A 288,358-nucleotide genomic window follows, 5' to 3' on the forward strand; every position below is an offset into this window, starting at 1 on the left:
CATAAATATATTGCTCTTAACCTTGTACGGTTCTCAATTTAATGGGCCTTAATAGCTTCTTTGTACTATAACTACACTATATGTCTGTTAATTTATTGGCAAGAAAATTATCAAGTTCTTTTTGTATGAATTATATAAACGAGTTTAGTATTTTGATTAAAGTTTTGCATCTGTGTTGAATATTTATGTCATATTCATTAGTGCATAGACACCGTGTATCCATTTTGCACAAAAACAGACAGTGACATTAGGTTTTTGTTAACACGTACTAATAAGATCTTGAAGATAAGCAAAGAACACGAATAAATTGTTACAATGTTGTAAAATAGCACGCTTTAATGAGAACTTTAATGAAATAATATTCACGACAAAACATTTACATTATAATAAAATTCATTATAATAATTTATTAATATGTCCTCGTTATTATAATATGACAACTGACAGGATGTTCTTAAGTTTTTACATTTTATAAAAATACTAGCGGTCCGCCCCGGCTTCGCCCGTGGTACATATGAAAAATAGATGTTGGCCGATTCTCAGACTTACCCGATATGCACAGAAAATTTCATGAGAATCGGTCCACCCGTTTCGGAGGAGTATGCAGACTAACATTGTGACACGAGAATTTTATATATAAGATCAATGTAAAATTAAACGAACAAGAAATTATACTATTAGCCTTCAATGTATTAGATACTAGATTTCCGCCCGCGGCTTCGCCCGCATTTTCAAAGGAAAACCCGCATAGTTCCCGTTCCCGTGGGATTTCCGGGATAAAACCTATCCTATGTGTTAATCCAAGTTACCCTTTATATGTGTGCTAAATTTCATTGTAATCGGTTCAGTAGTTTTTACGTGAAAGAGTAACAAACATCCATACATCCATACATCCATACATCCATACAAACTTTCGCCTTTATAATAGTATTAAGATTAAGATTAAGATAGGTAATTTTTAATATTCTTTGTAAACAGCTCAAGCAAATATATATATATATATATAAGTTATAGTGAAATCAAAACAGGCTCAGGCAGGCAAAATGTTTTGTCGATAAAGCATAGTTTTAGATTCAAATTTATTCTTATTCTTTATAAATATAAAGTGTTTTTCAATACACAATGCAAAAGTAATGTGTTTGTTATGCTTTCACGCCAACTACTACCCAACACGTACTAAACCAATTTTGTAACGAGAAGGCCTTGGTAAAGGGAGAATGAGTTATTATCGCTAAATATCAAACATCAGGTTCATATGAGGCATGATTTTTTCGGCTTCGGTCCGAAAGTAAGTCACAAATCTTAGTTCACTACCCCGAGTGTCACGTCATGATTAATCCTATCACTTGGTAATCTATGGGTTACCCAGTACTCACACCGGTGCGATCGTATCAATAGAATATTGTACCAATATTATAAGAGAAATGTATATTATATTACAGAACTAGCTATGCTCCGCGGTTTCACCCGCATTGCTCCGCTCCTGTTGCCTGTTGGTCTTAGCGTGATGATATACAGCCTATAGCCTTAGTCGATAAATGGGCTATCTAACACTGAAATAATTTTTCAAAGTAGTTCCTGAGATTAGCGCGTTCAAACAAACAAACTCTTCAGCTTTATAATACTATTATAGAGTATAGATATATTATACCTATTAAACTTTTTCTGTCATCATAATTGTTTAGAAATTGGCACAGCTCTAAAGGAGGAAAGGCACAGGGTATAACTAGTTTTAACAAAAAGTGATAGTGTAAAATTATCATACATTAATATGTAGATATAAAATATATATGCTAATTAACACCGGGTATCGCTTGTACCCATATTTGTATAAAAGACACCAGAAGATTCACATATCATTTGCGCCTGTCGTTTGAAATTTATAAGTATGTGTTGTTTATTATCGCATTTATAGAGTATTTATGAAAACATAAAACAGGCCGTTTAGATAATGAAAAAAACTATTTATTCGATATGGCTTGTGTTTGGAACGCGTGTAATATGTTTAGCAGTGAATTCATTACGTTATTATGCTATTCTAATGGAAATACGTGGGTTTGGTAACAGTTTAATATATGTTTGCGAATATTTTCATTATGTTAATATTCTGTTTGGCCCCTCCTATAACTTGAAAGGTTTCAAAATTTTGATGATGATAAATAAAACTGCATTTAAATGTCTCATATTATATTCTTATTGTTGCATAATTTAATATGACATTTTTAAATTTAATCTTCCATCATAAATCATTAGGAATGTTGAAATAAATATAGCATACATTTTATCATGAGAATACTGGTAAAAATAAATAACACGGTAACACCAATCCATTATTACTAATGTTGTCAAGACTATAAGTCGGAATTGAAAAGAGTTGACATTTGTGTAGGTCGATACGTAACGGCAACGATAGTTCCGAAGGGGGTTAATTAATAATAACGGCGTATGGGTGATTAATGAAACTGTACCCTTCCTAATTTATAGTTGGACTTAGCTTCCCACCCCACCGGCCCAAAGCAAACTAAATATCCGATACCTCGCTGCGGTGCGGCCGTGTAAAGTCTTGATACTTGCAATTATGAATTCTGTATGGATGTATTGTTTTTGTGATATTGTTAGATGTTTTTAGAAATAACGAAATAATAAAAAATATGTGAACTCATTTCAGTTGTTTCATTTTACAATGAGAAGCATAAGTTTCCTTGATTCATGTACGAAACCATCGCTATATAGATTTCGATTTAAAAATACTTAACTAGACGAAATGAAAGAAGACTAATTTTTGGATTAAATAGTAGGTATTGTCCCAAATATTATCCTATTTAGAAAACAATGAATAGCTCTACATTATTAGCATCGCTATTTTTAACTCTTAGCCCCCAGCGAAAACAATATGCCTTTCAGGATCTTTATTTCATACCCTTTTCAAAAATCATTAACTTTACCTACATACATTTTTTTTCAATTTAACCCTTCAAACGCCTTGTTTGTATTTCAGCTGATTGACTTGAAATCATAAATCCCATAATCAAAATAGTATCAAAATAGTTCGGTCACAGCACATTATTATGAAGACAAGTACGAGCAGTATATTCGGACTTTGAAAATCTAATTACGTAGCCAGTACCCTTACCTCGATCGCTCCTTCGCGCCCCCCCTCCACCGCACTGCCCCCTCCTACCGTTGTATTCCACTTAATAATTTCGGTTAAAACAAACATACAAATATTTATATCGACGGCCAAATTATGGCTTATAATCGGTTATTTGATATTGTATATTTTGTTCTTTATTAATGCAATGATGTGTAACTAGGTTTTTATTTATGATGCTTTTTGTTTGAATTATTTCGTTTAAGCAGACAATTTACTCATTGTAACTCCCGCTGATTCTTTTAAATGAATAAACCAGTTATAGCAACAAACAATAGTTTAAATTAAGTCATTGTAACCGTACCCGACAACAATTTATCATTACACACGATAATCTATGTGTCAATGTATCCTAGCACAAACCACTAAATAACAAATTCAATTCAACGGTACATTCCAACCCATCATTATTCTATTAAAGAATAATCGTTGGCAGTTAAAAAGTTGAATAAAATCGCAATTAACATCGCAGTTATTAAGTAACACGTAATAAAATTCAATATTCCGATGTTATCGGGGTCGCACGCCGGTCGCAAGCGGAGATGGCCAAGTTTGTCCAAGCGTTCGAATTATACATGGTGTATTAATACACTGTTCAACTCTACTATTGCTAGTGAAGTTTTAATTCGATAACCCGCCGTCTCCCGCCACCCAGCGATAATGTATTTATGGACGATACCGCGTACCTAATGAGCGTTCATACGCCTCTTTATGTGGCCCTGACTTGTAAGGCAGTTAGGAGCTTTTAACGGGCCGGTTATGATCAACTTAACTGGGCCGCAAAGGAAATGTGTCGTATGTATATTCTTGCGTAATATGCTTTGAACATCTTTTGTGGGAACAGATTTTTCTTATCTTCTGTTCACTTTTAAACAACGATGATGATTTTGATATAAAAGTCAAATCAAATCATTTTATTTCAAATCATTTATTTATTTCTCCTCACAATTCCCAATCACATAAATTAATCTACATGCATACAAAATTATCAAACAATAAGCTGGAGTTGGAGGAGCTGGTGTCTGAAATGGGTTTTAACCGGTATCACAGATCACCAGGTCCCCGCCCTCGGAACCAAAAAACAATTACAAAAATATGTTTCACATAATTCATAAGTTTGTGGTTAGGTAGTGAGAACGACATAAGTTTATTGTTATTTAAAATTTACAAAAATAAAAATTAAAAATATACCTACATATGTGTTTGTGTGTGTGTGTGTGTGTGTGTGTGTTGTGTGTGTATGTTTGTGTGTTGTGAGTGTGTGTGTGTGTGTGCGCGCGTTTATGTTTGTGTGTCATACATATTTTAAAATTCATCCATTTGTTTATTTATATTTTAAATAAAAATAATTTACACTGAAAGCAATTTATCATTTTACCTACTGTAATAAATAATTTATTATTAGATATATTATTAATATTAATTTCATATTTACTAACATCACAAATTTCACAATTTAAAGCAAGTTTTCTGTAGCAGCATAATCCAATTTTTGAATCCATTCCTTTACCACACGTTTACACTTGTCAGTTGTTAGCGAAAAAATTGAGAGAATTTCGTTTAATTTATTGTAGATATTAGGGCCCTGGTAACAAAAAAAGCGATGTGAAAATTTTGTACTAAACTTATTTGTTTCACAAATTTTGCCCCTTCTGCGTGACGCGTTAGCCCGCTCAAGGCTGAAGGTAGTAAGAGAATGTTGGCGTACAGCTGTGTGAAGAATAAATAATTGTCGTACAGTTAGTACCCTGGTCATCACATAAACGTCCTTTGTAGGGTGAAAGAAAGGCAGAAATTTTATAACTTTTAAGACAGCTCGTTGTGCTCTTTCTATCTTAATAAAATAAGTTTTAGGAGCACCACCCCAAGATGTTATGCAATAGGTCAACAGTGACTGGCATAGGGCTTTATATACTGTTATAATGAGTTGTTCATCAGCAACATGTCTTAAATTTTTGAAAATTGAGATAAGCTTACGGGTGCGAGTGGCTATTAAGTTAATGTGTGATTGAAAATTCAATTTATCGTCTATAATAACGCCCAGGTATTTTATTGATTCAGTACTATTTATTCTAGGACATGTGCAGTTTGGATCATTTTTGTTACAAGAGTGTGTAATTAAACTATGCATATCAGTTTTATCAGTATTTTTCATAGAGAAAGTTATATACTTTGTCTTATCGATGTTTAATGTTAGGGAATTTTCATGTAACCACTCCGTAACTTCATTTAGTCCTTGTTGGGCATTTAAAAATACTTCATTCCACGTATCACCGCTGAATACCAAAGATGTGTCATCAGCAAAGGTAATGATTTTAGCTGATGGAAATTTAAGTTGACACAGATCATTAATATAGACGAGAAACAAAGTAGGACCTAAAATACTGCCCTGTGGGACGCCATAGTTGATAGGAGCCTCATCACTGATAACATCGTCAATTATTACACATTGCGTTCGATCAGTCAAATAGCTTTTGAACAGATTCAATTGTATATCCCTAACACCTAAGCATTCAAGTTTGTTTATCAAGATCGGGACAGAGACTGTGTCAAAAGCCTTGGCCAGATCCAGAAATATTGCTAATGTTTTCTTCTTTTTATCCATATTAGTCACAATAAAATTTGTAAGTTCGTGTACAGCATCAGAAGTCGATTTGTTAGCTCTAAAACCGAATTGAGCTGAAGACAAAAGCTTATTCTTCTCTAAAAAGTCAACAAGCCTTTTATTCATGACTCTTTCCAAAATTTTTGACAAAGCTGGAAGGATAGAAATTGGCCTGTAGTTATTAACACAGTCCCTGTCTCCGCCCTTGTGGATTGGATGGATTCTTGATTTTTTTAAAACTTTAGGAAATTGTCCTGTTGATATTGACAAGTTACAAATATATGTTATATGAGGAGATAAAATTTCACAAAAATTCTTTAGGATATTGGAAGAAATCAGATCGAGACCAACAGCGCAATCACTTTTTAGATTCCTTATTATAGATTTGACTTCATCTTCAGTGGTAGGTAGCATAACAAAAGAATGGGGGTTGGAAACATGTGCTGAAGAGCCTGTCCGTCTGATATGTTTGTTTCGGTTTATTTTTTCTGCCAACTTTTCGCCAATATTAACAAAGAAGCTATTAACGTCATTTATAGATTGCTTAGAGTTATTGCTTAATAGGAGTTCGGATGAATTATTTTTAATTTTCGCTGTATTTGTGATCTCTTTGATGGCTTTCCATAGTCTTTTATTATTATTTTTAGCATTTTGTAGTTGTAATTTCTCGTAATCTCTTTTTAATTTTTTAATCAAGGACGAACAAAAATTTCTGTATCTCTTATAAGTAACTTTTAAGATATCGTTATTTGGTTCTTTTTTAGTTTTTTTGTATAGATTATCTCGATTTTTGAGACATTTTAAGATTCCTTGTGTCATCCATGGCTTAAGAATTCTCCTTCTCTTAGACTTTACGGTCTCAGTAGAGTTCGCAACTATCAGAGTTCGAAGACTATTTATAAAGAAGTTAACAGCATCATCTATATCAGGAAATGTGTAAAGAGGTTTAAAATCTGTTTCATTTAAATCAATACCTAATTTATCATAGTTTATATGTGTTACATGTTTACTGGGTTTTAAGATTTTATTTATGGAAATATAAAGAACTACACTATTATGATCAGTAAGAGATGTTGGAAGTATAAGACAATGAGCAGCTAGTTTAGTTTTAAGTAAAACGTGATCTAAGCATGATTTATAGCGAGTAGGAAGAGAATGAGCCGGTTGAATGCCATGGAATGCAAGCATTTCTAAATAAGTGAAGGCGTTTATATCCGAGCAATTTTCGCTAATGTCAATATTAATGTCACCCACGATAATTATATTCTGAGTGGAAGAATAATTCATCAAAATGCTGTTTAGAGATTGAATAAAGTTGTTTATATTTTTATACCCTGGAGGTCTATAAATAGCAATAACGATAGTATTACGATCTGGTTGAAGAATAACACAGTTAGCGTCCACTATTTGTGGTTCCGATACCAGAGTAACTAAATCATTTCTATAATACACCACGACGCCTTCGTTTTGAGTACGATTGTTCGTACTAGCGTGATGGTGGTACCCTTCCATAATTGGTATATTATAATTAAGTGACAGCCAACACTCCGTCAAGACAACATAGTCCCACAAAACTCCACTGCTGGTAAGAATCGCTAATAGGCCATCAAAATTACAATTTAAGCTACGTATATTTTGCTGGAAAATTTTTAAACATTTTTTAGAAACTGGAAGGTGAGACCGACAGTCTTCAATATCACATATAGTAGATTCAGCTATGTTAAAGGAATCTATGTCTTTGTGTATTTGATTAACATCATCGAATTTTAAATAATATGATATAATACTGATTGTTCATTATATAAAAGGGCGTAGACGATTTTTTAAGACAATACAAAATAACGATACCTTCTACATTTGTACATAGAAACGTATATAGTGTATTTAAAATTGGGGTTTTTTTAATTGCGACAAAGAGAAAACCTAATATTATAGCCTTACAACAACAAGCAGTTGTGTCTAAATAAGCTAAGCAATATTTACTTTTTTTTAAACGGATTATAAAAGCGGTTGTATTGTAGTGGAAGTGCAAATAACATTCAGATCCACAATCAATATAAATGGTAGTTATGATGTAGTACTGGAGGATGAATTTGGTGTCGTTTATAAAATGATAAAAATATGTGTTTCTGAAGATAATTAATGTATGATTAACATGTGTATATGTAATGTGTTTGTTGAAATTGTTTACATTCATTTTAGCAATAAATACATAATAAGTTGGAAGTAAAAAATAGTTTACAAAATTAAAACAATTAAACTTTACAAAAATTAGTCATTTTGATATACATAAGGATGTTAGAATATCTTGCGAGTTTACGCGAATTGCTTGACTACCCTCCTTTTTCTTCAAATAAACAAAACCTCGGGATGTCCAACAATAGCTGTAGTTATTGGTTTTTGCAAAATCTCGGGCTAAATAAAAAAGGTGTCTTGTTTTTGCGGTAAGAGATTCTGACATATAGACCTGTTTAGACGGTCCTTCAATTTCCAGATTTGTAGAGTTGAAGAAATTTGGTTTATTTATCTGATTATATTTTTTTAATGACTGTAAAAATTTTTCCTTAGTTATAACTGAATTAAATTCAACTATCAGAGATTTCATGCCTTGTGAATTTGCTTTAGTACGGAATACATCAAAGATATCCGAAGGAGCGACAGGAACACTTAGGAATTTGCCCGTGTTGATTACTATTTTAAAAAGGTCTTCTTTGGATTCCGGTATACGTGAAGGTATGTTTCTCAATTCTAGGCTAGCTCTTTTTTGATGCCTTTCAAAGTTTTCGATTTTATCTACGAGCATATTCGTGTTATTAAGAAGTGCTTTCTTTTCGCTTATTAAGGTATTAAATTGTTCTTTTAAATCATCGTATTGTTTTGAAATGAATTCCGTTGTCTTACAGAAATTTGATAGTGATTTATTCATTTCTTCAAATCTGTTAAGCAAGGAGGCATATTTCTTTTCTTGTTCATCTTTAAATTCCGTAAACACCTTTTTAAAATATTCCTTTAAATCACTCAATTCTTCACCGTGCTCCAGTTTGCGTTTACGTCTTTGGCTTATATTTCTGTGGTATTTGGTACGTACCACTTAAGTGCAAAATGGTGATTTTTGGGTATGAGCGTTTGAAAGTTTTCACGGTTGCTACCCTGTTGCTACAGATCGGAATAAACACTTGAGTAAAACAAATTTATGATATTTAAATGTCTATTATGTTCAAGTTTTGAACACTTACAAAATAAATAAAAAAAATGTTCTAGTTCAAGAGTAATTGTTACTTAACATGTTTGTACCAAAAGAAAAAATGTGAAAATGATGTGAAAATGTCTAAAACGTGTGTACTTAAGTGGATTAGAGCATATTTATTTGTACTCTTAATTAGTATTTATTCCTATTTTTACCTTAATGGAAAGGATTTTTCTTTTTTTTTTTCGACGGAGACATAAACAGACATTAAAAAACAAATATTATGGGGAAACGTCTTCCATACAAATAGATTTAACCATATATAAAAACAAAAACGAATAGGAGTGTGATTTGCCACAAATAAGTACTCATAAAAAAGCCAGGAAATATTGTGATTTTCGTGCAATATGCAATTCTCTGATACTCTCTCTACAAAGTAAAATCCTAAAAGTAGTGTGTGTGTATGTGTGTGGTTCAGAAGTCACGGTAGTTCGCTTGCCTGCCGTGCTAGATGCTGCGGGTTGATCCCATCAACCGACATGTACCAATGTGTCTTTTTCGGATGCATTTAAGTAAATTCTCTAATAACCAGAGATACATCTTCTATAACAAGAAAACATCATCATTTCTAATAACAGGAAAACATCGTGATGGCAACTGAGATTTTGGTCTGAAATCACCAACCAGCAGTGAGCAAGCGTGGTGATTACTGCTCATGTCTTCTCCTTGTGAGAAGATGTCTTTACCCTGCAAATAGTTACGAGCTGGATCCAGTCAAATAAAATTTGTTTGTAAAACGTACCACTACAACATTCATTCATAGTCGTCATCACTGTCCTGAAAGTCATAAGATTGTTTCTAGTCGGACCATGAGACAATGATTTGAAATAATCATCATAAATTGGATCACTTATTGGCAGGAGATCTAAGATATCTTTGAATTTCAGAGCATCGATATTGATAGGCTCATTAGAGGCCAATGGCAAAGCCACTTCGGAGAATTCTATCTTTTCTCAGTTCTCTTAAACCAGAAATACAGAAATTCTTCATTTTCACTCAAAGAGTATTTAAAATCTACGTCATTAGACTTTTCATACATCAACCAGAAAATACAGTTCTAACCAAATGTAGTTTTGTCTGTTGCAGTATTTCTTTTGATAAAATGAGTAGGTAGTCAATAGTTTCGAAAATGGAAAGAAGTCAGATTCATTAATTAATTTTACATCATGGCGATTGCTGGTCATTTTCATTTATCTCGGGGAACGGAGATGGTGCTGTTTCTTTTTGAATGAATCTTTCAATATCTGCTTAACAGGCAAGATATTATACCGTTTTTGACCTGGAAAACACTGAATATAAAATAAGCTACTCTACTTCTTCTGCCAAACGGTTAATAAAATGCCATAAGCATGATGCGATTTTATCCGCACCTCTTTGAGCTATTCCTTCATACATAACATAATGGAATGTTCGTTTAGTAGTAACTTTGCGGATTTTTAAATTGAAAGTCCAAAGTTTCTTTTATAAAAGGCTACAGATGCAGTTAAATTTGGAATCTGTAAACAAACAGCTTTTATCTTTTAGTTTCATAGTGAAATGTTGCCTTATGCTCCGATTTTTCTAAATCTATTCTAATCTGACATGAAAGAATGAATTTGAAGAGATAAAGAATCAAACCTTGTGCGTGTAGGTATCGTTATTTGGCTTTTTAAACGTTTACCAATCTAACCAAATCGATTTAAAGATTGGTAAACGTTTCTGAACACACTAAGTCTAAGAGATCTTGCATCACATGCATGTTTCTTTATAGATAATGGGCTTGAGAAGTTGAGACCTAATGTCTGAAGATTTAAATTATGTGCCAAATAACGTTATATTTAAGTAAGGGAGAACTCAGAGAAGACCTGTTAAGTTCACAAATAATTTTATTTGATTTGGTACAAATAAGTTAAGTGATGATAATAATTATTCAAGTTTGGTCTAATTATGTTAAGTGCTCTTACGTTGTAAATGGCCGTTCGTTGATTGAGTATTCGTTTTACAAGTCTATGTTAAGTTATATTAATATATTTGTATCAAATAAAAATATTTTTTTTTGTACTTAAGTGGTTTTGATACAACCTATTTAAGGTATTTCTACTATCAATAGGCTTATGTGACATAGACCAAACGAAAGAGGACGTTTTTATCAGTATAGATGGCCAAAAAACAAAAAATGGCCATTTTTGCACTTACGAGGTATATACCAAACACCACAGATTTATAGTTTGTCTTCCATAAGACGGAGTATTTGAGTCCGATTCGGTATCACATTTTGATTTAGATGAGCCAGTCGGTGGTGTTCTTTTAAGGGGCATTATGAGTCCCAAAAAATAAATAAATAGAAAATAATAAAAATAAAATATAAAAAAATTCAAATATTCTGTTGGGACTAGAACTCGCTTTCCTCAAGACGTTGTCTCGTCCGTACTGCGGTCCAACTAGCTAAGACGACATTAATGGACGTTGTGAATTTTTTGTACAGTTTTTAGCGTTTCAATCTCTTTTACTGATGTTCTCCTAGTACATTTATTTGTAATTTTACTTCAACGCTTGCTCTTTTACTCACAGATTGTTTCACTCGCACATCCACAGCGATGCTAAATAACTTCGTACGGTTTATGCTCGCCTGGTACTGCTGACTTTAGTTTCGATTTAATTTAATTAATTATTCGCAAATAAAAATATTTTTAGAGAAACGAACACAAACACGTCCACTCTGACTGAGATCCGAGGGGGAAGGAATAGGAAGGGATACAAGTACAACTCATTGAGTATCCCTTACACGAGATAGAACAATTATAAAACACTTTTAAATCAATTATTTAGTAACTAGACCTTGGACTATAAAGTTAACTTGAAAATCAGTTTTCCATCTGGTTCTACGACTAATTTCAGTAAATAGCTCACTACAGTTTCCACAGACTTTGTCTTATATTATTTATTGTCAAAATTAATAGAAAATAATATAAAGTTATAACAAACAGGACATTTTTTTTAAATGCCCAGTATAAAACTAATAACTTAGATCGATGGTGAGTCATAACCAATATGAAAAAGGATTGACCCTGGATAGCCTTAAAACAAGACTGAAATAAATTACTATGGCTAAGATTAATAGATGAAGGAAACGCCTGTCTGATTTATCCAATAGACCTCTGAGTAGTTAGTTTATTAAAATATGACTACCTTCTCCTCCTCCTCCTCCTTATCAGCCGTGGGACGTCCACTGCTGGACAAAGGCCTCCCTCAAGGATTTCCAGTACGACCGGTCACCGGCGGCCTGCATCCAGCGGCTCCCTGCCACTCGGACCAGGTCGTCTGTCCATCTTGTGGGAGGTCGTCCCACGTTTCGTCTTCCTGTTCGTGGCCTCCATTCTAGAACCTTTCTGCCCCAACGGCCATCGGTTCTACGGGCTATGTGCCCCGCCCATTGCCATTGCCCATTGACTACCTTCTAAGCTGAATTATTACGTTTGTAGGTTGTGACTTGTGATTGCTACACAGTATATTTCGTACATGTTCGTAGGTACGTGATTTTTAAAACCATTTAATAGATAGTATTATGAGTAAATAAGTATTTCCATTATCGTAATGTCTTTACATTTTTTTGTTTCGTTTTAAATGTTTCAAATCAGTATTTTTATTTTAATGCAAGCTCTACCTATACATAATTATATTTCATAGCAATTTAAATATTTCATACATAAACGTATGAAAACATAAATGTTAATAGTTCTGTTTTTTTCTCTAATAGCATGATTTTCTATAGATATCCAGATCCCATTTCATTTAGAATATTAAATTTCTTAAACCTATAGAGAGTGACAAAAACTCTAAACTTTTTCAAAAATTATTTTACTTGAACTTATATCACAACCCATTACCATAGTAGTTGACAGATACGTATAGACTAAATTTTAATTATAAGTAATAATGATTAAAGCCATCAGCAGCACGATGCTGACCTCCCTCTCACACCCTTTGGTGCCTTCACTGGGAACTGGGAAAAATGGATATGACACTGCGGAGCCTAAAATTGAATAAAGTATGAACAGTGGTATGAATATCATATCAAAATATTTTATAGGGCACATACTTGAAATAAAAATTAGAGTATATAGTATATTAATGGCTCTGCATATTGTTAGAGGTTAACAAATTTATACTTTCCATTGATACTCGTAGGGTATATTAAATTGAAACACACATGTACAGAAAACTTTTTATTTAAATAATAATTAAATCCATTAAATCAACTATGAAAGTCTCTAGGAAAATCAGCAGTTGGAGATTTGGTAAATTCATTGCAATTTGTCTTGCAAACAAAGACTAGGTAATTAAACAAGTTACCGAAAGTACCTGCTTCCAGTTTAACGTGGTTATTAACCAGTTATACCCAAAATTACTATAATCGGTGCGTGCGTAGAAAAACACGTGTAGCTCTTACGATTTCACAGCGCATTCCGTGTTAACAAAACGGCATATCCAAAAGTTGATTCCCACATCTCACTTGGCTGTCTCCCTCGGCCTCCTCAGTACGTCTTGAAGCAACTTCCTATAATTAATTACACTCATTATCATTATTGTTCGGAAGGCAGTTTTGCTTCTATAATGAATTGTTCGCCTCCATCATTAATTAGTTTATTATAATAAGGAGCGGAACTCCGTTCGGAGATTAATCAACTTTTATCTGATTGCATTCGCTTTTGAATATTTGCTGGATAAAGGAGTTTCTAATGAATTTCTTTGGCTGTTATTTATAGGATCGCCTTTAATGGGACTGAAAGTGGTCTCAGTTTGAGACGCGATGGTTTATGTTTTCTCGGTATCCCTTAGATATTTTTCTCCTTAGTAGTTACTTGTTTTTTTGTAATAATCGTATGTTTAGGAAATTTTCTTGTATGTAGTTATTGTATTTAAATTCGCAGATTAGCTTTGACTAAAACCTAATTTATTTTATATTTAAACCTTCCTCTTGAATCACTCTATCTATAAATAAAAAACCCATCAATATCTGTTGCGTAGTTTTGAATATTTAGTGTTTAACTTTAGGTTTCCCATAGAAGTATTATTACTATTTTAGGATGTTTGTCAGTTTGTGTTAAGGTGATTGCAACGATCTGTTCCCAGCCAATATCCCGCTAGATGGCGCTGAATTCTACATTTCTAGTTTATTTGAGTTTTTGCGTAATTGGAATAGTCATCAAACCTAGGAATAGTCATGGCGGTTACTGAATATTATATTTTATTGAAATATGTTATATCATTGCCTTAAAATCCACCCAATTCGGTAAAATTATGCGTTTTAACATCTGTCATTGCATACAGGGTCGTTTACACACACAGACGTATACAAAAATGATAAAGATTTAACTCTAGATGGCGTGAATGTAAAGCGCGTCACACACGGTGAAGATACTACCTATAATATTTTATCTAATCTAGTAATATTTTATATTACAGTATCTTAAGGTATCCGGTATCAGCGTTCTGACCATCATTTTTCTTTTTTCGCTGTAGAACCGCCATCCTGTTACAAATGACCCACAAAGGAGAATGACCACGGGTGGTATCGGTAAAATTTTAGTTGTGCCACGTATTCGTTATATTGTTAATTCCTATTTGTATTTATAATGATCATATGTATCAATATTAAGTCTTAATTAAACCGGATAAATTGAAATAATAGTAAAAGTAAAAGTTTTTCTTTTGAAACATGTATGAACTTTCGCATTAGTAGGAAGTAGGATTGTTATAAAAATAAAAGTTATATTTGTTGGCGTAAACTATTTTATTGTAATTTTGGGAAATAAATAATGTCAAAATTGATTACCTACAATAAAACGCAGTTTTATTTTATTACCTACATTACACTATTGTTTTTTTTTTATCAAAACATGTATTTGAAGTAGCAAATATGATATTATGCTGATCCAAGCATTTTCACTCAAAACTAATATCACTAATGATTTGTAAAAGTAAATTATTTCAAAATACATTTCATAACCAACAAGTAAGAATAATTATTCATACAACAACAAATCAAAAACACTATTTACTATGGAAAAAAAACCAGGAAGGTGAAAAACATATTTACGATTTCGATGCACTCGACTTTTAGTAAAATAATAGGTAAAAATATTATTATGGTTTTGATCACAGACATATCTGTGGTTTTGATTTTAGCTACTAGTATCAGAAAGCTGCGTGTTCAATGCACGTCGGGGTCCCACAACTGTGGAGGAAGGAAGGTAGAATACCTCCATCGAATAAGTGAAGTTTCTCGACATACTCGATTTGCCGGCCGGCCTCAATGAAGATTGTCCGAAAGTTGTATATGTGCTCTGTAACGAAAAAATTTCGCTAGCGCGATTCAGAGTGAGGTGTCGTACAATATACCTAATGAAGTTTTTCATCTTTTTATTTTACTGCAAATACAAAATAAAAATTAAACAATGGTAATGTAAATTCTAAACAAACTACTACCAAAATACAATTAGAACAAAAATCATTTGACTTGTTTATTTCACCCAGAGGCCAGAGGCGGCTCGTGACAAAATTGTATAGGTGTTCACTTGAAATAAAACAACGAAAATACAATAGCGTTCGGGATGATTTATTACAAAAAAATGAGCACCACATTTTATAAATGTCTATAACACTAAAAATTACAAAGTACAGGCTATTTCAAAACGAATTCAATGACTAGGTATCAATAATTAGTAAATCACCGAATTTGCATTCGCGAGCGTAGGTATCCATAGTGTTTGTCACTGACGGTCACTGACCTCTATAACTTATAGTTATAGAGGTCAGTGGTGTTTGTTGTGTAAACATGTATGTATTTGAGTAGATAGTAGCATATTATATTCTGAATTTCTGATCCATGCCTATTCACTCAAAACTAATAACACTAATGATTTGTAACAGTAAATTATTTCAATAGGTAGGTATTTGAACATTTCCCAACAAGACGTAAGAATAATTATTCGTAGGTATACAAGATACAATAACAAATCTAATACACTATTTATTATTTTATTATTTACTAGCGGTCCGCCCCGGCTTCGCCCGTGGTACATGTTTACGTTTTCTCTCCATAAGAAGTAATAGCTAGAGAGCTAGCGCAAAGCTACCTGTATGTATTTGACCAGACCTGGATTTTTGTGTGTTGATTCCCCTATACCTACTATACATGAGATGAGGAGTCACTAAGCCCAGAGTGGTGGACGGGGCGCGCGCTTAGGTAAGACAGGTGGAAATTTTTGGCGAACTTTGAAACCATTTGACCACGTCTGCCATTTTGATATTTGAAAATAGATTATTATTACTATCGGAAAATAACAATGGCAGACCATTATCACGCGGATAACATTCTGGCAGACACTTATGAAAGTGCTGAAAAAAATACAATTTTGAAAGTATTTGACCAGATCTGCCATTCATATATTTTATTTATTAGGGTCTTAAAAACTTATTTTCGAAACGGCAGACATTTTCATTGCGTACAGACTTCAGCAGACAACAAAACTTTACAGACTTCAGCAGTCAACAAGACTTAGCTTCTACATGGTCAGATGTATATATGTATTACGTTCCCTGACCTTACATCAATGATTTACTTTATTAATGTTTTTATGGTCATTTACATTTAATTTTGAAAACTATGGAATAAAATTTATAAATTTGATGATACAAAACTAAATATACATTTGTAAAGAATCTCAAATATAAAGTTGTGTTGCAAATAACAAATCATCATTTAAATATTTAGTTTATTTCTTTATTTAAGAAACAATTAACAATTACAAAACAACATAAAAAAACACGCATGCATTTATTGAAATGTTCATTCATCATCACTATCGTATGGCGTTGTGTGACTCGTCTTCATAATCCATTGAATCGGATTCTGTAAAAGTAAAACGTAAATTATATAATAAAAGAAATGAGTCATTATAAACTTACCTAGTAAGGCAATGCCTTTGATGTCGCACGATGCCGCCGCGCCGCCAGTGTAGGTACTTCTGCTGCTACATGAAAATATGCTAGGGTTGCAACAAATGGGAAATAAAACAATTGTGATTATTACTATTATGATGTAATCATTTATTCATATTATGTACATTCAAAACAATTGCTATTATTAAATCTGATGTAATTATTTTTTCATAAATATATAATTATTATTAATTACATAATATATTGCACTGTGAAATATTTACGTATCACTTTATTTTTGATGTTCTTAATTGTCTTTTATAAAATTTAAGTGACGCATTCGCATTGGGATCAACAATCCGATAAGAAAAGAATGGAGACAACATATACATAGCTTTGATTTCAATTCTACAGATACAAAATATACAATCTATCTAAAATGATACAACGGATGTTTCCTGCGTTTTCTCGTCAAAATACCGAAACAACGTAATTATTGTATAGTAGTTGGGCGTGAAAGTAAAAAAACAAATGAAAAGTGTTTTCCATATGATTATTTATTAAATTTACGCGATTAAGAATAATTTCAACGATACAATTTAGTAACCGAGAATTCAGAGGATTAAAGAAAATACCTGCCTGATCATTTTATCAAACTCTAAAAGAATTATGGTTATTTCGCATCACTCGGTTTATTAGTTTGGTAATAATTATTAAAGGTAGTTACAACCCTAGCCATTGAGTCGAACGGTAGGCAACACAATATCGACTTTGTGCGGGTACATATGGTACATTTCTTCTTGCTGTGAAGCGTAATTATTATTATTAAGATTTTTTAGGCTATTTTGAATCAGCTGTTCTAATTTAATTCTAGAAATTTATTAAAACGTGATTTTTTTAAAAGTATATTATGAGTTTTTAAATACCTCAACCAATAGTTATTGTGTCCTATCCTCATTTCTTTATATCTTGGTAGTTAACTAAAGTGTTAAATTTACATAACCTCAACAACAACATTTACACTGCCACTGCACTAAAACTAAACTAACTAGCTCTCTAGCTATAAGAACCATCCTCGTACTTCAAGGGATATAATAAAAAAAGAATTATCGAAATCGGTTCAGCCGTTCTCGAGTTATGCGCTTACCAACACATTTTGCGATTCATTTTTATATATAAGACTAGCGGTCCGCCCCGGCTTCGCCCGTGGTACATGTTTACGTTTTCTCTACATAAGAACCATCCTCGTACTTCAAGGAATATAATAAAAAAAGAATTATCGAAATCGGTTCAGCCGTTCTCGAGTTATGCGCTTACCAACACATTTTGCGATTCATTTATATATATATACTAGCGGTCCGCCCCGGCTTCGCCCGTGGTACATAATATTTACGTTTTCTCTACATAAAAACCATCCTCGTACTTCAAGGAATATAATAAAAAAAGAATGATCGAAATCGGTTCAGCCGTTCTCGAGTTATGCGCTTACCAACACATTTTGCGATTCATTTTTACATATAAGAAGATAAGATTATGTGAAAATAACCAGGAAGGTGAAAAACATATTTACGAAAACATAGTAACATAATATGGCTGTCGCTACAATAATTATATTTCAATTTTATCTTTTTATACCTAGTAGAACTGGCCGACGAATAAAAAAAATCGTATTAGAATAAATACAATAAATTACGGAACAAAAAAAGGATTGTAACTGAATTAGGTATGTTTGTTTCTGGGCGCACCGTTTTCGACGACGCGACGCGCGACGTAAGCGTATAGGTATAGGTACCTACTTTGCTAAAACAAACTAATAAAATTGTGTGTCTGTCTGAAAATTCGGAAAAGCATATTTTGCAAGTTTGTAATTACTTTGATAGTTTACCGATTTATAATAATTGTAATTGTAATTGTATAATATATAATTTGCAATGTGGTGAAATTTCATAAAAATCACGGGCCAATTTTTTGTTTTGAATCCCACCGAAAATATAATTGCGTTATTAGAATAATTAATTACTATACCTACCCACGATCAATTATTACAATATAGTCTCAAATGCATACTAGAGAAATATTGCAATTTGATTCAATTAAAATGCATAGCATACAAAAATAAATTCACAACACAAGAAATTCCGCGCGCAAATCATAGCGCGTGTCAATGAAATCAAGAATGTTTTATATCAAGCCGACGCGGACGACGACGCGACGCCGAACAAAAGTACCTACGACGGACGACCACGCTTCGAGTTGCCAAACAACATGAGTAATAAATTGTTTACAAAAAAAACAAAGTTTTCCATTTTTCTGTATGAGTAGACAGAACTTCAAAACGCCACCTGCTACGGTTTATATTATGAACGATTGTTATAAAAATAAAAGTTATATTTGTTGGTGTAAACTATTTTATTGATCAATAATTTTGGAATTTAAAATTGTCAACATTGATTACAATAAAACGCAGTTTTATTTTATTACACTATTGTTTTTTTTATCAAAACATGTATTTGAAGTACCATATAATATTATGCTGATCCAAGCATTTTCACTCAAAACTTATATCACTAATGATTTGTAAAAGTAAATTATTTCAATATACATTTCATAACCAACATGTAAGAATAATTATTATTATTCCTACCTACAACAACAAACCTAAAACACTATTTACTATGGGAAAATAACCAGGAAGGTGAAAAACATATTATTATTTACGATTTCGACGCACTCGACTTTTAGTAAAATATAGTAGGGAAACATAATATTATGGTTTTGATTTTTGCTACTAGTATAAGAAAACTGCGTGTTCAAACTACTTGTTTGTCTGTCTGAAAATTCGGAAGTACTTTGGTAGTTTACCGATTTATAATATTGTATATATCGTTGTTTAAAAAATATTCAAACACAATAAAATATGATATATGTACTGATTTATCACTGGTTTCAGTGATGAACTGATGAGTCAATTATAGCCACTATACTTTCGTCATACGTGTGTATGATTGATGTGATTTGCAACGTGGTGATATTTCAGAAAAATCACGGGTCAAATTGTCCCACCGAAAATATAACTGCGTTATAAGAATAACTATACCTACGATAAATTATACATAATACAATATAGTCTCAAATGCATACTAGTGAAATATTTTATTTGAATCAATAAAATAAAAAAATAAATAAAAAATAATAATAATACAAAAATAAATTCACAACACAAGAAAATCCGCGCGCAAATCATAGCGCGTGACAATGAAATCAAGAACTTTCGAGCCGACGCGGACGACGAAGGAGCCTAACAAAAGTACCTACAATCATAGGCGGCTCGTGACAAAATTGTATGGCCGTGTTCACTTGAAATAAAACAACGAAAATAGGTACCTACAATAGCGTTAGCAGTACAAAAAAAATGAGCACCACATTATAAATGTCTATTTATACACTAAAAATTATAGAGTATTTCAAAACGAATTCAATTATTATTTAGCAATAATTAGAAAATCCCCGAATTTGCATTCGTGATCGTATTCATAGTGTTTGTCTACACTAATATTATAAAGAGGAAAACTTTGTTTGTTTGTTTGATTGTAATGAATAGGCTCATAAACTACTGGACATTTTACCAATGTTTGCAAGTTTGTGATTACTTTGATAGTTTACCGATTTATAATAATTGTATACTTATATCATTGTTTAAAAATATTCAAACACAATATGATATAGGTACTGATTTACCACTGGTTTCAGTGATGAACTGATGAGTCAATGTTAGCCACAATACTAATCACTTTCGTCATACATGTGTATGAACTATGATTGATGTGATTTGCAATGTGGTGAAATTTCATAAAAATCACGGGCCAATTTTTTGTTTTGAATCCCACCGAAAATACATATATTACTAATTGCGTTATTAGAATAATTAATTACTATACCCACGATCAATTATTACAATTGCACGCCTCATAAGCGAAGCGTTGAGGTGGGTACTACTGTCACTTCGCGCAAAACATCTGATTTTTCAAACTTAAAATGTCTTTATGTATCATACATTGCACTTGTAAGATAATACATACACACACATATTAAGAAAAAACACTATTTTTAACGTTCATGATATTTTTGATGTCATTTTTGTTATTTAAACTAGTTAAAAAACAGTTTAAAAAAGTTCTGTCTTGGACGTCCGTGTGTCTGTATGTGCGGATCCTTTTTCTTGTTAACACGATAGCGACCGAAATACTTTACTAATCGAGTCTTTTTTTTTCTCTTACGCTTGAGTATGCTCAGGAATAGAACCCTTTCATTTTTCAGGGTCTGATTCGATGTGGTTTAATTGTTATTAAATAAACAAAAATAATAATTAATAAATATTTATTAAAAAAAAATTATGAGGCGTGCACTTTTGGATTTTCCAAATTATTTACAATATAGTCTCAAATGCATACTAGAGAAACATTGCAATTTGAATCAATTAAAATGCATAGCATACAAAAATAAATTCACAACACAAGAAATTCCGCGCGCAAATCATAGCGCGTGTCAATGAAATCAAGAATGTAATTTTATATCAAGCCGACGAGCGACGACGCCGAACTAAAGTACCTACAGTACCATTTACCTTCAGTGTACAATACAGTTTACAGACCTACGACGGACGAACAATAATGAGTAATAAATAAAAAAAAACATAGTTTCTAAGGTCATTAGTTTTATTTTATTTTATTGTTATTTTCTTTGAACGATTGGAAATGAAATTACTCAATTTTTACACAGAACTTTGATTTATTAGAATTATGCTCATTATGCATAAGATAACGAACGCGAATGCACGACATCTAGCGCGTCAATGTCTAAACATCGCCTTTCGTTTAGACATTGACGCGCTAGATCTGTAATAAGTATATAGTCTATGCGCTAGATGTCGTGCTTTATGTCGTGTTTCGCTTGGCAAAAGTCACGCACACTACTGTAGAAGTGTCAAATTTTTCCGGTATTTTACTGTTGTTTTTCTAAGTAAATATTGTAAATTATTGATTAAAAAGGTCGAACGCGCACACATTTCATTATAGAGAAGTGATAAAATGATTAGTTTTAAAGAAATAGTGTCTGTGTTAAGTGTTTAGAGGTAATCAAAAATGTATGGAGGGACGGTCGGAACATCAACCTTAAAATAATTCGATTAATGTATCTAGTTGTTTGCGGTAGGTAAAGTATTTAAAAAGAGCGTGTGTGCCGAGCACACGTGGCAGAAGGGTAACTTCTTTGGCAAGACTCAAAGGTACCAAAATCGTCGCCTTACTAAATGGGATGACGGTATTGCCATGTCGCGACCTTGAAATTTTATTCTCAACGCGTCTTTTTTTTTTATGTCATCGGATTATAGCAAACGAGCAGACGCGTCGCCTGGTGTTAAGCGATACACGCCGCCCATAAGCATCCACTCCACTGGGAAGTGGATGTGTTGCTGTCCTCAAAGGGATTTGGAAGGAGTTAGGTAGAAGGGGCGAGGATGGGAGGGAATGAGGATATGGAAGAAGAGGATGGGTAGGGGATGGGACGGGATGTGGGCCTCCGGACCCCTCACTCACCGTACGGAACGCGACAGTAAACTGTCAAAAAGCGTCTAAAGAAGTTTCACTTCAAAAATATTTATCTTGTTTAAATCGTACTTTTGGTATTTTGGTTTTAGTAATAGGTACTTGTAAATTAATGAGATGATTAAGAAATTAACACAATAGGTGAGAATGACTTGTATAACCTTGTTACTCGTAAGATTACAGAAAAGATAATTTTTAAATTATGCAAATCTTTGTCGGTTGGTAATTATGGTGATTTAATAACGTAAATCAGAAAACTGTATTTATGTATACCTACTCGTGTTTACCAGGTAGTGTAAAAACTTTAATTAACATTAGACATAATTAATAATCATCCCTAAGCCAGGGTTTCTTTCAAAAGCAAGTCGTATTTACTTATTTTTTTAGAGTAAGTATACAAGAAATACAATACATTTCTTTTAAAATTTAAAAATAATTATAACTCGCAAATAAGCATCAGTAATATGAATATATGAATATTATATGCTATGCTCCGCGGTTTCACCCACATTGCTCAGCTCCTGTTGGTCCTAGCGTGATGATATACAGCCTACAGCCTTTCTCGATAAATGGGCTATCTAACACCGAAAGAATTTTTCAAATCGGACCAGTAGTTCCTGAGATTAGCACGTTTAAACAAACAAACAAACTCTTCAGCTTTATAAAATTAGGTTTTGACGTGACAACGTCTTATAATTCGATAGAGCCGGCTGCACGCACGAAAAAACATGACTCATGCGGCGTTACCTCGCTCTGAGGCGTTCCAAGGCTTGAAGTGCAAGCGAGATCGCGGAACGAGCGACAAAGAAGCACAATCGGACGTTGTCACTTCAAATATCGTCAGTAAACCGACTTACAGACAAACAATTTTTTTAATAGTGTACCTACTACCTACCGAGTAAATATAGATAATAATATCAAAACTAAAACAAATTAAAATAAACACGAAAGCGATGGCTCAAAGTGGAAAATCGAATGGTCGAATTAAGTTATCCATTACACCTGTACAAGATTAGTTAATTTTTAGATTCGAGCCAGACTTCTAGATACAAGCTAGACGGAGATCTAATGCGGTGCTATTACGTGTATTGATAGCAATTATGACTTTAAATAGCTACTCTAGACTTTATGAGATATCGATGCTTGCACTGGTAATATTTTATTACGCAAGTATATTAGAGTGCCGGTAGAAAAGAGAGATACTTAAATAAAGGCATCGCCAAAATCCATTGAAAAGTCTTTGACTTCAGCAATGTGTTAATCGTTGCTATTAAACCATAGAATTTCACGTAATGTAGAGCCATAGCCCATAAGACGTTCAATAATCGCCAAGGAAAGTTTAATAATGTTAATTCTCACGCATTTGATATCACCGGGTATCAAATAACAATTTTCATTATTAAGGTTGATGTTCCGACCGTCCCTCCATACATTTTTGATTACCTCTAAACACTTAACACAGACACTATTTCTTTAAAACTAATCATTTTATCACTTCTCTATAATGAAATGTGTGCGCGTTCGACCTTTTTAATCAATAATTTACAATATTTACTTAGAAAAACAACAGTAAAATACCGGAAAAATTTGACACTTCTACAGTAGTGTGCGTGACTTTTGCCGAGCGAAACACGACATAAAGCACGACATCTAGCGCATAGACTATATACTTATTACAGATCTAGCGCGTCAATGTCTAAACGAAAGGCGATGTTTAGACATTGACGCGCTAGATGTCGTGCATTCGCGTTCGTTATCTTATGCATAATGAGCATAATTATTCTAATAAATCAAAGTTCTGTGTAAAAATTGAGTAATTTCATTTCCAATCGTTGAAAGAAAATAACAATAAAATAAAATAAAACTAATGACCTTAGAAACTATGTTTTTTTTTATTTATTACTCATTATTGTTCGTCCGTCGTAGGTCTGTAAACTGTATTGTACACTGAAGGTAAATGGTACTGTAGGTACTTTAGTTCGGCGTCGTCGCTCGTCGGCTTGATATAAAATTACATTCTTGATTTCATTGACACGCGCTATGATTTGCGCGCGGAATTTCTTGTGTTGTGAATTTATTTTTGTATGCTATGCATTTTAATTGATTCAAATTGCAATGTTTCTCTAGTATGCATTTGAGACTATATTGTAAATTGTAATAATTGATCGTGGGTATAGTAATTAATTATTCTAATAACGCAATTAGTAATATATGTATTTTCGGTGGGATTCAAAACAAAAAATTGGCCCGTGATTTTTATGAAATTTCACCACATTGCAAATCACATCAATCATAGTTCATACACATGTATGACGAAAGTGATTAGTATTGTGGCTAACATTGACTCATCAGTTCATCACTGAAACCAGTGATAAATCAGTACCTATATCATATTGTGTTTGAATATTTTTAAACAATGATATAAGTATACAATTATTATAAATCGGTAAACTATCAAAGTAATCACAAACTTGCAAACATTGGTAAAATGTCCAGTAGTTTATGAGCCTATTCATTACAATCAAACAAACAAACAAAGTTTTCCTCTTTATAATATTAGTGTAGACAAACACTATGAATACGATCACGAATGCAAATTCGGGGATTTTCTAATTATTGCTAAATAATAATTGAATTCGTTTTGAAATACTCTATAATTTTTAGTGTATAAATAGACATTTATAATTTGGTGCTCATTTTTTTTGTACTGCTAACGCTATTGTAGGTACCTATTTTCGTTGTTTTATTTCAAGTGAACACGGCCATACAATTTTGTCACGAGCCGCCTATGATTGTAGGTACTTTTGTTAGGCTCCTTCGTCGTCCGCGTCGGCTCGAAAGTTCTTGATTTCATTGTCACGCGCTATGATTTGCGCGCGGATTTTCTTGTGTTGTGAATTTATTTTTGTATTATTATTATTTTTTATTTTTTATTTTATTTTATTAATTCAAATAAAATATTTCACTAGTATGCATTTGAGACTATATTGAATTATGTATAATTTATCGTAGGTATAGTTATTCTTATAACGCAGTTATATTTTCGGTGGGACAATTTGACCCGTGATTTTTCTGAAATATCACCACGTTGCAAATCACATCAATCATACACACGTATGACGAAAGTATAGTGGCTATAATTGACTCATCAGTTCATCACTGAAACCAGTGATAAATCAGTACATATATCATATTTTATTGTGTTTGAATATTTTTTAAACAACGATATATACAATATTATTATAAATCGGTAAACTACCAAAGTACTTCCGAATTTTCAGACAGACAAACAAGTAGTTTGAACACGCAGTTTTCTTATACTAGTAGCAAAAATCAAAAATCAATCAAATCAATATGCTTTTCCGAATTTTCAGACAGACACACAATTTTATTAGTTTGTTTTAGCAAAGTAGGTACCTATACCTATACGCTTACGTCGCGCGTCGCGTCGTCGAAAACGGTGCGCCCAGAAACAAACATACCTAATTCAGTTACAATCCTTTTTTTGTTCCGTAATTTATTGTATTTATTCTAATACGATTTTTTTTATTCGTCGGCCAGTTCTACTAGGTATAAAAAGATAAAATTGAAATATAATTATTGTAGCGACAGCCATATTATGTTACTATGTTTTCGTAAATATGTTTTTCACCTTCCTGGTTATTTTCACATAATCTTATCTTCTTCTTATATATAAAAATGAATCGCAAAATGTGTTGGTAAGCGCATAACTCGAGAACGGCTGAACCGATTTCGATCATTCTTTTTTTATTATATTCCTTGAAGTACGAGGATGGTTTTTATGTAGAGAAAACGTAAATATTATGTACCACGGGCGAAGCCGGGGCGGACCGCTAGTATATATATATAAATGAATCGCAAAATGTGTTGGTAAGCGCATAACTCGAGAACGGCTGAACCGATTTCGATAATTCTTTTTTTATTATATTCCTTGAAGTACGAGGATGGTTCTTATGTAGAGAAAACGTAAACATGTACCACGGGCGAAGCCGGGGCGGACCGCTAGTCTTATATATAAAAATGAATCGCAAAATGTGTTGGTAAGCGCATAACTCGAGAACGGCTGAACCGATTTCGATAATTCTTTTTTTATTATATATCCCTTGAAGTACGAGGATGGTTCTTATAGCTAGAGAGCTAGTTAGTTTAGTTTTAGTGCAGTGGCAGTGTAAATGTTGTTGTTGAGGTTATGTAAATTTAACACTTTAGTTAACTACCAAGATATAAAGAAATGAGGATAGGACACAATAACTATTGGTTGAGGTATTTATAAACTCATAATATACTTTTAAAAAAATCACGTTTTAATAAATTTCTAGAATTAAATTAGAACAGCTGATTCAAAATAGCCTAAAAAATCTTAATAATAATAATTACGCTTCACAGCAAGAAGAAATGTACCATATGTACCCGCACAAAGTCGATATTGTGTTGCCTACCGTTCGACTCAATGGCTAGGGTTGTAACTACCTTTAATAATTATTACCAAACTAATAAACCGAGTGATGCGAAATAACCATAATTCTTTTAGAGTTTGATAAAATGATCAGGCAGGTATTTTCTTTAATCCTCTGAATTCTCGGTTACTAAATTGTATCGTTGAAATTATTCTTAATCGCGTAAATTTAATAAATAATCATATGGAAAACACTTTTCATTTGTTTTTTTACTTTCACGCCCAACTACTATACAATAATTACGTTGTTTCGGTATTTTGACGAGAAAACGCAGGAAACATCCGTTGTATCATTTTAGATAGATTGTATATTTTGTATCTGTAGAATTGAAATCAAAGCTATGTATATGTTGTCTCCATTCTTTTCTTATCGGATTGTTGATCCCAATGCGAATGCGTCACTTAAATTTTATAAAAGACAATTAAGAACATCAAAAATAAAGTGATACGTAAATATTTCACAGTGCAATATATTATGTAATTAATAATAATTATATATTTATGAAAAAATAATTACATCAGATTTAATAATAGCAATTGTTTTGAATGTACATAATATGAATAAATGATTACATCATAATAGTAATAATCACAATTGTTTTATTTCCCATTTGTTGCAACCCTAGCATATTTTCATGTAGCAGCAGAAGTACCTACACTGGCGGCGCGGCGGCATCGTGCGACATCAAAGGCATTGCCTTACTAGGTAAGTTTATAATGACTCATTTCTTTTATTATATAATTTACGTTTTACTTTTACAGAATCCGATTCAATGGATTATGAAGACGAGTCACACAACGCCATACGATAGTGATGATGAATGAACATTTCAATAAATGCATGCGTGTTTTTTTATGTTGTTTTGTAATTATTGTTAATTGTTTCAAAGAAATAAACTAAATATTTAAATGATGATTTGTTATTTGCAACACAACTTTATATTTGAGATTCTTTACAAATGTATATTTAGTTTTGTATCATCAAATTTATAAATTTTATTCCATAGTTTTCAAAATTAAATGTAAATGACCATAAAAACATTAATAAAGTAAATCATTGATGTAAGGTCAGGGAACGTAATACATATATACATCTGACCATGTAGAAGCTAAGTCTTGTTGACTGCTGAAGTCTGTAAAGTTTTGTTGTCTGCTGAAGTCTGTACGCAATGAAAATGTCTGCCGTTTCGAAAATAAGTTTTTAAGACCCTAATAAATAAAATATATGAATGGCAGATCTGGTCAAATACTTTCAAAATTGTATTTTTTTCAGCACTTTCATAAGTGTCTGCCAGAATGTTATCCGCGTGATAATGGTCTGCCATTGTTATTTTCCGATAGTAATAATAATCTATTTTCAAATATCAAAATGGCAGACGTGGTCAAATGGTTTCAAAGTTCGCCAAAAATTTCCACCTGTCTTACCTAAGCGCGCGCCCCGTCCACCACTCTGGGCTTAGTGACTCCTCATCTCATGTATAGTAGGTATAGGGGAATCAACACACAAAAATCCAGGTCTGGTCAAATACATACATGTAGCTTTGCGCTAGCTCTCTAGCTATTACTTCTTATGGAGAGAAAACGTAAACATGTACCACGGGCGAAGCCGGGGCGGACCGCTAGTAAATAATAAAATAATAAATAGTGTATTAGATTTGTTATTGTATCTTGTATACCTACGAATAATTATTCTTACGTCTTGTTGGGAAATGTTCAAATACCTACCTATTGAAATAATTTACTGTTATGCCGGGTCCAGACTGGTGAAACGTAACATGCAATGTAACATGCAATGAAAGAATTCACCGTCCACATTGCTGCAATGTATCATGAAAGGTAACACACTTTGTAACAATTTCTCATAGTTTGGACGTCTTGCGCGCGCGAATTGTGCATTACACGCGCATGCTACGAGCATTACAAGCCGCGCGCGGAGCGATCCGAAATTTGTCGGTTTTTCGACGAACACAAAGGGGCAAGGAACACGACTACGGGAGGTTCGTAGTGAATGCGCGTTATGAGCGCGCTATGCGTCCACACCAGCAGCGAACATGCAATGAAAGGCAGAATGTTACATTGCATGTTACGTTTCACCAGTCTGGACCCGGTATTACAAATCATTAGTGTTATTAGTTTTGAGTGAATAGGCATGGATCAGAAATTCAGAATATAATATGCTACTAACTACTCAAATACATACATGTTTACACAACAAACACCACTGACTTCTATAACTTATAGTTAGTCAGTGACAAACACTATGGATACCTACGCTCGCGAATGCAAATTCGGTGATTTACTAATTATTGATACCTAGTCATTGAATTCGTTTTGAAATAGCCTGTACTTTGTAATTTTTAGTGTTATAGACATTTATAAAATGTGGTGCTCATTTTTTTGTAATAAATCATCCCGAACGCTATTGTATTTTCGTTGTTTTATTTCAAGTGAACACCTATACAATTTTGTCACGAGCCGCCTCTGGCCTCTGGGTGAAATAAACAAGTCAAATGATTTTTGTTCTAATTGTATTTTGGTAGTAGTTTGTTTAGAATTTACATTACCATTGTTTAATTTTTATTTTGTATTTGCAGTAAAATAAAAAGATGAAAAACTTCATTAGGTATATTGTACGACACCTCACTCTGAATCGCGCTAGCGAAATTTTTTCGTTACAGAGCACATATACAACTTTCGGACAATCTTCATTGAGGCCGGCCGGCAAATCGAGTACCTATGTCGAGAAACTTCTCTTATTCGATGGATATTCTACCTTCCTTCCTCCACAGTTGTGGGACCCCGACGTGCATTGAACACGCAGCTTTCTGATACTAGTAGCTAAAATCAAAACCACAGATATGTCTGTGATCAAAACCATAATAATATTTTTACCTATTATTTTACTAAAAGTCGAGTGCATCGAAATCGTAAATATGTTTTTCACCTTCCTGGTTTTTTTTCCATAGTAAATAGTGTTTTTGATTTGTTGTTGTATGAATAATTATTCTTACTTGTTGGTTATGAAATGTATTTTGAAATAATTTACTTTTACAAATCATTAGTGATATTAGTTTTGAGTGAAAATGCTTGGATCAGCATAATATCATATTTGCTACTTCAAATACATGTTTTGATAAAAAAAAAACAATAGTGTAATGTAGGTAATAAAATAAAACTGCGTTTTATTGTAGGTAATCAATTTTGACATTATTTATTTCCCAAAATTACAATAAAATAGTTTACGCCAACAAATATAACTTTTATTTTTATAACAATCCTACTTCCTACTAATGCGAAAGTTCATACATGTTTCAAAAGAAAAACTTTTACTTTTACTATTATTTCAATTTATCCGGTTTAATTAAGACTTAATATTGATACATATGATCATTATAAATACAAATAGGAATTAACAATATAACGAATACGTGGCACAACTAAAATTTTACCGATACCACCCGTGGTCATTCTCCTTTGTGGGTCATTTGTAACAGGATGGCGGTTCTACAGCGAAAAAAGAAAAATGATGGTCAGAACGCTGATACCGGATACCTTAAGATACTGTAATATAAAATATTACTAGATTAGATAAAATATTATAGGTAGTATCTTCACCGTGTGTGACGCGCTTTACATTCACGCCATCTAGAGTTAAATCTTTATCATTTTTGTATACGTCTGTGTGTGTAAACGACCCTGTATGCAATGACAGATGTTAAAACGCATAATTTTACCGAATTGGGTGGATTTTAAGGCAATGATATAACATATTTCAATAAAATATAATATTCAGTAACCGCCATGACTATTCCTAGGTTTGATGACTATTCCAATTACGCAAAAACTCAAATAAACTAGAAATGTAGAATTCAGCGCCATCTAGCGGGATATTGGCTGGGAACAGATCGTTGCAATCACCTTAATGAGGACAAACTTAGGAGCTTCAAAACTTAGCTTTGTATATCTACTGTTCAAAATTCTCTGAATTCACCTAGTGAAATTATAAGAAGAATTAAATAATTTGTTATAAGTACAGCAAGTACACACACACAACATAGAACAATAATACGACGACCAGTGACGTGTTACAACAAAATCAATCATATAGTGTTTTTGTGTTGAACACTTTTAGCAATAGATATAATTTTTTTGCAAACACACAAGCACAAAGTTGTTAACACCGTTTTCTAAAAAGGACATATAAAATATAAAGAATGGGCTCATTTCGCAAACATTAGTCCGATCTCTATCTCTACACGTAATTCGGAATCCAATCAATTATTAAACCAAACGGCAACTTTCGGCCGAGCCAACTTGGGCGGATATAAAGTTGTGACGTCATTTAGTTATTTACGTGCTACCTTAGGATCGACATTTGACCTGAATTAAAAGATCGCATTATGAACATTGTAGTGTGTGTATAGAAAGAAAATAAATAGTGAATATTTTGTTATGTAGAGACTCACAAACACTCACAAACTTGGTTCACTTGGTAAAAAAGTTTCAAGAATATTATAGTGGCCTAATATTATTGCTAATTTATTTTACCATATGATTCAAGTTATAAAGAAGTTCATATAAGGGAATCCCTACGATAATAATATTATAAATGCGAAAGTAACTCTGTCTGTCTGTCTGTTACGCTTTCCCGCTTAAACCTCTCAACCGATTTTGATGAAATTTGGCACAGACAATCTTTAGACCCTGAGAAAGAACATAGGCTACCTTTAATCAAAACACCACGCGGGCGAAGCCGCGGGCGGAAGCTAGTAAGAAATAAGAGGAGGCAATTATAACAATAAAGAAAACGCTTTATCGGCATAATTATGCATAATTGCATCGGTACCGAATCTTATTTTAACTCTCAAGGGTATTCATTTCAATCATAAATAAATTTTGATTTATCTTGAAATAAATTATTATAATATGACGTACCTAATTTTATTGTGAAAGCAAATTGTCGGAGCCGATTTTACGCGAATTTAATTAACAAGAATAAAGTGAAATCTTTTTATAGTGGAATTGTTTTTCGAGTTGATGAGAATTTAATTGTTTTTTAAGAATATTGCTCACATAATATTTTCACTCTTACTTTAAAGATATACGAAAGAAGAGAGAACTAAGCAGGATGAACTTATATAAACGCCTTTGCTACGATAACAGTATAGGTACCTACTAATATTCAAGTATTAAAGAAAATTTAATCGTGTCATTGAGTTATTTTTGGTTCTTTTTGGTAGAATGTTTGCCCTGAATAAGATTTTTATCAATTTCTTGTACTAGTTCTCTAGTAAAACATTATTTATTTTTAGAGGCAATATTGTTGTATAACATAATCAAGATCACTACTCAAATTAGGCAAAAAATTAACCCCATAGCACTTTTTGAGCTAAACCACTTATGAGCTTGTTTTAGCCATTTATTTTTATTTTAGAGATACCTACATATCAATCATAATACATTCCTCATACGTAGTATTTCATTGATATCCTGTCTTTATCATTACCATATTCCTATCATATTCTTGTGATTTCCTCGATTATATCGACGAATATATTCCAAGAAAAATTATATCTGTTTTAAGATAGTTGGTCTCGTAAGTTAAACTTACCGAAGTATAGTAAATACTATTTTCTACTGAATTGCAACACATTTTGCGTTTTCTTTCTGACGGAAAAAGATCCGAATATATTCCTCAGGTACATCATGCTTAGGTACTTATAAGTCATAAATAAATGGTTTTGAGTACAAACATATATCTTATGAAACTGTAAGTATCGTCTCTTCGACATACTCGAACCTTTATTTCTTCAACTGGACTTCCACTTTGGAAGTCCACTTTACAAAACTAACATCGGAGAGCCGACTCTACAGCGAAGATCAGGCAAGAAGTTAAAAGTAGTTAGTAGTAGTCTTTTAAAATCATATATCAATTTAACCAAATCATATCATAATATCAAAAAATATATATTAATTGAAATTTACATGAGTATGAATGTCGTAAAATAAGGTTACGTTAATCCTTCTTAAGGTTCCGACAATTTTAAGGTGCGAAATTCAAGAGATATTTTTTCTTTTCTTCTAAGGACAGATTTAACATTGCCTATTTTATTTACCTACTCTTCTTATATAATTGTAGGCAAATAACTTTCCTTGCACTTCTCATTTTCTTTTCTTCTTTCTAAAAGTTTAAGAGGTCGAAAACTGTTAAGAGCTTTTAATGTTGACAAATCTTGACCTGAAATAAAGTCCTTTTATTAAGTGCTTCTAAAATTTCTCTATCAGTTTGAAGCTATATTATTAATTAGAACGTTATTGTTTATGTCTACTGTCGCAATAGAATGAGTCGCGAAAACTTTTCGAAGAACTTAAAAGCCTAGGAGAATTAATTTTAATATAAGGTGTTAGGATAAGTGCTAGCTTTAGACTAAATTTAGTAACGTTTTATTAAATTGGGGTAATATAAAAATCGCAAAAACGGCAAATTAACGTATAAATTGTAATGTAGAGCATTTGCTCTACGCATTGGTTAATATTTCAAAGATGTGAAAGAAATAGCTTTAATTCATATTAATTTATTATATTCATTTTATTTTTTCTGGTGCAATATATTCTTTGTGGGGTAAAGAAGCAGATCAATGTTGAATGATGAGAGTAAGACCTACAACTAGAAGTTTTAAGTACGGAGTAGGTCAGGACTAAAATAGATTGCCTTGTGTTTGACTCAATAAATCCGAGTCGGAACACAACACTAATAATGCAGTACAGTCTAGGGCGTATCTTAGTTCTATATCTGGTAAAAGCAAGTTTTGGTGATTAAAATTCGGATATGATAGAGTTTTTAAGTGCAAGAATGAGGTCGATTCTTTCGTCTTTACCTTGTGCTTTTGCGCAGTATTCTTTCGACAGAAACTTACTGAATATTGTTTACGTTTTGTTTATTGGATTATTTCCTTATTACTATTTATTAAATAATATCTGATATTTGAGATTACATATCTATTTATCGTGATAGTATTGGTTTGAAGATTGAATGTTTAAATATTTTTAAAAGTCTACAGAAGGATCGTTACGTATACTTTAGTTTTCAAGTTCTGCGCCATAGTTTTTCGCAATCCATTTTCCCATTTAAGCTTTATTTTAATCTAAAATAATATATAGAGTTTTTAGTGAACACTATTTTCTAGATAATATATTGTATAGACATCAAGCAGAGGGATTGCGTCGCTCAGGCCTCCATTCGAACAGAGTAGTTTTGTAGTGGAAATGGCTTACTAAGGTGATGCGTCCGAATCGCTACCGAAGCCCGATAATGCATTGTCCAGTTACGAACACCCCCCAAAATATAGCGTGCGAAAAAACCTTCACCACCCGCTATCATTAATGTCCCCCCACCGCGCACTAAGCTTCTTTTTTTAATACATAACTTTTTTTCAAGATGCATTTTTACATGTTTCGGCCTAAAACTTTACACACCCAGAAGCGTGAGCTGACTGAAACGGTAACGCCTATCGCCTCTCGGATTTCTCTCTCCCACGCGGGCAGAGCGCGCGCCGGACGATAGTGGCGTGAGCGAAACAGCCTATCGCTTGCCTCCGCTCCGTCTTAAACCAAGATTAAGGCTCTATTCTGATTTTCCATACGCATATTCTTGGACGCAATGCATTAAACGTCAACGGTGACCACATAGTCTCGTGTCAAATATTCAAGATTAAAATGCAACGGATAAGAAATATTTTGTCAACGATAGAAAGTAGTCGCGTCTGAAAGAAAGTAAACACTATATGTCTCCCTCTAGCGTCCAGTGCGAAGGCATTCGCGCCACGACAATTGAGTTGAGTTGAATTGAATTGAGTTGGTTAAACCGTAAAAATGGTGCGGGCGGGTATCGCCACGCGAGAAAGAGACGAACGAAAGGCGGGTTGGCCGAGACCGCTGCCTTCTTCTCCTCGACTTACGCCGAGGCGCGACTAGTGAACGTCAGCGCACTGACGTGGACGGCCGCATTTGTGTTAGTCTGTGCCTCGTTTGACAGCCACTGAAAAAAATATTTCGCGCGTTTTTGACAGCTGCAAACGAACTTTGTGCGCGTTTGAAAATCAAACTTTTCTAAATGTGTTACTGTATTATATTGTACTGAAGGTGGATTTTGTTCGATCTGTGCTAATTATTTGGCTGTACTGGCCGTTGAGACGTTATTAAGTGATGAATCAGCGAACGCCGGCTAATTAACAGCGTCACTGCTACGAAAACAAATCTTGTACTTCCGATATTTTATCGCTTGGATATTGTAAGTATCATATTGCAATAGTATTGTGAACTGCTTTTTTATGAATTCTTATTTTTATGCAATTTTTTTCGTTGCATAAAAATTTAGTAACTTTATTATTGCATAAGTATTATAATGAAATTCCAAATAATTATATTTCAACTATTTAATAATGCAAAGATTACAAAATATAACAAACAAAAAAGTGAACAAAAACAAATATGTACAAGTATTTCCAAAAAATTAACATAAATTTAATATACATCTCATAAAATAAAATTGCTATTTTAAATTACCGCGACCTTTAATACGAGCGCAAAAAACGTTCACATTAAAAACCCAAATGCGAACAACATTATAACGCATTGACGAACGATCACGTTATTGTAAATTTAGAAGATAAGAAAATGATAGTTTAAAATTAAGTTTACGAAAAAAAAAGTTGGGGACGTAAAAAGTTGATATTTTTCGCGACGCGTTGGAAAAGTTCAGATTGGGCGGGGCGAGCGTTCGAACAGCTGATTGGTTCGGATACGTGTATAACATTTTTCCGTAGGTATTTTTTGTACATATATTATGTTTTTTTTTACATGAAAACTATGTTTATCGCGAGAGCCAGTAATGAGAATTGTAACAAATTTGTAATGAGTTTCTGGTGATGACATTGCTTTTTGTGATATCTGTAATATTTTGAGTAGTTTTATATTGAATTATATTTTATTATTTAGGCATATCTTATGTAAATTACTGCTTTAATTTAGATAATTATAATCTGATAGATAGGTAATTTAGTACCTATTACTAATTTAATATTAATAACTAAAAAAACTCTACATCAGAGAATAAATATCAAACAAATTAATATTCACCTTGAGCTCTTCCTATGGAACTATTAGTTATTACCTATTGTAAAATAAATTAATACCCAAATCAAAACCTACAAATTATTTCATAATCACATTTAATATCAAAACATTGAATGCTCTACATTTTTACTAAAAACCGTTAAAATGCGTTTTTATTTATTATTCTAATTTTACACATAAGTAGTTGTAGGTAATATTGAAAGTAAATAGACAGTAACATATTAATATGTAGAATTCACAAGGAAAACGTAATATAAGTAAGAACAATAAATTTTCTTAGATGAAACTTAGATATCAAACTTAACATTGTCTTATGGCCTTTCTAAGAATTGCATTAGCCGTTTGAATTACACAGATACCTTACACGAAACTAAACTAGATAATATATTAATTATCATATAGAAATTATATCTCATAATAATATGATATTATAGTTTTAAGCTTTGGTAGGGAGAAGAAGTAAGTTAGTGGCGTAAAATTAGGTCCTTTAAGATTTTAATATACCTACATGTATTATATTTTTTTGTATGTCATTTATTATAAAAATTACATAACAATAATGTCTTCCATATCAGCATCGCATCTCATTCATAATATAATTCATTGAACTCAATCAACACATGATTCATTTGTGTCCAACTATATGAATCACGTTTCAATTGTCCACTTTTAATTTATTGCTCAAAAATCAAGACATAAATATGACTCAATTTATAAGGCTTTAAGAATAATAATTTAATTTTTTTTAATTTAATGTCATATTTTACTAAATCTTTAATATTTAAAACTTCTAACAAAACTTCTTTTGCTTTAAAAATAAACTCCAAAGTGAAAATAATTTAATATAATATTGTACTCAATAAAAATTGTCCCATTAATTGTAAAGCGAATAAAATCACCCCTAGAGGTAAGAATAGAAATACTAACATCTCGACATTTTACGACAAACAGAACACCGTCTCTGACATCGAGTTTTATAACCGAACAATTACATTTAATCAGACCATTTTCCCATCCCTCACCAACATTCCATAAAAACGTAAGAGCAAAAGAGACAAACGTAACGGTACAGCTACGCCCATCAATATCTAATTGCTTTTATTATTTTAAGGCATCGTAATCATTATGGCCGCAATAAAAATTGTAATTACTTCTCATTAGTTCAATTAAGAATTTTCTAGACACGGTTTAGTTGATATGTTGATTGCGATACACTGTTGCGAAGATATTATATTAGAATATTATTATCGAATCACTGATTTTTCAAGAACAAGGGAATTCTCCCAAGTGAAATCAGACGATACATTTTATGATCGTCAGACACGGATCATATCAATCAATATTAATGATCACATCGAAATATGGAACTAATCGATGTTTTTGAAATTTAAATATCCATAAGTTTTAAAATTTTGGAACATCGATTAATTTAATAATTGCTGCTTTAATAATACGTTAGACGTTTCCGTGTTAAGACAAAATTACGTTTTTATAATATGTAATCAGTTACGCTGTATTACATCACACTAAAGTTTTTCTATGAATTCTTAGTTATTCATTTGTACCACCTACATCTCTATACAATAATAGCTAATCATAATTATCAAGAGCTGGTATAACACTAATAAAATAATACCACTAGGTACTATTACAACCAACTTAAATGCAAGCGGATTATCTGAAGTTCATTGCAACGCTTTCAATGAACCCCCACCGCTCCTAAGTTTACGAAAGAGCGCGCGAAAAGCGGCGAGAAAAACTTCACCGAAAAGTTTGGCACGCACGTGGTTTACACGTGGTCTTGAGTGAAAAATCGCGCAGGTCCCGCGCGCTCCTTGCCGCCCCCCTCCCTTACCCCGCACCTCCCCGCGCCGCACTCAACTCTATCCTTTCTAAACGAGCTGTACTAAGATTTGTCATTTCCGTATTCACTTTTGAAACGCGCGAATTGGCGCGCAAAAACATTCCGATATTCTTTTTTTTAATTAAAAAGGTTATGGCTTTTTTTCTTTGTTTTTGTTTTATAGACTGCCAATGAATTAACTTTAGCTTCTTTATATTGTTGATTGCTTTAATAAATGCATAATAAATAACATTCAATGTCACTTCCATGTAATTAAATATAGCAAAATTGAAAAACGAATGCGCTTTATATGCATAGTTTATGATGAATTCGATATGCATCGTAAAATTAATATATTTTTAACACCATCATCATCATTAAAGAATTTATTTTAAAAATAATTTCCTTAAGTTGGCATAGAGCAAAAGCTTTGATAATAATAATATAAATTAGTAATAAATGGACACAACATAAAAAGCTTTTATGGGACTTATTAACAGACTTCAAAAAAAAGGAGGAGGTTATCAATTCGGCCGGAAAACATTTATTAAACATTTACAACTAGTATTAGAAATTTGAACAAAGTAATTTTTTGTGATCGACGAATAACCCTACCGATTGTTTTTGATTAATTATTTAAAGAATCAAAGTCTTAGCTTCTTCCTCTAAAATTAATAGAATTAATGTAGTAGTAACTATTAGGTATCAGCGCAAAACCGTTTACCTAAATAAAAGTAGTTGAATATATTATTACAGCCTGTCTCTACGAGACTGCGAATAACGAGGAAGATCTGTTGATCAAACGAGAATTCTTAAAGGAAATAATCATACATTGTACACGCCTTATTTTTTTGCTCACCCACCTCCTTTTAACGTCTCTCCTTACATATTACTTACGGTGGCCTGAAAGAGATCGCTACCTAGCGATAAGGCCACCGTTTGTACACTTTGTTTTCCTCTTACCTGTACTTTATGTGTCTCTATTTCCTTTGTGTGTGCAATAAATAATTAAATAAAATAAAATAAATTGTTCATTGAAATATTTTGCGTTCTGAATTGCTATGAGACCATAGTATGGTCTTAGGTAAATTTTACATTTACTTTTAGTTTAAGAATCAAAGGAAAAGCGGAATCAAAGTTTACGCATTAGATTTCAAATGATATTTTCCTTTAATATAGGTAGTTACCATTAATTGGTAAAAACGAGAACCCTAAGTAATAAATGGAACACTTTAAATTCAAAATTATAAAGCCGATTACATTTTTCAATGCAATTAATTAAGGCTAGTATTTTATTTTCACTGGGAGCGTTATTGTTAAGTCATAATATATCAAGTGCACAAAATCAAACATTAAATTTAACAACATAGTACATACTGGCTGTTCTTAGTACAGGAAGAACAAACAAACAAAAATACTTTATTGTGCACAAGGAAATAAAAATTACAAAAGCAAAGAACTATTAGAAACTCAGATTTTCTGTAAGAGTCACATAACCTCTACACTAATAAAGTAAATAAAATAGTACAGCAATTAATAGTAGTGGTATAAAGCTATTTAAATAATGTCAAACATTACTTATTAAATTTATTTTTAATCTTCAACAGTCGCGAGATCCGGTCCTGTGACGGCAGCAAGCTGTTTTACCCTTATTTGAAAACGTCTTCCCTCCAAAGGGACTTCCTATTTGCCAGTGGCTCCGGTAAGTAACCACTCTGATAGTATCACGAGTATTCCAGAACATTCCATATAAAAACTATAAACAACTAGACTCACAATCTTCTGTACTATATTATATTATTATATCTATATACATATATAAAACTCAAAGGTGACTGATATAGTGATCCATCAACGCACAGCCCAAACCACTGGACGTATCGGGCTGAAATTTGGCATGCAGGTAGATGTTAGGACGGAGGCATCCGTTAAGAAAGGATTTCCCGAAATTGTTGCGGGAACGGGGAAAAAAGGGGATGCACGTACAAAGTCGTGGGCGGAATCTAGTATATTATATGAAGTGTTTGTTTATTTGAACGTGCTAATCTCTGAAACTACTGGTTCGATTTGAAAAACTCTTTCATTGTTAGTTAGCCCATTTATCGAGGAAGACTATAGGCTATATATGTATCACCTTACTAAGATCAATAGGAGCAGATCACTGCGGGTAAAACCGCGGAACACAGCCAGTCGCTTATAAAGGTCTTCAAAAATGTTCGATCGTTGTTTATAACGGTGCATTTATATCAAACGAACATAGATCTAGAGCAAGAGCATTCTTTCGTGATCTTTTAGTTTAAACGAAAACTCGTATTCAATGTTGTTCAGTATTAGAACATTGCATTCTTTTCGAACGCACTAAGAACAACGAAATAATGTTCTACACCTGTTTACATTTAAAAAAATGACATAGTGGGGTTAGATTTGCTTGTTTGATGTAAATGCTCTGTAACATTCATAGAAATTAACACCTCATTTCGTCGTATTCATTTTCAAAGTCTATTGCATCGCTCATAAGAAAACTCTACCTAATACATGCATAAGTTTTGCTTTGGACAATTTTTAAGCATTATTGTGAGTCTGGTTGCTTATGTCTGTGTCAATGTTCAATGGCTGGTCTTCTCGTACGAATTTTAGAGTGTTCCCTTCACGTATAGCGATGGTACATACATCGTTGTGATTGTATTACAATGCAGATTTGTCGAATGTATGTTTCATCGCGATGCGTGCAGTGGAACGCGGGTGAGAAGCGTTAGAATGAGGGTCGAATTTTGACCACTAGTAGTTAACTCTAGTGACAAATATTGAGGGAAATCTTGTATAAAATACATTCTGTTTGATTGGTCAACAAGTTTTCAAAGTCCATATTTTACTAAAACTTTTCATTTATTTCATGCTACTATGCAAGAATAATAAATTCTTCAATAATATTTACTAAGAAATTACATTTTGCAATGACAGTATTTAAATTTAACATTGTAAATGTTATTTTTTTAGAGTTTTAAGTATGTTTGTTTAGCTACAATTTATATTTATCGGTTTTTATGAAAATGCATTTTCCTTTTCCCATCTTCTATCTACTAAAAGAATTTTGAGTATCTGTAGAATATAATTTAATATAGTGTGACAATTTAAAGCTGTAAAGGGTTGCACACCAAATATTTAAATATTAAATTTAAATCAAACAGTTGACTGCAACAAGTTGATAGTTTTGACAAACTTACCTTCAGTTAACGTTGAATTAATAAGTTTATATTAAGGAACTATATCGACTTATTTTACTTAGAGGTGGTTATGTAAAAAAAATATGGGATTTTAGAAATATAATAATTAAGGCAAATAGGAATTAGTATCAAGTACAGGAATTTACAGCAAGTTGTTTTATTTTGAATAAGTGCAGGATTGATCGGGAAATAAATTCCTTTCAGTTTACACAAGGTAACGTCAGCATAGAAAGTCCAAGAGCGCTTTATTTTGAAGACCAATTTGAGTTGCAGAAATATTAATTTATCTTATACATATTATTATACTGATTCAATGTCTGGATAAATATTAACCATTATATAGGTATTGTTGTTATATATGAATCATCGTAATATAAATAGTCATAGGTGATTTATGTAACTCATGAAAGTGACAAAATAATAGATAACATGTAGTTCTATTTATATCAATAATATATTTACATTTAAAAATCTATCTACTGAGTGAAACGTATCTTTAAAATAATAAATATATCTAGGTATAGGTACAAAAATATTGGTATAAGCATTGTTATTTTTACGCCCCAATGAATTACAATAGTTATCATTGAGTAATTTGTGTAATTTATTATGTGCATTAATTCTTGTATTATATAAGTTCCGTATTTTAAATTGAAATGATAATGATGATTCATGAACATATTATTCAATCTATCGCAATTCGCAATACATTTTGTTAATAAAGTGGATAAATAACTTTCTCATATCAAAAAGGGCCGAAGCAAAAAGAACATGCGCAAGCGCCGCCATTACTTCCCAAATAAAAGGATATGAATACTTGTAATGATTGCTTAATTCTTTCAAATTGTTAGTTAAATTATTTTATTAACACAAGTACAGGTTTCCGGATCATTAGATTATTTCGAATCAAAACATGGGAAGGTCCTTGAATCTAAATGTCATGGGGGCTCATTAAACCCGTAGTTGGATACTTAAATTGTTAATCTTTTAAATTAGTTAATTAGTTTGGAATTATTTTGAAGTTTAACAGTTGGTAACTATTACTTTGCATACAAAGTACTTTGGATGTTTTATTGCATACTTGTATGGACATGATGGTTAGTAAAACATATACATAAAATGCGATTGGATTGTGTAATGTGTAACGTTATGAATGAAAGAAGAAGTAAAGCACCTAGTTGTTGTATATTTACGCATACTATACGGCTAGTATGTGATAGAGATTAATGTATCTTCACACTTCTCTTCTTCTTTAAAAAGACGAAACTGAAACAATTCAATTTATAAAAATGCAAAATCGTCTTTTTTGGACGTTTTTGGTGTATGGTTAATGATATACTGTGGTATATGGTATATCATTATTCATTAACCATATACCATGTACCACAGTATACGGTTAATGATAATTGAAAGATTGATACCATTATTTTTATTTTTACAGTGAAATTTCAAATTTAGCAATCTCATCATGCGATTGTATTATTTAAAACATGATAATATAACTATTATCAACGTATATCAAATCTAGAATCTAATATAAACATCTATCTATCTAGTACATACGATACGGTAACTTAATCTATAGCGTCGGCTAGTTTCAAACAACACGTCAACAAAAACTACATTTATTTAACAAAGCAATTAACACGAGCCGAGATGTCATATTCACATTCTTTTAATTATTTCGCAGAACACTTGGCACCCTCACAATTAGGGTGAGATGAACCCGAGGCAAAATAGGCATAATTTTTCAAAAATTTACACGTATTTGGAGTCACACATCTTCAAATACAACGTTCTATATTATGTAGTGTGGTTCTCTTCCGAATTCTTGTTTTATGTTTTTCGCTAATCATTTTGATTGACGTCATTAGCAATAATTAAGTTCATAATAGAGCTTTACATTTTAAACGATTCATTATGGTTTTTGCGATACTAAAACAACTTTTTTGGGTTCCTTACTAAATTAAAAATGCAACCAGAGGGTAAGGTACGTTCGATTTATGACACACACAAAGTTTCAAAAAACGTCTAGATACACACATAATTTATCACTCGATAAGATATCAAATACTTATTTATTATACCTAGGTACTTCCCTTTCACTGATATTATTACAAAAAGCAATATTATGTAGCACACGAGTATAAAAACAATGTACCACAGTATATGGAAAATCTGAAACTTTTTTTTGGATAACAAACTTATTTGCAGTTGGTGAACTAACCACAATCTATATTCTATACCGATGTACTGGGCACAAAAGTTCCCAACGGCAAAGTTAAGCTTGTAAAGTTGTAACTCGATCCGCTTGTGCGGAACCCTCGACCGTCCGACTCGCACTTGACCGGCTTTTTTGTAGAGCATGCGCGCTATGTGTGTGTACAATGCTAAGAGACTACAATTTTTTTACTTAGACCTTAAGACATTCTAGATATTCGATAACTATAATTGTGTTGCGTCATAATGAATATGAGTGTTAAACCAATTTATGTTAATTCATGAATAATCTTATTTATTATAAACTTTTTTCTTCTTCTAATTTGAGGCGTCGAAAAATTTAGATAGTACAAAATTGCGTTATAATGGTGACCAAACTAAGCAACACAAAATATTAACAAGCACAAAATGAAATCCAAGAAAAAACAACAGTTTCGAGTTTTTTTACAAAACCAATTTTTTGCAACGTCTTGTAAAATAAAAAGCATACATGAAGCATAATTAGCCTGTCTTAATTTAAACATCAGCTAAACACTTTAATTTCTCGATTAATTCCAAAAACACGTTATTAAACAGGGAAAAGTTCGCAAAAAGATAATTATGCACCCGGCGAATCGATACCATTCATCAAAGTCACAAAAATAATGCTATTCTAAAATGTAGGACGTGTATCAGAGAGTTCGCCAACGAATCCCATGGCTACGTAATAACACCGAAATGAAGGGTTGTAAACGCTTCGAAATTTAATGAAATATTTGATTTATGCCCACCGTGAATCAGGTAGCTTATTATAAGAATATATCATTAAACATTACATATATAATTAAATTCGAACTTAGCCCGAAGCTACCCCAATTTGAGCGGTGCCGCCGCATTATAATTTTAATAAAATTGCCCGCCGCCCGATAAAAATATACGTAAAGAAACAACAAAATTATAACACATCTGATTGATGTATTATTTGGTAATTTATCGGCTGTAATTACATTGTAATAATGGATAATGCTTCGGCGCGAGGGACGATTTATTAGTATTTATTAAAGTATGAATTATTGTATAATTACTGGGATGAGAGCTTCCAAACTAAACAGAGCGGTTGTTTTAGGGTTGAATTTATGAGTGATTCTCGGAGTCGGTCTAATCGCCTGTTTGCGATCGCGCTATGGGCGCCTCTCACATTAATGCGTACATGTAAAAACACTACACATAAAGGATTATGTCTCATAACTCCACTTGGTTCTCAGAAGTTATGATCGGTTTCTAATTTAATTTTATGATAGGAATCAATTTGTGCGTTTTATTAACAATTTAGATACATAAAAAAATAATCGTTTAAAAGCAAATATTATTTGTGGGATAAGAACTAATATTTCTATCATACTTTTGTTCTTATTGAATTTTTTTAACAATTTAAAAAATTACTTTGATAATATTCTTTCTTACAAAAGCAAATTAGAAGTCGAAACATAAACAAATCACATCGATTGCACGCATGTAACCGCTTGTGCAACGCCTACGTTATATAATTAATTGTTTTTATAAAAACCGGCCAAGTGCGAGTCGGGCTCGCGCACAAAGGGTTCCGTAGCAGCAAATATAATAAATTACAGTTAAATCAACCTATCTCAAAAACTATAAGAGATACTTTGATCAAACCAAAAATCGTTGAAAGAGTTAATTAGCATGCATCACCTCTATTTTTTTTAGAATTTTATACCCCGTAGTTATAAAAATAGAGGGGGGGGGACATACTTTTTACGACTTTGAGAGCTGATATCTCAAAAACCGTTCACTTTAAGAAAAATGTTTTTTAGAAAACTTTATATCATTTTAAAAGACCTTTCCATTGATACCCCACACGGGTATGTACATCGAAAAAAAAAATTTCATCCCTCAGTTACATGTATGGGGGGCCCCACCCCCAATTCTTTTTTTTACTATTTAGTGTCATATTTTTGTAGCGGTTCATACAACACATATTCCCATCAAATTTCATCACTGTAGTACTTATAGTTTCCGAGTAAATCGGCTGTGACAGACGGACAGACGGACAGACGGACAGACGGACATGACGAAACTATAAGGGTTCCGTTTTTGCCATTTTGGCTACGGAACCCTAAAAAGCCATAACCGTTACTTTTATAGCTACCTCTTTCATGGACAAACAAACACGTACAAAATTAATAGTTTAAAGGGCCTCGTTTACGCGTCGTAAAGATGATACCCGATAGTACTTAAGATAAAATTCACAGATGTTGAGTTTGTTATTATGACTAATAATTTATACCTCGACATAATAATTATTGTACGCCATACACCGGTACTGCTTAAGTATTATAATAGGCTGTTAATACATCTATCTGAAGTTGAATACGGTGACTACACGCTATTTTAGCCTATCTGACAAGGAGATACGGTTTAAATTTCTATGAGGAATTATTTAAAAATAAAGCCAATAAACAATAATAAATGCAAGATCGACGTGTTCACGTATTACAGGAATGTCTTTTAGATTATAATGTTTATTACAAGTAACTCGTTATTGATAATTATTATTTGAACAACTAGGATTAGTTGGTTGAGTTCACAGGTATTGTACTTACCTTGTGGTACTTAACGATAATGGATATCATTTAATTACGTTATTATTATAATTATAAGCATACATTAAATTGTAATGGTCGCGATAATTTAAATAATAATTATTGGCAAAATAATAAAATGCGATAATTAAAATTTTAATCATCGCAAAGTAAAAATGTTTGAATTTAATGTAGAGTCATAGTAGAGTTTATTTAGATAGTGTTTTTTAATGATCAAATTCTATAAATGTACCTACAGTTCTATAACACAATGCATGCCTATATTATTTAAATAAGGGAGTTAATTTTTTGAAGAAAAATCCTCGAATCTATCCCTTAATGATATCTAAAATGCTATCAAATTTACATTAAAAATGAAAATGCGAAAAACATATTTATAAATTGTTATGAAGTCAGTTAAAACAACATTCGTTTTCATTAGTTTTTCCTTCAATATCAATTAAACAGCTGAATAAAAAAAATCTTGAATGTGTCTAAAAGCTTAATTATCAACAGGATATATTAAGTCTTATGACTTTTAAGACTATATTTTTACGACAATAACTTTGTAATAACGTACCTAGTTACTTGTATTAAATTATTTTATGGCCAGCATTAAAATGTAATAAAGCAAATTATATCTTTATCAATACTTAAATACTAATTAAGAGACCGCAAGGTCGAATAAATTGTGATTTTCCATGTAATAAGTATTTTTAATATAAGGCGTCATTAGCGGTTAACTTCTGTTAAATGTATTACAATATGTAAATAAGATTTATTATGCAACGATGTGTATGACAAAAATGTTGTAAATTAATTATTATTTAATATTGATTACGTCACACAGAAATACAATGATTACGTTAATCATCAAAAACTTATAATATAAACAATATAATAAACGTTTGCAATGTGACTAAAATGGACTAGGTGAAACAGCGGGGACCTGCTAGTTTCTAATAAAGTTACCTTCTTTTCTATAATACTTGTACGCCACATGGCAGATCACAGCGGATCACCTACATATAATGTAATAACCCTTATAACCTGTGAATCACAATAAATCATTTGAATTTTAATTTGAATTTGAAATAACCATAAATCCTTAAATTAGATAGGCTCTAAAATAAATATCATGTATCATACATATTTATAGCTATGATAACAATTAATCAAGCCCATGCTATAAAAATAGCATTAGAATTTTAACAATACAACAAGGCGTTGTTTATCGAACAATAACTGTCCAAAGCGTGTCACTGAAATCAAACTGAAATATAAAACCATAATACGAAGTGATAGCCAACGGTATGCCCTTAATTAATATGTAATTAAGGTGTTTATAACTTGATAACAGGCCTAATTATGTTATTAATAGCACATTAGGGTCACGTGACGTCATCACGCATTATTAATATTAAAAACGAAATGCCGTTACAGTGCGTAATTATTTATTCATTAGTTCATAAATATTATATTCCATGTGTAGATATATGTTCTGTTTGGAAGTTTGGTCGCAAATATACTGATGCATTTGATGTGTTTGATATGTTTAACTATCAGGGATTTCATCTGAATCCATACTAATATTATAAATGCGAAAGTAACTCTGTCTGTCTGTCTGTCTGTTACTCAATCACGCCTTAACTACTGAACCAATTTGCATGAAATTTGGTATAGAGATATTTTGATACCCGATAAAGGACATAGGCTACTTTTTATCCCGGAAAAATGACGGAATCCCGGAAATCCCACGGGAACGGGAACTATACGGGTTTTTCTTTGACTGCGCGGGCGAAGCCGCGGGCGGAAACCTAGTAAGAAATAAAAATGAATTAAATTAAAAGCTTGTATTACGTCAACATCATTTATTGAAAGTTCAGTAAATTTATGTTAAAATGTTTGCGTGTCTGTTCTGCAGAATCTTTGCAAGGTTGGTTCGGAAGAAATGTTCGCCTCACATAGACTCACTCTCCTGAAAATCATACGATTAGAATCAGTTTGGTTCTAATGGAAGTAAGACAAAACAAAAGTATAGGCATAGGCGGCTAGATAATATAATATAACAAAGTGTTAACTCTTTATTAGATCGTTTTTAAATTAAGATGAAGTAGCCCTGGAGCCAAATAAACACTAATTTCCCAAAAAGCCTACCATTTACCATCATATATCATGACATTACACAGGTTAATGAACTATCTCGCCCTCAGAAATAACTTTGAAGCTTTATCATGATTATGTTTTATTAAAATTAGCTTATTTTACGTTTCAGTCACTTAAAATTATTGCGCGAGCTCAATTTTATTTCATTTATTCTTTAATAAAAATGTAATAAAGTACGAATGATTACGATAGATAAAAATCTAGCAAATGAAAAAATGTTGCCACTCGTGAAAGCAGTGGTAATTTCGTAGAAAAAAACAGACGATTTGGAAATAAAATCGCTAATGACTGAGGCCATTAAGTAAATTATTTTAATTATAACTTGCTATTTCGTTTATTCATTTTGGTAATTTCGTTGAATATTTAAAATAAGAAGGGTGAAGTGTTGTTTAATGCTGAAAAGATTTAAGTCGCAACTGTATCGTGACGTGACCTTTTTATTTATGTATCACTCGAGCGATTTGTTGTTACAAAGGGCTACAACTTGATTTCGAGTGGAATGCATACGAGCTGACTGCATTGTTCGTTACATATGTATTTATATTTTAATTCAAACCATGACATACCCAGCCTTTCAACTCATTACTGACTTGCTCTACTAAAATAAGTTTTAACACATTTAACTTATTCTTATACCTTTAGGAGTAGACGGTAGGTTTAGTTGTAGAAAACTTAGATTCAGGTGAGTTAACTCGTGTGGTTTACGCATCGATTGCTTGCTTGACACTATGTGGTATGTGAACCAACATTACATACTCGTCAATGTAAATTAACATTTAGGAGGACATATTATATCTATACGGTTGACATGGAGTAAATTTAAAGGTAGGCTCTCAGAATTTTTTTCAAGTTCTTAATTAATGACAGGTATAAAGGAAATAAATTTTATATTTAGGTACACTGATTATTATTAATTTGTTAATATACTTAAACTTGTTAAGCAGCATAATGAGATCCTCATGAGAATTAAAAAAGGTTCTTAAAACCTATGTCTAAATTTGGTTATGCACTTAAAACATTAAACTTCGGAATATCGAAAACCCAAATTTTATTATAAGAAATTAAATGCATATTTCAAAGAAACCGAAAACAGAGCGAGATGATATAAAATTAAACCGAATTAAACCCGTTCATTTAAAGACCTCTATCTTAGTGGAGAGTTAGTGATCATAAAATATGGAGAAGGCATCTTTTTACGTGAACAATGAACATGCTAATAACGCTGTTTTAACCTTAGTTTATAAAACTATATTCTCCATTGTTATGAAAGATAAAATAAATTTAAATATATGTATAAGAGTTAATTAAATATTGTGTTAATAATATATTAAAAAATTTCTTTTATGACTTTTCAGTATCTTATTCTCTTATTCATATCAATGGTACTTTTTTCTCTTACAAATCAAATGAATCAATTGATGATACTGTATATATTACTGAATAAAAAAATGTAACATATTACCACCTCTGATCCCTCCAATTCGTAGCTCCAAGTTACAGGACACAGACGGACGTCTGAATGGCGTCTCATTATCTTTAATTATATACCGATTCTTCAAGCACTCCGCTTTGCAAATCGAATACATTTATCTACATTTAATCTACATACATTTAAATTCGTTACATTAGCAACATCTTTGTTTATTTGTTTCGGTCATAAACCTTTAAGCCTTGAACCTTTATCATAAGAACTTTATAGCAAAAAATTGTGCAGGAAATTGTAATAAGTTTATAAATAAATGTAAAATAAGACACATATTTTCCATGAGAAAATTAAAAGCGAAATAAATATTATTGTAAGTAACTAAAAGGATAATTAATTAAAAAGATGTGGCGATTATAGGAAATCATCAATATTATTTTAAAACAATCCTATTCCGTTAAGATTCAGGCCATAAATAAGATAGCTAATCTATACGTGTTCCATTTCAAAATGCAATACATTGCTACATTCTTCACGTTTGCAAGAGCGCGTTCCATATATATGAGGCAATGGAGCGTGCGCTTTCAATTCATTTCAGTTTTAGAAGGGTCGCGCGAGAACATGGTACAGGCACTCTATTACTCTCTGACTACTGTGTACGTTTGCCGCTGCCCTTTTGTTTTGCCTTTAGTATTTTATCGAGTGGAAATTTGCATACGTATTACAAGTTAAATAATATTTATTTTTACGTTTAAAAAGATTAACATAGGTTTGGTAGAGACATGTTATATTATAAGAAGTGTCTCTACATGTCATGTAAAACATATTACTTAGTAATTAAATGAAAAATCTGAAGAATTTAAATGAAAATGAAGATTTTTTGCTAATGACCAACAAATAATTTCATACGATAACGGTTTGGGAATAAACAAAACTATGCTACGAGTAAGTTTTATAAGTTGCTCTACGATCAAATTTAAATATAGTACCTACGATTATCTTTTTATTTTTTAATTGTACGTACTTAAATACTTATTACAATAATTTAAAGTAAAACGTTATGTCTAGTAATATTCGATTGTTTATTTAGTAATAAATAAAAATACTACCAATACCACTCCCTTATTTAATAGGAGTAATTAGAGAAAGTTTTTGCTATAATTTGCGCTTGCTTTGCAACAATTATTAGCCATAAAGAAGTAAATCTGTCATTCCATAGCTACGAGCCGCTGGAAAAAAACAGCCTCAAATAGACAATCTCTAGTACTTAGAGGGTAAAAAGGGGAAACCGGGCTAAAAAGCGTAATTATGATGATTATTTAGGTCGTAATGCGACTATCCCACCACCCTGTCATTAATCGCCCCCTCTCCCTCCCCACTCTCTTTATTATTTCGTTTCAATTATTTTTGTGATTATCTTTTTATAGCGGGCGCATTAAAACTCAAAAATAACAGCGCATTAAAGATAATTTGAATCGAAATAACACGATGTCCGCTGTTCGCACTTTTTATGAATTATATTATGGAGTTGTAACTGACTTCGTTTGACATTTGGAAATTTACATCGCATTTTACTTTTTGTTTACGATTTACTTTGCATTAACACTTTTCTTATATGCCATTTCTTTTTACTTGTAATTGGCTAAACATAATTGCTATTTTACAAACATACTATGGGTTCATGTCCCAAACACATGAGGTAATGGTATTTCTAGGGATTAATTTAACTATTATGCGACTAAATAAAAGCGCTATTATATGTTATAGCTTTTAGTTTTTTAAGAATCTATTCAGTCAAATTATTCTATACCATTAATAATAACAAACATAATTATAACGCGACGCGTGACTATTAACAATAGAAGTTGGATTTGCCAACCCCTTATTCGTATTACTAATGAATCGCGGATCGTTTGAAAATAAGCTTTAAATAATATTAAGTAGAGTTTAAAGTCGTCTAATCATTACCATAAATGCATTATTATAAACCTTTATGGATGGGCAATTTTTATGATTGTGCTCGTACAGATGTATGAAATCGTTAAATCTTCAGTTTGGAGCGCCGAAGCACGATCTTTTTACATTATAAAGTTTAATTGCGTTATTGTTGTTTAAGATATTAATTGCATTTGAACAATGGTTCTTCGATTCATTAAAAAATATAGGTAATTATGGATATATTTGTTGTAAGCTCATAATATTATGACTATGCAGGCACCTAGTAGGTACTTACAAGAATAACCTTCAATTATTTTAGAGCTTTATTATTCATCAAAATAATATTTGTGTCAACTTATTCCTAACGCCTCTACTTTTGTTAACTTAAATTACTTTTATACAAATAGGTAGTCCATATTATGCATATTCCAAATGAAAGCAAAATTTTAACAAATGCACCAATAAAATGTGAACTTAAACGTTCTATCATCACATTCCCGCCAAAAATCCGATGATATATATCACAATACACGGCATCGTACCGTGGTGGCACAGAGTATACAAACATTATTTTATCTGTGCGCGGTTGCGTTCGGAAAATTGAAAGTGGCAGTGCGAAAGCATGGAGCATTGATATATCCGCTGATCTATTATTATATTTAGCGCACGTTAACCGGGCATCGGTGAAAGCGAAACCGATTTCAATTGTTATCTCACTCGGCCGTTAATTGACCGATATTTGTAAATGTACGCGGGGTTAATTTTGTGTTTTAATCACGCTAGTTTTAACGGTTGACGGCTGTACGGGGGAGATCGAAGCATTGTAATTCCAATTTTGGAGTGTTGCGCTTGGGAAATTTTAATGGTTAGCTCATAGAGCTAATGTGAATTTACTCTAGTTAATAACAAATTGTTACAAAAACGTTGTTGATATAATGTTGCTTTCCTTTGATGTTGTCCTTTTCTTATTTTTGGTAACTAAACAGAAAACTTTATTTTGAGAAAGTGAAAAAGAGAAAGTAGGTACTAGGGGATTAGGAATATTATGAAAGCCGGCAGACATGTAGGTAGAACTACTAGAAATTCTGCATTTTGCACATGTGAAATCGTCCTTAAGTACACATTTTATTGTACATAAATGTATGAATTCCTTCTGAAATAATAAAGTTAACTATAACTATACAATCATCTCATAAAAGTAGCATTTGTGTAATGTCAATAAATGATTCTACCACGACTAACATAGTTGTAAGACTATAAACCACATTTAATCGTTGCAATAATATAATATCTCCGGTATTAAAACTGACGATTTTCTAGTGACAATTTATTTTAAAACAATAATAAAATGCATCCAGTAATTTGACGATAAATCACGCATTATTGCACTTCACAGTAGCGACTATTTCCTAGCAATTGTTCCCTTGATGTTAACAATAAACTTTTGTTTAGACTATTAATACATCAGTTCAAAGAGCCCTGTCAGCGGTTGTTTTAAAGCTATTATCGTATTATGAGATCGTTTACGCCAACATTCGCTGTTTAAAGTTAATTTATATACATATACTTGTTTGTGATACGTTTATTATGTTCCTGATTATGATGAACTTTCCAGCTTCTACGGAATGAAATGTCAAATATTCTAAATTATACATTTTAGGAAAGTATAGAATAAAGGTACTTTTAGGTATAGATTTACTACCTTCTTGAACCTAGAGCCTGACATACTTATCGGCTCATAATCTCTAGGGATTCAATTCACTTGCTCTACTAAACAATTCCTGTAAGGATATAATATAGAAAATAGATTTCTGTTATATCAAATTTGAAAAGAAAAAATTCTGCAATTTTTTGGTCCTGAATGTTCTTTGATTTCTAACAGTTCATAGAGAGGTATATATTAACTATTTATTATAATGTCGTTATCTATAGTTATCAAAAAGAAGTAGAAACAATTCTTAGTTTCATTCAAAGCTCACTTATATACCTATAACACCTATAGTGGCGTAATGGCCTGTACGTTTGTTATACACGAAAAAAAACAAAATCCCGTAGATTCCTCGAGGCGCGTACGTAAAGGGCCCTTGTCGCGCACTCGCCGTACAAAAGCACTTATCATTGCCCTTCCGCGGGTGTTCCCGATCACTTATTATACGAACACCATTGTTCTAAAATTATATTGCGACGCGTTGTTACGCGTGCCTCATTATTACATTTTATTATTCACGGCTTCTCGTGTTATTTGTGCGTTTTCATGGCTTTGTATAATTATTGTACTGTTTGATTTTGTAAGGTGTGCTTTTTTAAAAGTTGGTAAGATGTTGATTGACAACATTTAAATATTTTTGGCTTTATTCAATTTGTTAAAGGCTGGTTTATATGATATTTATTTTTAAATAAAGGATCCTTTTTAACTATGATCAATTCATTCCATTTCGTAATTTGGTTTGTTATACTTTCTGAACAACTTATTATTATTAGTATTCCAAGTAATGCTCATTAAAGCTATATTGATACTTCACTGAAACTTTAAAGTAGGCACATAATAGGATAAGTTTGTTTACCGGGTTTTACAATGCCAGAATAATAATTCACTTCTTTTCATTCAGAAATTATAATATAATGAGTTGGCTTTCGATAAACAGGGTATTTGTTTTTGAAACGAGTAATTTTCAACAGAATGAGTTCTGTTAACTAAAGCCATCAGAACAATACATAACCTATATTAAAAATCAACCGCCGCTGGCCGAAAAAAAGTATAATTATAAAACGCGCGTAATTCTAATTTCGAATTCAAATTAAAGCCGCTTAATGCGCGGGAGCGACCCCGTAAAAAAAAGAGTTGACGAGTGCTCGCGGAGGGTGGTAATTTTTCATTAATTTAAGTTCACCATTCCCTGTTTTGTTTGCTTTTAATCGCATTTCTAATTAATCCCGTCGAGAATAACGTGACAACTGTCGACTATGGCGGCCATTTTTTTCGAGGCCCAGTATAGCAGATGTCGGCCGATTTCCATTTGTTTCTGAGATTAATGATTCGGTGCGATTGTGAATTTTTCCGGTCGGCTTTTGTTGTTTTAGAAGCAATTTGTCCGCTTACTGTAGAGGCCATTCGTTAAATGCCTCGCGATGATATTGAACAGAAAGGCAAGTGTTACAATTCATATAATTCGGCAAGCAGCCTTGTAGCTAGATCGCTGCGCTGGTGAAACAGACTATAATATTTTGTCGAATCTTTGGATAAACAATAAACCGAAATTAAAGTATCGGCAGAAGAACTGAAAACTACATAGCGTTAATAAGAGACAAAAAAATGAACTAACTCGCTCTAATACGCACTTTCTTCTGATTAGTAATTAGCTATAAAACGTGATGTTTTTTTTATTACATTCATTAGTACCTACATCATGATCTAGTTTCAAAGTTAGTTGTAATGTGTCTTTTCTTAATACATGTATCGGATAATATAAGTATTTTTGTTATTGAGCAAATTGGAATAATTGATCATCTATGTAGGGGTAGAGTCGTCACGGAGTACTAGACAAACAGAGTTACACTCACATTTACAATGTTAGTAAATATACGTATGCAGTTAATATAAAATACAATATGAAAACTTCATTCCCAAACTGAAATTGTTTTCATAATCGTGTAAATTGTATTAGAACAAATAAACCGAATTGTATATCAAACACCACTTCGTTATTCCACATTTTTCATTGTTTTTATTATAAGTGTCCAAATATATTGACAAAATTAGTAACAAAATTTCCCCTTATGCGTGATACGGCATAGAAAATAAATAAACAAGTATTGTACTCTTTGTAAAGGACAAAACGCAAATGGAGAGCATCGCTTAGTATTTGAAACCGATTGGAAAAGCAATCAAACTCTAGTACCAATTTTTTTGATATTAAAATACAGCTGCATAGGTTTTGATTAGTGGAGAATAGAAATATAAAACATGCTAACACTAAAACTGGAATAGAAATGTACAATGAAATATATAGTTACATGTAAAACAGACATGTGTGTGTAGGTATTAGCTGTATATGTGTGTTGTGACGTTTGCTGCATTTGTTATCAAGGGAATAGATCCTTTGTTAGTTGTTATTGATTAAATATGATTGATACATTGGGATGGCACATTTATATGGATTTTTTGATGTTGAAAATACAATTTGTGTTTGTTAGATTTTTTTGTAGAGCCAGATTTATGCGGTCTAATGAATGCTTGATGAGCCGCAAATTTGAAATTGTTTTTGGAACTTTTAACAATCTATTTTTAAAATTAACTCTATAGTTCGTCGTTATTAATAGATATTATTATCTTGCCGTCTATTATTTAAATGAAAATCAATAGAAGTATGGAGGTATTAGAAATATTAGCGTAATAAAAAATATACTCGTTTTTGTTCTTGTCTGTACAGTTGTTCGTGTATAGCTTTCTATTAAAATAATCACCTGTTCTCCTGAAGATACTAAACATATACATATTACACATGTACATAAGATAACCTACGTGCGATCACGTGTATTCGCACCACAGAACGAATGACCTAGACCTAAGTAGTGGCTAGACAAAAACTAATGACCAATAAAATAATCTTTAATTCAATCATTTTCTCCGAATTAGGTCAGCTTATCCTAACAATTGACGTTGATTAAGTTATTGTGATATTTTGTACAAAATACAAGAACACTTCTGAAAAAAATATAGAGTCTTAAAAACTACTTGAATATTATAATACTTTAATATTATTACTTTAATATACTTAAATAAAACTACTCGAATATTATTAAAATATAGAGTCATAAAAATACTTTACACCTATCAATAGCAAGAATATTCTCCTAAGAACGATTTCTACAACAAACATATTTCCTAGCTATACTTATTCAATATGTCTTACGAGCGTTGCGCCTTAGCTTATTTAAAATTTAATCTCCAGCCTGCACCAAGAACAATGTTTATTAGAAATTTATCATTATAGCTATAGCAAGCTAACCTACTGCCAAAATACGCCTACGCCTTACGTATACTCGCACGTAAAGCCAGCCTTTATCGTCTGCAGTGCACTATAAGTGTCTGGAGCCTGTAAATTTTCGCAGCGGCGATCTGCGGTCGGTCTTTGTGCTATTAATTTGTAATGTCCCCCTCTACAGGCCGCCTAGAGTCGAGTGTGCAGGGAATCAACTATCGCCGGATAAATCTAGTGCAGCTAGTTTTAGATACAAGATGTACAATCGTTTTCCGTCTTTGTCGAGCTTGAGCGGAGTGATATGAACGATTCATTAATAATTCATTTGTTCGGGCTATGGTGTGATTGATTCGTGTGTTCATCTGTGAGCTCTAGCTTTAATGCCCTTATGCTATTCATATAGCTCATGGATTATGTTTCTGTTGCTATTAATTAAGAAAACATTAGGTTACATTTTTTTTTATTTGAAAATCTGAATGATTGCTCTACAAAGCTTAATTGATAAGCCCCCAGAGCTTTACCAAACGTAGGAAGTAAATTCAAATATCCCGAGATGTATCGTGAGATCGGATACCATATTGAGTCCTTGCCGATCTTCAATGGGGGCCCGCGTTTCCGATAGGATTAAGCCAGACTTACTGCTCGGTCAGAAACACGGCGCGACGCAACCCCCTCCACCGACCTCGCCTCACCCCCCTATTGCCCAACGCATTAGGAGCAATCATATTCGACGGCCGCTACGTTTTGGCATCAGTTCGTATTGCTTAGGCCGGCCAGCTATTTGCAGAACAATGATTGGTAGTGTCTTAGTTTGCAAGGTCGTTAAGGCTCAGTTTCGCTTGCCGGGCCCGGAGTTGATTGGAGTGGTAAGATACAGCGTTTTATTGTTTGTTTTTGTTGCAACCGATACGTTTATAGGACATTGGGTTATCGAGTTAGCCAGATGTAACTTTGATACTACTGCTTTATGACTGAACTTAACAATCCGACTGTATCCAGGATTGTAGAGAAAATGAAAATGTTACGTATTTTAATATCATTAAAATTTTGACTTCGTAATTGTAGTGCGAAGCATGGATTTTGTTTAACGAAATGGATTAGTATTTCTTTTTATAAAAATATGTATTAAGAAATTCTAAATTCTAAATAAAAATATTAATTCTCAATAGATTTTTTTAACTCTTTTTCGTGCTCTACATTGCGGCATCTAATGTGTTATTGAAAAAATTCAGCCATGTTGAACTTAAAATGGTTACCATGTGCTTTGTTTTAACTGAAAATATATAATTAATTGAAGCATCCTAGATTGCATAATTGAACAAGTAAATTTCGTACCAAATAATGTTTCATAAATCTTGCGCCAAAGGACACAAATAGATCTATTTTGCAAAGGAGCCGTGATTCTATGCTATAACATCGTTACCACCCCTTAAATTTCATTCCCTCAGGAATTCGAAGCAATAAATACTTACAATATTACCAGAAAATCGATAAATCCTACAAGTTGCGGATTAAATCAAGTGTTTCCAGTGAAAAGCTTATTGACTCATCTGTAAATATCGAAGTAGATTCGCTGTTAATAAAAGCCCGAACATTATCTTGTCGGTCTAATTCGTTCCCCGTACTATCGGTGTACTTACTGTAACTGATTCACGGGAAATGTTCATTAAAATCCAAATAATGGATCACGTTTAGACGGACGTATAAATGAATTATGCCTTAAATGATACTTAACAGTAACATGTTTCGGGAAGTTTTGTTGTTTAAGGAATTATTGTGTGCATGTTTGATCGAATAATGTGGTAACTTATTGAAAACTACCCTCATGACAAATATAAACATGAATGTAAGGAATTAGATGATAAATATTACGTAACTAAGTATCGATTTTAAATAGTTAAATTAGACAACAACAATAAATAAAACTACCCACTTTCAAACTTTATTTTTCAAAGCATTCATAGCAAGAGAAGATTAAAACCCTAATACCAAAATAAGACAGCTATAAAACCACGAATCGTGAAAACAAAATCGCCGGACAAGGTCCACACGAAATTCAGTGGAGTTTCACTCCCCACAGGTAAATAAAGAGGGAATTTTCCTTCCGAATGCCGACTCGGCCGGATCTTGACCTATTTGTTGGTACGCGTTGAGGTGGGTCAGGCCTGCTTCTTTTGTGGCTTTTGTCTCGCAAGTTCAGTACGTGTTGAGGCTTTGCTTTCGTTTTGGATTATACGCTGTAAAAAGAGCGTTTAGGGAATAAATAGTTTGTGGTAATTTTTAGACAATGACTAAATATGATTAATGCGTTTAATAAATGACTACATGGAATAATATAGTTTATTTTTATTCGTATTTTTTTTTGTAACGTGTTTGTGTTTTTTTTAGATAGATAGATACACTATTTTTTGATTAAGAGATTTAAGATGTTTTTAATAAAATTATCAAGTTGTTTGATTTGCTATTTCAATGTATTTCGCCTATTTGTTACTGTTAAAAATTAGAGTTAATAAAATCTATAATGTTTCGTAGTTTATATCATCATATTCATTATAATATCTACTACGTTTCTCTAGTTGAATAAAACACTAAATTATATCATCTGCCACATTGATACAACGCAACTGTCGAAGTTGTTTAGAAAAAACACCTTGATACGTTATCCAACGTTACCCCTCTGTGGTCTCTACTCGCTGCAATACAATCAAATATAATATTAAATATTACCGTCTCATTATTTTTTCTAAACAATTATTAAATTTACATTATATAAAAATATATACATTTTTAAATTATTACCTGCTTACAATAATTACATATTGATTAGTTAAAACATTGCTCTATCTTTTCAACTAAATTTTACCTTTGTCTCAGAAAATACTAATAATATTTATTTTTTAAACATATTATCATTTATTTTCAGATTTATTTAAGAATAGGTAGTACCCTTATCTGGTGATTTATTTATTTAAGAATATCCAACAAAGAATACAGATACAATTCTTTAAAGCTTACTTAAACATGTGTTATGTAGAGTATACGTGCTCTACTATACCTTGATCATATTATGAACTAGCTGTGCTCCGTAGTCTTAGCGAGATGATAGCCTTCCTCGATAAATGGGCTATCTAACACCGAAAGAATTTTTCAAATCGGACCAGTAATTCCTGAGATTAGCGCGTTTAAACAAACAAACAAACTCCAGCCATATTATAAATTATAATACTAAAATTAAAATATATTAATAATAAGTATAAGTATAGATAACAAAAAAGAAGCAGCAGGTACTATTTATATAGAATTAGTAGTTATATTTATTTATTCACATTCTAACCACGCGCTTATTTCCAGACGAATCGGGATGCGAGGCTGATATGTTGGAGAGTGCAGAGGTGGGACGGCACTCCCCGTCCCGGCCTCAGCAAGAGCCCATCAACCTTAAGAATGAGGTAACACTTAACCCACTCCTCAACCATCTACTTAGTGGAACACTTTTGTTGCCTCTGTGACGTACTCTTTTATGTAGAAAATGCTTTATTAAGATCACTAACGCTCGGGTTTTGTTTGAAATGGAGTTACAAAGTATTTTTTTAGTTTTTTAAGATGTCAAGGCGAATGTACTTGATTGTTGTTATGATTAGTAGAGGCAATAGAAGTGTATCCAATACCTACCTATTAAAAGTTTTAGCTGAAGCCATGCCAGGATATTATGTTAAAAAAGTTAACATAGAAAGTTTTCTTTTTGAGTTTCAGTATTAAAGTCGTGTTATATGTATTCCTAGCTTGCTTCTTCATGTCCTGAGAATATCTATCCAGTTCAAGAAGCTATAGATACTCTATTTTAAGTTTCAGTCAATTATTATTAGAAAATATTTTGAAAGTTTAGGCGCAAGAACTTAAAAAACAACTTAATTTGTAGCAGACTCTAGGTCTACTCTTGGTCTAGTCAAACTAAAATGTTAAAGCTTTACAACGCATGTTATCGTTACATTGTTAATAATGTGAAAGTGTTTGCCATTTAGCCATTCACTCTAACAAAAACAAAATTAACCGAAAATTGCAGTAAAGCGACTTGAAAAAAGCATTAAATATGCCATTCAAACTGAAGTCGACGTTTTGTGTCTTTGAAAGCACGTGACCGTAGAAATTCGAGCGGCAGAAAGAAGGACAAAGTTAAGTGCGAATAAGCGCGCTTAATTTTCAAGTGTTGACCGTCGAGTTAGGCCCGGAGCTGTGGTAAAAAGACGACACATCCGCGCCCGTTCAAAAGGTCCGATTGCGTCCAAAGACTAAACATCGACCGCTTCGTTAGAGGCCTCGAAAAAATTCTGAAACGATCGTCGTCGACCAATCGGCGTGGCACCGGCGCAACCTACTTGCCTCAGAATCTATAGTATCGATTAGTAAGCGCTTTTTTACCCGCACGCACTCACACACCGCCGTCGCGGGGGCCAGCCTTTTTAACAATCTTTTTTTCGACCACCCCTCACCACCCAAAAACCGCCATGTCCATCGCGCGGATGCAAAGACCGCTGCACCCCACCCCTCCCCTATAGCGGCATTGAAAATGGAATTTCCATGAGTGATGGAGTGTCAAACGAGATGTGCAAAAAGTAGAAAAAGTACATTATGTTAATTATTGAACGCGTGGCCCGGCGTCCGAGTTTAAATTGAATGTCATGTCGCATTGTCCTTCGGGTTCCGGTCGTGCCTGCGCTAAGACTTCTCTGTTTTTGTTTAGATGCCTTCGTTAACACCTGTTTACTAATTGAGGAAAAATAAAAGGTACATAAGCAAAGCATTAACAAAATCTAAAATGCAGTATTATGTACAAAGTATGAAGGTAAATTAATTGCAAGTTGCAACTCGATCTTACTACTCCAATTAGTATCATAAAGTTTATTTATAATATGTTATGATAATTTAACATTAATCATATTACTTACTTGAACTGCATCAAGTACGCACATAGTTTCTTGGAACTCAAGATCTTGCAAACTTCTCGGAAAGATTTTCTAACCAAAGTTTGACGCGAGATTGCTATGATTTCTTAAATGTATTCATACGGAACTGTTTATAAATTTGAATAAAAAGTAATATATAACAATAATATTTTCAGAATTTCTTAGTATGTATTACCAAATCAAAAAAAAATTCGTCTTTAAATTTCTATTGAAATACGGCAATTGTATTTGGCGTTTTTCTATTTAACTTTGTATAAATTATTATTATTGTACAAATATTATTCCCAATACTTCAGTGATACGATCCCGCTTTGCAAAGTTGCACCAGAGTCCGAAGTTCTTTTGTGGGCCATATGTGATTAGCCAAGCGGCTCGTTTGCATAGCTAATAGCTATCGATATTTTCAACATTAAAATATATTATCTTGTTTGTTATACCGCCTTTTCTTAATCTTGTTTTTACAACTAATGAGAGTATCTTGATTAAACTAATTAATTACCTAATTAAAAAACCTATTTGATTTCATGAACCATTATAAATTCATTTAACTATTCAGATAACATATCGCATTCAATGAATAAAAACATTTTATGTAATCAAAGTTTGTGTAAAAATGCATTATAATGTAACAAACATTTAAAATTCATGTGACATTCAAAATAGATAATCTAAAAAGCGCGGGAATACCGACACGACTATCCGACAGTCGCATAGTTAATGGAATGCCGAAAAAATATCGTAATAAAAAATAGTTTAAAAAAACGCAAGCACATTTGAATGAAAATTGGGTGGGGGCGGGCGGAGCGGTCCAGTGGTCCGATCGCCTATTATTATTATTATTACTGGCATTATATCTGCATTTTTTCCCGCGCACACGGAGGCGGCCATGTTTATTTTTCTTCGTTTTTCTTTTTTTCGGGAATTCGGCGGGCGTTGCTCCCCCACATATGCGATACAGGCTGAACTATGCGATGTCTACAAGTGGACGAACATTTAAATTGGCTCTCATCAAATATTGACTGCGTAGTTTTTTCATTAACCGGTCGGTATTTTTTTCAGAGATCCTATTCGATGTCTGTATCAATTTATTTCCTTTCAAACGCTCGGAAACCGTAAGAGTATCTTTAAATTTATTACATTATTTCTATTTCACTACATAAAATATTTTTCACGTTCATTTCATTTCAAAATGTTCACACAAAATATTTTTACATGAATTATTCAATAATTAACTTTATGAAAGGGTTGGTACTAATTAAGGCTACCTATCAATATTAAAAATAAAGTAAACTAGAACCGAGGTCAAAGTTCACTTGCATAAAAAATTTATACCCGTTCTATTATTTTTATGTCAAGGAGAAAAACAACCTTAATTTTACAGACAACTTATATTAATACAAGTGCTAGATACTGAATGAATCACTCATTGTTATGTAAAGTGCAAAAAAATAAAAAATCATAATTATTAAAAACTGACCTACTCTCAAGCTGAATACTTTATTTTCATTGCCTTTAAAATACAATAGCTCTACTAGTATACGAATTTAAAATCTCACGAATATAAGGAGATTGGATTGAATTCGAATGAGTTAAAAATGAAGCTGATAATTGAAAGAAATGTTGTAATAGAAAACTTGAATGATAAAACTCATAAAAACGTTTCGACACTCAAAGAGAATTTGATAGATTTTAAACGGATGCATGTTCTATTTTTTAGAAACGGACCAATAATTTAATTTTTTTTTAATGTTTTCAAGAATCTAGTTACCAAATCATGAATGAAGATGTTTGGAATATAATAATAACACAATAAGGCATTTATGACATCTTAATTTCTCTTCTCTCTCTAACTTAATTTCTTTGACTACGGAACTAATTTTTTAATGTTTTTTGTTGACGTATTCGTGGTTAACCGTGTTTGTCTAACTCAGCGGTCCCCAAACTTTGTCTCACAGTTCCGATGCGATTTTATTCAGTTATTTTTTATCTGAATAAAATCGCCCCTGTTGACTATACTCATTAAATACTGTTTTAATAACATTTCTTACTGTAGTTGAGTATGTTTGCAGAATATTTTTAACTTGTGATGTCAGGCAAAAATCTTCTCCTGCCTGTACGTAAGTCAATTGAAAATTGCACCCATCTTCACAATTGTTGATCATTTTTTCAGCCTCACAGTTTCAATATTTGTAGGTCACAAAAACCCACCTCTGGGGCTGATACAGACCACTTTGGGCATCAATGTTCTAACTTGTTTCACATGAATACGCTCGCACAACATGTCAAAAATCATATACATCGACAGTATGTGACAAACGCCTCGAGGTAGGGCTGGCACAAATAAATCGCGTCGCAGCCGCGGCCAGGGCTGCCCACGGAGGACGGCGTGATTGATCAAAGTCGTTTGTCAAGCTCGCGTCGCCGGTGCCAGCCCTGCGCAATTAGCACGTGATTCTCCACGTCTAATACCGAATTTAGTTTTAATTACCTTCGCGTAAACGTTTGCGGCTATTTCGAGGAACGTGCAAAGGTTATTAGAATTAGCAGTTTTAAAGTTGATCCGTTGGAAATAAGAATTTAATGGACATCGTCTTAGTTAAAATGAATTACATTATTACTTTTAAGTTTTAACATAAATTAATGTTAATAACTAGATTAGTCACTACACCGAAGTAGGTTTACCTTGTACCTACTATAGAAACTGAAAAAAAAATGTATCAATTAAGTATCACCCAAAACGCATTAAATTTTTTTTTGTCAATGTGAAATTCAATTATTTATTTAATTACACAAACAATATTATTTGCAGACATCTTTATTTTAAACGTCTAGACGAAATAAAGACATAGATACGAATGTCCTAGCAGAGTTTATTTAGTTCTGCGCTTTATAGTTTTACGCTGATGTCCTATAATAGTTTTGATAAAACTAGAAAATAAATATTTTTAGAACAAATTTACCGAAAACCTCACTAGATTCCTATTCAAAAATAGGAACTTAAAAGAATTTTTATTTTTAATAACAAAAAATGTGATTGTTTTAGGCTTCATGTTTGTATGTGAATGTGTTTCATTCAATCACAATATCTAAATGCAGTTTGCATATGATATTGCTCAAGTATCCAAAATGTAATGAAATAAAAAAAAGATCTCTAGCAATTTTTCTCAATATACTCACATAATTTTGATCATAGTCTCAAAAACCACCTTCAGAAAACTGACAGTAATTAATTAGTATGAAATTATCGTACAATTCTAATGTAAATTATGTTTCGATCGCAATACTTTAGCGATAACGTTCGTAAAAAAAATATTTCAATAAACATAAAAGTGAGATGTAGAGACATAACATCGAATCAAAATGCACAATCACGCACATTACGACCAGTTCATAGCGTTTTTTTTTTCAATACACTTATTCAAAGTTAGACGAGGGAATGTGTGGAGCGGTTTTTGCATTATTTTTTAAGGAATAATAAATTATATCGATGGATTGTTTCGTGCTTTATACTAGTACGTTTTTGTGATTGTAAATTTTAAATATATTTCGAATAGAATAATAGAGAAATAAAATTCCTTTTTTCTACTTAAAGTTACAGCAAAATTCGTTTATTATAATATCGTATCGTTAAGGTACCTACGTAATTTCTTATTGTTAGAATTTTTTAAATAATATTTCATGAAATTGTAACATTAGATATTAATCTCGTATATAAATACATACGATATATATTATATTATGCTGATATTTTATATTTCAAACGAGCCTAACCACATCTCAAAAAATATTTAGTCCTAAGGACACTCCGTTCCTTTTGTCCTCAATCGTTGACCGCCGCATTAAAATTAATGGAAAGCCCGCTTAATGGCTGATTCTAATTCGTTATTTACATTTTGTATATTAAAATACCATGGGTTCGCTAATAGGCTTTCCAGAAATATATTCGAGTAAAAAATATAATGCTAATTTAAAAAGTATAACAATGAATATTAATTTATTATACTAACGTTAAGCATTGATGATTTTGTAAAATTAAATTATATATTGTACTAGTCGATTAACTCCGGTTGGCTTCCGATAAAAAAATAGAACGTAGTTAAATTAGTAGATAATATGTTAATTAGGAATATTATAGCTTTCTGCAAGTGTAAAGCTTTTTGAAATCAATCCTAGTTTTTGAGTTAATTCATTACGAAAATATCGCAGAACAACGATGTATGAAAACATCTAAGTTCCTTTGTTTAAATTATTTTTGTTCGTATTACAGCCAATTAGTCCCTGCGAATTGAAAAGCGTATACTCAATTGCATTTTGTAGTTTGTTCAATGATTTGGAAGAAGTTTTCTTAAAACAAGACATCTTTAAAATCAATAGGAATTAATGATAATGACGTGATGGTGTAGTTTTTTAGATAAGGGATAAAATCCCGCAATAATACCTTTGACATTATAAAAAACTAAACAGTGAGAACAAAAGATACTTAAACAAGAAAAAAAGCTTTTAGTTTTTAAGTAAATATTAAATTTTCCATCTTCTTTAATATGTTGACAGTTAAAAACTCATAATTTTATTGTTCTCTTTGATTACAACACTCAAAAAACAAAACGAATTATTGATTGCAGGTACTCTTATTTATCCAAGCTAATTCAAATGAATTCACATAAAAGGCAATCGAATGTGTCAATACTGGGATAAAAGAGTAAAAATTTCTTAATCACATCGAATGTCTTCATGCGAGTGGCTAGTCACCTATCACTGCACCCAACAAAGGGTCTATTATCGGCCGTAATGCAACTTAGATTGTATTGCACTGGCGTTTGATACGTCTATTTTATTTTAGTAACGTTTTGTAGATCGATGTTTTCATTTTTAATCGTGATATTTGGCTTTATGAAATGGATTTTTGTATTAGTTCGAGATAAAGACGTCTAATACACGTTGTTGTTTGTTTTCATTTGAAACGTCAGGGTATTGAATAAGCAAAAGAATAAATTTGTTTATGCCACTTTTTAATTTGTCAAAAATGTTAATCCAAAAAAATTACCTTACCTATATTTTCTTCACGTCTAGGTATATAATATAAGATTTTTTTGTTTAAATAATACCTATATGTTAGTGATATATTCTACTCGCAAAAGCGGCGTTTCGTCCGCGGCTTGTCCCCGCGCGTCTGCGCGCTCGCCCGCCCATCCTCTGAAAATGGAGCGACCGATAAAAAAGGTAACGAATTATAAAAAAGCGGAGGCGCACAATCGCGAGCGCGGACGTGTGGGCGGTGGGTGAAATGAAATGAAATAATGAAAAAAATGGACAAAAAGCAGTACAAACATGCATTGTCCTCGCCCACCCCCTTAATGAGTGGTGGCGGGCTCTGTACGCGCACCAAGTGCCTGATTATCACCTGATTGTATCAAATGTAGTGCCGTGTTCACTCGCCCCTTTGTAACTGTGGAGTGAGCATACTACGATTAAAGATGCTGTTATATCTCAAGCCGTCACTAAGACAGCGCTATGAGAAAAGTAAACACCCTTGTTTCTATTTGATACTTCAGTTGCCTTAGTGTCTCATAATCATGGAAGTTTATGGATGAATGGATATATATTTGAAACTAGCGGTCCGCCCCGGCTTCGCCCGTGGTACATATTTACGTTTTCTCTACATAAAAACCATCCTCGTACTTCAAGGAATATAATAAAAAAAGAAGTAAGTATCGAAATCGGTTCAGCCGTTCTCGAGTTATGCGCTTACCAACACATTTTGCGATTCATTTTTATAATTTGAAATAGGTTCTCTTTTTAAATATTTATTCGTTATACACAATGATTATATAGGCATATAAAAATGTGTGTTATGTATTAAAAAATCCCGCATAAAACGAAATTAGAACATGTATGGTTCAGTTAATTACCGAACTCGATCATTAAACCCGCCTAACGATCTCACAATCGTAATATTAGCTATCGAAAACATCAGCCGAAATTAATTTGTTTATGCGAAACAAAGGTGGGCACTAGCTGTATGCACCCGTGCTTCGGCCACCTCCCGAAAAAAGAAAAAAAATAGGTAAAGGGGGGACGCTGTGGAGTGGCCACCCCGCGCGATCGGCATCGGACTTCTTTTTTTAATCGCGTCGCGTTCTGAATGGTCGTTTTTGGTAAGCACACACTGCGCGTTGCCTATTTTCCAATTTAGATTGCTTTGTATTACCGTCTGAGCGATGCGCAATAGTTTTTGAGGCTCGTGACACGTGAACGCCGGAAATTAAATTCTGTGTAAAATAAAAAACGTCGGATTTTGGAGATTTTTGCCGAAATACGCTCGCGATCTCGTCGAGGGCCCTCGTCGTTGATTCGGTCTTATTATGCTTACCAATATAGAAATTTTTATTCATGACATTGTTTGATTCGGAAGGAACAAAAGGTTTCGTCAACTAGGTATATGGCTATATAACTAGCTCTACATTTATTTGAGTAAATGTTAAACTATCATTAATTATTATATTAGATATGCAAAGTCATTATATATATTTTGTTCTTAGTCACCGTCTGTTTGGAAACATAAAAAGAAACACGCGACCAAAATGGATTAAAATCGATAAATGCCATCCTATTCTTAGCTACGAAATACATCTTTATAACATTTGACACGCTTCTGTTTATCTACCCACACATAAATGATCTATTTTTAAGACACCGAGCACTTAATATTAGCTATTATATCTCATTTATTACGGATATATCCTATAATTGTCAGTTATAATGCTAGCCAATGTTACACTTTCTCCAAGACGTTTCACTAAAATAATTACAAACAAAAAGCAATAAGTCAAGTATCAAAATTCCTCAATGATTAGCCGACAGAAGGTAATAAATATTGCTAAGATGGTTATTTAACGGCGACGTCTAATCACAAGGAGAGACAACGATAACATGAAACTTGCGATAAATTGTATTTTATTAACGGTAATTTGGAATGATTAAAATTTATTATGTTATACTTACTTTCTAAAATAAGGAAGAGACGGTCTTGAATTTACTGTTATTTCCAAGTTATACCAAAATTATTATTTTTAAATTTTATTGTCAATATACTTAATGGTCCGGGAGCCAGCAGCAGATTTTATGACCAAGTTCCTCTCAAGCGGTAATTAGTAAAATGCATCAAAGTATAGTATTATGAAGCCTCGTGAACGTCAGCTGGAGCTCGGTTGGGGGGAAGAGCGGTTGTAGCCTCCCGTATCAGCTGACGGTTTTTCCACCAAGATACAGCCAGCTGACATATATATTTATCCACAGTTACATATAAGCTATCATCAGGTAAATTTTTGTTTGAGAGGAAATAACGGAAAATAAATTTTTCTTTAAATTTAACTTTCATGTTCGAGACACCAGCTGACGTATAATACACCATGTTGTAACCAGCTGACTATTTTTTTTCGTTGAGATATTGGGTTAGCTACAATTTGACAAATTTTTAGCTGAGAGGAAATGAATGAATGAATGTATTTTTTTTCCTATGTGCGTGGGAGGCTACAACCGCTCACCCCCCCAACCGAGCGCCAGCTGACGTTCACGAGGCTTTATAATACTATACTCTCATGCGTCTGACGAATTATCTCTTGAGAGGAAATAGTTAACCAAATTTGCACCTGGCTCCCTAACCATAACGTGTCACATGATTTGATTTCAATTCATTTGTGTCTTAAAAAAATACAAATATTAACCACCCTTCTTAGAAAGTTGTATTAATATATTTATTCCTTGAATAAACTTACTTTATATTTATGGACCAACGTTATACGTACCAATAATAATAAAAGATAATAAAGTCAAACATTTAAATATAATATTATGAAACAGCTTACGAAGTTCTTAATTTCTTATACCTTACGGCGTAATGTATCTTTCTGCACCCTTCTATATAATTAAAATACACATTTACTTATAATTAGAGACGTAAAAAACAGATATCGGTTAGATCTAGTAGTCCAACATAAATGACTTGTGTGAGTGTACCATGTAATTAACTTATCTATTTATCAACTTTTACCCGCGACTTCATCCGCTGTTATAGATTATAACCGTATCCATATTAAGAATTTGTATGCTTTATAATAGAACTGCACCCTCCAGTGTGACCAGTATAAGTAAAAAAGTCAGATAAAAAAAGAAACAGAGTCTTTAAATAACGTATTTATATGTCGCCAATTTTGATAGAGTATTTCTATTTTATTAGATAGTAAATAACTTCTTTGTACTATTTTTATTCCTTAAATAATCACACATTGAATACATAACCATATAATGGTACCAAATAATATCGATACTTGCTCATAAGGACTATGACACTAATCTTCTTAAAACTGGGAAGGAAGGAAATGGATAATCCTCGTCAAAAAAAATTACTACGAGGTCAGTGGGTTGATCGGGAATAAATCTAACAGGACAATAGAGAAACGATACAGAACTTTGCATATAGAAAAAAGTTTATTTTAATCCTTTAAAAAAATCCTATTGTTTACAATTATTAATATAAATAACAGCTTTAGATACTGCTTCTCATAAGCTTATTGTCTGTTAGATACTTATATCTACTTCCTCCTAACAGAAAATTAGACACCTGACTAAAATAACAAAGGGCTCTACATTTGTATTATTATACTAGCGGTCCGCCCCGGCTTCGCCCGTGGTACATATTTACGTTTTCTCTACATAAGAACCATCCTCGTACTTCAAGGAATATAATAAAAAAAGAATTATCAAAATCGGGTCAGCCGTTCTCGAATTATGCATTTACCAACATATTTTGTGATTCATTTTTATATATGTACTAGCGGTCCGCCCCGGCTTCGCCCGTGGTACATGTTTACGTTTTCTCTACATAAGAACCATCCTCGTACTTCAAGGAATATAATAAAAAAAGAATTATCGAAATCGGTTCAGCCGTTCTCGAGTTATGCGCTTACCAACACATTTTGCGATTCATTTTTATATATAAGACTAGCGGTCCGCCCCGGCTTCGCCCGTGGTACATATTTACGTTTTCTCTACATAAGAACCATCCTCGTACTTCAAGGAATATAATAAAAAAAGAATTATCGAAATCGGTTCAGCCGTTCTCGAGTTATGCGCTTACCAACACATTTTGCGATTCATTTTTATATATAAGAAGATAAGATTACGCTAATAAAAATGAACTAACAAACTCTTTACGTTAAATTAAAATGAACTAGCGTCAAATAACCTTGAGTGTCCGAGGGTACTTCCCGAGATATAAATGTGGCTCATTAATCAATGTAATTAGATCATTAGAGGGATAGGGTTACATGGACTCACTATCATTTTTATAGCGTCGCAAAATAGATTGGGTTCAAGATATATTGCGTTGTTTGAGTAAAAAACTATGGAAACTTTTAGTTCAGTATCATGTCTATGGTAATGTCAAAAGTAATCAGTATTCTAATTAATAAGATGTCAATCTTATTGTTATTACTTTTAAGTTGTTAACATCCGATGACAATAATTACAAACTGCTGATGCTTTTTCAAATTTATGATACATCATAAAATAATAAATCAATTGATTATTTGGTTTTATTAAAAACAAATGGACTAGTTTCCACGACATTAGCGAGTTATCTATAAATTATTTAAATAGCTTTGACTTTTTGCTTTGCGCTTAAGACTTAAACACTAATGAAGCATTATATAGCTTAAAGCATAAACCAGTTGCAAAATGGCCGATTACACGATAAGGCCTCATACAAGTATGTACATAATTGGCTACTTAATATAATTTTTCCGCGTTCCTAAGCTGTATCGGGCTAGCTTAATTGGTACCGCTATGATTTATTATAGTTAATTTTATGTTAATCAGCTATTGAATAATTTGCGAACTATTCTGGACGTAGAATATATTTTATGCGTTGAAAGTACAGATTATAATAAATAATATGTTTCTTGGTAGGGAATAATGTCTTTAGATCCTTCAAATAGGAAATTGTATTTGATCAAAGCAACCTATTACGCTTATATAGGTACTAAGTTTAGATTTTACTTAAAAAAATAAATAATAAAAAACGTGTTAGTTAAAAAACGTAAATATTTTATTCCCTAAAATTTACTAAATATTTAGGAAACAGTCTTAAAAACAAAGCCTTATATCTGTCATATAAATAACAGTAAAATGCATATGTCCGTCTTATTATAAGGTGAAATATGAATGATTATCTCAATTGAGCTCCATTAAATGTCCAGAATAGCAGCTAGCGGCGTGTATTGAAACGGGAGCGGTTTGTAATAAGTCCGCCATAATTTATGTTGGCTGCAATTAAAGTAAGATTGTTACCGTAGCTAGGCCAGGAGACTGCCCGGAAACTCGACTAAATTAGAAGTTATGATATTTTCCGCAATTGTAATGTGAAAGTACCTTTTAGTGTTCTTAAATAGTGTAACTACCAATTTATCGATTATATTTTGTGAAATGTAGCTACTCCTAAAAGATATTTAAATGATGTTAAATAATAATAAAATGAGGATGTGTTTGTAAATAAAGTTTTAATTTTGATAAAAAAATCATGTATTCCAATATGTGTATTACGTTATGCAATGTAGGTATGCTATGGAAAGATAAAATAAACATGATAAGATAATCCAATTGACAATAAATATATTCGCATTACGATACATTTATATTACAAGTCATTAAGTATTTAAAAAATTAGTCCGCTAATGTATCCTTAGATTAAACGAACGCATTACTTTTATGATAAATAGTTCTCGATAAACGACGCGATTATATACTTGTTTAAAATGTATCTAACATTTAAACATCGCTTTCGCTTACTTATCAAAATAACCTTAACAAAATATCGCTTCTATTGCTATCAGTTTAAAGTTTACAATTAAATAGCATTGTCGTCCCACGCTCCTTGACTATAATCGGTTCGAGGTTTCCTGTCACTAAATGAGATTAAATATATCCAAAGATTTTGCAACATAACATTTAATGAAGTCGGTACACCAGTTCGTGATGTATAATTTGTGATATGCTTTATTGAGGAAAGTAATTAGGAGTAAAAATATTTAACATGCCTACCTATTTCTGATGGACTTTTATTTCGTTATTTGCTACTAAATATTTGACAACTTTGATTTTTCAAAGTGGTTTTCAATAGGTGCCATAATATTATCTATTACATTTTATTTAAGTCATTTTTAATAATAAAATATAATTCAAATAGATTAAAATGTTAATTTGAAATAACTAAATAGTTTAACTAATAACTAAAAAAAATTGCTTAATATCAATAAGTGATGTTCAAGTTAATATTAAAAGTATCTAAATATAATATAATTTATCGTGCATACAAATTATGTTTGCAAATCGTCTAACATTAATTCTCAGAAGTAGATAGAGCCTAGCTAAACAGTAAAGTATATATTATGTTAGTTAAATAATATAACAGTTATAATAATTAAAAGCAATATCCTAACTAGTTGTGTATTAAATTTGTAATGAATTTATAGTCAATGAAAATCTCCGTCTTCTTCTTTTTAATTCGATGTTTTTGTACAAAAATGCGACAAAGCATTATCTATGTTCATTATTCAACAAATTATGTTTGAAAATCTATACAAAAAATAACACTTGGATTTAATATTATATTTAAAAATTTATTAACTTGCATATGTACCATAATAAATAGTCATAAATTCAAATAAGATATTTTTTATCGAGACCTTGCAAATTTGTAGTCTAATATGTATATGCTAGTATGATATAAAAACTGCTAAATTAACATCCTTACAAAAACTAATGCATTGGATTTGAACAGGAACTGTTAATTAAGCTTTTAATGTCACATACCCTTTTATTGACTCATTGTATTAAGGTCTAACAGACAAAATCACTCATTTATCTTCGTAAAGACGTTGGAGCTTGAAATATTCGGTTTAAAGAACTTTATTTATCTCATAAAATAAACAAGAACAATAATACAATGATCTTTTACACATATGAGAAATAACAATTTTGCAGTTAGTATAACACAATCAGCTATCGAAATTAGTTAAGTATGTCTTTAACTTATTTTTAAAAATAGTAATTGATGAGGATTCTTTAATTACTTTAGGCAAGCTATTGTACAATTGTGCTCCCTCAAATCTTAAGTTTCTCTTACCGTATAGAGTTCTTATAAATGGTAATTCAAGGTTATCACTCTTTCGTGTGTGGTATTTGTGGGATTTTTTGTTTAGTGTTATTTGTGTTTTTATATTATTAGATAGAAATATTATCTTACGTATTGAATATATTTAAACTTTACATAAAAATCGTGTTAGTTGCGTAATTTATAAATTAAAAACGGCTGAATCCATATTAATCTTTTTTTGTTTCGTTCTTAATTTTCGTTAGAATTGAGACAATTAATTGATTAGTTAATACTTTCATCAATAATTTTTTTTGCAAAATAAAACAAGGTTATGTCTCTGTCGGAGCCAGGGCGAACATATAAAAAGTATCTATATTATTATTATAAAAAGTTTAACAGTTTATCGATGCACAAGTTTCTATTAAAGATTTGCATGTACAACAGATATATACAATTATACACCACTCAAACGTCTTGGAGGAATTAATATTAAAATATTTTCGAATATATCGCACAATTGAATCGAATCTAATCAATATGCAAGTTTCGATCGCGTGCGCCCGCGCCTCGGTGTCGCGATATTCGCTTTTTATTTAATTAACTTTTTCAATACTTTCCTTTTTTCGACTTGTACACTGTAATGAGATATTGCAGGCGATTATTTCTTTTATTTAAGACCTGTTTTTACCGTTTCGTATGCTTTTTTGGATACGAAATTAACTAACGAAAAACGTCAAACCGTTAATGAATTATGCCCATTTATTGTGCACCGCACGTTCTTATAATTTTCTTAATTTATGTGATCTTGTAAATCTTAACAATTAATATTCGTAGCTATGCATTATAGAAAAGGTATTTTAAGAACATATTACAGTAAATAAATCCAATAACATAACTACTAAGATACATAAAATGCAAAAGATTATGAATATTATAAACTATTTATACATTTCATAAAAGTAACAGTCGACGTACTAGCTAAGCTAAATTTCTAGCATTCAAATTATTGCATTAAATATTTAATTTTCACATTAAATTGCCTCAGCAAAATGGACAAATATCGATGTTTTATGAAAGCATTATAGAGTTGAAAATAGAATGAAACAATATCTTAAACGCTTACGTTACAAACGGGTCTTTAAGTTTCTATTGAACTAATTTCATGAGCACTTGTACTTATAACTGGTTCCTAGTTAATTAAGAGTAAGCTATAATTTATCACTAATCATTCAATGCTAAATGTCGGCCGGTTGTGTAAAGGATAATTATTTTAGTACTAACCTTAAATACTGGAAGAGACGAACAGTCATGTATAATGTTTTAAGGAGATTTTGAGACGGTAGAGAATGTCTAATAATAAAATATTTCGAGTAAATTGGAGGTCCATAGACTGGAAAAAAGATTTTCATCAGGTAGGCATTATATGAAAATTATTTTATACTTAAAAACTGGTACTGTTAAAAATATATTAACTTTAAATGCAATTTGAATCATTATTTCTTGTTTTACAAGGAAATAAAAATGTTGAAGTCTGAAGTGATCCACAGCTTTAACAATTTTATAATAATAAACAAAGAAAATACACAGCTCTACACAAGCATGCAATAAAACCTGTTAACATTAAATAAAACACGCTAAAAATCATATTATTTACGACACCGAATATAATTACAGTTTTGAAAGGCTAAAATTAAACTCGAGAAATCCAGCTTCATTACCCGAGTTTCAAAAGATTAATGATTAACAAGAAAAAGTAAACAGAGCTTAATAAACTAAATAAGTGGAGCCAATCAACGGAGTGATCGTTCCATTTGACTACCTGTACTTATGCAATTTTATTAATTAATATCGAGATGCGTTCATCTTTATGCTTATTAAAGTGCTGGCGAAGATTCGATTCGATTCTTATTCCCCTAAGATATAATTTTGTTGATTCGTAACATGATTTATCTTCCGTGCAAGGGCCTCGACACGTACGATTTGAAATTAAACCATAGGGAAAAGTGCGAGACTGTAAACACAATTAAAAATTTCAATAGCTTATTGCGGTTTTAAAATTTCGTTTCGATACAATCGCGGCTTCGATAAGTGTAAGCTGGATTTTTAATTACGTGGAATAAATTATATTTTTTTTACATTGAAATGATATTATTAAAATGCGATTAAACTGCTTATGGGTAAACAACTTTCATTGTGAAACTACTTCTTGTTGGCATTAATTTAATTCTTCAAGTGTAATAGAGTGTTTCAATTGATGAAGTTAGCACAAATTGCTGTCACATACCTTGAGATATTTTAAAGGCTTTGGCGATAATCGGTTAAAAATGAGGTAGTATAGGTAGGTAGTATACCAGGTATATAGAAGAATCATTAATTAATCGAATATAAAATTGTTATAACCGCCTCTGGCTCCTTTAGTAGCCGTAATTCAGACGCATGCACCCGCCCACCGCTTTTGAACTTAAAACTCGCAGTTTGCACCCAAATGAGCTTGATGATAAAACGCGTTTATCTTTTTAATTTTATTATCTTTAAGGTTACGTTGAATTGATATTGTTGATGGTTATTGCTGAACTGATATGTGTTGGGCTTAAATAATTGATTAAAATCGCTGATTCGATTGTGATAATGCAACAGATAAATTAATCGATTTTTTTTTTATAATCGAGTTTGTACTTACAAAAACGTTTTAATAGAAAAATATACATATTGTAAAAATGCTGATAAAATTTATAAGATTTTTATGCACCATAAGTACCAACACTTATTATATTAAAATTGATGTTGTTGGTTAATTAGTATGTCCTATTTTTGTCAATTTAATAGCTCAGTTAATAATTGTCTGCTTTCTGTCTTAATAAATCAATAAAGATATGGGTAATCACAATAAATCTTAAACCTGGCATTATTAATACAATGAAGCTGTGAATTTACAATATTATTAGGTATAGAAGGATAAAGGTTGTATCGGATGTACTAAGGTTTAAATCTATATATTTTTTATTCGAATATATTATATTGCTTAACAGTTATTGTTTTGTATTTTAGTTGTGTAAGAAACGTTATTTATATAATTCATGTTAATTATAAGTACCAAATTTGCATTTTTATTTTGTAATTAAACTAAAATAAATATCTTTTGTTACAGGTAAGTTATCGTCGAAATTATTAGAGGAATATTAACGCGTAAGTAGCTGGCTATTAAAATTGTATTATTAGCTTTTAATAATTTAAACTAGAAGATTGTATTTAAGTATGTTTTGTTTAGGATTTATTTATAATTTTATATGTAAACGAATTGTCCAGTAAATAATTATAATACATATGTTCTAACTTATAAGGTAATATATTAGTTGTGTTTTTGTTTTAAAGAAAAAAAATTACGTTATTTTCTTAGAAATGCAGTAAATGTGCACCAGTTAATATAAATTATTTGAATACATAACCCTTTGTACGTTATTTTATCTTTGTCAATCCAATTTGAGCAATGTAGCGCACAAGGTAGAGTCTAAAATGATGCTACGCTTTAATTTCTTTACGACAAGTCTTTACACACATAAAAATAATTTAAATTAAGTCTTATTAAAGTTTTCAACTCAAAATATACAGTATATGTATAAGTAAGATAAAATTTATGAAAAAACAATAATGAGATTAATAATATTATCACAATATTTTTGTATATTAGAGTATTAACAAAATAGCTAAAACGTAATATTATGTTGTACCATATAATATAACATAAATAATTTATCAAATTCATCCCAAACTATTAATAAATATAACTGTCGCATCTTCAATCGACGCGAGAAAATGAAGGAAGGGGGTGGGGGATAATTAAAATCCGTTGATTAATATGTAAATGTAATAAGATTATTCTCGTGAATAATTTAAGGGAGGTTGGGTTCTCATTACAGCCTGTATCGGCCAGTCTAATGTATTCGATGTCTGGCTTGATAAATGCTGTCGTGGTTTCAACGAACAAGACGGGTAGTTAGTTACTGTTTGGAATGACCTCTGTATGTCCAGCTTGCATACTAATAGTGTACAAAAGTACACGCCAATTTGTGATGGATCGTGGAAGGATTTTGAAGAAGTTTTAGTGATCTTTAAAAGGACAAGAAGTTTTATAATTTATAAACGTCGTTGTTGATATATTATATGTAGAGTTCACGTTATCTATTCTTCTTTTTATATCTATAGTAGGTTATCTATAGGATTTTTATTAAATGTTATTCAATACGTACAAAAGGGTTAAGAGGTTAAAGTCCGTAGATACATCCCTCAATTAACGGAATATAGGTCGAAGACTGGACAAAGCTTCCAAGACGACCTAGAACATGTACTCATTAGTTGCTATCCAAATTTCGCGCCAAAACGGCCATGTTGTTTCCGCCATCTTTATTAAGAACGCATGGCCTCCCGCCTCCTGGCGTTGGTCAACATCCAGCAAGGCGTTAAAGGCATAAGCTACAGCCACCCACCAGTTTAGATAGAGCTCCCTAGGTTGCACTAACATCGTTAAATATAAACACGGAGAGAGTATTGAGGTAATTTTCACGGCTCAAAGTGGGCTGGTTGGCGGTGTTTGGCTCACTCGTCTAATGGCTTTGATTAAACTGCCAGTTTATTTGACGGTACGATGCGTGCGTGTGGCCACGTATGAATTTATGCTTAGAGGACATCCTAAGTTATATTTATGACGTTTTGTTATAATCTAGAACGCTAATTGTTGTCCAAGGAGCGTATCGCAAGCTGGGAGAGGAATATAGAGCGACGAGAGAAACACGATACGTATCAGATCGTATTATAAAGCTTAAAAAACATTGAGCAATAAAAAATTTATTGACTGAAATAATATTATAATATTCTTGTGATATATGTGTTTTATGCTGTTATTTAAATACGTTGCCTTGTTTTTGTTCTAACAACTTTGCGTTTAACAAGGAATATTAACAAATCATAAAAAATTGTTTGCTGTGTTTGTTTATTTATAAAAACATGAATGTGCAGTCTATTTCTTATGAACGAGGCATTTTTATATTGCTTGAACGCAAGATAAACAATCAGAATAATAACTATCTTATTACTTATCTATTTTACAATAATTACGAACTGATTTCTTATAAATGGAACCAGGCATGTAAAATAATAAGATAACTGCATAATGGCATAATTATTGTTCGAGCAATCTCAGTTATTTACATAATTAGCCTTATTAATTTGTCTGCTGTAATTGTATGTTTTTGTTTTGTCTGAGACAGATTTATGTTACATAATCTTTAGAATTATTTACTAACAAACACATATTTAAAGTTTTGTGTTTTTATAGGATCTTTTAAATGATTGTTTTATCAACTCTTAATCATATAAATGCTAGAAAACGCTATATAAATAATAACAAATGTAATACGTAGTTACTTTGCTATTTTATTGGTAGTAAAATAATTCGGTATTTTGTCTTAACAATTTACCTGACTAATATGAATACTAAGAATATACATATACTAGGACATAGTCAATTTAAATCGTAACATGGTTTACCAAGCGGTGTATAAATCCTATCTTCGAATATATTCGATGTTCGGTCTTTAGGGGAATAATCTGAGTATTCCTAGTAATAATATTACCTTTCCCAAACAATGGATTTCCGAGTCTTGCTGCCGGCCTTAATAATTAGGATAGTGCTCACACTGAAGAATAAAGCCTAGCCTTTGTACGACTGAAGACTGTTGTATATCTTGATAGTGTTTACGTTTGCCTTTATCAGGGTTGCCGGCGACGATAAAAGTTTTTTGCCTTTTGCAACTTACAGCTAATTTTGTTCGTAATTTAATGAATCTTATAACCAGATTGTTACAATTACTACTACTACATTGTAAAGAATGAAGTATCCAATAATGAAGGAATATTGTTTTAGCAAAATTTTTGTTGTAAAGAACATGAGAGGCCTCCTTCACTGTAACTAAACGAAAAACGCGGATCGAATTCCGATTCGACATTTTTGTACCTATATATTTATTAATTTACGTAATTGTAAAGTTTAAGGAAGAAAAAGGATTTAGATTTTTTTTTAATTTAAAAATAATAAAACATAAGAATGCTCGGGTGATAGTGTTCATGAAGAAATGTTCATTAAAACAATAATCAATGAAACTATGTATAGTGAACGTATAATCCCATAGCGTAATAAATCAGAATAGACCTCTAAATTCATTTAAAATGAAGACATGTTAGCCATACTATAATATGGTTAATCCGAATTAATCTGTTTTGCCAACCCTACCCATGCAACGGGCAAGCACGTCCCCTGCATGCCACTCTCCGATACTAACGTCGTATATTTCCGTCACTGCGTACACTACTCTGTCTTATTATGCACTTCAAAACTGAAAAACAAACTCGCAAACTTTAAATTCTTTTTTTTTTTCAAACAGCTTTTTTGTCAACCGTACCGTTTGAAGCGCAGTTTTTTCCCTGTAGGTATTAAAATTGGCAGGCTGTTAATTAAACCCTAATCGAATTAATTAGAAAGTTCAAATTATTCCACCCTTCTTGAAAAATAGGTAAGATTTGCGTTAAGTCGTAGAGTAAAATGTAGTATTTCGGGACAGTTATTATATATGTGCGAGTGGGGCGAGAAGCAGCGCATGCCATAAACTAATATTCGCTCGGACACTACTTGGAGTTATTGGACAATGTAAATGAACGCTATCTCCTATAATGCCTGCCTTATTTCCCCCTAGCCAGGCCAGTGCCCGGAGCGACCCCGCCCGGGTGGGAGGCACCCCACCCGACCGATGTCTCATCAGTAAGGATTGAACCCTTTAATGTATTCACCGTAACTTCGGGATGAGTCTTGTATTAGTGTTATAATGAGACGTGGCCCTTAGGAATTATGGCTATACTTATGGATCTCCGGGGTCGGGATTACCTTCAACCTAGTTTCAATTTCTATATGTGAGGCTTCATTAGTTTAGGCCGATATTATTACGTATTCTATATTATATATCAATATTTGAATTGCTAATCTCACATCCATTGTTTGATTTGAACGCAAATATCTTCAAACATTCATTCCTCGTTTTATAACTCGTCAATTAAAATTATTGAAAGTATTGTCGATGAAAAAGTCTTCGCAATTAACATGAAATAAAATTACAGACGAAAGTCGAATCGAATATAATTTGACCTTCTCGTCTTGTTACAAAATATCCAACTTATTTAATTAAAAAAGCTATTTACTCGTCCGCTACTTGAGTCACCAATAGATCGATAATGCTACCAATTAGTCGGCACCAATTTTCCAATAAAACTTCAAACTGTTTTCCATTCCATTATCTCTCACCACCCTTTATTGCTGGCAAAGTTAAGCTACGACTCCTCTTTCCACTTCGCTCTGAAATTATTACAATAATAATATTATTATATTAATAATTGTATTGATAAGGAGACTCTCGTAATAAGGGTAAACCGTCCCCTTTCTGCCAGCCATCCTCAATAGGAGAATTTATGTAACTAATGAAATAAGCGAAGTGCCGCTCCCCGCAACCCGCCCCAACCCTCTCCCACCCACCCTTCATTATCGGAAAGTTTGAAATATAATTTGAAATTATGCTCAATGTTATATTGAAGATAAGAGAAACACAAATTCCTTTAATTGGACTTGTTAAAGTGACTCAAATTAAGTTAACACCGAGTTGATGGTATTACTTTTGAAGTTGAAAATTATGACGGACTGTCCGTAGGTTCCGTGGAATTCATGGGGTGATTAGCGGCTGAAAGAACACTTATCGGTTCCCCGTTATTGCCAATCATATTTAATGCTCCTTTTTAAAACCATTAAAATGATTGAACGAATCAGATTCTTTGATGGCGTCAATAATGTACCATAACTATTCCATAAAAATGAAAAAGCACAACATACACCTACAAGCTAGTTTATAAATAAACATACTATTAAACAATTTAATTAATATAGCATTAAATTAAAGCATATCCTTCGAATAGAACGTTAGGTCAGCTATTGATTTACCAATGCGCCCAGTTGAGCTCTCATCTAGGGGCAAGCAACTTGAGACTATCACAATTAGGCGTCGGCCTCAATCTAATTATATTTCTGATTGGCCTGGTGTCGACGCTCTGCACTCCTGTTTAGATTGTTCCGATTATTTTATATTAGCTAATAATATAATAATAAGAAAGCAATATAAATATTGTTTTCATCACTATTATAAACCGTAAATACCCATAACAAAAATCGTCCACATTTCTGGTAAACTACGAATCGAAACGTCGAATTTTATAAAAACATTAAACATTTAGCTCGAAACTAAAAGCAAACTTTCCAACAACTTTTAATTTCATTAACAGATTTACCTTGAGCGGGGGAGTCTCAACAAAACGGCATTGGCTCAAGTGAAACAAATTACTATCGTCACAATTAGATGCAGATCGAGATCTAATTATTCGGATTCGAGTCGTAGCTAGCGCAGCACTATTCTGATTGTCGACAAGCGATTTCGGAAATTACTAAGGCGTTGACGCCGCCCGCTCATTCCCCCCGTTCCTTGCGTTTCGGTTAGACGGTCAATCACTGGGTACCCCGTACCTCTCCATACATTTTAATAGCAATACGATTAGCTTTGACAATTTTGTTCGAGCCAAATAGAAGATTTTGTGCAGATTGCCGTGCACTGGAATAGTTTCAACGTTGAACGTGTCATCAGCATAATGTTATAGTCCTGAATTATAAATCGGTTGATGTTTAAAACGTTAAGGAAGTTTTCATTTGCCTATCAACAAATACTGTTAAATTACCAGAATAGAACTACACGTTATCAAAATAAAAAATGTTTTAGGAATTATGATTAATAGGTATTTTCATGGTATAATTATGTTATACTCAACATTATATTGTGTTAACTGTAACCTTTTGTTAAATTCGTTATTCTAACAGGTCATCATAGCCGTAGGTACTCTTAGACATTGTTTTAACACTATAGAAATGCAATTTCAGGAAGGCTGCATTCTGTGATCCGTAGGTTTTGAATAAGGTATAGAGATACGTAGGTCGTGCCGTGTGTTGCTTCTGAGAACATACGAAATAATATCGTATTTTCACAGATCTTACACTATTTAGATAATATGTGTTATTAATTATTATTATCATATTATAATATTATGCTATGTGCAATGTGCATTTCTACATTAGAAGTACTGAATTTCTTGGTATTTTAAACAAGGGGAAAAATAGCAAGTTAAATCATTTTTTATTCAAATTAGGCGTTTCATGAAAGATTAAGTATGAGAATTTAAATTGTCCAGAATAAATTAACAAAAAATAACACCAAATATACATCTTCACTAGACTACATAAATTAAAATTTCACACACAATTCCATATATCTACTGTTTTCTTATACAAAAACTATCCAACACATTTATTAGAATAACAAAACATAACATGCTACATAAACAATAAAATTTAAGGACTGTTTTCAGAAATAAATATTTAAGGACTGTTTTCCCATACAAAAACAAACCAACACCATTATTTTTCGTCACCAAAGATCTTGGTACGCAGGAGCGTGTACGAATCAGATAATCGGGCCATGTTAGCCGCAACGTTTCCTCGACTGCCCCCTTCCCAAGACCACCCCCCACTGTACATCATCTCATTTGAATTTCTAACTAGGAAACCTCCATGCAATTATTGGATTAATGTAAATTACGCAGTCTACAGCTCCACGGTGCACTATCAGGGACAGGGTTTAATTAGAATCCGGTTAAGTCTATAATAACGGTTAATGTATACAAAATAAGAATCGTTTAATGACAAACAGCGATGGTGGGTTTTGTTTTGTTTATGATATGCATGCATCGTTTAATGGTGTAGTTTGAAAAGGTATGTTTGGCATAAGTAGTGCCTTAGAAAGGCCATAAAAATAAGGTGATATAAAAATTAGGACAAATGTTTGGAACGAATATATACCTATAAAAAGTATTCCTTCCACAGTGAATATCTTCTTACATGTTGTTCTATGAGATAAGTTATCACAACTCAAACTCAAACTCAAACTCAAACATTTATTTATTCAATTAGACTTCTTCTAGAAGCACTTTTGAAACGTCATTAGGTACATATTTTTAACATTTACCACCGATTCGGAAAGCAGTATCTACGGAGAAGAATCGGAAAGAAACTCCATAGTTGCTCTTTTTAATCATATCAGTTTTACAATTTTACAAATTACATATGTAACATCATAATAATTATATTAACCTAATATGCCAAAGAACTGTCCTGTGGTTTTCAACAGCAGAAAAATACGATTTCCTCGACCCAACACTTCTCTGACTCAATAAAACAGTCGATAAAGTCTTATTTCTTCCCGAGACAACATTTAACTTGACAAAATACGTGTGAAGGCTACGTGTCAATGGCCCGAAGCAATCACTGCTAGCCCAGTAAGAGGGAACTCCTAAACAAAGTTGAGGCACGCCAAAACGACGAGCAAAACCTCGCAATATCCCGCCGTGACCTCGAAACCGTACGTAGGTGAAAGCCCTCGGGTACACGTAGGGGAGCAAAAAATCTCTAACCCCCGTAAGGAGCGGGGGGATCCCGCCCATGAATGAGCGAAGGAGGCGCGCGTCCTTGGAGCAAAAAAGTCACGTGACCTCGCGCAACAGGTGCCATCGTGAGCGCGTCCTTGCCGGATTAGAAAAAGGCCACCGATTTCGAACTTCACACATGCTTGTTTCACCAACTATTCCAACTATTGCTTCGTCTTTTGTTCACGTAGAACTAATGTTTGTTTACGTAAATATAGTTTAGAATTTAGATATTCAAATGTAGAGTTATTATTTAAATATGATCATATCAAATTTGTTTCAAATAAAGGCAAGTTATTGTCTAGTCAACAAGCTTAAATCGTATAGTTCTTTATGAATGGCGGGTCTCCCACAGCCCCGCTTAACACAAATGTCACGACGCCCCGACGAGCCGGAAAACTCTCTTTTCTTCCTGAATTGTCGACACAGTGGTTTGCTCAGAAATAGACTTTATACGACCGGCAGTAAAGTTGAAATTCGTTTGATAGCTCGTAGAGAATTTAAGGAATTTTCTGCGCAACACCGTCACTTCATTCTAAAACGTATTAAAGCGGTCTAAGTTTGTTTTTTGCTCGTATTCAATTTGTCGGCACGAAATCTTCCAGTCTCCTGCGGCAAATTGTTTCCTCACGCGGCGTGTTTGTATTTTATTATACATTTTTATTCCTCGATAACATTAGCTTAACCGACTTTTCATTGCCTCTTCTAGGGTTGCCGCTTGTAAATTTTATAGAGTTAACGGTTTTATTACTTTTGTTAACTATTTTAGGTATCGCTAATTTGATAACAAGAGCTTATGAGTAATTGTTCTTTATGGATGTTATTAGGTTTTACGAGGTTTTTAGCATCGATTAATTGGGAAATATTTATGGTAGAAATGTTATGTGTTTATGCTGCTATTATGAACCGAGCTGTTTTTATTATTGTGAATATTTAGTGCATATAATTATATGCATGGAATAACTTTTTTCTAGTATCTATTTCATGTAACATTTTAACAGTTACAATTCAAATCAATGTCATCGCAATTCAATTTTATAACTGGTTATAGAGTTGATGCATTTGAAATTTTAAATGTTCATATTATCAACAGTAACTGGTTTGAAAAAATTTTCATTTTAATTCTTTTTCTTCCTTATAGTACTTTCAAAAACATTTTCTCCATCATTATTTAAATTACTTTTGTACATAGAAGCTCTATACCGAGTACCAGCCCTAGCTATGCAGTCTGTGGTCGCGCGGGCAAATATTGTCAGCCGCGATACTGAGGGAGTCGCATTATTTCAAGGTTGAATAAAACTATGCCACAGTATTACCATTATTTCCTACAGTAGTGCGACGAATGTACTTGTGCAGAGAAACGGAGGGGAACTGGCGGGGGTCGGGCGACGCGGGCCGTGTAAAGCAAACACGCTTAGTTTGCTTTACCTAGCGCGAAAGGATGACGCAGTCGTATTTTTTGTGTAATAATTTTATTATACATAGGTACTTACATATTCTTTTATGGCGCGCACAAACTGTTCGGTCTACGGATGTAAATCTACATTGAAATCCCAAAAGGAAACAATATTTCAGAAAGATACAATTAAGAACATCCAAAAATAAAGTGTCCACGTAAATAATATTTAGCAGTGCAATATCTGTAATTATATATTTATGAACAAATAATTACATCAGATTTAATAATCGCAATTATTTTGAATGTACATATGAATAAAGATTTCATCATAATATTAATAATCACAATTGTTTTATTTCCCATTTGTTGCAACCCTAGCGTATTTTCGTGTGGCAGCGTCATTACCTACGCTGGCGGCGGCATCGCGCGACATCAAAGGCGATTCCTTACTGTAGGAAATAATGGTAATACTGTGACTATGCCATGCTTTCTCTAGGTTACACTTTAGTTTCTTATAACTACGTATTAAAAATAAAAATAAATATGTAGGTACGGTATTCATGACATTATTTAACAGCGTTTTTATATTTATGATTAAGAACTATGATTTCTTATAAACGAGCTTTTAAAAAGATACGGTTAGTAAAAAAAATATTCCAATAAAATATTAACTTTTGTAATTGTATCGTTGTAACAGAAGTTATTAAAGCGATCAAGTTTAAAAATAAGATACCTAATCTGCACACCATTCAATCTCTCAGTCTCATCATTTTATAATATTCAAAAATTGGTCAGCTGAAACTTCATAAAAGTAAACAATCATTTTTGATTGTCCAGAACACAACAAAACAAGCGTGCTACCAAGAATGAAAACCTGAATAAACCCTTTTATAGGAGCTTAAATTTGAGTACCTATAAAGAGAATTTCAACAAGATATTTACAAAATAAACGAACGTTAAATCGGCCGCACGATGATACGTCCGGGGTCCTTTGCAATTCCTCTCGAAGCTTATCTTTTTAGCTTCGCGCCAAAGTTAGCTATGCCACTTGCACTTTTTATACTTACACGCTCTGCGGCTCCTCTTTATTCGGAATAATTTCGGCCTCTTCACGTTAAAACTTCAGTCGTTTTTGAAATAACACGATTTTTCATGTCGTCGCAACGAATTTGTAGATTCCGCTCTATTTAGCACATTGATGCTAAATTTTGCAAATTTAAAAGCTTTTGAAACTATACGCGTATTTATTGCTGATTATTTTACGAATAGTCAATTATAGTTTAGTTTTCTTCAGTTTAAAATGAGTGTAAGAATTAAAATAATTTGGAAATGTAAAGGATAAAAATGTGATCATTTAATTTATCGGCTGTTTATGCAATTTTATTAATAAAATAATATATTTCCTTTAGATAGAGCTCTAGATAGAGCAGGCATAGCAATGCAGATTTTAAATGCATTTTTATTTAGTATTTGCCATTGTCACGCAGAATACTAACTACAATTATTGTAAACTTCTTTCTTTCTTTCCAAACAGATTAAATATATACTATTTTTTCCGAATTACTTCAAATATCATCAAAATATCTAAATAGATTTCGATCTACTAAAGATACAAACTAATTACATAACTCCATTCCGCAAAATAAAGCGACAAATGCATTGAATGTACAAATACCGCATCTACGGCGTAGATTCTACACATATCGTCGCTTCTTGTTTTTGTTTCTAATTGACAAATGACAATACATACTTCATATTTATGGTTAGCTAAATATTTATTTATAATAATTAGGTTGTTCTTAATATATTTTGTATGATAGAAATTGTATTAAGTTTACGAAGAGATAAGATACGGCATTAATTCATACCTAAGTGCATCATTAATAGCATTTGCGTATCTGATTACGTTGTTTTGTTCAATGGAGATGTGGATATAATTATGTATCAATGTTATTGTTTTTTTTATGAATATATTATGCCGCGAATTCAATTAAGTTCAGTATTAGTGATAATTTTATTCTTGAATAATCATAAAACCTTTTTTTGGAAAAAATTGTGAAGTTTGGATATAGGTATATTTGATTTTTTTTTAATTTTATTTGATGAACGACTCTAAGGTGTATTATCCCCTCATCATTACAAATCTAATTCAAATTTTAATATTTAGTTTATAGCTTTCCATGTTTTTGTCTTTAAAAAGCTTTACAATACAACATAAGAAACACAAATTCTCATATCCCAATAACGATACATTTCATACACTTAATACAATACAATATTGTCAATCATTCAAATCACAACCTAATAAGAAACACATAATAATGCACTTGCAATACCGCATCTGCACATATCACCTGCGGGTCAGACGACAAAGATCGCCATACGTGCGGGGCTCGAATTAGGAGCGGCCTCACTATAACAACAGGGGGCCACCCGGGGGGGAACTATCGATTTTGGATGAGGAAGTGGACTGGAGACATGCAAGGTTTAATATCAATTCGAGATAACCTTTACGTTGCTTGTATGTGGAGACTTTGATACGGTTTGTGAACTAGGCGCGCTATCATGTTTCAACTGGTTATACATATTTAAAAGTATTAGAAATGCTTAATAAAGTCGGTCAGTATGAAATAAATTTCAAAATGCAATGCAGCTAATAAAAATTTGTTGTACAAATCATAGAATAATATTATCTTTGATATAATGATAAAGTCGAGAGCTTAACCAATCTTTCCTTCGTTCTAAGTTCTAACCCAAACATTCAAGTTATAAACAAAAAATCTTGGAGCTTTCACCATGAATATAAGAAAGATAAGCATCTATTTAAAACCTCTTGGCAAATTTCTTGGTTACGTAGCCAAATGAAACGAAAGAAAACGAAAGTAAAATGATACCAAATAAATGCAATCATTTACCAAACTACAAAAAGTACACGATACTTACTTTTTTACCCTTATCCGACTAAACACTCAAGACCTCGATCTACTTGCTCAACACTGTAAACAACAAATAACATGCTAAAAAGCACACATCATGTAAGCGCGTTGATACAAGCTTTTCTTTTCTTTAAAAAAAAACAAAAACTTATCAAATTAACCTGCCAAAAATTCAGGTTAACACAACATGTTTCAAGTTTTTCGCGAAGCAAACAAATTAACTAATAATTGAAGATAAAGGTTACCTTATTTTATAGCATTAGCAATTTATAACGATATTTTTAATTGCATGGAAAATTTTCTTGCCAGTAAATAAATAAGGCTAGTTATTCTCATAAAGGAAAAATCTTAATCTGCTCTGTGACTCTTGTCATATGAAGTTGTCTGTAAGATTAAAATGTATTTTATAAATAAACTGACATTAAAATAGATACCGTGAAAATAACAATTACACAGACTGAAATATGACCTAAAATGATTAAGACATAATTTTGTTTTCTAAATTGTTTTGGTTTTAAATTTAAATATACCTTACTAAAATCTACTCAAAACAACCTTTTTACCATTTACGTTTGATTATAAATCTATACTTCTATACTATTTATACTAATATTATCTAATTATCTATACTAATATTATAAAGAGGAAAGGTTTGTATGTATGTATGTATGTATGTATGGTTTTCACGCATAAACTACTGGACCGATTTTGATGAAATTTGGCACAGACAATCTTTAGACCCTGAGAAAGAACATAGGCTACCTTTTATTGCGAAATATGTACCACGGGCGAAGCCGGGGCGGACCGCTAGTAAATTTATAATTCTGTGTATAAAACCAACTGATAGGAGAATAAGCAGGTATATTTTCTTTTAAATTCCTTTCACATTATAGCTCATCTCACATTTCATTTACTATTTCACAATATAATTAAATTAATCCGAATAATAACGTATAATCGTATCAGCACAAAGCTCGATAAACCGGCCGAATTAAACGAGCCTCTTCATTTTCTAAATTCCGATAAGTGGATGGTACATCAACCTTAGTCGGTTAGTGTTTCAATCGACCTCAAAAACTTATTACAAACCACCCTAGCTCATTATCTCTGGCCATAGTTTAAATCGATACTGCACACAAACACAAACTATCACACACACAGGCGAATCTAAACGAAAGTCTACGCTTACTCGTAACTGGCGCGTCAACTTAAAACTTAATTATAATTAATTAATTCCAATTGGTAGCTGTCTCTTTCACACATATTTCGTCTTGGATATAAGGGTCCCGCTCTAACATAGAGGCAAGGGTTCTGTATTGTGTTTTCGAAGACCTTTTATCGCGGAGGCATTTCACGAAGTGGAGCGTTCGTCGGTTCGATTCCTTTCGAATTTTATTAGCACTTAATTTTAATTGGAGTTCTATTGAGTGGGCTTTTTCCGGTATATTTGTATATCTATAAACACGTTTCGATTGTTTCGCTTGGAAATAAAATCGGAGGTGTTGGCGTCATAGAGTTCATCGTTCCTACGAATTCAAAAGGAGTAGGTTACGCATGAGGAAGGACTTTTATATTCACACTAATTAACGAAGGTATACAAAGTAAAATATAAGATTTATCTAGATTTCTTAAAGGACGATTCAGTAAGTGAAGATCACAATACTTGAAACAAACAAACATCTGTAACAAAAGAAATACTCAAGGCTTCTTTATCGTGTGTTGATACGATAACATCTGAATTAACGATAAGCTCTATTCATCAATCTTGTTGCTTTACTTGTATTATTCTACTTTTCGCACATTACAACAATAATATTCCCAACAATTGTACCTAAGTATAAAGAGTTTAGCAAATTGTACGTAATGCCAAATTTAAATGTAATTTCGTTCAAAATTTCACTATTAAAATATAGGACAAGACGCAAAGCATCGCGTCCAAAATCAAAACAAAACGGGTATTTGAATAGCGTATAATTTAATTGTAATCATCACTACATCGAGTGACGAGTATCAATGAGGATGCGCCCGAAGGGTCCTCCCTACCCCCCTTTCTTTTCCCCGAGAAGGGGTTAACCCCCCTAATTACCATATTTCATTTACTCAACGAAATTATGCTAATTACTTATATTGCTTTGTGTAAAAAGGAAATTTATAAGGATTAAACTTACACCCCTAAACCGGTCGGATCCAGACGCGGCTAGTTAGAGGCGGTTCGAATGAATTATTTAACGCAAAAAAACGAAGGCTTAGGCACCCGTGATTCGGTTATAATCGTATGCAATTAAAATTCAAATTGGGAAATTTTTAATTTTGTTATTGATGATCCTCTTTCGCGGTCCAATTTGGTCGGTTGTTAAAAGTTCCAGAGAAGTTTGGAGATGATTTTTGTTAGGGTATTTATTTTAACCGACCTTTAAGAAATTAAATAATAAAGTAGATCGAATTTTAAATCTGCGGGGTGTTTTTGCAAGTTATTTTTGTGCGGTTCAATATTGAGCTTAGATTGTAGAGTATATCTTTATCTAAATAATTTCTTTAAAAATTTAACATTTGCACCTACAAATATTGTATCGTATGCTTACATTTAATAATTTACCTAATTATTCTATCGAAACCATTCAAAAATATTTGTACCAAAAAGAAAACAGATATAAAAACCTCAATAACAACTGTGATTTCCGAACTATATGTAACTGTGATTCCGAAAGCACACAAACACGACTCCGCATTATTTATATCAAAACAACATTAGATAAGATAAGGGTTTATGACCAAAACTACTAGCTCTTACAATACACAATAAGATTTAACAGGGTGGCAATACAATCAGGCTTTATATTCAATCGTAATATACCATTTAAGAAACTGTCAAAGCCAGCGGTCTCCATGCATAGTAATTAAGTTCCGAATACATTTCTTATACGTACGATACATTATATTCGAATTGAATTATATTAATGACATACAGCTTGCTTGGGTAAAGAGTGCCCCCGGCCGCTAGTTTCACAACTTATCCTGGCTAAGGCGTCCTTATTTAAATGTAAATGAGCTTCATTTCGCGAAATTAATGTCGTTCAGTGCTTCCCCCGGTGTATTGTGACTACGTTGTGTTCGTGTTGTGCTGTTTTGAGTCAGCATATTATGTTCATATTTGTTCACTTTTAATGAATCGATCGCGTTCTAAACTTGTTACCAAGATAATAGCAGATAGAGAAAAAATAAAAAGATTTAGAAAATTGCTTTAAACTGAAAATTATTACATGCAGTGTAGAATTGGAATACTTCTGAACACAAACAAAGTATATTTTGTCTATAAATTATATTTTTACATCATTTTTAATCGCTTTTATCTGTCCCCCAAGACGCCAACCGCTTGTCACCCTATGGGACCGGAGTAATGGTCGCTCTATGATTATATGGACAGACGAGTCATTACTTCTCTGCAAGTGTTGTGAATCGCTAATGTCCTCCTCTTACAGTTTTACACACAAATTAATTGTTACTTTAAGAACGCGACACAATGTCGTTGCTTTAAATTTTCCCACTTAGAATGTAAATTATAAACTGCAAATGCACTTTATTTATACGAGGGTAGAGGATGAAATATGAGGTTATTATTTTTTATGGATTTTTATACTTAGACAATATTTTATGTATTTATGTAGAAGTAACAGCTCTTAATCTGAAGAGCTACAAATGCTTACCGAGAAAATATTTCGTAGATAATATATAATTATATACACCCCACATTTAATCGCCTGATTATAAGTTTACTTCCCGCGTGACATGATACTTTAAAGACAGTTCAACATTAAAGAAATTTTACTTTATTGAACTAGACCCGATAACTAAAGGGCATATTCACGTACGTGACAATAACCAGCGATAATACTGTACATTACGGCATTTACTTTAAAATCGATATAACCCACACATTAGAACATGAAAATATTAGTAATCACAAAATTACGATCGCAATCATTTGAACCGACGATACGAAGGGTTAGCCCACCCCCAGTAATTACACACACACAAAGCACGCACACAGCGATAGAACAAGGGAACTACTTAGCATTTTCAAATTAAATACACTAATCACTAGTGTGTACGCTCGATAGTGTCTGTGTGGGTGATTATAATGAAGGGTAGAAGGGTGAAATTAAGTGGCTCTATTCGAACACCCCTCGCGATGTCTTTCGCTTCATAGCTGGTAAACTATGTAAGTATTTTTAAAATTTTAAGCACTGAGGTGTTAGCTCTTGGATTGAGAAACAGTGACGTCATCAGTAGACAACGAAATACAAAATTCATCGTACGTAACGTTTGTTTGTAAACTATATGCGTACAATTGACAAATATAATTATTTTTATAAGGAAAATACTTTGTATTGACTGATTATTAATCTCATTTGTACTTTTCTGTGGTTCACAATAAATATGTTGTGTATGTTTATTTGTATTGGTCATTATTGAAATAGCTGGTGTTCTATGTTCTAAGATTTTTAATCCATTTTCCCCGCTGGTTTTTGTTCCTTTCTTGTGAAAACATTTTACTCAAACAATAACTTTTACACACTAGACCAGATAGATAGTAAATACAACGATACAAAAAACAAAAATAAATACTACCTATATGTGGAGAAAATAGTACGTAGAAGGGTAGAGGCAGCGAGTCTGATTCCATTGTCTCTATCTCTTGCTTTTTTGGAAATATTCTATTCCATTGATTAGAAATATTTCCAGAATTGCTGTAAAATTGAGCGGTACATTTTGTTAGTTAATCCTTTTGTCGTGGACATGGAAAAAATCCTAATAACATGAGCCACACAAAGGTATAGGCTTTTTTCATAAAATGAAAGAGCCTGTTCCTAGAATGGCTGTAATATTGTTTGTAAAATATACGACGCGCTGTATGTACAAATTGGAAATAATATTAGAATCTTCTGACATAATGAGGTTCTTTACTTTTAATTATAATATAGGTACGTACGTGTATAGGTACAGAGTTATTTTTAGAAAATTAGGAATTTTGATAAGAGCTTTCAAAGCTTTTGTAAAGAAGTCTATTTAGTATATTGGATATTTAAGTAGGTACCTACACTCGTCTTAATTGCTAAAAGTTGTTTAGAATTTTATGACCACAAAATTTGTAAGCACACTTATCTTTCATATTCAGCTAATCATTAAAACATATCCTTGTAACCTCGATTAACGGATGATTGTGGTATTGAATGAAGAATGAAGAATGTGTATTTGATGAAAGTGTATTTTAGTTGACAACTACAACATAACCATGTAAAACATACTCAACAACCCTATTTGTTTCAATAACGTGCGTTGCAAATACGCAATATTAATTTGCACAGAAATCACGCGACAAGTGTACATAAACTCGATCTCGAACAACACTCGAACACCAAAATATCTCGAATAAAAAACACGTCGATCGATTAATTAGCGTTATTACATACTACGATCCATCTGTCGTAATTAGCTCGCGATCCCTTTCCCGGCAAAAAATAATGACGCACCCTAAAACACTTTCCACTTTTTTTTTCATTTTTAATCCAATTTGCCGAGGATTATGTTGGTAATTATATTTTTCCGATTGCCGCCCGTGGCTGTGGAAATTCGTACGGTTGATTGCGAAACGAAAAATCCCTGCGTGTTGATTAGGCGTTTATGTGTGTGTAAGTATCGGCAACTTTGCTTACAATGTCGTCATTATTATTAGGTAACTTTTTTACGTAGGATTTTAAAAAAGGTGACTATAACGATGTTTTTTATTATACTAACTACGCAGAATATGATCGTAGGTACCGATTGTTTCAAATCGGGCTGTTGGATAATGGATACCCTTTATAATAGTAAAACGGTGAAATAATTCATTAGATATTCGTCATACGTATCGTCATATCGTATTCTTTATCAATTCTTAAAACAATATTTGATTCAGTAATAGTCTCAGTCTTAGTAAGTGGTCATAGGTAGAGTTAGTCAAGTTTTTATTTTTTTTTTACAATTTTAAAATAACACAATATTAAATTATTTTATCCTAATCTTATCCCATTAATGTATTAATCACAATAGACCGTTCCAGGCTCTAGTCACAATGAAATAAGTGAACGCAACTAGCCGATCTCGCCCGCATGCTTAGCACCATTAAGCATTCGACTAATGAGAGCTCATAGCATACAAACATACAGACACCCATACACGCTCATGTTTAGGCTGACTACAGACAGTGCAACTGAATGATTAATTAAATTTTTGGGCAGTTTTTAAAAGGTTTGCAAAGAAGATTAGTAAACAGATCATAAGGAAACAGGTTATACAAAAGATGTATAAATATTTATGTAAGTATTATTTAAAGAACTAAAACTAACCTAAATTATTTAATAAATTAAAAATTAAAGACTACCTGTTTGTCTTTAATTTTTGATGTTGTTCCATTAGCACAATTTCATCGTTATTAAATAAAAATAATACCAACCCTATTGGTATTCAATAATATTTTGTCAAACTAACTTACAAAATAATACAGGAAAATCATGATACAAATTACATATTCATTAAGTATACTGTATACCTTCTATGTGACTAACTAAATTATGTTAACACATGTCATATACATTATTATCAAGCCCATAAAACACCCAGTTCCGAAAAGCGAATTCATAACAACATTCACGACGCTTCGACCTTAATTTTCAACGATAACAGCTTAGTTCGTAAACATCCTTTCTCGGCAAGCTAAATATCTATTTGTAAGGTATCACTAGATACACTACTTAAGTTTTTATGTGTCGGTAATAAAGGCTATTACCGCATGCTCAGGTTCCAGTGGGGTACTAATGATAGATTTAATGGATATATTCTAAATGTTAGACCCCTTGCAGGTTTGAGGTGGTATTGTGTAATGTTAAGGTGTTGCCACATTGTATTCCGCAATTGCTAATGATACCTAGTTTTAGTATAGACGAGCAAAATTATGAGAGTTTATAAGAAACTAGAGGTCCGCCCCGGCTTCGCCCGTGGTACATATTTCGCAATAAAAGGTAGCCTATGTCCTTGCTCGGGTATCAAAATAATAAATATCTCCATACCAAATTTCATGCAAATTGATTCAGTAGTTTAGGCGTGATTGAGTAACAGACAGACAGACAGAGTTACTTTCGCATTTATAATATTAGTATGGATTATATTTATGGATAGATTGTGTTAAATATTTTTAACTTTTAATATTGTATTAGACATACAGCCAAATTGTTCAAAGAGTACATAAATTATAATAAAAAAACTAAATTAAGTTAGAATTTTAAGTTGAATAAAGAGCATATTAATGTAAAAAACAACGTACATATGTAACTAAACAAATTCATATTACAGAAAAACATCGTATATTTAATAATAATTTATTTATGTCGTATTTTTTAAACATTCATATCTTTAATAAAAAATAAATAACCACACTATAAATAATCACGACATTCAATTTATTCACAAATCATTTGACTTCCAAATGTATTGATAGATAATTTTCCTACAAAGCCATCTCTGAAAAATACATGCGCTAGCAGCATTCTAATTAATTCACTGTCACGAAGCAAGCGCCATACAAATCATTGCATACTTTTTACGACCTTAAGAATTCATTTCATTAATCAACACACATACATACATACATCTTACCGCACACCTAAGCAGCGGCAATCCAACACGTGGCCTGCGTGCATGTGTGCGTGCACCCTAATTGCTTTTGTCATTAATAGACGAATACTTCTTAGTCGTTGTATTGTACAATTAGTAATGATGTATAATTAGGCTTGCGCCAATGTGTGTGTAAATGTGTGTGAATACTAAGAATTATTAAGCTTCGTTTGCTATTAAGGTCATTATGATGTTGGTTTTGTTGTTGGATATTATCTATGTTTATTGAATATTAGCGATCTTGCGGTGTTTCGTTTCAAATTAAATTTAAACGAACTTTTTGAAAAATGCCGTTATAACTTACTATAAAATAGAGAAGAACGCTTTCAAATTAAACATGTTCAACTGGATAATTATTAATATCCGTTATTAGAGCTCCAAAATTTCTAAACAATACAAAAGCCTACTAGGTACCGAAGGCGACAACATTATGTCTAGCTTACACTCGCGCTAGAACAATGCGCGCCATGAAATATGCAATGTCGCGACGCGATCATAATCGAGACGTAATTAGCCTATAATGTAGTGTATGTGAGGCGAGCGAGCTGCCGATGGATCGCACAACTTATTTATTCAAGAGTCTATACTTGGCCTTATTTTGCGCTAAAATTTTGGCTAAATAATATGTACAATGTCCAACAGGTTATAATATAACAAATAGAGGTAAAAGTAAAGTATCTATTAAAATTTAACAAACGATCGGTGCTAAAACATGTCCTGAAATTGTATGCAATATAATTTTAAAACGTTTTTAGCAGTTCTGAATTGTAAACACATTCCAGAATGTTTAAATTTTTCAATGACATAGTTTTTACATTGTATACAACAATTAGCATTACATAAGGACTAAACTTTGTTATCAGAATTCTAATTATGATCATGAATTCTGAAGATATTGATTAAGGCATAGTTATGAAGTGTATCACGTTTTTATCACATGACAGCAAAGCATACGATAAGTAGCAAAATCGGTATGTTAGTTTTATATTTTCCTTGTTATCTCTATAAAAATAATTCTAGCGGGAAAGTAATTAAAACTACAACCTCGCGTCACAAGAGTTAATTATAAAAATAATTATAAAACTTCCCACATAATGATCATATGTCTAATTATCACTTCGATTATGTATGGCTATTACGAAACTTAATAGATATATTATTAAGTGGTTAAGAGTGTGTCGACATTACTTAAGATTCCGCAGTTATCGGAAATTAAAAAAAACATTAATGTATAATTTATTTCAGTTATGTAGTAAGATTGTTTCTAGCTTTTATAGTAGTCATGTATTATATTATTTGAAGACTTTTGAATGATAATATTTTAGTACAATTACTCACTACTACAGTAGTAACATAGTATAAGTTCTCTTTATACTATGGTAATAATATAAGTTCAACATAAAGTTTGTTTGATAGTTTATTTTCCTGTTCTATTAAATCAGTAATTATGTGCCTATTGTAATAATTTTAATGTAATTAGATAAATTATTATTGTGGGTATGTTTTCCGCATGCTATGTACCTTTAGTTTTGTAATTGTATTTTTCATCTTCCAGTTAAAAATAAATAAATAAATCAAATAAATCATTTATTTGCACCATTATATGTTACAAAAAATTTATGACCCAGGCTCCTAATATAGTTGTAAACTGTTTTTCAGGAGCCTGTGTTCACACTAATTTATTAGGTATCACTGTTACAATGGCGTATACACGAATTCATTCAGCTTATTAGACATAATTTATTATAATATTATTTGTTACATTTCAAATTATACATTATTATTGATTATTGTATTACCTATTTAATAATTATGCATGCATTAAAATAAAATAAAAAATAAAAATAGTAAATAATCCACTCGGTTAACCCTAGTGTTTGTGGACGTGAAACATGATGTGGTGTGAAATATTTTGTTCTTAATCTTCTTTTGGGCTTTAAAATTGGTAATAAATTATAGGTTAATTGGTAATTCAGATTTCTGTTTCTACTTACTTCCATCAACATATTTTTATGAAACAAATAATTTCTTCTTAATTTCACCATACATAAATAAATATAAAAACTGTACGTTAATTTATCATCAATAGTTCTAATAGACCGGGAGATACTGACACAAAATTTCGAGTCATTTGTAACAGGATGGCGGTTCTACAGGGGTCTTAGTACGCAATGACAAAAAGAAAAACGATGGCGTGAACGCTGGTACCGGCGGCTTAGTCGCGTGGGCGTTAGTCGAACTCGTCGGAAAATAGCGAAAGTCAGACGATTTGTAACAGTATGGCACTTATTTTTCCTGTAAGTTTGAGGATCAACAAATATAAATACAAAATTTCAAAGATCTATGTGTTGGAAATCTTCACTTATATAAATTAATAATAAATTAAGTTTTCAAGTATGACAGCACTTTTTCCCCCTACTAGAAGTATGGCAAATATAATAATGGTCACATTTTATCAAATACTCTCCAAAAATCCAAATGCAATACTGGTACAAAAAGTTTGGCGAAATAAAAATTTTTTGCAGATTTTCGGCGGTATGGCGACCATTTGGAATCGTCCGAAAAGTATGGCATGGCGATTTTCGTAAATGGCTGCACGACGATAGTTACCTGTGCAAAAGTTAGCCTGGTACAAATGGTTGAATGATTGTTTTATTTAAATCAACACATTCGCATCGGTATGGCGGGCTGTAAGTCACACCGGAAAAGTATGGCATGACACTACCGCCTACTACTTTTTTATGGGCTATCGGTAAATTCTAAAATTTTTGTGTTACAAATCGTTTGACTTTCGCTATTTTTCCGACGAGTTCGACAAACGCCCACGCGACTAAGCCACCGGTACCAGCGTTCACACCATCATTTTTCTTTTTGTCATTGCGTACTAAGACCCCTGTAGAACCGCCATCCTTGTTACAAATGACTCGAAATTTTATGTCAGTATCTCCCGGTCTATAATAGATATGACATTATTTCTATATTAATTTGTAAATGGTTTTTATACAAACGAATTATACCGGATCTAAAATTAAAATATCTCATACGTAACTCTAAAACATAATTTGCGATTTGAATGCCATAATTGTTGATTGTTTAAATTAATTGATGCCTTGAACGAAGGTCAGATAAAAATAATACATTGATTTTTAATTTGTGTGATAATTTATAAACATTATGCATAATTTTTTACGTAATTATCATTTGCCGTGAAATTACGTTTTTTAATTATGTTACAGTATTAAGATCTTTATTATTGACAAATATTATAAAGAGGAAAGGTTTGATTTTTTGTTTGTTTGTTTGTTTGTATGAATTGAATAGGCTCCGAAACTACTTGGCAGATTTGAAAAATTCTTTCACTGTTGGAAAGCTACATCATTTCTGAGTGACATAGGCTAGGTTTTATCCCGGAAATCCCACGGGAACAGGAACTATGCGGGTTTTTTTTTGAAAACGCGGGCGAAGCCGCAGGCGGAAAGCTAGTTATTGATAAATGATTTTGAAGTATTATAAATCAAATCCATACTAATATTATAAATGCGAAAGTAACTCTGTCTGTCTGTCTGTTACTCAATCACGCCGTAACTACTGAACCAATTTGCATGAAATTTGGTATAGAGATATTTTGATACCCGAGAAAGGACATAGGATAGGTTTTCTCCCGGAAATCCCACGGGAACGGGAACTATGCGGGTTTTTCTTTCTTCTGCGCGGGCGATGCCGCGGGTGGAAAGCTAGTAACAAATAAATTCTTTATCAGTTGGTGTGTGTTTTGTTTCCCATTGATTCTCGAGAATCTAAACATAACAATATTTGTAAATAGCGTATTTCATATTATAAAATGTTTAAGAAGACCATAAGTCATTGTGAAAGAAAAACCGTCTTCAATAGCCGTTTTTAGGGTTCCGTAGCCAAAATGGCAAAAACGGAACCCTTATAGTTTCGTCATGTCCGTCTGTCCGTCTGTCCGTCTGTCCGTCTGTCACAGCCGATTTACTCGGAAACTATAAGTACTACAGTGATGAAATTTGATGGGAATATGTGTTGTATGAACCGCTACAAAAATATGACACTAAATAGTAAAAAAAAGAATTGGGGGTGGGGCCCCCCATACATGTAACTGAGGGATGAAATTTTTTTTTTCGATGTACATACCCGTGTGGGGTATCAATGGAAAGGTCTTTTAAAATGATATAAAGTTTTCTAAAAAACATTTTTCTTAAAGTGAACGGTTTTTGAGATATCAGCTCTCAAAGTCGTAAAAAGTATGTCCCCCCCCCTCTATTTTTATAACTACGGGGTATAAAATTCTAAAAAAAATAGAGGTGATGCATGCTAATTAACTCTTTCAACGATTTTTGGTTTGATCAAAGTATCTCTTATAGTTTTTGAGATAGGTTGATTTAACTGTAATTTATTATATTTGCTGCTACGGAACCCTTTGTGCGCGAGCCCGACTCGCACTTGGCCGGTTTTAACTCTCTTGTTTTTATTTATTTTGACGTTATAAAAACAATTGCTTTCGGAAACTAAGAAAAATAGTAGATCTAATAGTTTCGTTCAGTTAATTCTACCTGAAAACATCCATCAGTAGTGCTGAATATATCGCAAAAGGATCAACTATTTAAAATTCATATCTTGTTTGTCTAGAGCAATATTGGACACTGAAATAAATTTATATAACGAAAAGCTACACATTTATTGCAAATTGGGACGATCGACCCAAATACCACAGCTATTAGAAGCTCGTCTCCACTCTCTTCTTCGATGCATTTTAAGGTATTGCTGTTATAATAAAACCTCTGCATACTATTTGCAATTAAAAATCCTCGCATAATAGCATTTTAGTAATTTTCTTTAAATATTATAAAACATTAAATCCAAGGCTATAATAAAAGCCCATTTCATTTACCGTTTATATATGTTTAACACGCGTTTTAATTATGCTTATTAACAATTAAAGGCAATACGCGAATGTGGGTCAAGACGGTTAAAACGAATAAATCAAATGGCAACCATGATCTCATGTAACCGAGACCAGTGTACAATGAATTCGATATAAATCTTATTAAAATAGCAACAAGGGTGATAATTGTTAAACTGCGGATCAAATTTCGGTGGTGACTAAAAGGCCGACAGCGTCATTACATTATTTTAAGATCATTATATCGTTGTGGTATTCATGATTGATATTATGAAGGGATTTATTAATGCTAACACTACGTTGATCTATTTATTCATTGTTGTTCATTTGTATTTTATTACTTATATTTTTGTTAACATACTCTATGAGTGGACGAAATGTAGCTCTATATTAATTAATACATTCAAATGCAAAGTGCCTACAATAGACCGTCGTAATACAGTTATTTGGACAATACCTTATATGAGGTCAATACAATTTGAGTACAGTGAAGTTAGTTTGTAAGATGGTATTATGTCTTTAAATAATTTATAACACGGCGTAAGTGGATTATGTTTTTATGTAGAGGCTCTCAATAAAATAATGGCAATATGTATTTTCAGAATTGAATTGTATACGACATTCGTATAAAACTAACACGGAGATGCTTAGTAAAGAAATGATTTATTTTCAGAGATCGTGTGTATAAATTTGATTTAGTCAGAACAGGAGAACTGATACCTAACACACGAGTAAAATTATATTATTTGGAATGTGTTCAGTATTACGCTGCATGCGAAATAAGCTTAATAATACGAATGTATATAAGTTTCTGAGATAGGTGGCGTAAAAAAAATAAAGTTACTTAAAATAAAGTGTATATAACGGACACACAATTAAAGTAAAAAGTGGGTCCCTTAGACCTCGCTTCGTCATGCATATCGCAGTAGCATTTAGCGATTGCTGATAATTGCGAAGTTGGAAAGTGTGCTGTTGTAGCTACAGTAGTCAGGTTGCAATGTGCTACTCTAAGTCAGTAGAAAATTGGGCATTTTATGGTTGTTTTCTATATAAAGTATATGAGATGTTTTTATGGTTGACTCTATGTGGAGGCTATGTCTAGGTATACTAATGTTAGGAAGAAATGGAATGAAATTCATGAGATTGCATATATAGGGGGAAATATAAGACGATTGATTGTATTTGATTCAATTCCATTTTTATTAGCATTTCGGAGGCATGTTACTTAGGTACCTATTGGAAATAGTCGAACACACCCTGCTATATTTAGCTATAGACCCTGTTGAAGTAAATTCGTGTAGTTTCAGATTATTTAATTTGATTCCTCATTCCTTAATTAGAAAAGATAAAAACAGCATTTTAACGACCATTGAATGTGTAGGCTAAAAAACAAAAATAAAAATATAATCATAGAATCAATTATAGATTCTTAACAAAATACTAAGAATAAAATTTAAGCATAATCTATAATTGTCCATAATTTCGACTCCCATAATATTAATATTTAATAACATTCTTAATGTACGATGAAAAATTTGTAATTGGTGAAATCAAAGAATAACACGCCAACAATCAATTTCAACTAACTATTAAACAGAAAACGAATTCGGCTATAAAGAGTTCGATAAAATTACAAAAGAAATCAATAAAATAATTAAAATTTCTAATCGCACCAATTAGTGGGTGAATTTATGGTTTCGCTTATTAAGAGGTACCGAACGCATATGGCTCGGTTACAGATTAAAAACTACTTGAGAATGCGCGGGAAACATTTTTTTCTTAACAACAATGGTCGCGCAATTAAGTAATTATTCGTGTAAAAAAGTAATGACAAGATGTGAAGCGTAGGCACAATAGCGTGTTGAAGACAAAGAATCAGTAACTCGTCATTTAGCAGTTTTAATATCACCAATTTCTCTCGATTACTAAGACTTAACTAGTATTTAGTCGTATCTATTAAACTAATAATTTATTCTTTCAAATCTTTAAAAATTATGATCGGAAATGTTGTACAATTTTAAAATATAGGGTTCATTTAACATTTTTTTGTAATGATAGATAAGTTATCTATTGACCAACTCAAGCTTTTATTAACATTACCCACATTTGCTTACGGCAATAGGCAATTGTAAAACACTATTTACAATCGCAATATCGCTCCATCGTATCATTATTTGAGTTAGTATCAACAGCATAGATAATGCATTTTATTTTTCCCGCGCTCACCTCCACAGAACAAATAAACGCAACCCGCGACGACTCGCCGCGCGCTCATAAAAAGCATACATTTAACACCCCTCATATTTGCTGACAAGGAAGCGAAAGGGAAAAAACCAGGCATGTTCTAATTAGGTTGTCGAGTGAGAAAGGCATTCGTCAGCACAATAATAATTAACACAGGATGGTAATGAAGCGTGCCATAAAAACTAATTGGAGCCACTAGGAGGCTTGTCGCGAGGGTGCCCGCGCGATTTCGATTCGATTGACTAGCTATTGTTCAAAATTCAAAACGCTTGTAATTACGGATTTTATTGTATTTATTGTTATAATACTATCTAAAACTGTACGCATTAAGTGTGAATATAATATATTGTTGTTACACCATTTATAATGGCCATGTTTAAAAATGTTAAAACATGAAACGGAATTATTAATATTACTTGCCTGTTATGTAGTTTTGTGATTCATGTTATGTTTTGCCTGACGACATACTATCTTGCAGTGTTACGTGATATAGCATCCATCATGATAATAGTTACGAAAACGTCTTACCTTCTAATAAGAAAACAAAAGAATCGAAAATATTTTCAAAATTAGCCTACATAAATGGAACTATGAAAACAAATCGATGAACGCTAATGCAGTAAACATCCAGCCGTGTTTTAAATCGAAAAGCCGGCGCGAACCGTCTATCAGCTAGTTGAAAAGGGAAATCAGTCAATAATGCACTAATTTCCCTTCCTTAATGGCTCAGTCCGGCCCTCTACTCAGACACTATTACGACACTGCAAGTTAGTGTATAATGAAATAACTTAGTTGATGGCGTGCTTTTAGTTATTTCCAATGTTCGATGTGAATGTTTGTTGGACGCAGTCTGCGAATACTTGGAGTGGATTTTGTTCAATTATTTTACGGGACACTTCGGTATTGTACTTTCATTGTTGACTTTACAGTAAATTAAGCGGCTGTTAGTGTTTTAAATAGGTTAATATAAAATAAAGATGTTTAGTTTCATGAATTCAGTGCCGATTTAATGATTTAGAATTTAGATTAGCTCTGACGTTGCACCATGAAGAAAGACTTAGGTAACTACTTAAAAATGGACATACATAGGTAAACCTAGTTCATTACACATATTATATTAAAGCAAACTGCCTGTAAATAACGCATAAGGAAAAAGAAAAATATATGAATTTTCATTTTATATAATAGCGCGCACATAATTTTCCTATCAACAATGACAAAAACTCATAACACCGGATTCATAACTCGGAATACGTGATTAGAAGAATTATATTGTATCAGGAGACCTTAAAGCACCATCATTACCTATCATTACCATGCATTAAGCTTTTTTGATTATCCCTAATTCGTATAAGTAAAAACAGAATTTTCCACATAATTGTACGATAGGTGTGACAGTCATTATTTTAATTGCGAAAGTCGCTACTAATTGTGGCTTACGTTTTTTTAATGCCACGTGTTATTTATCGAAGTAAATGTATTATTTGAATACGCAAATTGTGTGTTTGATATGTTTATAATTTGTCGTTATGGTGTATTTTCTTTGTCTCTAATTAATGTTTTAGGTTCTTATGTGATTTGTTTTTGTTTTTAATAACTGTTACGGTAATAAAGTGTATAATGGTATTAAATATACAAATGAACTTGACTACTTTAGAGAAAAAAGTAATATGAACAGCTCTAATTGCAAAAATCGTTATTTCTAAGAAAGTCGCCCTGTTGAAGTCAATATCTGTATATGCCTTCGTAGGCCTTCGTAAACGTGTACCTACAAAATTCATTACTTAAAAATTAATAACTCCATGAAAATTTAAAAAGTTATTAGTATCTGATTAAAGTGGTTATTTATTCTACACAAAACTTGAAGCTTATACTCTCAAGGGGCTGTCTAGAATTATTGAGTATTTGATTTAAACTTTGCTTCATTAGTTCGCGAGAGGCTTTTTATCTTTTTATGCATAATTAAGACTTTGTCAAACTTTTTCGGTAAAAATTAGCAGTCATATACGATACCGATTCCATCCTAAAAACAAAATGCTTTCAAATTCAAGCGACAAAAACTCGATCGTTAAATAAAGGATTGGATACTTTCAATTACTTCAGATGTCCATTAAAGACTGAAAACAAACAAACATGAAAACGCGAGTATAATAGCATCAGTACAAATGCACGTAACAAATTATCCAGGGGGCGGTCATCACACCCGAAGCTACTTACCGGACCTACGCCTACTATTTTCAATGCTTTTTTACTTTCTTTTTTACGCCATTTTCCATGGTCCGACCGGGCGACCCAACCCACGCTGTTTTTTGTTTTTTTAAATCAGTAAATTGCATATTTGAAAAACTACTGCAGGCTTCGAGGGATGTCGATTGAACGGGCGCGCTTTGTGCGCGGTCAAATTTATATAAGGGGATTCTTTTATAAGACAAACATTCAACGAACGTTTTCGAATCTGTCTATATACGGTACGCACGTAGACTCTCCGCCGAATATTTGAAACGCTTTTTGCGTTAAACCACAAGAATTCCGTTCAGATTTTTCGGTTGTAATATAGTTTGGAGTTCGATAGACACGCTGTTTGGAACTCTATTTGCCTATTCTGAGTATATGAGCTATTGTTCTATTGACAATTATATTCAGATAGATTCTGGCACACTGATGCAGGTAAGTTTAATAAAATAACAAACAAGAAAACATTCAATAGTTATTTAATTGAAAGAATTTACACGTAGAGTCACAGGAACATAATATCTTAATATATATAAATCTCGTGTCACAATGTTTGTCCTCAATGGACTCCTAAACCACTTAACCGATTATAATAAAATTCGCACACCATGTGCAGTTCGATCCAACTTGAGAGATAGGATAGTTTAAACATGTAGGTACCACGGGCGAAGCCGGGGCGGACCGCTAGTCATTGTATAAATAAATGAGTAAAAATCTTAAATAAATAATTTATTACTTCATTCAAGTATCATGGCTACTTGACCAAAATGAAAGCACAAATTCGTGTGCTTTTTAAAAAGTAATCTGCCACCCCCATAAACGATTCCCAAAATCAATACAGCCCTTATAGTTCGATAATTGCGTTACCCTAATTCGATTTAAAATTAAAATTAAACGTACTCAAATATACTAAGCAATTGAGTGAATTATGTACTCGTGCCGGAGCCCGGAACCCCACCGTGCGCGGGCGCAATGTTGAGTGACCTCGATAATTACATTTATGCGTACTCGTTGACATAAGTAGTTGATAATTGGAATTTAAATTTTGTATTGCGATTGACCTCCACTGTTAGAGTGTTAACACAATGCTTAGAGCTTTTAAAGTATTTGAATATTTTGTGTAATCATTCATGCAAATGTAACCATTTTTAAGCGTTTCAAGTTTGCTTGTAATAGAAGATATTTATTGTATTAAAGTAATTATAGAACTAAACATTCTGAAAGTACTAAAATTTATTAAAATAAATCCAAAAGTTTGTTTGCAAATAAAAATGTTTCCTTTTAAAAACAAGTTCGACGGAAATTTATATGCGACGCCAGCAACCACAAGTCAAAATTAGTTTAGTTTAAAAAAGTTTTGTTTTATAGTATAACTAGCGGTCCGCCCCGGCTTCGCCCGTGGTACATTTTTACGTTTTCCGGGATAAAATATAGCCTATACGGATTCGGAAGAATCCCTCTAAGTAATGGTAAAAGATATTTTGAAATCGGTCCAGTAGTTTTTGAGCCTATTCAATACAAACATACAAAAATACAAAGGTTTGCTCTTTATAATATTAGTAGTATAATATCTGTAATATTATATTTATAATTTTATATTTCTCGTATCCAATTAATTAAGTATACTAACACATAACTAAATGATGCAAATCGTCAGTTTTCTTCCACATTTCCCCCGAAACTGCGTCACTGGAACGCATTAAGCCAGAGGAATGATAGCTATTATACCCAATATCTAATCAGTCCTCCAATTTCCGAATATACGGGTAAAGAGAGTTAGTCACATTAGAGGGTAAACAAAAATCTACGCTGATCAGTCCCCTGTAATCGATTTACCGGCCGATAAACGGTAGGTAATTGATGGGAAATTACGAAATAAATGAAAAGTTATTATTGAATTTTATTTTGAATCAATGGCAAATGCAGGCCGCCCTAGCAACATCTGTCAGTGTCGTTGTTACCACCCTTTGATTATGGAAGTGCTTTTATTTGTTAACTTCGTGAGATGGTTAGTAGTTATAGAGATGTTTGTGTTATATCATATTTTAATTTCGATATGACAGATTTTTAAAAGGTTTGTTTATTAAAAACAAAAATCTGCCATGATACAATATTTTGTTTTACAAAAATAATAAGTTTAGGAGAGATTTATTCTTTTGGTTTTATATGAAGAAAGCTTTCAAGACCTCTGCAGTGTATTAATCAAAAATAAATTTATGTTTTTATTATGTGAGCTTGAATTGTATGTTTTATTGTAGTCATCCAAATCCGCATTATTTTTGCTTTTTTATAAAAATGTATCAATATACTACTATCATCCAATACAACATTTATTTATTGATATTAGTAAATACGCAAACCACTTCATCTAACAAAGCTCATAGTTTTAAAACCATAAAACAAAGTCAAACAATTCAATTAAAAATTGATAGTTACAAGTAAATGTATTTAAACCCGGCGCAAACAATACAAAATAGCGGTGACGATGATACACCGGCTTCAAAAGTTCCCCAATATGACATTTCACGCGTCGATTCACATGATTTAAGAATTTAGGTGTAATGCATACATGCGGATGGGCTGTGCGCTTCGTGTGAAGTGCCTTATAATCGGAATCATACATTTTTTTTTCAAATAAAACTAAAAAATCATAATCAGCACACATTATAACATTCTATACGTTTTAAATATAACTCAAAAATCGAAATCGCACTTAACCTGATTTATCAATTTTTTTCTCGCAAGCTAATAATTATGATTTATAGTTGCTGCACTTGAATTCGATAAAATATGAAACATAATTAAAGAGAGACTTAATTGCGTGCTAATTAGATTTATTTTTATTCACCGAGATATTTTTATCATTCATTCAGTTATAGAAATACACGCGAATCCTAAATATTACGTCATCTGTGTTTCAATTAATTTTTCTCATCCGTTGTCGTTTCGTACACGAATCGAGTGCGCGACACCGGAGCTCCCGACTGCATAATACATCGCCATACACTGTTACTGTACGTCCGACTTTAATTATATATCTGCTACAATTTCGCCTTTTTTTCGAGTATTTTTCACAATTCCTCTCCCCAACCTCCCCCCGGTCACCCTGTCGAACGGTCAGTTTAAAAAAACGCTTATGCGTGTGTGTAACGGATTGTGTTTCGCAAGAGAGGCGATCGGCCGCGGCCTGCGCGGCGATGCCGGACTTCTCAACTCGCACTTGACACTGCAAGACAATTAACTGTGATAACGAGCCTAGAACGCCTAACAATAACACACTTAGACATTTTAATGCAATTAAGCTTGTAGAATACGACGACGAGGGACCGATAAGCCTCGCTCAACTTTTCCTGTAACAGGCTGTTATTTCACGATTTAAAATCGCTTCTCAACCCGTTAATGACGCGAGTACAAGTGCAGATCGGCGGCTCCGTTCGGCCGCGGACCAATCTATTTAATAACCCCCGCCGGTGACACCCCGCCCGGCGGCCATCGCCAATTTTAACCCCCCACGTACCCCCTAGCACCCGCCCTGAAAAAAATCCGGAGCGTTTTAAAATTAATGAGTAAAAATCTACACACACATCCGCGCGGACAAGTATGCGTGTGTGCCCGCGCCCGATAATACCCACTTTGCGGCCAAATAATGACGCGTAATGTACTCGCAGAATCGAGGCGCTCTAGCGCTCTGCGCGCTTCAGACGGAATCCGTGATCGGCGAGCCTTTTCCATTAGGACCAACTATCCGAGAAAAAAATGGAGTACAAATTGAAAATTCGACGGTTCGGGCGCGCTAATTCCGGCCGAAGCGGCGCCGCGGCACGGAGCGAACGCAGTTAGATAACATTTGTAGAGGCGAGGGGCGGGGGGGTGTCGCCCCTACGCAACGCCGTTTTTATTTTGGCCGGCCTTTGCCCCCATACCCCCTTCGTTCGTCCAACTTCATCTGAATAATTACTGATTTTTTCGTGTACCGCTGATTATTTCGAATGTTATTTGCTGGTGATAATTTTTCTGCTGGTCCGTTTGTCCGCTTCGGTCAGCTACCTTCTCATTTTTCATTCGGGGCATAAATATTCAATGCGAGTTTTATGTGTCTAACTCATATTTATATTACTTCGCCGGTCAGCTTCACTTTGATAAAGAATCAACCACACGAACCGATTCGCTCTACACTCTTGAAAAAAAGTGAATATCGCAAATGGCATTGCAATTTCAAAAGTATCTAAAATAACAACAAAATATTCTGGAAAAAAATAACTATTTATCATTACATACATTTAATAAATTTAATATAGGAACCTATAAGTGCGGCCTCATAAAAGCTCCACTACCAAAAGCTGTCGACACAACAACCTATTTCTAAAGGGGCCAGATTTGCAACATATTATACGAAAGCTACTTATAAGAAAAATAAAATTTATAACAAAAAATGCGCTGTTAAAATTTCTTCGAATTTATGTTATTGTTACCGTTCCATGGTAACATCTAGTCCGGAATCTTTCCACGATCATTATATTTAATTAATCGAAAACGCTAACACCCAGACAAATTGAAAATTGGCTGTACGAATTCTTAATGTTAAACTTTATTATAAATTTATTACGTTTATAGATTACAGATCACTAATATCTACTAAAAAATTAATAACTAAAATCGCATTTCGCAAACACATAAAATACATCTTATCTCCCACGAGAGTTGCAGAACTTATAACAAGTTTCGTGCACCGCGAGCGAAAGCTCAAAAAATTAAATAAAACTGAAATGCTAATCGAAAAGTCTAATTATTATGCTTATTCGACAAGTGACAAGTCGAGCCGATGGCGATCGCTTTGGCAAGGATTTCGGGCGACCGCCCTCCACCCACCGGGCCGCATTTTTTCAAGCCACCACTAAAGGGGTTGATTTTTTAAACTGATGACGCGCTTTCATTCCGCGCTGTGCAACTCAGCGCGCGGCTGTATGTGTGCCGTTCTTTGATAAATAAATAAAAAAATAAAAAATATGAACGCTTCGCTGATAGTGCCCGTGTTCTCCTTACTCCGCGGTATCTAACGCAACTTTCATAGAAACTTTTACGCGCGTTCGCAGTGAGAAAAGTGATACTAATAACTTTTTAATTGTAACAAATACATTTGATACGATTTGTTTATTCGCGCGTTAGACGGTTCATCGGACGGTAGTGTGTTAACGTAAAGGCGATATAATTTGGACGAAGTTTCGGCAAAGTTCAAAGTTTTCAGCGGCGGCACGTGTTGCGGAAAATTCGGAAAATTTCGCCAACAATGCAGCAAGTTACGGGAAAAGTATAGACGTAGAAAATTTGCTGAAATAACTAGATACTTACATTAAGTGCGGAGAGAATGACATTGTCCTTTGTAAGTATTTTAAAATTATGTTAATTAATGTAACTTTTTATATAAAAAATATAAATTGAATCAGCCGTATGGTAATAAAGTAGTTGTGTTTTAATTCAAGTTATTATTTTATAATTATTCATTATTATTTGTGATTTAACCACTCAAAAATACTTAATTTATTAATAAATTGATTTTTCAATTAATTTATTACGCAACATATTATTATCAAGAAACTATTAAATATTAATTAATTAGTGAAGTTATTTCTTTTAAAGACGTTCATGATACAACTCTGACGCTCTGTTTTCTAAAGAAATTTGTTTCCGTAACCATAAAAACAGTATGAACCATGGAAAATAATTATTTTAATAGCCTACTATATGTAAAATAGTAAAAAAATATAATATTCTTACAACATATGTAACTTACATCACACAAACGAATGGTGTTTGACTCTTTAATTAAAAACACACATAAATATTATATATGCATAATTAACTTTTAGACAACAATATACTTTATTATATTTCCAAGGCTAATATTAATTACAGATAATAGCAGCAATCGTTAGTTATTAGATATTAATAATTATACTCGTATCGATAAAATTTTATCTTAATTTCCATAATCATTCATCTGTCTCAAATTACTGCTATTGAAATTATGATGGAAATTGATAAATAGCAATTAAACTGTGTGGTTCCTCGGCGTTTAAAGATGAAAGTTATTTTTTATTTTATGAATATCTAGACAAAATGTCTTAGGTATCGAATATTTAAGTAAACATTTTCATATGAAAGATTTTTTTTTATAAATTTTCTTAAATGAACTCAATTACTTATATATATACATTACAATTTCGAAGAAAAATTATTAAAAAATTAAACAAGGAAAAGTTTTTTACAATTAATTAAGTAGGCTCATGTTGTTTTTACAATATCATTTGGTTGCTAAATTAACAATATAGGTAATATTCATTTTTATGTGAAGATATTAGAAACAAGAGGAAGTTTAATATTATTTAAGTATTAAACAAAAAATCACTTAATTCCAAACCAATTGTTATTTTTATTGTCATATGGGAATCAGAGGTATATCATGAAATTCTCAGATATAATTACAGTTAGGTTTATTTGTATTTTCCTTGTACCTAATTCAATAAGGTATATTAAACGACTAAGTATAATTATGAAAAACCAGTCACCATTGGGTTTTATACACATAATTTAAGATTTAATTATGGTTATATTACTGTAACCTTACGAGAAACTATTAATAAAAACATTTTATTAACGAGGAAAATGTGAACAACAAAATACTTTTTGTAAAACAAAATGTATAAAAAAATAAATCGTATCTTATATTTTATACTTACGCCAAAATATATTTCGAAAAGACTATTGTTAGTATTCGATTTAAATCTATTGGTTTATCATATATTTGATTGCAAAGCAATGATAGAATGGCATTATAAATGTGTATAAAACTCTATAAAAATAAATACAAATTTTATTTTAAGTTAAATCAAAATTTTAATAAAATTAAGGTTAATCATTATAAATCATACGATCCGAAGATCGTAGGTACAAAAATACTAAATATGGCGTTAATTTTAAAACAAACACTATCGCTATTCAATCGACGTTTCTAGAACCTGCAAAGGAAAGGAAATAAATACAATTTGACCACGAAATGCTTTTAAACCACCTGTTACTTATACTTTTAGCTAAGTCTCTTACGACGTTGTTAGCATTTAGTTGCATTTAATTCGTTCTATTTATTTTAACGCGTAGCTTTGATTTTTCACGCTTTGGTTTCTCCCTTTTCAATTCCAAAAGTCTTGGTAGATTTTTTACAAAGTAATATCTCCTGCATATTTTCTAACAAGTAATTAGTAACGGAATCTGAGACAAAATGTTCACCTAACTGTTTAACAATGAGATTCGTAGGGGTAATTGCATGTTAAATAAGGCTAGAAAAACATATATGTACCTATCTTCTATTTCCTTATACCTATGTATTAATCGATTATAAATATAAATCTTTTTAGATAGGTTCATGTTTATGTTAATGAGAATTCAATTATCTGCGGCAGTTAACTCCATGATGATTAATAATCACTACATAGTATAAAACAATGTCGCTTTCTCTGTTCCTATGTCCCTTTGTATGCTTAAATCTTTAAACTACGCAACGGATTTTGATGCGGTTTTTTTTAATAGATAGTGATTTTGGATGAAGGTTTTTGTATAATTATATAAAATATAATAGGTATGTATAATTTATTAGGTTTTAATCAAAGCAGGCGAAGCCGCGGGTGGAAAGCTAGTAATTTATAAAACATAGGATATCAATAAAAAGGGCGCAATACTTATGCTTTTAATCCATAGTTATATATAGTTAGTTATATATAATAAAAATAAATAAATAAAATAAGATGGTATCCTATAAAATAAACACTTTGTTTGAACAATAGATCTTCCCTTACCATGTAATTCTCACTTAAATTCTTATTAATCAAATTGTTACGTTTTCATTACTTGCATACATATCTCTGCTAATAACTACTAATACAGATGTTAATGGACGCGTGTTGTCTAGTGCGGACTAATCAATAATTGTACAATAATGGTTAATAGTTAATACGATAATTTATTGATCTTTTTACTTATCCAAAACTATGCAATTCCAATAATATGACACCCAAAATTTGTTGATAAGAATGAACCGTGTGTAAATTCAATACCATTAAACATTAATTTGATGTAGATTTTTTACTTATTGTCATAATATAATTATTTATTAATTTTATTGTAAATACTACACCTTACTAGAAATATTTTCCCAAAAACTTGTTACGCATAAAAAACTTGCAAGGAGTTTTTCTCCTACATTACCCAGTCATTTTACCATACCTATACATTTTAAAATTGAATCTATTGATTGAATTAAGATATATAGTATTGTGTAACGGAACCTACCTTTAGGTATAAGTTTATAGTAATAAGCAAAACCTTCCCAAATAACGCGAAAATTACCCAGCAGGCGGAGTCGGACCGGGAAAGCGGCGCGAGTTCGCCGGAGGGCGGCGGGCCGCGCGCGCAGGTAGCCGAACCGCGCACGCCGTCGCCGCGCGCGCGCACGCCGCACCAGCCGCACTTGAATGGCTCCAGTGAGTTCGTACTGCTGCTTCTTACTTGGTACTTTAAGTAGATTAATGATCTGATCCTTACGGTCATAACAATCCTATTTTCTTGAATGGAACCTGCAATTTTAAGATACCCTAACCAACTATAAGTTCCTTCTAATTCTTGAAAAACTGCAATCCTAAGATAACATAACCAATTATTCTTAGTTAAATATCTTTAAGTAGATTAACGATTTTCATTCTAATATGAGACCTTGTCATCCTATTTATAAGACTGCAATCCTAACCTACCTAATATAATTATGTATTGTAACTGATGTTCAAGATCATAAGAGTCCTCCTTATCTAAAGAATGAAAACTGAAAACCTAACAGCCTTTCCTTAAGTAGCTTACCGAGCTGATCACGCTCACGTGAGAGCTTTTTATCATTAGAAATAAAATTGCAAACGCTTTAACATATTTTTTGTGCTCTATCGATATTGCTAGGTCAGTAAACTATTTAAATAATACTATAGATAATATAAAACTGTTATTTCTTAAGGGAATAAGAGAGGATAGACCCCACTTTGACATTTAAATTTCCCATATTGCTTTTCTTATAATGAAAATCAATAATCTTCTAAATATAAATTCTATCGAATCAGATCTCCAAGATCGTTCCCAGAATTGTATTGCACACAATACACATGCTTGAACACTTACGATATCCTGTGTACCTAATTGGCTAGCGTCTGATGACATTGATCGTTTACCAGTCTCCAAATATTATGAGAAATGTATCTAATCTCTACTAATCCGTGTAGAAACTACTTATGCCAAAAATTTATGATAATGACAATTTTGTATGATTCAATTGAGTATTTTCTTATCACTATTATAATATTAGTAATCTTTATTGATTAATTATTGTAAACCGTAATTTCTTACATTAATAGATATTGCAGTTAAATGTCAGATTTAGAAAATTACATACTCGTACCTACCACTAAATACAATTTTTTCGTGACAATTTCCCTTTTTTTATTACTCCAATAATAATATAAGACGAGATCTAAAATTGTCACTGCTATTATATTGAGTTTTTGTAGAAATAAAAGACTTTTATTCTTTAAAATCAATTTTAACATGCCCTGGGTTCTGTCGAACTTAAGATTAGACTATTGTTAAGCGATTCCTATTGGTATGATAATCTATTTTGAGTCTCAGTCATGTGTAATACCTAGAGATGAAATGCTGCAAAGGCGTAGAGTTCTATATTCAATATTAATTGTCATAAATTTGCTATATTATGCACCTGAATTTTTTAGAAGCTTTTAAATCCTCTGTGGGCTAATTTAATACAATCAGTTATGAAAAAAACAACTTTTAATCTAAAAATGTTTTATTCTGGTAAATGTTATACGCGCTAAATTTCTATGCAATTTTAAAAGCTGATATTACAATGCAATGCTAGTAAATAACTACAATAAAAATAAAAAATATGTGTGCGTACTTTTAATAGATTAAAATAAATTAACGTCCGCTTCTATTTTAGTTATCTAAACAAAACTCACATAGATCAATTATTTTCTAAACAACGTACTTCCACTACAGTTTCATACAAAAGCCCGTCACCCAAACGCACCATTCAAACATAACCATTGATTGCAATGGCGTCGATGTTCCAAAACCTAGCCAACATGCCCCTTTAGAACACAGAAATGATAAAAAAACTATTTACAACAGTTCCACACCAAATCCCTTAACCCAATCAAGTCATCGATCATACCATATTAACATTAGTCTCGATTGCAGTGGCGTCGATGTTCCAAAACCTCCAGAACCTGGCGAATATGCAGCAAGGCATGCCGATGTCGCAGCAGCAGATGTCACAACAGATGTCCCAGCTGGCGGCCAACCTGCAGGGCCTGACGTCCATGCCCAACCCGGTCATCAACTCGCCGCTCAATTTGAGCGTTAGTGCACCAGGTTAGGAGCTATCATCTATTTTTAATACTTATAATAAGAAGGAATGATTAGGTTTTGTGAAGAAAAACAGAAGAACTACCTAATTCATCTCTTATATATAAAAATGAATCGCAAAATGTGTTGGTAAGCGCATAACTCGATAACGGCTGAACCGATTTCGATAATTCTTTTTTTATTATATTCCTTGAAGTACGAGGATGGTTTTTATGTAGAGAAAACGTAAATATGTACCACGGGCGAAGCCGGGGCGGACCGCTAGTTTTGAATGAAATCTATTACTAGTTACTGAAAGACGTAGGCTTTTAACCCCAATTCCGATTTGAACTATAGGAAAATGTAAAGAATTATGTTAGTGTAAGACTTATTTATTTAATAAGCACAAATAGTAAAGTATGAAGGTCTATATTTTATATCTAAGAATCAATAATACGCATTGCGATAACTATTTAAAAAAATCAGAAACTGTTCAAATTATTTAAAAACAATAGTCAAACAAAATAATAGTAGTCTATTTGTTTGAAAAATCTATTTTTATTAAAAATCCAAACTTCCTTGAATTTTTTAAATATGTACATAGTAACACAAATACGTTGATTAATTACAAAAAGCTCGTCAATTACGGCACGTAGAATTCGTAAAATCCCTTAATTCTAACATTGTCAAAATTTTCAGGTATACCAAGTTTAAACGCAATTAATTTAAACCAATTTCTGACCTCTCGCGCTCTCAACGGTCCCTCGCACAGATCCTATTTTAGCAAAAACTGTTACCTTTTAGCTCGCTCTTAGGTTTTCAGCGCGTCAAATAGCCCACTCAACGGCGAGGGTTAACCACTAATTAGACAGATTGATATAATAAGCGGGACACGGTTTGTGCATTAAAACTCTTAACTCGAAAATCACGTGGCTAGTAATTAGGTGATTACCGAATCCAATCGATTAATGAAACCAAGATAGCGGCCCGCGAGCCCTCCCATTAAATCTATGCCGTAATGGATGAAAAAACCTATTTAAATAATGAGTATAATTACATGTTTTTTCACGAACGCACGGCTACGACTGTTGCGGTATCATTAAGAGTTTTATTGTCTTAATAGACCTAATTATACATTTTTTTCGGCTCTTAATTGATGCGCCGTAGGAAAGAGCATTTATTACAAAATGTGAAATGTCATGGTTTAAATGAATACGTTATGTTAATACCGAATTTAACGTTAAGGCATGCTCGTAATGTTTTTTAGATTTTTCGTGGGGTCGTTTTGTTCGCGGTAAATTAGTCTTGCTCGGTTGCCGATAGATTCGTGTGATTTCCTATCATTTTATTGTCTTCGTGGAGATCGGCATCTTTGTAATTACGATATTATTTTATTGTTTATAATCATGAGGAATAGAAAGTATTTATGGGCACGATTGTTCCGACAGTGTTACCGTGACAGATGCGTACCGCTAAGATAAAATATTATATTGATTGATACATTAGAATAGAAGTATTTGGTAGGCAAGTTACACAATTAAACAATTTGTGCGAATGGTAACTCGATTTTAGCTACGGACTACGGTATATTGTCATAAAGCAACGGTACTTTGATTATATTTAATTGTATTAGCCAAGTTGTAAAGTTTATTGTCTTTTGACGATAAAATTCATCGGTTGTATAAAATAACGTGTTAATATTAACATGTTACGTACCTTCATCATGCGATAACATAACCATCAAATTAAATTAATTGTTTTCTGATTTAGAAAACACAATTTTTACACTTAAATATTCAAAGCTTATAATTTATAATCATTGTGATATCTTGACCATATTTAACTATTCTAAACTTAAACAATATTTTATAATACTAGTCATAATAAACACATTCCATAAAAAATCATAAAAAACAAACCTTATGTCTTGTCCCATAGGGATGGGATCGCCAAACCCAGTGAGCAACAACAACATGCTGCCCCCAGCGATGCCGTCGCCCATGCCACAACTGATTCTGGCTTCAGGTCAGCTCGTCCAGGGCATCCAGGGCGCTCAGCTGCTTATACCGACCTCACAAGGTAATACTGCAGTGATATTTATTACATGTCTACAAAAGTTTCATTATTTACTATTCAATTTGATAGAAAGAAAGAAGCCGATAATATACTAACGAGGTTTACTGTAAGAAATAGATCAATAATTTTCTGGGTATATGCTGAAACATTAAATAGCATGATGTTTCAAATGTCTTTCTTTTTCTTTAACAGGAATAGCCACGCAAACGATTCTCACGATACCGGTCAACCACGTGAACTCGAACGATCAAATGGTGAACTTAGCACTGAACAATGGCCAAGTGGTGTCCACGTCGCTCGCCAACCTCCAAGCGATGGCCCAACCTCACCAGCTCCTCAACTCCAACCCGCAGCAAACGCAAAACATTCGACCGAACATGTTAAACCCGACCCTGTCGAACGCGCTCCTGAACCCCGGCTTGCCAAACTTCTTATCCAACGGTGCGACAAATGCCCAAGAGTTGCTCCAGGCGTTACAGCAACAACAGCAGCCGCAAGGCAATCACAACCTTCTGCAGACGGTGCAACAGAACAATATGCCGCAGCAGATGCAAGGGCGGCGATCGTCGTCGCCCCGACCGGACCGGCATTATAAGGAGAGAGAAAACTTCGAAAGGTTCGCAGGCGGATCTAGAGATAGGAACGAACGGGAAAACGCAGGCGCAGCGGCAATGAACAGTATTAATAGGTAAGATTAATTGAAATTTACAATCAAACAAAGTTACTTTGGTATTTATAACAGGTTATAGATATTCAATATTGTAGGTGAAAATAACTGGTAATTTTTCAAATTCGCAAATTGACAATAATTCGAGAATCGAGACGTCCTATTTGGAAGTATTAAAATCACATTCTAAAATAAACTGAAATTTTCAGACGCGTACTAATTAATCCAATCAAAACTAAAACTATTTTCCGCCTAAACTTAACGTTCCAATAATAAATATTTACGCAAGCAATTTCGATATCAATTTTTTTTAACGAAAATATGGAATGGAGTCGTTGAAATACCAGTACATTCGTTCGAGTGGTCGGACCACCACAGTCATAATCCAAGCTTATTTCTGTTATGTTTTATCGGTAGATAAAGTTGGCGTGGGTGCAATGACAAATGTTAGTTGTAATTATGTGACAATGAGTGTAATTACTCGGCCGACACACGGCGCGTGTGTGTGTTTAATCAACGGTTGTCCGTGTAGGCATTAAATGGAATTTGAAAGGGTCTGCGAATTACGTCTTTGTGTGTAGCGACTGCAAGTATCACTGTGGCAGTTTCTTGCTCATTCATATTCGTGCAGTTACCGGTTACGTAATGTTATACATATTACATAGTCTATGCAATTGGTGGCCGATCGTTTAATAGAGGAATTAGAAATTATATTTTCTAGCGTTATTAAATTAATTTTCTTATTCAGTTATGGGAGCTATTAGAGCTTTGCTATAAAGTTATTACAATTTATGACTCATATTGATAAACGATTAAGCTGTCACAATTAGAACGATTAAATTTCTAGTTACCTAACGTAACGGCACCAGTCTTGTACAGATTAAGGAAAAAATTGAAGTTTTTTGCAAATTTCTCGTAGGCTTTTTAACTTTATTGGATATTGTTTAGTTATACCTTTAGTTCAATGTTAGTTTAACGTAACCAATGTTAGAAAAAAGATTACAATGCATAAATAATGAAGTTATTTATAAATTAAAAAACCACTTTTTTGCACCAGTGTTGGACAGTGAAAAATCTAATGATGGACACCCAGTTTTGGACAACATCCAGTTATGAACACCCATTTATGGACTGTACCTAATGTCGTTTCTCCAGTTATTTACAATTGGAGAAGACTTATAGTTATCAATAGAATCTTGAAAATGATGATTGGAATACAATAAATCGGGGATGTATTTATAAAAAATAATACTTATTAATTATTTTGCATACTTATAATATTTAAAACAGTCTTAATTTCCATTTTCTAGGCAAAAATTGCACAAATGCATCGTTAAATACGAGTTATGTCCGTTAAGAAACACCAATATGGTTTTTTTTAAGTCAGGGATGAAAAATATAAATAAAAAAAGTACTGCCATTCCATCCATTTTGGGACTTCTTCTTCTTCGTCATATCACTCTAGGGGGGTAGATGTTACCCGCGTCACGATGTTCCGCCATATCTCTCTGTTTCCTGGCATTCCGCTACACTCGTGAAGTGAATCGCCAATCTGAATCCGCCAGCAGCCTTAATCTGATCGGTCCATCGATATGGATTCCAAATTGTAGCACGAGGCAAAAAGCTTTTTTTAAACTGTTGTCAAGACGGTGTGGATGAAATTTAAGCGTGTGTGCTATATGGTGGTGGAATTTAGCAGCAGACAACGATCCAAACAGTTCATCAGAGAACTCTCTAGATCTCTCTATTAGATATTATGTTGTTGGACCCATTAGTGTAATTTTAACAAAAAATATCAATGTCCATTATAGGAACCAAAGCAAATCCAGTCATGGACAATTGTTGTACAATATTGGAACCCTTTGTTTGAAATGGTCGTGATAGGTATATTATTAATCAGAAAGAAAAGACAATACAGAAAAGCGCATGTAATTAATATCTTTAAAAAAAGTTTATTTTCGACAAATGTCCATAAATGGATATATCCATAGAATTAAATCCAGTTATGGACACTGATGAATTTTATTTAAACAACATAACCTATCATGATACTAAATCGTGTAATATTTCGTACACTTAACTACTATAAATAAAAGTAATATCAAATTTTGCTGACATTTATACAAAAATTCTTATAACCAAAATTGTGTCCTCACTTCCTTAAGGATTTTCTTAGTAAAAACGGATTTTTTCGAAACGAGTCGCAGCATCTAAACATAACGTTCTGCCATCTTCAAACATTTTGGCCGAATAAGATGAAATGTCGTATTTTGATAGCTTATGAACCAAACTTTTATTTTAAGTATTGCCAAATTATATAACGTTCATTTTGGTCTTAATATTTAAATTTAATATTTATTTTGTCCATTACTGGATGCTTGTCCACGACTGGTGCCGTTACCTTACATTAGTGCTTATAAAAATGAAAAAGTCATCAAGTAAACTTAAAGTAAATAAATGGTACCTACATACCTAATATTATTATTTTAAATATAGGTAGGTACGTGCGCGGGTTGATTGCTTCTAGCTTTTTTTATTTGATGTAGATCTGAACATTACGTGAAATTTTTTAAAACATACAAAAACAATATAACAATATCCAGTTGTTCCTTATTAAAATACCACAATAATTGGTAAACGTATAACTTAACAATATTTTCTAGTTCAGTTCTAGAAAAAGTATCAATTATGCAGTCGTTAAAACATTGTTTCATTTCAACATAATAAGATAAACAAATACTGTAAACATTTTAATACAATTCAATCGCAACGGCCTCTAAGTTTAAAAGGCTTAGAGGTTTATCAGCAAAACTCATATTGCTATTAAAGCATAAATCCTACACACGAATGTTGTTACACGCAAAAAGGCCTAATTTTTTAGACTATGTTAATTATAAATTGAATGACAAGCGAGCGACATGCAACTAAATTATTAGCATATTCATTTACTTTAAACGAAAACATTCTAGATGAATATCTCTTTGTGGAGTTTGCTTGTTACTTATAAAAGCAACAACATAATTAAACCGTAAGGAATTTTATGACTTCCAATAAATATAAATGCTTTTTGTGAACTGCAAATAAATTGTTTTTTGATATTATCTAAATGGTCGTTTTAGGTTATAGCATTTTAAATGAAATTATCTGACAGTTATGTTTCAAGATATTCACTTAACTTTATGGGAACTTAGAAACTAACAAGATTAATAGGTAATAAATCGAATATTCTCTTAAATTAATATATCTACACCTTTACCGTTTATGAACTATCCTAGACAACAGTTAAATGATAAGATTATAACAATGAATCAGACATTGAATAATTTATATTAAATACCTTATTGATTTGTGTCTTTGTGATAAAAATGTCGATTGAATCGAACATTAGTGCGTATAATAGAACCTTTTTAGTTATTAATTTATCATTTAATTTAATTTAATCTAATTTACCAGTAAAATTAGTATTAAAACTGAATTTATTGTTATTCTCTACATTTGCAAAACACGAAAGAATCCCCTTAATTAGCTACACTTTTCACAATGACTGATTCTACATGAAATAGATCATATTGTAACATGAATAAATACAAAATATTAATCAGTCGCATGTATCTTGACGCCGCGGACGTAATAAGGAAAAACCGCTCAACAATTATCTATCATAATGAGGTATTTTATGCTAATTATAGGCAGGATGTACATCGCTTGATATAATTACATAATCTACACGAATCATTTTCTGGTTATGATCGTGCGGAAAAGGACAAACGCAGTTTACTGTATCTATTGCGGTATTGAAGAATAGTGAATAGTGATGTTAGACACCCAATTTATTTTAGTTATTACTAGATTGAACTATTGTATTATTTTTCATTTATGTTAGTAGATACAACGTCTTCGTATTTATCAATAGTGAGTCAATCCAAGACCATACTAAGTGTAGAGTAGAAAACGACAAACGTTTAATTAATTAAATAATTAAGTAAATCGTGTTGAATATTCCTAATTTATCGCCTTACATAAGTAAATACTAACTTATACTAGTTTATTGCACTACAAGTCGTATTCAATTAAAACACAGTATAAATACATGAATTCAAAAGGATATTTTCAATTACGAAAGCGCATTAACAAGGTGCTAGAGATCGCATTATGTAAACAATAATTACAAGTTTGTTAATTAAGAACGAAAGATCACAAAATACTTGATATTTTTAAAGAGCAAGAGTCAATTATTCTCGGTATAACGCGCTTAGTACCTAATGTATTAAATGTTATCAAATGGTACTCCAGTTAATGCAATTAAACACACATAATTATCCTTACTAGAAATACTTGTTTACAATCTAATATAACTTGTTTGTTATCGAGATATGCGTGTGTTATAATAATGACATATCAAGGACCGGAACGCTATTGAATTTATTTTATGCAAGTAAAATGCATGTTGTATGCGTTTTTAGGAAAAATGTTTATGATGAGCTTTTTATTGAAAACCGAGCGATATTAAAATATATGTTTTAATAACTGACTTCATGATGAACTAACTACGTGTTGTTGTTTGTATAGGTACGTATTGCTGTGATTTTACAATGTTAAATATTGGCTGATTTAATATGTTTGAAAACAAATTGTCTGATTGACTTTCAAGTGTTTTGACAAAAAATTTTTTGTTTCTTTTTTTGAATGAATTATGAAAGTATGTACTAAAATCAGTAAACAATTATTAAATAAAGAGTTTTTAGTATACGTGGCCAAGGTAACTGCATTAAAAATAAATATAATTTATTAATTATACCTAGTTAATTACATTGTAGCGCTATATCGCTATCTCACCAAAACATCTAAGTAGATAACATGGAAAAAAAATTGTATTTAAAGTAACGCTATTTGTTATTAATTATTATAATAAGAGCATACATAATAATATACAATATGGTATGGTACTTTCTTTCGAAGTAAATACCAAAATATTATATGTAGCCTAATTTTTGTGTACATATTATATGTAGCCGAAGAACTATTTGTTTCAGTAAAAGTAAAACAAATATTTGCGTTTCAAACGTAGCTTTTACATACCTTAGTTACATAGATCAACATCAAAGGTATAAGGAAAAGCCCTTGAATATAATTAACTAGATTTCCACCCGCGGCTTCGCCCGCGTTTTCAAAGGAAAACCCGCATAGTTCCCGTTCCCGTGGGATTTTCGGGATAAAACCTATCCTATGTGTTAATCCAAGTTACCGTCTATATGTGTGCTAAATTTCATTGTAATCGGTTTAGTAGTTTTTACGTGAAAGAGTAACAAACATCCATACATCCATACATCCATACATCCATACTTACAAACTTTCGCCTTTATAATAGTATTAAGATTAAGATTAAGATATATTAAACAAGCCAACCCGCACTTGGCCAGCGTGGTGGATTACGGAGGCCCGTGTCCCAGCAGTGGGAACGTATATGGGCTGATGATGATGATGAGAATTTCAAGATATAGGTAGGTTTTATAGAAATGTATTAGATAATCTAGATTCTAGAACCCCGTAGTTCAACCAGCAACCTCCAAGGTGACGATAATTAATGAATTACAATACATTAATAGCAAAATTATCTTATAAATCCCCGTCCGCTTTTCAAGGCTATTGCGAGCATATAATTAGTGTAAAGTATGCTGGTATAATTACATGAGGTACGGTGACGAAGTCATGTTATGTCGGTAAATAGATATTATAGAAGATAGTTTATACGGTATATTTTATTGCCGATAAAATTATGACATGATCGCTTTTTACTTTGATTAGCGTATAATTTTGAAAAAATCAAAGACATCGCTTTAGAGAATTTATATGACTGGATTTCAATTACTTGAGACAAATAGGAAAAAGAAAAAACGAACCCTAAAAAGTATAATTAATTGCCTAACACGTATAGTTTAATAAAGATTTTGATTAGATGTATACGTACCTATCCTTATCGCCCAATAGGTACAATGTTTTTGGTTCCCTGAGAATCAAATCTTGAACTCAGTTTTATACTCACGCGATCACTGTATAAAGGAAATGGCTATTTTGTGATCCTATATTATATTTTAGTGGAATCTATCTTAAAAGATAGACGACATACACTAGGGTAGAAGCCTTTAAAAATAATAAAAAGTGAAAAAAAATCGTAGTAGGATGAAACCCATTAGAAAAGGAGGAAAATATGATAAAAATGTACATAAGGAAATATAAATTACAGTCAATCCGAGTTCGGGAAGTGGGAGGGGAGGAGCTTTTAAGAGAAAAAAATGGTCTCTCTCATTTCCGACAAAACTACAAGTCCAAAAATTATCTACCCTGGTCTAGCAATCAATTGAAATTACAAACAAAATTAAAGCAGCCGTTAAACATTACATTTTGTTTAACATAATATAGGTTATATTAAATACCGTTTCCCTTGATCGAATCGTGTTAGTATCTGAAAATAGATCTATATTCTATACTAATATTATAAAGCTGAAGAGTTTGTTTGTTTGTTTATTTGAACGCGCTAATCTCAGGAACTATTGGTCCGATTTGAAAAATTATTTCTGTGTTAGATAGCCCATATATCGAGGAAGGTTATACATATATCATCATGCTAAGACCAACAGGAACGGAGCAATGCGGTGAAACCGCGCGGCACAGCTAGTTATAAATATGTTAATCACGTATTATTTCTGTAAATACTCAACAAGCAAGCATTAACACCGCTAGTATTTGCGATAAATAGCATTGATATCAACTCAATGCGTGTAACTTAATTATAAATCATTTGAGTATTTTAATTTATTAAACACTAGTACAGTCGCCGATAAAATATGGGTTGCCTTGAAAACAATATTAATGTCCCATAAGTCAAAGGGTTAGTTTATATTAGCATTTAAAAGGGCCTAATTAGAGTACTGTTGAATAAGTTTGTTTTATCGTAATTTTACAAATGAATGTTAATATAAACAATGTATATGCTGATTATTATAAATTACCTAAAACTACAATTTGTCAATTTACAATTTAAGTTTACACAGTCGTAAGGCGAACCTTATAACAATTTTTACATAGCGTTTTTTTAAACAATCCAAGCTTAAATAAATAACTATAGTTTATAGGAAACTAGCTTATTGAAATATGTTTCATCACTAATGGATCGTGAATGGAAATAAGCAAATTGATAACTGATAAGGAAAACGCGTGAAAGGGTGATTAACATTTAGCGAAAGGTGCGACCTAGCGGCTAGCATTTGATCCAAACATTGTTTAAATTAATAAAACATGCAATTTTTAATTCCTACGTTTTGAAGTCGATTGTACTATACATCCATTAAAGTAAATTTATATGTGCGCGCCAGTACTTCAAAGACATTAACTTAATGCGACCTCATAATTACTAGCTCGAAGCATTAATTCTCGCATCCATAATTAAGTTTAATACCTCATTTCTGTTGGCCTACAATCTAGATAAATATTGTATGTCATTTGACGTCTATTAAGGGCTTGGTCTAGTAGTGCAAACAAATGCATCCTGTCATCCTATATGTAAATAATACAAATGTACTAAGGGAAAGTTGCTCCACTTAATTTTTAAAAATTAAATCATTCGTATGCATAATTTAATATTCGTAATAAGTACCAAAAATGACAATTTGAAACAATTTTCGTGAAAATTACACCGGGTGATTTTTTTTATCAGTACACAAAATTTGCGAATACTTTCTATTGATATCTTCAACTTCATGTTTATATAACTGATCAACTTTTACAAAGAAAGGACGAAATATAAAAAAAAATAAGCTTTCCATACAAAATGCATAACTCTATACATTTTTTTCGACCTAAGTTTCTTAGTGAAAGTTGTTCAGTTTAACTAATAAAACGGATAAACAAATTTTGTATATAATAAAAAAAATGTAATGTTTGTGTTAAAAAATTATAAAATAGAAAAATACGCAAATGAAAACAAAAGATATTTATTTCTGACTAGCTTCTGCCCGCGACTCCGTCCGCGCGGATGTCAGTCTTCGCGTCTTCTACAGATTTATTATATTATGTGTAATATATAGATTTATATTGATAAACCTAATAAATCTTTTGCTAGCATTCTGATGCTTTATCGGTTGCACTGGATTTATCTCTTTTTTTTTAATCGCTTGAATGATATAGTGGGTCCTTGATGGGCATCGAATGCTGAAGTCTCGAATCAATCAATTCTGACAGTAGGCAATTTATGTAAAATCTTGATAATGGTCCATCATTTTATTTTGCCTAAACGTTACATACTTTTTTTTATATTATATTCTATTTTTAACGAATTATTCACTCCAGTCCAAACAGCAAATAAGCAGACTTCTGCTTCTGCAACGTTTAGTTGTCCCTGAATTTAGAAAAAATAGTCATGATTCTTATCTATGACAAAAGTGTTATTTTTTGCAATGTATTTCAAATATTAAATTTTTTTTTAACCGCATCTTCCGCATTCATATCTTTTGCCGGAATTAGATTAACTTCTACAAACATTTAACTTCTACTAGTCCCATTTTCCTTTTTTGATATGGGAGTGTATAAAGTAAATTTTTTAGATATTTCTCGTTATACTTTTAAAAAGTTATTATTGTCATTTTGCTCATTAGGTAAAGTAATTTCGATATCAGTTTTAAGTTTTTTGATACCTGCAATAATAACGTCATAATCGCCTGCACATACTTATCGATTACACCCTGTATACAATCCACCATCCACATTCATAATGTTTTCCTGTCCTCCTCTCCTTTACGCTGTTCACCGATACATTTGAAATGAGTAAATCTGCTACCACTGAAGGATGTTTCATTGTGATCAGCAAATTTTCACCACTGTTGTCGATTATTTGTTTTTCATTTTTAATCAGCAATTGGGAATCATCAGTTTTGTTTTTTGCAGATTGGTGATGTACCCTAAGAATACGTCGAAAAGGGAAAGCATCAACGAATTATCGTTTTCGTCCTCTTTTTTTATTCTTCGCGTCTCTGTTACTTCTGTTTGTTTAGTTCTCTACACCCATTGAATTTTCTATGTTATTATGATCTTCCATTACATCTGAGTTTTGATGATGTGATGATAATCCATTCGTTTTAATATTGGTACTTAGAGTTGGTAGACTAAACTAGAAATGGCGGACTAAATTTGTCAGCGCGTCTGTAAGATCAGAATATAAAACCAACATCCTGTATTTAAGTTACAAAATTAATAATCAAACAACATGCCGCTACGTTGAAAATGACTACAAGAAAAAATTAAAACACCTCGGATCAATTTTGGAGTAAACAAATCATTTTCCCCGTATGGGGATTTCCCCGGATGAACTTGGGAAGTTCAAGTTCTCAATACAAGTTTATATTATATTTTGTATTTCTCAAACGAAAAATAAACATTTTTGGAACTTCAAAAAAATTATATTATAAGAAAATTTATGAGCTTACTTTAGTTTTAAAGTAAGTAAATACATCCCTTTACTGACACCCCGTAAAATAAAGAAATTGTTGCCAATCACCTTTGCAATCTATTTGGTTTCATTAACTTTATGTTCGAAGATAATTTTTTTTCTAGTAGTTACACGCGTATTTTTTTAATCAATTAACAAAAATATTAAATTTAATGAAGTAGAGCAACTTTCACTTCGGTATGAAGGAAAATCGAGCGTAGAGCACACGTCAGAACGCTCCGGCCCAAGGAGCGCGACTAAAGAAATTCGCTAGGATTTTTCCTACTTATTTTAAATATTTTTTTAATATTTAAAGAATTATCAAAATTAAAAAAAAAAAAATTTTAAAGGATTAATACTCATTGGTCTTCAACCAACTCGAATAAATTAATGGAAAAAATAACTTTTAGCAGTATTTATCAATAGATTTTGTAAGGCAAAAAATGGGAAATTTAATGAATTTATAACGTTCTAATTAAGAAAATCATAAGTTTTTCGGCAATTGTATTCAGCAGTTTTTAATAACGACTATATAAGGATAATAATGCGCTGATCAGATTGTGTAAATTGTAATCGGTTGCAACGTAGTGAGTGCACAAACTTAGCTCGAAATGTCTTTGGGGGAAAGAGACTTATCTTCAAGGCCTGATTAAGGTAACATAAAGTAACTTTATAAATGTGAAAAAATTCAGGCGCATTGCGTATATAACACTTATTGATAAACAAGAAAAAAAAATTCAGTTTATCATTTCATTAGCCGGGAAAAAATTGTCAAATAACTTGTTGAAAACGCAATTTTGCTAGACTGCAGCCTTAAAGTTACATTAAAATGTTAAGTCATTGTGAAATCAACGGTTGGTTTGTAACAAAAAGGTTTTTTACGAGTACGATTTTACGCCGTGCAAGGCTGTTTGAATAAAATTAAGACTTTTGTAACGCGGGAGCATATTATTTACAAGAAATCGTTTTGTTCAAATGTAGAACAAAAAATCGAGATAATCTCATAGGAGTTATCGAATATAAATCTATGTAAATTTAAATCATCCTTAATATTACGACGGATTATCATTATTATGATTTATAACTACCTAAATAAAACGTAGTTATTTTTTTCATCAATCACTATATACAATATTATATATTCTATAATTTTATATTCTAAATCATTCCTCTTTTTCACCTTAGTTCAATCTTACCTTAAAAATTACAAACGAAACCTATTTCAACTTTTTTATAATATTAAACAATATCGTTACATGGTTAACAAAAATAGCAATCTTGTTCTATAATTCATATTTAAATTCAACACCACTTACATGAATCACACGTAATAATTATCATAGATAATTACAATGGAACTTAACATTAATAACAAAATCATCTTGTCATGTTTTTTTTTATGTTTATTATTTGAAAACAGGAGTATAAGTATATTTTACGGACAAATTATTAAGTGTTTGAACTTAAATCGCCAGGGGCAAGTTTAAATTACATTACACGCTTTGCGACCAATAATTTATTGCTACAGAGCATATGAAATGTATGTAAAAGACGTAGTAATGTATACAGATTATACAGGTTATGTGGACTCATTCTCAACATACATTTAAATGCAAAGGCGCGAAATATATACTTTTTACATTACAGAAGAATATAATTAATTACTTTACTTCGATGAATAAATTTTTCTTTCGTTAATTACGTCGTGTCGAACGAATTTGCATATTGCATGAATACTACCTTTTTAATATCGTAATGTCTGTTAAGGTGCATTGCTGAAATTCTTTGTTTTACCTTAGTGAATTTACTGACACTGTTTGACATATGTCAAGTGCCTGCATAATATGTTTCTTTCAAGCACTAATATTGTTTTTTACAAGATACACATGAATATGTGCGTTGGGAAGAAACCTTTTATCCGTATACCGATTAAATTTTATAACGTAAAGTTTATAAGTCTGTTTTAATTTTAACAAATAATTACAATTGATTTTTTTTATATTTATAATTCATTAATTTTGTTAACAATATACGTTTCAGTCTTGCATAAAATTAATTCATTATAAACAATAAATAATCATTAAATATTATAAACGGGATATAGCACGCGTATTAATATTAAAGAAAGTTCACAAAACGATATTTCTTATCCTCGTAATGTGCAGTTCACTTAATGAGAACTTATTAGACTTTAGAGCGAAGTAATGAGCATAAAGAACGCAAAGTTATAAAAGAGAAGTGGTTTGTTCCGTAGTACCAACGCTTTCCTTTCGGCATTTTATACGATTTATGGACGATTACGAAGACGTACAAATTCTGATTTTATAAATTAATTCAATAAAAATCAAAGATATTCGACAACTATTCACACGACACAAAAAATAATTGGAACATAGATATCTACCACATATGATTCGAAACATTAGATTGTGCTACGAATAAAGAGCATTTGTTTACCCATAAAATTATTTGTATGTAATATAAAACAAACAAGTAATTCTTATCCTATGTTACTACTATTTAGATAATTACTTCGTTAATGTGTAATTTCGATCTCGTACGTTCCAGTGATAAATTGAAGCAACAATTAATGATCTTTACATGTGTGCGTAATGCGTACAGCTACTGTTTTCGTTGCGAACATAAATTATAGGTAATGTCTAGAAAAAAATTGCTTCTTAGTGGGCATTTGTAATTAAATTACCTATATATTAGGGTGAGTGGCAGGCTTATTGGGATTGCCATTCACGGCAATTATAGGTATTCCTTCTTAATATTATTGCTATTCAGTATCAAATATTAGGTAGTTTTTAATTTGATAAAACTGCTTGAATATAATTTGTCATAATATAATCAATATTAAACAGCACACAACATCGTTTAATAAACTACAGTAGGATTTATCATTTAAGCCACTGTCACACGTACGAACAAAAACCCTTCACCAAATATTTTGTCTCCACATTAAATTGTATTTATAAAAAGCGTGTGTGCAGCGGATGAAGCACTAATTAGCCTGCAATTACCGCTAATGCTATGGCACACTTAATGAAACGAGCTACGTTTTGTGCCGCGAATCCACTTGCGTCTCTATTGTCACGTTTCAATGTATATTTTTACGTGTAGTACGCTTATAAGTGTTGCGTACCCTTTTTTGTTGTCTGTACTTTTATGGGAGAGCATTTCATGGGCTAAACATATATATCTAGGTGATGTAAGTGAGAAGAATGGCGTAAAGATGTGAAATGATTTGGTTAGTTTATTTACCTAAGCTTGGGGGTGATTTTGAAAGGTTCTTTGTAATGTTTGTTTGCTATTGCAAGAAATATTTTGCTCAATAACTTTACTGACAAAACTTCTGACCGTTTATATTATATCGACAGATGTTGTTACTATAAACTGTTACTGTAAGTGATGCGCAAGCGCAGTACAAAATTACTTTCCTTTATGGTATAATTAACTGATAATACATGAATAAAAAATGCGTTGAGCAAGCTAACCATCCGCATATTTTTCACCTAAATAATATATCCCAATGAACATCCAGAACTAATTCAACCATCATCCCACAGGCTTACAGCATCAAACGGTGAGATAACAATCACGACATCGCACGCGAACGCCGGACCGGGCAGCAGCACGGGCAGCGTCGGCTCCGGGCCTAACGCGTCACCCCACGCGCCGGTCAAACTGTCTCCAGGATCCGTGAAGTCACCCTCGCATGAAGAGAACGATCTGCTCGCTGATTCGCCAAGTAAGTAGCTGAATACATGTCAGTGTCTAAGAAATTGAAGCACTTGCTGCCTGATGTCACCCACCTAAACTGGAAAACATAAGAAAAGCGTTATAATTTTGCAAAACGAAATAACATTTGACATCAAATTCGTAATTTTATGCTATCTATTAGAATTTACACGTCGAAGTTCGACTAGTTGAAGTTACAATGAAACTTAATCTTGCCTATCATTTTTATATTTTTATATTTTTTATTGTTTACCATAAATAATCAATAACTTAGCCTCTTCTAAGAATAATTATAATATATTGTAATACGAAGTTAAAACACATTCCCGTGGTCTTAATCGACAACTACAATCAGCAATCCATACAAACGCGAACTCTCAGTGCTCACAATGCATCAGTCCAACTCTTTATGGTATTAGAAGACAATGTTAGTCGTGCCGCAGCTAATGGATCCATGCTTAGAACTTTTATAGATAAGTAAAATCTAGTTAGTTCACTCGTAAATGGCGTTTCGGACTTTGCAGACATCTCTTTAGGCATGTATAGTAATTTTATGTGGAGCGGAGTTTAAAAGCATTATGAACTTGCATTGTTTGGAGGTCTGTTTGGTGTTAACCTAATTTTATAATAGCTTTAACCCTATACCTGAAATATGATTGCAAGAAATAATGTATTCTTGGTAACTTGTATTCGAGTAATTATTCATCAGTGAACAAAAACTAAAAACGCTATATCAAAAGCTATAGAGGTGCGACCCAGTCGGTTAATTGTTCCATAATGAGTCCATCGATTCTAGACTATTTCTGAACATTAAAGCGTTCTCGGCAAATGTAATTACCGTTGATGTAAGTCGAACTGAAATGATGCGTGCTAGAAATAGTATTTCTGTAGTTCTGTGACCTCTTCGACATTTTAATAAGTTATTACCGAATAAAATATTAAACCCTTTATTATGTTTAATTCATACGACATTAGAGTTCTAATTTTAAACTGTTTTATTTTAATTTTATTCTACGTTGTTAATGTTTTTGAACGTCAGTTTTAAATATCGGTTTTTTTTTTATCAAAACAGGTTTTTAACCATTTTCATGAGTCTGCTTGATTGCGAATTAACATTAGATTTAGGGGAAGTTCCCCTCACAATGGAGCGGGGTTAAAAATTTTCGCGGTACGGAGAAATGTGAAGTACCTAGGTATCGTTGGATGGGTGTTGCGGAAAAAAGTTTAGAGTTTGACGAGTTACTTCACAAATTTTAAATAACAGCATATGGATATTGTTTTTAATTTATAATATTTAGTGAAAAAATATTTACAAAATTAACTACAAGATAAGTGATTATAAAAGCTTACCAGCCTTATTATTACTGCTTTACTAATTATTGACGGTTTTTTTATTTTAAATTACAACACATACTATATAATATGTACCTACATGAATACCTACCTATATGAATTTTGCCATCAATCATCATGATATAGGGGAAACGTACAAAAACTGTTTAAAGTTTCGCCCAAGTAATTAGGCAGAAAACCCTACACAAATTTTATCGATGGGTGTTCGTTTTAAAACAATAGCTTCTCCGATGTGCATTTAGATGTCACGATATTTTGAGCTTTTCTATTCGGGAAAGCAATATTTTATATAATTTTCAGTTTTACTTAGTTAAGTAATATCCTAAAGCAAATTAATAGCCCTCCGCTATTCAATCGTGTGCGCAACAATGCTTCACTATTTTTACGAGTTTAATGTTATTAACGGGTACAAATATAAAATTGTAAAATCATAGGATACGAAAAGTAATTTAAATATCTAAAATCTAAATTATTATATTACATTATAAAATTTTTACCTCCATTGTTCTTTAAATTACAATATGATAACTGTCGTTACGATATATCGCGCCCAAATCGTGTCGCAGCTCCTAAAACTAAATGAGTCCGCGCCCGAGGCCCCATTTCTATTGATTACTATTTAATTCGTTGTCAGTGGATACAATTACTAAATTACTCAGTTCCTCTCCTGTTTACCAGCTCTAATTTATCTATATTAAATCGATAGGATACGTTTAGATCGCTCCGTTTTTAGCTCAATTAGCTTTATTGAGACCAGTTGAATGCCATTTAGAGTCTACGTAGTATTAAACGATTTTTTGTTTATCTAATAATTGAATTCAAATAGAATGATTTTTTAATTCTATTAGGTAAAAAAGAGGACCATTTTAAAAATTTATTACTTACACGTAATACATTCCACTTAAAATAAATATTTTCCCCATTTTAGCAACTTTCATAATATGTAGTATAAGTAAATAATTTATATAAATGTACGTTTTAGCGCATTAAAAAAAACGTACCTACATAGGTCTTTATAGAAATAAAACAGAATTCAATTAACACATAATAATCATTAATAAAATACTGACGTTTCCTATTACAGCTATAAAAGAACTCGCTTCATAAAATTCATAAAACAATTGTAACACCTCATATTGAGTAGCTTATTAAAATGTTAAACCTCATTTACTCTTCGAACCTCGTTAATGAATCCGTTTCCATATAAAATAATTGATCAAAGCAATAAACAGAACAAGTGAAGGACAAAATGACAATTAAACATGGTTAATTCGCCTAAATATACAAAAGCGAACGGAATAAGTGTGTTTAGGCATCAAAGACGCCGCCAAGAGAACCGCATTCTCGCGACGAACTTAATTAATTAATTAAATAATTAAAACCCATTATAAATAATTAAGGTTGCCGATAACTAATCGATAAGATATAGTGTAGGAGCTCGCGAATAATTTACGACTCTTGTTTTGCATTTCGCTTTGTTTATTTAAACAGTGTACATGCACCTGTGGTTCCTGCTAGCTTCTTTAAATATCAAACAAATAAAATATACGTAAAATAGGGGTAGGTATTACTTGTATTATCTTTCAATTAAAATGAAAGCGTACACAACACTTATTTCTTTTTCTTAAAGTACTTATATGTTTATTATTTCTGATGTCTATAATAGCTATAGGAGTATAAATATTATTACTTTTATTATGGTTACAGTCTTTTAAGTAAAACTATACATTCGTGACTAAAAAAATAAACAGAAGGAAAGAAGAATAACTTTTTAATAACTAAGATAAACACTTGATTTATACTTATAAAAAGTGTACGGGCTATCCGTACATCCTGTCCATTTTCATTAATATCGCATTTCAATAACTTTTCAGTTATGAATTTACTGATTGTTACTAAATTTTCAGTAGCTCTTAAACCACAACAAAGAGTTGGCCCGCCAAGCCACTTAGCAACTGACATTTTGCTTTGTAATTATAACTGAGAAAAGATCGAAATTATACTCATTATTGTTGTTTTTATTACATTTGTTATTATTTCCGTAATGAGCTTAACAAAGTACCGATTTATTTATATACAAAGGAAGCATTTAACATGTTCGGACAAATAAATGTTAATGACAAATAAAAATTCAACTATCTAATTACCACTCGAATGCTTTGTCAATATAAAAAATACCCTTGAGCACAGCTTTCGGTATATCAGTTTTCAGAGATTTATTACCTTGTTTTCAAAACATTTTTTGGCAAATTATTTAAGTACCTACCGCGATCGAAATAACAATGCGTAGACGAATTAAAATTAATAAGACTTTATTTAGGTACACAATTTTCATTCGACACTTAATATTTGAGCTTCTATTATGAAATGGGTTTTTAATTACAGACGTCAAAACGAAAACTCCTCGACGATATTACTGAAAAGGTCAAACTTTCGAACACTCCTTTAATTTTACAAGTCTCATTTAAATTACGATTAAAACTCGGGTAAATTGTAATCGATTGTAATTGATATCTATAGCACTCAGGAATCGTAAAAAGTCGATTCGGTTAATTCGATTAACGTTTACAAAATCCAATATTCCTTAGTTTATTCCAAAAGTTCGTATAAAATGTTGCCTGCTATGATTCACCTAATCACTCGTACATAATTATGAATAATCAAGCGTTGAATGTGAAATAACGGGCGGAATCGATTATCAAGTCGATTTTTCGTCTAATCATAGTAGTGTTGGCATGTGAAGTCGACATTAATAGTCGAAACGCAAATCTGATATTAGAGGATCATTTTGAAGAGGAAACTATTACTAAAATGTACTTCGTGTAAGCAGAATTCATAACATACAAGTACAAGTCCAAATAAATGAATTAACTCAGCATTACATTTTCGAGGAAATGTTTTCAAGCGAATGCATTCTTTGTCGAAATTTTAATATTTTATTTCTGTCTGAATTGATATTGAACTGTAATAACATTTCAGATTCTCTAATTAACGCTTCGGAATCGTGAAGATATTTCATTCGTTTTAATTATTATTTATCTACGTATCACTTCATAGTTTACACATTTCAAATAAAATAAATAATTATCTACTAACTAATGAAATTAAAGAATAATTAATTTGTACAAGCGTTATATACGAAACGATTGTCGATAACAGTGTTTGTTTGTCCATTTATTAACATTCCAATTTCCACCACCACTTTTATAGCATGCGTGTTGTTTTTCGATATTTCTCATTGACATTTTGCCGTTAATACAATATTTTACAAGGAGATCGTTCAGGAAACAAACCACTATAGATACACACCAGCTCATACCGTTTAACTACTAAATTCCATCGAATTAACAGGAATCGATCGAAACAACTGTAATTAGAGATACACCAATTCCATGGAAAGTAACGTCTAATCGCCAAAATACTTAATTGGCATTACTTTTTTTAATTGTTCCCGTACACGTAACACGGGTCAATATACGCATACACGCGAACCATAATTGTATCTAATTAATTTATAACATGTATTTAAACAATTAAGAGTGCGGTATCTTGGAGCATACGAATTCGTCTAATACTTCGGCCAATTGACTTATCTTTGTTATTTAATTAATGGGCGAGCCTCATCACGCGATAGTAATTGGTGGTAGTTACTTTAACTGAATTATATGGGTGATTAACTAATCGATGTGTATTATTGAAAAAGCTCTCATTTCATTGCATGCGCTGTAAAATAAGCGAGATAAGATCGTAGTCAATTATTAAGTACCATCATACCATGAAATAAATATCCGTTAAATAACACAAATTGAATGAAGAATGTTAACAATTCAACACAATAAATTTTCTGTACTGTAAGTTCATTTTATACAAGTTTAATATAAATATTATGAATAAAGGAATTAATGAACCGAGTACATTTTAATATTTACCCAGGGCTACACTATTATTTTATATTTGCACTAAAATTCTTGGTATTGCCTGTACCTATACCAAGGTCCAAGGATTGTAATTAGAAAATTAGAAAGTTATTTACGAATCCCCTATACCTCTAATATAATTACTCTCCCTACACGTAACAATTCGGTATAACGAACTTAGGCAATCGTCTACATTCGAAGAGCTTGCACCGGTAAATAGTGAAACGATTGCCAATTTGCTAACCCTACCTTGTCTAATACGAACTTCTTACTACAGAAATATAATATAAGCTCTATCTATCAATTTAGCAATAGGTAGCAATGATAGTGATTCGGAATTTGCTTTTGCTTTTAGAGCAAAAGAATAAATCCAAAAACAATTCTCGCTCTCAAAATGAGCTAATTTTTAGCATTGGCCGTACTTTCATTCGTTAGTAGGTCACATTAGCCATCTGTGATGGATTAAACTGCACCGCTCGTGAAAGAAAAGTAAATCTAAAGAGCTTTTCAAATTATGTAAAATGCATTTGGAAACGACGAATTTGCTGAGAAATACATGCCTCAAAACGTATTTGTTTTTAAAAAATATTTACCAAGATTTTATCGTCTTATACAGCTCATGCTTTCCACCCACGTGGTAGACAGATAAAAAATGCAAATCAATAAATCTCTCAATGTACCGAATTTCAGTTACTTGATCAGCAGTTTTTGCGTGTGAAAGAAACATTCATCTTCACAAACTTTCGCGCTTTTACCAGTATCCAGCCCTATAATATAAAGAAAACTGTAGCCGACCAGACAACGAATTAAATATTAAATCAATAATCCACAATGATCCACAGTAGGTCGGTGTAAGTAATTTGTCATTGGCAAGCTAAGCAGGGGGTGCTAGACGCACGTCTGTAGCGCTAATGGCATTCCGCATAATTAGGAAGTGCCACCATCTACTAATTACATAAATTGCCCACTAAAGCTGACTATAATTTCACTACTAAGTTTTGCGTACATCCCTATCATAAGCCACGATGAGGAAGGATTTTTCATTGTTCCAGCTAGAGTAATCGGTTCAAGCTGTGTTTAATATTATTAGTAAGAGTTCATCATAAGACGAGAAGACGTGAAATTCGAAGATATTAATATTAGTTTCCACACATGGAAAATCACCATAACAGAGAAAAAAGTCAAATGTAATAACAAACTGCTATATTTTAATGCAGGTGTAATGTTATATTTATGGTCATTAAAGTTCATAAAACTAAAATTGTTAATTAGTCTTGTAAGTATCGAAGTTAAATATTTTCATATTCTCCAATCAGATCAACCAACGATCAGTCAGTCATCAGGGAACGTGGTCGACGGCATCAACCTAGAAGACATAAAAGAATTCGCAAAAGCTTTCAAATTGCGACGACTCGGCTTAGGACTAACCCAAACGCAAGTGGGGCAGGCGCTCTCCGTCACCGAAGGGCCAGCTTACAGTCAAAGCGCAATTTGCAGGTAAGAATATCTTACAAAACTGTCATGAATCCTAAACAAATATGTCATTTCCAACATTTCAGCTGTGAAGAATGTTAAACTTTCAATTAAGTAACTAATAGAGTCGCACGCTTGAAAAATAATAGCGTTTTTGTTTCAATCTAGCAAGGGCAGAGCTAACACGGACACAGTTGTCAAAAAAGAGTAAAAAAGCCTCTTGACAGCCCCACAGGGCTAACAAAAGAGTTTTTTAGTTGCGCCGTCACGCAGTCCGAGTACAGTTATCACACTTTTTAATATCGCTAATTGAAGTGATTTGTAAAACAGCGTGACTCCTTTCATTGCTTCCAGTTCGTTTAATTAATTACCATTCGGACGGCTTCCGTTCCGTTTCGGTGTCTCGGACGCCATTTTAGGGACTAGAGACACGCGTAACAAAAATTGTTTTTTCTTTATTGTTCGTAATAAAAGGCGTGTTTATATTTGTGTTGTTTTCAAACATTGGCATAACTTATCTGCCAATCTACACTGCGCCTCTAAGCTACAATCAACTACTAAATGATGTGTAAGTAGATTATGGATTGTTAATTTAAATGAAAATTCTTAATTCAAGACAGAAAACATTTTATCGTACATGTTGACGTAGGTACGTATAGGTCTAGACTCTACAATTCTACATATTCGGAGACAAAAGCTTGATCGAAAGTTATATAAAACAAATATTCTGAAAATTTTAATTTTAAGTAATTCTGATAAACAATAATAATATTTAATTAAAAGTAAATCAATTAATATCAAATGTTTTCCACGGCCGTGAACCAGCCTCGTCCAAGGAGCATTTCAATTCGGAATCGACCTCTTTCGTATAATAAAATCATTAATCGTTACTTCTGTTCGAGTTAATTAATTATCTTGGCCGTAATTACTTTTTTCGTGTAATTAAAAGAGTAGAATTCCCCTGTCTTTGTCCCGTCGTGATTTCATTTTCCATTAATTTTTCTTTCGTCTCCCCTCAACTTGTATTGTGACGTGGCTACAGTAGTTACTCCTTTGATTATGCTGGACTCAATTAATTTGCATTATAATTGAAATTAATTATACTTGAATAGACCTCAATTTCTTAGCTTTAATTGTGCAAATGGAATATCAAGTCGGACTATTTCGTTCGTCGCTTATTGCTTGAATTTCTCTAGAAACTTGCTTTCTAAAACACAATACAACATTGCTTATAATAGATAAAGTATTTTAGTTCGTGAAATAGATTTATAAAATTCAGAAAATGTGCTGAAACTACACATAAATGTAGTTGTAATGCAAACTTTTAAGCTTCTTAAAAACCCTATTAAATTTCGTAAACAACAAAAAGGACAATCGTCTCGAATATAAATATTTGGATATTTTACCCGTATAAATTGTATATTTTTCAATATATTTGTCGCCATTGAGCTCATGATCATTGCCACTTACTATGACAAACAATGAATTAACCATACGACTGGAAGGTTACAATTATCATTTTACATTAGCCTAACTGCGTCAACGCATCTTCATTGATCTACTTTATCGTGCGTCCAAAAAATAACTCTATAAGAAAAGTAAGTTGAGACGATTTATGTTTAAGTTCTACTGTTAATGAAGGGCACGTTGCGTACAGGATACAATTAATACAAAGCAGCAAAAAAGACATCGTACATAGAAGTGTTTATTTTTGAAGTGAAACTTCTTAATGCGCATTGAGAGTAAAATTTTAAGGTTTCGTCATGGCAATACCGTCACGTCATGAAGTAAGGCGACGATTTTGTTATCTTTGAATCTTGCCAAGGAAGTTTCACTTCGTACCTACTCGTGTGCCCGGCACACACGCTCTTTTTTGATTTTCAAGTATTTTTAGTTATTCGGCTTCAAGCGTGCGTCTCTACAATTTTGTATCAATCACATTTGAAGATCAATTGATGAACTATCTAACATAATTTATTACCGTCCCCAGTGCCCTGGCTTCGCAGATGCTAGCAGCTCAACTGTCTTCACAACAACAAAACATGTATGTGTTTTGTTTTTTTTTACCCCACTTACACCATCTCTAAGTTATCGCCATAAATCTAGTTTCAATAAGTCAATTCAACAACTCGCTCTCGAAGACTTTAGAGAGCAATCAGCGAGATGTTCAAAGAATGGCGATAGCTTCTGAGATACAGCCTGTTACATGCATTAAGCACACGCTTCGACTCACTCTCGACGGCCATACATAAATTGTCTTTAAATCAAAATGTTTCAACGCTGTTTAATGTAATCTTATCTCGATCGGCGATCCGTGCATACCACGTGAATGTAAGCCGCATACAATTATGTCTAATTACCGGTTTTGGAGTTCCTTTCTTTTCCTTTTCACACGTATACCGTATTTACATACGAGTAATTATAGTAAGAAGGCGCCATACATCAGAGGAACGTTACATTTTGATGTTAAGACAAACGCAACGCATTAATGTCGGCTACCAAATGTGCCGGTTCGACATTATGAATAATTGTTATGAGAATTTTATCTGATTAGTTATTTGTAACACGACGTGTAATTTCAACTTTCCATCTAATATAGCATGATGTATTATTTCATTACGTTTTTTTGTTTTTATTAATATTCATTTCGCGCAATTCAAAGCCAGGGCATTGGCATACGTTACCTTTCGTTTCTAATTGAATTCGTTTTAATGTTACTGCGTTCGGTATTAATCAAACTGATTACCCCGGCCTAAATTGCCTATTGTTTTTTTCTGTATCCAATCGTTAACGCTATGTCAATGTCCTGCAATTACGCTGTTAATTTGGAAGTGAATAAAATTATCTCGGGATGAAGGTACGTCGCGCTATGCTTTTTAACCGGTACGTTAAAGTCTAACATTATAATTTATGTTCGATACAGATTTGAGAAATTGGATATAACACCAAAAAGTGCGCAGAAAATCAAACCGGTGCTTGAACGTTGGATGAAGGAAGCCGAGGAGAGGTAAATATGAATGTTTGAGTGAATATTGTATTGTGAAATCGTGTTCGTGTCACATTTGGCCTTAACGCTTAGCGATGAAAAACATTTCTCAAATCTGGACTAACTGCGCTTTTATCGTTACGCTTTTTATTTTATTTTTTATTAATATAAGTACATGCTTTATATTATAGCTAACAACACTGACTGCTAATTTGATATTTCATGGAATTCGCTGATCTTTTATAATTTTATGAAATATTTAATTAACGGTGATGTCGAAAGGTGTGCGTGTGGTTAAGACTTACTTATATTTAGTTTATACATAACTCACAATAAATTGCCTGTATCTCATCTCATCATTCATATAAATACAACTATAGAAACGCGCGTCAGTCGGAAAATCGATTCAAACGGCGTTGGTATACAAAACATGAACCGTTAAAATCTTGAAAATTTCATAAGCGTACCAGGTGTCGTTTATTCCTCATCGACCACTTAAAATCTTATGAAGACCCCTTGTATCTATCGATTATACATTTCGCATCATTAAAATGCATTATCTGAATGCAACGGGAATGGTTTAACATTGCAAATGGTGCGTTGAATTTGCAATCGGTTGTCCCTCTTGGTGGTAATTTTTAACGAGCGTCTCTGCAACGATTGTACTTGAATTAATTCAGATATAGATTCAGTCTCGTCTTCATTAAGGTAACTAACAAATCATCCATTTAACAAATTCTTCAAATAGTCATCAGTCGAGTGCGAAATCGCTTATTTTTGTTTTTACCCTTCCTCTTCGGTACAGTACCTGCTCTCAGCAGACTTTGATCGTTTACGTAATTAACAATTTGAATTTGAATTACTTGATGGATCTAATCTTAACATAAGACAATACAAAGGAATATGATATGCATAATTGTCCATAAATTAAGAGCATCCGAAGAAAATTACACGAGATTTTTCTATACATATTTTCCTTCGAAAATTTTAGAAGTTGGACTTAGCATAAAATATTCTAAGGTCAAACAATGATGTGCGGTATAAAAAATGATGTTTAGGATTATCTCACTTATGTTTTCGTTTATCATAATATAAGATGCATCAATATCCGATTCATGTATGTAAGGGGATTCAAATGGCATTGGCATTATGAAACCAGAACAAGGTTCATTATTTACATTGACGGGTATTTTGGTTTTCAATACGAACTTGAGACCCCTTAACATTTAGTATATACCGTGTTGTTTACGGAAGCCACCTAACGAATATCTTTATAAATTGTTTTTGTTATATTCGTCGCGTAACGGTGTTTAGACGTAATGTGATAGGCTATCTTTTGTCGGCGAGAACTTCTCAACTATAACTTAATTCTCATTAAGATCAATTAAATTTCCAGAAGTGCGACGTAAATCCGCTCAAAAAATTACTCTCTTCATTAAAAATGCATTTACGTACTTTGCGGGTACATGATTGAAGAAAATATTAATAATCCATGAATATTCTGCGCGATAAATAAAATACGTTTCAATTATGCTCAAATAGACCTACCATATTTTACAATAATTTGGAAAATCCAAAAGTGCACGCCTCATAATTTTTTTTTAATAAATATTTATTAATTATTATTTTTGTTTATTTAATAACAATTAAACCACATCGAATCAGACCCTGAAAAATGAAAGGGTTCTATTCCTGAGCATACTCAAGCGTAAGAGAAAAAAAAAGACTCGATTAGTAAAGTATTTCGGTCGCTATCGTGTTAACAAGAAAAAGGATCCGCACATACAGACACACGGACGTCCAAGACAGAACTTTTTTAAACTGTTTTTTAACTAGTTTAAATAACAAAAATGACATCAAAAATATCATGAACGTTAAAAATAGTGTTTTTTCTTAATATGTGTGTGTATGTATTATCTTACAAGTGCAATGTATGATACATAAAGACATTTTAAGTTTGAAAAATCAGATGTTTTGCGCGAAGTGACAGTAGTACCCACCTCAACGCTTCGCTTATGAGGCGTGCAATACGTTCATCCATCGTTCATTATTCATCAACCCTCATCATTTTCACGTGTATATTATAGCTCTAAGCTTATTTTAGACATAAGACACACAGACACATTATTTAGCGTACACAAAATAATAAAAAGCGTCTCCTTTTTCCAGGTATGCGTCTGGTCAGAACCATTTGACGGACTTCATCGGTATGGAGCCGAGTAAGAAGAGAAAACGGCGAACATCCTTCACTCCACAAGCGTTAGAGCTACTCAACGCACATTTCGAAAGAAACACCCATCCGTCTGGTAAGTTTTCAACAATGATTTCAATAAATAATTTGTTTGCAGGACTTGTGGTTACGAAGTTCACGTTACTCGCCAAACTTTCTTTGTCACACTTATAATTTTGTTATTGGAATTCTTTTTTGGATATTCGTTGTTATATTGACTATGTCACCGTCATCTGTTTGAATCTGCTATTTGATTGAATGACTAGCGCGTTCATTGTATGACAACATTCAATTGTTTAGGCCGAACGATCAACACCATGACATATTGGTGACCACACTATTTTCAACGTCATCCTCAGAATTTTCTTCTACTCTTTAACTGAATGCTATTTTTGAAATCAAGTCACGGAAAAAGCTGTTTACAATGAAAACATAGTTATTGCAATCAGCTACTTATCAACAAAGATGATCTTTGAATTCTAATGGTTCATAATTCATTTCAGGTACCGAAATCACTGGTCTTGCACACCAACTAGGATACGAGCGTGAAGTTATCAGAATATGGTTCTGCAACAAACGTCAAGCCTTAAAAAATACCGTGCGGATGATGTCGAAAGGCATGGTTTAAAAGTTCTCTGTTATGTTTATTCCTAAATCCTAGCCATGTATTTTGTCGATGTTTGTTCTGACATGACAACACTAACTTTCGCCACTTCGAAGGCTTATCGAATGAAATTAGGGATGCATTAAATATCAATATCGATAAATTTATAAAAGTATTTTGTTTGATCAAGCAAATAATGTTATTTATTGTTTGATTTAAAAATGTAACAATAATTTCGTCTATTATTTGTTTTTTAATGTAATCTAATCTGGCCTTAACTCGAATCTTGATATGATTCCAGCCAAGTTTAGAGGAGTAATAAGTTTTAATAAAATATTTATGTAAAATAAAACATTTTGACTGATATACTCGTCTTGATGTAGCTACTTTTACAATGGTATAAATGGTTCGTAGAATAACATAGGTGTTTAGTACAAAATTGAGCCTGTGGCTTTTATAACAATACTCTGTTCCGAAATCCGAATAGCTGTTTTAAAAAACAAGATTTTTGTAAATCTCCATGATTTACAAATATTTACAGAAGCATGTCTTACAAATTACGTTTAATTGTTTGTGATTTCTTTTAGTTACTATAATAATTAAAGATTGCATTTTGTAAATAAGTACAATACATGGAAATCTCAGCGTTAAAAATAGTGCTAGATATATTAATTTATTGAAATACTCTGAGTTGTTTTGTTCTACTTAGCAAATGATGCACCTTATAGTTTAGAAATAAAATAATATCAATATTATGGAAGTAGATAATGTGTCGTCAGTCTTAGTGGCCTACAAGTTTTTCGAATCTTAGTTTTTTGTTAATAGATAGATATTAAAAACGATGTGTATAAAATAATTGAATGCATTATCGTAAATTGTAAATATTGTTCGCGTAATTTTAGTTTATTAAAATGTATTATTAGTTTTATGTACCTATAAGATAAGTTTTTAGCTTTGTAAGAATTTGTGTAATTATACAAGTTGGATATTTGTTGCGATATTTAATAATAATTTTCTTAATGCCTTTATTTCAGAATTTTGCCTAAATGATTACGTTTTGTTTGAGTACAAGTTTCTTAAAATACACCTAACAGAAGGTCTGAATTAAATTCAATGTTTAGCTGTTGCATATTTTTTGGGTAACCAACAAACTAATAAAATTACCTCGCATTTGGAAAGTAGATTTTGAAATATTATTATAGAATTTTCAAAAAATTTAAAAATTTATATTTGATTTAAGTATTGAAATATCCAAAAAGTATGCAAAGTATAACTCGCCGTTGTATAGCTACAGTATAATGCAAGCATTTTGCAGACTACCCTCAGAACTCAACACTTTTCTTTCCCCCCGAACCTTTTCAATGCCATAGAAAACATGATATAAATAGCCACAACCATACATTTTTTATTGAGTTTTTGTAATGTGCATGTAATGTTCATTCGTACTAAAATTTGGACTAAGGACCTACTGTTAAATGTATTACCGTAGTTATAAGGATGTAATTTAAAGTATGTTAATGACCAATGAAAACCAACTTGTGATCAATAATATTTGTACTGTTACCTACTACTTAACAAGAGTCGTTAAAAAATAATATTATTAAAAATATTGAACATATTTTTCGGCTGTTGAAAAAATTGTAAATACAATATTAAGGATAATAAAACTATTTGGATTAATATTTAGGAACAAAAGGAAAAAATATTATCAAAATTTATATTTTCAAAAATTATTACAAATGCAAAAAATGTGTATTTAAAAGTGGAAGGTTCGGCCATAATCAAAATTATTAATTAAATGACGGATTTTTTACGACTTATGCACATCACTACACCCACAGATAACAACAGTACGGTAAACAGTTATTCAAAAGTGCAATGCGATACTGTACGTAATCTGTACTTATTAATAAGGAATCAGGTTTTTCTTTAACTCAATAAGCCAATTTAATTAAATCTACTTACTAATAGTTAATATAGAATGTAATGTTTACTGTCTGACGCTATTGATACGATCTGTTTAATTACCATTAATATAATCGATACTCTTAATCAAATCGATTCAAACCATATTAATAATACATGTGTACAATAGTGCTTTTATATCGATAAATAAGGAAAAATCTGATTCCCCTCAAACATTAGCGTAATAGAAGCAGCATAGAATGCTAAGTACAAAATAATTAATTAACTATAAAACTGCTAGTCCGTTACATTAAATAAAATTTATTATAATTGTATTACACGGCAAGATCGCATTGCACCCTGGTTTTCATGATACGCAAGTATTTAATAGTAATAATAGTTTAAAATTACGGAAATCTACTACACATAACTTCATCTGTAACACATATTCAAACCAAACTGTAACAGTATCTAATAGTGTATTAATTTCTCTTCCTGTAATGGTACCGATTGAATGACTATGGCTGCTGGATTATGAAGAAGTGCAGATTAAAGGCAGATAACTGTTTGAATTCTTGTTTTATTCATTTTTATATTCCTATAACACCTACATGCCTCCAATATCGTTTCAATAAAAGAAAGTACACGTAGAATGAGTCTTGTAGATTGGTTTGATCCACATTTTTTTAAGAAAATTTTAAATCTTAGCAACCTACTAAGTAAGCATAAGCAATAATTTATTTTTACTGAGCTTTTGCCCGCAGCTTCGCTGTTGTTCGAACTATAAATCTAAACCCCTCCAGAATCCACACAATGATTCATTAAAGTAAATCTAGACTGAGGATATCAGTGCCAAACACACACATAGGTAAGAAAATATATATTATGTATAAATTAAAATATTATGTTGCGCTTATAGACTGAAATCGACATGAAATCGCCCGGTCATTAATAAGTGTCATACCTACCTAATTTTTAATTAAGTCAAATCCATACTCCATAGTCCATACTAATATTATAAATGCGAAAGTAACTCTGTCTGTCTGTCTGTTACTTAATCACGCCTTAACTACTGAACCAATTTGCATGAAATTTGCTATAGAGATATTTTGATACCCGAGAAAGGACATAGGATAGGTTTTATCCCGGAATTCCTACGGGAACGGGTTTTTCTTTGAAAACGCGGGCGAAACCGCGGGCGGAAAGCTAGTATTATCTAAACAATAACTTACCTACAAGAAATCACACCAAATATGATAAAGCAAGATTTACCATTCGCAATAATTCTCAAATACCTACCTAGTTATTTACTATTGTAAGTATTTCAAAACAGAACATACCTACAGCTGACCACTGAAGTTGTACTCGTAGGAACTTCATTTGGCGCATCTTTATCTGCTCATCATTTGTATGTGCTTCGAGCTGGCTTTCGTATTTCAGCCATTTTCAGCTGTGTTGTTTTATAACGACGTGGCAAACAAACTGCGGAATTGTCTTTCGAATGACGCCTCTTTCAATGAGCTTCTAGATCGGATCTTGATGTTGATTGAAATTCTTTGTATGTAAGTACCTACCCTAATAAGAAAGAAAGCATTGACAAAAGCAATAAATAATAATAATTGCGATTGCGACACATGCGATTTACAATTTCCACTTGCGTATATTTATTATACGTAGGTATATATTTAAATCACAGATATTATTAATTGTTTCCATGCAGAATTAAGTAGAGGTAAGTATAGCAAAATACATCACACAATAGATAATAATAGTAGAAAAAACACACTTATCTTTCATTTTGATATATTTCTGATTTCTCAAAGCAGGAACCACAATTTAATCAAAATATAATCATTAAATTACAATAATTAAATCCAGCGAATTTCTAAATTCAAATCAAACTGACGAAAGAAAACGCAAAAGAATCAAGAATCAGTGTTGCCAATTCAATTTTCGAAAAGGCACTAGTGACTAGACCAACAGCAAAAAAGCACTAGTTTGCGTATTTTCAGTCAAAAAGAGCGCTAAAAGTAAAAAAATCCTTTACTAAAAAAAAACCTTTTTTAATAAAAAAAAAATGTTGTGTGGTTTTATGAAACCACGGTAAAAGTGAAACTGTTCGAACGGTTCCGAACACTGCTTTGTGTAGCGCATGTCGCGTGTCGGTCGGCTGCCGAGTAGGTATACCTACTCGGCAGCCGCGATACACGCGACATGCGCTACACAGACCAAAAAGTTTGAGACGATGTACCTAATAAAAGTTTCACTTTAAAAAATATAATCTTTAATTCACTTTCTTCATTGAAATCGTTTTGCAACCACTTGAACTTGAAACGATTTGTCTAACTTCCTTTGGAATGTCGTAGTTGGAACAAGATTTATTCATTGTTTTTAGGCCCGTCCGGCATCCGAATATATAACATCAAATAAAGCAAAGGCAAACCCACTCAATTTCGTTATTTCATTAAGCATTAATAGAAATAGCCCTAGATAAAAAAAAAGCCATAAAAAGCATTAAGTTGGCAACACTGTCAAGAACCTAATCGGCAAAGACGTCGCGTCGGCGTGAAGTAGATGGCGCCACTGGCAAAAACAAAAGATGACAATAGACTCGAGATAGTTTTTTAAATTTCCGCTAGATGCCAGAAATCACAAGACACAATCAAGGACACAATGCAATAAATATGTGATACCTGTATACACTAATAACTAATCCTAGGCCTAATGCGTTCTAAATTATAGTGATGTAATTAACTAATAATCCACTTAAGGTTGATGTTCCGACCGTCCCTCCATACATTTTTGATTACCTCTAAACACTTAACACAGACACTATTTCTTTAAAACTAATCATTTTATCACTTCTCTATAATGAAATGTGTGCGCGTTCGACCTTTTTAATCAATAATTTACAATATTTACTTAGAAAAACAACAGTAAAATACCGGAAAAATTTGACACTTCTACAGTAGTGTGCGTGACTTTTGCCAAGCGAAACACGACATAAAGCACGACATCTAGCGCATAGACTATATACTTATTACAGATCTAGCGCGTCAATGTCTAAACGAAAGGCGATGTTTAGACATTGACGCGCTAGATGTCGTGCATTCGCGTTCGTTATCTTATGCATAATGAGCATAATTCTAATAAATCAAAGTTCTGTGTAAAAATTGAGTAATTTCATTTCCAATCGTTCAAAGAAAATAACAATAAAATAAAATAAAACTAATGACCTTAGAAACTATGTTTTTTTTTATTTATTACTCATTATTGTTCGTCCGTCGTAGGTCTGTAAACTGTATTGTACACTGAAGGTAAATGGTACTGTAGGTACTTTAGTTCGGCGTCGTCGCTCGTCGGCTTGATATAAAATTACATTCTTGATTTCATTGACACGCGCTATGATTTGCGCGCGGAATTTCTTGTGTTGTGAATTTATTTTTGTATGCTATGCATTTTAATTGATTCAAATTGCAATGTTTCTCTAGTATGCATTTGAGACTATATTGTAAATTGTAATAATTGATCGTGGGTATAGTAATTAATTATTCTAATAACGCAATTAGTAATATATGTATTTTCGGTGGGATTCAAAACAAAAAATTGGCCCGTGATTTTTATGAAATTTCACCACATTGCAAATCACATCAATCATAGTTCATACACATGTATGACGAAAGTGATTAGTATTGTGGCTAACATTGACTCATCAGTTCATCACTGAAACCAGTGATAAATCAGTACCTATATCATATTGTGTTTGAATATTTTTAAACAATGATATAAGTATACAATTATTATAAATCGGTAAACTATCAAAGTAATCACAAACTTGCAAACATTGGTAAAATGTCCAGTAGTTTATGAGCCTATTCATTACAATTTACAATCAAACAAACAAACAAAGTTTTCCTCTTTATAATATTAGTGTAGACAAACACTATGAATACGATCACTAATGCAAATTCGGGGATTTTCTAATTATTGCTAAATAATAATTGAATTCGTTTTGAAATACTCTATAATTTTTAGTGTATAAATAGACATTTATAATGTGGTGCTCATTTTTTTTGTACTGCTAACGCTATTGTAGGTACCTATTTTCGTTGTTTTATTTCAAGTGAACACGGCCATACAATTTTGTCACGAGCCGCCTATGATTGTAGGTACTTTTGTTAGGCTCCTTCGTCGTCCGCGTCGGCTCGAAAGTTCTTGATTTCATTGTCACGCGCTATGATTTGCGCGCGGATTTTCTTGTGTTGTGAATTTATTTTTGTATTATTATTATTTTTTATTTATTTTTTTATTTTATTGATTCAAATAAAATATTTCACTAGTATGCATTTGAGACTATATTGTATTATGTATAATTTATCGTAGGTATAGTTATTCTTATAACGCAGTTATATTTTCGGTGGGACAATTTGACCCGTGATTTTTCTGAAATATCACCACGTTGCAAATCACATCAATCATACACACGTATGACGAAAGTATAGTGGCTATAATTGACTCATCAGTTCATCACTGAAACCAGTGATAAATCAGTACATATATCATATTTTATTGTGTTTGAATATTTTTTAAACAACGATATAGGTATACAATATTATTATAAATCGGTAAACTACCAAAGTACTTCCGAATTTTCAGACAGACAAACAAGTAGTTTGAACACGCAGTTTTCTTATACTAGTAGCAAAAATCAAAACCATAATATTATGTTTCCCTACTATATTTTACTAAAAGTCGAGTGCGTCGAAATCGTAAATAATAATATGTTTTTCACCTTCCTGGTTATTTTCCCATAGTAAATAGTGTTTTAGGTTTGTTGTTGTAGGTAGGAATAATAATAATTATTCTTACATGTTGGTTATGAAATGTATATTGAAATAATTTACTTTTACAAATCATTAGTGATATAAGTTTTGAGTGAAAATGCTTGGATCAGCATAATATTATATGGTACTTCAAATACATGTTTTGATAAAAAAACAATAGTGTAATAAAATAAAACTGCGTTTTATTGTAATCAATGTTGACAATTTTAAATTCCAAAATTATTGATCAATAAAATAGTTTACACCAACAAATATAACTTTTATTTTTATAACAATCGTTCATAATATAAACCGTAGCAGGTGGCGTTTTGAAGTTCTGTCTACTCATACAGAAAAATGGAAAACTTGTTTTTTTTTGTAAACAATTTATTACTCATGTTGTTTGGCAACTCGAAGCGTGGTCGTCCGTCGTAGGTACTTTTGTTCGGCGTCGCGTCGTCGTCCGCGTCGGCTTGATATAAAACATTCTTGATTTCATTGACACGCGCTATGATTTGCGCGCGGAATTTCTTGTGTTGTGAATTTATTTTTGTATGCTATGCATTTTAATTGAATCAAATTGCAATATTTCTCTAGTATGCATTTGAGACTATATTGTAATAATTGATCGTGGGTAGGTATAGTAATTAATTATTCTAATAACGCAATTATATTTTCGGTGGGATTCAAAACAAAAAATTGGCCCGTGATTTTTATGAAATTTCACCACATTGCAAATTATATATTATACAATTACAATTACAATTATTATAAATCGGTAAACTATCAAAGTAATTACAAACTTGCAAAATATGCTTTTCCGAATTTTCAGACAGACACACAATTTTATTAGTTTGTTTTAGCAAAGTAGGTACCTATACCTATACGCTTACGTCGCGCGTCGCGTCGTCGAAAACGGTGCGCCCAGAAACAAACATACCTAATTCAGTTACAATCCTTTTTTTGTTCCGTAATTTATTGTATTTATTCTAATACGATTTTTTTTATTCGTCGGCCAGTTCTACTAGGTATAAAAAGATAAAATTGAAATATAATTATTGTAGCGACAGCCATATTATGTTACTATGTTTTCGTAAATATGTTTTTCACCTTCCTGGTTATTTTCACATAATCTTATCTTATATATAAAAATGAATCGCAAAATGTGTTGGTAAGCGCATAACTCGAGAACGGCTGAACCGATTTCGATCATTCTTTTTTTATTATATTCCTTGAAGTACGAGGATGGTTTTTATGTAGAGAAAACGTAAATATTATGTACCACGGGCGAAGCCGGGGCGGACCGCTAGTCTTCTTATATATAAAAATGAATCGCAAAATGTGTTGGTAAGCGCATAACTCGAGAACGGCTGAACCGATTTCGATAATTCTTTTTTTATTATATCCCTTGAAGTACGAGGATGGTTCTTATAGCTAGAGAGCTAGTTAGTTTAGTTTTAGTGCAGTGGCAGTGTAAATGTTGTTGTTGAGGTTATGTAAATTTAACACTTTAGTTAACTACCAAGATATAAAGAAATGAGGATAGGACACAATAACTATTGGTTGAGGTATTTATAAACTCATAATATACTTTTAAAAAAATCACGTTTTAATAAATTTCTAGAATTAAATTAGAACAGCTGATTCAAAATAGCCTAAAAAATCTTAATAATAATAATTACGCTTCACAGCAAGAAGAAATGTACCATATGTACCCGCACAAAGTCGATATTGTGTTGCCTACCGTTCGACTCAATGGCTAGGGTTGTAACTACCTTTAATAATTATTACCAAACTAATAAACCGAGTGATGCGAAATAACCATAATTCTTTTAGAGTTTGATAAAATGATCAGGCAGGTATTTTCTTTAATCCTCTGAATTCTCGGTTACTAAATTGTATCGTTGAAATTATTCTTAATCGCGTAAATTTAATAAATAATCATATGGAAAACACTTTTCATTTGTTTTTTTACTTTCACGCCCAACTACTATACAATAATTACGTTGTTTCGGTATTTTGACGAGAAAACGCAGGAAACATCCGTTGTATCATTTTAGATAGATTGTATATTTTGTATCTGTAGAATTGAAATCAAAGCTATGTATATGTTGTCTCCATTCTTTTCTTATCGGATTGTTGATCCCAATGCGAATGCGTCACTTAAATTTTATAAAAGACAATTAAGAACATCAAAAATAAAGTGATACGTAAATATTTCACAGTGCAATATATTATATAATTAATAATAATTATATATTTATGAAAAAATAATTACATCAGATTTAATAATAGCAATTGTTTTGAATGTACATAATATGAATAAATGATTACATCATAATAGTAATAATTACAATTGTTTTATTTCCCATTTGTTGCAACCCTAGCATATCTTCATGTAGCAGCAGAAGTACCTACACTGGCGGCGCGGCGGCATCGTGCGACATCAAAGGCATTGCCTTACTAGGTAAGTTTATAATGACTCATTTCTTTTATTATATAATTTACGTTTTACTTTTACAGAATCCGATTCAATGGATTATGAAGACGAGTCACACAACGCCATACGATAGTGATGATGAATGAACATTTCAATAAATGCATGCGTGTTTTTTTATGTTGTTTTGTAATTGTTAATTGTTTCTTAAATAAAGAAATAAACTAAATATTTAAATGATGATTTGTTATTTGCAACACAACTTTATATTTGAGATTCTTTACAAATGTATATTTAGTTTTGTATCATCAAATTTATAAATTTTATTCCATAGTTTTCAAAATTAAATGTAAATGACCATAAAAACATTAATAAAGTAAATCATTGATGTAAGGTCAGGGAACGTAATACATATATACATCTGACCATGTAGAAGCTAAGTCTTGTTGACTGCTGAAGTCTGTAAAGTTTTGTTGTCTGCTGAAGTCTGTACGCAATGAAAATGTCTGCCGTTTCGAAAATAAGTTTTTAAGACCCTAATAAATAAAATATATGTATATATAATGGCAGATCTGGTCAAATACTTTCAAAATTGTATTTTTTTCAGCACTTTCATAAGTGTCTGCCAGAATGTTATCCGCGTGATAATGGTCTGCCATTGTTATTTTCCGATAGTAATAATAATCTATTTTCAAATATCAAAATGGCAGACGTGGTCAAATGGTTTCAAAGTTCGCCAAAAATTTCCACCTGTCTTACCTAAGCGCGCGCCCCGTCCACCACTCTGGGCTTAGTGACTCCTCATCTCATGTATAGTAGGTATAGGGGAATCAACACACAAAAATCCAGGTCTGGTCAAATACATACAGGTAGCTTTGCGCTAGCTCTCTAGCTATTACTTCTTATGGAGAGAAAACGTAAACATGTACCACGGGCGAAGCCGGGGCGGACCGCTAGTAAATAATAAAATAATAAATAGTGTATTAGATTTGTTATTGTATCTTGTATACCTACGAATAATTATTCTTACGTCTTGTTGGGAAATGTTCAAATACCTACCTATTGAAATAATTTACTGTTACAAATCATTAGTGTTATTAGTTTTGAGTGAATAGGCATGGATCAGAAATTCAGAATATAATATGCTACTAACTACTCAAATACATACATGTTTACACAACAAACACCACTGACCTCTATAACTATAAGTTATAGAGGTCAGTGACCGTCAGTGACAAACACTATGGATACCTACGCTCGCGAATGCAAATTCGGTGATTTACTAATTATTGATACCTAGTCATTGAATTCGTTTTGAAATAGCCTGTACTTTGTAATTTTTAGTGTTATAGACATTTATAAAATGTGGTGCTCATTTTTTTGTAATAAATCATCCCGAACGCTATTGTATTTTCGTTGTTTTATTTCAAGTGAACACCTAGGTATACAATTTTGTCACGAGCCGCCTCTGGCCTCTGGGTGAAATAAACAAGTCAAATGATTTTTGTTCTAATTGTATTTTGGTAGTAGTTTGTTTAGAATTTACATTACCATTGTTTAATTTTTATTTTGTATTTGCAGTAAAATAAAAAGATGAAAAACTTCATTAGGTATATTGTACGACACCTCACTCTGAATCGCGCTAGCGAAATTTTTTCGTTACAGAGCACATATACAACTTTCGGACAATCTTCATTGAGGCCGGCCGGCAAATCGAGTATGTCGAGAAACTTCACTTATTCGATGGAGGTATTCTACCTTCCTTCCTCCACAGTTGTGGGACCCCGACGTGCATTGAACACGCAGCTTTCTGATACTAGTAGCTAAAATCAAAACCACAGATATGTCTGTGATCAAAACCATAATAATATTTTTACCTATTATTTTACTAAAAGTCGAGTGCATCGAAATCGTAAATATGTTTTTCACCTTCCTGGTTTTTTTTCCATAGTAAATAGTGTTTTTGATTTGTTGTTGTATGAATAATTATTCTTACTTGTTGGTTATGAAATGTATTTTGAAATAATTTACTTTTACAAATCATTACTGATATTAGTTTTGAGTGAAAATGCTTGGATCAGCATAATATCATATTTGCTACTTCAAATACATGTTTTGATTAAAAAAAAACAATAGTGTAATGTAGGTAATAAAATAAAACTGCGTTTTATTGTAGGTAATCAATTTTGACATTATTTATTTCCCAAAATTACAATAAAATAGTTTACGCCAACAAATATAACTTTTATTTTTATAACAATCCTACTTCCTACTAATGCGAAAGTTCATACATGTTTCAAAAGAAAAACTTTTACTTTTACTATTATTTCAATTTATCCGGTTTAATTAAGACTTAATATTGATACATATGATCATTATAAATACAAATAGGAATTAACAATATAACGAATACGTGGCACAACTAAAATTTTACCGATACCACCCGTGGTCATTCTCCTTTGTGGGTCATTTGTAACAGGATGGCGGTTCTACAGCGAAAAAAGAAAAATGATGGTCAGAACGCTGATACCGGATACCTTAAGATACTGTAATATAAAATATTACTAGATTAGATAAAATATTATAGGTAGTATCTTCACCGTGTGTGACGCGCTTTACATTCACGCCATCTAGAGTTAAATCTTTATCATTTTTGTATACGTCTGTGTGTGTAAACGACCCTGTATGCAATGACAGATGTTAAAACGCATAATTTTACCGAATTGGGTGGATTTTAAGGCAATGATATAACATATTTCAATAAAATATAATATTCAGTAACCGCCATGACTATTCCTAGGTTTGATGACTATTCCAATTACGCAAAAACTCAAATAAACTAGAAATGTAGAATTCAGCGCCATCTAGCGGGATATTGGCTGGGAACAGATCGTTGCAATCACCTTAAATAATTATAACTTAATTGAAATAGATATTGCCATTAATTCTAAAATTTCTCGGAATTTTGATTGATGTCAGATGTCAATGTCATACTTCAAACCGCATTCAATATGGCGCGAGCCTGTTAAACGAAATCGGAACTGAGTTGAATTCTTAGACCGTGTTTTTGTGTGTTTTGTAAATCTTTTTCAATAATTTCAAGTATTATACGTAAACAACGAGGAGTTTATTTATAGTGCTTCTGGTGCTTCTTCAAAGTACACATAAGACTGACAGTGTCTGAAATATTCGAACAATACAATAATAAATAATATACGTATTTACAAAAATGTTATGCAGTAACACATGATTCGCTACGCTTGTCCATGACTGGAAATACTATAACAAGGTTTACCTTGTAACTTGTTAAACCGCGAACTGTTATGCTAGTTATGATTCACAAGGTTAGAGGTTACTGGGATGCCTAATTAAGTTGATTCGTGTATGATAACTAGGTAGCCTGGGGCGTTGACTTCTCTGATAGGAATCCGATAGTGAGTAATCGATGCAATGATTGAGAGTGTATCACGCCGTGCCTTCAGTAGTTCTAGTGGGACATACAACGTGCGAGCATCGGAACTAGCCAGAGAACGAAAGCTTAACATTTTCAATGTCACTGTACTGTTTTTGGATGACACCCAGCAATCGTTTCAAATCGAGGTAAGACCTGAATATGTCTTTCAAACTCCTAATTTCTAAATATGTTTCTTAAATACTTGACCTTGTATTTGTATTAGAGATATATTTCTATTATTAATATCGTACTAAGTATTTAAAATCATAGAGGGAATATTTATCTATACAGTATATATACACTAACATTGTGTAGAAGAAAGATTTGATTGTTTGTTTGTTAGCATTCATTGAGACTCAGAAACTACTGAACCAAATTAAAACAATTTTACACCAACAGAAAGCTACATTATTACTAATTAATTAATTACTGAGGTATGTTTCATTTTGTTTTTATCCCCAGTCAACCTGGGTAGAGCCAGAATGAGTGACTAGGCTACAATTTCTCATTTTTTTTAGAAAAAAGCAAAAGGCAGTGTTCTACTTGAGCTAGTTTTTCAACACCTGGAATTGGTTGAGAAGGATTATTTTGGTCTGCAGTTCACTGAAAATGGATCTCCGCCAAGTGCAACAAATACAGAAATAACGGTAAATATTTCTATACTCAATTTACAATTATTTATTTTTAAACCAAGGACATAATGTACATTTTTTATTATTGAAATAGTACTTAATTTTTATTTGGTATTTAATTTTTCTTTGATAACACTGCTTCTTATAATTTCTATTATAATTTAATTTTAGTGTGTTTATTTGAATCATTGATAAATAAAAAAAATAATATGTTCTTTATGTGCTTCTGACCTTGTTTATCTGCAAGTAAAACATTCACAAAGAATATACAGTTTCTTAACCTACAATACAATTTCACTTAAATTTTATAAATTTATTAAATCCTTGATATTATCAATCAGAATTATGAATGAAGTTTAAAAGAATTAGCATAAAAACGGCATGGCACATGACTCATATCACTTAATCTTTTGGTTGGGTCATGCTTAATACATTAACATTAGTGTCCGACCGAACTTTCGGTTTCGGTTTCGGTTTCGGCCGAGTTTCGGCCAAAAATCAAGTTTCGGCCGCAGTTTCGGTTTCGGCCAAAATCGGCCGAAACTTTTGCCGAAACCGAAACTTATTTCGCAAGTTCAGTGAACTTATAGTAGAGCCATTTTAATAGGCAACATTTGACAGTTCAACAAAATTCAACAACGTAACCTAGTAACGACGACATAGAATAACATGATATTTCGTTTTGTTAGAACTGCACATTTGCTTAACTTTTTTCAATTACGATTACATATTTATAATAATAATGACCGATACAACTAATTTTAAGATTTGATTTTACTGATAAACCATTCTAAACATAATAAACATTTTCTTATTTAAAGAACTGACGTCGCTACAATTTTGTGTCAATAAACCTTTTTTCTTTATAAATACCAGAGACGTTACTCTAAAAATCGAAATCTGACATCTAGAATCGAATGCATTGGTTACTTGGGAATAAAAATCATCATAAATTATTGACATGTGTTTCAAGTTCGATTGACAATTGTTTCAAGTCCGTATCGATTAATTCGCTTTAATCGATGTTTTTAAGCAGGTTACCACCCTATGAAGATAAAATTGATAGACGTCAAATGTTGCCTATTAAATTGGCTCAACTATAGTTCACACACGTTGTGACACACGTTCACGCTCGCCTAACTTCGCTTTCCTCGGCAACGCTTTGACGGACGCTGTCAAAGCGTTGGTTGACCCACGCTGGTGGAAACAATTTTTGATTATCTATGTTGAGATTGGAACTGGGTGTAATAGTAATTAATAATTATTATTTTTATATAAGAGGTACCTTAAAGAGACTGATTATTCTTCTAAGTACAAATACCAATCCAAAGTATTAAAGACTCTTTAATAAAGAGAAAGATCTCAAAATACCAAAACTTAGTATTAAAAGTAACAGTAACAATTACTGATTTGATTTAGATGACTGATTTAACTGAGAACTTAATTTGAAAAAATAATAAAAATTAAAATTGTTATTATTAATATTTTAAAAATACTATTTTTTTATTTTATATTAAATAAATGATTACAACAAATTTAATATACTGTGTTTTCATTTCATGCCCTAATTAAGGCAAAATAATAGGTAAAATGCACCAAAGTTCAGTATTTTTAGAAATTTCATACTTGACCACGTGAGTTTCGGTTTCGATTTCGGTTTCGGCCGAAACTGAAGCCACGGCCGAACATTCGGTTTCGGTTTCGGTTTCGGCCTGGAAACCAGTTTCGGTCGGACACTAATTAACATTTTATATTGTACTATCAGTGAGTCATGAACTGGTGTAAAGTGAATTTTAAAGTCAATATCAAGGTAGTATTCAATGTGTAGTGGTGCAGTTAATACAGTTTTGTTTATAAATATAGTTTTGTTTCGTTCATGGATTATCAGAATAAATGTCAGGTAAATTATTGCTAATATATATATATATTTTTTATCATAGGAGATGAATGTTTGTAGTTGGAAATAAACTCCCATTTCTTTTTGTTTCCTATTTGTGAGTCTTACCTATTTTCTATTTGAGTCCCTTTACAATTCTTTATAAGTACTAATTAATTGAATTTAAAGTAATCTTACAAATAAGTGTCTACTTCATGTATTTTTCTGAATTGAATTACTAAAATAACCGAATAGATATTGTATAGGCAATTCTAATGTATAGGTAAAAGACAATAATGTCACCAATGAGTTATTGCATTTGTTAATAATTCACTTTTTACAGAATTAACTTTGTCCAAATGCATAAATTAGCTATCATGTCATGCATTTGCTAAGGAACTTGAATTTTATTATTTCAATTTCTTGCTTTCTCCATTTCTATGTATGCAAGAATGCCTGAATCATTAATTAATTGGAAGTATTAAAAAAATGTGTAAACAATTGCCGAGTAAAAGTATACTGTGATAATCTGGCTATAGAATAAGAAAGTATTTGCTAGAAAATGCAATAAGATTAGAGTGATTCTATATTATTATAAAATGTGTGTAAAGCTGTGAGATTCTTTTTTAATAATTGCATAGTTGTTTTCCAAAATTTGGTGATGACAATTTCCTATTTTACCTAATACTTCATCAAATCACAAAATAAGGATAATTTGAATGATTTATACAATCTGCAATTCATATACATTTTATTCTTAACATTTATTGACATAGATTTATTTCAATTATCATTTTATCTATGAAATTGTTGTAACTATTGATGATAAAAGAATATTGTTATTGTGATTTAAATGATACAATTGTTATCAAAGACAAATTAAATAAACAATTTTAATAGAATCCTTTGTTAAATTAGTCATCCATGACCTACATAATATTATTTTCACTATCTTTCCCATAAAATCAATTTTAATGTTTTCTACAGCGTTGGCTTGACAGCAGCAAATCAGTGAAGAAACAAGTTGGTGTAAATGCACAGTTCTGGCTCGCTGTGCGCTTCTATCCGCCGGAACCTTGCCGTCTTTCCGAAGAGTTCACAAGATATCTACTCTGTTTGCAATTAAGGAAATTGTTACTGGATGGTCGTATGTCAGCGCCTAGAAACACAGCTTTATTGCTCGCTTCGTTTACTGTACAAGGTAAGATAAAATTATATGCATATTTTACTGGATAATGTGTTTAAAGCATTCTTATATGGCAATTTTTTGGGCTATTTTGTTTAATATTTAATTTATATTCACTGAAACTGTGAGGTTGAACATAAGTGTCTTTTTTTTTCCTTGAAAATGAAAAACATTGGTGTGGAAATTAGCATGACAAACTGTTAATTAAAATAAGATACATTTAAAATGATCACCTCATGAATTTTTAAAATTGTACAAAAGTTGACAGCCATATTTAGTATATAAACAGTAGTCTTATTCTCATTCAACTTAACATCAATACATCAAAATTTCAGCGGAACTAGGCGACTACAACACCGCAGAACATTCGAACACATATCTCTCCGATCTCTGCCTGTTGCCCAAACAGAGTTCAGAGGACGAGCGTCGTATCCGCGAATTGCACAAGTTGCACAAGGGTCAAGCGCCGGCGGACGCTGAGGCGAACTTTCTAGAACACGCCAAGAGGTTGGACTGTTATGGTGTGGAATCACATCCCGCTAAGGTAAGATTTTATCTTTTTAAGCGACTTCAACAATAAAAGCAAGTTCTCAATTCGGCTGGTACATTTTTAAGAGTGAACTTATGCAACTATGTTTGTGTTTTGTTTTATTTATAAGAGTGATTAAGCAAAGTAATGAAAATGGAGTAAAAGTTACATACTACTTTCCATAGAACAATATATTATATAAAATTTAATTTTATTTAATACATCCATAAACAAGCTATCATTAGTACGGTAATTACTTAAAATGAAGTACAAAATATGAGGCATTTAAATAAGTAATTAACATAATTACCTTAGCTTTCATATTATTATTTAAGGTTTTTAAATATAATAAATTATTCACTTTTTTTATTTCAGGACTACAATGGTAAAGACATATTGATTGGTGTAACATCAATTGGAATAGTTGTCTTTCAAAATAATATTCGAGTTAATACATTCTCTTGGAGTAAAATTGTCAAGATTTCCTTCAAGAAGAAACAGTTTTTCATTCAATTGAAAAGGGAACCAGTAAGTTATCATATTTAATAATATAGATTTTCACCCTTATGATGAGAAATTGGAGTTTACTCTCTTATTATAAAGCAGTATTTTTACAAGAAATAAGATGGATTGGATTTCCATTCTTTTATTCCAGATTCCTGTTGTAATTTGTATTGTATTTATATGATATGCTATAAAACATAAAATTAATTGACAAAATATAATACATATAAGCAATTTAAATTCTAACTTACTAATTAAACTAAAAAAACAAAGCACATGTTAATATATAATTTGTTTCATTTCAGTCTGAATCCTACGACACGGTATTAGGATTCAACATGCGTTCCGGTCGAGCTGCGAAGGCCTTATGGCGTTGCAGTGTAGAGAGACACGGGTTCTTCAGACTTAGGGCCCCGCGACGGAGGCCCTTGTTGGGAGCCCTAGGGGCCCTGGCTGGTGTCACCGCACCTACCGTGGCTAGAACAGAAACACAGGCTTTGGAAGATGCGAGACGGTCTAGATCGAGTAATAGGAGCTTTGTTAGGTATGTTGTTTTTTTTTAATTCTGTATTTTAATTAGTTTTCGTCTTGTCAACGAGATCAAAGCAATTCAAAAATTCAAAATTCAAAATTATTTATTTCGTTTCCTTTACATTCGTCTTAAACAAATTTGTGATTGGAACACTCCTAGTAAGCAAATAAAATGCTTGTGTCAGGAGGTTCCGCTCTTCCTTAACACTAGATTACAGAAACAGAAATAATACAATATGAATGAATACAATGCAAAAACATAAAAGAAAAGAAAGAATTCAATAAAATCTCTGTGTGTGTATGTATGTCTGTGTGTATGTGTACGTGTGTGTGTGTGTGTGTGTGTGTGTGTGTGTGTGTGTGTGTGTGTGTGTGTGTGTGTGTGTGTGTGTGTGTGTGTGACAGCACGTTTATTTTTTATATTGGAGCAAAGCTTCGGTATCTGAGTAGCTTAAAGGTTTCAACCATTCCGTTAATACTTTTTTACATTTTTTATTGAGCAATTTACCTACATTTAATTTTTTATTTATTTTATTGTACAAGTTTGAAGATTGAGCAGCGAATTGTGATTTAGCAAAGGATGTTTTAGTATGCGGAATTTTAATAATATTATTTCTTCTATCAAAATCTAGCGAAGGATTAAATAGCAAATTTTTGTGAGTTTTTAAGACAGAGTTTAAAATATACAATTTTCTAACAGACAAGAGACCGCAATGTTTATATAAATCTTCTGTAGGAAATCTAGTTGGTTTATGGAACCTCAATAAGCATCGCTGGCCCCTCTCAAGAGATATTATTTTAGATTTATTGGCACCACCCCATATTGAAATACAATAGGTGAGTATAGATTGAGCCAGAGCAAAATATACTTGATTTAATAGTTTTACTGTAGCCACATCACGCAGTAATTTAAAAACCCATATAAGTTTGCGGAGCCTTCCGTTAACAAAATCAATTTGATCATGCCACGAAAGCCTGTCGTCGATAACGACTCCCAGATACTTAACGGAACGTAATCGCTCAAGGATATCGCATTTGCAGCTCGTTGAGTTTCCTGTACATTCCTGGTGTATTTTTAAAGTTAGGCTACTTTTTGGTTGAGATCTCTTATTTAATGAAAAACATACGTAATTGGTCTTTTTAACATTCAATGTCAAGAGATTTGTTTTTAACCATTTGGCTACTACCAAAAGTCCTTTTTCAGCAGAATTAAAAACTGTCTCCCAACATGAACCTGTAAAAACTATGGCAGTGTCGTCAGCATATGAGAAGACTTGACCTCCTTCAATATTTAGATTTAATAAACTATCAATATAAATTAAAAACAGCGTTGGACCCAATACGCTTCCTTGTGGAACTCCAAATGTTATGTCTGAATAATTACTTGTTAGATTTTGAATTTTAACACTTTGGCTACGGCCTAGTAGGTAGCTCTTAAAAAGTTTAAGTGGAGTCCCTCTGATACCTATATTTTCAAGTTTGTTTATAAGGGTGGGTAAAGAGACGGTATCAAATGCCTTTTTAAGGTCTAAAAAGACAGATAAACACTTTTTACCATGATCAAGTTGTTTAGAGACTAATGTTGTAAGTGAATCAATGGCATTTTCGGTTGAGACCCCTTTCCTGAAACCAAATTGTCTAGGTGATAAAAGTTTGAATTTAGTGAGATAATTTATTAGGCGAGTGTTTATTAATTTTTCAATTACTTTTGAGATTGCAGATAAAACAGAAATGGGCCTATAATTGTTGACATCGTCTCTCGCACCACCCTTATAAATAGGTGTTACTAAAGATCTTTTAAGCATGTCGGGAAATGAGCCAGTTTTAAAACAAAGGTTTGCAAGATGACTAATTATAGGTGAAATTATATTTTTGGAAATTTTTAGAAATTTTGTTGGAATATTGTCCCAACCAGGCGCACTCTCCGACTTTAATCTCGAGATGATACTCTCAACTTCCGCTGGGTTTGTATCTAATAGTACAAAGGAAGACGAGTGACGATTTTGAACGGGGCTATTGTTATGTAGCATAATCTGTGGCTCATTAATAATTATATTGTTTGCTAGATTTTTCCCTATGGTCGCAAAATAGTCATTGATGTATTCGACTGCTTCATTTGCGGTTGGTTTAATTTTAAGTAAGTGATCGTTAGTAGATTTATTATTTTTAATGTAAGTTATATTTTTTATTGTGTTCCAAAGTGCTTTAGGATTATTTTTGTTCAGAGACAGCTGTTTTATGTCATATTTACGTTTTAGTTTTTTAATTAACTTGTTACAGAAATTGCGATATCTAATATACGAAATTTTTAAAATTTCATCATAAGGAGCCGATTTTGATTTAGCTTGCAATTTATTTCTGTTCTTAATACATCGCAGAATTCCAGGTGTTATCCAGGGTTTGATGCAGCGCTTTGATCTTGGTACATGTTTAATTATTTTACTCTCAGTCAGTGAATGCCTTATCTGCGTAGTTAGTTTTTCTATAATAATGTCCGGATTTTCGCTTAACAAAAGTACAGATAGATTTTTTTCTAATAATTTTGTATATGCCGTATCGTAATCAGTAAACTCGAAAGTTGCTCGATTAGACTTATTATTATAATTATTTGATTTTAAGGAACGTAGTGCTAGAAATGTACAACAGTGGTCGGTTATAGTAGTTGTAAAAATAGCAATGTTAGCAGTGTACTTCTTGTTATTAAACTTAATCATAAAGTGATCCAAGCAACTATTTTCTCTAGTCGGGAGATTATGACCAGGTACTATACCATGCATTGCAAGCATATTCAAATATTTTTCTCTATTATTAGTATCATATGAGATTTCATTTTGCTTGGATATCAAATTTATATTTATGTCTCCAGTTATAATTATATTCTCAGATGTAATCGTGTCTAAGTAAGAGTCTAATGAGTTTATGAAATCAGATGCATTTGTTTTGGAGGGTGATCGATATATACCTAAAATAGTAGTATTTAAAATGTTGATTTGGATACATGATGCATGAATTAATTTAATTTCCTGGATGATAGGCTTAAGATTGTCTTTAACATAGACCACGACTCCGTCATTTTGATTAAGGTGATTAGTGGATTCGAAACAGGTGTACTGATTTAGTTGTGGAATGTTCTTGTGAATATTTAAGCGGCATTCAGTCAATACCAAAATATCAGCATTAAAATTGAGATTAGATAGGTTAACTAGTAAATCGTCGAAATTAGAATAAATACTTCGAATATTTTGTGAAATTATTGTCACGTCCTTTTTATTAATTTGAAAATGATTTTCTAATTCATGCATATCGCATTTGACCGAAAGTGTTATATTAGTTTTGTCGATGTCATTTATTGTTTGTAAATAGTTATCCATAACCAGTTGAAGTATACAGTTTTTGTTTTAGATAATTCGTGATAGCTTTTATATAGCAACTGAGCACCTTAGGTTTAAGAGATATGTGTTTTACAGCAGATATATTGTAAATAATTTGACGGTAATTAATGAATTTAAAGTGTTTTATTTGGAATGGTATTATGACTCGAGAGGTCGTACTGTTTGGTTGTGATTCATATATTATAATACTTTGTGGGTAATTGTGAGAGATGTGTGAGTGTGTGATTGAGTACAAAAATTTTTTCAATGATTTTATAAAAAAAGAATAACTTAATACTATACTTAAAATTTTAAGTAGTGGATACATATTATGAAGGTAGATCAGGAGAACCGTGGAGTTAATTTTAGAACTATAAAATACTGGAACGATTCTTCGGTAGTGGTTGCTTATTGATAGTCATTTATCCTTCACTAAATCTTGTACTTGTGCCTCAGACTTTATCAAGATGATTGAAGATGTGTCATTTTTACGAATGTACACTTTTCCATATGCAGTCCAGCAATATTTGTACAGTTTTTGTTTAACTAAGTCTCGAGCTAGGAAATATAGGCGAGCTCCCTTAGCTGTTAGTTGGTTTGAAATGTATATGGGTGTATCTTCAAAAGTACGAAATCCTAAGTGCCTTGCACATAACTTGTTTTTAGTTTTAAAATTGTATTCCTTGCACATCTTAAGAATGTCGTTTTTTAAGATCGTTGAAGATGTTTCAACCACAATAGGCATATTCTTTGCATCCTGCTTCTTGCCGCGTACTCTGTATATATCTTTTATATCAGATTTATTTAAATCACACCCAATCGTTTTGGAGAGGCACATAACCATGTCTACTAAATCAAGTTTGGTTTCATTTGGTTTTGATGGAACATTTTTTAATTCGAAATTGGGCTTTCTATTTTCTTGTTGTAGATTTTCAATTTTGTCTTCCAAACTAATTATGTATTTATGGTCTTCCTTTATTTTATCTTCTAACTTTTCGATCTTATTTTTCATCTCCTCGTTTTGGGCGGTCAAAAAAGCAAGGGCATTTTCAATGTTAATGTTTGTCTGTTTTATTTCTGTTAGCGCTGTGGTGTTATTTTCAAATCCTTGCTTTTGCGCTCTGAAGACAGATTCTATCATATGCTTCATCTCTTCTCTTAAATCTGATAAGTCAATTTCTTCCGTTACCCGTTTTCTCTTATTGCGCTTAGCGACAAAGTTTGGTGGTGTATTACCAGCGGGAATTTCTGAGTCCGAAAATGACTTATCTCCTGAGACGTCCATGATTATTAAAACAGATATGCAAATAGATATATGGATGTATCAATATATCCCAAAACGCTTATAATTCGTATTAGTGAAAAATAGCACTTTCTATAGCGAAATGTAAACTGGCTCTTACACTATTAGCAGGCTCCTGTGCTATAATCCAACGAGGTAATAATCATCTATCCAATCAGGCACACATTAGGATGCGCAAGCGCACCATTCGTGCTGTTAGGAGGCGTGGCTTAGCACTGTCTTAGCACGTTAATTATGATTCGCTAATTGCAATTAAACAGGGGGCGTGTCCTTTAAGCAATTGGCTAATTAGCAGGCAATAACAAATGAGTTCGCTGAAGAATACTTTAGGAGAGGGCAATGACGTGTTCTCTTGCCTTTTGTTATAGTACTAGGAGCACAGAGTTAGTGGCTGGTTCGGATGTTGATTGGTTAATCGTCAAGCTTGAGAAGGATGGACATAATATTATGCAGGTGACTCACGTGAAGCTTGGTGGGGTAGCTCGGCAAGCTTATGCGTGATTTTACGCGAACCTCCTTGAATTTATGCGTTCCTATTATTTGCACTGATTTTATACTGATTTAAATTGAATTTAAATTAAAATAAATGAAGAATACGTGACACGTCCGTTTGCTTTTGCGTCCAAGGGGGAAGAGGAGCTTTATTATTTCTCGGAATTTAAAATTATATTGTACACATGTAATACGACTTTTATATTAAATTTTGTGGTTTATATTACATTTAATGGAAATATGTATTACCCATGAACGCGAGCTATACTTACAAATTAATAATATATACATATCTATACTAATATTATAAAGCTGAAGAGTTTGTTTGTTTGTTTGAACGCGCTAATCTCGGGAACTACTGGTCCGATTTAAAAAAATATTAAGGCTATATTATATCATCACGCTACGACCAACAGGATCGAAGCCACGGGGGTGAAATCGCGGGGAGCAGCTAGTTATTTATATAAATTTTATTCAACAATTTTCAGACGCAGCAGTTCCCGAAATCGCGACCGTTCCGCGGGCGCGTCCCCAGCGTTAGTTCTCAACTCTTCCGCTAGAGGCTCTAGAGTGACCGGCCACAACGAGCTGCCGCCGAGACAGGCCTGGGGCGACGCACTGCCTGTGGAGAATGATGAGTACGTATATATTTAGTTTTAGTACGCGGCTTCGTCCGTATTTTTATTCTCCATTAATAATTTTCTTATCCACCATGAAAGTATTCGATGACAAACACACATACGCAATAACATTTATAGTAGTAAAGGCAATTAGATAATAATAGTACGTAGTTCATTTGTATTATAATTAAATAATGTATTTTGTGGAATAGTTCAATTAGTTAATGATTCGTTACAGAACTTTGCAACCATTATTGAAGTGAAAACTTCTTTAGCGGCGTTGAGCACTTTTTCTGTAATAATGGGTATAAAATCTTAAACTCGCGTCAGGACACGTGACCTTATCGAAAAGGCGTAAGACGGATACCATTCCAAAATATCAAACATGCTCAACGTTAATAATCAAGTTTTCACTTCTGCCGGCACTCCCGGAATGCAACCCGTCTTTTTTTTATTTATGTTTTTGTGTATCGACACTATCTACACTATGAAAGATGTTTGTATACGATGTATATTTCTGATTAACGTAGCATTTGCATATTGTTTTAAATACGATTTATATTGAAATAAATTACAGCAGCGACGGTGGTTTCCTCGAGCGCGCACTCCGCGTGCCCCTCTCTTATGTCGACGAGTCGGAATCCGAATCACCTTCCCAAGAGGGTGAACCAGAGGGTGCAGTGTGTGTGCGCCTCTCTGCGGGACCAGATGGACGGTTCGGGTTCAACGTGCGGGGGGGAGGGGGAGGGGCACCAGTATTAGTGTCGAGAGTTGCTCCGAGAACAAGGGCTCATCTACAGGAGGGCGATCAGGTGAGAGGGGGAGGAGGGTTATGAATTAGATGTAATATATAAATAGTTTACTATCTAATAACGTAGAAAAAAATATTAATGGGCTTCAAAATGCTCTAGATATTTTTGAAAGTGAAATTTAAAACTTTTAAAAAATTTAAGCAGTTCAAGATAAGAGATCTGTAACGTATGTGGTACGAGACGTCTTAACGTGGACTTATTAACCCCTTGACCACCGAGCAGCCCAATCGGGCAACGACACAATAGATTTTCTATTGTGTCTGTGATTCCGGGGACTGAGGGATTAATTGCTGTATTAGTATGAAAATGCTGTGAAATACTGATAGTGACGATGATGAGCACTGACATAATTAAAATGTATTTTTTTTTCTGTTTCAGGTGATATCCATAAATGGAAAAGATGTAGATGAAATGACCCATGAGCAAGTCGTTCAAATGATCAGAAACACTAAAGGCGTCCTCACTTTATTAGTGAAACCAAACGGTATGTGAACTACATAATTATTTATTATATTACGCTATATATATTAGAACAAATTCTCTATAAATTATTTCTGCTTAATCGCTTGGTATATAAAAAGTCATCACAGGATGTCTTCTAAACACAGGAATATTTAAAGAATTCCTCTTGATATCGAATTAGTTTATTTCCTTTTTAATGACTAGTTTTCTTTGTAAATATAAATTAATGAAATCTTTTTCAGCGGTATACGAGCCAGAAGAAGCGGGTCCAGAGGAACCGGCGGTATGTTTTGTCCCGCTCGGTTCCGGGCAGTTCGAGGGAGACGCACTAGAACAATCTATGCTGTTGCTAGGTAACATACTGCATCTATTTAAAAAAGAATTGTTAAAAGAGAAATGTAATTTTTGTAAGTTTTATTACTATTTTATTTGTGTCATGCTCATTTATAGTTGTAACATACTACATATAATCACTCATTTTCTATTATATTATTTCACTGACAACGATATTATTATATGATAACATTATTCTAGCAAATTATTATTTTTTATTCTAGGCGATGGTCTGGCCAGTGGTGCAGCTCTAAAACAATATGAGACGTTACTTCGGAGGCTTCCAGAAGAATCTACCGCGATCGCCAAATTGCCTATTAATGTGAATAAGAATAGATACAGGGATATTGCGCCTTGTAAGTTTATTTATATTGTTTCTTAATTAATTGTTTAGAATATTATAAATACCAAATTTTTACCATCTACTTTTTATGTATCATTTCTTCTTTAAGTTAAAATTTAAAATAGATATTTATTTTTTGCAGATGATTCAACTCGGGTAATTTTAAAGAATGGACCAACAGGAGATTATGTAAATGCGTCATATATAAATATGGAGATACCAAATTCAGATTTAGTACTTACGTACATAGCTACGCAAGGTAATTTTATAGATTTAGTCTTATATAACGAACGTTCTTAAACATAAATAAAGTTAAAATAAAAGATATACTATTCTCTCATATAAAAATTATTTCTTTTATGAAAAAAGAATAACTAATTTTTCAAAATTATAGGTCCTCTTGCGTCCACGATTGGCGACTTTTGGCAAATGGTTTGGGAAAGCGAGAGCAGCCTTATAGTAATGCTGACGGTATTGGCTGAGCGAGGTAGAGCCAAATGTCACCAATATTGGCCAAAAGTTGGCACTACACCACTGAAAACGAGCAACTCCCTTACCGTCCTTACTAATAGTGAACAGAATCTCGGACATTATGTACGCAGGGAAATGGTTTTGAAGGTAAGTTAAAAAATAAAGTGAACGAAAAATTATTGACCTTGTTTTTATTTGTATAAATGGAAAATTTTCTTGACTGATTACAAAATGACTTATTGAAAATTTTTTAGGATAACGGTGGAGCGAGTCGTAACGTGACACAACTGCAATACATAGCCTGGCCGGACCACGGCGTTCCAGAAGATTCTACAGCTTTCATTAACTTTATCCGACTGTGTTCTCAGTTGAGAAACCATCGAGCTGGTAAATATCTTAATTTTTCAATAAACAGAATATCCTGGTGTAATTGCATTTGAACCAAAATGTTTACAATACTATTTTCCAGTTATACCAACAGTTGTAGAAGAGCTAGAAGGTGAAGCAGAAGAAGAGAGAGTCCTCGAGCCGCCCATGATCGTGCACTGCTCAGCGGGAGTGGGCAGAACCGGGGCTCTCATACTAGCGGAGACTGCACTAGAGCTGCTGGCGCGCAGGCAGCCGCTCTACCCGCTCGACCTGGTGCGGGCGATGCGCACGCAGCGGCCCATGTGCATACAGAACGCGGTGAGTCGCAGAGATAGAGCGCGCTAGAGCTGCTGGCGCGCAGGCAGCCGCTCTACCCGCTCGACCAGCTCTACAAATTCGCTACAAATTCTTTTCCTAAAATTTATCGTCAAACATTTTAACCGCATCATTGATTATTTACTTTAAATCTGTCTAAAATTTATGTTATGCATATTGTGTCTTGTCCCATACTTATACACAATCTATAATCAATTAGAATATTGCAGCTGCTTAAATACTTATATCATTTCAAAAATTAAATCAACTCAATTCTTCCACAGAGCCAATACAAGTTCGTGTGCGAGAGCATCCAATCCGCGTACTCGTTGGGGCTCACGGGCCCGCCCGAGCCGGCCAACTGATAGCTACTGCTCCCCTCGCGGGATCCGTACGTGCGGGCAATGATGGCCGTCATTAACGCGCTCCGGACTATGTGTTGTGTCAAAGTGTCTAGGTGACAAACACTTGTGTGTGTATAGTGTAAACCGTGAAGTAGAGTGAATCTTAAATCACAATATACAGTTTACACCGTGCTGGAAATGAAGTGTCTAAATTAGTGCGAGTGAAATAGTATGCTGTCGTTTGGCAAGTGCAAGCGATGATTGCCGTCATCAACGCGCTCCGGACTATGTGTTGTGTCAAAATGTCTAGGTGACAAACACTTGAATAGTGTGTGTGTAGTGTAAACCGTGAAGTGGAGCGAATCTAAAATCACAAAAAATGTTGTGTGGTTTTATGAAACCACGGTAAAAGTGAAACTTAGGCACAAAATTATCGTATTTGTACGATAATTATCGTACGGTTTGATCACGCGACATGCGCTACACAGACGAAAGTTTGAGACGATGTAATAAAAGTTTCACTTTAATATACACCATGTATAGAACGAATCTGAAATCACAAGTGCAAGTAAGACGGCATACCGTCTAGTGGCTATGTGTAAGTGAACATGGCTGACCTCAATGCGGTCCGGACAATTTGTTGCGTCACCGTGTTCAGATGACGAACGCTCGAGTAGTGTAAACTGTGTGAAATAAAGCGAATCTAAATTAGTGCGAGTGAGATGGCATATCGTCGATTGGCAACGTGCGAGCGAGACAGCATGCTGTTTCAAGATTTGTCCATCTATTGGCGCGTTTCATAGTGTCGATCCTTCCGAATTATACGAATATTGATTAAGGAATGTTTGTATAAACCATAGAAAAGATTGATTCGTTGATTGAATTTATCAAATCAAATCAAATCCATTCAAGATTGGAATGGATAATAGTGTTTTTCGTTATTTCAAACTTTAAACACAATTACTTGTCGACGTCCCCCGCGAATAATCCGGTAATGACCTATTACGGGGTTTTTCATGTTATGCGTTTTTCGGCATCTAGAAGTTAAAATACACCATGTAAATTTTTTTCAGAATTTTTCTATCTTTATTTACGAAGATATAAAAAACTACGCGTTTATTCCATAAAATAATATCAAAATGTATTTGAAACGAATAATATGGTTTTAGATCTTTACGAAAAATAATATCAATATGATTTGACAGTAAACGTTGTTACGATATTATTCAGGTAAAAAGTTTTCTACATTATTTAATTAAGTGCTAGTACAGGCTTATTCGGGGTTTTATTAAGAAATCGATTTCCCGCTACTTTCATTATGGAGTGCAAGTATGCAAGGTATTTTTTTTAACACTCTTTCTATTACTGAGCAAATGATTTACACAGCCTTAGAAAAAATTAAAAGAGATGAAAGTTTGATAGATAAACGAGGCAGGCATCAGAATAGACCACATCGAAACCTTCATCTTCATCTTCATTAGATGCTGGTCGTCCGACTCAGGCTCTACCTGCTGGCCAAAATAAGCCTCCATCAGTATGGCTTCATGCCACAGAGGAGCACCGACGACGCCCTCTATAGACTAGTGAGCCACATCAGAAATAAGAGGGAGGAGAAGAAGATTTCTGTTGTGGTATCTCTAGACATAGAGGAGGGAGGGAGGAGGGAGGGACAGCGCCTGGTGGCCAGCCATAAAGGTGCGGTTGGCCGAAGTTGGGTGTCCGGGGAACGTTAGGCGGGTGATCAGCAGATACCTGAGGGGAAGAGGTGTGAAAGTTAGGTATGCGGGTGTGGAAGTGAGTAGAGAGACCAACAAGGGGTGCGTGCAGGGTTCCATAGGTGGGCCGCTCCTGTGGGACCTCTTGTTGGATCCTCTGCTGTGGATGTTAGAGGAGATGGATGTGTTTTGTCAGGCTTTTGCCGACGACATTGTGCTAGTGTTTGATGGAGATACTGCTTTAGAAGGAGAGACGAAGGCAAACTGCACATAGAGGAAAATTGACGAATGGGGTGTCAGAAATAAACTAAAATTCGCGCCACACAAGACATGTGCCCTGCTCTCGACACGAAAATTAAAATGATTGACAGGCCACGACTTGTAATGGGGAGTGTGGACATCCAATATTTCGAAAGTATTAAGATACTGGGCCTTACTATATTGATGGCGGCCTGACATTCAACGCCCATGTCGGGAGCGTTTGCAAAAAGGCAATCGCCCGTTATAAGCTATTAGCAAGAGCAGCTAAAGTAAGTTGGGGGCTTAACCCCCAAGTAGTTAAGACTATATATATCGCAGTTATATAACCGACTATATTGTATGCATCAGCAGCGTGGGCACCCAAAGCGGAAAAGATGGGGGTCCAAAAGAGGCTTAACACCGTTCAACGGGGTTTTGCCCAGAAGATCTGCAGAGCATATCGGACTGTCTCTGAACTCTGCGATGCTGTTGGCTGGGATTCTCCCTCTTGACCTCAGGATACTCGAGGCTTCGAGGCTTTATGAGATCAAGAGGGGTGTGTTGCACCCGGTGGTGTTGAGGGACAGGGAGATGGAACGAATGGCACCCGCGATACGGACCCACATACGGCAGAGCAGGTAGAGCTGGGGTTTGGCTTGATAGATGCCTATGCCGACGTGGTTAACAGCCACGTCTTCAGGGTCTATAGATTAGTAGAAACCGGATTACGATCTGTGTCCTGTTTCATTCGTCAAGCTTATTTTGAGACAGGATACGATCAGCGAATGGGATAGGAGATACGATGTAGGAGGAACGGCCGGAGTCACGAAGCCCTTTTTCCCAAGCGCTGCTGCTGTATACAAGGTAGTCGCGAAAAAGACATCACACACCACACCACACAAGTACTGACTGGTCACGGCGGATTCGCCTTCTGTGAGGTTCTGATGAGGATTCTGATAAATTTTAACTGTAATAGGACCATAGTATAATTTTCATGATTGTGTAATCATGTGTAATAGTCGTGTTTTCAGTGCAGTGTCTATTTTCTATGATAATAATAACTATCGTGTTTTGTGAAACAATCCAAAGTTGTTTCATTTACTAAAATGTCCTGTATTTCATAAAACATACTATAATAATCATCAAATAATACTTAAGTAAACTATTCGAATGAACAGTAATAGTTATTACAATAAAATGTACGTTACTGTTAAACAATCGAATAACCAAATAATAGATTATTACAAATGTTCAGTATACAAAACAAATAACACGAATATTAGCGCAACAAGATTTTACTGTTGCCGTCGAAAATATAAATTTACACGAACAATATCGTAAGTGACATTACTGACCAGAGCTTGACCTACACTAGTATAGTAAAATGAATCCAGCTAAATTATAACGAAGCCCTTGGGACTACTTAAATTTTGTTGAAATAACCAGATAGCTGAAAAAATTAGCTTCCATTTGCGATATTAAAAGTCTCTGATACTTGTTGTTTAATGGAGTTATTAAGGAAAAATGGTTTTTTATTTTTCCTGAACATTTACACTTTTACGATTACCGGATTATTCGCGGGGGGCGTCGTTGTGTACTTTTTTGTTAAGATGTATTTGGACTAAACATTTATTTTACATTTAATTTTTGATTATAATATAAATTATCCTGTTTGGATTTTGTGAACAAAATATGGTATTGAAGGATAGTTCTAAAACAGGTGAACAATGGAATTTGTCCAAATACATCTAATTACAATAATGTGTAATTTTTACATGCTCTTTGTATTTTGTAATTTAAATTAGTACGCACATTTGTCTATTTTTTATTCTATTATTCTAGCAGTAAGAATGACTATTTATTTTGAAATTTATTTATTTGTAAATTTAGTTTAGCCTTTGATAATCAAATGAAATTTAGGTTATTTTTCTTGCCACGAATTTACTAATCGTTTTAAGTGCTGACAACTTTCGGTTTTGTAAATTTCTTATCTGTGCCATTTGTAAATTTAATTTTCTTTAATCGTGTACCTATATGTGCAGTATTAATTATACGTAAATATATATAATGTTTGAAGTGTTCATTGTTGGGGAAATGGGGCCCAAATGTAAGAAAATATGAAATTAAGATTTTTTTACTGTATGACTCGATTATTTATTTTATCATTTGATATTTAAACTTGTAAGCTATCTTTATTTTTATAGCAAAATTATAACAGATGTAATATTATGTTCTAAATTTGATTACATTTTTCACGTTTTCCCATTGGAGGAAGAATTTTCAAAATTGTATGAATGTGTATTTTGTAGATTTAATATTTTGATGATTTGTTTATTTTTAAGGCATACCGCCTTAAATACACAAATGTTCAGATAGATTATTTCATTAACAACTAAACAGGAAATGCTTCAATTATTTAGTTTTTAAATAACTACTAATTATTGATATGTGATTTTTATTTTTACCGTTTGTCTTTACACCTACAAAATGTAACACTTTCTCTGCCATATTTAACAATATTCTAAACTTGATAATTATTTTTAAATGTATCTTTTGAACTTTTTATAACAGCACAATTTTTGTATTGCCATATTTTTTTATTTTATCATATTATAATATACTTAATCATAATGCACGTGTGTATTTATAAGATCCTAATAATATGAAAAACAAAACTCCGCCCCTTTATATCGTAAAATAAACTAGCTGTAACATTTAATAATGTAAGGTTTATATTATTATCACAGTTATGATTTCCGAAAATATATTTTTGTTACTAATTTTATTTACTTTAATATGTACTAATCATAGTTTTAACTATATATTTTTTTTATTTTTTGTAGAACCTTTTTTGTTTACAACGAAGTAGTGTAGTATGTATAATATTTATTAATTAAATAATTATGTATTCTAATAATTATTGTATAGGTATATAGATGTATGATAATAGATATCTACAGGTTTTTATAACATTTTGAACTAATAAAAAAATCGTAAGTAGAATACAGTAATACACCGCAACATTATACATATAACGAAATTTTTAGATCGTGGGACAGGAATGGAGATATTTAAAATACACGTATCGGTATAATTTCTACAAAATTATTCTTTAATTTTATTCGAAAAACTATCAAACAAACATCATCAAATCATCAAACAAAACTTACGAATTCAGTTACAAATTTTATAATAGACGAAAGTTCCATTTCGCCATACCCAATTGATGTGATAGTTCTTGGGAGCAAGTAAATTACTGTATAACAAAATTATTAAGGGTCGCTCTATAGTTTTTTAAATATCTTTTGTCCCCAAACTTAAAAATTGTCTTTTTTTGGATGATAGAAAATGTCAATTATCATTGAATATTTTACTGCGCAATCTTAAAACAAATGGTTTTCTATTTACAAATTATTATTTTCAACTTATTTTCAATTTTATATTTTTTATATTGCATATTGTTTCTTTTGTTATACAATAATATGTATGTATTTTTGCAAATCGAAGTTTATAAGTGACTGTCAGAAATTGAATTCATTTATATTGTAGTTATAACTTAGCATCGTTTTGTGTCAATAAAATTATTTTCTGCCTGCAAAACATTGATTAAATGAATTGAGAAATAAAATGAGGCCTTCGTACTTGTTTGAAGACAAAATAACTGATGGTTAAATTATGATCAGTTTGTATGATTTATGTCATGCAAAAGCACGTGGGTGTTCACAAACATCAGTTGTTTTGTTTTCAAAACTGGGTTACACAACGAAACAACTATTTTTATAAGTACCTAATGTAATATTGATAGAATTCGAAAGTGTTCGTGTCCAGAAATAGTGTTTTATCCAGCAATGCGTGACTCATGGTTTCTACTACATATCTTAACAATTCTTTGCAAAGCGGTGAGTACACTGTGCGTGTATGTTTACACTTGCACGTCAACTGTAGTGTGTTCACGGCCTAAGTGGTAAATTGAGTGACTGACGTAGCGTAAGCGTTTGTTGTAGTTTGTGTTACGCACACCAATATAACTCGTCAAGGTCCAAGCTGAATTAGTTTTCAAATATTTGAATATTTTCGCAATATTTTGATGGGCCCGTCATGATCTGTTATTAATTTTAAAGGCGTCAGTTTAGCGTGGGTAACTGAAATTCTCATTATTGTTGGCCGTTATCGTTTATCCCTTGTCGTTTGTTTTTATCGACGTTTTGTAAACATTTGCATACGCGGCAATTATTGGAAAGTGATGAATGATGACGGACGATTTATAAAGTCGTATTTAGGTATACTTATAAGAGGAAATAAGAATTCTAATCTGTAAAAGTTAAATCTGTCTTTTATTTACCAATTGACGAGGTTATATTATTGGTGTTGGCTGACACAAGACCAGTGTTATATTTCTACCTTGTGATGTCTGAAGTGCTGTGCGAGTTTTTTCTGTGAAAAAATAAAGAAAATTATATAAAATGTTTTGTTTTATTTAAACCTTTAAGATAATTTTCCTGACACACAAGTAATGTTTCGAAATATACTGCTAGGTAGTAGCACAGTATTACCATATTTCCTACAGTAGTGCGACGAATGTACTTGTGCAGAGAAACGGAGGGGAACTTGCGGGGGTCGGGCGACGCGGGCCGCGTAAAGCAAACACGCTTAGTTTGCTTTACCTAGCGCGAAAGGACGACGCAGTCGTATTTTTTGTGTAATAATTTTATTATACATAGGTACTTACATATTATATTATGGCGCGCACAAACTGTTCCGTTTACGGATGTAAATCTACATTGAAATCCCAGAAGGAAACAATATTTCAGAAAGATTGTATTAATTGTATCTGTTGAATTAAAATCAAAGCTATGTATATGTTGTCCTCATTATTTTCTAATCAGATTGTACATCCCAATGCGAATGCATTACTTAGTTACATGTTATAATATACAATTAAGAACATCCAAAAATAAAGTGTCCACGTAAATAATATTTAGCAGTGCAATATCTGTAATTATATATTAATGAACAAATAATTACATCAGATTTAATAATCGCAATTATTTTGAATGTACATATGAATAAATGATTTCATCATAATATTAATAATCACAATTGTTTTATTTCCCATTTGTTGCAACCCTAGCGTATTTTCGTGTGGCAGCGTAAGTACCTACGCTGGCGGCGGCATCGCGCGACATCAAAGGCGATTCTTTACTGTAGGAAATAATATTGTAATACTGTGGTAGTAGGTTCCCAACAAAGATTTAGATTAACTGTCTACATCATGTAAACGGATATTGCTCTATAATACAAAAATATCAAAAAGTATTTGATTGAAATGAACACATAACCCAATATATTTATGATGTAAAGTAGAATTTCTATGATACCTAACTTCTACCCACAACCAACTATAGTTTGTACAATACCACTACAATTTAAAAATGAAAGAAACAATTCCAGAACTTTTGAAAATGAATTTTAGGGCCCTCTACGAATTACACGTAGCCACTTCATAGTTCATCTATAGGTATCATACATAGAATATAATATTATACATAGGTACTCTAACGCGACCTGTATTATACAACACATCACGTACCGCCATGTTGTAATAATAAAAAATGCTTCATTTTCAAAACTATGTAACTATCTCTGTAGAACTACAAAATGGCAGGACTTAATTTGAATTAATAAAGGTAGGCAAGTAAAACACCATACTGTAATAAGTGTAGGTATCAAAGAAGAGAAAAACTTTGTAGCCTTTTCCTTCACTTGTCATATTCACAACGCAACGGTCTGCGCAGAAAACTGAGCAGCCCGGCGGGATTTGTCAAGCAACAGTTGGCTTATATTCTTCATTACGTGTAGGACGTTGGAACTTGGAATGTATAAGTAATCATGTAAAATTGACGCACCATTATCAATGAAATTTAAAAGGGGCTAGTAACAAGGATGGCAAATTGTGATAATTAATGTCCTTCGCGATAATTATGTAAAAATGTAATCTATTTATCATAATTACTTGCCCGGGGGCGGCGCTAAAGTTAAACGTGGCCCATGTTATGTCTGGTACAATGCCTCTCTTATGTCCTGAGCCTCTATAAAATAAAAGTGAAGTCCCATGTCCCCTAGTGGGGTAAGTGGCAGATGCATTATGTACATCTGTTTCACTGATCGATTTTCTTTAGGGACAAGTAGGTGATCAGCCTTCTGTGTCCTACCAGACCAAGACATTTTTTTTTCTTAGTCTCCACGGGGAATCGAACCCGAACACGAACACGAGCGTAACATCGAACGCGATGTTACGCTCACGCGTCAGCCACTGTACCAAGGTGGCGGTCAAGCCTCTCTATACATATAGGTAAAAATTGGTAACATCGCATGTCTTCAGAATATTTCAATTCCAAACATTAAGCTTATCTATGTAGTAACTATACCTAGTACTCGAATGATGACCTTAACATAAAAATTTTAGCTAGCATTGAAAGTGAAATGAGATTATCGGTCTTCGTGGGCGCGACAAAGCTTACGTTGCCATGGCAACGCAGCAGTTGTCATAGCAACGCTGAAAGAGCTGCGGTTATGCAACAGGTTTTTCTTTCGAATTTCGACATCTCGATAAACATTACGTTTCTATAGGCATGAGTAGTACTTGTAATCTAAAGAGTAGTACAAAGACACATTTAATGGATATAATATTTAAAATCAATATGTAGATACTTTAGATGATTCGCAGTAGGTGTATAAATTTTATAATAAATATTCGATCTGGGTTACCATCTCGGTATAAATCATATCATCAATATGTAAATATAGTCTAAAATCAACACAGTAACTAGTTATTACAACAACAACTGTATTTTTTTTCGTTTTCTTACGTAGCGTTACCTACCTGATTACAAAATAGGACAATCTCACAGAAATGTATCAATCATGGCGGTCATAAAATCAAATATGGCTCGAACGATTTGATGTATAGCCCCGGGCTACAGGGGCACATAGGGGTTATAAGTAAGTTTACAAATGAGACCGCAGGCAATAATATTCGCTCTCTATAATTAAGCATTTCAATCTCCACTATGTACCTATACCAGCTACCTACATAATATTATATTCTCTTTGACGAAAGGAACTCTATTTGGACTTTTATTTTTCTTTCGTTGTGAAATTTAATTGAATTTGAAAAGGTTGAGGAAATCTCAAAGGACATTTACCACAAGAAACCTCTCACAGTATGTATTCAGTGACCTGTTTCCTACAAGAAAAACATCAGTTACGTATAACATTACTTATCAAGTATAGAATCGTACTACCGAAACTCACTCATGTGACTTTGTACATTAAATTTATTACTGAATTGGAATGTTACATTATTCTATTCTAATTTACTGAAATTGAACTAAGTTTTTAACATGCTTAGGTATACATAATATAAAATTAAAAAAATTGAACGATCCACCTTATGAAATTTTGATTACGCGCATTCCTACTGTAGATACAAATGATTTAATTAGATTTATCAAAGTTTGTACTAATGTAAATATAAGTCTATGGCTAATATTATAAATTATTAATATTTCCACAATACATTATGCTCTACTTTTCACCAAATTACAACATAAAACCCTTTACCACATAACTGTACATCTTTTTTCTCTCAATAACTCTCTCTAATTTATTATCAAAGTGAGTCGAGTTCGCAAACCTTAGTACAGGAATCGCCCGCCGTAGTTCACTTCAGTTGAGCTCTCTGGCAGCGTGGGCGCGCCGCCCAGCGTCACACTGAAATACACGCGACGACTAACGATAGCTTTCACGTAAAAACTTTTAAACACCCCCTGTATAGTTTGTGATGTGATGTGCTAAAAAGTGGAGTGTTATGAACTATTAAGTAAAACATTTGAGTGTATAATGTCGTGATTTAAAATACTGATACGAAAATTATTTATATTTAATGTTGGTGGCTTAATTGAACGTGTATCTTAATGCTAAAATCAGTGAGAAAAAGCCCGGTGAATTAATACTACAATACAGTTCAATTAATTTAGAATTGAGTAACGTCTTAGTCACGAAGCAATTATATTTTAATGATAAAAAATACTGGATGTTAACAGCTGTGTTATTCTAAATCCATAATATTTTTTGTGTAATTATTGATCCATTATAGAAGTACTTTGCTAACACGAGATGTACCAACTCAATACGCTTTTTTTTGTAATCAATACTTTGTCAATAGACCATAAAAAATGACAATCAAATAGAAGACCGACCTTGCCTTAGTGGGTTTACTACCGATTAGTTAATTATTATTTTTATTTGGTCATAGTCGTAGGAACCCATTACACGTGACGTGCTTTATAAGTGTAAAGAATAAACGTTAATTAAAATTTAAACATAATGTTGTCATAATGATGTGCTTCACTTCAGACAACTAATTCTTAATTGTTTTGGACAAAAAGTGCGGTTTTATCTACCACTTGGACTCATCGTTATGTAAAAAAGCTGAACAAATCTCCATAGTTTATGCACAATTTAAATGTGATTCGATAATGTTTCACGATGAAGCAATGGCAGTCGACATTCTGTTGTGTTGTGATTCTCATATGGCCGGGGAAAGACGCTAAACCTGACACAGTAACCGAAATAAATACAAGGTTACAAGGGCAACATGGACTAGAAATTGATTCAGTAACTATGTCCAGTAGTGCTGTAAGTGTAAACACAGTGAGAGAGATTTACAACGGTGGTACTTCAACGTCAGTGACCGAGACTTTTAAAGAAATGCATTCCACGCTAATTCCAGAGACTAGACCGCAAGGATCTACTGTAAGTATGACATAATATATAATATTGTGATAGTAGGTACGTAAAACGTAAACATGTGCCACAGGCGACGCGACGCCGGGGGTTGTAGAGCGCTAGTAATTTAAATAATAAAACAAATGACCTACCTACATAGTTTTTTTTTTAATTAAACTGCATCAGAATATACCTACCTATTGGCGCGCTATTAACATTATGTTCTTTTTTTCATTTTCATTTCATTTTCAGCTAGATGGTAATGGAATAGAATATTATTCGGAATACGCATCCGGATTTTAAAGACACATGCTAAAATCTACAATACTCATGATGTCTGTTTCCGTAGGTTTGCCAATTATAATTCATATCCTGTTTCATAATTTTGAAGAGTAAAAGAAATATTTTAACAAAGCTTCCGTTAATCTTATGCTTGTCTTTCGAAGTAATCTTAGACTAAAAGGTTTTCAAAGTTGAAAAGTTATAATAGCATAGCCTGTGGGCCGTGGAAAAGGTATATTTTTATTGAATAATGAAATAGTCAAGTTTTACATTATTTTGTAATTTGTACCTACTATTTATGTTCTTGTGTGTGGGATTTATCAATCGTTATCAATCATTTTTATACATATATCCTACACTGTTCAAAATCTCGATCACCTACGTGTGTACAGAAAATATAATTTCAAATGAATATAATACAATCTATTTCCTTTTATCATTCAGGTCCATAATGTATTTTATTTATTGCTCCTCTAACTAAAATTGTGTAGGTGGAGGTAGCGACTTCATTGAAAAAATCATAATATTATGTTGAGGGATTGGCCTTCCTTGATCCTAACATCTATCTTTACGCCTTCCGCGCCGATTTATAGCAGATTTTCTGAGAACTCACTGTTCTTTACAATTATCACGTAACAAATTTCGCTAACTGTCGAAGACTCTTTAAAACGGGTGATTCTGACAGTCACTACTGCGATATTTGTTTACTTAGGCTAATTTTGTTTCCACGATGTTACGGACACGTGTAAGTATTAATCGATAAATAATATGAGATAAGGACCTTCTGGAATGTTTTTCGACGATATTAACTCATAAGAACGCTCATGTATGAATATTTTAAAGGAAAATCGATGTTTTATTTCGGTGATGAATGATTTGGCATTCTGCGGGCGTATGAACTTGACGTCGAGATAATATTTTACTTATTTTTCACAGGGATAAAACTAATTTGCGTACGTTTTACTTTTTCTTATGAGGACTAGACAGAATCGACTTATAACCAGTATGTTAGAATCAGCCTCTTTACATATTATTTTTGGAATGGAGGGACTTGTAGTTAATCATTTTTATATTTTATTCATGTTACCCCTATTTTGAATCTATCACTTATTCTCTATTACAAACTCTAGATAGGTACTAATACGTAGGTCTTTTGCACATAAATTATTTTATGTTTATTCTAAAAACTGTTAAGTTTATTAACATTATCCATTACCACAAAATCATAAATTTAAATTTTCTTTCTTGTAAAAACAGTTTTCAGGATTCCAAGGACTTTGCTAAGCATAACTAAGTACCAATAAGTACAAAGGATTATGTTCTCAATATAGGATACTAATCTAATGTAATAATATCCAAATACTTATTCGTTAAACACACACAATACTAATAAACAGCTAATCACATAACTGAAGAATGTATAAAGAATTTGCGAGTGGTTTATGAGGACGCTTGTGACATAATTGATATCGACTTACGCCCCATTACGCCTTAAATATTTAGAGGGTGGGGCAGTAATACGGGTATATAAGTATACACATACTCGTGTAGCCTTTAATTACTTTCTTCATCCGAACTTTTATTATTTTTGATGTTGCTGTCACTTACAGTTTTTCGAATTTTGTGTAGTCTTGTAGTATTTAACCGATATAGACGATAGTTAAATAAATTATATTGACACATAATGACTTGAAAGACCTAGACTTCAAGTTCTCCAACATACCTACAGATTTTGAAGCAGACTACTCTTCTTATCAAAAAATTCACTAAGTATTTTCTGTAAATTATTTGCAAGTTACCTATAACTAATAAATTGTATATAACTAATAATCGTAATAAATTGGTTGTCTCCTCTGCAATTAAAATATTAAAGAATTTTCCTATAACTAATCATAATAATATTATCTAGGTGCTAAGAGGGGGGTGACGTAATATGTTTCTACTGTAGACGATATGGAATTCTCAACGACCGATTTATTACGGATTTTCCACTTCAAATTCTCTGGATTAGATACAAGATCCCGCCCCTTTGGAGATAAAAAATCGAGTGTGAATACTATACGGTTATCTAATCTACATATATGCATACGTCAGAAACTCGAGTGTCGATCTAAATATATTGAAAATCGACACATAATGGTGTGGAGTGTGGAGAATACTTGCGGAAGGAAATTAATTCATAAGGGTTGTAATGTTTAGTGTTTATTTCATGTAAATCAGGCATTAGTCCCCAATTAAGCTTGTATAAGAAAATTAGTCATATCAACAATAACGTAGAGAATATAGCTGATTTTATACAATATGTACCTAACTGTGAAATGCTGTCTTATCTCTTGTATTTGTAAGCAAATTCATCTGTAACGGCATGAACGCTTATTATGATTTTATTCTGAAAATATAGGTAGTACCTAAGTCTGCCTTACTACTTAAGTAAGCCTTGTGGTATGACGTATGATAGTCTGTATATAGGTAGTAAGCCCTGTGGTATGACAAAACAAAATATATTTTGTCGGCTAGTTGTAAGTAGAAATCTGAGCTCTTGAAAATCAATATGGCTAATGGCACATAAAATTTGTTTTACAGTAGTATTAACTCTCATCATCATCATCATCAGCCCATATACGTTCCCACTGCTGGGACACGGGCCTCCTATGAGGGTACAGGCCATAATCCACCACGCTGGCCAAGTGCGGGTTGGCGGATTATTAACTCTCATAGGAACAAATAAACAATGTTACGACCTCTACAATTGGGTTGACTCTATATAATTCACCATTAGTTTAACTATAGTATTAAACAAATAATAAACTGCTTTCCTATTACACGTATTCGAAGCAACACTATGCTAGAACTAGCTTATAATAATAATAGTATTAACTGTTTCATAAATGGAATAAATCGTAAACTATAAGTATCCTTTCAGACCCGTAAATCCATTAAAATAATAAGCAACCATATCATTTTACAACAAGCAATACCAATCCATATTTGTCATAATCACAGTGTTTTATAAGCCTCTTTAGACATATTTTTCAATATGACTTACGATCAACATCGAGTTTATAACCTTCTATTAAAAACAGAACGAATAGTTTTTACTATAGTAACATGTTTTACGTCACGTTAATTTTAGATTCGTGTTGAATTCTACGATACATTATCCCTGGAGCCCTCGACCTACAGAAATATCGCGCTGTTGTTGGGCATGTTTCCATTCAAGTTAATTGTTTGTTTTATTACTCTATTGTGTATCAGTTATGAACACACGTCTGGATCATGTTCGCTTTTGGGAGCATAATATTTTGTGCGTAAAGACGGGCCTTTGTTTGGCTTCTATTCAATACAATATCTACATAATTGAAGAGCAAAGAATCAAAAACAAAAGAGAGTGTCTATTAAAAATATAAAACAGTATTTTCTGTTTAAGAAATTGAATGTAAGAACATTCAAATTATACTTTTAATAGCCATTAAAAATCTGTAGTAAATACTGTGTTATAATGTTGCGTAGCTGTTCATTGTGATTTGTTAAAAGTCATGAATTATGGTGGAAACAGGTATAATATGTTAAATTAAACAATATCTAGTAAATAGACCTGTATAATTACACTACATATAATGTATTCTATGAAGCAATGTAGAGTGAATGTGAAATGAATATAAGTAACATCGGATTAGGTTCATCTCTTTGGCATAAGAATTGCTTGGTAAAGAGAGCTTTTATCTCCAAAAAGCAAATTTTGACTACTATACATAGGAGATATAGAATCGTTTTTCTATGCAAATTTTAGGTACAATATCCATTATTATAAAATGAATTACCTAAAAAACCTCTTCTGGAATGAAAGAAAATGAACAATGCTTATAAAGTAAGTGAAGTTTTACAAGTATTAATGCTATGTATTTTAATGAAATTCATAGAAAAAATTTTCACAGAAAATATTTAATTAATTTTGGATAAAGATTGTAATCTCTATTCCAGGAGTTTACTAAATGATTAATTGTAAACAATTCTAATTATTGGAATCTTTAAAGATAATATTATGGCGATATTTTAAAGTACACATATCTAAAATGAAGTAGTAAAGCGCGTCACACACGGTGAAGATACTATAATATTTTATGTTAAGATTCTCTAATATAAAATATTACAGTATCTTAAGGTATCCGGTATCAGCGTTCTGACCATCATTTTTCTTTTTGTCATTGCGTACTAAGACCCCTGTAGAACCGCCATCCTGTTACAAATGACCCGAAATTTTGTGTCAGTGTTTCGGGTCATTTGTCAGGATGGCGGTAACAGGATTTTATATTAGATAATCTTAACATAAAATATTATAGTATCTTCACCGTGTGTGACGCGCTTAATGCCACTCGAATTACTGTTGACCTCAACGACATCACTCTATTAGTAAACAATAATAACGTAAACGAAATATACAATATTAATAACATACAATATTTTAGCTGACATCAAAAATCTATTGGTAAATACTAAATATATTTATAAATCTTACATGTACTTATCTAGAAATAATTACTTCCATAGTGACGATTTTCCAATTAAGGTATAGGTACACGAGTCTTATTTACTAAGTCCTAAAGGTTATTAGAAAATTATGTAACAACTTCCATAGCGAAATTAAGCAATAATTATCTCATATTTATGAATAATTGATATCTACATCACAGAGTATTTATTGAAGGAGACATAATTGGACGTACATATATATCTGCCTAAAAGTATACATTACTGCTGACATTATTCAGGAGGAAAATTTAATATGTAAGAGAAAATATTCTAAGGCACGTGTATATTGTACATGTGGGAGTGTGAACATGATACAAATATAAAGAACAATGAATTAGGATAAGCAATAATACGTCAATGGTGTAAATCATCAAATATGACTGATCACTGATTTAGTAGAAAATTAATGTAACACACAAATAGTTGAAGTTTTTACGTAAATTTGGACATAAATAAACTCTAAGAAACACATATTCTACTTTAAATAGTATTACACTAATACATATAGTAAATCTCTATGTATGGTTAACTCTTTAAAACTGCGCAACGGATTTTGATGCGGTTTTTTCAATAGATAGATTCACGAGGAATGTTTTAGTATATAATTTATTAGGTTTTGGAGTAAGCGGGCGAAGCTGCGGAAAGAAAGCTATTACATATATGCATTATGCAATACATACCTATACCTACCATTACCGCGAGCCGAGCTTTTAGTAAAAATCTAGAGTTTGAAATAAAAGTGAATAAATTTTGCGTCTTTTAATGTACCAACTTGAATATAAAAAATTTTGGCGGTTTGTAATGAATACCAATTATGAAGATGGTTGTACCGCAACGTTAATATATGAAAATTTTTACATCACGACCTTAAAGTTTCGCCCTGAGCGGCTACTGCTCAATACGTGCCTAGTGTCTGTGCGCAGTTTAAAATTCAATATAAACAATTAGCAGTGATTAACTTACTTTAATTACGTTTCTTAATAAGTCAGTGAAAATTCTTATCGTGTGGTGTTATTAAACCGCGTTTATCTGAAATAATCGAACAGATACAAGCGTACAAAGTAAAAACGGTTATTACAAATTCAAAAGCCGACCGTTCCGCACAAAAGAAGTGGCGATCTATGACTCACCGTTCGCCGGCCGCGGCTCCACGCATTAAAACTGGTTCTGCGTTTACACACTACGCAGCTTACCGCCTGTGCTAATAGAATATCAAATATATAAATAAATAATATTATTCACACAAAATGTCACCAAATCCTACCTGTGCTGCTTGCATGACACCAGTCACCGATGATAATCGCGTAACATGTTCCAACAAAAATTGTAAAAAAATATTCCACATCCTTTGCATTGGAAATTGTACTGTCGGTGATGAAAGTGATACTCAGTGGATCTGTCCAGAATGCCAGGTACTGGGTAAGAAAGGTGGAGACAATTCAACTACTCCGGCACGTTCTAACGCAGTTACAGAAAATAGTCGTAAACGAAAGAAAGTGGAACATCTCAACAGCCCCCTAACCCAGGCATCTATTGAAACTTCCAATTACTCTTCTGATGTACAGGTCCTTACAGAAGAAATTCGTCTTCTTCGTGAGACTGTGTTGACTTTTAAGAGCGACATGGCAAGTCTTGTGTCGTCACTTGCTCTCTGCGAAAAGAATCTAGAAGATATTAAAGCTGTTCACTCCTCAAAAATACAAGAGCTTGAAGCTAAACAACGTGAAAATGTTGAACTTAAATCTACAATTAATTCTCTGCGCCAAGAGTTAGATTTTCGTTCGCAGGCTTTCCTAATAAATGAATTGGAAGTAATAGGAATCGAGGAGGAATCATCGGAAAATCCCATTCATTTAGCTATGACTACAGCCAATAAAATAGGAGTGAATATAACGGAAAACGATCTTGATAGTGTCACAAGAGCAGGTCCACGACACCACAGAAAAGACTCAAATTCTGATTCCAATTACCCAGCTCAACCTCGACCACTTATAATCCGCTTCACTCGCAAAATTGTTCGCGATTTGTTCCTGAAAGCTGGAAGATCTCGTAGAACATTGCATAGTAAGGACATTGTTGGACATGGGCCGGAGCGAAAGGTCTACGTAAACGAACGTCTAACACGCGAAAAAAGGCAGTTATTTCGAGACACTAGAAGAGCAGCCTCCGATGCTAACTTTAAATACTGCTGGATTAAAAATGGCTCCATCTATATTCGTAAACGCACTGGGAGTCCAGCAATTAAAATCCAATCGAGCGACGATTTGCTTCGTATGCCTTTTCATTCTGCTAACTAATACTGCTCTATTCAACCACCAGAAAGCTATTTTTTGTATAAATTTGCGCACTTTATTACTTATCTATTTTATGGCCTTTTGTTTGTCTAATATTATTATATATCCTAATATTATTGTATATTCTATTAATATTAAATCGCTCATTACAATTGATAATTCATTTGCTTGTTATTATGAACAAATTGTATTGTTGCTTAAATTAGTTACAATTGCACTGCTTTGCAAGGACTGCTTTTATGCCACACCAGTTTTTAGCTTTTTCAGATACTGCTCCAGTCTTAACACCATCCTATGGCTCTTTTAGATATAATTGGTGAAATAGACAACTCTAATAGCATAGTTTGTCATAATATAACTTCTCCCGAACACTCTTCTCAAATTCTTAGCAAGTACAATATACGAATTTTGTGTAGTAACATTAGAAGCTTAAATAAAAATTTCCTCCCTTTCCAAGTTAGCTTAAAGAGATTCTCTCTTAGTTTTGATGTAATTGTTTTCACTGAATGTTGGCTTCCACTTGCGACTGTAATCCCCCAAATGGATGGCTACACCTCGTACTGCACAACAAAGCATAAAACTAAGGCTGGCGGTGTTGTGGTCTATATTAGAGATACTTGGATGGCAACAGTAGCTGAACTATCTATCGAGGAATCTGAATGTTTATCTGTAGTAATACCAGACTGGAATACTCATCTAATCGCTATATATCGTTCTCCCTCTCTCAACACTAAAACTTTTCTCGAATCTATCTCTGGTGTTTTAAAAGACATAAAGGGTTTTACGTGTAAAATCATAACGGGGGACATAAATATTGATATATTAGATTCCTCCAGAACCTACGATTTGTCATCTGAGTATCTCTCTCGTATGGCTGAACTTGGTTACCACAGTGCAATCAATATGCCTACCCATAACAAAACTTGTTTGGATCATTTCTTTGTACAAACGGAGTATACAGGCGAGTCGATTGTCTGTACTTCTGACGTGACTGATCATGACCTAATCATTCTAGGGATTTTATCTTCCCACAAGAATGCTGCTAAACGCAAAAGACTCAGGCAAAAGGTGGACATCGATGGAATCATCAACGATCTTAAGGAATCTAACTGGTGTGAAATCTTAAAATCTGACTGTGTCACAGAAGCTACCAATATTTTTATGACTACTATTACAAACTCTGTTAAAAGTCACATACAAACTACTCACATCAGCAGACGCAAAAATAATCTTCAGAATTGGATGACACCTGGACTTATACGATGCAGTCAGACTAAGGATAGGCTCCATTTGCTTTCAAGATTAGACCCCAATAACCAACAGAAAAGATTAGTCTTCACGCGTTATAGAAACTTTTATATTAACTTGTTACGTAAGCTGAAGGATGCTTATGACTCGAAGATACTTCTTGAAGCTGAAAACAAACCTCGAACATTCTGGAAACAAATCAAAAGCGTTACTGGCACCGTTAAGAATAGAAAGGACCCTGTGGGATTGCTAAATCTGGAACGCACTCCATTACAATCGCTTAACACCTGTAACAGATACTTCTCCACTATAGGTCAAAGCCTGGCTAGTGCTACATTGAACAAAACCAATGAAACTGAGATATCTCTAGCTTCAAAAGTTACCTTAAAAAGCTCTCCTGTAAATTCTTTTTTCATTGAACCAACTGATTGCCACGAAATCCGTAGCATCATTCAATCCCTTAGTAATAGTAGCAGTCCAGGTTATGATGGCTTAAATAACAGTCTTATTAAAGCAATTGCACCTTACATCCTCGAGCCTCTTACAGCTATAATTAACTTAAGTATGGCAAAGGGAGTATTCCCAGAACCATGGAAAACCGCTATAATCACACCCATTCATAAAGAAGGTAGTCGTAGTGACCCATGTAATTATAGACCTATATCTCTGCTCTCAACCTTCTCTAAAATACTGGAACGTTGTGTAAGTAAAAGGCTGATCAAATACTTAGAGTCTAACAAGCTCTTGGCTGACACCCAGTTCGGCTTCCGTAAAGCTAAGTCAACGGAAGATGCCGTTAGCCACTTAACAAACTTAGTTTCTTCTCACCTAGATAAAGGAAAGGCTTGCATAGGGGTTTTCCTTGATCTTAAAAAGGCTTTCGATACTGTATCCACACCAATTTTGCTACGTAAGCTCGAATGTATGGGAATTAGAGGCTGTGCATTAGATTGGTTCCAAAGTTACCTAACAAACAGGACCCAACAACTTAAAATAGATTCCTTTCTGAGTAGGTCTGAACACGTGTCTTTCGGGGTCCCGCAAGGTAGTATCCTGGGTCCTACTCTTTTTCTCGCATACATCAATGACTTGCTTTCATTATCCATTGATCAGGGTGATATGATATGTTACGCAGACGACACAGCCTTGGTTTTCCATGGTTCCACGTGGAAGAATTGTATAACGGCCGCTGAGCGTGGCCTGGCAAAAGTAGCAATGTGGCTAAATAATAACCTCCTCACCTTAAATACACAGAAAACTAAATTTTTGAGATTTCATAAAACTGTTAGGTCAGCGCCTAAATACAACACTCCTCTCTTCATACACACTTGTGCAATTAGTAGCTCTGCTGATGTCACGGGATGTTGTAGTTGTGTCTCTATCGAAGTATCTCATGAAACTAAATACCTGGGTGTCATCATTGATGAACGATTCTCCTTTCGACCTCACATCAACGCAACTGCTAAACGTTCTAGGAAATTAATATATATAATGAAGAACCTGCGAAATAAAGTAAGTCTTAATATTCTTATGAGGATTTATAAAGTATTATGTCAACCTATTATTACTTACTGCATATCGATCTGGGGTTCTGCTCCATCCTCTGCTCTTATAACACTCGAAAGAGCTCAGAGATCTGTTCTTAAAGTCATGTTAAAGAGACCATTTATTTACCCGACGTCGACCCTCTATTCTGAATGTAAAGTTCTTAGTGTTAGACGCCTTTTCATTTTAAATTCAGTCCTCAGGATTAATAAAGCAACTGCATCTACACAAGACTCCCATAGCAGACGAAATTACTTACCACTTCCCAAATTAAAAACCTCTTTTGCAAAACGTGCACCTAATTATATGTGGCCACTCTTACATAATAAAATATTCAGACACTTGAACCTTTCTAAAAATACTTGCATAACTAAGACATGCTAACAAAATTGCTTCTTTCCTGGGACTATGCTAAGACTGAGCAATTTGTTCGTCTTCAACTTTTTTGAATATTTCTTGTGGCATTTGTTTAAGCCAGTGTGATTGTAATCGGTATGAAACAGGCCTAATTATTGACTATTACTATGAAATCATATCAATTTTTTTTTTTTATATTATGACCTTCCTTTTATTCTTAATATTATTTTTACTTTTATTTAATTATTGTTTGTATGAATTTTTAATCTAATTTAATTTTTAATCTGTATTATGTTTATGTATTAAATTTAAATCTGAATTTTAAATATTTATCCTAACATAATCGCCGCTCTGTTTATGAAATTCTAATGTTAAACATTTCACGGTCCCGCAGGACTAGGGTTGCCAACCGTACTATAATATATAGTATTGTACTATATTTCGGGTCTGCGTACTATATACTGTTGAAAACATATATAGTACGCAAAAATACTATATTTTCAACACCGACAAATGTTACAAACAAATCCTTCATTAAAAAAAATATGGCTAAGTCATATAAGTTATAACCTATTGCGCATATACCAGTGGCGAGAAGAAAGAAACAGAAGTAGTGTATCATTAATAAAAAAGAGCTTTTGATTTATATTAATTTAAAAATTGAATGTGACAAAGCTTGACACTTTTATTTTAAACATAAAAATAACTGCGTTAAAAACAACCGTCTTCAAAAACGGAAAAGTACAAAATAAAAAAGTTTTGATATCTTTAATTACTACATATTATTTAGATGTGCTATTTATTAAATAGTTTTGATGTCGGTGCACGGGCTTAATACTAAGTGTTTGACACCAACTTCAAACCTATTTAATAAAAAGCACATCTAATTAATATGTAGTAATTAATGATATCAAATCTTTTTTATTTTGTACTTTTCCGTTTTTGAAGTTGGTTGTTTTTAACGCAGTTATTTTTATTTAATATTTTTTAGTGTATTTTTCAACACGAATCAAACTAGTTTTAAAACGCGACGTGCCAGGGGGACGCGGGGGGTGTCATTCAACTGAGTTCTGCGGATTTTTTAGTCGCCATGGAGCAGTGGAGCGGAGAGCATCGCGCTTATGCTATTGAGGCATACTTTTCGGGTGATTTCGCTGGCAAAAACACGCCGTCGGTTTAATAACCATTATCAAATTCAACGTTTAAGAGATGGACCTTCGATAAATTTGATACAGTCGTGGCTAGCAAGGTTTAGGGCTACAGGTTCAGTCATTAATAACCCTAGGCCGGGACCAGCACCATCAGTATCCACGATAGAAAACATTAAACTTGTTATGAATTCTGTAATTGAAAATCCTCGTTTATCACTTCGCACACGTTCGTCGATATTGGGACATCCTAAATCGTTTTTCAGGTCATTATGTGAAAAAAGGTTAAGCTCCATCCATACTAAATTCAAATTATTCAAGATTTGCTACGACTCATACTGCTAATGTGTCAATGAATTCAGTGCGGCAGTTATTTCCTGAAAAGCACATATCCCGAAACGGCACCATCCCGTGGCCACCCAGGTCACCAGACCTAAGTCCATGTGACTTTTTCTTGTAGGGCTATCTAAAAACTGTGGTTTACCAATCAAATCCAACAACCATAAGACAACTGAAGGAAAATATCCGGGCTGAAATAAACAGAATTCCCAGTTCCCTTTGCAAACAAGTTTTTCTCAACATGCGGAATAGATTGAGGAGTGTGTGAGAGTAGAAGGGCGGCATTTGGAAAATGTAATTTTCAGGAGATAAAATCCGCACTCGTCTTCTTTTGACTTAAATAAAAATATTTTGTTTAGAAATAATACTTCTTTTTTTACAAGCCCTCAAACATTGAAATCTGCCACTGGACACCCTGTATTACTAAGTTCCTATGGCCACCTTCCGATTCCATCATCAAATCAGCTCTCTGTCATGATAATTTTTCATCGCTATCCAATTTACAAACGTATACAAAATTTTCAGCTCAATCGGTTACCGGGAAGTGAATCAAAGTTACGTGGTACATTTCAATTTAGTCATCGAGTACAGACAAAAATGCTCATAAAATAAAAACTACGGGGCCTATCCGAATAAAATTTTTATGGGACCAATTCGACACCATCCCGCATCGAACAAAAAAAGAATCACGTAAATCGGTTAAGAAATCTCGGAGTAATCGGTGTACATAAATTAAAAAAAAAAATTATACCGGCCGAATTGATAATCTCCTCCTTTTTTTGAAGTCGGTTAAAAAAGCTGTTACACAGTGCAAGGAGTGGAAAAAAATATAGTTTTTATAAAAATAAATATATATTTGTCTATTTTTTTGTTTTTCCCATAAAATACTATATTTTTTTTAAATGTACTATATTTTTTACACCTTATTTTGGAAAATACTATATTTTGATGATGAAGTGTTGGCAACCCTACGCAGGACAGGCATTGCCTAGTGCGGGAACCAATGATTTTATTTCCTGTATTTTAACGTTTTTCTTTAAGAAACTGTATTAAGCACTATGTAATAATGTATGTATTATGACTGATGTACGTGTCTTAAAGAATAAATAATTAAAAAAAAAAAAAAAAAAAAAGTATTAATATAAAAGATACATACATAGAATAAAATTACTGCTAAAGTAACATTTGTATTTATAATAAACGCATAATCGTTACGTATCCATCACTTGACCAAATATTTATAATAATAACTGCAACTATGTATGACAAAGAATTGGCAACTGTTTTTACATATTAAATCATTAAATAGGTATTAAAAATTATAATCACGTGTGTAACAGATCGTATTTAATGGCTCATATTGCTTTTGTTTGATGTCTATATACCTATATGTATATATATATAAAACTCAAAGGTGACTGATATAGTGATCTATCAACGCACAGCCCAAACAACTGGACGTATCGGGCTGAAATTTGGCATGCAGGTAGATTTTAGGACGTAGGCATCCGCTAAGAAAGGATTTTTATTTTTTTTTTTCAAAATTCTTGCGGGAACGGGGAAAAACGGGGATGCACGTACAAAGTCGTGGGCGGAAGCTAGTTTAGTTATAATCCTGATTGGATTTAAAAAGTAAATCATGAGAGCAATCTTCGTCGTTTGAGGAACGATCACAAAAGACTCCCTCATAGATTGTCCGAATAAACGATCACCGATGATGCAAACTGTGACTTTCTTCCACTATAAAATCTGTCCAGCTTGTAAGTAATATATTATCCAGTATCCTAATATAGCAGTGATATTTGTTTAAAAAATATTAATGTTTAATAAAAATTTATCACTAAATACTTATCTATTCATGAAAATAATCAAGAATGCAATTTTAATGTAATTAAGAGATCACGCATCGATAAAATTCTTTTAATTGCAATATAAACACATTTTTATTAAAGGCATTTAATAATACAGGAGGAAAGTCGAAATTCAAGGGTAAAATATTTTAAAGAAATTCTTTAGAAGCCCTTTTTTGTGTACGGTCAACATATTAGAACCATTATTTGTTTTTAAGTAGGATCAAAATATAAGGACCTCATTGCTTTGGTATACGACCTCTCTAGTTAAGCACTTTGTTGACCTTTTGATCGTTCAATTTTAAATAATACCTAAATAGCATTTCTTAAAATGTAAGCTATATATTGGTTAATTATGTTTATTACGGTCATTTGAGAGGTAAGAAAAGTCAAGTGTTTTAAGGGTAATGTTTACATTATATACGTCTTATTTACTAACTTTCACATTTTTTCTTATTGTGACATAATCGATAAAAGTCCGTGCAAGAATCGCTTGCTCGATAAGAGACATTCTTTGGTGAAAATATCTATAAATTGAATACGTAGATATCATTTTACAATATGTAGAGTTAATGTTTTATTTTCATGCGATATTATGTAATTGTAGTTGTTTTGAGGTAATTCTGGGTCAAATAACAGGATAATAAATACCTGTATCTAATAATATGTATATGATTGAATTTTCAATTTTCATTTTCTTTTTCTTGCGAAGGTTAAGATGTCTCTAGTCATCTATAGAGATCCACAGTCTATTTGTACCTGACATGAATATCATCGAAAATTTTCTAAATAAAATTATTCGAACACAATATAGTACGATTACAATTAAATACGGTATAAAAAATAGGTGATAGCAAAAAGTAAATAATATTATTTGATTATTTATGTGCAATGACATTCAATTCAATCATCGTTATCATAATAGTCTATTATCGAGTCGAATCAGTGTACAACTAAAATGAAATCTAATATAGAGATATCGCGACATCGATACAGTTGTTATCAAAACAAGTGTGGATTTGCTTTACTCGGCTCTCAAATCGCGAACCATAAGCAATTGTTTCTAATATAATACGTATACAATTTATCGTAACATTTTACAATTATCAAGCATTATCAGGCTGATTCGATTATAATTTCCAACTCAATTATGAATGTTAGTGTACAATGTATATTCACGGGCGTATTTTTTCAGCGCAGTGCAAGATCGCGGGTGTCAAGTGTAGTGTTTTTTGTTTGTTTTTCATGTGTTTTTTAGTGAGATGTGATCAATTGGAACATGAGTTAATGCACAGCATGCACGATGCTCGACATCATGATATGCCTATATTTCACGTGAGTGTTTCCTCTTTCCATGAAAAGAGCATTTCCTGGTAATGTAAACAAGCTTAAATTACGAAACGAGGAAAATGGTACTGAAATAAAACATAAACTGATGCTTTTATATTGACTAAAACCATGGTTCATATGTCATGACAACAAAATAAAATCTAATATTGGTTCTTGAACATATGTTTTTATTTTTACACGCACTCGAATTGTTACATTCGTCTAGGTCCTAGGAGCTATTATGTCACAGATGTCTGATACCGATAAATCTTGCACACACTTCAAAATCTCTCATAAGTTAATCTCTATAAATGAAAGCTTTAGTTCACTGTCTTACATGCATTGACATTATACATAGATTGCAGTAGAAATTCCACTATTTAACTTTTACATTAGTATATAGTACTTATACTAGTACAATTATGCATGCTTATAATGTCACCGTGCAAACAAAACATGTATGTAATGAAATGTATTTATTTTATAACAAATAAATGGTTTAAAGGTGTACTTATGTCGTATTATCTTTTAATATCGAAATGATATCTAACGCGTACATTGTTTGCTGATTATGGCAGAACTACGATACGGATTATGAATGGAATTTATCAATTAATGTGCCAGATATTATTAAAATTAAGTATGTACCAGATAACATTTCTCTATATTATGTGCTTTAAAATTATATTCATTGAGTTCAAATTATGGCTTCATTTAAGATTCGTTATCAAAAAAGAAAGTGAATCAAATCCATACCTTCCATACTAATATTATAAATGCGAAAGTAACTCTGTCTGTCTGTCTGTTACTCAATCACGCCTAAATTACTGAACCAATTTGCATGAAATTTGGTATAGAGATATTTTGATACCCGAGAAAGGACATAGGATAGGTTTTATCCCAGAAATCGCACGGGAACGGGAACTATGCGGGTTTTCCTTTGACTGCGCGGGCGATGCCGCGGGTGGAAAGCTGTATTCAATGTTATTATTATAGGTAGACAAAATAATATCTACCAAATTATTAAATATTAACATGACGGCCAACTCAAAAGTTGGGAATGTTCTATGAGTTACGTAAAAATAGCTTGGAACAAAAAGAGACATGCCCCTGCGGATATATAGAAAATTTTGTTTTGTTGTTTTTGTAAATAGGCTTTCATTGGACAGTATGTAAGCGTTTGAAAGGCTTTTTCTTTAATTCTCATAATGTATAAAGATATTTGGATTATGTTTCAACGTAGGTACTGTACTTTAATTGAAAATTACTACTCAATTTGTTTTGTAATGAGTATAATATATTCGTTGAAATTTTATATCGATATTAAAAGTCGCTCTACCATTGCTCTACCCAAAATTAATTTGACATTTTAATTGATACTCTCTGCGTTTTTCTTACCTTAGAATTTTTTATGTATGTTCGAATGTACATAACATTCGAAAAAAATAATAAGGCCGTAATTCAGCTTTAATACAGGTGGGTATTGCAAATTTAAGAATTTGAGATTTTGATAAGAAAGTAGAGGCGCAGAATATTAAAATTGAACCTCTTCAACTTACTTATACATTCTTCTTCTAAATTAATGATGACTAAATAACATCATTAAATCGATATGTTTTGGAATCAACATTTTGAAAATGTGATACTATTAAAAGCCCTAGGTCCACACAAGACCACATACTTCTTGAAGGGAAAACGTAATAAATGAATATTAACATTTACATAAATACATGGATAAAATATTAATCAACAAGAAAGGTCCGAAATGTATAATATAATAACGAAAATATATAATTATCTAATCGCATTATTTATCAATCGAGCTATCAGACACAACTCATGCTGTAGTCATTGATTAAATGTATTACGTAGTATATTTATAATTATAGACAGATAATCGTACAATTATCTGAATCTATATAACTTTATATTTTGTCAGACAAAATAATATCTACCAAATTATTAAATATTAACATGACGGCCAACTCAAAAGTTGGGAATGTTCTATGAGTTACGTAAAAATAGCTTGGAACAAAAAGAGACATGCCCCTGCGGATATATAGAAAATTTTGTTTTGTTGTTTTTGTAAATAGGCTTTCATTGGACAGTATGTAAGCGTTTGAAAGGCTTTTTCTTTAATTCTCATAATGTATAAAGATATTTGGATTATGTTTCAACGTAGGTACTGTACTTTAATTGAAAATTACTACTCAATTTGTTTTGTAATGAGTATAATATATTCGTTGAAATTTTATATCGATATTAAAAGTCGCTCTACCATTGCTCTACCCAAAATTAATTTGACATTTTAATTGATACTCTCTGCGTTTTTCTTACCTTAGAATTTTTTATGTATGTTCGAATGTACATAACATTCGAAAAAAATAATAAGGCCGTAATTCAGCTTTAATACAGGTGGGTATTGCAAATTTAAGAATTTGAGATTTTGATAAGAAAGTAGAGGCGCAGAATATTAAAATTGAACCTCTTCAACTTACTTATACATTCTTCTTCTAAATTAATGATGACTAAATAACATCATTAAATCGATATGTTTTGGAATCAACATTTTGAAAATGTGATACTATTAAAAGCCCTAGGTCCACACAAGACCACATACTTCTTGAAGGGAAAACGTAATAAATGAATATTAACATTTACATAAATACATGGATAAAATATTAATCAACAAGAAAGGTCCGAAATGTATAATATAATAACGAAAATATATAATTATCTAATCGCATTATTTATCAATCGAGCTATCAGACACAACTCATGCTGTAGTCATTGATTAAATGTATTACGTAGTATATTTATAATTATAGACAGATAATCGTACAATTATCTGAATCTATATAACTTTATATTTTGTCCAAAACGACACTTGAATTTTTTTTATTTTTCTAGTAAATAGTAGACGAATGACTCATATAATATAGTTTTATGATCGTAACAAACATAATACATACGTATGACATAAATGGATCCCAACCGGAGTACAAACCAGAATCAATTGCTATTTCTTTCATTATAAATATTAATTACTGATAGCTATAAAATAATAATAAAACAAAGAATTTACTTTCGTAATAATGTAAAGCCCCGGTACTTTCGTACTGATAAAACGTAATTAAGCATTCCAATCAGGTTAATTGCCGTAATATTCTTCCGATAAAATCAAGGAATTTAATTAAAATCCCAAATACCTACCATAGGCATCACTCACTATTAAATATCACCTTTCTTATTTATCCAATTTCCAAAGGTATTTTTAATGTTTGCTATCGTGCGGGTATTAGATATACGCGATAACTGTAAACGGATTAGCTGTATCAGATCGTTATCAACAATTAATTAATAATTATAAATTATAGATAGCTCAAGTATCGCTTTATGTCGTACGTTGCTAAATTAACTATGACATTGTTCATTTTACTTGCGTCAGTACCTGGGAATATTTTAATTAATTTAAGTCCCTTTTACAAGTAGATGTAATTAATATAAAATGGGATTGGGCATATTGAAGGAATCTTTATTGGAAGAACCGTAAAATGATTCTTTAGCTTCAACATACACATTTCAGGTTCGTTTCATCTTTGAGTCCATTCAATCTCGAAATTCAAACATTTTTTTATTCAATGTTGTTTTATTTTCGATGTTCTCCTTGTTATTTTTTCACATTATCATTGGTATTTTTTATATCTGACTAGTTTTAATAATAATCGTTTTATGAATTATTTGGTTTATCCAAAGTACATTTAAAATGTGTATTCAAACGTAATAATAATTCAAATCACGCCGCCATGAAGTTCCATAAATTATGAAAGCTTTTTGACATCAAACTTGATCATTTTCTGAATAAATTTGTATTATAATTTTGGGGATATTGTTATGCTTATCTGTGAGATTGTAATGCAGAGTCATGCTAAGTTTGTAAGAAATTTGATTACTCATTGTCCTCTATGAATTGGTTACCATTTAACATAGGTACTTGAAAGTAATATGTATGAAACATATTATTACTAATACTAGACTCAGGAGTTAGAGTAGTTCGTGCTGAATCTTATTAAATCTATACAATCTACCGATAAAAATTTCTGGCGGTAAAAAGGTTGGCCGAATTGGTCAGGCGTCCGCCCCGGATTGGTAGAAAGACGCGGGTTCGAATCCCGCCTCGTGATCATTTTTTTCTTTTCTTTAAAAAAATATATTTATAAAGTGAAAAACTTGAATGCCACAAAATAAAAATATCAAATTTAAGTCTACCGATATTCATAGTTGGATTTATAGTGACAATTAGGTATCTCACCATATTTGTTCATATTTCACATAGGTCTTATACAAATTTTCAATGGTTCCTTTTCATTTGTGTTGAAAGAGAAGACATAAATAATGTAGATTGTAGATGCTCAGTTTATTAGTCCATTGAATGAGTCCCTCCAAGGGGGGTCTAGAGTGCGTGAGTTAGTAACGTAAGATGTTTCTTCGGAAATATGTCAAGAGTCCCTAGGTAATAAACATACTAAAACCCCGGGCCACTAGGAGGAGCCCCGGAGTGGGGGGAGGGGGGAAATGGGTCCATTTTTTCATTTTTCGCTTAAATCTCAAAAACGGTACATGTTAGAGAAAAACTTTCAAGGAAAAGTTGAAAGGCCATAAAATTATCTACAAGTTGTACCTGAATCATTTTTTCCTATATCCTACCGTTTCTGAGTTATACGCAGTAAAACATGATTTTGGCTCAAACAATTTCCACATCAATCGATCAAAAAATATTTCTTTCTTCCAAAAAACTCAAATGTGCAACTTGTGACCAGTACTGATAGATTGCTCTTAATTAGGCCTATAATTGGTAAAATAAACACATTCCTCCATGGAAGCCTTTAGGAGGAATCGATTGTCAAAATATTATATTAGGGCAGTTTGAGTTACTGAACTTGATCTTTTTATTTTTTTCTTCCAAAAAACTCAAAAGTGCAACTTGTGACCGGTACAAATAGATTGCTCATAATTAGGTCTATCATTGCTAAAAATACCAGATTCCACCACGGAGGCGTTTACGGGGAATTGAATTTTATCAGGGTAGTTACGATACATGAACTTTTTATTTTTTTTCTTCCAAAAAGCTCAAAAGTGCAACTTGTGAGCGGTACAGATAGATTGCTCATAATTAGGTCTATCATTGATAAAAATACCAGATTCCACCATGGAGGCGTTTACGGGGAATTGAATTTTATTAGGGTAGTTAGTTAAAAAGTTCATGTATCGTAACTACCCTAATAAAATTCAATACCTCCTAAACGCCTCCATGGTGGAATCTGGTTTTTTTTATCAATGATAGACCTAATTATGAGCAATCTATCGGTACTGGTCACAAGTTGCACTTTTGAGTTTTTTTGGAAGAAAAAAAATAAAAAGTTCAAGTATCGTATCTACCCTAATAAAATTCAATTCCCCGTAAACGCCTCCGTGGTGGAATCTAGTATTTTTATCAATGATAGACCTTATTATGAGCAATCTATCTGTACCGGTCACAAGTTGCACTTTTGAGTATTTTGGAAGAAAAAAAATAAAAAGATCAAGTTCAGTAACTCAAACTACCCTAATATAGTATTTTGACAATCGATTCCTCCAAAAGGCTTCCATGGAGGAATGTGTTTATTTTACCAATTATAGACCTAATTAAGAGCAATCTAACAGTACCGGTCACAAGTTGCACTTTTGAGTTTTTTGGAAGAAAAAAATAAAAAGATCAAGTTCAGTAACTCAAACTACCCTAATATAGTATTTTGACAATCGATTCCTCCTAAAGGCTTCCATGGAGGAATGTGTTTATTTTACCAATTATAGACCTAATTAAGAACAATCTATCAGTATCGGTCACCAGTTGCACTTTTGAGTTTTTTTGGAGAAAAAAAATAAAAAGTTCAAGTATCGTAACTACCCTAATAAAATTCAATTCCCCGTAAACGCCTCCGTGGTTGAATCTGGTATTTTTATCAATGATAGACCCAATTATGAGCAATCTATCTGTACCGGTCACAAGTTGCACTTTTGAGTTTTTTGAAAGAAAACAATAAAAAGATCAAGTTCAGTAACTCAAACTACCATAATATAATATTTTGACGATCGATTCCTCCTAAAGGCTTCCATGGAGGAATGTGTTTATTTTACCAATTATAGACCTAAGTAAGACCAATCTATCAGTACCGGTCACAAGTTGCACATTTGAGTTTTTTGGAAGAAAGAAATATTTTTTGATCGATTGATGTGGAAATTGTTTGAGCCAAAATCATGTTTTACTGCGTATAACTCAGAAACGGTAGGATATAGGAAAAAATGATTCAGGTACAACTTGTAGACAATTTTATGGCCTTTCAACTTTTCCTTGAAAGTTTTTCTCTAACATGTACCGTTTTTGAGATTTAAGCGAAAAATGAAAAAATGGACCCATTTCCCCCCTCCCCCCACTCCGGGGCTCCTCCTAGTGGCCCGGGGTTTTAGTATGTTTATTACCTAGGGACTCTTGACATGTTTCCGAAGAAACATCTTACGTTACTAACTGACGCACTCTAGAACTTTTTATTCAATGGACTATATTCAAAGTTTATTTTATGCGAATAGAGTAATTAGAAAGGGATAATTCATTCATATGGTACGATTTAATTTGTACGTTATATTTTAATGAAATTTGGGAGATATTTAGATAAAATCTATGTAGACTTTTGAAAGAATAAGTAAATAAAATGATATATAATCGAAAGTTATTGTATTAAATTATATCACCATTCATACTACATTCTATTCCTTAAGTGGACATCTAAGAGAAAGTTGCCTCCCACGCCTTTTCACAAATTTGTCAAGGGCAGAAATATCCGAACACGTGTAATGATATTATTATTTAATAGTACCTAAGTAACTATTTTAAATATTAAATATCGTAGATTAATCTTAAGATTAATTTCTATATATTATGAAGTTGAATATTATATACTATATCTTATATATAAAATTCTCGTGTCACAATGTTAGTCTGCATACTCCTCCGAAACGGGTGGACCGATTCTCATGAAATTTTCTGTGCATATCGGGTAAGTCTGAGAATCGGCCAACATCTATTTTTCATATGTACCACGGGCGAAGCCGGGGCGGGCCGCTAGTAATATTATAAAGAGGAAAGGGTTGTATGTATGTATGGTTTTCACGCATAAACTACGGGACCAATTTTGATGAAATTTGGCACAGATAATCTTTAGACCCTGAGAAAGAGCATAGGCCTTTACCTTTTATTGCGAAATATGTACCACGGGCGAAGCCGGGCGGACCGCTATATACCGTATCTATATAATTTCGATTCAAAAGAGCTTCTAAAAAAACGAATATACACGATAAAATGGACGTTGGTGTTTAAAGTTTAGTTTGACTTTAATTCAATGACGAATAAGCTTCGAAACTAATTATATATTTCAATAAATATTAACCTATTTAATATAACTTATATTGTAGGTATGGTATCATAAAACACAGTAGGTATTGTATTTTATATATTTGTACAAAAACGACCATAATATAAAAACTGCATTATATACATATATCCAAATGAAATTATTGTTTTTATACATTTCCTATTTAGATAACATGAAATTTGATCAATTCTGACTAGATACAGTTATATCATTATATGTAAGCAAAATTATGTTATTTACTTAGAGTACAATAAAATAAACTTCTGAATATCAATTTCCATGAAGAAATATTTCATCGTAGCAAGTAAAATTAATAAATTCTTGAAATATTATTTTCTCGCATATTGGCTGATGTTAAGACGCTTTGAATTTCACTCATTCAATACATAAATACTTTGAATTGTGGTTTAGAAATTTGTTCATTTAGTACATTCATTGGTCTATAATATTAATTTAGGGAAGACGCGTATCCTTGCTAATTGCTATGGCATGTATATTGTAGGTATACAGCTACAGTATAACATATTTTGTTCTTACCGCACTGCCGGAATAGTCCATTTTCTGACATGCATTTTAGAATTTAGAAAAAAGGCTGAAAGTTTAAATTGCATTCGTATTGCATTGTTAATTAATTCGAAAAATCATGGATTTTGAAGCATTATGAATCAACTGAATTTTTTTACAATATTTCGACTGAAAATGACATAGGTACCAGGATCTCTCGGCACTAATATAGAGAGGCGTGGTTATAAGGTTTTCTCAATGTAAATATTATACACCTTTTTTCAGATAATTTACAATTTTTCTTATTTTCTTTAATTACAAAAATTATTTCATTTTCTTCAGTTATTGTAATGCATGAGCGATGGAGTTATGATTGCTTATAGTTATCAATATTTATAGGTAGTTTGAGTAATTCAAAAGTGAAATATAAAGTTATTGAATACCTAAGGAAAATTTATAACCGCACCAAACAACACACTCGACGATCTATCATAAAATGGCGTTTTACAAGATGACGGCATTAGTCCCGAATTTCGCCTCGAGCCGACGACTGTAACGGGTTTACGGCATTTGATGATAATATTATGTCCTGGAAATATTATTTTTGGCCTTATTAATTTTTTAGTAGATCTGAGTAGGTAGGATAAAAAGACAAATTATTTCGGGTCATAGTCTACCTACCTGTGATAATAGTCTAATAACAATTAAGTATTACGTACTAGGTCAGCCCCGGCTGGCCCGTGCTGCATGTTTTCTTTTTCTCTCCATAAGAATCATCCTCATCTCCAATACTTCAAGGAATATTATAATTTTTTTTTATCAAAATTGGTTCAGCCGTTCTCAAGTTTTGCGCTCAGCAGCACATTTGGTGAGTCATTCTTATTATACATATATAGATTGGTATCTTAGAATAAGAAAAATTTAATAAAACAGTCATAAAGCAAAGTAAAGACTTGTATGATTAACGAATGAGCAAAAACCAACATCCAAAGTGTGCGGTTATTTTTCCTCAATTTGTTTACTCACTCATTCAATAAAAGCTCGTGATTAATGACGAACTATAAAACAGGCCAAGTGTTAGGAATTTCTACCGTATAAATAATCTTTCTTTATAGAAGAAAGTCACCTTGTTCACATCTGTTTATGAGTTAGAGCTTTTTTATTGCACGCCTCATAAGCGAAGCGTTGAGGTGGGTACTACTGTCACTTCGCGCAAAACATCTGATTTTTCAAACTTAAAATGTCTTTATGTATCATACATTGCACTTGTAAGATAATACATACACACACATATTAAGAAAAAACACTATTTTTAACGTTCATGATATTTTTGATGTCATTTTTGTTATTTAAACTAGTTAAAAAACAGTTTAAAAAAGTTCTGTCTTGGACGTCCGTGTGTCTGTATGTGCGGATCCTTTTTCTTGTTAACACGATAGCGACCGAAATACTTTACTAATCGAGTCTTTTTTTTTCTCTTACGCTTGAGTATGCTCAGGAATAGAACCCTTTCATTTTTCAGGGTCTGATTCGATGTGGTTTAATTGTTATTAAATAAACAAAAATAATAATTAATAAATATTTATTAAAAAAAAATTATGAGGCGTGCACTTTTGGATTTTCCAAATTATTGGGAATTACGAATTTCTTTGTTAATACCTAAATACCATTGCCTGTCTCTGTCTCTCATAGCAACACATGTTTCCAAGAAAAGAATAAATTTTATACTTAAGTAATAAATTGTAACTAGGTTCTGTAATAACATCCATACTAATATTATAAATGCGAAAGTAACTCTGTCTGTCTGTCTGTTACTCAATCACGCCTAAACTACTGAACCAATTTTCATGAAATTTGGTATTGAGATATTTTGATACCCGAGAAAGGACATAGGCTACTTTTTATCTCGGGAAAATGACGCAATCCCGGAAATCCCACGGGAAAGGGGCGGAACTATGCGGGTTTTTCTTTGACTGCGCGGGCGAAGCCGCGGGCGGAAAACAAGTAGTATATAAATATATTGTCTCTTAAAATAGAACAGTCAATAGCAAAGCGTTCTCAATGGCTACGATACTATTTTAGCACATAGTTTCATGTAACTAAATGGAAGAAATGAAAGACTTTTTAACTGATTTTAAACGCGATTTATTCATTCTATTATTTTCCCGACGTTTCGAACACTTTACAGCGAGCGTGGTCACGGGGAGACTGAGATGTTATACGTCTTGACGGTCATTCAAAAATTGCTGTTTGTAAAGTTTTCCACCAGTGGTACCACGCTCGCTGTAAAGTGTTCGAAACGTCGGGAAAATAATAGAAAGAATAAATCGCGTTTAAAATCCGTTAAAAAGTCTTTAATTTCTAAATGGAAGAAGTATGAAATTTTCCTCATTTTTAGTTTTTTGTTAACCTGCTTGCCTTCTAAAAACCTTATCTATCTATGCTATACGATTCAGCGACTCGTGTCATTGCGATTTAAACTAGACATGAGACAAGGGAGTCTGGCAACTCGTTTTAGAAACTATGGAGTTTCGAAATTTGAAGCGTGTGCTGCAGTCCGTTGTGTATCTATAGAATTCCTCTCCTTTTAATGTCTTCTTGAACTTGATAGAAATGATTAAAAATGAATGATAGCAATATCAAATTAAATAATGATGAGCAATAAAGAGGACCTTTACTACACGATTACTTATTTACCCCCAAAACTTTGCCAAATTTCATGACAGAGACTGTACAAGTAAATCTCTAAATATATATAATACTAGCTTACCGCCCGCGGCTTCGCCCGCTTTGTCTAAAACCTAATAAATTTTATACTAAACCCTTCCTCTTGAATCACTCTATCTATTTAAAAAAACCGCATCAATGTCCGTTGCGTAGTTTTAAAGATTTAAGAATACAAAGGGACATAGGGACAGAAAAAGCAACTTTGTTTTATACTATGTGGTGATAAATACCTTTTTGATTTGGTCATGGCATCACACGGAAACAGCTGGACCGATTTCGACATTTTCTTGTTGTATTGTTTGGCATTTAGCGCGAAGATAGAACGTTTGTCGGGTCAGCTAGTCGTTATATGATACAGCTTTAGTAAATCGGAAATGGAGGCAGAAATAGCTTGTAAAATGTTAGCCGAAAGTTTACCGTGACATTATTTTAACGAGAACTTATAATTTGAACGTGTGTAACGCTTTCGTGCCAAAGCTTTTAAGCTTTGAAACCAAAAAAATTCTAAACGGTGACATGGCCATGGCGTGCTGGTATTATAATATGTTACATAAACTGAATATACCTACTAATAAAATTAATAGGAAATATTTTTGTTTTCTTATTAATACATTTATACCTAATAAGTACCTCAATTTTGTAGTTTCATTGTTGCAAAACAGAAAGAACATCATATTAGTAACAACAATTAAAAAGTGCATCATTCAAATTTAAATACAAATAAAATTATAATGTTAACCCAACCTATGAGCTTTCCATTTAGGCAGCTGTATATAGCAAATTTTACAGAATTTTAAAGCTTATTACATTAAGTTAGCAGTTTACTATTCAAAGCGATATAAATTATTGAATAAACTCCATTGTTTCAGGAAATGACGTCAGAGCCACCGGATCTGTACCCGGTAGTACACGCAGAGCTGCCCCGGGGCTTGGCTGTATATCCTCTGCCCTTGAAGAATTCAGACCACGAAGTCATGTTAAATGTAACGTGGCAGCGGCCCACTGGTAATTATTAATTCATTTCACTAGAAGTAGAATGGCACTTGTTGAGACTTTAAAGGGCTCTTATTATCTAATTGATTTCATCTTATTAAAAAATAGTATTCAGATTTATACAATATCGATGATTGACGTTTTTTTACACGTAGAAAAAAATCTATGAATTCGGTGTTTCATTAAAATCGATTCATACTACGAAGTTGTCTGCGAACACATTAAAAAAACATACGATAAACCCTTTTGTGATATTGGTTAATAATAATGTTCCTGAAGATTTTTAAATATAAAAAAACTAGCTTACCGCCCACGGCTTCGCCTGCTTTGTCTAAAACCTAATAAATTATATATTAAAACCTTCCTCTTGAATCACTCTATCTATTAAAAAACACCGCATCAAAATCCGTTGCGTAGTTTTAAAAATTTAAGCATACAAAGGGACATAGGGACAGAGAAAGCGACTTTGTTTTATTAGTCCTCTACACATATAATGTGCATTGTTGTGTTCACTATCACTACATAGTTGTAGTGATAGTGAACACAACAATGCACATTATATGTGTAGAGGACGAAGTTTATTTGGATTAGGACATAGATCATTAGTAATTTGGAGTGGTGGTGGAGCGGACACAAATATTGACTAGCGTCTAGACTAAGCCCTTATATCAAATATAATAATGACTTTACGGAAATGATAAAATCAGTATTCCTTTAAAAATCGGTTATGTTTGTTTAGAAATAAGGATAGTAAGTATAATAGTTACCATTATAAAAATGACACGGTTAGTAATGACAAAAGATAATCCCATACTGATAATATTACGATCTAAAGATACACTAATGATAGACATTACAAATATTTACAAGCTTCATGAAAAGCAATCTTTATGAGTGTTTTTCCCTATTTACTGATTGTTGTATTTTAACTATAGGTCTAGCAATATAAAACGACTCTACATTTTTCAACACTATCATTACTTATTATTGACAATCTATACTAATATTATAAAGCTGAAGAGTTTGTTTGTTTGTTTGAACGCGCTAATCTCAGGAACGACTAGTCCGATTTGAAAAATTATTTCGGTGTTAGATAGCCAATTCATCGAGGAAGGCTTTAGGCTATATATCATCTCGCTAAGACAAACAGGAGCGGAGCCATGTAGGTGAAACCGCGGAGGATGGTTTTTATGTAGAGAAAACGAAAATATGTACCACGGGCGAAGCCGGGGCGGACCGCTAGTTTCATATATGTGTGTTGTCTTTCTGTTTCCATGAAAGGTATGAAATACTAAGAAATGAGAATAAACAATTATCTAAACAAATATGTTTGTTATTTTCTAGGTCCGCCAGTAAGAAGTTATTCCCTAGAAGTTCACAGTACAAGGGACACAGTTGACTGTCGCTCAAACTTGTGTTACGAGTACAATATACCTGGAGTAAGTTTTACGAAGCAGTTTATTAATTTAGTCTAGTCAAGTCTCATTCCTAAACTCGTGTCTTTGACATTTTCAATTAATAAGTTACATACAAACTCGTGTATTAAAATGATAATAAGAGTGAAGTTAGAAGGCTTAAAGTAATTTGGATACTGTAATATAAGTTTATTTTTTCAGATAAAAAATTGGATCAGTATATCTAATATTTTATAATAATTACTGTAAGCGTAATGAAGCATAGACCTACAACCTATAGGTTATTTAGATAACTGCGAAACTAGTCTAACAAGCATTAAAACTAGCATTAAAATATTTTAGTGTTTTTATTTTTTATTAAATGGTGAGGGATTCGAGATTTAAGGAAAACACCTCATGAAAACAAACCGTAGCAGCCTTTGTAGCTGACAATTTTCGGGTCTACTACGCGGATGATTTGTTGACCTGGTTTATAGCCCTTTATGTAGTTATTATTGATATATACAAAATCTTTTTAAATAATAAAAAAAACTAGCTAGTTTCACTTTGCATTATGTTCTTTAGAAAATAATTAAACAAATTTTTTACTGTACCTACATCTTGTAAAAAATTGTTTTCATACATACATCTACATCTTGTGACCTCCTCCTTGGTACAGTGGTTGACGCGTGAGCGTAGAACCGAGGGGTCCTGGGTTCGATTCCCGGTGGAGACGAAGAAAAAAAAATGTCTCGGTCTGGCAGGACACAGAAGGCTGATCACCTACTTGTCCCAAAAGAAAATCGATCAGTGAAACAGATGTATGAATAATGCTAGAATCTGCCCCTTACCCCATTAGGGGACACGGGACTTCACTTACTTTACCTACATCTTGTAAAATAGCATAACTCTCCTAAAACCTGCAAAAGCATTTGAATTTGAACATTTTCGATAGATTATCTTATATGGTGATATCTCGAAAACGTCTGAACGGTTTTCACGGTTTTCAATAAGTTAACTCACCTGAGAAACAATAAAAAAGATTGTATGTTGTTTCTCAGGTGATACAAAGGTCACGTCACCTAGAATATATTATATTAATACTGTCTACTGAGTATGGAAAACACCACCTACTTGTTACAGAAGTGAACATACGAATCGATTATTCAGTGGTTAGTTTGTTTCAAGACTTTTAGAGGTCCCAAGTTCAATACCTCGGTTAAATAAATAAATTGGTATTTAAAACAACTTGTTAGTTCTACGCCTCTCTTTCCTGTCGTGTCAGTCTTCTGTTGTTTAGACTATGAGGGATAAGGAACACGTTTTATTTACATATATACATGAGCACTACAATAATTTATTGTTAGTAGTTGGGTAGCGGCTAACGAGATTGGCCCTAACGAGTTTGGTCCTAGCCATGACTGAAATTCGGTCGAAAGAATGAATCAAATTAGTAATAAAGGCGATTAAATAGGATAAAGTTCATCTAACCGATTAACAAAAACAAAGACTTCATTTCCCTGGTAAAGACATCGACATGAAACTGATGATAAAAGCATCTGCTCTAGCGCAAGCGAAAACTTCTCTGTCTCTAATTTCATTTATTTCATTTATTAAACAGTGCTTAATTTCTAGGAAGCTGTATGGAGTCTAGTGCCTTCAGTAGTGAGTCCCATAGCGGGAGGGTGCGCAGTACGACCCGGCTGTTCGTATAGAGTGAGGCTGATAGCCCATCCCTGGGATGGACACACAGCTGCAAATACCAATGTGCAGTTAGATGGTAAGAACCTATTTTATTCCCAGTGCATTATAATGTTTGTTTGATTTGTGTTATTGTCTTGGTATGTCTGATCTGCAGCGTTAACGGTAAGTGGAATTTCAGCTTTTTTATTACTGTGGGAATGATACTGCGTGCGTAATATCACAGTATTACAATATTATTTCCTATTACGAGTACCTAGACTGTATAATATTTGAATAAATATCTATAATATAAGCAAAATTAAGTATTATATTTCATTGCTGAAATTTGAATTAAGCATTATCAAAATATTATGTACACGTGTAGAACATATTATATTTATCTCTCTTTTTCAATTAATAAAATAGATAATCTCGTATTGAATTATCTTACCTATCATCCCTACTAATATAATAAATGCGAAAGTAACTCTGTCTGTCTGTCTTTTACTCAATCACGCCTAAACTACTGAACCAATTTTCATGAAATTTGGTATGGAGATATTTTGATACCGGAGAAAGGACATAGGCTACTTTTTGTCCCGGGAACTATGCGGGTTTTTCTTTCAAAACGCGGGCGAAGCCGCGGGTGGGAAGCTAGTATATTCATAAATTCATATTTGACAAGAAAAAGGGGATTAACCTTTATCACATTATGAGTGTAAAACAATAGTAGATACTTAGTTTATATCCCTAAAAAGCTACTTTGTACTCATTTGTCCGCCGACACAAAATTTTGACGCACATACACCGAATCAAAGTAAAGTGGGTGTGAATTTAAATGCAAATTACGATGAAAACGAGTTAAAATTATTAGTCTGCTACCAAAATAGATATTACTGTTGTAATTTTAGCATCATCGAGTCTAATTATCGATTTATGCGGTACGATTTTAGCGCATATAGATGGCTTCTTTGTGGCTTACCGAAAAACAATTGAAAGCATTGAAAACTTGTTGGTAATGGATTAAATATATCCCTATTCTCTTTTTTTGAATTATGTGACATTTGTAAAAAAAAAAAGGAAAAATGTATGGTTTATGTAGAGACCCCTCACCATAACTGGGTTATTAAAAAATCTTAGTTTTTAGGGGCGTTTGAAACAATTCTATTCATTTTTTTCTTCTCCAGTCATTTGCCAGTCGTCAATATTGTAGAGTAATCAATTCCAGATCCATAATACATTTACTAAAATTACGTGTGGCACTCGATGACTGCCGCGGTAAAACTATTGCATAGCATCGCATCGCTGTGTTGGTTGAAGTGGGGGGTGTTAGGTTTTTTCGTTACGGAATTTTTACATTCGGTCGCCGCGCTCAGTGTCTGAGATAAAAGCTATGCAATAGCTTAAAACTTGGAAGATTCCATACCTCTATAGATTAAAATATATTAATTCTAATAAATATCACAATCGAGTGATAAAGGCATGAAAACAAAGGTATTCACTGAGCACGAATCACAATATGATTTTATAACTTTATTTTTAATATTTTTTTGGACGGACCGGTCACATAAAATAATATTATGACTTTACGTCCAAACCAAATATTATTTCATAATCTCCTTTGTTCTGGTTAAAAAACAATTTCTTCTCAAAGCACAGTGTGTTTATGGGACCTACATCATAATTCTTAGCTGTTTAGTTCTAGGCTGAACAAAATTATAATTTAGCACTATTACCTGTATTAAAAATCTTTTGTTCTTCGCAAAAACATAAACAAATCTTGTCTCTATGTTTTTGTAGAGACTTTAACTGGACGCAGTCTCACAATATATTAGAATAAATTTCAAATGTTATAGATTAGATATAATATTATTGCATAAAGGGATATCCAATCATCTCTTGGATAATTAGATATCTGTCTAATATATAAATACAGACAGATCTATTTCTTGTAGGAGCAAGTCAGTAGCAAGCAAAATGTTTCTTTTGAAATGTGCCATATTATGCCTCATTTTTATTTACTTCAACCGGATATTGAATTACACCCATTATTCTACGTTTATGATGCTTTCACTGCTTCTTGTATGCTTTTCTTTGTCAGCTGGAAGAGAAAAACATATTATCAAGATTTACGCTAATAGGTACGTCACCCAAAAAAGTCGAAAACAATCGTTATAGTCAGATAGTTGAGCCCTTTTATTAAGGTTGAGCCTATGTTGATTTTAAAAGAAAAAGCCACTCCATTGAGCAAAAATAAAATTCAAACTTTGTCTAACTCTTCTTCTATTCAATAGAGATCATTCTAGAGACTCTTCTAAAACATTCTTCTACATAAAAGACAAGAAATTTAATAGCTATTCGTAGTTCAAACTTCAAACCAAAAATATGAAAAAACTAAGGGTAGTTTTTTCATAAAACACATTCTACGAACAATCCATACTAATATTATAAATGCGAAAGTAACTCTGTCTGCCTGTCTGTTACTCAATCACGCCTTAACTACTGAACCAATTTGCATGAAATTTGGTATTGAGATATTTTGATACCCGAGAAAGGACATAGGCTACTTTTTACCCCGGGACATAGGATAGGTTTTATCCCGGAAATCCCACGGGAACGGGAAATATGCGGGTTTTTCTTTGACTTCGCGGGCGATGCCGCGGGTGGAAAGCTAGTATAACATAATAACATAAGTACGAACAAACTAAAAGTACAAATTACGTATAGTTGAGAATTGTATAAATCCTCTCCACGTCTAGTCTGGTTTCTGGATTTAGTACCTGTAGTATTTGTACATCTGCTTTTCGTTCGATCAACGCTTCGTTTTAACGCTATTTTTATTATGAATATAATAACTTAAAAACCTAGGCGGAGAAAATGTTCTTGAAATTATTTTTCATTCATATTTCGTTAATCGAAAAGTTCTAATTATTTATTATAAGCGACGGTAAAACAAATATTACGCTAAACATACTAAACAAACAATTTTCGAAGTACGTTCTACATAATTGTACATTGTAATCACGTCTAAATTTTAAAATATCTGATTATAAATTCCGTCCAACATTTATCATAATCCCCTAACGTAAACATTGAAACGAACAAAATTGTTTTATGTGTGTTCAACATGTAAAATATCAGAATTTCATCAGCATTCAGTCGATCTATTAACTTCCACGACTCACTGATATGAATACGTTGAGAAAAATTATTACTCAGAAAGAGTCTGAAATATTGAGAATACGTGTTTATGTGTTTTGAATTGGTTATTAAAAACCTTTGAAATGAGATGTGATTGAAATTTGTAAGAGTAATGAATGGCATGTACCTAATAAAAATTTGAATAAATTAATATATAGTATTAATAGTGGTTATGAGAACTTCGAGTTTCCTTTGTTAAATTCATAATACATTAAGAATAAGTATTTGTAATCTCATAAATTGCAATCTATACGTAAGAAAATAATTTTCATTATAATATACCTATTTTTTTCATTATGATTCTTAAAAACGTGAGATCATGTTTTCGCATATTATCATGATTTTATATGGGATTTGATACCGTAAAAAGAATACAAAATTAAATAACTCGAGCGTCTGGCCTTGCGCATTAATCTACATTCTTATAATTTATTTTACTTTGTAAAGAGTTTTCTTTGGCCCTCCTTTAACCTTACTTTTAATTACAAAGTGCCGCTTAAGGCGTTCTCTTGTTGACTGCTCATTTTTGGACATGTAATTTAATTTATAATTTCTCTTTACTCGTTAATCAAATCTAAAAAAGAGGCAAGCTATAATATAAGCCATTCGAGCGAAGTGTATTTGTTATAAAAAAAGGAAAATTATTAATTCAATGACATAGAAAACACCAAAATAAACTCTCTGATAATGTTTTTGAGGTCTTAATCCATACTAATATTATAAATGCGAAAGTAACTCTGTCTGTCTGTCTGTTACTCAATCACGCCTTAACTACTGGACCAATTTGCATGAAATTTGGTATGGAGATATTTTGATACCCGCGAAAGGACATAGGCTACCTTTTATTGCGAAATATGTACCACGGGCGAAGCCGGGGCGGACCTCTAGTTTTTTATATATTAAAAACAAAATTCGTTGTTTCCTATTTGTACTTTACAAATAATTTAAACAGATTATGATATTTTCAGTAATCTTTATTTATAAATAGTTTTTATAAATAAAGTATTGTAAAGTGTATGTATTGTAGAAAATTAATTTCGTGATTCATTAGTCTATACCTCCTATATATACCTATAGGATTCTACATAATATAAAATTAGATACTTTTGTACTTTGCACATGCAAATAAAATGCAATATTTTGTTAATAGGTTAGAAATAACGAGATCCCAATAAATATTAGTAAATACATCAAGAGGAAAATCCAAAAGATAATTCAATAACACGAATCACACAATAATTGATCAAAGAATAATTGTTTCGTACATCCGTTTTTATTCAGGAAATATCTGCAAGAATTTCACATAAACATTACATCTGCAGTTAATAGTTTTCTTGCTATTTATAACTTGTTTTAACTGTTCGTGAAACTTTTATAACAACATCGCGTTTACACTGATCAAAAAGTCCGTAAAATTACTACGTAATAAATATTTAATAATTCTCAACTCAATTTGCAATAAAATTATTAAACATCAAATGACGGAATGTGTAGATAAACGATTTTATAACGAAAACAATATACATTATGAATATAATAATTATGCGTGGAAAATATGGAAATAGATTTTTCAACATTAAGTACTAAGTATAATGTTCAAACTAGCATTCGGAAAGAAAGCACTTTCCAAGTGTTTTATGACGGAATTTATAGATTTTAACTGCTTCACGATATAAAATAGTGAGTTCTGTTTATTTGTCATTAAATTAGAAAGTTTAAATAATAGTTCCTTATTAAAGACAAAATGTTGTTTTGTATTTATTGTCAAAAACAAAAACGTTTACAGACATATTATTAGTGTACAGTTGTAAATAAAAAAACCACTGAGGTTTATAGTAATTTTCGTATACAATAATTTATAAACAAAACAATTTCTGTTTAACTGTAGGATAAATTAACTTATACTAAGCGACACATACCTTTAAGCGTCATAATTCCGTTTTAAAATTTACATGATGTACACTGCAAAACTGCAGCCTCAAAATAATTTGATAATCTCAACAAATCGCATCGCATTTCGCGAAGAGTTTTTTGTATAAATACGCATTTAGGAGGTGCTGATTTATGAATGCTCGACTTATATATAGAAGTGCACTTATCGCGAATGTATTTTAACTAATGTTTAAACTTGAACGGAAATTTATTGGCTATAACGTCGAAAATTTGGATTTACACGTTTATTTATACTTTAGGTTGTTAGGTAATTCGGATTCATACCGGAGCTGCCGTGTGTAATTTTTTACACATGAAAATTGAGTTTTCTTCAAAGAGTTCGTGCATGCTGTAAAATTTTAAATCCGAAAAGTGATAGTAATAAATCTTCTAAAATTACATATACCGCGTTTTTATTAATGTTTCAAAGGATAAAAGGCTAATTTTAAAATTATATATTGCAATGAGTTTTATTTATATTCATTACTAACTGCAGTCAGAGGCCAGAGCTTGCGGAATTGATAAGATATTTAAGACGATACACAAAAAAAAATCCACTGCTTGGCGGGCGGAGTCTAAGGCGCGGGACATATACAAGCGGCGCGGCGCGCATCGGGCGCACCGCGGGCGCGCTGTTGGCGTCCGAAAATGATATTTATATAGAGTGGTTAAATGCATTTTCTTCGTGCATAATTTAGTAAAATTATGTTTTTTGTGCTAAAAGAGATTTGAAAGTAACGTTAATTTGAAAGTAACGATTTTGTTTTGATAATTCCTTGTAAGTAAATAGCGAGGATAACCCCACGATTGCAAATATATCTTTGTTGGAAATGTTGGAATTTACTTGGAAAATTTTATAGTACTTTTAAAGTACATAATTTTAAAGTAGTACTGGTGTAATGATGGAAGAAAAGAAGGTTAAAATAACACAAAATTTATATTGTACTAGCGGTCCGCCCCGGCTTCGCCCGTGGTACATATTTCGCAATAAAAGGTAGCCTATGTTCTTTCTCAGGGTCTAAAGATTATCTGTGTCAAATTTCATCAAAATCGGTCCAGTACCTAGTTTATGCGTGAAAACCATACATACATACATACATACATACATACAAACCTTTCCTCTTTATAATATTAGTATAGATAAAATATGGTTTTCAAACACAGGTTTACATTTAAACCATATAAATCTTATCATTAAAATCTCAGTTCAAAAGTATTTACAGTACTGATCATTCCACAATATTATTACAATTACAAATAAATAAAAAACACAATCAAAATCAGGATTATCTTTATTTCTGACATTGTAAATACATGGGAACTTTCATTATGCTCTTCTTCATTTTCACTTTCCCTACTGCCATCACCTGTGTAAATCATTTCATCGATTAATTCAATTCACCTTTAAAAACAAAACGAAGAAGGGTATTTAATAGCAGCTCTATATAATTCCACACAGAGAGAACACATTTTTGACTGACAGGCTACCGTCTCCTATAGACCGGGAGATACTGACACAAAATTTCGAGTCATTTGTAACAGGATGGCGGTTCTACAGGGGTCTTAGTACGCAATGACAAAAAGAAAAACGATGGTGTGAACGCTGGTACCGGCGGCTTAGTCGCGTGGGCGTTAGTCGAACTCGTCGGAAAAATAGCGAAGTCAAACGATTTGTAACACAAAAATTTTAGAATTTACCGATAGCCCATAAAAAAGAAGTAGGCGGTAGTGTCATGCCATACTTTTCCGGTGTGACTTACAGCCCGCCATACATAGACGCGAATGTGTTGATTTAAAAAAAACAATTCAACCATTTGTACCAGGCTAACTTTTGCACAGGTAACCATCGTCGTGCAGCCATTTACGAAAATCGCCATGCCATACTTTTCGGACGATTCCAAATGGTCGCCATACCGCCGAAAATCTGCAAATTTTTTTTTTGTAACAATTGTAACAGACAAATGACTCGAAATTTTGTGTCAGTATCTCCCGGTCTACTACCACCCGATTTGTTTTTGATTGTGTATGACCGTGAATTGACCTCTATTTGGGGAAGCGCGCCTGCGGTACGCCTGCGGTACGCCCGCGGCGCAACGGTGGCGTGCCGCCTCGACGCCTGTCCAAAATTCTTTCATACAAAATGTATAAGAAGGATGTGGTGCAAAACAGATTGAAGAGGCGCGCTTATGGCACGCCCGCGCCCGCACCGCTTGTGTTTGACCCGCGCCTAAGGCGCGGGACATATACAAGCGGCGCGGCGCGCCTCGGGCGCGCTGCCGGCGCGCCTCGGGCTCGCTGCCGGCGCGCCTCGGGCGCGCTGCCGGCGCGCCTCGGGCGCGCTGCCGGCGCGCATCGGGCGCGCTGTTGGCGTCCGAAAATGATATTTATATAGAGTGGTTAAATGCATTTTCTTCATGCATAATTTAGTAAAATTATGTTTTTTGTGCTAAAAGAGTTTAACATTAATTTGAAAGTAACGATTTTGTTTTGATAATTCCTTGTAAGTAAATAGCGAGGATAACCCCACGATTGCAAATATATCTTTGTTGGAAATGTTGGAATTTACTTGGAAAATTTTATAGTACTTTAAAAGTAATTTTAAAGTAGTACTGGTGTAATGATGGAAGAAAAGAAGGTTAAAATAACACAAAATTTATATTGTACTAGCGGTCCGCCCCGGCTTCGCCCGTGGTACATATTTCGCAATAAAAGGTAGCCTATGTTCTTTCTCAGGGTCTAAAGATTATCTGTGCCAAATTTCATCAAAATCGGTCCAGTACCTAGTTTATGCGTGAAAACCATACATACATACATACATACAAACCTTTCCTCTTTATAATATTAGTATAGATAAAATATGGTTTTCAAACACAGGTTTACATTTAAACCATATAAATCTTATCATTAAAATCTCAGTTCAAAAGTATTTACAGTACTGATCATTCCACAATATTATTACAATTACAAATAAATAAAAAACACAATCAAAATCAGGATTATCTTTATTTCTGACATTGTAAATACATGGGAACTTTCATTATGCTCTTCTTCATTTTCACTTTCCCTACTGCCATCACCTGTGTAAATCATTTCATCGATTAATTCAATTCACCTTTAAAAACAAAACGAAGAAGGGTATGTAATAGCAGCTCTATATAATTCCACACAGAGAGAACACATTTTTGACTGACAGGCTACCGTCTCCTACCACCCGATTTGTTTTTGATTTGTATGACCGTGAATTGACCTCTATTTGGATGCGATGGGGGAAGCGCGCCTGCGGTACGCCTGCGGTACGCCCGCGGCGCAACCGTGGCGTGCCGCCTCGACGCCTGTCCAAAATTCTTTCATACAAAATGTATAAGAAGGATGTGGTGCAAAACAGATTGAAGAGGCGCGCTTATGGCACGCCCGCGCCCGCACCGCTTGTGTTTGACCCGCGCCTAATAGCTCGCTATCGCGAACGCGGGTGTGCGCGAAGTCATTCTTGCAAACTCGCCGCGCTGCCGCTGGCCGACTCGGGACAAACATGTATGGAGTCGTCATACAGTTATAATATTGTTATACATTTATTTAATTGTTGATTTATTGGTTTTATTTTCTTGCTTATAAATAAATAATCTTCTTTTTAACAACTACTTAGACATTATTAATAAATATTATTATTTCGTAATGTTTACTTTATTACAAAATAATACAGGTTATAAAAAAATGTGTGCGTGTACTAGAGTACACACGTAAGAAGTGAAACTTCTTTATGTCCTTATTTTTCAAAAAATAATTTACTATATACAATATTAAAGAAATACGTTAGTCACACGCTCGTCGCTACCTACTTAAATATTTACACCGGCCGCTGATGCAACTCGCTCGCTTCGCTCGCTCGGCTCGTGCGGTAGTTCAAAAGTTAACCTAAGATGCTCGTCGCTTCGCTCCTCGCTACCTATTTACATATTTACACCGGCTGCTGCTGCAACTCGCTCGCTTCGCTCGCTCGGCTCGTGCGGTACTTCAAAAGTTAACCTAAGATGCTCGTCGCTTCGCTCCTCGCTACCTATTTGAATATTTACGCCGGCCACTGCCGCGACTCGCTCGCTTCGCTCGCTTGGCTCGTGCGGTAGTTCAAAAGTTAACCTAAGATGCTCGTCGCTTCGCTCCTCGCTACCTATTTAAATATTTACACCGGCCGCTGCTGCAACTCGCTCGCTTCGCTCGCTCGGCTCGTGCGGTAGTTCAAAAGTTAACCTAAGATGCTCGTCGCTTCGCTCCTCGCTACCTATTTGAATATTTACGCCGGCCACTGCCGTTTTCAGCTTATAAAGGATTTCGACTTAGGCGGATTTTGATTGGACAGAGAGTTTGAGGTTTATTAATTATTCTTATAAATTTTGAATTCATAAAATTATAATTGAACACCTGACACCAATCAAGCAAACACGTGTTTACGTGAGTCATCTAAGATTTATTATCGTATACTCCTAAAATGTTTTCTGAAACAATAGTGTACTTACATTGTCGGCACGTTCTTAAAGTCGGTAACTTATTTTTGTTCGAACAATAGAGGTAATAAATTCCTAACGATCAAGTTGTAAAGGTTGTAAAATAAAAAATATTCTATATTAAAACGTATGATATATAATATGTGCGTCATTAATTTCTGACTGTTTCGAAATTTGGTGCAAAATAAAATAGTGTGTAAATAAAATTTGTAAAAAATCAATAAAATAAAACAATTGAGTAAAGACCTATAGGCATATTATATGTATTTATACAAGATATGTATATTATATATTTATACAGGGAACTTCTCAACGTGTTATCTATGAAATTATACTTTTACTCAATTGTTTAATTTTATTTACACACTGTTTTATTTTGCACCAAATCTCGAAACAGTCAGAAATTAATGACGCACATAGTACATAATATATACATATTAAGACAGAGGTTAAGCTTAAATAACTTGAAAAATAAATAACATGATCACGCCCACGTGTTGGTGTTTTAAAAAATTCAATCAAAAACTGAGGTTAACTTTAAATACAATTTTAGAAAAATAAATACCACAATCAACATTCAAGTATTAGAAAAAATTGATACCATAATTCCACCCACGTGTTAGTGTATTGAAAAATACAATCAAAAAGTGAGGTTAATCATAAATAACTTAGAAAAATAAATACCATTATTACACCTAAGTATTAGAAAAATAGATATAATTACTTATTTACTTTTTTTAGAAATTCACTGGAATTAGAATTAAAACAAACCCTTTGATTTTGCTGATCACTTTAATATAACATGTATATAGTCACGAGTACGGCGTAACGCAAAAATGTCACGCGCGCGGCGTAACGGCAAAAATGTCTCACAAAATTTTTGTCCACCCCCGATAAAGAAGTTTCACTTCAATAATCTTTAAAATAACAAAAAATATTGTTACTCTGAAAAAATGAAATGGTACTCAATAACGCGGACTACTGAATTGATTTAGATAGAATTTGATGCTGACGTAGATATTACATCATGCCCAGAAATGAAAGGTACTATTTCTGAAAGAAGTTATAAACCCTAATTCTTCTCAGTCAAAGTCAAGAGTGGAAGATATCACTAATACAGTAAAACTGATGCGAAACTTTGGATGTTAATTTGTATATTTTTTTGTTAGTTGTTACTTAATCACGTCAAGACTACATTACCAATTTTGATAAAATATAGCTAATTGCCTGGATTTACACATAGGATACTTTTTATCCGAACTGAACACTTCTGTGGGATAAAACAGGATTCACGATATAACCTAATTCCACGCGGGCAAAGCCGCGGTCGGAATGATATTTTTTTAAATAAAAAAATTGTTTAAAAAAAAACACAAAATATATTGACGCATGTATTTATTTTTCGCACTCTATTATAATTGTAAGTAATTATTCATTACAAATAATCAAAATAAAATAGCCAGAACAAAGTTAGGCCCTGGTAGGGTAGGTAGGCAGGTACAGCAATGTGAGACGAACACTGGCTTATTTATACCAATAATAATGTATTATAAACATTAAATTAAGTTTACAAAAAATACATAATATTAGCTAATGTGAAAACGAATCAACCAATCATCCCACAACAATGAAATGTGCACACAAATATTCATCCAAATCGGTTCATGTGATTAGGAGGAGTGACTGCAGCGCCATCTTCCGGGCCCAATTGTGTTTCCAGATCACCCAGGAACTCAATTTAATATACTTACACAAAATTTTTCGAAATGAAAACTCACATTACTATGTAAATATGAATATAAACCTGTTTTAGTACTAAGCAATTTCCCGCACAGGTGTAGTAAGTATAAATGAAATAAATATCAACATCAAATTCTTTATACAACATACTTATCTACCACCTACTAAGAAATGTAATTCTTGAAATTTAAAAGAATCTAAATCGGTAGACGTATAGGTTGTATATTTTATAGTTAATATCCAAAAAGTCGTAACTTTACGTTTGTTATTTTGAAGATGCCAGAGATTAAAAAAAAATAACAATGAGAACTTTGTATTTTTTTTTTCTATCGAGAAAATATCATGGAATCATGTTTCTAAAACGGTAGACGTATTGTGTTACTATTGAACTTTCTTGTCAAGAATTTTCATCACGACAACTTTAATAATATAAAAATTACGAAGGTTTAAAAAGGGCCGTAAATGTTAGAAAAATTAATTCATCACCTAAACTACACACTCTTTACATATCTTTGTATGACTATTATTGCTGATCAATAATAGTCATTCATCATTATTTTAATATTAAATAATATTTAGTTTAATTAAACTAAGTTTAAAAGTAACAGTACCTACTAACTACAGGTCATTTGTCACATTTTTAAACTGATTCTCCGCTCATAAAGTTTATCGTGATGTTATAGTGAAAAATATGCATTATAAATATTTGCTTTAAAATTATAATGTTTAAACTTTGATGATGTCTTCGAAACTATAGTTTGATTTCTGTTTTTCACAGTATATTGACAAAAATAACTCTTCGATGCTCATTATTAGGTAGGTATGGTTTTTTATTGTTACAGAGGATAATCAATCATTATACCTACTTATAGGTGATAATATCAATTAATGGATTAATACGCAAGATAATAATTGAGATATTCAACTGTTGTACAAAGTAAATAAGAGGGTTTAATAAATAAGAGGGTTTCGACCATTATCTATTATTTTTCGACGACTGATCTGAAAATAAGTATAGAGAAAAACCAAGAATAAGCCAAGGATAAAAAATACTTAAGCCAATTAGGTTTGTTTTCTGGCTCCCAATTAAATTAACCTTTGAAAGAGACAATAATATTATTTTCCAACTATATTATATACTAGAGACCTTTGACTTTGTAAATATAGCATTGCTTGTTTTATCAACCATTAATGTTTTTCTCGTATTTTAAAATATAGAAATAAGAATGGAATCACAATTGAGTATATGTTATTCAAAGAAGAGAGTAAATGATAACCATTCGATAATTGTCTTCTTTATATTTCTAATTCTGACTTCTGAGGAATGGAAACAATGAATGAAGAATGAATAGTTTTGAATCTTATTTGATTATTTTCTTATACATAAATATTTGATAAATAGTGCACTAAAAGGAAAAGTTCTTCCAGTCCAGTCAATTAGATATATAATAATGAAAAACTGCGTTACGGTATAAAACGAAATTAATTTTACTTTCTTTAACATACAATATATATATACCTACCTAAATAAATAAGATCGTGAAGATAACATAAACTCATAATAAATAATAAATTATATGTTCTATTTGAAATGGAAAAGTAATATCCGGTAGTCGGAAATATTCTTAGATACAAGTGACAGCTAAATTTTTTTAGATGTCGTCTCATGGTCGTTTGTTTTAGTGACACGTGTCGACTTGTATATTGAATCTGCCTACTTTGGTAAAAAAACTGTGTAAAAAAATAACTTTACATTTTGACACAGAATACAAAATAGTAGCTAATTGCTAATTATGACATTAGATCTAAGTAGGTATAGCAAAGGTAACCTTTGGTAGGAACGAACTCACCTATCTGTTCTACCCATGTTCTACCTCTTTCTTGATAAGTTATGTTTATCTGTCAGTTAAAAATAACAAATAACGGTTTTTCATACTTTTTCAACCAATTCAATGATTGAAAATTTACGTTAAATAGACTCAACTTTATTTATTCACATCATTTACTATTAAACCGATTTATTCAAGATCATATATACTTATTACTTACATGATAAATATATTCAAATATTTCAAAAAGAAATACGAATTTCCAAATCCTCAATCCTCATACACATAATTAGACCTAAACAAATAATGTCTAGGTATATAAAAAGCAATATTATTAAGTGCTCTTGATATTATATTCAGAGCTCTAATGAAAAAAGGTACAGGTAGGAAAAAGGCATTTTTCTTCTAGTGGCAATCATTATATTAAATCAATTTAATGTTATTTCAATAAAATATTATAAACGTACTTAATAAAATCTGGACAGATCTTTCGAAAATTATATTGAAAATATGAAAGCTGAATATTGTAAAGAATAAAATCTAAATAAATATAATTTTGAGGGAAAAAGAAAGCTGTATAATTTTCTTTAAAATATTCTGAATTGAGGGTTTTATATTTGAATACATAAGATAACTGTTTACGTTTTCCGGCAATTATGATATCAAAATTAATGTAAATAACAACTTTATACTGTTTATACCCTTATTTACATAATAAAGACCATAGGTATTATATTAGTTTCATTGTCAGAACACCAAAGCTCATGTTTTAAATCTTGAAATCAGCTTAAGGCAATAGATGAAAACTTCATTACTTCAATTTTTAAAACTTTAACTAACAAAAATTAACAATCCATATTATTTACATTATCCATACTAATATTATGAATGCAAAAGTAACTCTGTCTGTCTGTCTGTTACTCAATCACGCCTAAAGTACTGAACTAATTTGCGTGAAATTTGGTATGGAGATATTTTGATATCCGAGAAAGGACATAGGCTACCTTTTATTGCGAAATATGTACCACGGGCGAAGCCGGGGCTGACCACTAGTTTCATATAAATAACTTTCATTCGTCAATATGAGCATCCATTGGTACCTAAAGATAGAAAAATTGTTTACTATTGGTCATTTTCTTCTTTTCTATTGGTCTGGTTTCAGAAAAGCTTATTTCCACGAATCGAGTACATATATGATTTTATGTGACACATAACATTTTTGCAGAATCTATTGAAACAACAACAATTTCAACTAATCTACCGAAAACTTAAAAGATAATATCTGTGCTAGAACATGTACCTATTACTTATATTATTTGATACACGAACTAATAGTGAATTCCGATTAAACTGATAAAGAGAACAATTTATTAATAGTAATTTATTGATAAATGTTCATAGAATGATAATAATAGTGAGATAACAATAGTATATTAATTATTTTGTATAGAATACCAGTACAACAAAATCATAAATAACCCAAGAATCTATAGCTCCCTGATTAAGGTCAAGCCATCATTATATTACGTCCATTTCACTGAACTACATAAATCTATAATGAGATCTGCCAAATAAATCATTATTGTTACAAAAAACATAGCTCCAACTATCCCGTGCTCAGAAATAACACAAAAATAGATAATAAAAGCTTCTAGTGTCGGTGAAACTGACTATAATTTATTCAAAGTATTCAATGCGGTTTTACGGGACGTAAAAACACCATTACGGCTGTGTTATAGCTGGATTAATGTTTGTTTTGATAGTTGCTGTTTTCCTTGCATTGTTAAATTTGTGAAAATCTCGAAAGCACTTAGTAATTTCAAATAAAAGGTAGTTTTAAATTATAGACACATTTCAGGTATCACAAATCATTGTTGTTATTTATTAGGCTTTATACTTAATAAAAGGCACCCCAAGTTTTTAAAAAAGCTGATATTTTGACGGGTGACTTTTCGATTGAAAATTAGGTTGTTTTTTTGGTATTAATTCAAAATAAGGCGAAAAAATAAATATTTTCCATCAAATAAATTACAGTGTATTTGGGACATAATAAAGTAAGTTTTCACCAAATTTCGTAGAAAAACAATAAATTTTGAAGAAGATAAAAATAAAAAACCAAAAACTTGGTTTTTTGAATTTTTCCCCTAAATTTTGAGGTTATGTGAAAAAATTGTTAATACAAAAGTTGTAGATCCTTTTATTACCTAGGTACAACTTTGCCATTGAACTTTTTTCCGTAGGACTTGTAGTTTTGTCGGAGACCATTTTTTTCTCTTAAAAGCTCCCCCCTCCCACTTCCCGAACTCGGATTGACCGTAATTTATTTTTCCTTACATTTTTATCATATTCCCCTCCTTTTCTAATGGGTTTCATCCGATTGCGATTTTTTTTTGTTTCAAAAATTATCTACTCTAGTCTATAAATGTTTCGTCAATAGTAAAAAGTATTATAAAAATTTAGAGTGTTTAAAACAGCTTTAGTAGAAGTATATTTATAAAATATATAGAGTATAAATAAAACAGTGAGACGAGCCCGTTAGAATTTTATTTTTCTTCTTTATAGCACCTCCTTGTAAGCCCTCAAGTCCTCCTAGAAACACTCACTACTGTGAAGTGTCTCTATACAGATTCTTCAAAACTCTAGGGAGAGTAGAAAAATTTGAATGAGATTGTTTGTTATTTAGGTACGATTATACAATGAATGACAAGGGTGCACATCCTGCTTTTTTTGTTAACGGGGCGGAAATCTTCGACAATTACTTTGTCTTTTTAAGGAAAAGCAGGGCATTTAGGATTCTAACCCACAAAAAAACCTTCTCAGAGATCAAACCCAAATCACAGGAGCAGGGAGCAATTCCTCCCTTACGACTATATTCTTAAAAATTTCGCAAACATTTATTATGGGTGTCATTTTGTCACCAGAATGTGTATTGGGAGTATGCTCCTGCGCACACGCACCTCGACTGCCCGTGCCACAAGTGTCTGCTGATATGTTCTCATTCATGGGAGAGCTGATGGTCAACGTGTCTTGGACTTTACCAGCTCCTAATGAACCGCTCAGACTCCCGCCCAGGCTGAGGAAACAGGCCTATATTATAAGGTTAGTTATTATACCTTGCCAAATTGGTTTTTTTTTGTCACTTGGCAGCGATTCCTGGAAAATACATAGGAGTCCTGTTAATTTCAACGTTGCTTATGTTATTCTTCATAATCATAGTTTCAGTGTAAATCTTTTATGTTAAATATATGCGATCCAAACAATGACAAAGGCAAATTTTTAAATAGTTCATAATCTGTAGGAGCTTTTGTAAAATTAAGAAAAAAGTACAAATCAATGTTCCTAATTTATTTTAAAGAAATATTGATTAATTTAGATAACATCTGCAATTATTAAAATGATAAAATGTAACATAACTGTTTGGAAACATACCTTAAAACACCTTAACACACCTTAAAAAATGTCACTTACAATTAGGCAAGTCATAAAGAATGGCATTTATTGCTGTTTTAATAGCTCGGACTGATTTATTATTGAAAATGCTTACGCACTTCTAACTGCGAAATTACGTGCAACAGAACTTTTTCTGCACCTTCCTGGTATCGTAAATGTGCAATTTTGTTTTGTTACCATGATACACGAATTTGCAGTTTAATGAAGAAAACTTTAGAAGGTTGGTTTTTATAGATTATCGTTCTTTTCATATTATAAGATATTATTTTGCTTTGTCATTAACTGGACTTGAAATACCTCAAATAATAGGAATGTTACCACGAACCTTAAAAGTACATCACATGCCTATATGGTAATCTGAAGCATTGTTCTATACACTTTCCACATAATTATAGGACTTATCAATCATGTTGTAATCTTCAAGAATTCGAAGGTTCAAAGACCCTCGTAATGCATAAAGCTGATTTAATGATAGCGTGTCAGTTCCCGCTTGTCAGTTGTCATGCTGATAAGCATTGCATAAGATTGGCTGCATTGCTATGGTCATTGTGAATTCAAACTCTAACAAATCTAAACCATCAATATCAATATTAACTATCTTGTCATAACTGTTTTTCCATTCCAAAATCATGTGAACTGGAATACGGTTCTGTATGATTTTGAACCTTAGGAAAATGCAATTTGATTTGCTCCTCTTTAAAAATTCTTTGTTCCCTTCCAACCTGTCATTAAAAACTTCGAAATTGACAAATAACATTTCTATAGATTTTAAAGTTTGCCATATTTCTTGCGTAACCAATAAACATTTTCAGTTTAGGTAAACAAATGGTGTCCGACGCGCACCCAGCTCCCTGGTTCGCAAACACCATAACCAGGCGCGAAGAAGCAAAAGGCTTCGTTGCCGTGCCTGAAGGGGTGCGATGGCTTATTCTTCCTATTAATGAGAAGAACATCGATCGAGCTGTTAAGCCGAAAAGGACGCTAGTACTCGATGTAAAGCTCTTGGCGCGAGTGAGTCTAATTGATGAACGAGGTTGTATAGGACCCGCTGGAAATGTTACAGCTTATGGTTGGTAGCTTGTATTAACTATTTAGCTTTATAAATACATTGCTGTATTACGCTGATTTATAACTATGACGCTTCATTAACATGTTAACAGTTGGTTTTGTTAAATTGAGTTTATCGGATAAATGTGGAGTATCTTTAATTTTAAATCAATGTCTTCTTCATTTTTAGACCCATCGAAAGCTAAAGGTTCACCGTTTAGTTCATATGTAAGTATTTTTAACGTACCATCAAAATATTCGAAACATACTTAAATGCAAATAGACAACCCAAAACACAAGCTGCTTAACAGAAAGGAATTAGGATTAATTAGACGCACCATATGTTCAACCTTAAATAGGTTGTAGATAAAGTGATTAGGGCGGTCACACTATCTATTCACACATAATATCACTTAAAGTACATAGTTACTTTGATCATTTGATAACAATCTGGATAGGAAAAGTTTTAGGAAATTCAACTTCGGACTTCGAAGATTGACTTCTCTTCGAGTAACCTGCACAGGAAGAGCATGATATTAATATTAAAATTATCAAAATATTGAAAAAAAGAAGCGTCTATAGAGCTGTAGCGTCTATAGAGCTAGGCCTTTTGCCCATTGGTCTCATCATATTTCCAAATAATATTACCGCTATTGAGTTGCGTTTTTCTCAACCGTTCGATTATTTAATATTCTGTCTTCTTAAATATTACCATGTGGCAGATGCTGTGGGCCCTCTATGGCGGTATTTGCGTGCTAGCTGCAGGCGTCATACTGGCGTTCAGCGCAAGAGCAGTCAAGCGGATTACTGCTATAATATTAAGGGAAATCCGCCCCGCTCCCGCTCCTTCGCCGCTGCAAACTATGTCGAACCAACCGATTTGGTTCATGAGGCAGTGAGTAGTAGTTTATAAGTTGAATGAAGCAGAAGACTTTTTATACTCACACATAGACACTCCCTTTGCACACACGTAAACGTGCGCTGACTTTCAATACAGTCAAAGTGTGTACACGCCTCACGCAAACACACGCATGCTTGAAAATGAACACACGCACACATGTGTTTTGAAAATTAATAAAAGATAATATATCTTCAAATACTTGAAGTTTGACCGGGATCAACTTTCAAAGTTATTTTCATTAAGCTATTTACTAGTAGTTTCTAGTGGGTTTCAGAATGTTAAGTTGTATTTCAGTATTTAGCTCATCACTAAGATTAGGTACCAATCGAGAGGCGGGAATAATATTTGAGTTAATGTACTTACTTATTTTGTTAGCGAACCTGAAATTAAATTCTTTTTTTTTTAATGGCATTTATTGTAGCTGCAAATATTCTACTTAACAAAAATTTGCCTTTTAAAATGAACAGGTGACTGCAAATGATAGCGATGTTAATCATATTAACAATTGACAAAATTAAATTCAATGGAAACGAAAAATACCCAAAAAATATTTTTTATAACATAAATCTACAAAATAACGCTAGAAACATATATTCTAATTAAGCGTCACCCATCAAAATGTAAATTTTATACAAATTAGTGATGCAATAAATATACGATTAATTGAGGCTCTGACAGATTGGGTATTAGGTATTAATGATTACATTAAATTATGTCACTTCCTCAGATAACGACTTCACCTTACATAACCATTGATGTATAACCTTTTTAATACACAATTTGCAATACAACTACAAGTTTATTTTATGTCACTCATCTATAATATTAAGATTTACCATCATAAGACCAATAATATAGATCATCCAAGTATTAATGGACTCCGGTAATATGAGTGTCGAGTATTAAAATATTATTCTTCATTGGTACCTGCTACAATAAAAATTATTACTATATTTACATAATCTTTACAGACCTTGAGTAATTTTCCTATGTGTGTGAAAGCCGGCATACATTTGTAATTTTTCACATGCCTTCGTACTAGCGTGAGCGTTCTTAGTAAGAACTTCTTACAAGCGCTGCCCCCCTATGCAAGTGGCTTTCTGTTAGCGTAGCGTTCAATAGAATAGACTACGAATGTATGAGATTGACGTAAGCTGTAGATAAACGTATCTACAGCATTGCATATGCCACTTGCATAGGGGGGCAGGTGTGGTATTTACCGGCAGAATAAAAAAATACGCTACGAATTGTGAATCTCCGTCGATATTCAGAGCGGTAAAAAATAGGTCGATCGTTCATAACGACATGATATCACACTTCAAGCTGCGAAGAACGATTTATGTAGACCGTACTTATTCATTAAAACCCTTTTATAAGGTTTACTCAAAACATTACCTTCGAGTGTTGTTTGTTTGAACAGGAAGCTTTTGTTTATTCGGGAGCCCTTCGAAAATGGATTATAAGATTAATACGATCCTTAAATACAAGATTATTTGTTGTGCTCACTTTGATCTTCAATGTTGCTTAGTTTTTATGTACAACCCATCACTGATCATACTAAGTTTATATTGTATAACATCACAAATTTAATTAAAACCTTCGAATATTCAACTAATAATCGGGTATTGAATTTTCCTTAATATTGAACAGTTAACAACCATCTAAAGTTTTAAGCGGATGCTCTTAATTTTGAACAATTAAATAAACTTGAATCGATTCGATTTGCGTTGTTTTGTAACGTCTATTGAGTCAAGCGTGGTTTGGGTACCTCTAGGGACGTCGATACAAGACGTGACGTATATTATAATGTACCTACAATATTAATACGCAACCATCTAATATGATAACGCGTGAATGACTTTTATTATTTCGTGTGTGTTTTGCTTTATGAACAAAAGTAATAAGGAAAATGTATGGCATATTATTATTGTTTTTTACACTAATTGATTTTATTACTAAATAAAAATTTGCGTATTCCTCTATTTCAATAATAATCCCATCAAGTAAAACAACACTTATAATTCAGATGAGCTAAAAACTACGTAAATCGTAACGTAAGTAGACCGATTCTATTGTGTTCAATGAATACGAAATACATTTTATGGCAGATTAAAACATTTTGCAAGCGGTTAAGTCCTGTGTATCGAAATTCAGTCCGGTCTCACTTTATGATACTTAAGAGATTAGAAATTTGTATCTAGGTTAGCTTGATACAAAGAAATCGTTCGACCGAGTCTCTATTAAAATCATCTTAAAGAGTAAGCGGGATGAGGAGCAATTTTATAATTTTTATACATCGTGTATTTAAAACAAAACCTTAATAATGGTGAATAAACTATAGAAATTATAATATTTTTGTAACTTTGATAATCAAGACGTTAGACATTTGTCTCACGCCTGATTATATTAACATGAAAAATAGAAGCACTAACGACGAATTTTATTAGTAAATAATTTATAAATCATCTATAATTACCGTTACAAAATCATTCATGTTTCAATGTTGTTAAGATGTAAGACAAACAATTAGGTACGTAAAGAGATTTGTATCTCCATGATGTTATGGTGTTGAAAAAATGACAGGTCATTGTTCAAAGTTCGAATCCGATGAGATACGATCGAACATTTTAACGGTACTGTTAGTTTTCACACACTATTTTTTTATAGTTTATGTGCTTACTAGCTGTGCTCCGTGGTTTTACCCGCAGTGCTCCTCTCCTGTTGGTCTTAGCGTGTTGATATAATATAGCCTATAGCCTTCCTCAATAAAGGGGCTATCTAGCACCGAAAGAATTTTTCAAAACGGACCAGTAGTTCCTGACATTAGCGCGTTCAAACAAACAAACTTTTCAACTTTATAATATTAGTATAGATATACCTATCGAAGATACATTCTTACGTAGAATTAATTAAGGTGTTATCAAATATTTATTTAAATATAATTTCCCTAGTATAGAAGAAGAATTTGTTAAATAAACTGATTGAAAATGAAATCTAAAGCGATGATGATGTTTCATAAGTAGGCATTATTACCGTATGTACTAACAAAGCAAATATAATGTAAAAAAATTGTATGGGAACAGAATTCGTTAAATCAGTATAGAAACCTAACAAAATGTAGTTTCACAACAAAGCCATAGGTACGTTCACAAAATGCGTGAAATGTCAGTTTCATGGTTTTTTAATATGAGGATGATTTGCTATTTTTATTTATTTATTTTACCTTCTTTTTCTTAAAATAAGCTAGGCTATATACTAAAAAAATATTTAATATTACTTCGGAAATATATCTGAAAGCTTTCTGAAAGTTCCAGCAGTTTTTAAATTAAATCGTCACTAACGATAAATAAATAAATAAAAACAATCTATCCTTCATAGTTAGATTAAATAATAATTACAATTAATATAATTACTTAGCCATATAAACAGCTATTTTGTTTAAACTCAAGTAATAATACATAATTGATTCATATTTCGGAGATGAAAGCTCGTCAGAAGCTAAACGGTTCGCGGAGGAACACATAACGTCTCAGATTTGATCTCATTTCGCACGTTGTTACACACAATGAAGAAATTTGCCAAATTTTAGCACGTCGTTTCTTTTATCTAAGTGCAATTAAGTTGCACAATGCTGAATGCAGTGCAACTGACCTAGATGATGCATATCCCGTTCTCTCTTTAATTGATTTTAAGATGCAGTAGATTTGCAGATTGCAATAAGCTTAAAGTTTGAAATACTGGAAAAATTGTGTTTTTTACATCAATGCATTATAAAATATAAATTGTAGGCATGATCGATATATAAAATAATAAAATGTTGATAGTTTAAATATTATACAATAAGATTTGCGAAGATTTTTTTATATTCAAAAGTTTTTCTTACGAAGTATAGGTAGTTTTTTTTTATTTTTCGCATTAAATTTAGACACGATATTTTTTATGATTATTATCTACGTTTAGTTTTACTAATAACTCTCATTATATCAAAATACATCGCAAGATTATATCTTAACTGTTTTTGTAATAATTTATGATAAAAAAATAACATTAAAATAAAAAACATTTTATTTTTTGTTTTGTAATTGTAAAGTATATGTACATTTACACAGAACGTCACAGTTTATTGCGAATTTTTTTATCTTTAATATTTTGCGGTGATCTGCAAAGTGCGATTTCAAAAGTGTAGTTATCTTAGTAGGTATTTGAGACCCACATTCAACAACGATGTTACCAGAATGATTTGCCAATTTTAAAATAATATTTTTATAAAATAAAGAGGCTCTTTTGTCATTGTTGTTGTTATACATATTCATAGTTTATTCAGATTTCAGTACCTATATATATCATCATCGTCACATAGTCTAAAGGTATATTGTATTTTAGTCTTTTTCAGTCTGTGTTGAACAAATATACCTACGATAATACGATTCTATTTTTCAACTTTGTAAGAAAATACAATATATACAATCACGATTTATAAAAAAACAGTCTACACATTATTGCCTATGTGTAAAATTACAGTAGCGTTTTTTAATTAATAACTACTATACAAACATTAATCATGTTTCAATAGATGTTCAAAAAGTATCATTAGGCCTACCTACTTAAATATACATTTCTCTGAAAGTATGAGGGACAGTCTCATAAATAGAGAATAGGTACTTATCTAAGAATGTCTATTATCCACTTTCTTCGTTTTAATTGCAAAAAATGAAATTATATGTATGTATAAACTCTAACGTAATCTAATTTATACTTAACAGTATATTACATTTCATGGGAATAAAGTTGATTACATGTTAATGAGACTGCGTTTTCAATCTTGGAAGTGTGCATATTAATTACTGTCAAAAGATCTTCATAAAGATAATATTTAAATTGCGTTACAATTGAATGGAGAATGGAGTTTTTCTCGACAAAAACATATGTACCTGTAATTTAGCCCTAATAAACCGTGTAATGGAATACTGGTGTAAGTATTGCATTGATACTTACGCCAGTTATGGCCTTTCGTATAATAAAGTATGAAAGACATTATTTTACAGGGGGATAAATGTACCTAAAGATATTGACCACTAAATGCCGTATAATCTGAACAAACGCGAGCCTCCACTAAGAACGTACATTTACAGTACATATTATTGTTTTTAAAAACGTTACTGTATCTCAATTATTATTTATTAGGCAGAGGAAAGATCCAAATCGTTTGAAGGGAGATTCTCTGACGTTATGCGACCTTTTAGGCGTAGGCTTCCCAATCTATGTACGATGTAACGCTTCACAAAGCCAATGAGGCAATCGTTATTTTCGAAATAGGTCGCATTATACAACAATATGAATATCAGATATTTTAACAATAGGATTGAGAACAAGGGGAGTGAAAGAATAAGGAGAGTCTTCCATCTTGATTCGCCTACTCAGAAACTCGACAATTCACGTATTTATTATAATTTTATTATAATTATTGTAATTATCATTAGCTTTACGTATAGTGATCATATCATATGGTGGTTCCAAAGGAACTTTGAAGACGAAACCATATAATAATAAAGAGTTAAAATATTTTAAACTAATATTATATATCTATTTAGAAGCTACAACTTGACCCAATATAATCGAAAACATGCTTCAATTATTACTATACTCTACAAATACTGAACTACTGTCTCATAAAGCGTAAAGTTATATATGGCTGGACCTACTGTGATACCATCTAAAATAATATTGCCCATTAAAATAGTAAAATTGCTCTTTTTAGCAGGTTCTCGTTTACATACTTAATATTTGTATTATATTTAAATAGTTAATAGTAGGTTCAATATTTTCAATAAATTACATAAAATAAGGTCACCCGAACTTTAAATCTTTCCAATTATTTTCAGCATATTGTGTCTCGACAAAATATTATTATAATAAAACAACATGATAAAAGTAACAATACGCAAAAAAACACAATATAAAACATATTCTAATAGAAATAGAGCGTATTACTTGATATTAATATGCGAATATTCTTAGTACCTAATATTCATAAATCACAGTAACCAACCTATTCTATTTCGCTTATATTATGATCTATGAGAGTACATATACAGGGTGTAATCGTTAAGTGTGCACAAGCGATTATTCCGTAACTATTGCAGATATCAAAAAACTTTAAACTGATATCGAAAGTACTTAACCTAATGAGTAAAATGGCCATAATAAATTTTTAAAAATAAAACGAGAAATAACCAAAAATGTTACATTAAACGCTCCCATACAATTTATTTCCCATACATTTTGTATTCATAGTAGATTTTCGAAGTGACGTCCTTATTGTGCAATACAATGAGGAGGTCTATTTACAGTTTCTAAATGAACTTCCCTCCAAATTTGCGAAGTAATTAAAGCAGAAAACCAAAAAAAACAAAAAAAAAGCTAAAATCTTTCATATTAAATGTTACATATATCCAAAAGTAATGATAATTGGGTATTTCCTGTGCACATAAAAATATAAAATAAATGTTTTATGCTTGCTCATGTAATCACTAAGTTATCACAAAAAAATTATATCTACAGGCCACGTTTCCAAGTATTAACATTAATTTTAATGTGAACAGTGAGAGCCAGAATGTTTCCCGACGAAAAGAAGAAACAACGATTCGACATTTAGAGGGTGAATTTCTAAATTTTTAATGAGATCAGGATAATTTTTTGTCACGATTTGTGACCATGGGCGTTACCTGGGTTCACCATGTTTATGCTGAAACCAAGAAACAATCAATGGCCTGGATGCGAGCTTCCAAAGTGACGGTGAAGATTTTCAAAGTGAAAATTAGTGGGATAGATTAAAGCCGTAGTTTTTTGGGACGCTGAAGAAATGTGGAATATTTTAAGAAGGTAGCCACTACTACACAGGGCTCTTACTACACAGACCAAATTAAAAGATTGCGGGTAGGTTAGTAAGAAAAAGAGACATGGCAAACTTCGGTCTTGAATGTTGGTTCACCAAGACAACGCACCAGATCACAAAGCGTCAGTTGCGATGGCTGCCAATCAAAAATCGGCATTGAAAATGCTTGAACACCCACCCTGTTTGTAAGATCTAGCTCCTAGTTAATTCTATCTCTTACCTCGGCACAAGAAACACCGTCGATATAAGAAATTTTAAGACGACAGCGAAGTGATGGCCGATTTTGAGGGGTTTTTGTAGATGAAGTCAAAGTTTTTTTTTTTCTAAGTTAAGGAAAAAAATATCGAAGTATTATCTAGTTAGAAGACTATCTAGAGAAATACATAATTATTTTAACTGTAATGACCTTGTTTAATATTGATTATCATTACTTTTGGATCAACCCATGTACATGGGATATTCATATCTCATACTAAATGTATGGGAGGGCTTAAAGTTAATTTTTTAGATATTTCTCGTATTATTTTTAAAAATTTATTATGGCCATTTTACTCATTAGGTTAAGTACTTTCGATATCAGTTTAAAGTTTTTTGATATCTGTAATAGTTACGGAATAATCGCCTGTGCACACTTAACGATTACACCCTGTATAAACATGTTTATATAACTGACTATATATACCACGTCTAATGTTTTGCTTTTGAGCTATGGATTTTGGAATAACAATAATAATCGTTCAACAACTAACAGTTGGTTCAATGTTAAGTATGTATATTTAGCTCGACTTCGATAATCTGTTCATACAAACATTATAATAATACTCTTATAACCTACTAGCTGTGCCGCGCGGTTTCACCCGCATTGCTCCGCTGTTGGTCTTAGCGTGATGATATATTATAGCCTATAGCCATCCTCGATAAATGGGCTGTCTAACACTGAAAGAATTTTTCAAAGTGGACCAGTTATTCCTGAGATTAGCGCGTTAAAACAAACAAACAAACTCTTCAGCTTTACAATATCAGTATAGATAATATGCCCCAATTCCATTAGACAGGTCAGTAGTTCTGCTCCTTAAATAATTATTAACTATCCATTGTTCCAATAAATTGTTATAATCGGTCGAGCGAGTTTGAAGATTACTGAAATCGAAAATACAAATAAATACATAACAAACAAACAATTCAATAGTTTCATTTTATGACTATGTTAGGAATGATTTTTGTTCTTTAGGCTGCAGAAATCTAAAGAATAAAATATGTCAGTTATCGAATCTATGTCGATGTTGATGTTAAAATGTCGGCGCACTTGCCTGATCCTGTTTTTATTATTGTACCTTTTTGGGACAAGGTTTACGTAAGAAAATGTTTGAAAATAGTGTAGAACGTTTTATAAACAAATGTAGAAATGATGTAGAATTGCTTTCTATATTTTGAGTAAGTTTTAAATGTAGGTAATATACTTCTATACGTTGTATGTCTTTTAATTCTATTTTGAATTCATCATCATTATGAACATGTGTTTACTGTTCGTATAATAGAGTATACCTACCCCCAATGGCTGACCCGGCTGACATTCTGTGAAAATTCAAACGGAGCTTTTGTATTTTTGCTTGCATTTTTTAAACAATGATATTTTATGTATAGATACGTTATATACTCACAATATATCCAAAAAAATGCTTCATATGCAGTGTCAGGCACACACAAATACAAGTTTAATTTTACTTAATTTATTACATTGACAGACTGTATAAGAGAGATGGCTCTAATAAAATGATATAAACAAAAAAGACAAAGATAGTTTGTCACTTCCGCGCAGGTGTAAGCAAAAGTCATAAGAATTCACCAATTAAATATAAATAAACAAATAGTTGCCATGGTAATTGGCATAGACTAACGACACAGAAGGTTCAATGTTATAGATGTTACAGTTCCTGCACAAGTAAACAAATGGGACAATTTCATTTACTATTTAATTATTAATATGATGTTGTATTAAAATAAAAAAACTTTTTTGGAGATATAATTGTATTAAGTATTTATTACTAGCTGTGGTGTTCGTTTTCGGTCATCATCATTTCACCCGATAAACACCCACTGCTGAGCATAGTCCTCCTTATAGAATGCCATAAGGACCGATCTTACGCTATTCCTTTCAAGGCAGTTCCCGAAACCCGTACAAGGTCATCGCTCCAACTTGTAGGATATAATAATAGTGGTGCCTAGATGAAAAAAAAAGATGAAATAAAAGAAAGGATGAAGTATAAGCCTTTTTTATCTAAGACACAAATAAAATTTATGTTCAATACCTATATAAAGAAAAGCAAATAGCATTTTTCGTCCGTAGCGATAATCTTTTCTTTATTGTATTCAACATCATTTTTGCAAACAAACATTTTTGCCATCACGATTTCATTGTACAATATAATAAATAGATATATTTGTTAATTACATGCACTGTGTGGATTTAAATATAAAAATAATCAAGTATTTACCCAAATCGAAATTAATAAAATAAGCGTTCTATTTTCAATAATCGTATCTACATGTTAATCTTTGAACTCAGTGTACGCTAGCTTTGTCACACTAGTGATTGAAGCAATGTTTTATCCCTTTCATTATTTCAATAGAAGTGTCAAGCAAGTGTCATTCATAAAGAATTGTAAATTGTTATTTTTAATCTTAAACTGTAATAATTTAATATATTTTCCTGTGATATGATATTCCTTTATCTTTCTTTATTTTTTTGCACGAATACGTGCACTTTCTGAACACACAGGAAGGCATTTTCGACAACTTTAATGTACCTATCGGCACATGCGCTCACTGGGACCGGTGACAATCTGATTGATTGCATTGGTCCCAAATAGGACCAATTCACGGAATCAGTTTTGGTGCGTTGATGACGTATCTACCTCTTGTTTCTATATATAATATCATTGTTTTTAAATCATACTAGAAACTTAAACTTTACCTGACATTTTACTTCAGTTTAAGTGATTATTATTAACATCAGTTTCTTTTACATGAATTGCGACGTGATGTAAGAGTAGTAGGGCTTTTAGAGCGGATCTTTGGACAACATCACTACCTATATTAGTGAATTTTTTTTTTTTTATGTATTAGCGGGCAAACGAGCTGGCGCGTCACCGGATTAATGCGATGGCCGATGATTGGCGCCGCCCATAATCACCCACAAGACCTGTACGGTTGCAGGTGTGTTGCCGGCCTTTTAGGGAAGAGTACGCTCTCTTTTTGAAGTACCCTAAGTCGTATCTGTCCGGAAATGCTGAGCTCGGGAGGTCGTTCCACAGAGAGTGAATTTGACATTTAAAAGCGTTTCGTAAAGCATCAATTATATATTTACTAATTATTTGTTCGATTTAACTATAGCGTACTATTACAAAGTTACTTAAGAGAACCTTCACATATAACTGAATGGAATGTATTATTTAGAAATAAATAAACGCTAAAAATAAGTGTTAACGTATGAATATAACAAGATTTAAGAAATCGCGGTCAATTAGACACTCAACCGTCCATCAATATCACGGGACGGGACGGGACAGAGGTCAGAGAACGGCTTATTATTCTAAATTGTATACATTGTGCTGCACTTCTTTTTACTAATATAACGACGTATAGATACATATTTTTAAAAATACCGAAATTGTCCTAGTGCCTATTTGAATGACTGAAAACATTTTCCTAAAAAAAATCCACAAATTTCTCTCTTTAATCCTTATAAATGGATCTATTATCAACTTTTTACATAACCATTTGTCACGTAGCCTTAACATTGCGACTTGCGAATTATGTAAGAAGCAGATCCCTCGCAGAAAACAAACAATAGAAAAATATCTAAACAAAAATCTCACGAATTCGTATTATTCACACGTATCATCAGCCTTACACAATACTTTAATTATTTAATCATGACGACGCTAATTACTTACTCGGCTCAAGGTTGGAAAATAGGAAACTTACGTAGTAAGCTTTCACGTGGCCCTAATAAAATCATGTGTTTATTGGGTTGCATCAACTGCGTGCAAAACATTGTTTATCTATGAAATTTATTGTAATTTGTACGTAGCTGAAGTCTGTGTTGTCCGAAATAGATGGAATCAGAACACGAGTAATCTATACTTGTCAATTAAATGGTTGTTGAGACGATTATGATTCATGAGTAAGTAGATAATTGTGTGGTGAAAGATGCATTGTTAATTTTTAATGACGTTACAAAAGTGATGGTACAAATTTCATAATTCACGCATACGCTGCTTTGTAGTAACTGCTGCTAAATATTTTAATTATTTACATAATATACAACATGTTTGTGAACTATATCGTTGCTTTATTGCATTTTTAATGAAGTTGTAGTTGCGGCCATCAGGAGTGAAAAATGTGTATGAATTTACACTTTAATAATTTTAAGGATTTCGCTCTTTTTTCCGTTGAGTATTTGCCTTTTTAAAATATTATCTTGAATAAATTGTTTTATATGATTGACTTAGAAGCCTAAATTACAAGCGGACATTTCTTGCGGCCATCAGGAGTGAAAAATGTGTATGAATTTTTACTTTAATAATTTTAAGGATTTCGCTCTTTTTTCCGTTGAGTATTTGCCTTTTTAAAATATTATCTTGAATAAATTGTTTTATACAATCGACTTAAAAACCTAAATTAGAAGCGGACATTTCATTTTGATTCCCTAATAATATTTAATCGATGAAGTGATTTCTACTACACTACCCACAGGAAAGAGTAGCATAATAAAAAAACATAAAATAAAAAAATGAATATTTTAATTAACCAAAATATAGTACCTACATTACTAATTACATATATCTAGCACTAACTATAAACCACGCCTTTACAAGTGGGTGTGATAATAGTTAAATAGATTAGTCTGTAATGAGATACTAACCTAACATAATTTTCCTCCCGTCATTACGCAGTCCGTCCACATCCTCGTTTCCACAATTAACAGAATTTCTACGTTAATTAATTGCATAAAACGGAAAGGTTCAAAAACACTATCTGACTACAAAATGAGTTTGGCAACTGGAGAGATTCCAGCCTATCACTTATATCCCATACATACATATATGCGTCTTGAATACTAAAATAAAACTAAATACTATTTATAGCTTTCATAGTTTAGAATACTTTATAGGTATTGATAGAGATGTATAAAGGTGCTTTTCCACCAATAATATGCCAGGGAAACGTGCCTTGCGAGGATGTCTAGCTATGCTGTGAAAATGGGTTTCCACCAAAGCAGTGGGAGGAAAATGTGCGGTGCGAGAATGCGTTGAAATGTCTTCTATTACTCAAAAGAATATAGAATACTAGATTTCCGCCCGCGGCTTCGCCCGCGTTTGCAAAGGAAAACCCGCATAGTTCCCGTTCCCGTGGGATTTCCGGGATAAAAACTATCCTATGTGTTAATCCAAGTTACCCTCTATATGTGTGCTAAATTTCATTGTAATCGGTTCAGTAGTTTTTACGTGAAAGAGTAACAAACATCCATACATCCATACATCCATACATCCTTACAAACTTTCGCCTTTATAATATATATTAGATATTAGATTAGATAGAAGGCACGGACTACATCATAAAAAGAATCAATCTGTTTATCCCATATTTATACAAATTATCCCTTGTTTTTTGTCAACTTGCCCGAGATAGTTCCCTCTACTTTTTTCTGTTTATTTCAAACTACGATACTCTTAATCTATTCTATAGGAAACAAAAACAAAGAAAACGTCATTAAAAATACCATAATATATTTATAAAGCCAGAAGTTTTGTGATGATCTGAAGTTTGTTGAGTTTGTTGCTCTTTCACGATAAACCTTATTTGGCTCAAACATAGTAGGTAAGAATACTTCCAGATTTTGACTTGAATAAAATATAGGTTGTTCTATATCCGGGAACCATTCTAGTGAAACTGCTGAAGTATGTAATGTATGTATATTTTTAGCATCCATTTAGTTAATTCTGGTTGGTAATAAAATTATTTTGCGTCTAGAGTCATTGTAATTTTACTGTAGATCCATAATCAACGATTTATGACTTTATGAGTAGTTTATAAACAGCACAATTGATTTTTATTAGCTAATCGATTGGATAGAAATAAAATTCGTTTAACATATTACATGCTTTTAACAGTGATTGTGTATCCTTTTTTTAATTTTGTAAGATTTTTTATTGCAAATATAACATACAGTTTGTGAATAATAAGATAAATAACTTATTTATATATAAAAAGACTGATATCAGATTAATATCAGTATAAATTGATTGAAATTTGAAATAATGCGCATCTAAGTTTAAATTATAGGTGAAAGGTTTGCATATACGCGCTAAGAATTAAGATTACCCAAAGCTATTCAAAATAAATGGCAAATGATTATGTCATTAAATGATTATAAGGTACATTAAATAAAAACATGGCTTGCAAAATTTATATTCAAATTAGAAAGCTGGCGATTTTTTTTTTCTTTTATTCAACCGACAAATATATTATATTATACTAGCTGTCCCGGCAGATGTTGTTGTAGTGCCCCTTTTATATATTTTCTTTCCATAAGATAGATAATTAAAAAAATCGCACTTAAGTACAAGATTCTTTAGAATAGTTTTTTCATAAAAATCCTTATCTTTATTTGTATGTATTTTTTTGTATATTTAACCGTTTCGTTATGAAACATAGCTTTATACCGAAGCGCTAAGCTAGAAGATCTTGTTCTAGATTCTTTACACCCGTCTACCTTGTCAATAAAATCAATTATACAATCAGATGGCACTATTGCACTATTTTGTAAAGTCCTTTCTAAAATTACCACACAGGTCGGTAGGTGCAACTGTGTGTAATTGCTTTGCAACATATAGGTAATATGTTAATAAATAATTTAAATGATTTAATTTACAGCTAATGTAAATATTAAAAGTATCAGATTTTCGAATTTTATGGTGGTCTTATGTGTCTTATAAAAATAGTAGCTGTGCCCCGCGGTTTTGCCCGCATTGCTGGCTGTGAATTTTGTGAACACTAATACAATGTAACACTACATCAATATATTATCTGTGATATATTAAATATTTATAACTATAGACGTTATAGGGATACGAAGGATTAGGAGTTAGGACGGACGGACGGACATACCTTATATCTTCGGGTATTGCACGCCTCATAAGCGAAGCGTTGAGGTGGGTACTACTGTCACTTCGCGCAAAACATCTGATTTTTCAAACTTAAAATGTCTTTATGTATCATACATTGCACTTGTAAGATAATACATACACACACATATTAAGAAAAAACACTATTTTTAACGTTCATGATATTTTTGATGTCATTTTTGTTATTTAAACTAGTTAAAAAACAGTTTAAAAAAGTTCTGTCTTGGACGTCCGTGTGTCTGTATGTGCGGATCCTTTTTCTTGTTAACACGATAGCGACCGAAATACTTTACTAATCGAGTCTTTTTTTTTTCTCTTACGCTTGAGTATGCTCAGGAATAGAACCCTTTCATTTTTCAGGGTCTGATTCGATGTGGTTTAATTGTTATTAAATAAACAAAAATAATAATTAATAAATATTTATTAAAAAAAAATTATGAGGCGTGCACTTTTGGATTTTCCAAATTATTGTTGTTATTTCTTCGGAAATCGTGACAAATGAAACATCCCTTCGCAGACACGCCTCCCTAAATAACATTTAATATAAATATAATTAATAAACTTTTCAACAAAATTTTAATCTTGATAAGGAAAATTATTCGAAGTTATCGTTCCTTACTTTTACCTACCTTATTATTAGTAGGTACCTACCTACTGGCCAAGCCCTGAAAACACACAATCGATGTTAGTTTCCGTACCTATTATATTATTAAATATAACCTCATTATCAGGGCATGAACAACTTATTAACAAAAAATTAAATTCGTAGTAGGCACACAATAAACAAAATTAGCAACAGATATTCATATTGTATTAGAAATTTAATTTAAACATGAAGTTTGAATTAATTATTTGCCTAATTTACCCCTTAATATCATTAAATAACAACATTTCATCCTATCAAAACTTACCTAAACAAATTAACGAACTGAAGTCATACTAAAGTTGAAAACAAAATAAATTAGTACCGTAATTGAAAACAAACGAATGTTGATTAAAATTTTATAGATACGTTCAAAGATATTCTTATTTAAACCAAGCTATACTAGCAAACATTGTTTTACAATTGTATCACTTTAGAAACAACAAAAAAATAGTTAACGTTACCAATTAAGTTAGTGCTTAAAGCCAATAAACAGTCCTATGTTTCTTAAAGTTAACAATTTGACAGTTTAAGCAAGCTTACCCATAATGAAAATGGATCCACAATAAACATGAGACATGTCCCAATAATTCTTATTATTTAATTTCTTATTTAAATAAGACTGGAATATACGAGAATATGAAAATGTCTATTATATTATATAATAATAATTAGATACCTATATAATATTAAATTAAAATTAAAAATGATAGATGAAACAATATCCTTTATTGCAATCGAAATAAGATCTACAATTATGTAATCTCTAATACAAGTTTCAACAGCGGAGATTTATTTAACAAACAATAAGCAATAATCATTAACAGTTTATATATGCACACATAAAAATCACTTGAGAATGGCTGAAAGAACCATTGTTCTTTCAGCCATTCTCAAGTGGTATCATTATACCAACCTCAGTGTTGCATTATTACAAATTCACAAGACCGTACGATCATAATCTTAACGTTACCATTAGTTACATATATATCTCTTACAACTATTCATTTGACAATCGATTCTATCAGTGGGTTTTAAAGTTTATTTTCGCATGTTCAAAACTGAAGGCACGAAGGATGTACGGTTACGAGATTATTTAATTTCCATAACAATTACTACAGTTGATATAATTGTTAGGAAAATTATAGCTCATCACATATTAAAATTATTCACTTTTATTATAATTACAGACCTGACCTCGCTTCACTTTGGTGTTAGAGTTATGAAATGTATTATAATATTAGTTACGTACCTATAATCGACATATTCGACCTATGTTGTAAAATTGCAAAATTTGCGATTAACATTGGGCCAGTGTGTCCAAGCCTTAACTTCAAAAAAAACAATTATTGTGATGGATGAGATTCTGTTTTCTTTCTTGTTTTTGATTTATGAACGAATAAACTCTGCAATGTTCTAAATTTAGAAAAGGTCATTTAAACATTTTCCCGAATATTTATCAAACATAAAATCGATTTAAATCTGTCTTCATGTTATAGTTACAATATTAAATTATTTATATATTATTTTAGTTAAACTTTCCTTAAAGAGGTATTCGAGGTAGAAATTTTATATAAAGTATATTAATTTCATACGCAAAACAAAAAACTTGATTAAAAAAAACCTTTACAGTGAAACCTTAAAATATTATTTACATGATTAAAAATTCCATTATTCCATATATAGAGAGATGGTTTTACTTACAATTGTAACTGGGCTACATGTTTGCATTCAAAATATATGTTACATAACAACATTAAGTATAATTAAGGCAGATTTTATACACTTTTACATTCTGACTTTCACAGCTTCATTCATTTTTATTCGTTCTATACTTCTTTAATTCGATGACTACACTTTTAACATAATAAATAGATATCCTATTAGCATAATTCTATTTTAAGTATTTGATTAGTCCAACATAATATTTTCTAACATTATTTAATGGTTCGTATTTTAATTAATTAGGTGTAACAAGTGCTAACTGCGTTAAAAACAACCGACTTCAAACTTGCACTTGCAACATTTACAAATACAGACAAAAATGCTCATAAAATAAAAACTACTGGGCCTATCCGAATAAAATTTTATGGGACCAATTCGACACAATCCCGCGTCGAACAAAAAAAGAATCACGTAAATCAGTTCAGAAACCTCGGAGTAATCGGTGTACATACATAAAAAAAACATACCGGCCGAATTGATAACCTCCTCCTTTTTTTGAAGTCGGTTAAAAATAGCTTGAAATTATGTTTTAATTACCTATCTACTATTTTTTATCTATATTTTTTCGTCTTTATAGATTTATTTAGATATAATCTATACCTACTTATAATATTAGACAAAGTTAAGTTTCTGACTTTGTAGGTTCCGATCATAAAAACTTTTTTCTAACTAAAATCTACAAGGCACGACATAGGCTTCGTCTCTTTGATAAGCATCAACCCGGACATTAGTCAGTATTTTATGTTACAAACTACACGATACAAATTAATAAAAACAATAGTGTTCACTGTTCAATCCAATTGAAATGGCTATAATAATCAATAATTTCTCGTCAACTATACCAATTGGCCACTAGTTATTGATGGAAGCGTAAAACCGACGTCCCAGTGAGATGTTAATTAATAATAATAACTTGAAGGCGTCGTGAATGACGTTTCAACATAAACCTTCCATCAATCGACCCCGAAATATAATACATCATTTCTTATTCCGATTCTTTTGTCGCCTAAAACTTAACAAAAAAATGGCACGATTATAGAATGAATTTGAAAGAAAGGACAATTTTAAATACCTTACTTCTAACGATTATTTCTAAGATAAACCAATTACTGAATTTCCTGAATGTAGTTAACAGGGTTTTAAATGTCTTCCACATGCTGATCGTCAATAGAATAATTTAATTATGAAATCCCAATGTATGAAATGTAATTATTAACTCAGTTATATTATTTATAGGTATATGTAGAGCAACATAGAGCCTTGGTCAAATAGTACCTTGCAGGCCTACGTAATTTAATAATTCAGAAAGGGCATTATTCATTAATGCAACCATTTTCATATTAAATTATGTCTTTCAACTCGTATTTCAGTTCTGGAGTCGAGTGAAAATATCGACAGCTCTTTATTTAGAACCCACGTAATATTTATGGTTCTTAAGAAGGCTTATTATACCGAAGATAATACTTTCAGTTAATACAATGGGTCGATCTAATTAATCTCATAAGATTATCACAGTTAATGGCTCCTTGCCTAGACGATAGCTCTTCAATTGACTCTCACTTTCACTTTGATAGCTAACATGGATCCTATTATCAATTTACATTGATTGAGGCTTTATGCTTTCGAGCAAACATTCATCACGGCTCTTTTAAAGCTATGGTAGCCTAGTACCTTTTTCCATTAAGCGTAAAATGAATTTAGCAAAACAAAGTAAGTTAAAGTAAGTCCCGTGACATTAACCATATGGAAGACACGTTCCACATTTATTTCACTGGTTAATTTTCTTTTCATCGGGCCAGAATTCCTTGCCAGACCTTCTTTATAGGATTTAACAGGAAATCGTACCCATTAATTACCCCTCGGTGAAGTTCGCACTAACTAATGTAACAGGTCGAGACAGCTGAGAACAGAATATTTACTTATCTATTTTAATCGCACGCTTAGCATACATTTTTAATTTTATTCATTGCTTATTTAGTTATTTGCTTTTTATTGAACACCTGATGTTTATTAAAACAATATATTCAATACTTATTAAGTTACATATAAAATATGGAACGACTAAAATAAACACGAATGAATTCTAGTCCATATTTTACAAGAGTATATATCAAATTCGATATAAGATGAAGTCTATGTAGAAAGAAAACAAAGTACCTACATTTTTGTAAATTCACTACTACCTGCCTATTTCGAAAGTTAATAAAACATTGAAAATTATACTTTGTTGTGTAATTCATATCATGAAAAATCACCTCCGAAACAAATACGACCGTTATACATATGCCAAGATTCAGTATCCTAAATATAAATTTACTAGTTCATCAAAATAAACAATGTTACAAAAAGGAAGGTCTACGTGTACTATGGAATTTTATTACTCTTTGGTGCTGTGCATAATATGCATATAATTTAATTGTCAGTTTGTTAATTGTATTATTAGCAAATAGTGTTTCGTTAACTATTAATTTTACAATCAATAATTTGTGCCATAACTGACTTGTAACTATGAATAGTCATAACTGTTGGCATTTGAATAGAGACATTTTATTGTCACGAATAAGTTTGATAATATTGTTTGAGTAAAGTCACAGTAAAACGTAGGTATAATATATTTTTAGCCTGGCCAGTGGACATACATATAAAAATATACATAAGTGGTTACGATCGTCACATATCATAATAAGATCTACATTTAATCATTCAAAATGCATCGTGGGAATGCTGCAAATTTAGCGACATCGTTCTTAAATAAAAAGAAAAATTCAGTGCACAAAATGTTCGGATCTTTGGAATCATCTCAAGCTTTTGTCCGTTTAGAAAGTACCGATCTAAGTTGCGGATTGCATCGTAATGTATCGAGGTTAACGTCCGTCAAGTGACTTCCTTCATTCTGTGACATTTGATGAGTCCTGTTTTACTTTCTATAAATTACTTTATAATTAAATCATCAAAACTGGCCGTGTTGCAAACGCACGTAGTTAGAGTTATGTTTTAATATGTGAACGGTAACTTTGATGCCTCAATTCGTGGACTTTGAACTGGAATAATCTTATCCTATCCTATCCTATCCTATCCTATCCTACTAATATTATAAATGCGAAAGTTTGTGAGTATCGATGTGTATGTGTATGTTTGTTACTCTTTCACGCAAATACTACTGAACCGATTACAATGAAATTTAGCACACATATAGATGTTAACTTGGATTAACACACAGGATAGGTCTTATCCCGGAAATCCCACGGGAATGGGAACTATGCGGGTTTTTCTTTGAAAACGCGGTGAAGCCGCGGGCGGAAAGCTAGTAAATTATAATCACCATATTGTATAAAGTTTGTGACTGACAAAAGACGATAGAAAAATGTTTTATACTTTCTTATTTAATTTAAAAAGTTTTATAAGGTTAAAGATTTATGAAATCAAAATTAATGCTTCTAAATTAGTAACGTTTCTCATCTATTATTTAGCGAAGTTAGAGTAGGTGTGGTAGAAACATAAATTCAGAAAGTATATTTATCAATAGGTGTTCCCAACTTAATAGAAATTACTTACCTATCTTAATTGTCTCCATTTTAAATGCATATTTAATTTAATGATTAGCGCTTGTAAATCTGATTTCTTCATAATAATCATTCTTTAATCGCGTATAACGGAGGTCAAAGATTAAGATTCATTAAGTGGAATTTTACAATTTCATCTAGCTATAAAGATTATCATTAAAGTATGCCGTTTGTAATACCATTGTCTGTTATCTAACGACCTGAGATTCGGGCTTTCGAAGCAAAATTATTATAGGTATTAGAATATTCAGGCAGAAAATGTTATCTAGAAATTTTTGAAGTGAAACTTCTTTAGGCGCGTTGAGAGTAAAATTTCAAGGTCGTGTAATGGCAAAACCGACACGTCATGGCAACGATTTTGGTGTCTTTGAATCTTGCCAAAGAAGTTTCACTTATGCCGAGCACACGCGCTCTTCTTCATGTTTATTGTAATATTTCACTTAATATCCGACATATTAAATTAAACTTTCAGTGAAAGGGAGAGTTTCGATAAGTTGAAACCAAAATTATTAATATACCTACCTCAAAAAAATATAAAACCGCTAATTTTCAAAGCCTAACAAAAGTAATTTGCAAAACACATCATGGAATCGAGAAATGTAAAGCCTCCATTTAATGGTAATTGCAATAATAATCGATTCCATCCGCAATCGATAATCATTGGCAATCTTCTCATACATAACATTTCATCTTAATTTCGACAATCTACGCGAAATACCATACTGTTACTCAATCTTACTATAATTGCTTGTGTAAATCGCAGTTAATTCGTCTGTGTCAATTAATAAAATAAAGTCTATTCGTTGGCGTTTTTTCCCAAAATGACTCATTTGAAAAACATTCCAAAATGTTCTGTTTCTTTAGAAAGATAAACTAATAATGATTTCAATTTATTTAGGAACCAAATTAGGTAATTTGCTTAAGGCCACCTTGAAAATTGTAACGACAAATTTCGATATTTTTTATTTAAAATACAGGAAACGTGCTGAAGCAATATACATCTATCTTTAGAAAATTTTTGTTAGACCGTGCATTTAATATAATAAGAGTTTACTCTTACGCGTGGCTCTATGCATGATAAGCGAAAACCTTGTGATAACTAATTGTTTTACAGTCTTTCTTTAAATGTATCTTAATTCTTGGTCTTGTTTCCGCCGCTCCTTTTATTTCCTTTTTAGTTCTATTTTTGAAATAATAAATATGGAGATTCGTTACGATTCCAAAGGAATTACGTGAAATGCCCTTAACTGGTTTAGTGACGTAAGCAAAAATACCAACAATAGGTTAATTTCACGACTGAAGTAAGCGTATTCTCCCACTTCTTGTCAACTAAATCGGTTCAGTCTCAATGATATAATCAGTCAGCCAATCACGATAAAAGCCATAGGATAAAGGCCTTTGGGATAAAAGATTTCGCGTAGTAACTGCTTTCCAAATCGATGGTATATGGTAAAACTATGTTATGACGATCAAAAAGGACTTCTAGAAGAAGTCTTTTTGAATAAATAAATGTTTTATTAAAATATAATAAATATTAATATAATATTATAATAAACTAGCGGTTCGCCCCGGCTTCGCCCGTGGTACATGTTTACGTTTTCTGTACATAAGAACCATCCTCGTACTTCAAGGAATATAATAAAAAAAGAATTACCGAAATTGGTTCAGCCGTTCTCGAGTTATGCGCTTACCAACACATTTTGCGATTCATTTTTATATATAAGATTATTTAATATTTTATTGATTTTTAAAATAAAGGCTTTCTCGTTATATGATTTAAACTCAATGTTTATAACTGATTTTCAAAAAAGCTCTTCAAAAACTATTTGAATTGCGCCTCATAATTTCATATAAATCATAATAAATCAGAGGTATATTTTATGTCCAACGTTGGTTTTTTGTGCTGTTTGCATGTAACGTTTATTTTGCTACGTAACATAGTAGTCTCGACTCCCAAGACTCAAACATTTGTATAGTCAATAGTAATGTTTGGCTTGTACCTATAGGCAACTGGTTATAATGAAGAGTGTTAAATTGTTTATAACTTTGACAGAACCTATTCATATTAGCTGCACATGTTGAATATTTTAATTTTTACCCATTTTTATTATTGTCTCCTATGAAATTATGAACATGCAGGAATTCACTATGATGTTTTTTACAGTCCAAAATATTTCAACTTTAGAGTCGGAAGTACATAAAACGAATTTTAATGGTACCCTCAATGACTCGATAAATATATTAAACTAACTACAAAGCACAGAATCCGGGTAAAAAGTAGCATAATATTATAATGTTATCCGGAACACCATGTTTGAATATCAAATATTTAGGTACTATCATTCCATTCAAATCGTTTCAGTAGATTTTGTGATAGTCGCGCGGTTAAATAAACGTATTATATTAGGATGTAATTACATCAATGATTATATTTCACATAATAATATTCAGTATTAGTCCTTAAATAAATTAACATAATATGTAGGCTTTAAATGCAAATGAGGATGTAAAATAACTCAACTGTAAGTAGTTAAAATGCGTTGTAACAATTTTGATTCTTCTTTATACCGTGGCATAGAGTATTGTTTTGTAATGACAATTTCACTATAACATCTACAAACAAAGCCTGACTGTATGTTTGTAAATAGTTTTATACAATGGGAGCTAAAAGATTTTACGTGCTTATAAAACAGTTGTTTACTTTTACGTACCTATAAGTTTTTTTCAGGGATACTTACGCAAAATAACAATGAAATGACAGAAATAACAATAAAATTTACTTCTTTACACTTTGATTATTTGCTATCGGAATTAAATGAATTCTAAATAATAAGGTAGTTACATTAGAATATGCCTTATTATGTAGAATAGAATATTTCAAGTGAATGAAGTCACGGTATGAAAGTAAAGCTCACAGTATGTTATAATGATTAACTCTCACTCGTTGTACAAACATTTTCTAACATGGAGAAATTGAATGTAAAAATTATTCGTAGTAAACGTTTTTGTATGAATGTAAGCTTTATTTTTCATATATTATTCTCTTTGATTCCCATCACTACATAGTATAAAACAAAGTCGCTTTTTCTGTCCCTATGTCCATATGTATGCTTAAATCTTTAAAACTACGCAACAGAGTTTGATGCGGTTTTTTGTAATAGATAGAGTGATTCAAGAGGAAGGTTTTAGTACCGTGGACGGAAAGCTAGTACATATGTATTTCATATAGAACAAGAATCTTAAAATTTTTCTAGTCATTTTGTTTGTGGGCACCTTTATTTGTGGGATTCTTTATACGAAAAATGTGTCAATTTTAATTTTAAATGTGTAGATTATTTTTTATTTATATTGTATCTTCTATTGTTGATAAAAACTACAATATTCCTAGTACAAGATTTTTAACCATTTCTTCAGTTATTTCCACGTAATAAGACACTATTGAGGTCTAATTCCTACCCTGAGGCATTCCACGATGAAACACGGCTTGACCCAGGAATTGAACTTAAGACCAAACCAAAATTGTTTTGCTACCGCTAGACAATCGTAATAATAATATACTATTTATTTTAAACTGTATTTTCGATCGCAAATTTACTCGTGTATATTTTAAATTATCACTAGAGCAATGACCCTTATACATTTCCGAGATTTAATCTCTATTTGCTCCTTGCTTGAAGCAAAATAATATCAAAAGCATTCAAACACAGGCGAAGAGATGTAACAAACACGTTTTATTACAATAAATATTTATTAAAGTTTTTATAATATTTTGATTTATTCATATAGAGCTTTATGTTGTTAGTATATATTTTGAAATTAGAATAATGACCTTTATACATTTCCCAAATTTAATCCTTGCTTGAAGCAAAAGTAGATCAAATCTATTCAACACACAGAGAAACACGTTTTATTACAATACTGTATATTTATAAAAGTTTTTATTATGTTTCGATTTATTCATATAGAGCTTCATATTATTTTTCTTCTTTCATAAATTAAAGTGGATTTTATGTGGTTTCTTTTATAATAAGACGCATAAAATATTATGTTGTCACCGGCCGCTATGGAAGTTTATGCCAACATAAACGGCTGTTAGTAACTACTGTATAATTAACTTGTCACTTTACATGGGTATTCTAATGCTAATTAGTTTAAATATTGAAAAATTGGTTATTGACCCAGTTTTTTCAGGGTCTAACTGCTTCAAATTTCCCATTTTACTCTTATATTCGATTATTATTTTTCCTTTGTTGTGCTATGTATTGAAAATTATTGGCTCTGTTTTTCATGTCATGTTATAATTTCTTTTTTTTATCAAATACTAGCGGTCCGCCCCGGCTTCGCTCGTGGTACATATTTCGCAATAAAAAGTGGCCTATGTCCTTTCTCGGGTATCAAAATATCTCTATACCAAATTTCATGCAAATTGGTTCAGTAGTTAAGGCGTGATTGACTAACAGACAGACAGAGTTACTTTCGCATTTATAATATTAGTATGGATGTGCTATTTATTAAATAGGTTTGAAGTTGGTGCCGAACATTAAGCACTTAGTATTAAGCCCGTGCACCGACATCAAACCTTTTTAATAAATAGCACATATATAAATAATATGTAGTAAATAATAATGTCAAATCTTTTTTATTTCTTACTTTTCCGTTTTTGAAGTTGGTTGTTTTTAACGTAGTTATTTTTATTAGTGAATATTAAGCTTTCCGTGCGATTAGAGCTTTTTATGAAAATTAAGCTCTCCGTGTGATTAGAGCTTCTTGTGAAAATTAAGCTCTCCGTGCGATTAGAGATTTTTGTGAAAATTAAGCTCTCCGTGCGATTAGAGCTTTTTGCGAAAATTAAGCTTTCCGTTCGATTAGAGCTTTTAATGAAAATTAAGCTCTCCGTGCGATGAGAGCTTTTTGTGAAAATTAAGCTCTCCGTGCGATGAGTTTTTTGTGAAAATTAAGCTCTCCATGCGATTAGAGCTTTTTGTGAAAATTAAGCTCTCCGTGCGATTAGAGCTTTTTGTGAAAATTAAGCTTTCCGTGCGATAAAAGCTTTTTGTGAAAATTAAGCTCTCCGTGCGATTAGAGCTTTTTTGTGAAAATTAAGCTTTCCGTGCGAATAGAGCTTTTTGTGAAAATTAAGCTCTCCATGCGATTAGAGCTTTTTGTGAAAATTAAGCTCTCCTTGCGATTAGAGCTTTTTGTGAAAATTAAGCTTTCCGTGCGATAAGTTTTTTGTGAAAATTAAGCTTTCCGTGCGATTAGTTTTTTGTGAAAATTAAGCTCTCCGTGCGGTGAGAGCTTTTTGTGAAAATTAAGCTTTCCGTGCGATTGAAGCTTTTTGTGAAAATTAAGCTCTCGGTGCGATGAGAGTTTTTTGTGAAAATTAAGCTCTCCGTGCGATTAGAGCTTTTTTGTGAAAATTTAGCTTTCCGTGCGATTAGAGCTTTAATTAATGAAAATTAAGCTCTCCATGCGATTTTATGCGGTTATCAATTCGGCCGGTATATATATATTTTTTTTTATGTATGTACACCGATTACTCCGAGATTTCTGAACCGATTTACGTGATTCTTTTTTGTTCGATGCGGGATGGTGTCGAATTGGTCCCATAATTTTTTTTTTTTCGGATAGGCCCAGTAGTTTTTATTTTATGAGCATTTTGTCTGTACTCGATGACTAAGTTGATATGTATCAAGTAACTTTGATTCACTTCCCGGTAACCGATTGAGCTGAAATTTTGTATACGTATGTAAATTTGATAGCGATGAAACATTATCATGACATGAAGCTGATTTGATGATGGAATCGGAAGGTGGCCATAGGAACTCAGTAATATATTGACTCAACTTTATCGAGTTTGGGCTCGTTTGATTCGTGTTGAAAAATACACTAAAAAGTAATAAACAAAAATAACTGCGTTAAAAACAACCGACTTCAAAAACGGAAAAGTAAGAAATAAAAAAGATTTGATATTATTATTAACTACTACTTGATATTATTGTACATATATTTCGTAATAAAAAGTGGCCTATGTCCTTTCTCGGGTATCAAAATATCTCTATACCAAATTTCATCCAAATTGGTTCAGTAGTTAAGGCGTGATTGAGTAACAGACAGACAGAGTTACTTTCGCATTATATTAGTATGGATTCAGATATGAATTAAACTATTATCATAATTAAATATTCATAATTATTGATACCTATATCTGGTTACACAATATTTCTGGTTTAAAATATATTGTTTAACTTTCTATAATAAAGAGGACAAAGCTGAAGATTGTTACGAAATTATAAGAGTCTTTTGTAAGAGGAAACCAACTAATTAGTTTTGCCAAGGTGAGCTTTATGCAACACAATTCTTATACATATTTTTGTGCTTTTAATGGTAGATAATATTTATAATTACGAAAATTATTTTTATTAATATTTAACTTAGCCCTTATCCTTATATTGTAACTTCGAACACTCTATAAAAATTATTGGTATGAAAAAAACGGCATTTATAAAAATATACCACTACATTATAGAATGATATTTTATTTCTATTCCATTGTGTATTGTGTATAATATATAGCAAAAGTATCTGTAGCAAGTAGGTAATATTCCCAAAACGGTCACTAAATTCAAAACATGACAATACGACCATTTCTATAAATAACTTCAGCTTTTGTGACAACCCAATAGAAGGAAGCCTTTATTATATTTGAAGCCATATTTCTATCTCCAAATTGTTCCGGTTTTATACGGAAAAGCAACAAACATTTTTGGATCTATACAAAACTTTGGTTCAAAATTATATGAGTAAGATTCATGATCGAATAAAATTTTCCTCACTTTTTATTACACTTCAATAAAGTTGCACACACAGGAAACCATACAGCTACTTATAAAAATAAATAGTACGATTTATTTGGTGGCCTTATCACTTGTAAGTGATCTCTTTCAAGCAACCAGGTTAAGAGGTAACAAGCAAAAATATCAATATTGGCGGGAATATATAGAATGGATTAAAACAATTAATACAAAAAGGTATCCTGTATTTCAAACGAGAAATCTTTAAATACCCTCATTTTGCCGTGAAGTTTAAACATCGATTAACTCACAGAATAGAGTAATTTAAAAACAATTGTGGATGTCTTTTTGAAAAGTCTGTTATTGTTTACTAATAGAGTGATGTCGTTGAGGTCAACAGTAATTCGAGAGGCATTATGGTACATTGCAATCGCGAAGCAATGACGTGTTGGGCAAACTCATTGAATGTTATTACTAATACATTCTAACGAGGACTTTCATAAAATTCGATATTGTATGCTATTTCATTTGACCGCCGCGCTGTATTAACATTTTTGTTCTAGCTGCTGCATTGATGTCACGTTTTTAATGGAATTTTCTTACGCGTTGGATTTGAAAATTTAGTTTTTTTTCTATTTTATTTTTTTTGTGTTACTTTACACCATGCACATAAATACAATCAATGCGGAAGGAATATATGATTTTTTTCATTCGATAAAAATGTTTTTTTTTGTTATGAAGTTTAATTCTATGCTAAATTATACAAGCTATTTTTGTCAGTCGTACATTTAGAGGGTAGATGTAAGGGGAACTTATTTCATACATGAATGTAGCTCATTAATAAGAGAGCGAGCAACGCCGCGGCCGCGGCCGAAAAGCCAACACTACACAACCACGAAAATTGTGTAACTTTGAACTTATTACATAATACAGATTTAGAATTACCTATTGCCTTTAGTAGCCTTTATCCGTAGGGCGTTTATACTTACTTTATGAATACGTTGGATTTATGAACTACGTAAGTAGTACGTTGTGAAATAATGTTCTGCTACGCTTCTTGTATTGTCTGATGGAAGGGCTTGATTTTTTACAGTTGATAGCACAATTTCCTAGCGTGATTACAATAACTTTACAATATCAAATTACCTTGATTATTCCCTGTGATTATTTCTAAAAACATAAGTTAATCATCCGTTATTAAAACACTATTATTAGCTGCTCTATCATTATAAATAGCGAAAAAAAAAACAGTAAAATTACTAAGTATTCAGTAGTTAGTATACTACTGTAAAATGTCTACACAGTCACTCTATTCATATGTAAATATACAAATGGTTAGTTAACTGAATGCTTGTGACTAAAAGGGCGTCTTTATTCACACAATGCGCACGTTTACCATACTGTCAAATTTAAAAGGTAATTTTGTAGAAAAGGAAATTTGTTTGTCCATTTAGCATTTGTAATTCTGTGTCCCAAAGTCTATTCCATTGTATGTAAAAGATTCAATTTTCACGGTTAATAATTAAATAGGTATGTCATAGTTATTTCAATGGTATGAATTTCTTGCCTGTATCATTGATGTTCTTTTTGACTCACAGTTATAAAAATGTAGGCGTCTCCTCTATCTGTTAAAATGTTACAAAGTTCTTGAGATTACAGCGAACATACAGACGCACAGATTAAATAGACCTGCCTACCATTATATTTTCTGATAATCTCACTACCTACATTTATTATACTTTTGGGTCTTTATTTAATTTCTATTTTTAGATCTCATCATTAAGAAGTTTATACGAGTTTTGTTAGATCAGAACATAGGCCTTTACAATAAACATCAAAGGATCTTTATTGAACCAAAATTTAAATAAATATTATTTTTAGTAGAACAACAGCTCTTTATGTGATTACTGTAATTGGTATTTTTTATCTATAATTTATTTTTCATTCAGATCTTTATGACATGAACAATAATAATATTTTAATTATTTCACTATGCAATCACTTGTATGAGAGCCGAGATTAAATATTAGATATATTACCTAAGTTATAATGTATAATTACCAAAAAGAGCGTGTGTGCCGAGCACACGTGTCAGAAGTGAAACTTCTTTGGCAAGATTCTAAGATACCGAAATCATCTGCTTACTCCATGATGTGTTGGTATTGCCATGATGCGATCTTGAAATTTTACTCTCAACACTCAAGAAATTTCACTTCTAAATTAAAAACCAAACGCGACTTTATATATTTATATTAGCTCAATTTATATTAGATCAAAGCTTTATACAAATTAGGACATGATTGTGGCGTCATAAGGAAAAATATCATACCTTTGATGCATTATTATATTTTATACGATACTTTGATACTTACCTTTATAATTGATAGCTTTCCGGTTTCGTTATAATAAATTATATCAAAGGTCGATTTCCATGTCCCTGAGGGATGATTATTGAAAAGGGCTGTTTGAGTTTTAACCTTCCTCTATGCTAAATATCTCAAAAGTCGTATTAGCGGTTTACTTGTAACAGATACAGAAAGACTTTCACATAATAGTATGAATTTTTACAGCTAATTATTGTAATTTGTAAATACATATATGTATGTATAATAACAATTAATGCTATAATTAATGCATCTGTATACCACCACACAGTCCCTAACGAATGAAAAATTATAGGTATTATCATTTTTATTTCTCTAAATGTAAAATAAATTTTACATTTTGATTTTTGCACCTCTCAAATCTCAATGCTAACGCTAAATAAGTCTAATGACTGTAACCTTTCGTACAACATACATATAAAGTAATATTTTTATCCATCATCGACTTACACTTAAATGTTTATTTTTTAAACAAATATTTAATATTGTCGACACTAATATATACTTAATTTTATTAACATTTCATTTCATCATCTCTATCAATATTTTTAATACTCAAAGCTTCATTGTATCTTAAATTAACACAATTAAATCGAATCATTTTTATTTCATCTATATAAGTCATAAGATAAGAAATAAATTCTCTCATTCACTGAATAACATAATTTATTGAATTTAATTTTCACATACGTTTTCGATAAAATACTTTTAGATACTTAAATTTTAACTACAATATAATTTTCGAACGAATAGAAGAAGACCATTGAAGAAAACATACAACTTTTGACATCATAATCATCTTGTCTTAAAGATATCCAACAAGAGCTTATAGAGTCAATAAATATTGTTTGCTGACCCTTTAAACTTTTTTCCTTGAGCGGGTATTAGTCAATATATTCTATACCAAAAGATGTGTACACATTTACCATTGTCGGGTAAAAAATACACAAAATTTCATTTCAATAGACGGAATATGAGCTTTATTACGAACTATTACGATATTATTAGATTTCTCAGTATAAAGTTTAAAGTGAAACGTACGTATGCAACGCAATATATAACGGTGTTTAGATTTGAACTGCATTGAATTTACAAATCCAAAGGTAAGTGAACTACAATCTTACGCAAGTTCGTAATGTGATCCGCAAGATCTTTGAGAATATGTTCGCAGGATTTTAATTCTTATGGCTGCAATATAATGGTTCAAATCGATTAAAGAGAATGGACCTATCGTATTCTTTATGACTAGACTACCGCCTTTGGTTCATAAGAGAGCTTTCAGACGACATCTAAATCGTTAAGAAATATTTTATGTAATAATAGTTCATTGAAATAAAGTGACTTAGTGTTTTGATGTTTTTATCGTACACACATTGTTATTTAAAGTTTAATTGTAGTTTTATTTGATTAAAATCAGTCTTCTTAGTCAAAAAGCAATGGAAAAGATAATAACATGACGCTAAGCTGCAATAAAACAATGTAAGAAACTTACTCGTGTTAAGTGCTGTCGTTAACGCCTACCTTTTGAATTTTATTTTTATTAACTCACAGAACATAATTTTTCACCATTTAACTATGTGTTGCTTTCCAGTAGGTATTCATTGATTTGTAGCTTAGATATTTATATAATCATGAAATAATGTATGTTGCTTGTATGTTGGTAAAAGACACAATAAACAAGTAAGGAAGTAACCAAGTAAGAACTTCAAATCAAAAAGCATCGACTATTCAATTAGTCGCCTGCAATATCTTCCATAAAATTGCATACAAACGCAACCCGTCTGAAAAGCCTTTTTCCATCCACGCGATGAGGTCACTCACGGCTTATGAAATTAACCACCGCTATTATTACAACGCAAAATAATATGTCTTAATCTCGTAAACTAATTCTAAATTCGTAATCATTGTATGCCCTCAGGCATACAAATATAGAATATTCATATGGTCAATCAATTAATATAATGACTCATCATTTTTAAGCTTAATGCCGCGAATGAAACGAGTTAAAAAGGAATGAATGATGTTTTGTTTATTGTTATGTAATATTTCCGGTTGCATTGACATAATAATATATTGGTTGGATTGTAAAGCATTTAGGCATGCTTTTTTGAATAGATATTTGTATACTAAGACTATGGTATAGGTAAGAATATTTCTTATTTTAATGTTCAACTAAATGATAATTACTTTGATCATTATTTCAAAGGTCTTCACGATCCCGCAAGTTTTAATTGTGAGCAATCTCACAACAAGCAGGCAGCAAGCATGGAACAAGCAGGCCTTTGGGATCACAACCATCCAATCTAGGGTTTCTCAATATAAAAAAGTTACTTCAATTCTTAAAAAATAACTAGATTGTTTGGATGATTATACACAGGCACAGTATTATTCTGATTGAATCTCTGAAACTTTGCCTGAATAATATGATATCTAATAATTTACCTAATAACATGGAACTTAATTATGCCTACCGTTGAAATTTAATATGATGTTACAACTACAATCTGAGTTGAATCTGTTGACATAATAATTACATACAATCAGTAAATAAATTATATTATTGCTTCAATAGTAATTTCATTCATATGTACGATAATGTCAATCGCCTTGGTTTTGATTTACTTTATCTTCTATAAACATATTACAAAAACCCTTATGAAACAGTGTTTCTAACCATGATTCTCCAAAACGGCTTAACCAATTATTATGAAATTTTTGTGTTAGGCCTTAGGGTATTCTATCTGAACAACGTTTGCCTTGCCTTAGTAACGGTGCATTTAGATCAAACGATAACTCATTCTAACCCCACTATGTCAAATTATATTAGTGTAAATAGGCGTAGAACATTCTTTCGTTGTTCATTCCATGCTATAATGTTCTAAATTTCTAATACTGAACAACATTGAGTACGAGATTTCGTTTACACTAAAGGATCACGTAAGAATGCTCTAGCTCTGTGTTCGTTTCATCTTAATGCACCGTAATACTATGTATAACGTTATGTTGTACATACCTAATTATCATTATATATCTCATTGTTTTACAGAACTAAATAGAATAATTACAATGGAAATATACAGGGTGTCCCACTGTTGGTATACTAAGCTCAAAGGAGGTTATAGTTTTGAATACGCTGAGTACGTAAAAAATAATTAAAAAATTCCAGACGCATTTTTTTTCAAAAAGATGAATTCTTAAAACTCTATGTGTACACCCATAACAAGCAACCCACCCAACTTTGCCACCAGCACGTGTGTCGTTTAAGTTTATGTTTTCATAGACAAAATGCTCACATTAGAGGAGCGGTATATGCCGGCTGCGCGAAGCTAGAGAAGAAAACATAGATTTTCAGGAAAAATTTAGCAAAAAATTTTTGATGTAATTTTGTTTTTTATGTATTTTTTACGTGATCAGTGTATGCAAAACTACAAGTCCCTTCGCGCTTAGTATACCAATAGTGGGACACCCTGTATAATTAACACATACCGCATCTTTAAAATACATATTATATGTGTGCTGAAGTAAGATGGTCTTATAAAATACCTTCATTACATAAACAACTGTTGTTATTTGTATGCGGTACTTACACTACTATTTAAGGGCTTACAACAAATACTTGAATTCAATTGTACGTTGTACCTACTTCATAGTTGATTTCGTATTGTATACAACTGATAAATTATTATATGATTATTGCAAATATTTCATTTTAATAAGCAATAGAGGAGATAATATCTCATAGAGGAATATATGTATTAGATTTACACACGATATCTATATTATAACCCACCGGTTAAATTTCTACACATTGTACTTTTTAATGTTTTAATGTAAATAATATATTAAAGAGCATTAACTATTAAAAATGAAACCCTTCAATTATAGATATTTACGTTAATTTCATTAGTTTCAGACAATATAGTATAGTAAGTCAGAAGTTTCGGCCATTTTTATGTAGGTAATGAGTGTGAGAATGTCAGATGTACGAAAATAAGGTACAATATTAAACGAAAATACACGAGCGTAAAAATAATCAAAATAAATTATCGTCGTGACTTTGATTCCATCGCAGTTCTTACGGTTCGATACGCGATGTTTTTCTTTTTTTTTTCTTCCCTTCCTAATCCCATTACGCACTCTCTATCAGGTAAATAAACCACGCAAAATATAAGCCACATGCTTTGAAAAATAAAAGTACATTTGTAATATTTTTACATTCTATTATTTATAAGTTATATCTGTGTTTTGTATGGGAATGAGCATTTCATTGTGATTATAATTAGATTTTTTATAACAAAGACTTGTATATCATGCTATTATTAGAAATAGTCAAACAATGATCATCCGTTGAAATTTGTGAATAATACGGTATCAAGTGAAATTAATTTTCAAACATTTCTACCTTTAATAAATTGTCCTTAACAAAATTTACGCAGTAATAATCTATACCGGTATCAAGCAGAGTTAATTTCACGTTATTTCCAGGAATAGATAACTGACAATCGGAAAATAATGCGACAGGACATTAAAAATCTTTAAGGAAAATGCTTCATTTAATTTGAATGATTTTGTGTCACAAAACAACACGTGTAGAAGAAGATATTTTAAACACGCTTACCACCCACGCCACGGGCCACGACTGTGCTCACGTTGTCAAGGAAAATCCGCATAATTCCTGTTCCTGTGAGATTTCCGGCATTAAATCCTATGAATTGCCACAAACATAATATTATGTCCTTTCATAGATCTCAAACTACCTTTACCTATGCCTAGTATCTAATCTGTGCCTATACAAAACATTAAAATCAGCTCACTGGTTTAAGCGTGAAGAAGAGACAAACAGACAGAGTTACTTTCGCATTTGTAACATTAAGGGATGGTTATTCTGTATTAAAATATAATACATATGTAATTTAAATACCTGTAAGAATATTTCGATTTCAAACATTGTTATCGTAATAAGATTAGTATTAAACTCAGGCGGCTTTCCAAAAGGTCCCAATTATAAGTTTTCCAACCAAGTTGTTTAATCTTGTAATAATAAGAATAGACCTTCATTTTCTGTGTTATTATAAATCACATCAATGGAACAATTTCAAATTACAATATTCAAGTATTGCTTTGTTTATTTTAATGCAAATACTTTCTACTAAAACTTGGCGCTACCGAAAGAAACAAATTTTGGTAATAACTGACAGCCACGCCCTAAATTAATATCTTTACGATAATCTTATTATGAGAAATCGCAATCATGAGCAAAAAACCTTACCTACTAGGCCTAGTATCTATCTAAAACTTTTGCTCTTATCCGACCAAATTTCGGTCTCGAAGTGATAAATTATTAAAGCTGTCTCCACCTGTCTATCATCCTAGCCTTGTAGCTAAGATTATTATTGCATAAAAATAGACAGACCGTACCCGTCACTAAATTTTGATTTTGAAGGCCACAGATTCAATTTTTATTACAAAATTGTGTATTTCGTTGAATTATTCTGGTCTAGTAAACTCTAACATCTGAATAAATATCGAAATTAATTTATGTGCCTGAAGTTTCTGGAACAATTAGAATAACCAAGGTTCATGAAATTAGTATTCAAACATATATATTACGTATAGTTTATAAATTAAAAATTTAAATCAATTAAAATAATCATATAACGGAATGATAGGAAAAAGTTTAAGCTTCGTTTTACCTTTGTGAATATTATTTAAGATCAGTATTTGTGGAAATTGTTTCAATTATATTTTCTCTTATACACTCTTCTACTCGAGCATGATTTCCGAACCTACTTACTTAGTAATAAAGGAAAGAAAATTTATTGAATGGAGTTAGAACTCGAGAAGAGATAGTGAGTTGTTGTAAGTTGACACGCATCGTTGTAAATCCATATATAATATTATTCATTACTATTGTTATATATAAGTATTGTGTTTCACACAAACATTTTACTATATCCTCTTACCCCGACAACAGCTGACAAACAAGTAACGAGCCCTTGCTTGTTATCTCGAATGTCAGTAGATGCTCTAGTTAGAATTCCGAAATATTTATGGAAACAAATCTCATATTTATTTAATAAAATAAATGTCATACAAAAGATATAAGAATTTAATTTATCTTTGATCACGATAAACACGGTATCATTGTCCTTTGATTGAACATTATACTTTAATAATATTAATTACAATATTTTACAGACCTTTGAAAATAAGGTAAGATTTATTCGCCACGTGCAAGAAGGCAAGAGAAATGAATTAGAATAAAAATGTAAAATACATGAGACTAAAAAAATAATGCTATAATATTGTATATTATGTATAGCTACTAATTAAAACTTCTAACATAAAAAATCTTACAGCAAAAACTAACCATTAAAATATCTGGTCATCAAGAAACTCTCAAATAATAATGACAAACAAGTTTTGTTTGTAACGTATCACCATGGATTGTACCAGTCCACACAAGAACAATATAGTTATCTATAAAAACAAATCTATCTAGGCCAGCTTAAAAACACTAACGTTACATCATTCCGGAACGCAAAGACGGACAGTTGAAATATTACATTATATTGTTTCCTGCTTGAGTCCTTTCTCTAGCAAAATTACATCTAAATCATGAAAGTATAGTCGTGAAGATACCCTTAGTTCAAATGTTAATTTATTACCGCATTCTTTCAATTCAACTTTTTATGAATAACCATTTTGGTAATAATCGGAATTTCGGAATATCTTTATCTTTTAAAGAAAAAGCAATATCTTGGAAACACTTTTGAAGAGCACTTGAAATAACATAATTTTGCGGAAATGGTTGTCATTCGTGCTTTTGATCCCTTTTTAAAGTAAAGAGGTTGGTATTTTATAGAATATTGGCATAAGATTATGTTATATCGTGAAGTTTAAAATATTAAACATGTGTGGGTATGAATATATTTATATAGTACGTACTTAAATTAATTGGAAAATATTTATCACTAAAGCATGCAATGTTATTTTATCAAAACTATTCCAAGTCATTGAATTAGAGTCAGGAATAAGATACCCAAAACCTTATATTCTAAATTAAAAATACTCTCTATATAGACGTCATAATAGAGTTGCATTCATTCATAATTATAGCTTGTAAAATCATTTGTTTCGTCACACACAAGAAAGCGAAACATCTATTACGAGACCTTTTTCCCGTAAAGCATTGATATCATTCTGTGTGATTAGAATATGTACGTGCTAAAGGTATATAAGAACAGCCGGAATGGGTTACCTAACCGCTATTACGGTAGCATCTCATTTACAACACATTATCAAAGCCTATGTGACATAATAAAAGACGGTATGTCTATGAAATAGTATGGAAGGATATTTGATGCAAGTTCCGAATGTATACTAGTACAAATTTGATTTGGTAAACTCCTGTAGAACCGCCATCCTGTTACAAATGACGCGAAATTTTGTGGGTCATTTGTAACAGGATGGCGGTTCTACAGGAGTCTTAGTACGCAATGACAAAAAGAAAAACGATGGTCCGAACGCTGATACCGGATGCGTTAAGATACTGTAATATAAAATATAACAGTATCTTAAGATAAAATATTATAGTATCTTCACCGTGTGTGGACGCGATTTAAACTTGTGTTTCCAAATATGGAGTTGAAATTTTTTTTTGTTAATAATACACTTGATAACTAGTATAGTATTTAACTGTGGTATAATTTATATATTGTGTGTCCAAATTATAGTTTTAAGTCTTAAAAAAATGAACCAGGCGTTAGAAACAATTTTAAAATGTATTTTTTTTGTAGTTTATACTAAACTCATTCACGAAAGTTACTATTACGTAGTGCATTATTTATAAATACAAATATCAAATTTCAAAAGGAATGTTTACGTTATTTGTTTACGTTTATTACGCAATGAAATACCGGATATCTAAACAAAATTATCATAATTAGTATGCTGATTAACATTTTCGCTATTTATTTAGATATTATTATTAAATTTATCTAATGAAAGAACATAAATGAGAATTTAGGAAATACCATATTTTATAGGAAATTTCATTTGATGTTTAACAAATTGTGTTTTTTGTAAACAAATTATACTCAAAACTTTCCTACGAATTTACCAATCGCACATATTATGCACACTAAAATCAAAATAGTATTGCAAATGTATTAACTTTCGCAATGCGTGATCAAAACAACTTTCCACGAAATCACTATCATTTTTAATATTTATCGGATAACCTGGTGATCAAAATTTGACCTTCACGATCAATACTCTCACCTACGCTCCACTACACGTATAACATTCGACCAATCTACATTGTTATACAAGACATGTAAAAAATAATATAATACGTAAATTTTCAACGGAATTTATGGTGAAAATACTCTATATATAAGTAAAGGAAGGTGTATACTTACTTTTAAATAAAAAAAATCAAGCTAGGTGGGTCCAGGTCAGGATTAAAAAAATACTTATTCCACTCATGAATAATTTAAATTTCTATACCTATAAGAAAACAAAATTAAATTAGCCCGCAGTATGTTATTACATTCGGTACCTACTAACATTAAAAAAATCGTCTTCGTACTATCAGTATAGATAAAACGACATGTGTGGTCTACGCCTAAGCCTAAGTGGAACTTAACAATGTTTGCATATCTAATATAAATTAATTAATAAATAATAAGGCGCCAACATACAGCTTTTATTTCATAATGAATATTTTACAATAGACCTTTTAAAACGTCGAAAGTCTAATGGATTATGAATGCCTAGAGCTAAAGCTTGCATCAAATCGTTTTCATGTTACGAAACTTATTATTCATAAAATGATAAAAGCCAAATTTATACAGATATATGATAAATATAGATCGATTCATAATAAACGATGTCAAATGGAAATTTTAATATTTCTTGCAACATTAAAAGATGATTTTTTGATTTGCCAGCTTCGTCGCTGCATATTTTAAATCTATATTTTTATGATTATATATGCTTTTAGTATTCATTTTGACAATAAAGATTATTAGCAAATTAATTAGAAATGTTTCCTTAATTTCATTATTATTTTGCTTCTGTAGTTGGTATACTAACTAAATTGTATTCGTACTGGAGAAATGAATAATATTCAAGTTTATCGTATAATTTTAACACTGAAATATTAAGATTTATCATATTTATCTTAGAACATTTCCAAGTTGTTCATGTTGAAGATAGCACCATAGTTACCTATCTGTTACATGACTATGTAACTCGTCGAACATGCAAATTATTAGGTCAATCGTACATCATAATAAATTACATAGGAAGGATAATAGTACGTTATAGTAGTATTATTAAATTCATGAATCATTGTGCTATAGAGATGGTATTGTAAAAGTTCATAATTAAGTTTCTTTATATTATTCACTCTTATATTGTATATGCTAGTTTGAAATTTTTTAACATATTACATACATTTACCAATAACAAAAGCTTTACAACAATTTCTGAATCCCGGTCGTAAAGGGTCTGTCCTGATAGACACGTAAAACGTAGAAGCAAAAGTTATAGAAACAAAATATTTCTAACAGCCAAAATAGTCAAAATTACTAATTGACCTAAATCCATACTTATAATATTATAATGGCGAAAGTGTGTCGATTACGATTACAAGGCAAAGCATATTATAACCAGAGCACTTGATTTGAATGAAAATAATTGAATATTAAGGGTTGAAATGGGAGATAAAAGGTGTTATCCGTGAAACTGTATGAAATAGCCTTTAAATAACTTATACGCTTAATAAAAATACTTTTAAGTCACTTATGCCTTATAAAACCAATTCGATTCTTGATGTAATTTATAAGTATTTAAACCTTCATATCCTCTTGCAAATAGATGTTATATAGAGTGCAAAAACTGGAGACATCAAATGCAAAGAGGAAACCTACATCATTGAGTTTATGATAAATATATCATACAAAAAGCATGACCATTGACCATAAAGGTGCATGCGTAATTGCTGTATAGAAGTTATACGATTTCAGCTGTTCGGATCAAGTTTGTAAAATTAAAAAACCTTTTACTCAAAAGGTTGCGGATTCATTTCACTTTATCTTTCTCTATTGCGTCACCGGTCACATAACAGCGAGGGAATACGCTTATGAAACCGGAAAATCCTTGCTAAATATGTTATTTATTTGTTCTTCGATCCTTTAACATTATTGGAAAGTGCTTAAACTCGATATTTGGAGCCGTTCGAGATAAACTGTGATATAACAGTCGGATATGAATTCCATTGCAGGCGATATTTTGCATTGTAAATGATGACAGGTTTAATAAATAATGTTGTATTTACATTTATGATATATGGCCAATGCTGTTTTTTCGGCTTTTTTACGTTTACCGCGCTTTTGGAAACTTTTAGTAAAAAATATTTTTAATGAAGTACGGAAATTAAAAAGGGAACTTAGTATCTTAATTAAACAATTAATACATGGACCACTATATCAAATGGATATACATTTCATTTCACGTGTTGAATATCACGTGGCTGACCGCAAACAAAACAATCGAGATAATTTCATTATGCACAACAACATAGTACACCTTTATAAACCGCCATCCTGTTAAAAATGACCTGAAATTTTGTGGGTAGTTTGTAACAGGATGGCGGTTCTACAGGGGTCTTAGTACGCAATGACAAAAAGAAAAATGATGGTCAGAACGCTGATACCGGGTACCTTAAAATACTGTGATATAAAATATTACAGTATCTTAAGATAAAATATTATAGTATCTTCACCGTGTGTGACGCACTTAACGCAAAATCTTCATCAAATCTTGGATGGTCGTTCATATACTATTACTTGCCAATTGCGAAAAAGATGATATCATAAAACGCGTTTTGTGACTAGGAAATTACTCCGACACCTAATTTTGAGAGAATGGACGAACATGCAACTGTTGCATTAAAGATGGACTGAAGAGACGATGAACATTTGCTTATATTTCAATCACTCCCACTACGTTTTTAATTGGCACAGGTTACAATCGAATTGATGAGGAGCGTAAGCTTTTTGCGGATGGGTTCTGTATTTTTAGATTAGAATATTTGTAGATGAACGGCCTTATATATGTAGGATAGGTGAGGAAACGGCCCTTCAGCATATTATATTGTAACAGTATATTAATTACATGTATTTACATTTTTGTAGCTTTAAGCTGTCGTAATTAGGTAAATAAGCTCGAACACATATGTAGTTGTTAATAAATAGTAAATAAATATTGTTTGCATATAAAGTAAGTACTTCTACAGTATTTAATGAAATTCCGATTACATTATTGTATGTGTGCAAATAATTACGTTATGTTGATTATCAGAATTGCAACCCTTGTGTTGTAACATAGCTTTCGACATTTATGATAAACTAGCTTTCCGCCCGCGGCTTCGCATTTAAGCATACATAGATAGGGACATAGAGACACATCAGCGACTTTGTTTTATACTATGTAGTGATACGTTATTAAAAAGTATGTTATTTTTATCTTAACTTGTTATTCTATTATATTTATGATAAAAAAGCATATGTTCGTTAAAGAAAAGCTACGTATCAAACAAAAAGTCTTATTTAAATCACTCGCTTCATGTTTTATATGAATGTTATTACGATAATGAGACACTAACAGGGCGCTTTGTAAACAGCCTCGGGGGTTGCAATTACGCTACATATATTTATAAAGTCTCAATAGTTATACAAAGAAGATATTAAACTACAGATGGATACACAGTTACAAAAAAGATATTAAACTAAAAGATGAGTACAAAGAGCAGCATAATTTCCTACGCTTTATACTATTTTAACTCCCATTTTCTTACGATTCACGTACCGCGTATGTGTTGGCGAAATTCGTGCGCTGTTTGATCACTGTAATCGATACAGAAACGGATCTGTTGAGACGCCAACTGAATATTTGATAAGATCATTATACTGAGATGAGTTGCTTCTGTCAAATTATCGTAACATAGCCTTTTGTTTTATCATTAAATTTCATACACAGGCTTGGTGCCACGGGTTACTATGCATGAAACTTTGGGTAAAATAAAATATGTATCAGAAAAATACAAAACATACGTTATTACGATAAATTCATGAAATTATTGTATTGACACCGATTCTTGATAAGTGTACTTGTACTTGTACTGGTTTGAATTAAATCTGTACGTTTAAAGTGGGTCAAAATCTACTCGATTTTGGAATGATTTTAAAGGAGACGGATACATACAAACATATAAGTGAAGCTAATAAAAATCGCGTCATTAATTTTGGGTTCATACTGTTAAAAGTGATAGTCACTGTTTTCATACAAGAATTTAAATATTATAATTGAGTTACGTATAAATATTGCGTACAAAAATTATTACACTACACAGTCTGTATGTAGTTATACTAATTTATTCTTGTTTATTTCATATTTATGCCTCTTTAACTTTTTGCATCTGCTACTTATTTATAAGTAGATAATAGATATCCTTATTATTATGGACGAGTTGGTTTTGAATATATTGCCTTTCTTTTTGTTCTTCCTCAAGTATATTAGAATTTAGAATACAAAAATTATTTACATGCTTACTTTCATAGTTGAGCAAACTATCATCGGTTTTGTAAACAACTGCCTTTTCTTGTAATCGTAGCATCATTATATTAAAACCCTCTGTCCATTACCGAAAAGGAATATTCTAATGGGAATTGAAAATAAATAATATTACCTACATACATAGATATATGTCTGTGCTTACATACCTATAAACTATATATCTTTTTATCATATACCTATTCATTTTATCATTTCATGAAAAAAAGGATGAAATTTTGTACAAATATAAGTTATAGTCTAAATTAACACAACGGGTATTTTTTACCGCGCGAATGACGTGATGAATGAATGATATATATTTTCTCTATATCTTTTTATATCCTAAACGACTGAACGGATTCTAATGAAATTTTGTGGCTCTATCGGCTAGATCTAAGAATCGCCGGGATAGCTATAGTAATTATGTATAATTCAAAATAGTCTAGCCTGTGACTCAATCTTATATAACCTTTAGGTTGTATTAGACTCATTGTTACGCAAATTACACTGTATTTTCCATTTTTGGTTCATCTAGATTAACGGTTATGGTGAAGAAAGCGAACATCTGATAGTTTTAAGGCTAAATGGAACAGTTTAATGAACAATTAATAGAGAACTATGAATTGTATATGTATTGTGGATTAATTTATGTGTATTTGTTGTATTATCAATTTGTTTCAAAAAGTGTCAAATTATTTGAATAAAAAAATGTAAGTGCTATTGTTACGATGATAAAAAACCTAATAGAAAAATAGACTGAAAATATTATTTCATAAACTCTACAAAAATGACTAGAGTATGTTTTTGCGGTTCATATTGTTATGTTTGACCTTTTTTTTATCAAAATATTATGTTAATTAAACTAAACAATGAATATCTTTCAAAATGACCAGACTCCATTATTAAAATTTAACATTAAGATGTCATTCATAACATGTTAACTGATATGAAAATGTTTATTTTCGCATCAATTTCCTAGCCTAATTTATGAGCTTCAATACCAAAATTTAATAAATACCTAACATATTATAGTAAACCATAATGGTATAATTTCGGTTAATTATACCAAATCATATGCTAGTCATATTATCAAAGAGTTCTTCGAAGCTGGCAGCCTTTATTTATTTACATAATTATACGGGAAAACTATTTCAAAGGGTCGTAATGTCATAAGCACGGAGCAATTTGTAATACCTTATTCTAAGATAAAGCTTTCATGTTGTTTTCTCATTTATAAGTCGTATTCAAATTTATGGTTCAAAATAGCTTCTTATTTATAAGATACGTATTAAATCTAACAGTATTTGAAGCATAAAAGTTAATCATCACATTAATTATAAACGCTAAACATCACTATACATGGTCGATGACAAAATCAATTCTACCTATAAGGAAAGTCATAGATTGGTGTTTCACGCATTTTCATGCGTGTATATTGTATAATTCAATTAATTCGAGTTCTCACAAAGGGGCTTAATAACGTAATTGCTTCTTTATTTCACTTGACGACTCGGATGAGACAAATTACCTTTTTAACAAAAGATGGATATCGTGTGTTTTACACTGACAAGTCGATAATTTTATACGCGAGTGTGAAAGTGTCCAGTAAGATCATTGTTTTCACCGGAGACGAATTCGGACGGGTGTCATTAAAATCATAATTCTCGTATGGCCCGAAGGCCGAATCTTAGGAAGAGTCAGGGAGAGAGGTGTAGACGAGCCGGCTGTATATAAGCGTTCAGAACGTGGTACAGAGCATCATACAACCACGAGACCTCCGCGAGTCAACATGAAAGCGTTCTTGGTAGGTATTCGTGTGCAGTGAAAGTGATCTGTGACCTGTGTGTGACCCGCTCGGGACCGTGCTTCCTTGTGGGATGTGAGTCAGTGCACGCGGCGCCCCGCGCCCGCTAGACTTCAGCCGTGCTCTCACAATTGTTATCCGATACCATCTTTTTGCGATAGTGATACGTCGCGAGCGGATGCACCCTATTGCATATCACTTTCTTTTAACTTTTCGTGACAGTTTTTCGGGAATTACAATTAATGTGTGCTTTATTGTGCTACAGGTTTTAGCAGCCGTTGCGGCTATCGGCTCGGCGAGGCCCGAGGCGGGATACAGTTACAACGCGCCTGGAGGCGGCGGTCACGGAGCAGGCATCGGTGGAGGTCTCGGAGGGGGCCATGGCATCGGTGGCGGCCTCGGTGGAGGACACGGAGGTGGATTCTCCTCTGGAGGTCTGAGCTCTAGCAGTTTCGGAATCGGCGGTGGTGGCTTCGGAGGTGGCATCGGTGGTGGAATTGGCGGTGGAATAGGAGGCGGATTCTCCTCAGGCGGTTTCTCATCCGGTGGATTCTCATCCGGAGGCGGCGGTGGATTCGGAGGCGGCTTTGGAGGTGCCCCCATTGTGCAGAAACATATCTACGTCCACGTCCCACCCCCAGAACCTGAAGAACAACGCCCACAAATCATCTCCGGTGGTGCCATTCCTCAAAAACACTACAAGATCATCTTCATCAAGGCCCCAGCACCTCCCGCGCCCGTCGCGCCCATCATCCCCGCTCAAGCCCAAAACGAAGAGAAGACCCTCGTCTACGTGTTGGTCAAGAAACCCGACGAACAACCCGACATCACCATCCCCACCGCTGCCCCAACTCAACCCTCAAAACCCGAAGTATACTTCATCAAATACAAGACCCAGAAGGAAGGTGGCTCCATCGGTGGTGGTGCTATTGGCGGTGGTATCGGAGGCGGTATCGGCTCTGGAATCGGATCTGGTATTGGCGGTGGTGTGTCTGGCGGTAGCATCGGCGGTGGTCTCTCCATCGGCGGCGGTCACGGAGGCAGCATCGGAGGAGGACACGGTGGTAGCATCGGCGGTGGCAGCATCGGCGGTGGCATCATCTCCGGCGGCCACGGCTCCTCGGGAGTCAGCTCCTCGTACGGCCCCCCCGGCCACTCCGGCCCCTACTAAACGCACCGAGCGTGCTCCCATGTGATACCTGCATAGCCGGCGACAAAATTTAGTTTTAAGTAGAGAAAAAATTACGGTGCCTAAATGTATTTATGTAAATAGTAATTTTAATGTCTAATTATAGTTGTATTATAAATATTTTTGCATAAAAATATCGATAAAGAAACGTATTCAATCTTTTCATTTCACATACCTTTCTATGCAAACACACGAAAGTAAATACGAGACGATCGCTATGAAAACAAAGAGTGAGAGCATATTCATGTTTTATAAAGTCATTAGTTCCACACATCCTAATTCATTAACACATCTCCGAGCTGCGACAGGTGCGTCTGTGCTCTGTAGAAAGTTCTATCACTGGCGTAGGCGATCGCTTGCGCAACACATCGTGACCCCTCGTTGCATAACAAAAAGAAGCTCCATCTTTCAACATACATAGTAAAATAAGTAAGAGCTAAAAATTATTACGTAAATTGACACCCATTCTAAACTATTCAGTTGCGTAAACCTTGACATTTAAGATTTCCCTTTTTATATGAATTAGCACATTTTACCGTAAGTGGACGGGAAAATTTTGTAGGTAGCGTTTATTGATAAAATAAATTATTTATTCGTTTACATAATACGAACTTTTTAAAGGGTTATTTGCATAGAGAATCGTAAAGCAAAGGTCGGTGAACTTGCTCGAATTACGGTGAGCGTGTGTTATGTAATATCAAGTTTTGACCAGCCCATGCGGTGATTTACAGTTACACCAAATTATATAATATGTTTTTCGATAATGCATTGATAGCAAAAAGTCTGCTTGTGTAATAATGTATAAATTAATGTGTCTCTTAGCGTGTATCTGATAATCACTGCTAAGCTTCTGTATCGTTTACTTATTTTTAAGTAAACAAACAGCTGACTGTGTGTCCGGCTCATAATAATATAATACCTACAGTATTATTCGTGGCAAAATAATTTCATCTTACTATTTTTATTTATTTATTTTATTTATTTATTTTTATTGCGTCCCTATAAGTCTATAATCGATTATATAAAAATGTGAAGCAATTACGCTTACTTATAATTAAATTATAACATTAGCATATGACATAACTGTAAGAGTGTAATTATAGGTCAGTGTTAACTACTCATGAAAGTAATAACAACATAAGGTCTAATGTGTAAAACTATCTTGGGCAGATTTAATATGAATCATCGCTCTAAATATAGGCTGTATTACTTTAATTTTATCTAAACGTTATGTTATTGTTAATTATTTAAAACTAAACATTTATAGGTATAAACAATAAACGTATCTATTTTTTGAAATCTTAATTCAAACAAATACATATTAGAATTCATAACAAAATTTCATAACAAACACCTTTCATATGAAATAATTGACAGATAAGAAACAATTAAAAAAATTCCATTTGCCTCGAGAGACAACAATCCAAAAACAAAGATACGACTGCAATTTAACTTGATTATGTAATTTCTATAACTGAGACAATTCGTATAATATTACACACACACATATAACTTACACACACATACACGAATCCTGAATGTTTCTATCCTTTATTACTATACTAGCTATGCCCCGCGGTTTGAGTGTGATGATATAATAGCCTTGATAATCTAACCCGAAAGAATTTTTAAAATCGGATCAGTAGTTCCTGAGATTAGCGAGTTCAAACAAACAAAGCAACTCTTCAGCTTTATAATATTAGTAAAGATACTCTGCATACTGCCTACAACATATCGTTTAATCCACTTTCAAACAGAAATGATATCTTACTTCATATTACGTATGCATTTTATCAAATTACATATTCTGCGCCTTCATCTCACAATAAATAGTTAAGAAACGCAATATTACCCAACGATGACCGTACACTGTGTATTTGTAACAATCCGTTGATTTGTGTAACATCCGCCCGTGCTTTGAACTTAGCGATCGTGTTATTTTTCGAAATTACAAAATAGTAATATGACATGTAACATGGTAAAAGATGTAAGGACGTGACGTTAATTTGACTAATAAACTGTTAATTTACGTGATAATGTAATGATAGAAATGAGCAATTTATTATTGAAAATAACTATTGACCTAAATATTATAAGGAGTAAAAAACCTAATAATTTTTTGCGCTACATTTTTAAATTTAGTGTAAACAAACACAATATGTATACTTACTTTTAAATAAAAATATAACAGAAATAAAAAAAAATACTAGAATCTATAAACAGTAATAGTATTATTATTAGTTTATAAATAACCATCAAATTAACGTAATGTAGAGCAAATACTCGTAATACAAACAATATCCTTGTCATAACTATTACCATTCTACTTCTCGGTACGTCCATTAATCAGCCTGCCTACATTAACGCATCATACTCTGTCATTACATTATGTCAAATATCATTATTCACCGAGTTATTACGCTTAACAACTCTATTTTATGCTAAATATGAATTTTCACGTCCTATTAGGGCTTTAAGTATAGTGTGCACTGCGCATTGTCCGTGAAAGCAGGTTTCTTTGAGGTTGGCTTTTTCTTAAACTTTGGTACGAACTCTACCGCTGCCATGCGCTCCTGGTACCTCGAAGACTTTTAAACTTTCAATTCAATCTTATATAAATTATTACTTCATCGTCAGTCTGTCTCAGATAAATTACGTTTTTTGGATGTGCAACTTGACCTTCTCAATTGTATCATGTCATCATGGTATTTTTGTCCAAAAATGCAACTTTTAAGTAAAAAAGAAAATCCGAAATGTCTTAAAGTACCAGGAGAGCATAAGCTATGAGGTAATATTCGAACGAGCGAAAGCATATGACGCGGGCACTCTCACTCTCGTTGGCGACCCATGACCAAACCTGTACGCATTTTGGCGTGAACAAGGATTTTAAATTTTACCGTAGCACGAAGTAAGTTCAAAATGCATGGTATCATATTACGTAATGGGACCGGTCTGGATCCAGTTCGAATTTACATGTTTCGTAACAAAACAACGAAACGATATTGACGCATTGTCTCGATAAACTTTTATTGATTTAAGTAAACGTTTCCGCTGTTTCGATAGTACGTTGTGGAACTTTTTATTTTATCAGTATAAGTAATATGAAATTATATATTTTTAATATTTAACCAAAACAGATTCTTTTATTTGTAACAAAATATAATATAGATGTTTATAATGACCACTTACATAGTTTCCCTAAAAATTTTAATAACACATAGGTAATTTCAAAAGATCACAGTGAAGGTAGGGAACAATATTACCAAATTCAACTTCAAATAGATCTTTTGTTTTGTCTTTATCAATAATTAAACCTGTCTGCCTGCTTGGATTTGAACTTCTATCAAAGAAGAATTCTGCCTTGTACTAAATTAACGTATTATATTATATTCTTTAGGGCTGATTTTTCAATCCTTGGTTAAAACTTATTCGTCGAATAATGTATAAAAATTAAAACTACCATTTTAAAAACGTATTCTAATTGCCCGTATTTGACAGTTTACGTGACATTTTAATATTATGTATTATCGTGTAATACTTTATTGGACGGATAAGTTTTAACCAAGCATTGAAAAATCGGCCCTTAAATACATTTTACTTATAGCAAGCTTACGTATATACGCATTAAAATATTGATGTTGAAGGTAGAACAATAGATATGTGTATGAAAATGTTTCCAATTACGCCTTTGTCATGTCTTTTTATAAAATTGTACCAATTATAGCATAACATAACCTTAGTCCCTAATTGGGATGGAAATAAAACATCATTTGAATATAGATACTCGTAAAATAATAACTACATTGAAAACAAAGCCGCTTTCTCTATGTCCTATGTTTAAATCGTTAAACTAAGCAACAGATTTTGATGCGAGAGTTTTTAAATAGATAGAGTTCTTCAAGAGGAAAGTTTTAGAATATAATTTATTAGGTTTTAGACAAAGCGGGCGAAGTCGCGGGCGGAAAGCTAGTAAAATATAATCTCTGCATATGAATGTATACATTCACATGGTCTCAGGTATACGGAAGATGTTAAGATGCAAGTTTCACCCGCGAAGTTATTAGTACCTAATGTCGATGAACTCTGAACGATGTTTACGTGTGATGAACGTAAAAATTATAAACAAATTACATGTAATAGGCATGACGAAAGATTTTCAAAACCTCTTCCATAATGTGTGTATACGTTTATTAAACAAGAAAAGCCCTATATTTCGCTAATATACTTAAATTTAACGAAGATAAAAGCTATTTTTCAAAAAATATTTATTAACTGTGCCAAAACAGCTCACAGGTGTCATGGCGTAGGCGTGACGTCAATATTACGTAAATACGTAATTATCTGTATGCATAGCGAAGCAAAATTAAACAAATATTTAATTATTAAGTATTATAGAATCTAATTTCAAAGTTTATAAGTGGTTGCATTATTGCAATGTGAATCTACATAAAAATAATACCCAAAAAAAGTATTAAAGAGAAATTATTATGAAATGATTGTATAAATTGAACGGAGAGAAACCCGAACCACATATTTGTGAATTCACAATTATATTTCTGTTCTGAGTTTATAAAGCATACGTTGAAAAATAGAAAATAAATAAAAATGCGTATTCTCAACATATTCATAACAACAAAATATACCTGACGCGAAGCTGTATTTACATAGACGTGACGTCACGCGTGTTTCAGTCAAGATGGCCGACTGCAGAATTTCTATGTTTTATTTTATTGATAATCTCATTAATCTTAATGTTTTTACTATTTCTAAGTGACTATTTTTAATTTATTTATTATAAATTTTCCCTTAAAAACACTAATTTGATCATTTATGGATACTGTCGTCATGCCTATTTCCATTACGTTTCTCATCTCCTGGTACTTTGATCAGTATTTACATGTTTGTTGGTAATTAAGGTCCTTTGGATATCTATTTATTTGATCTTTTGGGTTTTGGTATCATTTTATACCACTAGTATTACTATATCAAGAACACTTTCTAAAAAAATTGGTACAAAAATGTAGAGTTGTAAAATTTGTCCAGTTTTGTTAAATATTTTGGACACGTATTTTACTTTCAATGTTGTTGGTTTATCTTATATGAATGTCTTAGTTTAAACATATTAAATATTAAATACTTATACATCTTAATATATCTTATATATAAAAATGAATCGCAAAATGTGTTGGTAAGCGCATAACTCGAGAACGGCTGAACCGATTTCGATAATTCTTTTTTTATTATATTCCTTGAAGTACGAGGATGGTTTTTATGTAGAGAGAACGTAAATATGTACCACGGGCGAAGCCGGGGCGGACCGCTAGTATATATATATATATAAATCTCGTGTCACAATGTTTGTCCTCAATGGACTCCTAAACCACTTAACCGATTATAATAAAATTCGCACACCATGTGCAGTTCGATCCAACTAGAGGTAGGATAGTTTAAACATGTAGGTACCACGGGCGAAGCCGGGGCGGACTGCTAGTAAGTACATATTTATTAAACTTACTGTATAAAATAACATAAAATTTTATATTTTTTATTGCATCCAAATTGATAGTTTAATTGTATTACAATAATACAAAATAAACATTAATTCTTTAGATAATGCATAAACAATAATAATTTAAATTGCCCTACTTTACAAAACCTTCTAAGGGCAAAAGTATAATTACACTTACGAAGAAATTGAATTGCATTTCTCGCAATCAATAAAACAAGTAATTCTACTTTTAGTTGATAACACTTTTGCAAATGTAACATTATATAACATTACCGTATCGAATGGTTGAATCAATCACAGTAGGGCTCGTTAGAAATAATAGGTCACATGATTCTCTTTAATAACAAAGTTCAGTAAATATATCCTGTCATTTAAGAAAGCAAAATACACGTAACTAATATAAATTGACCCGTTTGTTGTATGGCAACGTGTTCATAATATGACCCAGTTGTTTATCTATAGGTATATAGAGACAAAAGTTTTTTTTATTACATTCTACAATTTTTATGTTAGAACTATGCTATTCAATATTGAACTACATTAAACATAGTTATTGTAACAAAACAGGAATGTGACTTTTGGTTTATTATACACTGGTAATATTTGCATCGAAAGCAGACAATGAAAATTGAATAACAGACACAGCTTTTTACAATTTCATAATAGTAAAGATTATGTGCATATTATGCTACAATGAGCATGTAAAGTCCGTAACGAAATGAGATAAGAGCTCGCGTGTCGCCGCCATTGTTCACAATTTTCCGGGATTCAGATGCATATTTTCGAATTAATTCGTAACGTAGCAACAGTGAAAGCATCTGCTAAATTACTGCAAAGATTCACAAACCACATAGTTAACTAGACGGATTAAGTACGACTCTAAAGAAAAGTCAGCAACCGCATACTTTCAACGTTATTATGTACATAGAGTAACCAATAAGTCCCAAATAATATTAAGTTGTTGTGAGCTTTGCGCATAATTTGAACAAATAAATGACATGCTAAATGTAGGTACTTGGATGAACTAGTCTAGTCTGGGGTTCGTGGCTTCTTGTAACTTAACTTGGAGGAAGTAATTAGACAATCGGATAATTAGCGTCAAACTTTTTGTTATACTTATCTACATCATTTGTTTAGCTTTTCTATCGTGTTTGAACCAATTCATCTCTATAATATATATCCTAATTCCTCCTTACAGTAGACATCCTACTACGTAATACGTATATACTCTACTCTCTACTTCAAAAAATTTCTTCTGTTATTATAAACATAAATGATATAAAACAATAAATATGGTAGATATAACATGATTGATAGAAAAACATTAAATCTTTTTGGTGATCTTAAACAAACCAATTTCCTACTTTTGAACATGATTCAATATTTCATAATAAAATATCATTCATATTTTATTCAACATTATGAGGAAACAAGAAATTGTATTTTCACCAATTTCCTTATAATAGGTAAAAGAAAAAAGTAAATTAGATTTCAAAAGTCACCAGATATCCTTGATAAAAATATAAATAATCACAATTGTATAACAATTTAGACAAATGAATGAGTTTGATTTTATATGTTCGTATTGTTCGTATTGTTCGTTGTAATTAACATTACGTAGAGCATCTGTGGTAGAGCGTTCAATTATTTATTTATTATTAAAAATAAAAAAAATAAGAAATTATGTATGTGTTGTGTTATACATAAAATAATGTAATTTATTAAATAACATAAAATAACTACATAATGTTCAATAAGTGTGAACGTGGATTACATATAATAATATGTAATCCACGTTCACAGAAACAAATGTATAATTTTAAGTGAAACGTCATACGTAAAAAATAATAATTGACAATTAATTGTTACCTTTTTTGTTTAATCAAAGTATTAAGTAATAAGAAATTGATACACAGTATAGGTACATTTAATCGTAACCACAGACAACATAAATGTGAATTTAAAAGCCGTACAATATTTATTGTTTACAATTACGCAATACAAGAAAGCGGATCTTTTATCCTTTATTTCAAACACGTCTGCCGTCCCATTCAAATGTTTGTACGTTAAACGCAATTGTACATGTACAGTACCTAGAAACAGTCATTAAGGCACTTTCTTTTATTGGCTAGAAACAGCGTATTGACATAATGCACACATTCGAAACTATCATTTTATATTTGCTTTTGCCAGAGTAAGTTTAGGAATCGATGTATGTACAAGGGGAGGGCACTAATGAAATACAATTCAAGAAACAGTAATTACAATGGCTATTATATGGAATAATCTGTGGAACCCCAAACCCGTCGAATAGAAAAGTCTCTTTAAGTAAGATAGTTCATTCATCAAAGGAGGTTACTATAGCATCATGCTATGACCAATAGGACGACGTGCGTGAAACCGCCTGGCACATCTAGTATATTATAATAACAAACCTCCAGATAAAAACATAACAAAAATAAAATTGAGTAACAGCCAACAGGAAAGGTCAAAATCAAATAACCTTTCTTTACTTTCTTCAAAAATAACGATGTAGGCATTAGAAATGAATGATTTGTGAATTTCGAAGTATTGAAGAACACTTCAAATCCGAGTTTAAAAGTGAAAACTATTAACGAAAGTCGTTATTATAAAACATTTAACTTCTTCGCAAGTACTTAATCGTAAATGAAATATTCACAGAGAAGATACGAAGACTAATATTTGAACATTCAATATAAAAGTTTCTGCTAAATGAGTTTATTTTTCTTTTAACTTTGTTACAAACTTCGCGCAAGGAAAAAACTTCACGATAACATTATGTTTGAGTTCGGACGTGGGTTTTTTGAAATGTGTTTAGAAAAATTCTTGCAAAATTTGAGTGGACTCAATATAATGCTCAATTTAATGAGATGAAAAGTTTACTTATTAAGAAGTATCGACATGATATCAAACCATAGAATGGATTTTGATATTACATGGATATATTTTTGTTTTATATTCTTTAAGAGTTTTGAATATAAGATATTTGAAATGTAACGTTTTATTGTATAAAATAACTCTATGATACAATAGCTCTACATTTATGTAAATTCAATGTTTTCATAGTGTTGTTGAATAAGGTAGTATAAAATACATATATATACCTAATATGTAGTTGTTAATATTTACGTATATTAAGTAAATAAACTTAATACATATTTATATTCAAATCGTTAAATTTTCAATTATGTAATGTAATAAGTGATCATGATAATCACATAAATAAACAAATAATAAACATTGGTTAATTACCGATGTAAGCTGCATGTTACGTAGGCTTCGACGGGAAGCTCCGATTACGTACGGGCTACGTTTATGGTGCGACCTATTTTTTTTATAAAACCAGAGAGAATCGAGGTCAGTAGTTAGTTTTCTTTTTAATATAAATGTAAATGTTGCCAGACATTTTATGCATGCCATCCAGTTCGCAATCAAGTATTATCGAAATTATTCAACTGATGTAACGTTTACGTTAGATTCTAGCAAATCGTTATGTAAATTACCTAATATTTATATGGCAACACTATATTTTTTTAATATTTTAAAAACTGGGAAAGTATGATAGAATGAAAATCTCGTATTGCCTACTTTTACTTTACCCTAAGCTGCAAAATATTTTCTTATAAAAATCGTGATACCTATATTTTTTTCGAATGAGGTTTTTTATTTAAATTTTATCAATTAGGTACATATTTAACACATATTTAAAACTAAAATATCTGAATTGAAGCATATTTAACATAACTTACGTTTTAATTAAATCTCAATTATATAATTCATTTGACCTTATAATATAACGAATCCAAACGAGCAAGACTAACATTTATTCAAACAACTTCAAATACCTACATATTTGGTTTCGATATAAGTAAATCAATGTTTGAAATTAAATTTCATTTAAATCATTTATGTATTAAAGTTATTAAATCAAAAGTTATATGAAAAGTCAATATTGGTTACGAAATTTACTCAAGCATTATAACGAGTTAATTTTCAAAAATAAAACATTAAAGGTTACCAGAAATCAATGAATATTTGAATAATAAGAAAGTTATTAAAACTGCCTTTAAAATAGCTTCTCGTCGGTTATTTATTACAAATAATAATATAAGAAAACATACCTTTCTCGGAAATACAAAGTACTTGTAAAAGTTTACTGAAAAACTCATAATAAGCTTAAGTTTGAGGTCAGACAGAGAAATTGAGTATGAAAATTGTTTGCTGAAGTTATGAACACAATGTAATGTACATCACAGGTATACGAATATCAATACAGGCATAGTAAATAATTCTTACTTGTATGAAATTAACCTTCTAGTAATATTATAAATGCGAAAGTTTGTGTGGATGGATGTATCTGTATTTGTAGGTGTGTATGTTTGTAACTATATTTCATGCAAATACTACTGAACCTATTATACCGAAATTTAGCACACATATAGAGGATAACTTGAATTAACACATAGGATAGGTTTTATCCCGGAAGTCACACGAGAACGGTAACTATGTGGGTTTTCTTGTGGTTTTCTTTGAAAACGCGGGCAAATCCGCGTGCGGAAAGCTGAAAAAGTATTCAATCCATTATTCAGTACATTTTTGCACTAATGTATTTGAAAGATATTAAATGCATCAGTGAAACATTTATGTGAAATATAAATTTCTCATAATTTATATAGAGTCGTTGTTAATAATTTTCCACATAAACCGATACAGCTTTATATGTTTACTTCCAAAGTTTTTCAGACCAATTTTGTTTGATAATGAACATACTAATTAATTTTATGTAAGGTAAAGTTCTTGCGAACAAGCCACGAACGTACAAGCAGCTTAACTCTGTGGTTTATTATTATAAGTTATTGAGATAAAATAATATTATAATTATGTGTAAGAAATAAGACATAACTATACGAAAAAATAAATCCATACTAATATTATAAATGCGAAAGTAACTCTGTCTGTCTGTCTGTTACTCAATCACGAATTAACTACTGAACCAATTTGCATGAAATTTGGTATAGAGATATTTTGATACCCGAGAAAGGACATAGGATAGGTTTTATTCCGGAAATCCCACGGGAACGGGAACTATGCGGGTTTATCTTTGACTGCGCGGGTGATGCCGCGGGCGGAAAGCTAGTTTACGATAAATCAAATAATCTTAACATGATTAGAGAATTCGTTTTAAATAGTATAACCACAGACTAGAAATAACTTCGGTATAACATACTAGCTGTGTCCGGCGGTTCTATACCCGCATTGCTCAGCCCCATAGAGATCTAGAGAGATGCCAATCGCTTGCGCTGAGTACGAAACCGTGTCTCATAAAAAATTTACGCACACAACTGCAGTAAACAAAATCAAAACAATACTTCGCGTTGTGTGCGTGTCATCACACAAAAATATGAGAGCGACTATTCGTTCGCACACTAGATTGTAAGTGACGTAAGTATACAGCACCGCTACAGTTTGTTCTCTTTTTGTACATATTGCTGCGACACCGGCCCCGCCCCCTAACCATATCTCCCTTTAGTTTCTGTGATCTGTGCTCAGCCCCTATTTGTCTTAGCCTGATGATATACAGCGTATATCCAATACTGAAGGAATTTTATAAATCGGACCAAACAAACTAACAAACTCTTCAGGTTTATAATATTAGTACTTATACATTAAGGTACGATGTTGTAATACTTTTATATTTCGCACAGTCGTTTCGCTAAGGTTGTTTTCGATAAATAGCGATGCGTCAAGTCAAAGGGCAAGTGAATGGTACCGATCTAGATATTTATACCGTATTTGGTCATACTTATGTCCATTGCATTCGTAATACTTGAAAGTCTTGAACTTAAATTACCTTTATTGGGCCGAAGATTACCTATGTTAATTATGGTCTAAATTGATGAGTCTTATTATAGACAGGACTGCATTTAGTTGGCCAATTATACTTATACAGTTAGAAGAAAAAATTCTCTACGAATTGATTAATAAATAATCTTAGCTGTGAAATGTTGTTCCAGGAAAGTTAATTGGCTAATCTTTGCCTGGTTAAGACATACCGGGCATGAGTATGTTTGTTTTAATTATTTCAAGATAGATGCGAATTTGCATAATAAAAAGATAAATAATGAGTAATTACTTACAAAAATGGGGACCTCTATTTTGAACAAATATTTTTTTTATAATTATCAGCTTTGCTATTAATATTATGACTTTCACATTAACGATTTAGTTAGGTATAGTCTTTTAAAGAAAATTTTTAGTTTTTATTTTTAACTGCGATATTACTCTTGTCCTTTAATATAAAAGTAATTAAAGTCTCAAATAAAATTTATGAAATGTAAAAACGAATTAGTCTTTTCAGATCACAAATTAATTTCTTCAAGCTAAGTGTGGCTCTTCCAAGCAGTCAAATTAAAAATAGTTTACGAACACACAATTGTTTTAGTACTTCTTTAATTATAACTCTAATTCAATCAAGTAAAGTCCAATTTCCCACGATAATGAGTGTATGATATGAAAGTGACCAAAATAAGCTTTCAGTTCTAAGAATTTTAGAGCTCGTATTCCTATGATATTAAGGTTTATTTTCTAGTAACTAATTGAGGTGAATTTTATTAAAATTGTTCATCCGTGTGAACGGCTAGTGGGTAAATCACGGTTTACATAAAATATTACGTCATTAGGGTCGCACAATGTGACCTATGACATATTTATGGTGTGATTTTTGCCATACTTATATATTTAAAATGCGAATTTTGATCTGTTTCTACTTTCTACTATATATCATCGAATTTTTAAAGGAATAATTAACAAATGATAACGCATTTAATATAAAGTTTAATTTATTATAACTAGCTGCTCCACTTCCGGATGTATAAAAATAGCATTGGTCACTTATAATAAATACATAATTTGATTCCATTAATAGGTAAAACGATGTAAAAGTGAAAGTTTACTTGGAATTTCTTGTTATTTAATTTTAAATCTTATACGATATTTTAAACAAATATAAGTAATGTTCTGTTTCACTGATACAAAACCATGAACATGTTAAAAAGTAACAAAATAGAACATCACATGAAAAAAGACATTCGAAAATCATAATAGTATAAAATCATAATATATATTTACGTAGTTACCACATCATTTGTGCGAAAGCTACCCGTCTTTACTGTTTCGCAAAACACCATGCG

The 288,358-nt window shown here is 32.2% G+C and overlaps 4 protein-coding genes across 12 annotated transcripts in view; all 4 read left to right on the forward strand.

Annotated features, from left to right (window-relative positions):
• Positions 1 to 34,995: 34,995 nt before the first annotated feature.
• On the forward strand, positions 34,996 to 147,156 carry pdm3 (POU-domain protein pdm3). 6 transcript variants are annotated; one of them, XM_089702392.1, is made up of 13 exons: positions 34,996 to 35,296; positions 39,592 to 39,686; positions 59,871 to 59,968; positions 114,101 to 114,230; positions 116,002 to 116,175; positions 118,087 to 118,227; positions 118,417 to 118,912; positions 131,945 to 132,126; positions 138,703 to 138,883; positions 140,850 to 140,903; positions 141,783 to 141,866; positions 144,015 to 144,151; positions 144,579 to 147,156. In XM_089702392.1, the coding sequence occupies exons 3-13, from the start codon at positions 59,894 to 59,896 to the stop codon at positions 144,701 to 144,703; spliced, it is 1,779 nt and encodes a 592-aa protein (XP_089558518.1). In that variant the 5' UTR covers positions 34,996 to 35,296; positions 39,592 to 39,686; positions 59,871 to 59,893; the 3' UTR covers positions 144,704 to 147,156. The 6 variants fall into 6 exon arrangements, with proteins under 6 accessions (XP_089558518.1, XP_089558520.1, XP_089558523.1 ...); XM_089702394.1 differs by having other exon boundaries at positions 114,104 to 114,230; XM_089702397.1 differs by lacking the exon at positions 141,783 to 141,866.
• A 9,691-nt stretch (positions 147,157 to 156,847) lies between these two features.
• On the forward strand, positions 156,848 to 172,753 carry Ptpmeg (protein tyrosine phosphatase Meg). Of its 3 annotated transcripts, none has more exons than XM_089702355.1 (16): positions 156,848 to 157,444; positions 157,817 to 157,945; positions 160,794 to 161,007; positions 161,328 to 161,536; positions 161,897 to 162,049; positions 162,331 to 162,569; positions 168,211 to 168,360; positions 168,920 to 169,154; positions 169,533 to 169,638; positions 169,859 to 169,969; positions 170,174 to 170,305; positions 170,435 to 170,551; positions 170,687 to 170,910; positions 171,018 to 171,150; positions 171,233 to 171,450; positions 171,732 to 172,753. In XM_089702355.1, exons 1-16 carry the CDS (start codon positions 157,295 to 157,297, stop codon positions 171,810 to 171,812), a joined length of 2,601 nt encoding a protein of 866 aa, XP_089558481.1. In that variant the 5' UTR covers positions 156,848 to 157,294; the 3' UTR covers positions 171,813 to 172,753. The 3 variants fall into 3 exon arrangements, with proteins under 3 accessions (XP_089558481.1, XP_089558482.1, XP_089558484.1); XM_089702356.1 differs by having other exon boundaries at positions 168,923 to 169,154; XM_089702358.1 differs by lacking the exons at positions 156,848 to 157,444; positions 157,817 to 157,945 and adding an exon at positions 159,760 to 159,830.
• A 9,477-nt stretch (positions 172,754 to 182,230) lies between these two features.
• Positions 182,231 to 288,358, forward strand: part of LOC149483372 (uncharacterized) — a 118,160-nt gene continuing 12,032 nt past the window's right edge. Inside the window, exons 1-8 of one of the 2 annotated variants that reach the window (XM_089702383.1) lie at positions 182,231 to 182,563; positions 209,028 to 209,163; positions 210,496 to 210,590; positions 212,181 to 212,325; positions 228,351 to 228,528; positions 229,692 to 229,948; positions 230,117 to 230,154; positions 230,649 to 230,821. In XM_089702383.1, the coding sequence (XP_089558509.1) occupies positions 182,297 to 182,563; positions 209,028 to 209,163; positions 210,496 to 210,590; positions 212,181 to 212,325; positions 228,351 to 228,528; positions 229,692 to 229,948; positions 230,117 to 230,154; positions 230,649 to 230,821 (1,289 nt within the window). In that variant the 5' untranslated portion in view covers positions 182,231 to 182,296. Of the gene's footprint in view, positions 182,564 to 197,224; positions 197,465 to 209,027; positions 209,164 to 210,495; positions 210,591 to 212,180; positions 212,326 to 228,350; positions 228,529 to 229,691; positions 229,949 to 230,116; positions 230,155 to 230,648; positions 230,822 to 288,358 lie in introns of those variants that run through there. The other variant, XM_089702384.1, reaches the window with a different exon arrangement.
• TwdlT (TweedleT) lies at positions 274,317 to 275,790 on the forward strand. The gene is made up of 2 exons (XM_089702419.1): positions 274,317 to 274,449; positions 274,715 to 275,790. The coding sequence occupies exons 1-2, from the start codon at positions 274,435 to 274,437 to the stop codon at positions 275,618 to 275,620; spliced, it is 921 nt and encodes a 306-aa protein (XP_089558545.1). The 5' UTR covers positions 274,317 to 274,434; the 3' UTR covers positions 275,621 to 275,790.

Source organism: Colias philodice, chromosome 13, assembly GCF_061535455.1.
Source record: "Colias philodice isolate Cphi_HAF_F1 chromosome 13, ilColPhil1 Martin Lab GWU primary, whole genome shotgun sequence".
Classification (NCBI taxonomy): Eukaryota; Metazoa; Arthropoda; class Insecta; order Lepidoptera; family Pieridae; genus Colias; species Colias philodice.

Excerpts from the sequence above, each read along its gene's own strand:
- Ptpmeg (XM_089702355.1), top strand. The coding sequence starts at position 157,295 with ATGATTGAGAGTGTATCACGCCGTGCCTTCAGTAGTTCTAGTGGGACA. Across the intron at positions 157,445-157,816 it reads AGCAATCGTTTCAAATCGAG|AAAAAAGCAAAAGGCAGTGT; the intron begins GTAAGACCTGAA and ends CATTTTTTTTAG. Across the intron at positions 170,552-170,686 it reads TACGTACATAGCTACGCAAG|GTCCTCTTGCGTCCACGATT; the intron begins GTAATTTTATAG and ends TCAAAATTATAG.
- pdm3 (XM_089702392.1), top strand. The coding sequence starts at position 59,894 with ATGTTGGAGAGTGCAGAGGTGGGACGGCACTCCCCGTCCCGGCCTCAG. Across the intron at positions 59,969-114,100 it reads CCATCAACCTTAAGAATGAG|CAGGCGGAGTCGGACCGGGA; the intron begins GTAACACTTAAC and ends AAAATTACCCAG. Across the intron at positions 141,867-144,014 it reads ATGAAGGAAGCCGAGGAGAG|GTATGCGTCTGGTCAGAACC; the intron begins GTAAATATGAAT and ends TCCTTTTTCCAG.